The sequence below is a fragment of the Pleurodeles waltl genome, chromosome 8 (assembly GCF_031143425.1).
Source record: "Pleurodeles waltl isolate 20211129_DDA chromosome 8, aPleWal1.hap1.20221129, whole genome shotgun sequence".
NCBI classification, from domain to species: domain Eukaryota; kingdom Metazoa; phylum Chordata; class Amphibia; order Caudata; family Salamandridae; genus Pleurodeles; species Pleurodeles waltl.
The window spans coordinates 472,860,015-473,148,372 of NC_090447.1; the positions used below are offsets into that span (position 1 = coordinate 472,860,015).

The window sequence follows — 288,358 nt, forward strand, 5'->3', positions numbered from 1 at the left end:
TGTGTTACTGGGGTAGGGGCATTGTTTTGAAAAAGGGGGTGGGGTGGTTGTTCCCCCTCTAAGCCCCGCCCCCTCTAAGCCCCGCCCCCGCTGTCACTTCAGTGCGGCCCACGGCCGCAAACCATACTGCAATTTTGGCCCCCGAGAAAAAGTTTGTGAGTACCCATGTTCTAAAGCATATTTAATTGTACATATGACTTGCAATGCTTTGATAATGTTGAACTAATACATATTTCAATCATTTGACAGACTCCAGATTTGTATTTGTTCCAAGGGTGTTTATTTAAGTGCTCATAAGCAGAGGGAAACGTGCAATGGGCTGGGGTGATGGTGGAGGATAGTCCAGGGTAGAGTCGAGTCTCTTGGTGTCACAGGTGCATTGTCCAAATGGGCATAGGAAGGGGAGTAATGGCAGTTCAAGGTGGACAGGGTGACAGAGTGGGACAGAAGGGTGACAATCAGGAGGGTCTTATTTCCTGGCGGCGGTCTTGGCAATGTTCTCTGGCTTCAGCCTAGATCGCAGGGACCGTTTGTGGGGAGGTACTCCTTCTGCAGGGGGAGGGGTGCTGGTGGCCTGTTGGTCCTGTGGCGGGGCCTCCTGTCCACTAGCGGAGGTGGAGGGCTGTTCAGTAGTCTGGTTAGTGGCAGGGGCCCGTAGGTGTGACACTGCCTCTCTCATAATGTTGGCCATGTCTGCTAGCACCCCCGCAATGGTGACCAGGGTGGTGTTAATGGCCTTCAATTCCTCCCTGATACCCTGGTACTTTCCCTTCTGCAGCTGCCTGTTCTCCTGCACGTTGTCCATGATCTGGCCCAGCGTATCCTGGGAATGTTAGTATGCTCCCAGGATCTCGGTGAGTGCCTCCTGGAGAGTCGGTTCCATGGCCTGTCCTCCCCTTGGCGCACAGCAGTCCTCCCAGCTTTCCTGTTGTCCTGTGCCTCTGTCCCCGAACCGTGTGCCCACTGCCAATGACCCCAGGACCCTGATTGTCTTGGGTTGGTGGTGTGCCCTGGGGTCCCTGTAGTGGTGGACACACTGCTGATCGACGTGTCCTGGGGACAGGGGTATGGGCACGCTGGGTGGGTGCTGTGGTGGTGTTTCCAGATGAGGGAGGCTCTCTGGTGGTGTGTGACTGTGGCTGGGTAACCGACTGTCTGGAGGTCCCTCATGGGCCAGGTTGGACATCCACATCCAGGCGACCAGAGTCACTGTCATCACTATGGACCACTTCTGTGGGGGGACTAGATGCTGCTGGCACCTCTTCTCCGGGGACCTTAGCTGGGATACCTGTGAGGATGTATATACAGTGTTATTGTTTGTGTGTGTGACATATTGTTCATGGATGGGTTGCCCTCTATGGTTGTTTTTGCCCTGGCAGCTTTCACTTGTGTATGTTAGTATATGGTGGGATGATTAGCTGTCTCTAGTGTGCATGCTTTAGTGATAGGTGTCCATGGAGGGCTTGACATAGAGATGAGTGAGATGTGATGGTGGGATGTGTGGGTAGTGGTGGAGTGATGGGAGTCCAGACCTCCTGCTACTCCTGCCAGGCCCTCAGGATGCATGATTGCCAAGACTTGCTCCTCCCATGTTGTTAGTTGTGGGGGAGGATGTGGGGGTCCACCACCAGTCCTCTGTACAGCTAGTTGGTGTCTTGCTGCAATGGAACGCACTTTCCCCGTAAGTCATTCCACCTCTTCCTGGTGTCATCCCTTGTTCTGGGGTACTGTCCCACTGCGTTGACCCTGTCCCCGATCCTCCGCCATAGCTCCATCTTCCTAGCAATGGATATTTGCTGCACCTGTGCTCCAAATAGCTGTGGCTCTACCTGGATCAGTTCCTTCACCATGACCCTTAGCTCCTCCTCAGAGAATCTGGGGTGTCATGGGTCCATGAGTATTGTGTGAGTAGTGTGGGTGAGGGTATATAGGGTGATGTGTTGGGGTGTGTGTTGTGAGGTGCTTGGGTGGTGTATAGGTGATGGTGGTATGTGGCTCTGGTTGTGTGAGTGGTTTTGCTGTCTCTCTGGTGCCAATGATTTGTATTTGTAAAGGGTTGTAGGTAATGTGTTTGTGTGTTTTATAGTGTGTGGGTATGTGGGTGTGGTGTGTGTATGTGTGTCAGGTGTGTGTAATTAAAATTGTCCAATGTCGTGTTGTTTTGTTTGAGTGTGTTTTTTGAGCGCAGCGGTATGTACCTCCAATGGTTTATCATGGTTCAATGTCTGCCGTGGTGATTCGTGGATCATAATGTGATGGGCGTAGTTCTGTGGGCGTAATGGTGTGGGTTTTGATACCGCCGGTTTATCACTGACCTTTGGTGTGGTGGAGTTGTGTCTGTGGCTTTATAGTGACGGATTGGTGTGGGTGTGTCATGATATGGTGAACGGATATTCGCCGCCGCGCCAGTATGTTGGCGGCAGTCAGCATGGCGGTAAGTGGGATTTACCACCAATGTCATAATGAGTGCCTATATTTCTTGTGTTAGCATAACTAGGCCTTAAGACTTTGTATTTGCAGTCATATAAAAGTGATGAATCATTCTTCTTCCTCTAACATGAATTTTTCCATTAGGTTGTTTCTCATGAATAGTAAAAGGTCCCATTGTTCAATGTAAAAGACTTGATTCCCAATGACCTTGATTCTGGAACATTCATAACTGTAAATTGGAAGCTAAAACAGTTACTACTGTTCAACTGAACTTTTTCATGTGAACTATGGAAATAGTCTTGTACCATGAAAAGAATTTGAATTGTAACAAATCATGCACCAAGTTGAATTCATTTATTGGATTCACACGGAAACAGGAGATGACACTGAACCAAACGTGAACTTTCTTTCATGTTGCAAACCCGATTTGTGCTAAATTTCTAATTGGACATTGCCCCTTTTGTGAGATGTGGACTCATCAAACTGACCAATCAAACTGTTTTGAGGATTTCTGAATAGGGATGGACTTTGTAAGTGTCAATCAGCCCCTTTAGAATCTTGTTCTGTTTACGTGCTTCATGGATGTTTCCGGTTTTTAGGGTTGAGTGCACAAGCACTCTAGCCTGCCATAATCTCTCTGTGGGCTTTTAACCACGGCCACTTTACACCCGTCAGTTTTGTTGGTTTGTCGGTTTGCATTTTAAAAATCGCTTGATTTCATGTGTGAGAGGCATGCACATGTCATCGCTTTCCGGTGTTCAGCCCTCCTTTAACGCACCTGCCAACTACTGAAAACATACAAGGCTCCATGTTTTCTGCATGGTTTCTGGACTACTTTTTATTTCCTACGTGGCGTAATCTTGTTGAGCAGTAGTCGAACAATTTTGCATGACATCGACCGTGTTACATGGATAATTTCATAACTGCTGTTATGTTTGACTACGAGTGAACTTCTATTTCCTTTTGTGTGCTCCTTCATGCTCATGACATGGCGCTTTAAATTGGCTTGCTTATGTACAACTGTATTACTTTTCATTTTCAATTTATGTGGCAAGAAAAGTCTGGTTAGGACATCACAACGCTAAAAGCTCTATGTCAAGCAAATGCAGGACCCATTACATTGCAAATGCTTGTTCTTTTGTACAGTCCGTGTTCTGCACTTTCCTTGATCGTGCTTCTAACGGAGTTTGCTGATGATCTATATGCTTTGCTAACAAAACTGAATTGAATGCTGACCCTAGGAGATGTATATTCTATTGCAAATGTTATTTTCCCCGACCTGTGCTTCTTTAGTAGAAGTTAGCATGCTGACACCTGCCTATTTTATTTTTCTACTTAGCCTAGCCTAGCCAAGATAGATGATTTTCCAAATTATTTTTGTCTTCCTTTTTGACTTTTACCCGCATTTGTGTTAGCCCGTTCCCACACATGCTTGTCCTAATTTGGTTAGTAGTAGGGAAAACCTGTGTCCAAATCCTGAATACTAAATCTGTGTAATTTTATTTGACTAATGTCTTTACAGTCTGATATAAAGAGTATTTATATTTTTAAATTATGCCCTTATTGATATGCATTATTCTTCTGGAATGTCTAATGGTGTTGGTGTTGAGTAGATTAAACTTGTTTTGTAGTCTTAGCCAAACTGTTTCATTTATTTTCCTTTACAATTTGGTTGTGTGCACTATTTACGTGACTTTGGGTTTGTGGTTATAAAATAAAGCTTTGAAGCTTTTCATTGAATGGAGTTTTCTTCCATGTCAACATGTGCCATGGAGTTTAAATTTGTTGTTGGGTTTTGAAAGGTTTGTGTATGGTTACCACACTCTTCCCTGAGTCAGAAGATCCGATTGACCTCGCAGGAAGCATTTTCGAATCTGTGAAGGAGGAGAAAAACGTGTCTGCAGGTCATGGTAGTAGAGTGACGGTTTTGTCTCATGCGGAGGGGAACCATATATTTGTGGAATGTTAAAGGTGACAGATCTTGCAACGGAGTAAGGATTATGTTCCAAAACAGCACACAGCGTTCACATTGTAAGTTGTTTTATGGCTAGTTTGAGAGGTTGCTGAAATTCCAGCATTGTGTTACAAGTGTACAGTGTATGTATAAGTAGGGATTTGCGCTTGTGGTGCTTTGGCTAAAAATTGCGTTGGAGTGTGATGTTGTGAGATGTTTGTGGAGTCCTTGTACTCGAAGTGATTGTGACACCTTATGCTCAAAAATTGTCTGCCCTTGTTGTTGTTGACGGGTCTCTTGAGGCCTAGGGCCCTAGGGTAACGCACAAGTGTATGAGCCACTTGGGTAATTTATTGTCTGTATTGATGTATTGGTCATGAGGTGCCATTGACAGTACCAGTAGTTTTCCTTGAGTGTGTGTGAGTTGCTGGTTGGTATTGGGTGAATCCTGAGTGCACGTGGAGGATCCATATCAACCAGGGTGAAATTTTCTGGTTAAGTCTTGCTTGTGTATAATTGCGAATGTGTAAGCCATACTGGTTTCAAAGCGTTTGAGCTATACCAGTAGAGAGCAGACAGGTTTTTGAAGTGCTCGCAATATTTTACATTTAGTGTATGTGTGAGTAATTGTGTAAGAGACAATTGCGAAGCGACTGCAGCTGCTGAGTGAAGCGAGTGTGAAGTCATTTGTACTTCGCTGGGATAGGTTGGTTAATGAGAAAGCTGCATACGTATTGGTGGACAATACTGAGTTGCCATTGGTTAACAACTTGCGAAAAGAATTGTGAGATTGAATTTACTCCCTGGTTTCGTTGAAATTTGTATTAGTGATTGAAAGTTAGTGAAAACATGACATTTTTCACAGCTTTAAGAAGTGTGCTGAGACGAGATGTGTTTGTTCCAGTTAGGAAGGGTAAACAGGCAGCACTCAAAGGAACACCAGCATTTGAAGTGGCGGAGACAAGAGGAGTTTCAGCATGCATTTGGGTTAAACAGTGATGGTACTTGACCTTTAACTTGAGGATGTTAGAAAATTTGAGGAAAATATTGTGTAAATTTAAGCCTTTTCCAAGACCAGCATAATTTGATGCTCTTGTGATACGGGAACTTGTTGCTAGACAAAAGAAACAGCCAAATTTGAGAATAGAATGAGGAGAGCAGAAAAGACATTGACGGAGGCTAGATAGGATGAGGAACAGAAAATGTGGAGAAGAGAGATGTTAGATGGGGTGAGAATGTATCCAGTAATCGCAGAAGAAGGGGTGGAAGTGCCAAACCTAAAACAAAAAAGAAGCAGAGTGAAAAGACAGAGCAGACAGCAGATGAGGGTAAAAAGACAGCTACACATGAGAGTGACTCAGAAGCCGAGTTTGTAAATGAGCTTCTAATGAATCGTTCCCCGCAATATCATTTTGTTGAGAGGGTAGTTCTGAATGTAACCCAAAGTGTGCCAGCAGCTCCAGTTTGACAAAGCCTGAGTCAGATAGTCCCAAGTACACCTGTCTGTTCAGTGACACAGGTGCTTGCAAGTTATCCACCAGTTCTTTTGTTACTACAGCACAGCAAATTACAGGCCCAGTTGTGAATCAGCAAATGCCAAGCATAAAAATGATTCATATGGAATCTATACCTAATGTGACGGCACCTGTGAAAAGTTTTAATCAGAAATAGACAATGCCCATGTACTCTCTGGTGCATAACACCCCGAATATAAACCCAAATCAGGCAGGACAGACTTTCAATACAGCAGGTCAAAGTGCTGGGATGTCAATTGCTCAAAGTCATAGAATTTTGACAGGACCTGATGCACTGACGTCCTGGTAACCATAGGTCCAGTTGTTCCATTGTTGCTTCAGGTAATTCTGGAAGTAACCTTCTAATCCCGTATTTGCAGGGGTGTTACCATATGCTATGTAGAGATCTTTGTAGTCAGCTAATTTGGAAATGGAGAGGTTAGCTTCAGTTGTTCTAACTTTAACTCCTGCACAAGTTGAAAATTCTGAACAGATGTTAAATCAAAGAGGACCGATAGTAGATGTGAGGTGTCCGCAGGGAACTCCAATTCCGCACTTGCCTACACCAGATTGCCAGTATGCAGTACAATACTTCACAAAACACAACACCGAAGGATAACATTAGTTTGCAAGGTCTTTCAGCACAATAGCTGAGTGGTTGGACAGTCTGAGCCAGAAAAGAGCAATAGGTATAATAAATGGCAGTGTCAGAACAGAAGAGACTGGACAGTAAACATGCCCAGATTAAAATTAGAATTAAATGAATTAATTGAGGGAACACATGAGCGTGGACGATTGGATACTTACACTGAAGATGAATTGTGCTTTATGTGCAAAAATGTTAGGCACCATGCAGGACTGACTTATGAATAATTAGTAGAGCTTCCTGAAAAATATGATGTGTGTTAGACTTGACAGCCCTAGGGTGGTCACTCCTAACTTTTTGCCTGCCTCCCTCCACTTTTTGGACACTGTTTTTGCTGGTTTCAGGACTCTGCGCACTTTACCAGTGCTTACCAGTGCTAAAGTGCATATGTTCTCTCCCTTAAAACATGGTGACATTGGTTAATACCCAATTGGCTTATTTAATCTACTTGTAAGACCCCAGTAAAGTGCACTACATGTACCCAGGGCCCGTAGATTAATCGCTACTAGTGGGCCTGCAGCACTGATGGTGCCAACCACACAAGTAGCCTCTTAGCCATGCCTCAGGCCTGCCATTGCAAGGCCTGTGTATGCAGTTTCACTGCCACTTCGACTTGGCATTTAAAAGTACTTGCCAAGCCTTAAACTCCCCTTTTCCTACATGTAAGTCACCCCTAAGGTAGGCCCTAGGTAACCCATAGGGCAGGGTGCTATGTAGATAAAAGGCAGGACATGTACCTGTGCAGTTTATATGTCCTGGTAGTGTAAAACTCCTAAATTGTTTTTACACTACTGTGAGGCCTGCTCCTTTCATAGGCTTACATTAGGGCTACCCTCCTATACTGTTTGAGTAGTAGATTCTGATCTGAAAGGAGTAACAAGGTCATATTTAGCATGGCCAGAATGGTAACACAAAATCCTGCTGACTGGTGAAGTTGGATTTCGTTGGACCTGGCCCTTGTGGTAGGTTCATCCCCTGACTTTTTGCCTCCTTCCTCCTATTTTTTTCTGACCTCTCGCTATTGGCTCTAGGACTCTGAGCACTTTATTACTGCTGATCAGTGCTAAAGTGCAGGTGACAGTTGGGCTTTGTGCATACTTTTCAGACAGCCTGTACACAGGGAGGGTGGAGGTGTCACAGAGGTGCATCTGCATGCTGAATAGTCTTCCTGAGCTGAGAGAAGGGAGAAGCGGGGCACACCTGCATTTGTAAAGGCTGTGCCCTGGCCTCACACAATAGGGCCGTTTACCCCCAGCTGATGTTTGGAGCCTGTTCTGGAGGAAAGAGGGGGCACTCCCAGAACCAGTTGTAACTGGTTGGAACCTCCTCTCCCCCTCCTTTGTAACACACTGTAAAACTGAGTATAAGTACAGGGGAATTTTCCCCACAATTGGGGAACTTTTGGAACTTACCTGTAACTGGACACAGAACGCTGGAGGGACTCACCAGGAACTGCCATGGACTGCTGCTGCTGTGCTGACCTGTGACCTGCTTGGTCACCTGGAGGAACTGCCACTTGCCTGCATCCACCTTGTGCTGGCCTGCTGCTGGGCCCTGCCACCTGTGCTCCTTTCTATTAGATTGTTGTCCCCCAGGGGCTGGGTGCCGTGGCCCTGTACCCTTGCAACAAAGTCCATAGCGCTTGGAGAGCGCTTTGCCAGTTTCCTTAAGTGCTGTGAGAGCTCTTCCCTTGTGCTGCATTTTGTGCGCTGGAAAGTGCTTTTCTGCTGCCAGAATCACTGCCGCGACCCGGGCTTATGGAATGCCCCCCTGTGCTTTGAAAAGCAATGTGTTCGCCCTAAGAATTCACTGCCTGCGACCCGGGCTACTTCTGTTCAGCGCCGGAGTTGCGCTATCCCCAGTGCCCCCGGGTCACTACCAAAAGTCAGGAAAGGAGTGAGCGCGCTCCTACCGTGCCCCCAGGGCGAAACACGCTCCAAGGAGTGCCCCCAGGGCACAAGCAGGCACCCACTTCTGTGCCTGCTCCCATCTGGAGAGACGGGTGGGGAAGGAAGCCTCATCGGAGGCTCCCCACCCCACCTGTGTCCCTCACATCTGCTGCTGACTACAGGCAGTGGGGAAGGAAGCCTCATCAGAGGCCCCCCCTGCCCCACCAGAGCCCCAGAGAGTGCAAGGAGGACATGGGTGGGGTGGAAGCCTCGCCGGAGGCTCCCCGACCGACGCAGTCCTCCCATTTCGTCGTGGGCCCCTGTGGGAGGCGGGTGGCCCCCACGGTGGTCCCTTGTCGGCTGGTGCCATTGTTTTGCCCCCCCCATTGGAGGGCCAGTGAAGGCCCGGGGGAGGCCCCAGAGATTGCTGGCCCCAGGAGGGGCGCATTAGAAGCCAGAGGGGGTGTGTGGTGCCCCAATCTTCCACTAATTGTGGTGCTGGCTGTGGCCCCCCTCTGGAGGCCATGGGGGGGCCCTCTGAGATTGCAAGCCCCAGGAGGGGCCCGACATTAGGGAAACAGAGGTCGTGCGTGCCGCCCCCCTCCCCTCTGACATAAACAGCCCCGTTTTTGCACACAGGAGCACCCAGGCCCTCTTTTGTTCTCTTCATTGCACTGGCGGTGCCTTCATCATAAAAACAGGTACTTGTTTTGGACTTCTCATCTTCAACTGTTCCTGGTATGGAAATCAATGGTGTGTATTTTACCCTGCTTGTTTATGATGTTTCATATAGGTATGCTAATGTTCCATTTATGGGCATGACCTGCTAATATGTGAGTTTTCATTTGCCATATGTTTTATAATATTCCTGATATGGGCGTTTATGATATTTCTATGACAAGTGCATTTGTGTAGTAATGTGATTCCTGACTACTGCTTATGTTGCAGAATACTAGGTAACCTGTGTGCTATATGTGACTAGTGCTGGTTCTGAAGAGTAACTAATGTGTAACATTCTGACAACTGCTAAGGTAGCAGGATATTACAGACATGTTGTGTTTGGTCTAATAATTGCATTGTGTAAAATACAGTTTATTTTCATATAACTTGGTGTTGTGTTTCCTTTGTGGTGGAGATAGTGCGTCACACGTGTTGTGTGTGCAGTGCAAATGCTTTACACATTGCCTCTGGGTTAGGCCTGACTGCTCGTGCCAAGCTACCAAGGGGGTGAGCAAGGGTTATCTTGGACGTGTAAGTCCCTTGCCCTGACTAGAGTGGGTGGGTTCTGCCTGGCTTAGGTGCATACCCTAGCCAACCAGAAACCTAATTTCTAACAGATTTAATATTACTATTTTAGAAATGCAACTTTCAGAAAGTGAGCATTTCTCTGCACTTAAATCCTTCTGTGCCTTACAATCCACTTCTGGCTAGGTTTAGTTGACAGCTCCCTTGTGCATTCACACAGACAACAAACACAGGATGCTCAGTCACACTTGCACACATCTGCCAAATGAATGGGTCTTCCTGGGCTGGGAGGGTGGAGGTCTTGACACTTACATGTTGAAGGACAGTAGCCTGCCCTCAGACAAAGGGCTGCCACCCCCCCTACTGGGACCCTGGCAGACAGGATGGAACTGAAAGGGGACTTTGTGCACTTCTAATCCACTCTTTGAAGTCTCCCCCACTTCAAACGCACTTTTGGGTATTTAAGCAGGGTCTCTGACCCTACCAACTCAGACACTTCTGGACAAGATACCACTGGTGAAGAATCCCTGAACCAGAACCTGCAACCTGCCAAGAAGAACTGCCTGGCTGCCCAAAGGACTCACCTGGACTGCTTTTCTGAGAAGGACTGCTGCCTTGCTGTTGCCCTGCTGCCTTGCTGTCCTCTGGTTCTGCTGAGAAGTGCTCTCCAAGGGCTTGGATAGAGCTTGCTTCCTGTTCCCTGAAGTTGCAGGACCAAAAATACTTTATTCCTGCAAAAGAACTCCTTGTGCGGCGTAAATCGATACACAGCCTGCAAGAAACGACGCACAGCCTGCATCGCAGTGAGAAAATCACCACACGCCGAACCGGATCGACGCAGCCCGACTTCTTGAAGAGGAAAACCATGCAGCGCCAGTGTTGCGAGCGGAAATTCGACACACGGCCCATTGGATCGTAGCAAAGCAGAGCCAGAACGACACAGCCAGACTTCCTGAGTGGAATCGACTCAGCGCCTGCCGTGTGGCAGAAATTCCACTCAACGCCCACCGGATTGACGCAGCCCCATGTGACTTTCTCCTGCACGCCCAGGATTCCAACGCCATCTCCCCAGGGTGTCCGAAAACCCTGCAACCCGAAGAGGATCCCAGTCTCCGTGCCAGAAATCAACACAAAGCCTGCCCTGTGTGAAAACTCATCAACGCATCGTCTGTGTGCAGCGGATAAATCGAAGTACACCTTCCCGTTTTATATGCAGCTCCTACTCTGAGGTCCCTTGCAGAGAATTTGAACGCAAACCAGGTAATTTGTGCTTGCAAGATACATTTGTTGCTTTTTAAGAACTAAAGACTCTTTATATAATTTTCTAAGTGATGTTTCAACATTTGCTTATTGAATCTGAATCGTTTTGACCTGCATCTTACCATATAAATATTATATATTTTTCTAAACACTGTGTGGTGTGTTTTTGTGGTGTTCTACTGTTTTATTATATGATTTATTGCACAAACACTTTACACATTGCCTTCTAAGTTAAGCCTGACTGCTCAGTGCCAAGCTACCAGAGGGTGGGCACAGGATAACTTAGATTGTGTGTGACTTACCCTGACTAGAGCGAGGGCCCTTGCTTGGACAGGGGGTAACCTGACTGCCAACCAAATACCCCATTTCTCACAATGTGTATTTAGAAAAATCAAAGCCCTTATGAAGAAGTTACGGGTTAGAATTTAGTGCCAAAGACATCGCAAGCATCAGATCATTCGGCATGAGAATGCACATTAAAGAATTCATTATGAATATTCAAATATGGGGAGCATTAGATAAATGGGAAGGAAGATGTGCCAAGAAAAGAGATCAAAAGCAGGCAAAGCAGAATTTACCTCCGGCTGGAGAAAATCAAGCTGATAAGAGTGTAAAATTCTAACAAAAGAGGGAGATTCCAGGTAGCGGTTATGTAACTTTCCAGTGGAGCAGAAGTGACATTTTTACATTTACCAATGACTACCCTGGATTGAGGGAGAAACCAGTAGAAAAGTACAAGGAAGCAGGGAGGTTTGGGAAACTTTCAAAATGCCTGGGGAAGATTTGAACACTTTATTTGACATTGTGATTCCAGTCACTTTATGGCTTGAGTGCAAGCAGAGTGTTGATTGGCCAACTTGTGAACCGTGAGACATCCAGTAACAGGTGTGCCATCTGAAGAGGTGATGAAAGGATGTTACAAAGTGATTGAGTGTCTGAAAAACAAAGTTTTCCCAAAAGATGTTGGTTGGCCAAATATTGACAAGACAGCACAGCCAACAAAGGAGTTGATTCATGCTTATTATATTGGAGATTGTTGCAGGCATTCAAACAGCATAGTAGGCCTGAAGTTATTGAGCCGAAGGACATGAGTCATTTTGTTTATACATTTGTACAAGGACTGAAACCTGAGATTAGCAACATGATTCAGCAGCATATGATTTGTTGGCAGAATAAACCGATTTATGAAGTACTGCAGTATGGTACGTAATGTAGTGATGAAATTGAAGCGAAAAAATTTGAAGGAGAAATTGATGGTGATGAAAATTAAATCTGCTTAGTCAGAGTCCACAGACGATGGTGAACACTAGTCGAATGCAAGGTGTGCAATAACAGGTTAACAACGTGCCTCAGTTTAGGGGTAGAGGATGTGGTGTTTGGATAGATCAAAGTGGTAATGTAATTGATGTTCAGTCAATGAAGAAACTGCAGCCGTGTTATGCATGCAGCAGTTTCGGGCACTGGAAGTGGGATTGTCCGTACACTAATGTGTATAATTTGGTACGAAATTGTGGTGTTGCGCAGGCTGTTGACAATAGTCAAGTTCAAATTCAGAGACTCCAAACACCCCAAATTCAAAATGTGACGGTCCCTACAGGATTACCACAGATTTAGGTCCCCCAACAGATTCAAGTCACCCAGCAAATGCCATGGTCAGGCACATATTGGCATAAATACCATGGTTAGAACTTTCAGGCTAACATGGTTCAACCACAGATTCAGATTGGTTGCAGAAGCTGTGTGTCACATATGTGTATAATACTCAACAGATGAACGTAGGGAAACACACTGTAGTTAATCTGAGCCACATAGGCAGATCAGGAGGTCCTTTCAACTGAATGCAACTTGGTTTCATTGAGATGCCTGTTTGCAATGGATTGAGTTATGTGTTGGTGGTGGTGTGCGTGTTTTCACACTGGGTAGAAGCTTACCCAACCCACAGGAATGATAGCGTCACTGATGCAAAGCTGCTTTAAAGAGAATTCATACAGAGATTCCTATTCTTGACTTCTTTGGAATCAGACCGATGATCTCATTTTAATATTGAGATGATAAAATGATTTTGTGGTGCATTACAAATTGAGCAGAGATTCCACTGTAGTTACAGACCGGAAGCCTTTGTATTGGTCGAGCAAATTAATGAAACGTTTTTTGTTTTTTTTTAACATGTTTTTATTGATTTTTCAAAACGAAAGCCATACATTTTCTGGCATACAAAGTCATTGATAGCAATTTGTCATTGGTTACAGTCTGTCGTCTGGCTCTCCCATATTAAGGTCAATATATATAACAAACTTCTAAGAACTTGTGTGCACTTCCCGGTCCGCTAACTCTACCCATCACTACCGAGGTTGCCACCACGTAGGGCAAAGCGTTCAGTTGCAATGTGGTTCTTTTGCCACTGGCGACAGGGGCCCTCGTGTCCACGCGGGTGAGGACGGGGGGCAGAGGAAACGGGGGGGGGGACAAGGTGGAGGGATATGGCACAATAGATCTTAGCGCTGGTGTCTATTGGTTGAGTATGCAGGCCTTTTGGTGCTGTGGCATGCATGCATGGGGGGGGCTGCTGAGCTGTCAGTGTTGGCGAGGCATTGATGATGGATATGTATGCGTCCCCAAGTGTAGTATTGCCTTTCTGCCGGGGGCGGGGCCCACGGCCTTCCAGGTGGATGCAGCTGTCTGTGATTCAGGGGGGTCTTTCATCATTTTTGGCTTCTAGCCTAGACACTAAGACGCCCCAGGCCTCGCAGCCCGACTGTCGCAGTCCCCTACGAGCTAAATTTGTTAATACCTGATGCTCAGCTCGAGCCCAACGTAGCGTGAGAGCAAGCAAGACTTTTAAGTCAGGCGCGTTGCGAGCCTTACAGTTCATTGCTATCAATCTTTTGTACATTACATACGCTAGATCTACAAACCTGTGCAAGTGTTTATTTCTTTTCGTCCTTGTCCTTAATCCGAGTAGACAGGATTTGGGATTCGTGTCCAGGTTGAGCCCCGTGATTTCCGCTAAGGCTGTGACCACCCCTTCCCATTCCCCCCGTAACCACGGGCACTCCCTGACCAAGTGATAGAACTGTGCTGCTGGTGTTTTACATCTGGGACAAGCTGGGTCCGACCCGGGGAACATGCGTTTAATCCTGGCCCGCGCCAGGTATGTCTGATGTAGATAATTGAACTGTGTATATCGGAATCTGGGGTTTCTTGAGACCTCACGTGTGTGGCACAGAGCTTTTGGCCAATCTGTCCCTGAGATCGGAATGGGCAATACGATGTTCCACCTCTCCCTAGCTTTCTGCAGGTTATCTTCCGGGGGTCTGTTCAGAAGTTTATAAAGGTTTGAGACTGCTTTTCCTTGGGGGTCCCAGTTCAGCATGTGGTGCAGGGTGACTGAGATATCAGGCTCTACGTCGCCAGATGCCCACGTTTTCCTGATTGCATGGCATATCGCGTGATATGCCAAGAATTGCCCCGGATTGATCCCTGTAAGGGCCTGTATAGCTTCGAAGGTCATTAATTTCCCTTCCTCGAAACAGTCTCCTACTGCACTTATACCCGCATCTAGCCAAGTTGTAGGTGAATATGAGCCGGCTTCCACCCAACCGGGGAGCCGGTCCAGCGGGAGGAGTGGTGAGTAGGGTAGTTTTTTTACTCCCTTTTGGATATACTTCTTCCAATATGTGTGTGCCACTATCATCAACGGATTTGTGCATGTGCTTTTAGTATGCTTATCCAACAACTAAACTAGTATGGGTGCACCTTGGAGTCGGGATTGCAACCATATAGTTTCTGCCGAGCTAGGTCTATGGAGCCAATTTAAGATCCACTGCAGCTGTGCGGCCGCAGAATAGAGCTCAAAGTTTGGGGCGCCCAGTCCACCCATTGCTACCGGATGATGCAGCGTGGTAAGTGCAACCCGCCTTCTGCCCTCGCCCCACACCAGTTGTAGCAGGATGGAGTTCAAGCCGACGAAAAAGCTTTTGGGGATAATGATTGGTAGGGCCGCAAAATAATACAACAGTCTAGGTAATATCAGCATGTTTGCTATAGCTACTTTACCCAGTGGTGAGAGTGGTAATTTATCCCAGAAGCGTATTGAACTCTTAACAGAGGACACCGCTTTCCCCAGATTTCCATCCCTTAGATCTTCCGCCCTGTGGTATACGTTGATCCCTAGGTATTTAAATGTGTCGAAGCACCATTTTAGGTGGCCTGGTGGGGCACTTTCTTGCCTCGCAGGAGGCCAGCTGGTTAGTGGGAATATGCAGGATTTCCCCCAATTAACCATTAGGCCAGATACCCTTCCGAACTCAGACAGCAGCGACATCACTGGGGGCAGCGACTCCTCCACTCTGCATATGTATATCAGGGCATCATCTGCATATAATGATATGGAGTGGAGAGTGCCGTTCCTTGACACCCCCCATTCTTCTTTTTTGGCACGGACGCGTGCAGCTAGTGGTTCCATCGCTAAGGCAAATAGGAGGGGGGAGAGGGGGCAGCCCTGTCTTGTTCCCCTGCTAATCGGAAAGATTTCTGATATTACTCCTCCTGTCTTCACCCTAGCCTGTGGGGCAGTGTACAGAATGCGTACCCAGTTTGTGAATTTTGGACCGATACCCAGTAACTGCATAGTGGCAAACAGGAAGTCCCATTCTAATGTATCGAACGCTTTTTCTATGTCGAGCGATATCACCACCTCCTCGAGTGCGGTCGGGGGGGGTGTCGCCCATCACACTGAGCAGCCTCCGAATATTCAGGAAGGTGTTACGTTTCGGGATGAATCCATTCTGGTCATCGTGCACCAGGATATGCATGTAGGGAGCTAGTCTGTTAGCCAGGATTTTGCCAAGTATCTTACAGTCTAGGTTCAACAGTGAGAGAGGTCTGTAAGACCTGACGTCAGTGGGGTCACGCCCCTGCTTTGGAAGGACCACTATCATTGCCTCTCTCATTGAGGGGGGCAGGATACCATTGGTCCCTGCTTCTTCGAACGTTTTTAGGAGATGTGTGTTAAGGTGTGTCGCGAAAGTGGAGTAGTATTCCGATGGCAGGCCATCTGTCCCTGGGGCTTTATTCCTAGGTAGTTGTTCGAGAGCCTTATTAAGTTCCCCTAATGTGATGGGGGCTTCTAGTGTCTCTCTGTCGACGTGCATTAGTTGGGGCAGGGGAGAATCTGCTAGAAAGGACTCAAGTTGTTGGATGGTACATGATGTGCTTTTGGTGTATAATTGTGTATAATATTCCCTAAACGCATCATTTATTTTTACCTGCGTGGTAGCTATTGCGCCTGCGCCTGTTCCTATCGCCCCGATTGGAGGGCACCGCCGGTCCTCCCGCAGCAGCCATGCGAGCAGCCTACCAGATCGGTCGCCTTCCGACTGTAGCCTAGCCACGTGGTGTTTGTGATCGTGAAGGCGTAATGTAGCATCAGCCTTTGCATGTTCCGCGCGCGTTTCCTTCAGGGCCGTGTATGGCGTTTCATTGGGGGCAACTGCGTTTTCTAGTGCTCTTAGTTTCTTCTCCAGCTTGCTAACCTCTGCATGGAGTGTGCGCCTCACCCCATGTAGTGGAAATACGATGTCCACGGATCACCACTTTGTGTGCGTCCCACTCCATTGCTCTTAGTTTTGTGGTGCCGGTGTTTAATTCCCAATACTGTTTCAGCGCTGTTCTCAGTGAGTCTGTGAATGCAGGGTCGTGTAAGGCTTCCGCTTGTAGCCTCCACGTTGGGATAGCCTGGCGCTTCCTGCCCCAGTCCAAAACTATTTTAAGCGGTGAGTGATCTGATAGTGTCTTGGCTAGGTATTCTATTCTACTGGTCCCAGTGCAGATCTCCTGGGTGCCCCACATCAAGTCTATCCTGGTGTGTACCTTATGTGGTGCTGAATAAAATGAATATTCCCTATGTCGTGGGTGTTTCATGCGCCATATGTCATGAAGGCTCATGTTACTAGCCCATGTCGATAATGGGCGGCTGAGGTGTCTGATGGCTGTTGAATATGTGGGGGGATTTGACCTGTCCAATGCTGGATCTGGCGTGCAATTGAAGTCACCTCCCCATATGGCGGGTGTTTCGGGGTTCGTTAATAACGCTGGAGTGAGTGTGCTCAGGAACTCAGGCAGTGCGCTATTGGGAGCGTATACCCCTATTATTGACAATTGTTTGCCGTCCAGCTTACCCTCCACTACCACATACCTGCCCTCGTGATCTATCTTGTGTGATGTTTGGATAAAAGGGACATTCCCTGCTATCTATATGAGTACCCCCCTCGCGAAAGTTGAATAGGATGTGCCCACAGTCTGACCCCCCCATTTACTACGTAGATCCTGCAGGTCTGGGTCCCGCAGGTGAGTCTCTTGTAGTATTGCAATATGTGTGCCATGGCGTTTGAGTCGTGCGTGCACCCTGGACCTTTTGCCCGGAGTCCCCAGTCCCCTGACGTTCCAAGTGACTATGTCATATTTGTATGTGCTATGGGTTGTGGATTGGGCCATATTCAATTTCTGAGTGCATGTCTTGCTCCCCGGATCCCAGGAAGGCCCATTGGGTCTCCTCCGCCCCCGACACCCCCGCGGGCGGGCCCCTCACCTCCGGGCACTTATCCAGTGTTGTGAGCAGACCGGTAGTGCACAAACTAATAGTTACCCTCTTTCCCTCCCCAACTGGATCCCAACCCCAACTGTGAACTTGCAACAGGCTACACACCCATTTTAGGTGCGTGCTAAGGTGTATCCGTATGGATATCTGCGGGGAGCAATAATACTATCCGGATGCGGCTCATTTTAGGGGCTCGCATCCTTCTGCAGACACGGTCCGCAATTGGCTTGGGGCGCTCCCAGGGCACAGCCATCCGCCCCCCCCCCCCCCACGCCGCCAGCCGCGCACAATATGAATAAAGGAGTTATCTCCAGGAGCAAACGTGCAAGGATACATAAGTTCAGGTGATGTGACCACCCACTTCAGGAGGAAGTCGCAAAGTTCAGTTCTGTACTCCGGCTGTGGCGGTTGGTCCCCCTTGGGGGTATAGTTCAGTAGTGTTTGTTCAGAGTGTGTCTGCGGACCTGGGGGTGAACTCCGGGCCCCTCAATGCCTCTGTTAATGTAGAGTCCGAGCTGACCGAGTCAGATTCCGAGCCCTCCACTGGCTGGGTCCTGAGCGTCTCAAAGGAATTCTGTGTTAGTAGGGGGGTTTCTTTAAGGGCCCTGGCTCTCTCCTCTGCAGCCTGTTCCACCGTGGGTTGACCCCTGGCTTGCCTCTTGGTTCGTTTCCTAGGTTTCGTCGTTGACCAGTTCTCGTTGGTACCGGCTGCCTCGCGGGGTTGGGCGATGCCTTTGGCATGCATCCACGTCCAGGCATCTTCCGTGAGGTGAACACATGGATGCGCTCATCTGTTGTTACACGTAATTTAGCGGGGAACATTAATGCGTATTTTATGTCATATTCCCGGAGGCGTTGTTTAACTTGGGTGAAGGAGTTGCGTTGCCTTTGCACTTCCTGAGTGAAGTCTGGATAAGCGTGAACAGTCGAGTCCTCATACCTGTATGGGCCTTTGCTGCGGAACTGTTGGAGTATCGTATCCCGGTCCCTGAAGTTTAGAAACCTAGCTATCAGCGGTCTCGGAGGTTGGCCCGGTGCCGGGGGCGTCCGGGGATTCTATATGCTCTTTCCACTGAGAAGAATTTGGATGGGGTTCCATTCAGGACCTCTTTAATTAGCCAGTGTTCCAGCAGGAGCTCTGAGCTTTGATCCAGTGATTTTTCAGGAAAACCAAGAAACCGGGATCTGCCCTCCGCCTCCTCTGCTCTTCTCAGCAGTGACTTTACTTCTGCATCTAGACGGAGAATTTGTTTTTGGTTATCCGCTACCGTGGGGGCCAGTTCACTTAGCAACGCCTCCGTTGACTTCACTTTATCAGATAGTTTGCCATGGTCTACTCTGAGGATGTTCAGGTCTTGCGATACCGTGTCTATCTTGGTCTCCAGTGAGGTTTTAGTGTCCATGATTGCTTGTAGTACTTTCTCAAATTGCGAGGAATGTGACATGAGCGTGGACTCCAACGACTGCAGAGAGGGCGTATGCTGCTGATCTCCGGGTGCCTGGCCTAGCGTGTTCCGATCCTGGTTTTTAGCTGATTTGGGTCTTCCGGCCATTTTGACTTTTCTGTTGCGGCCTGATTCCTCCTAGAATCACGCGCTCAGCTACTTTCTCTGGGCCCTGCAAGCGAGGAGGGCAAATATATCCCCGCGGGGCCACGCCAGTGCAGATTTCAGTTTTTGAGGTTTCGGCCCTGCTGGTGGTCCTCTAAATGAGATCTTATTCAGGCGGTCTAGTACCTCCCGTCGCTGGGTCCACACGCGTGCCCGAGCCCCCGGTCGGCAGCCAGCTCCAGGCTCTAGGTCCTCTTTCGGTGTGAAGTAGAGGAGTGGTATTCCCAGGTGTGTTCGCTTAGTGTGTTACGGGCTCGCACAGTTCTTTAAGCACTGTTCCACCCTGTGGTGCAGGTCGGCACCATTCAACAGAGGATATGGCTTAGCTTGATCCTGATCGACCCTGCGCGAACCACGTCTGTGGTGGCTTTGATATCCAGCTGTAGGTCCAGAGACGATTCCCGGGACGGGCGCTCCACGCCATCAGTCATGAGATAGGGAGGCACCCCCAGTGGCCCACGACAGGATTCGTCTCCCGTCCTTCATCCCCCCTCGTGGGTGGGAGGGGGTAGTCGATGCAAGGCGAAGGCAGTGGCTCCCAGTTCCCTTCACGGCGGTCCCCACAGACGCCGTACGCCCGTCTCGCCGTCCGGGCCTCCAAATCTGGCGCAGAACCCCACCCCAAAGGGAGACGGCGCCAGCGGCCTCCAGGAGAGGGCGCGTCTGCTGTGGCTGAGCTCACAGCCGCCCGACAGGGCCCGCGACCACGCGTAGCAGCTGGGGGGTCCAGGGAGCGGGTCCCGACCCGCTCATGAAACGAATTCACCCCTGGCCTGTTGTTGCGGTCCCACAGGGCCTTTTGCGGAGGGGGAGGCGCGTCTCTCCGCTCGTCTCCAGCCGCGGCGGGGGCATCCACCCGGGCCCCTGCAGTCCCCGCCGTTAATTCGCCGCTGCTCCTCGGAGCTCCCCACGCCTGGTTGGGGGGGAGGGGAAACTCTGGCGGCCGGTAGGCGGACGAGGAGGGGGGGGGCACCCAGGGCGGAACTGAAGCAAAATATGGGCTTATCGCCCTCGCGAGGTGGGCCGCTCCCGCTTCTGCGCACCCACCTCTCTTCCAGTCCTCGAGGCCGCGTCCAGCCCAACACAGCCGGCAAAATGGCGGCCGCAGCTCCTCGCTCTGATCCGCTCCGCGGCAGCCCCTCCGCCCGGCCGCTCGATCGCGCTTGGAGCCGTCAGCGAGGGGAGAGCGCTCCCAGCAGCGGATCCCGCCACAGGGATGTGACAGCGGCCCCCCAGAAGCGCCCCGCAAATATTTGCGTGGCGAGCCCGAGAGAGCGCTTAATCAAGCGTCCTTCCCGGTCGCCATCTTGGCTCCTCCCCCAAATTAATTAAACTTTAAAGTCTCGACAGGCTGAAGTGTGTGCATCTACAACATTAAACTGGCCAGATGCATTGCCACTTGTTCTGGTGAGCATGCGTAGCACACTCGACAGAAAGACAGGTGACAACAACGGCTGTGAAGTGTGTGGTCTGCCAAATTGGATTCTTGCGAGCCATACACACAAAGTTCCGAGTCTTCTTGAAAATACAGTGCCTGTTTCTCTAGGGTTGGAATTGATGAGTGAAGGGGTCCAGGCTAGCCACACCGTGAGGACTGCACAAGTGGCTGTCTCAGAACATGCACAGACTAGTGAAAATCTGAGCATGTCAAAAGTAATCGAAGATGCAGGAACGTCAAACAAGAATTAGTCAACTCCTGCCGGCTCAGTGAACGTTGAAAACCCAGTTGTGTCTGAAATGAGAATTGTGATTGGATACCAGTGGCCCACAAAAAGTTCAGACCCAGAAGTAAATGTGCCTCCAACTATAGCTAAAGTGACCGAAGAGTCTGATCAAAGCTACAGGGAAAATCATGCAACAGGGAGGTCAAAAAGAAAAAGGGTGCCACGTTGCAGCTACTCCTCACCTGAATGGAATTACTTCTCTGCTAATGAATGGGAGAAGGGGCTCATTGCCTTTTTTGTTGACAATTTAGATTCAGCAAAATATTTTGGAACTTGAATTTGCATTAGAACTGAGGTTTGAAATTTAAGTGCCACTTGATTACCAGAGACATTTGCTGAAAGTGCTAATAAGTGATTATTAGAGGGTTTATTAGTAAGGACATTTGAACTTTTTAGTAGTGATTTTGAACATTTGCAAGTAGAGAAAACCTGATGAACTTTTTAAAAGATCAAGAACTGCTGTAAACATGTGCAAAAAGGCTTTAAATATTTTTGATTTTGATTTTGCTTTGCTCAATTAAAGAAAAAAGAAAAAAAAGACGCTGTGAAAAATCGAAAGCTGCTTTCACATATTTGGATTTTGGGATTTTTGTTTTTGTTTTTGATTTTTGAATTTGATTTGGACAGTGTGCATACCTCTTACAAGTAGAGACTCAATTTCTAACAGTGTGTCTGTGAAAGACAAAGTTGAAAGCACAATTACACCAGTGTTGGAAGATTTGCATACAAAACGAAATCCCCTGTTTGAAGATGAGAGATTGCTTCATCTTGACATCTCAAAGGGATATTTGTCTTCAAATGTATACTACAGGTTACTGTATGAATACGTTGAAACTATGGATGTGTGTGATTGTCATGTTTGCAGAAAGATCCCTTCATCAGTGCAGGAAGGAATCACATGTCACAGTTTGCCTCTAACCTACAGCATTTCTGGCAGTCTGTTACTAACCTGATTGTATAACCAAGAGTATAAACACTATTCTACTCCAATTTTGACCTAGTATTGTCCTTTCTGCCTATTAACCAGCATTTATGTAGTATTGCTAAAGTGAAAAACATTGATATTGTGGGAGGTTTCTTTGAACCGACCCTAATCTTTGTAAGTGCTACACACACGGAAACAATTTAACCTGCATTCTCACACTACTTGAGAAGGAGTTCATTAATCAAGTGGATATTAGGAGGAAAGCAATGAAAACCAAAATAGAACAAGCATTTTCAATGCAATGGGTCTCGCATTTGCAAGAGTTAGAGCTATTGGCGCTGTAAATGCATAATTTGACTTTTTTTGCCACATAAATTGGTCAACCCTGTTGCACAATGTGATCCTCTCCTGCCATATAATTCCAGTGTCCCTGCATATAACTAAAGTGCTTCAATTTTTCTGCCTGCAGCAAAAAATGAACATGTTGCCATTTAGCATCCTAATTTAAATCTACTGTGCTAATTACAAAAGAATACCGTTTTCGCCGCCCCACCATCAGAGTTGCTGCTGACTAACACAATTCCCCCCCCAAAAAAAGCAACCAAGTAGTATCCGTTTTTTATTAAATGAGTATAATATACCAAACCCTTATTAAAAAAATGAAATGGTTTATAATATTTGGTGAATAGTGCACTACGTAAAGATGTGCTGTTTTCTCCAAATTAAAATACGCTTTTAGAAAGTACACATTTGACAAGATGTCGATTTCACCAAACAAGAAACAAGGCGGCCACTTGAACATGGCTTGCTTTTTGGTAAAGTCGAGAAGCCACGTTGACCATACATTTTTCCCTTTAATCTTAGTGTATTCTTTAAATGCACACAGCTCTGGCAAGCTGTTGCAGACATCGAACAGCTAGAGGAGATGAATGATTAACATACCAGTGACCAGCAGTGATTATCTGCCATAAGGGGAAGTTGCAATTCCCTCATATTAGCTGGATAGTGTTGTTTGCCTTGGAATGAATATCTCCACTTCCAATATGGCCACCACTCCTACCCGTGGGCTGGGACTGGTGAGCACTAGTTAGACGTGGGACTGGAATGTCCTTGGCCCCAGGTGAGCCCCCTGTCTGATCTCCATATCTCCTGATGTTATCAGGAACCTCACGAAGACTCAACACCCCATGAACCCACTTAATAAAATGTTGAGTGGACTCTGTAAGTAAACATTTCCTTGTGGAGACGTAAAAGCTACTTTCTTTAAGTTTAGATTTTTTTTTATTTAGCTTTAAAGTTTGGTGTGGAGTGCCTGGGCTCTACTGCACAGTATTATTAAAGGACATGGGCCCTCATTACAACAATGGCGGTAAAAGCCGCTTACTGCTGTGCAGAAGACCGCCAACACACCTCCGCGGAATTCCGCCACAGCAATTACGACCCACTGCTCGGAAACCGCCAAAATTGAGACACCTACAGAAGTCCGCCACACCAAAGGTCAGTGATAAACTGGCGAAAACAAAACCTCCACCATCACGCCAACAGAAATACGCCCACACTATCACGACCCACGAATCCACGCAGTGGTCTTTCAACCGCGGTATTCCATTGGCGGTACACACCGCCGCGCTCAAAATACACACACATTGACAAAACACTGCCACATTGGACAAATCGAAATACACACACCTGATACACATACACACACCACTCCCACACACCCAATACAATATAAAACACACACCCACATTACCCACAAACCCCTACGACCAGAATACTGAAAGAAGGCCAGAGAGAGACACTACAAATTACTACCAAGCATCCACAGGCACACAATACCATCACCCACATAACTTCCACGCACCTCACACAACACACCACTAAATATCACCCCACTTATCACAACACACACCACCCCACACATCACCCACACCTCCCCATGGCACGGCAAAGACACCCCAGGTTCTCAGAGGAGGAGCTCAGGGTCATGGTGGAGGAAATCGTCCGGGTAGAGCCACAGCTATTCGGATCACAGATGCAGCACACCTCCATAGCTAGGAAGATGGAGCTATGGCGAAGAATAGTGGACAGGGTCAACGCAGTGGGACAGCACCCAAGAAATAGGGATGACATCAGGAAGAGGTAGAACAACCTACGGGAGAAGGTGCGTTACGTGGTATCAAGACACCACCTTGCGGTTCATCGGACTGGCGGCGGACCCCCACCTCCTCCCCCACAACTAACAACATGGGAGGAGCAAGTCTTGGCGATTCTGCATCCTGAGGCCCTCGCAGGAGTAGATGGAGGAATGGACTCTGGTAAGTCAATTCTTAACTATTACATCCCCCACCCTACCTGCATGCTATCACATACTCCCACCCTCGCCCTCACACCCATCACTCCAACTCCTCACAAATGTCCCAATATCACAAACCACACATCCCAACACCAAGCTCTGCATGCAACAACAAAGCATGGACACCCATCACCAAAGCATGGCCACTGCACATACCCATACACCCCCCTAAATCACCATCACACAAGGTCCCACACAGGAATGCAAGCACTGGGGTACACGGTCACCCACCCATTGCACACCATGGCACACACAGATGCAATAAACATCCTTTTATACCCCTGCAGGACCCCTACCCAACGTCACCGGACAGGAGGGTCCACACATGTCCACACCACCAACAGAAGAGGCCCACAGTGATGACAGCAGCTCTGTCCAACTGGATCTAGATGACCAGCCCGGCCCATCGGGCACCTCGGGACAGTCGGTTCCCCTCACACTGGCACAGGCCACCACAGAGCTTCCCCCCCTCTGGAAACACCAGCACAGCACCCTCCGAGCAGGCCAATACCTCTGTCCCGAGGACACGTCAATCAGCAGTGTGTCCACCACTACAGGGAACCCAGGCTAACCCACCACCCTAACAACAACAGAGACCTGGGGGCAGTGGGCACACAGTTTAGGGGACAGAGGCCCAGGAACACAGGGGAACTGGGAGGGCTGCTGTGCGACGGGTGGAGGACAGGCCCAGGGAACCCACTCTCCACGAGGCCCTCTCCATCATCATGGGAGTCTAACACCATTCCCAGGAGACGATGGCAACGGTACTGGCCAAGTTTCAGGAGACCCAGCGGCTGCAGGAGGAACAATATTTGGGCTTCAGGGAGGAACTCAGATCCACCAATTCCACCCTGGGCACCATCATAGGGGTGCTGAAGAAAGTCCTCAACACCAGAAGGGACACTGTGGCACAACAAGGGGCCCCTGACACTAGCCTGGACGATGAACTGCCCATCACCTCCGCTGGCGCTACTGGACAATAGGCACCGCTACAGGGCCACCACACCAGCACCCCACCCCCTGCAGAGGGAAAACCACCCCGCAAACGGTCTCTGAGATCCAGGACAAAGACAGAGAACGATGCCAAGACCCCTGCCAAGAAATGAGACCGCCCTGATTGTCATCCTTCTGTCCCACCTTGTCACCCTGTCCATCCTCAAACTGCCCCAGCTCCACTTCCTATGCCCATTTGGGCAATGCACCTGTGAGACTAATAGACTGGACTCTGCCATGGACATTCCTCCACCATCACCCCTCACCATTTTACAACACCCTTCAATATTGAGCACTTAAATAAACACGCTTAAAGCACAAAACAATCTGGAGTCTGTCTGTGATTTCAAATTAGTGTATTGGCAATTACAGTGTCAAAATGCTCTTTCAATTGTAATGTCAACATAGCTATGTCACACATCCCTAGTCCATGAGGAAACAAAGCAGATGTCAAACAGTGGGACCCACAGCTGTGAAATCGTAAGGGAAAGTGACAACTCAGTGACCATACACTGGGTGAAAACGACAGACAGTAGAGAGGTAGTAGTGTTAAAGTACATGTAGTAGGCAGGTTTGTATTCTTACCTGTGTCTCACTGGAAGTATTGCAGGATCACTGAGTTCCTGTTGTCCATGTCCTCTTCTTCTGCTTCTTCGTCTTCACTGTCCACAGGCTCCAAAGCTGCAACAACACTGCCATCTGGACCATCCTCCTGCAGAAAAGGCACCTGGCATCGCAAAGCCAAGTTGTGAAGCATACAGCAGGCCACGATGATCTGGCACACCTTCTTTGGTGAGTAGAATAGGGATCCACTTGTCATATGGAGGCACCTGAACCTGGCATTCAGGAGGCCGAAGGTCCGCTCTCTAATCCTCCGAGTTCGCCCATGGGCCTCATTGTAGCGTTCCTCTGCTCTTGTCCTGGAATTCCTCACTGGGGTCAGTAGCCATGACAGGTTGGGGTGACCAGAGTCACCTGCAAATGGCGAGGGACAACTGTTAGACACACACTAACCTATAGGGATATCCCCAGACCCAGACAACCATTCCCACTGACTTGCTTACAGGTGCTCACCTAATAGCCACACACGGTGCCTCTGGATTTGCCCCATCACATAAGGGATGCTGCTATTCCACAGGATGTAAGCGTCATGCACTGAACCAGGGAATTTGGCATTAACATGGGATATGTACTGGTTTGCCAAACACACCATCTGCACATTCATCGAATGATAACTCTTCCTGTTTCTGTACACCTGTTCACTCCTGCGGGGGTACCAAAGCCACATGTGTCCCATCAATGGCACCTATGATGTTGGGGATATGTCCCAGGGCATAGAAATCACCTTTCACTGCAGGCAAATCCTCCACCTGAGGGAAAACGATGTAGCTCTGCATGTGTTTCAGCAGGGCAGACAACACGTTGGAAAACATAGGCTGGGGCATGCCTGATGCTATGGCCACTGTTGTTTGAAATGACCCACTTGCAAGGAAATGGAGTACTGACAGCACCTGCACTAGAGGGGGGATTCCTGTGTGATGGCAGATAGCTGACATCAGGTCTGGCTCCAACTGGGCACACAGTTCCAGGATTGTGGCACAAGCAAGCCTGTAGGTGATGATCACATGTCTTTCCTCCATTGTCGACAGGTCCACTAGCGGTCTGTACACCGGAGGATGCCGCCATCTCCTCACATGTCCCAGCGGACGGTGCCTATGAAGGACAACAGCAAGCACAGAGTCAACCAAGTCAGAGGCACGTACACACAGCTTACACAGAATACGATTCATAATCCGAAATTTGCATGTATGAGTGTTGAGACAAGGCCTAGGTATGTGTGACGCAGTTAAAAACTAAGCCATGTGGGCCCCTGAAATGGTGGCTGCCTGATCTGTAAAGTGGGACAATGGGATGTGAGGTAACTGCGCTGGCGTTGTACACCGTCGCGGTAGGCGGTCGAAGACCGCAGCGCAATTCTGCATTGGGTAACATTGGACCCTAGGGGTCCCAGGAGCCACTGACGATGTACGCCGGCGGTGACGGTACGCACCGCCGCGGACATGACCGCCATTTTCTATCTCTTCAATCACTCGATACCTGATCTTCAACAGGAGAGGACCTACACTGCAAGTGCTGCTGTGACCTCAGTCTGGAAGAGACAATCGCTTGTGCGTCTGGGGAAAGGGCCCCTGCCTTCACATCGGAGGAGTTGGAGAAACTCGTGGATGGGGTCCTCCCCAGTACACGCTACTCTACGGTCCTCCAGACAAACAGGTAAGCACACTGGGAGCATGCTGTATGGGCTATGCCTGTGTGGAGTGGGGTGGATGAAAGATGGGGGTGAGATTGAGGCGTGCATGAAACGACGGTGAGTGCATGTGCCACATGGCAAGGGTAGGGATGGGGGCCAATGACTGTGACGGTGTAGTTGGTAATAACTTTTCTTTTTCTCCTGTACAATTCCTGTAGGTCAGCGCCCACCAGAAGAAGGATGTTTGGCGTGCCATCGGCAAGGACATCCGGACCCTGGGGGTCTAGCACAGACGGAGCACCCACTGCCGTAAGAGATGGGAGGACATTTGCCGCTGGAGCAAGAAGACGGCGGAGGCCCAGTTGGGGATGGCCTCCCAACGTGGGAGGGGTGCCCATCACACCATGACCACCCTGATGTTCAGGATCCTAGCGTGGCGTACCCGGAGTTGGATGGGCACTTGAGGGCATCACAGCAGCCACAAGGGGGTGAGTACACTCCCATTCAGCTGATTCAGCGCGCAGTGGAGGTGTCTGGGTGGGGGAGTGTGCTAGTTAGGTCCCCTTCTTCTGGCAGACCCTGTGGTACCCCACCTTACCTGTGTACAGTGCCAACTACACCTAGTCAGACTCCTGTGGCATCCATGTGTGCAGAAGTCGGCCATAGCCTTGTAGGCCATGTCCCAGTGATTGAACAGTGGACCCCAATTGCGCAGCGTTGTGCAGGGGGCTTCTGTGTCTGTCGTGTCCGCCAACGGTAGCGGTAATGCATGCACTCAACATGTTTTTTTTCTGTCTCCCCCCCTTTTTGTGGTCTCCCTGTTCTTGTGTGCATTAGCATCATCAGGCAGAGGAGCAGTGGCACCGGAGCAGGAGGGAGCTGCATCCCACATGGCCCTGAAGGGCGAGACTACGGACTCGGAATTCATCAGTGGGACGGAGGGCGAGGGGAGCTCCACGTCGGGGACAGGAGCTGAGACCAGTGATACGGACTCGTCCTCTGATGGGAGCTCCCTTGTGGTGGCAGCCACATCTGTGCCCCCCGCATCTACAGGTAGAGCCGCATACCCCCACCAGCACCGCCCTCCCAACATCCCCTCAGCCTTTGCCCCGTGCCCGCTCACCCAGGAGGGTGGGCATCACCTTCGCCCCATGCACCTCAGGCCCGGCCCCAGTCACCCCTACTGCCCTCAGTGAGGAGGCCATTCACCTCCTCAGGTCCCTCACTGTTGGGTAGTCTACCATTTCGAATGCCAGCCAGGGTGTAGAAAGGCAGTTGCAACAAAAAAATACATTCCTGGAGGGCATTCATTCTGGTCAGGCAGCCCTTCAGCGAGGTTTTCAGACTCTGGCCTCAGCACTGATGGCATCTATTGTCCCTGTCTCTAGCCTCCCCCCTCCAACTACCTCCTCCCAGTCCCACACCCTTGTACCTCAGCCTACCCCAAGCACACTATCAGACCAGCATGCACACACCTAAACACACAAGGGAAGCTCTGGCAAACATAAGCACCACACATCCCACAGGCACTCACACAAGCATCACACACATGCAGACACACCAACATCCACTGCCTCCACTGTGTCCCCCTCCTCCTCATCTCCCCCTCCCTCCCAGTCTCGTCTCCACTCACACCTGCATGCACTACATCATCAGCCACTACTTCCATCACCAGCACACACACCACCACACCCCGCTCACGTACAGTCACCATCCCCACTACCATTCACACGTCCCCTGTGTCCTCCCCCAGTGTGTCTGTGACGCCCCCTCCCAAGATACACAAACCCAGGCACACACCCACCCAACAGCCATCCACTTCATAACAGCCTCCAGCGCATGCACCTTCACCCAAAGTCACCAAACGAACACCTCCTACAACCACAACCTCTTCCTCCACTCCCAAACCCCCTCCAGCTACCCGTCCCAGTGTTCCCAAGAAACTTTTCCTGTCCACCCTTGACCTCTTTCCCTCATCTCCCCCACCCCGTCAGTCTCCTAGGGTCCGAATTTCCAGGTCCCAACCTAGCACCTCAGCCACAACATCTCCAGGCCCAGTGGTGCCAGTAGCCACCGGATTCTGGAGTTCACCAGGCAGCAGGGCAGCCAGTGGGGCAAGGAGCCACAGCACGGACAGTCCCCCACCTGTCAAGCATCAAAAGTTGGCCCGTGCCCGGCGGGAGAGGGGGAAGACTCCAGCCACCAAAGCCGCTCCCAGGGGTACAGGTGGGAGTGTGGAGTCAGCTGCTACACCTTCCAGGGTGGGGAAGGGGCACAAGAAACTCAGCAAGTCTGGGAAGAGCAGCATGGCGGAGAAGACTGTCATCATCCCCGCTGCCCAGGAGGACACCGCCATCATCCCCGCTGCCCAGGAGGCCAAAGCCAGCACCAGCCCCGCTGGGCCAGACAGGACCACCAGCACCAGCCCCGCTGGGATAGAGAAGACCGCCAGCACCAGCCCCGCTGGGCCAGAAAGGACCACCACCAGCCCGCTGGGCCAGACAGGATCATCAGCACCAGCCCCGCTGGGCCAGAAAGGACCGCCAGCACCAGCCCCGCTGGGCCAGAAAGCACCGCCACCAGCCCCGCTGGGCCAGACAGGACCGCAAGCACCAGCCCCCCTGGGCAAGAAAGAACCGCCAGCACCAGCCCCGCAGGGCCAGAAAGGACCGCCAGCACCAGCCCCGCTGGGCCAGAAAGGACCACCAGCACCAGCCCCGCTGGGCCAGAAAGGACCACCACCAGCCCCGCTGGGCCAGAAAGGACCGCCAGCACCATCCCGCTGGGCCAGAAAGAACCGCCAGCACCAGCCCTGCTGGGTCAGAAAGGACCGCCAACACCAACCCCGCTGGGCCAGAAAGGACCGCCAGCACCAGCCCCGCTGGGCCAGACAGGACTGCCATCAGCCCTGCTGGGCCAGACAGGACCGCCAGCACCAGCCATGCTGGGCCAGAAAGGACCGCCAGCACCAGCCGCGCTGGGCCTGAAAGGACCGCCACCAGCCCCGCTGGGCCAGTCAGGACCGCCAGCACCAGCCCCACTGGGCCAGAAAGGACCGCCACCACCAGCCCCGCTGGGCCAGAAAGGACCGCCACCAGACCCGCTGGGCCAGAAAGGACCGCCAGCACCAGCCCCGCTGGGCCAGAAAGGACCGCCATCAGCCTGCTGGGCCAGACAGGACCGCCAGCAGATGAGTCGCTGCCAAGGACCCCACCGCAACAAGCACCGCTGAACAGGACACCGCCGCCACAAGCACCGCTGAAAAGGATACTGCTGTCACAAGCACCGCTGCCAAGGATACTGCCGCCACAAGCACCGCTGCCAAGGACACCGCCGCCACAAGCACCGCTGGCCCATGAGCGCCAAGGGCACTGACGCTACTGTGTCCGCGATGAGCAGGATGAAGCACTCTGGGCACAAAGCCCCCTCCAGAACCAGTGGAGATAGGCATCCACAACCTCAGTCCTTGGCAGGATGAAGCACTCTGGGCACAAAGCACCCTCCAGAACCAGTGGAGATTTACATCCACTACCTCAGTCCTTGGCAGGATGAAGCACTCTGGGCACAAAGCCCCATCCAGAACCAGAGGAGAAAGGCATCCACTACCTCAGTCCTTGGCAGGATGAAGCACTCTGGGCACAAAGCCCACTCCAGAACCAGTGGAGATTTACATCCACTACCTCAGTCCTTGGCAGGATGAAACACTCTGGGCACAAAGCCCCCTCCAGAACCAGTGGAGACTGTTATCCACTTGAGAGACTGTGGCTTTGCACTCCCCAGGATTGACCAGTGGGCAAACCACCCACTGTAGAGACTTGAGAGACTGTGGCTTTGCACTCCCCAGGATTGACCAGTGGGCAACCGACCCAGTGTAGAGACTTGAGAGACTGTGGCTTTGCACTCCCCAGGATTGACCAGTGGGCAAACCACCCACTGTAGAGACTTGAGAGACTGTGGCTTTGCACTTCCCAGGATTGACCAGTGGGCAAACCACCCACTGTAGAGCCTTGAGAGACTGTGGCTTTGCACTCCCCAGGATTGAACAGTGGGCAAACCACCCACTGTAGAGACTTGAGAGACTGTGGCTTTGCACTCCCCAGGATTGACCAGTGGGCATGGGGCCCCGTCGTGGATTTGGCGTTGTGCACTCAACCGGCTGAGGTGCCACCCCTTTCCCTTCCCCCTGAGGTGCCTGTTTTATTGCTATCTGATGCCCCTGCAGTGTTCTCTCCGTCATGTTCGGGTATTGAGTGTGGGCCTCGCCAATGCCGTGTGGGCCCAGTGTTCCACCGGCTTCAATGTAGCAATACCTGGATTACTATTCTTGGTGTATATATTTGTTAGTAGTGTATATATATTTTTGCGTACTGGATTTTAATATATTACAATGGTTATACTCATTTCCTTTTGTCTTTGCATTCTTCTGGTGGGTTTGGGGGGTGTAACTGTAATGTGTCATGCTGTATTAGTGTGTGTGTTGTAGTGGGTGAGGGTGGGGGTGGGGGTGTTGCGAGTGTGTGTCCCTGTTTTTTCCCTCCCCCCTCCCCTGCGTCGTAGGTGCAGTACTCACCGTGGTCTTTGCCGCCGGCGTTCGTGCTCCTGGTAGAGGAGCAAGAAGATAAGAGCAGGGAAAATGTGCAGCTCTGGTTCCATGTTGTCCTGGTTCCTCGTGTGGTGTGTAGAGGTGAGCGTTTTCCCTTCGAAGTCATGTTTCCGCCGTGTTTTTGTTCGCGTGAATCGGCCCCGGAAAAGGTGGCGGATTGGTAGGTTGTGATACTGTGGGCGGTACATTGTCCTCTGTCTGTCTGTTGGCGGTGACCGCCATGCTGTTTGTTTGTACCGCCGTGGCGGTCGGAGTTTTAAAGTGGCTGTCTTTGTTGGCGGTTTCCGCCACAGTCGTAATTCAATTTTTTTTTTCGCCGGCCTGTTGGCGGTCTTACCGCCGCTTTAACACCGTCCGCCAGGGTTGTAATGACCCCCATAATATTTTGTCATTAAAGTGTGCAGCATATTTTCACATTCTTTTTGAAAGTGACACAACGCCCTTTCAAAGACCTGATCCTGTGATGTTCATCCTATCCCAAAAAAACATCTTGGTGAAGGAGACACCTGCCTACAAAATACACTTCAGGTCTCACTCAATGTGTGGTGTCTCGCAGCTTCGGTTAATGTCTCACTCACCGAGCATGACACATACTTTGGGACGCAGAGAAAGGCAAAGAGTTTGCTTTTTGCTTGGGGCACAGCCTCATTATGAGAAGGAGCGTCAGGAATTAGATTCTCATTACTTGCAGCTGAGTTTTGCATCTAGGAGCAAACCAACTGTGTTCTAACCTTTCAGAAGTCTCCATCACAGAGTGTGAGTGCGTCTCACTCATTAGGATCTTGCATCCTAGCAGTTTGCGACACAAGGCAAAATGATACATTTTTAATCTGTGGGGACTTGAACACGATATTTTAAAAACATTCCAGAGGTCTCAAAAATTATAAAACGGCAAAAAATGAAAGAGCGAAGATAGCCGGACTATGTTGCAACTGTTATGGGGTGCCTCGAGAGAAACAGAATAAAAACAAGCAAGATCTTGCTGGTAAAATAGAGAAAAAGTAGTCCACAAACCAGACGGAAAACAGCGAGCCTCGTATGTTTTCTGTACTTGGTCAATGCGCACAAGGAGGGCCATCCACTGAAAAAGGCATGACGTATGCGTGCCTTCCACAAATGAAATCAAGCAGATTCTAACAGGCAAGCCCACGAGCCAATGAAAGACACTGACGTGACGTGGACGGGGCTCCGAGCCCTTTTTTTATTCCTAAAGCGTCTCGCTCAGCGACGCAGGCTCGACCCTAAAAAGGATTAGTTTTACAGAATTGGCAAAAGGACGTTACTCATCTTGCAGGTAGTGATACACAAGGACGCTTATCTTTAGATTGGCAACATGTAGGGAAGCTATGTATATATTGACCTCAAGGGATTAGTGAATGTAGACATATGTTTTTGTTTAAGAGTGTTTGGAATTTTATGCTGAATGGACAAGACCCTGTCACACCAGGTGTTTATTTCATTTGTGGGAGCAACACCTATTAGAAACTGCTGAAAGTCTGGTATGGTACATGTTACTTAGGTGTAGTTTTTTCTTTAAATCTACCATGTGGAAAATTTGAGAATCCAATCTGGAAGGAGAAACCAAAATCTAGAGTTAGAAGTGGAGTTAGTGCAGCAGAGATTACGGGAGATATATTTGGTGGCATTATTCCATCAGTTGGCGTGATCTTGAATGATCTCAAGATTAGAAAGTTGTCATCAATTGGAGATAAGATGCCTACTGATTATGCTCGAGTAGTGTTGCTAAGGGATACAGAAATGGTTGCTGTGAGATCAATGGTTTTGCAAGATGGCCTTGCGTTTAGCGAAGGAAGGCAGTCTGTAAAGTTTTAAAGGCACAACATTATTACACGTTTGTACCGGACAATAGGAAGGATATAACAAAGTTTATCTCTAACAAGACAAATTTGAAAAATGATCTGGAAGACTGAAAGGAGATAAATGCCTGGGAAGCAATAGGTAAAGGATTTGCAAACAGTGGATCATGTTTTGAAGACCTGGGAAAAGGAATATTAAGGATGATCCTGGGACTGTAACAAGGCGTCTGTCGCCACGGTTACGCATTGGAACACCGAATAGCGTCGATAGCGCATACCCCGGGGGTACGACCGCGAGGAGCAGTGACCCGGAAGAGACGTCCCGTCCGGATATCCGGGAATCAGAAAGAAAAGGCGACGGAGAGAGACAAAGGACGACATCGACAGGAGTGACGGGACGTGGAGCGGAGCCTAGAGAGCGAGGAGACGAGTTGGAGACAGAAGCGGAGACCGAGGAGGAAGACGCCGGGAAACCCAAGGAACCCTTACAACGCCGCCACATCCCAGAAGGGGCGTGGCTCTCACAGGTACGAGCGTACCTAACTGTAAAAATCCTACCCGACTGGATGCGGGTAGATAAAGGGAAAAGAGACGAGGAACAGGTAAGGGGACGGACGGCGGCGGAATTAAATTAAAGGGATTCTAACTGCACGTCAGGAGGGGGTAAAGTAAACCACCCTCCTGTAGTATAAAGGAAAAAGAGAGAGAGAGAGAATACGTTTTCACTGGCAGGTGAACCACGAAATGACTAAATAAACGGCTATCCCCACACCTATCCACACCCTGTCCTCACCTTCCCACTAACCTATATAGAAATTATTTCTCAAAACCCCAACGTCTACACTTACCTGTATTTTCTTTTCATCTTTCTTCTGGGGAACACAGCCTCCCTTCTCGAGAGTGGGATCAAGACAAACGCCGGGAATCCCTAGGAAAAGAAAAAGAGACATTTCATCGTCTTGACTAACGGAGAAGAAGACAATAACTGAGATACGGGTCACGAAGGACCCCGAACCAAATTTAAAAACCCCGCCAATCCCTATCACAATAAAAGAACATTAGCACTATACGAGGTGCTTCCATAGTCTTTTTAAATCTGTATCACAAGAACCCATTACAGGGACATTTGTTGATTTTGGCGTTGTGTGCTTTAGTCACACTTGGATTTTACAAAGAGCTAAGAGCAAACAGAGGAGGGAAGAGATTGAAATGGAGAAAGTGAGGAGTACTTATTACAAGAACCTGAAGATAATTGAGAGTTTCAGTAGACCAACGCCAATAAGTTAACAAACCACAAGGCTTTGAGTTGTCTTATTGAAATGAGAGTGTCCTTTTTGTGATGGCATAGATTGCCTTCAGAGGAAGGGCTGTTGGAGCATAAATTTTAGTATTGTTTTAGTGAACCAGACATCAGCATTAGGTGGCATTTATATTCACATTTAAAAGCCTAACATAGAGAAAAAGCAGCACTGACATTAGTGGTGGACATTGTGCCTACCAGAATTGACAATATGCTAACAAGATTAAAAATAATGTCAAAGTATGTTTTTTTTATTATTAGAGTAATTGTTAGTAGTGAAATACATTTTGATTATAATGTGTAATGTGATTTATTAGTATAAAGTCACATGCGCAGAAAAATAAATGTACTTCTCTGTTATAGCTAATGTGATGCTTTAATAAAGTTTGCAAATATATTGAAATGCTTTTATTTATTTTTATGATATGTTATTAATGTTGAATTTATAAGCTGCATATCATGTGTTTTAATTAATAATTATACTAAGGCATAATGACCCTCCTTACAACCCTGGCGGTTGGTGATAAAGTGGCGGTAATACCACCAACAGGCTGGTGGTAAATTTTGCACAATTATGACCCTGGCGGAAACAGCTCAGCCAGACAGCCACTTTAACACACCGACCGCCAGGGAGGAAGCAACAGGCACCATGGCGGTAACTGCCTACAGCCAGGCGGAAGACAATGTTCCTCTCACTGTATTAAGACAGTCCAATCTGCCACCTTTACCGCGGCAGTACCAACGACATCAAAAGGCTGGCAGAAACACTGCACAGAAGTGAAACGACTCACCTGTGGAGACTCAGGGAAGAACCACACCGCCATGGAGCCAACGCTGCATATCTTCCCAATTATCTTCTACGTGCTGCACCACCACGAACACCAACGACAGCAAAGATTACCATGGTGAGTACAACCGCCTAGCACACAGAGGAGGGGGGAGAAAAAAGAGAGTGACACACACACCCAACACCACCACCCCCAACACCATACACACATACAGCTGCAGTAACATAACATATACACCCCGTACCCCTCAGGAATAATGCAAGGAGAACTACTATAGATTAAAAAGAGTGTAATAAGATAAAATAGTAGCATCCAAATCAAAATGTATATACATATTTACAAATGTAGGGACGATACCCAGTCCTCAATGTCCGTGGCCCACAGCGCCACATTACAATGTGATGAAGAGCTTGGGGAGTGCAAGGTCACAGTTTCTCAGCTGGGTGTCATACCCACTGGATTTGCAGGGGGCAGGCCGCACAACAGCCCATGGATGCTGATCTACACAATGCCCGCCGGCGGTGACGGCTGCTCAGTGGTGGCAGTGGTGCTGCTACAGCTGGTGGTGGTGGGGGGAGGCTCCAGCCCATTCCCTGCAGCCTTGGATAGCTGCCTACTGGTGCTGCTGGTGGTAGTGCTGGTGGTGGCGCTGCTGGTGGACCTGGTGGTGGGGGGAGGCTCCAGCCCATCCCCTGCAGCCTTGGATGGCTGCCCACTGGTGCTGCTGCTGCTGGTGGTAGTGCTGGTGGCGGTGCTGCTGGTGGAGCTAGTGGTGATGGTTGTGGGGGGAAGCTCCTGCCCATCCCCTGCAGCCTTGGTCAGCTGCCCACTGCTGGTGGTGGCGGTGCTGCTGGTGGAGCTGGTTGTGAAAAAGGCTCCAGCCCATCCCCTGCAGCCTCGGATGGCTGCCCACTGCTGGTGGTGGGGGGGGCTCCAGCCCATCCCTTGCAGCCTCGGACGGCTGCCCACTGCTGGTGGTGGCTGTGATGCTGGTGGAGCTGGTGGTGGTGGTTGTGGGGGGAAGCTCCTGCCCAGCCCCTGCAGCCTCGGACGGCTGCATCACCATGGCTGGTGCTGGGGTCTCCGACTGATGCCCAGCACCAGGCCCCTTGTCCTTACTGCCTGTTGGTACAGGCTCCTTGCCTTTCCTTCCTGCAGCACTTGGGGCTGGCTCCTTGCCCTTCCTTCCTGCAGCACTTGGGGCAGGCACCCTTTCCGTCTGGCTGACTGGTGAGCGGGATCCTCTCCCACCTGGGTTTGGTGGGGACACTACTGTGCCCGTGGACTGGGTAGCTGAGGTGCTTGCCTGGCTTTTGACCACCCTGGCCTGACTTGAAGGACCGGGGGATGGGGAGGGAAGAGGTCAGTGGTGGAGAGGAAAAGCTTCTTAGGGACATTGGGGTGGGAAGAGGGAGAAGGTTTGGGTGTGGAGGAAGAGGGAGTGGTTGTAGGAGGTGTCAGTCTCCTGTGTTTAGATGCAGGTGCAGGGGCTGGATGCTGTTGTGAGGTGGATGGCTGTTGGGTGTCTGAGTGCTTGCATTTGTGTAGCTTGGGATGGGGGCACAGACACAGGTGGCGAGGACACAGGATACGTGTGCATGGATGTGGGGGTGGTGACTGCCAGTAAGGTGTGTGTTCTGATAGGTGTGCTGGTGATGGGGGTAGTGGATGAGGATGTAGTGCATGTAGGTATGAGTGGAGATGTAACTGGGAGGGAGGTGGAGGACGAGGAGGAGGGGGCCACAGTGAAGGCAGTGGATGTTAGTATGTCTGCATCTGGATGGTGTTTGTGTGAGTGCCTGTGGGATGAAGTGTGGTGCTTGTGTTTGACTGTGCCACTCTTGTGTGTTGTCCTGTGTGCATGCTCATCTGTTTGTGTGCTTGGGAAAGGTTGGGGTTGAGGGGAATGGGATTTGGTAGAGGAAGTTGGAGGGGGGAGGATAGAAACAGGGACAAATGGCTGCCATCCTAGAGGAGGCCTGAGCCTGGATTGATCTCTGTGGGCCGCCAAGCCAGTGTGAATACTCTCCAGAAATGTATTTGACTGTTGCATTTGGGCTGCCAGCCCCTGGATGGCATTCACAATGGTTGACTTCCCAACAGATGGATCGCAGGAGGTCAATAGCCTCCTCACTCAGGGCAGCAGGGCTAACTGGGGCAGGGCCTGAGGTGCCTGGGGCGAAGGAGATGGCCACCCCCCTGGGTGAGCGGCAAGGGCAACTCAATGAGGGGCTGCTGGGAGGGCGGTGCTGTTATGGGGGTGGCAGCTGTACCTGTAGCTGGGGTGGTCACAGAGGTGTCCACCACGACCAGGGAGCTTCCATTGGAGGAGGTATCCGTGTCTGAACTGTCTCCTCCAGTCTCCACTGTGGTGCTTCCCTCACCGTCCGTCCCACTGGTGCCCTCCGCGTCGGTGGACTCTGCCTCCTGGGTCCTGTAGGATGCAGCTCCCTCCATCGCAGGTGCCACTGCTCCTCTGCCAGATGATGCTAATGCACATAAGGACAGGGTGACAAAACAAAATGTGGGGTGGGGAGAGACCACCACCGTTGGCGTACACAACACACTCACACACAGGGAACAGCCCTATGCACTAGGCAATGCACCACAAGTTACAATGCTAGTCACCAGGCCGTGGGTAGGGACACATACCACCAACATACCGCCAACTGCAGTATACTTGAGACCCACACACCCCTGCTCAGTAGTGGATGCCTACTAGCTAGGTTGGAGGAATTTCAAATCAGAACCCAGGCTAACATGGGACCTACTCTGCTATGTCAGGCCTGGCCTAGGGGCACCCACAGACACACATCCCCCACCCAGATACCACCCTACCAGGCGTAAGTAGAAATGAAGGGCACTGTACTCACCCCCTTGTTGCCACTGTGATGCCCCCAAGCGCCCATCCAGCTCCGGATAAGCCCCACCAGTATGTGGGCCATCAAGGGGGGTCAGGGTTTGACGGGCACCCCTTCCTCGTTGGGAGGCCATCCCCAGCTGGGCCTCATCCGTGCCCAGCGTCTTAGGTCCTCCCACGGTTTCCGACTGTGGGTGCTCCGCCTGCCATACACCCCAATGGTCCGCACGTCCCTGGTGATGGCATGCCAAATACCCTTCTTTTGATTGGCACTGACCTGCAAAGAAATACACACAGGGAAAGGTATTAGTCAGACCGTCCTGCCTGTTACACTCATGGCCCACTGTAGCCCTTCCCATACCCATTAGCACAGACATGGCCCAGCATACATGCTGCAAGCTGCTCCACACAAGGCCTTCACACAGCACTCCATGCAATCATGCCCCATGCATTGTGCTCACAGTGTACTCACCTGTTGGTCTGGAGGCCCATACAGCAGTTGGTACTGAGGTAGGACCCCTTTCCCCAGTCACACGCGCCATGGTAGGTTCCAGACACAGGTCACAGCAGCACATGCAGTGTAGGTCCTCTCCTGTTAAAGGTCAGGTAGCAAGTGAGTGAATAGATAGAAAATGGCGGTCACGTACGTGGCGGTGCGTACCGTCACTGCCAGCGTAGATCACTATTGGCCACTGTACACTATAGGGCCCAATGATAACCAATGAGGATTTGCATGGCAGTTCCCGACCGCCTCCCGCAATGGCACACAACGTCAGCGGAATTACTTAATTTCCACCTGTCCCTCCATAGTGGCAGGCAGATGCCATCTCTAGGAGGGGGGACCATGGAACCTAACTGCGTGACAGTTAACATTTTCACAATCTGGACATATTTCACCTAAATATTGTAACAATCACAATATGCATTGAACTGAAGTGGTTACAATTTACAGATAATGACCAGCTGCTCACTATTTTACCTCATAGATTACAACCGTTGCAGAAGAATAGGAGATGGAGACATCCCCCCATGTACAGACCCCTGGTGTACTTGGCAACAATGGAGGACAGGCACATTATCCTCACCTATAGACTGGACAGGGCCCCAATCACAGAGCTGTGTGCCCAATTGGAGCCTGACCTGATATCAACTATCCATCATCCCACTGGGATCCCCCCTCTTGTGCAAGTGCTATCTGTGCTCCATTTTCTGGCAACTGGTTCTTTCCAAGTGACAGTGGGCTTGGCAGCAGGAATGTCACAGCCTATTTTCTCAGTAGCACATGTGCAGCTACATTGTTTTCCCCCAGGTGGAGGATTTGACCACAGTGTAGGCTGACTTCTATGCAGTGGGACATATCGCCAACATCATTGGTGCGATTGATGGGACACCTATAGCATGTGTCCCCCCCCCTGACAGGCCTTCAGAAATCAAAAAATTTATCACGCTATGAATGTGCAGATAGTGTGTTTGGTGGACCAGTACATCTCCCATGTTAATGCTAAGTATCCAGGCTCGGTGCATGATGCTTTTATCCTGAGGAATAGCAGCATCCCAAATGTGATGGTCCAACTCCAGAAGCACAGGGTGTGGCTAATAGGTGAGCCCTGGTTCCCACCCAGTGGATGTTGGTGTTTGGGTATGGTGTGGGACATAAGGGTTAGTGTGTGGCTAACAGTTGTCCCACGATATTTGCAGGTGACTCTGGTTACCCCAACCTCTCATGGCTACTGACCCCTGTGAGGAATGCAAGGGCAAGGGCAGAGGAACGTTACAATGAGGCACATGGGGGAACAAGAAGGATTATTGAACGTACATTCGGCCTCCTGAAGGCCAGGTTTCGGTGACTCCATCTAACAAGTGGAGCCCTGTGCTACTCACCCAAGAAGGTCTGCCAGATAATCGTGGCATGCTGCATGTTGCACAACCTTGCCTTGAGACGCCATGTGCCTTTTCTGCAGGAGGAGGAGGCTGGAGATGGCCGTGTGCCTACAGTGGACCCTGTGGACAGTGAAGATGAGGAGGCAGAGGATGAGGATGAGGACAACAGAATACTTCCAATGAAACACAGGTAAGACAGTGTTATTTCACAATTCATTGACAGTTTGATGTGTGACATTGTCACTGGCAGGCTGTGATTTCCTACTTCTATGGCCACTCACTTTACCAATTGGCATCTCTTTTTGCAGATGTTGGTGCCCCTCTATTGCTCCTGGTGTGTTCACTGGAGGCAACTACAGGACTTTCCAATGTAAACATTACTGTACAGTTGAATTGCAATTTAAGAACCTTTTAAGACAAATACATTTTGAAATCATTTGACATACTCCATACTTGTATTTTTTCTAAGTATGTTTATTGCAGTGCTCTGACGAAAAGGGGAAAGTGCATTGGACTGGGGTGATGATGGAAGAAAGTCCAGGTTATAGTCCAGTCTATTTGTAGCACAGATGCATTGTCCAAGGGGCATAGGAAGCGGAGCAATGACAGTTGAAAGTGAACAGGGTGAGAGAGTGGGACACAAGGGTGTCATTCAGGAGAGTCGTATTTCCTGGCAGGGGTCTTGGCAGTAGTCTCTGGCTTCTTCCTGGATCTCAGGGAATGTTTTTGGGATGGTTCTCCTTCTGCAGGGGGAGGGGTGCTGGTGGCCTGTTAGTCCTGTGGCGGGGCCTCCTGTCCACTAGCTGCAGTGGAGGTGGAGGGTTGTTCAGTAGTCTGGCTAATGTCAGGGTCGTGCCAGTGTGCCACTGCCTCCCTCATACTGTTGGCCATGTCTGCCAGCACCCCTGCAATGGAAACAAATGATGTACCAAATTGTATTCATTTATTGGATTCACTCTGAAACAAGTGATGACACTGAACGTAACGTGAACTTTCTGTCATTGTTAGAAATGGGGTCTCTGGTTGGTAGTCAGTTTGCACTCTGTCGAAGCAGAGACCCCCACTGTAGCCATCGCAATGGAGATACACACTTAAAATAACCACTGCTTACCCCCTTGGTAGCTTGGCACAAGCAGTCAGGCTTATCTTAAAGCAATGTGTAAAGTATGTGTACCAAAACACACACAGTAATACAGTGAAAACACTACAAAATGGACACCACACAAGTTTAGAAAAATAACCAATATTTATCTAAATCAAACAAGACCAAAACAATAAAAACCCAACATCACCAGTCAAGATATGAATTTTTAAAGTAAGAAGAGACTTACGCCATAGAAAACAATAGAAACGTTGTTGTTACACAAAGTACCTGGTTTGCGCCAAAAATAAAGCTGCACGGGCTTAAAAAAAGCCAGCGATTCGTTGTTTCCTTATTCGCAAGTGAGGCCGCGCATTGTTTCTTCTCCGGTCGGGTGGGCGATGTGTCATTTTTCTCCACGCAAGAAAGCGATGCATCAATTTCCGAATGGGCATCCCAGATCCACGCCGGTTCACGTAGATTTTGACGCCCAGCAAGCATATGTGTGAAATCCAGCCGCACGGTGATGGAAAATCATGCTATGTGGGGTTTGTGTCATTTTCAGCAGCCGCAAGCGGGTGTTACATCATTTCTCCAGCTACGATGCAGGTGATGTGTTGATTTCCCAGCTGTGATTCAGATGGTGTGACGATTTCAGCCGCGAGGCGGATGGCGCATCATTTTTACAGCCGCGTTGCAGGTGGTGTGTCAAAATTTTCCCTTCATGGCATACTGTGCCGTGGATTGCAGTCCTTGTTCTACCAGTTTCACCTTTCAAGGGCACAGGGACTGGATAGGGCATCACTTGGTAGGGCAGGAGTCTTCGCAGAGAGTCCAGGTACTGGCAGAGGAAGTCTTTGATGCCCTGACTCTTCAAAACAGGAGGCAAGCTCGGTAAAAGCCCTTGGAGATTCTTCACAACTCTGTCCTCTTTCAGGCAGAAGTAGGAACTGCAGGCCCACCCAGCAAAGCACAGTCACAGGCAAAGGGGCAGTAGCGCTCCTCCAGCTCTTCAGCTCTTCAGCTCTTCTCCTTGGCAAAGGTTCCTCTTGAATCCAGAAGTAATCTGAAAATCTGTGATTTTGGGTCCACTACATATACTCCTTTCTGCCTTTGAAGTAGGCAAACTTCAAAGGAAAGTCTCTGTTGTTCACAGGATCCTGCCTTGCCCAGGCCTGGCTCCAGACTCACACTAGGGGGGGTTGGAGACTGCATTGTGTAAGGGCATGCACAGCCCATTTAGGAGTAAGTGACTACTCTTCCCTCCACCCTAGCCCAGATGGCCCATCAGGATATGCAGGCTACACCCGAGCTCTTCACAAGGGATTTAACCCAGAATGACTCTTGCTTGCACAAGATAGAATCATGTTTACAAAACCAACTGAATATATTGACAAGATTATATGTGCTTCCAAAAATGGTTTAAAAATGGACCATCTTACTGATGATTGCTATCCATGAAAAAGCCCAAGGTAGATACACCCTAGAGGGCGAAACACTTGTCGGCCTTCTGTGGCTCTCTGCTCAAATGTGCACCAATAAACAGATTTTGGATCTACTACTTTGACTCAATATATCAGTTCTACAACTCAAATCGATACATGTTATAAGATCGGATTCCGACGTATTGGACAAACTCTGGGTTTTTGAATTCTTTATACTTCCAAGATAGTGACTGGACGTAAATTGGTCCATACACCATTTGACAACCCACAATTGGATTAAAAGGGCATTTCAAAGGATGAGAGAGTTGGACCATAGGAACACTGCTTCCTGAACTACACCCGAGATCCCTTTGTGTCACTGTCTAGTGGAGATTCACAAACAGCCCAACTGTCAGTCTGACCCAGACAAGGAGTAAACAAGCAGGCAGAGTCACAGAATGATTTAAGCAAAAAAATGCCCACTTGGTAAAAGAGGCATTTTCAAACTGACAATTTAAAAAACAACTTTTCCAAAAGATATATTTTTAAATTGTGAGTTTATAGACCCCAAACTCCAGATCTCCATCTGCTCCCAAAGTCGAAACTGAGTTTAAAAGATATTTAAAGGCAGACCCCATGTTAACCTATGAGAGTGATAGGGCTTGCAACAGTGAAAAACAAATTTGGCAGTATTTCACTGTTAGGACATGTAAAACACATCAGTTCATGTCCCACCTTTAACATTCACAACACCCTGACCATGGGGCTATTTAGGGCCTACTTTAGGGGTGCCTTACATGTATAAAGAGAGAAGGTTTGGGCGAATTGGCAGGTTAGAACTGCACACACAGTCACTGCAGTGGCAGGTTTGAGCCATGTTTATAGGGCTACTCATGTGGGTAGTACAACCAGTTCCGCAGGCCCACTAGTAGCATTTGATTTACAAGCCCTGGGACCTCTAGTGCACTTTACTAGGGACGTACTAGTAAATCATATGTGCCAATCATTGAAAAGCCATTTACACCTCCAATTTACACAGGGAACACTTGCACTTTAGCACTCGTCAGCAGTGGTAAAGTGCCCAGAGTATCCAAAACAGAGTTCAGTACCCAGTCAAAAAATAAAAAGCAGAGGAAAAAAAGACAGGGGAGACCACGCTAAGGATACCAGGTCTAACAATCACTTTGCAAACTTGATTTGTGCTAAATTTCTAATTGGACATTGCCCTTTTTGCATGATGTGGTCTCATTGAGCTGACCATTCAAACTGTATTGAGTATTTATGAATAGGGTTGGACTTCGTAAGCGTCAGTCAGTCCCCTATAGAATCTTGTTCTGTTTACTTGTTCTGCCCAGAAGGGGTTCTAATGGTTTTTACTGATGACCTACATGCTTTGCTAATGAAACTGAATTGAATGCTGACCCTAGGAGAGGTATATTCTATTGCAAATGTTATTTTCACCTGACCTGTGTTTCTTTAGTAGATATTAGCATGCTGACACCTGCCTATTCTATTTTTCTAGTTAGCCTAACTTATCCCAAGATAGATGATTTTCCAAATTATTTTTGTCTTCTTTTTTCACTTTTGCCCGCATATGTTAGCCCATTCCCACACATCCATGTCCTAGTTTGGTTATGTTGGACCTGACAGCCTTAGGGTGGTCACCCACAACTTCTTGCCTGCCTCCCTCCATTTTTTGACAATGTTTTTGCTGGTTTTATGACTCTGCGCACTTTAAAAGTGCTTATGCTTTCTCGCTTGAAACATGGTTACGTTGGTTCCTACCCAATTGACATATTTGATCTACTTGTAAGTCCCTATTAAAGTGCACTACAAGTTCCCAGGGCCTGTAGATTGAATGCTACTAGTGGGCCTGCAGCACTGGTTGTGCCACCCACATAAATAGCCCCTTAACCATGTCTCAGGCACTTCGACATGGTATTTAAAAGTACTTGCCAAGCCTTAAACTCCCCTCTTTCGACATATAGGTCACCCCTAAGGTTGGCCCTAGGTAACCCAGAGGGCAGTGTGCTGTGTAGGTAAAAGGCAGGATATATATCTGTGTGCTTTATACATCCTGGTAGTGGAAAACTCCTAAATTTGTTTTACACTGCTGGGAAGTCTGCTACTTTCATAGGCTAACATTAGGGCTAACCTCATAAACTGTTTGAATGGTAGATTCTGATTAGAAAGGGGTAAACAGGTAATAGTTAGTATGACCAGAATGGTAATAGAAAATCCTGCTGACTGGTGAGGTTGGATTTTATATTACTGTTTTAGAAAGTGAACATTGCTCTGCACTTAATCCTTTCTGTGCCATGCAGCCTGTCTCCAATCCACGTCTGGGCAGGTTGACAGCTCCCTTGTGCATTTCACCCAGACAACCACAAACACAGGATGCTCAGTCACACCTGCACACATCTGCATACTGAATGGGTCTTCCTGGGCTGGAAGGGTGGAGGGCCTGACACTTTCATTTCAAAGGACAGTGGCCTGCCATCACACAAAGGACTGACAAACCCCCTACTGGGACCCTGGCAGACAGGGTTGTACTGAAAGGGGACCTTGTGCACTTCAAAACCACACTTTGAAGCCTCCCCCACTTCAAAGGCACTTTTGGGTATATAAACTGGATCCCTGACTGTACCAAACTAGAAACTTCTTGGGACAGACACTGCACCAAAACCTGCAACCTGTCAAGAGAAGCTGCCTGGCTGCCCAAGGGACTCACCTGGACTGCTTTGCTGTAAAGGACTGCTGCCTTTCTGGCCTCTTGCTCTGCTGAGATGTGCTCTCCAAGGGCTTGGATTGAGCTTGCCTCCTGTTCCTGAAGTCTCAGGGCCAAAAAGACTTTATACCTGCAAGGAAACACTTTTGTAAGGCGAAAATGAACGCACAGCCTCCTGGAATCAATGCAGAGCCTGTCCAGCGGTGAGAAAATCACTGCATCGCCGAACAGGAACGATGCAGCCTGTCTCCCCGAGTGGAGATCGATGCAGTGCCAACGTTGCGACTGGAATTTCGACGCACAGCCCACCAAATCGCCGCATCGCCGACCCAGAACGACGGAGCTCTTCTTCCTGAGAGAGGAAGCAACGCAGCGTCAGCCGTGCCACAGAAATTCTGCCGCACCACCCACCGGATCGACGCAACAGCTGTGACTTCGTCCCACATGCCCAGGAGTTGCATGCATCATCCCTTGGTGTGAAAAAGACCCTGCATCGCAAAGAGGATTTAAGCCTGCGCGTCGGAATTCAACACAAAGCCCTTGCATAATGGATAAGAATCAACACCTCATCTGTGTGCACCTGGAAATAGAATGCACACCTACCTTTTTCCACGCATCTCCTCCTCTGTGGTCTTCGTGAGTGTAATTTTGATGCAAACTAGATACTTTGTGCTTGCAAGAAACAATTGTTGCTTTTAAGAACTAAATACTATTGTTATCATTACAAAAGTAATATTTCAACTTGTGATTGTGTGTGACTTACCCTGACTAGGCTTCTGGCCCCTACTTGGACAAAGGTGTATACCTTTGCCAACTAGAGACCCCATTTTTAACAGGTTAGTGGTAGGGAAAACCAGTGGCCAAATCTTGAATGCTAAATCTGTGTAATTTGATTTGACTAATGTCTTTACAGTCTGATTTAAAGAGTATTTCTGTTTCTCAAATTGTGTCTTTAATAATATGCATTATTGTTCTGGAATGTATAATGGTGTTGATGTTGAGTAGATTCAACTTGTTTTATAGATTTGTTCTACCTGTGGTGTTTATTTACCTTTACAATTTGGTTTTGTGCATTATTTCTGAGACTTTGGCTTTGTGGTTAAAAAATAAAGCTTTGAAAATGTTCAATGATTGGAGTTTTCTTCCATGTCCACATGGACCATTAAGTTAAAATTTGTTGTTGGGCTTTGAAAGGTTTGTGTATCTTCACTGAGTTGAAAGATCCCATTGACCTCAGGAAGCGTTTTCGAACCCTGTGAAGGGGCAGAAAAATGCATTCACACTAGGAGTGTGAGTGGTTAACTAGGGTTGCCAACTGTCCAGCTTTACATCAGCATGACTAGTCATTTAGGCCCTCGTTACGACCTCCGCCCGCCAAGATAGGACGCCGGGCGGCCACCAATGCGGCCGCACTCCCGCTGCAGCCATTTGGAGATCCCTGCTGGGCCGGCAGGCGGAAACCTAGGGTCCGCCCGCCGGCCCAGCAGGGATCTCAGCCGCAACACAGGAACCGGCTCTAAATGGAGCCGGAGGTGTTGCGGCAGTGCGATGGATGCAGTTACACCCGTCGCGCTTTTCACTGTCTGCCAGTGGCATGGGCAGTGCAGGGGCCCCCAGGGGCCCCGCGACTCCCTGTATCACCAGCCTTTTCCTGGCGGTTCAAACCGCCAGGAGAAGGCTGGCGGTAGGGGGACTCGTAATCCCCTGGGCTGCCCTGGCGGATTACAACCGCCGGGGCCATTGTCGTGGGAAACCGCCGACCCCGGGCAATGCGACCGCGGCGCATCCGCCACGGTCGTAATGCCTTGGGAAGAACCGCCAGCCTGTTGGCGGTGCTTCCTCCGGAACAGCCCTGGCGGTCTTGGACCGCCAGGGTTGTAATGAGGGCCTTAATGTACTGGCTTGTACACAAATTAGGAAAATCACAATTTGTCCCCTTAACAATATGTAGGTTAAACTGTAACTATAAAAAGAAATCACTTTAAATGTGTCCTAGAGCTGCCTTAATCACCACTGACTGATAAAGTAAACAAAATGAGAAAGGCAATGAAAACAGACAGTTTTATTTAACCCCTTCGCTGCCAGGCCTTTTCCCCCTCCTGTGCCAGGCCTTATTTTGGCTATTTGGGGCAGTTCGCACTTAGGCCCTCATAACTTTTTGTCCACATAAGCTAGCCAAGCCAAATTTGCGTCCTTTTTTCCAACATCCTAGGGATTCTAGAGGTACCCAGACTTTGTGGGTTCCCCTGAAGGAGGCCAAGAAATTAGCCTAAATACAGTGAAAATTTCATTTTTTTTTTAAAAATGGGAAAAAGTGGCTGCAGAAGAAGGCTTGGGGTTTTTCCCTTGAAAATGGCATCAACAAAGGGTTTGCGGTGCTAGAATCACCTGCTTCCCAGCTTTCTGGAACAGGCAGACTTGAATCAGAAAACCCAATTTTGCAACACAAATTTGGCATTTTACTGGGACATGCCCCATTTTTAGGATTTTTTGTGCTTTCAGCCTCCTTCCATTCAGTGACAGAAATGGGCATGAAACCAATGCTGGATCCCAGAAACCTAAACATTTCTGAAAAGTAGACAAAATTCTGAATTCAGCAAAGGGTAATTTGTATAGATCCTACAAGGGTTTCCTACAGAAAATAACAACTGAAAAAAAATAATATTGAAATTGAGGTGAAAAAAACCCAGCAATTTTTCTCCACGTTTTACTCTGTAACTTTTTCCTGAAATGTCAGATTTTTTAAAGCAATTTACCATTACGTCTGCTGGACTCTTCTGGTTGTGGGGATATATAGGGCTTGTAGGTTCATAAAGAACCCTAGGTACCCAGAGCCAATAAATGAGCTGCACCCTGCAGTGGGTTTTCATTCTATACCGGGTATACTGCAATTCATTTGCTGAAATATAAAGAGTGAAAAATAGCTATCAAGAAATCCTTTGTATTTCCAAAATGGGCACAAGATAAGGTGTTGAGGAGCAGTGGTTATTTGCACATCTCTGAATTCTGGGGTGACCATACTAGCATGTGACTTACAGGGCATTTCTCAAATAGACGTCTTTTTTACTCACTCTCTTGTATTTGGAAGGAAAAAATGTAGAGCAAGACAAGGGGCAATAACACTTGTTTTGCTATTCTATGTTCCCCCAAGTCTCCCGATAAAAATGATACCTCACTTGTGTGGGTAGGCCTAGCGTCCGCGACAGGAAATGCCCCAAAACACAACATGGACACATTTTTTGACAGAAAACAGAGGTGTTTTTTGCAAAGTGCCTCCCTGTAGATTTTGGCCTCTAGCTCAGCCGGCACCTAGGGAAACCTACCGAACCTGTGCATTTATTTAAACTAGAGAACTAGGGGAATCCAAGATGGGGTGACTTGTGGGGCTCTGACCAGGTTCTGTTACTCAGAATCCTTTGCAAACCTCAAAATTTGGCCCAAAAAACACTTTTTCCTCTCATTTCGGTGACAGAAAGTTCTGGAATCTGAGAGGAGCCACACATTTCCTTCCACCCAGCGTTCCCCCAAGTCTCCAGATAAACATGGTACCTCACTTGTGTGGGTAGGCTTAGCGCCCACGAAAGGAAATGGCCCAAAACACAACGTGGACACATCACATTTTTTCACAGAAAACAGAGGTGTTTTTTGCAAAGTGCCTACCTGTGGATTTTGGCCTCTAGCTCAGCCGGCCCCAGGGGGGGGGCAGAAATGGCCTAAATAAACAAATGTCTGTTATTTTCTGTGGGAAAAGTAACCCCAGTGGTAGCTTATTAGCCGTCAGATGCCTAAATCTACATGTGAAAGGCTATCCCTGCCCTCTTACCTGCTGTGCTGTGTTATCCTTGATTGCATGCAAGGAAAAAGACAAAGGGCCTGATTCAAATGTTGGCAGAAAAGAAACTGTCGCAATGGCAATGGCGCACTCCCTAACTGTCAGAACCCCATTCTTAGGGCCACAGGGAAGCAGGGGCAATTAGGCCCAACTATAGGGGTTGAGGCCTTTTACTCCATATGTCCCTGGGCCCGGCTTGCTATGAATCCTGATTAACTGGGCCAAGTACCCCTTCAGCACTTGAGTCTCAGTGGTAGTGCGGATCGAGCAGTCCAAGGCTTCTTTAGGGAGAGGTAGACACAGGGAATGAACATAGGCTCACAACTGAAAATACTTTCAGCAGCAGCAATAAATGGTTGTCCAGTCAAGTACTTTTATGAAAAAAGGAGTATTTATATTTGAACCCAAAATAAAACATGACATTTACAAACTACACACAGCCCCCTGAGGTGAGGGCTCTAGTGTTCTGTAGGTGGGGCCCTGAGCCTCATTCTTCTCTCACTAGCAGTAGTGTTTATTCCCCATTTACTATAGGTGAATTTTATGTTAAGCCCCACTAGTAGTCTGAGTCTCAGGAGTCCTACTCCAACTCTTTACTCCAACTTAACTCTGTTTACAGACTACAGCCCGATTCGTATGGCAGCAATTTTCACGGCAGCCTCTCCTCTTCCTCACAGGGGACACTGGTCTTGGCAAGCAGGCTGGCACTGATGCTCCAGGCTCCAGTGGCAGATGGTTTTGGAGTCCTGAGGTGATGATCCCTCACCCAGCTGGGAAGCTGGACGATCTTTGCCCCCACAAAACTGGTCATAGGCAGAAGTTATGTAGGGCTTCTCTTCCTCACACAGCCTGACTGACTGTTTGACAGTTTCCAATTTCGGGACCTCGACCTCCCTAGTACATTCCAGACACCAAATGTGATTTCGAGTTTAAGGCCCTCCTTACCAACATGGCGGTTTGGCCCGCCATGCCGGCATTGGCGGCTAAAGCTGCCAGCCGGCATGGCGGGCCAAACTGCCATATTCTGACCATGGTGAGGGCCGCCATCGGCAGCCCTCACCCACCGCCAGGCTCCCACCGTCAGGCAGCCTGGCGGTGAGTTGAAACACTATCCGCCAGGGTAGCTGCGCTACCCTGCGGATAACGTTTCATTTGTCGCCAGCCTTTTTCTGGCGGGATATCCTGCCAGGGAAAGGCTGGCGGGGTGGGTGCCCCGGGGGAACCCCTGGGGGCTCCTGCATGGGCAGTGCAGGGGCCCCAGTGCAGAGCCCCGTCGCGCAGGTCACTGCCTGATTTTAGGGCAGTGATCTGCACAACGGGTACAACTGCACCTGCTGCACAGAGGCATTGACGGAGGCTCCATGTGGAGCCGCCGTCAATGTCCCGGCCGGTCCTTTCTGTGAGCCTGCGGGCGGAAACAATCTTTCCGCCCGCCGGCCACAGAAATGTTCATAATGTGGCCGGCGGGGTTCCGGGGTGGCTGGCGGTCAGTGTTTTGACCGCCAGTATGAACACAGCGGTTGTTACTGCCGTGTTCATAATGACCCCCTGAGTCTCTGAAGTTTATGTTAGACGTCTACTTCCTTTTGAGGTGCTCTCTCCTTCCCCCAGAAAGTAGTCTGTCACAGCAGGAGCAACTCCTAATATGATAACCCCACAGCACAGGCTTTAGGAGTGACTAGGGCCCTCATTATGACATTGGCGGTAAATGCCTCTTACCACCATGCTGATGGCCTCCAACATACCGCTGTGGTGGCGGATATCCGTTCACTATACTATGACACACACACACATCAATCCGACAGAATACAGCCACATACAGAAATCCGCCAGACGAGAGGTCAGTGATAAAGTGGCGGTCCCAAAACCCATACCGTTACGCCAACAAAACAACGCCCACCACATTATGACCCACGAATCACCACGGTGGACATTCAACGGCGGTAAACCATTGGCAGTACATACCGCCAAGCACAAAATGGACACCCGCATACAAAACAACACAACATTAGCCAATACCAAATACACACACCTGACATCCATACACACACCACACCACTATAAAACACACACCAACATTACACACAACCCCTTACAAACACCAATTGGCACCAGGAGACTGAGAAGAAGAGCACAGAGACAACTAGACACATATACCAGTTACACCCATACACCCCTCACGCACTCCACATCACACACCCAACCACATTACCCAACCCACCCTTACCAACACACATCACACAACATCCATGGCACCACAAAGGCACCCCCGTTTCAATGACGAGTTAAGGGTCATGGTGGAGGAAATTGTCAGGGTAGAGCCACAGCTCTTTGGAGCACAGGTAAAGCAGATACACATTGCAAGGAAGAGAATCGTGTACAGGGTCAACACTGTGGGACAGAACCCAAGAACAAAGGACAACATCAGGAAGAGGTGGAATGACCTACGGGGGAAGGTATGTTCCATAACAGCAAGACACCAGCTCGCCATACAAAAGACTGGCGGTGGATCCCCACCTCCTCCCCCACAGCTCACAGCATGGGAGGAGCAAGTACTGGCAAATCTGCTTCCTAAGGGACACGCTGGAGTAGCCGGAGGACTGGACACTGGTAAGTCAATATTTACTACCTATCACCCCCCCAATACCTGTCTGCCATCTCACGCCCACACCCTCACTCCCATCACCCAGCTCCATCCCACACACTGCACCTACACATATGACTAACCCCAATGCCAATCCCTGCATGCCATACCAATGCATGGACACCCCTCCCAGCCCTGCATGGACACCCATCACTAAAGCATGCACAGCATAGGGAAACTAACAATCACACAATATATCACCATACACAAGCAAAAGCTGGCAGGGCAACACCAACCATAGAGGGGAAGCTAGGGAAGTACAAATATTATACACTTGAAGCAGAACACATCACTTACATCCCCACAGGTACCCCAACCAATGTCAGTGGAGGGGAGGTGCCATCACTATCCAGTCCCCCAACAGAAGAGGCCCCCAGTGATGACATTAACTCTGGAAACCTGGATCTGGATGACCTACCTGGCCCATCAGGGACCACTAGACAGCCGGTCACCCAAGCCCACTCACAGACCACCACAGAGTCTCCCCCGACAGGATCCAACACCACAGCACCCACCCAGTGTACCCAAACCTCTGTCCCCAGGACATGTCAATCAGTGGTGTTCCCACCTGTACAGGGACCCCAGGCCACACCTTGCCCCCAAGACAATCAGGGACCTGGGGTCAGTGGCAGTGAGCACGCTGTTAAGGGGACAGAGGCACAGGCCAACAGGGAAACTGGGAGGACTGCTGTGCGCCAGGGGGAGGACAGGACCAGGGAACCGACTCTCTAGGAGGCACTCTCTGAGATCCTGGGAGCCTACCAACATTCCCAGGACACTATGGGCCAGATTCTAGACAAAGTGCAAGAGAACAGGCGGCTGCAGGAGGGACAGTATCAGGGGATCAGGGAGGGCTTGCAGGCCATGAACAACACCCTGATCTCCATAGCAGGGATGCTGGCAGACATGGCCAACATCATGAGTGAGGCAACAGCACACCAGCGGGCCCCTACCACTAGCCAGTCCATTGACCAGCCCTCCTCTTCCGCTGCCTCTAATGGGCAGGAGGCCCTGACACAGGACCCGCAGGCCACCAGCACCCCTCCCCCTGCAGAAGGTGAACCACCCCGCAAACGTTCCCTGCGACCCAGACAGAAGCCAGAGACACTTGCCAAGACCACCGTCAGGAAATGAGACTCTCCTGATTGTCCCTCTTGTGTCCCACTCAGTCACCTTGTCTACCTTGAACTGCCATTGCTCCCCTTTGTATGGCCCCCCGGACACTGTACTTGTGCTACAAACAGACTGGAACAATGCTCTGGACTTTCCTCCATCATCACCACATTCCATTGCACTTTCCCCTCTATTTATTAGCACTACAATAAATACCCTTGGAAAAAACTCGACTACTAGTCTTTCATGTATTGAAAATTGGTATTGGTGGAAACAGCCACATCCATTGCAAATTAACTGTACGTAGTGAGAGCATAGAAAGAATGACCGGTAGCTGGCTGTAGTGATCATATCAGGACATTGTTGTCATATCACCAACATCTGTAAAATGATAATCCATAGGGGAGAGTAAGTAGAGGTAACAACTGGGTAATGCCAGCATGCTACTGCCACACAGAATACACCAATAGTCATAGAAATATAAAGTTGCACTGTCCCACCTATGTGTCATTGGAAGTACTGATGGATAACTGATGTTCTGTTGTCCACATCCTCATCCTCCGCCTCCTCAGTATCCTCTGGGTCCACTGCTGCCACAGGGGCATCTCCAGTCACCTCCTCCTACAGAAAAGGTATATGGCATCTGAGGGCCAGGTTGTGCAACATGCAGCATGCCACTACTATCTGACAGACCTTCTCGGGTGAGTAGCACATGGATCCACCTGTCAGATGGAGGCACCTGAACCTGGCCTGCAGGAGGCCGAAGGTCCTCTCAATGATCCTTCTGGTTCGCCTATGTGCCTCATTATAACGTTCTTCAGCCCTTGTCCTGGCATTCCTCACAGGGGTCAGCAGCCACAATAGGTTTGGGTGGCCAGAGTCACCTCAAGGTATTGAGGGACAACATTTAACCACACACTATCCTATTAGGTTAACATCAGAGGCATACGCTAACATACACCTGGTGGTGACCAAGGCTCACATATAAGCCACATCCTGTGCCTCTGTAGTTGGGCCATCACATTTGGGATGCTGCTATTCCTCAAGACAAAGGCATCATGCACTGACCCAGGATATTTAGCATTGACATCGGAGATGTACTGGTCCGCCAGGCACACCATCTGCACATTCATGGAGTGGAAACTTTTACGATTCCTTTACACCTATTCATTCTGGCAGGGGGGACAAACACAATATATGTCCTGTCAAATGCACCGATAATATTGGGGATATGTCCCATTGCATAGAATCTGGCCTTCACTGTGGCCAAATCTTCCACCTGTGAGAAAGCTATGTAGCTGCACATGTGTTTTACCACAGCCGACAAGACTCTCGCCAGTACGATTGAGAACATTGGCTGTGACATACCTGCTGCCAAGCTCACTGTCACTTGGAAAGAACCAGTTGCCAGGAAATGGAGCACTGATAGAACTTGCACAAGAGGGGGGATCCCAGTGTGATGACGGTTACCTGATATCAGGTCAGGCTCCAACTGGGCACACAGCTCTGTAATTGTGGCCCTGTCCAGTCTATAGCTGAGTATAATGTGCCTGTCCACCAGTGTAGCTAAGTCCTCCAGGGGTCTGTACACAGGGATATGTCTCCATCTCCTATTCATCCGCAGGAGTAGGTCTCTAAGAGACACAAGAGTGAGTAGGCTATCACAATTTGAACAACTAAACCACAACAGCAGTCCACATTGTGCAATTAGGTATTGGGACAGTGTAAATTTCAAAGTGTGTGCCTATTTATCCTGTGACGCAGCAATTATCGATAGGCCTTTTCCCCCCTGAAATGGCAACCGTCTGTCCTGTGTGGAGGGACAGGTCGAAGTGAAGTAATTCCGCTGATGTTGGGTGTTGTGGCGGTAGGCGGTCGTGAACTGCAGTGCAATTCCTCATGGGATAATATTGGGCCCTATGGAGTACAGAGGCCAATGGGGATGTACGCCGGCAGTGACGGGGCACACCGCAGTGGACGTGACCGCCATTTTCTAAATCATTCCTCACTTGTTTTCTGACCTTCAACAGGAGAAGACCTACACTGCATGTGCTGCTGTGACCTGTGTATGGATCCTACCATGGCCCATGTGACCTGGGAAAGGGCCCCAGCCTTCACTTCGGAGGAGTTGGAGCGACTTCTGGATGGGGTCCTACCCCAATACGGACTGCTGTATGGGCCTCCAGATCAACAGATGATTACATTGTGGGCACAATGCATGTGGCATGGATGCATGGAAATGTGTGTGAAGGCATTGTGTAAGGGGGGATTATCTGTTGGTGGTGTACATGTCATGCGCTGGGCAATGTGTGTGCCAATGGTGATGGAAACAGGTATGGTGGGCCCTGTGTGTCATAGCCTGGACTGTTAGTTTAATGGTGTTCTCCTGTCTTTATTGCCTCTGTAGGTCAGCGCCCATCAAAAGAAGGGAATATGGTATGCCATCGCCAAGGAGGTGTGGACCCTGGGGGTCTATGGCAGGTGGAGCACCCACTGTCGGAAACGGTGGGAGGACCTAAGACGCTGGGCATGGAGAACTGTGAAGGCCCACCTGGGGATGGCCTCCCAACGAGGAAGGGGTGCCCGTCGGACTCTGACCCCCCTGATAGCCCCCATACTGGTGGTGTCGTACCCTGAGATGGATGGGTGCTTGAGGGAATCACAGCAGCCACAAGGGGGTGAGTACAGAGGGTATTATTACAAATTTTGGCTGGAGGAGTGGAATCTGGGTGGTGGTTGTGTGTTACTGGGTGCCCCTAAGGCCAGGCCAGACATCGCAGCGTGGGTCCTCTGAAGGGTAATGGGTGCATGGCAAATACAGGTAACCTAGCTTGTTAGTAGTCACTTCCAGGCAGGGCATCGTGGATCCCAGGTGTGCTGCAGTTGACGGTGTGAGCTCCTCATCATTCCTTTGTGACTAACCATATCACTAGTAGTGCAGTGCATATTGCGTAGGCCTGTTCCCTGTGTGTGAGGGTGGTGTGTGCCAACGGTGGTGTTGGTGCAGTCATTGACCTAGTGGATCTTTGTCTCATTCCCCACCTTTCTTGTTTTGTCGTCCTGTCCTAGTGTGCATTAGCATCATCTGGCAGAAAAGCAGGGGCACTGGCAGCAAAGGGAGCTGCATCCCACATGACCCTGGAGGTAGAGTCCACCGATGCTGAGGGAACCAGTGGGACAGAGGGCGAGGGAAGCACCACGGTGGAGACAGGAGGGGACAACACAGACTCTGATAGCTCCTCCAATGGGAGCTCCCTGGTGGTGGAGGTCACCTCTGTGACCACCCCACCTGCAGGTACAGCCGCCACCCCAGTACCAGCACCGCCCTCCAAGTAGCCCCTCAGCGAGTTGCCCATGCCCGCTCACCCAGGAGGGTGGGCATCTCCTTTGCCCCAGGCACCTCGGGCCCTGCCCCAGTGAGCCCTGCTGCCCTGAGTGAGGAGGCAATTGACCTCCTGAGATCCATCTCTGTAGGGCATTCAGCCATTATGAATGCCATCGAGAGGCTAGCATCCCGGAGGCAACAATGTAATGCATTCCTGGAGGGCATTCACAGTGGATTGGCAGCCCAACAGAGATCGATTCAGGCTCTGGTCTCCTCTCTGATGGCAGCCATTGTCCCTGTTTCTACTGTCCCCCCTCCAACTACCACTTCCCAGTCCCACTCCCCTCAACCCCAACCCATCCCAGGCACACATAAAGATGAGCATGCACACGAGGCAACACACAGGAGTGGCACAGGCAAACACAAGCACTATACTTCATCCAACAGGCACTCACACAAACACCATACAGTTGCAGACACAACAACATCCACTGCCTCCAATGTCTCCCCTCCTCCTCCACCTCCCTCCCAGTCACATCCACACTCACACCTGCATGCACTACATCTACATCCACTATCAACATCACCACACCTCGCAGAACACACAAATCACTGGCAGACGCCTCCACAACAACCATGCAGGCGTCCCCTGTGTCCTCTCCCACAGTGTCTGCCCCCCCTCCTAGGGGACACAAACACAAGCACTCACACACCCAACAGCTGTCCACCTCACATCAGCATACAGCCCATGCACCTGCACCCAACTCCAGCAGACATACACCTCCAACAACCACTCCCTCATCCTCTACTTCCATTACTCCTCCCTCCTCCCGCCTCAACGTCCCTAAAAAGCTTTTCCTTTCCCAAATTGACCTCTTCCCTACCCCCCTGTCCTGCACATATGGGCAGGGTACCAAGGACACAGCCCATCACCTCAGCCAAACTGTCCACGGGGACAGTGGTAGCACCACCTACTCGTGGTGGTAAGGATACCAGACTTACAACACAGAAGGGGAAGGAGCCAGCACCACCAGGGAAGAAGGGGAAGAGGCCTGCACGGCCAGGGAAGAGTGTGAGGAGTCCTGCACCACCAGGGAAGAGTGTGAAGGGGCCTGCACCAGCTGTGAAGAAGGGGAAGGGGCCTGCACCAGCTGTGAAGAAGGGGAAGGAGCCTGCACCACCAGCCAGAGAGGGGAAGAGCCCATCCACTCCTGCCAGGAAGGGTAAGGGATCCACAACCCATGGACAGGAGGAGACGGGGCACTCTACGCCAGTGGAAGCTGTCAGGTTAACACCGCCACCACCACCAGCTGTCACGGGACCCCCACCAGCTGTAGAAGTGTAGCCATCAGGGAGTGCAGGGGCTGCCCAGGAGTCTCCTCTAACCACCACCGCAATTCAGCCATCAGGGAGTGCAGGGGTTGTCGAGGAGGCTCCTCCAACCACCTGCACAATGCAGCCATTAGGAAGTGCAGGGGCTGCCCAGGAGGCTCCTCCATCCACCACCACAATGCAGCCATCGGACAGTGCAGGGGCTGCCCAGGAGGCTCCTCCAACCACCACCACAATGCAGCCATCGGACAGTGCAGGGGCTGCCCAGGAGGCTCCTCCAACCACCACCACAGTGCAGCCTTCACCGCCAGCAGACACCATGTAGGCCACCCTCCAAGGGCTGCTGTATGGGCTGCCCCCTCCAGGAACAGTGGGTAAGTCACTGACTTGAGAGACTGCGGTCTTGCACTCCCCAAGACAAAGCAATGGGCATTTTGCCCCCTCCAGACCAGTGGGCAAATCACCCACTCCAGAGACTGTGGCCTTGCACTCCCCAGGACAAAGCAATGGACATGTTGCCCTCTCCAGGACCAATGGGCAAATCACCCACTTGAGAGACTGTGGCCTTGCACTCCCCAGGGCAAAGCAATGGGCATGTTGCCCCCTCCAGAAACAGTGGGCAAGTCACCCACTTGAGAGACTGTGGCCTTGCACTCCTCAGGACAAAGCAATGGTCATGCTGCCCCATCCAGAACCAGTGGGGATGTTCCTGAATTCAGCTGAGGTGCCCACATCCCCCTGAGGTGCCTTCCCACTTGCAAAATGATGCCCCTGCAGTGTTCCCTCTGGCTGTGTCAGGAAACAGGTTGGGCCTTGGACTTTGCCCTGTGGCCTTCAAGACTTTGGACTGGGAATTAGCCCTTTATAGACATTTGTATATATTTGGTTTGTGTGGTGGATTTTGCTATGCTAATACATTGTTGTTAATCCAGCATTATGGTCTGTGTTTTATTATGCTGTGTGTCGTGTGCCATTGGTTTACGTGTGCAGCTGGTTGGGTGTATGGTGTGTGTGTGTGTTGGGTGTGTGTTGTACATGTGTGTGTCACTCTTGTTTTCCTCCCTCCCTCCCTTGTGTGCCAGGTGGCTTTACTCACCGTCGTCGTCTTAGTCAACATTGGTGTTCCAGGTGCAGCATGACGTAGAACATCATCGGGAAGTCTTGCAGTTCGGGTTCTGTGGCGGTGTGGTTCTTCCATGTGTTTCTAATGGTGAGTCCTTTCACTTCTGAGCTCTGTTTCCGCCAGGCTTTTGATGGTGTTGGTACTGCCCCAGGAAAGGTGGCGGTTTCCTGTATCATAATATGTTGGGCGGTACTTTGTCTCCCACCTGGCTGTTGACGGCTACCGCTGTGATGACAGTTGTTTCCACTGTGGCGGTTGGTGTGGTACATTACTGTCTATGGGAGTTATCACCACCATGGTCATAATTTGGCGGTCCTTACTGCCAGCCTGTTGGCGGTATTACTGCCACTTTGTCACTCACCGCCAGGGTCGTATTGAGGGCCTAGATGTTGACACTTTGATTGCCCGCACAGTGAAGTGTGTTTTGAAAGGCTAACCTAGGGTCTCAGTCCTACTCTTTATTATTGTCTTATCAGCCACATCTACTTCCCAAGATGTTCACAGGCCCCTTCCCAGTGAAGGAACCTGTCAACTTCTCTCTGAATCAAAGACCACCCTTTGAGGTGTACTGGAGAGTCTGGCTCTCTTTTCCTCCAGTGTGTCCCACCCAGCTCACAGGAATGCAGCAATCCACAAATCTTTGTGGGGGATTCCTCTACTTCCTCCCATTCCTCCAGTTAGCGCTGGGGCCCAGAGAATGGAACCCAGAATCTTCCCCATATTGTGCCAGGCACAGGCACTCATACACCCAGCACATGCATATAAGCACTACATCTTTCATGTATTCTTCCATTCACAGGCATGCATACAATAAGTGGTGGTAATGGCCCTTTCTGCATGGTCACCCCCAGACATTTTGCCTTTTTCCCTCCACTTTTTCCTGATCTGTTTTTGTTAGCCTTAGGACTCTGGGCACTTTACCACTGCTAACAAGTACTAAATATTCCTAGGCTTAGAACTCTGCTCTGCCGGCAAAGTTTGTGGAATTCGGGCACTTTGCGCTACGTGGAGTAAAGTGGAGTTCCTGAATTCCGCACTTCAGCGTGGAGCAGAGTTTGTTCATGCTTGTGAGATTGGGTTTTGGCACTCTTGTAAGTGGGACATTACTCCCGGGGCACCTGCGAGCATGCACAAGATTTCGTGTTCGTTCACACTGCTTCCAGCTGCTCCGACAGCCAAAATAGGGCCAAGATTTTTACTACAATTTCTTCTCCTATGAACTCTGCACTTTATTTTTCAAATTGAGAAGTCTTTTGTTTCAAACAGGAAGGAAGTGTATCAGAGACTCCAACTTTCTGTTCCTGTCCAGCAGGCGCCTCCTAGTGCTTTGTCCATCTCCTGGTCACTTTTCACTTCGATTTCAAGGCGGAAGGATCATTCTCTTTGGCTCCTGCATATACCTTTGGATAAGGACTTTGTTTTTGTTGAATCATACAAGTAAGTTCAAAAACAATTGTATAAGGGTGTTGTGTTTGTTTGCTTGGTCATGCACCAGTATTTCTTTGTACTTAAATTTGATATTTTAGTTTAAAATTTGATAGTGTTGGGTGGGCTGGAGTTTAAGTTTGGGACTAGTCAAAATTTTATAGTGTTGGGTGGGCTGGAGTTTAAGTTTGGGACTAGTCAATATTTATTTAGCATTTTATTGATTTTTTACCTTTATAAAGGAAAATTGTTGCACAGCTCAGTACCATTTCTACAAGGTTATAACATTTGCAATATTATTTTAGTATGTGGCCTAGATTTTCAAAGGGCCATTTAGCCTGTTGGCCCAGTACTAGTAGTCATCAGTGTATGAAATAAATGTTTCAGTGGTATATGTTTTTAAAACTTTATTTAGGACAGGGATAGCATTGGATTACATTTAAAGTGCTGCCCATTGTTTGCATTTAATTTATTTAGCAAAAGCCGTATACATTGTGGAGTAATAATATTAGATGGCATGGATGATGTTGTTTGACCATGTGGCTGGCAGCCATTTTGTGCATACAGCCAGGTATCCTTTACCATAGGCTTGCATGTGTTCTTCTTTGTTCTCCTTGTTGTTTGACCATGTGGCTTTCAGCCATTTTGTACATGCTGCCAGTGTCCCTTTGCCCTAGGCTTACATGTGTTCTTTGCTTGCCATGCCTCTTTGCTCCTTGTTGTTTGATCATGTGGCTGGTAGCCATTTTGTGCATGGAGCCAGTGTCCATTTGCCAGAGGCTTGCATGTGTTCTTTGTTTGCCATGCTTCCTTGCTCCTTGTTGGTGTTTGACCATGTGGCTGGTTGGAAGCCATTTTATCCTTCCAGCCAGGGTCCCTTGCCATAGGCTTGCATGTGGTCTTTGTTTGCCATGCCTCCTTGCTCCTTGTTGTTGTTGGTTGACCATGTGGCTAACTGGCAGCCATTTTGTCCGTCCAGCCAGTGTACCTTGCCATAAGCTTGCATTGGTTCTTTGTTCTCCATGCCTCCTGCCTCCTTGTTTGCAGTTTTTATTTGAAAATGACCATGTGTCTGGCAGCCATTTTGTGCATGCAGGTAGTGTCCCTTTGCTATAGGCTTGCATGTGTTCTTCTTTGTTCTCCTTGCTCCTTGTTGTTGTTGTTTGACCATGTGACTGGAAGCCATTTTGGGCATGCAGACAGTGTCCCTTTGCCATAGGCCTGCATATATTAATTGTTTGCCATGCCTCCTCACTCCTTGTTGTTGTTGTTTGATCTTGTGGATGGCAGCCATTTTGTGCATGCAGCCAGTGCCCCTCCCTTTGCCTTAGGTTTGCATGTGTTCTTTGTTTGCCATGCCTTCTTGCTCCTTGTTATTGTTGTTTGACCATGTTTCTGGCTGGCAGCCATTTTGTCTATCCAGCCGGTGTCCCTTGCCTTAGGCTTTCATGTTGTCTTTGTTTACCCTGCCTCCTTGCTCCTTGTTGTTGTTGTTTGACCATGTTTCTGGCTGGCAGCCATTTTGTCCATCCAGCCAGTGTACCTTGCCATAGGCTTGCATGTGTTCTTTGTTCTCCAAGCCTCCTTGTTTGCAGTTTTTATTTGACAATGACCATGTGGCTGGCAGCCATTTTGTGCATGCGGCCAGTGTCCCTTTGTCATAGGCTTGCATCTGTTCTTCTTTGTTTTCATTGTTGTTGTTGTTTGACTATGTAGCTGGCAGCCATTTTGGGCATGCAGCAAGTGTCCCTTTGCCATAGGCTTCCATGTATTCTTTGTTTGCCATTGCTTCCCACTCCTTGTTGTCGTTGTTTGGTCATGTGGCTGGCAGCCATTTTATGCATGCAGCCAGTGCACCTCCCTTTGCCAAAGGTTTGCATGTGCTCTTTGTTTGCCATACCTCCTTGCTCCTTGTTGTTTGACCATGTTTCTGGCTTGCAGCAGTTTTATTCATCCAGCCAGTGTCCTTTGCCTTAGGCTTTCATGTGGTCTTTGTTTGCCATGCCTCCTTGCTTCTTGTTGTTCTTGTTTGACCATGTGACTGGCAGCCATTTTTGTGCATGCAGCCAGTGGCCCTTTGCCATATGATTGCATGTGTTCTTTGTTTTCCATGCCTCCTTGTTGTTCTTGTTTGATCATGTTGCAGGCAGCCATTTTGTGCATGCAGCCAGTGCCCCCCTTTCCCATAGGCTTGCATGTGTTCTTTGTTTGCCATTCCTCCTTGCTCCTTGTTGTTGTTGTTTGACCATGTGTCTGGCTGGCATCCATTTTGTCCCTTTAACCAGTTTCCTTTGCCTTAGGATTGGATGTGGTCTTTGTTTGCCATGCCCATTTGTTCCTTGCTGTTGTTGTTTGACCATGTGGCTGGCAGGTAGCCATTTTGTCCATCCAACCAGTGTCTTTTCCCACAGGTTTGCATGTGTTCTTTGTCTTCCATGCTTCCTCCTTGCTCCTTCTTGTTGTTGTTTGACCATGTGTCAGACTGGCTGGCATTATGTGCATGCTGCCGTGTGTCTTTGACATCGGCGTACATACAAACATTGTTAATTATTGATGATTTGTTTTTTAAGGTTCTATTTTTATTTTCTGTGTTTTAATTTTTACATTTGTATTTTTAATTTGAATTTGTGTGCTATTTTTTATTTCAATTTTTAGTTTCTTTTTATATTTTAAATTGTATATATTTGTTTATTTTTTTACTTTTTTATGTTTGTATTTTTTCAAATTGTAATATTGTAATTTATTTTTTATTTAAATTTTTATATTTTATTTTATTTTTTTATTTTTTATTTTCATTTTATTTTTTTATTTAATTCTGCATTTTATCTTGATCCATCCATCTACATCCATCCGATCCATTCCTCCATCCATCAATCCGTCCATCCATCCACCAAAGACGCACAGCTGCACTACAGCATTCAGTTTCTTAGGTGAAATTCCAATTCCTCCAGGACACCTTAGTTGCAGATGTGTGTTGCAGGGTCTGTTTGAGCATTACAGATCAATGACATTGTAATTCAAAGTGGAGCTGATGCAATTGGGAAAGCTATGGTCATGGATGCGGACAAATGGGGCTTAGTTAAATGCCTCACACAGATGCTGCTCCCTTTTGAGGTTTTCACAAGGGAAGTTAGCAAGGAGGGCAGTACAGTGGGCCAAGCTACTCCATAAGTGCATCTGCTACAGAAGAAGCTATAGAACGTGTCTGAAAGGTTCGCATTTGGGGGTGCGAATGAAAACTCAGACGCTCATGCCTTGGTTAATAGCCTAAGCTATCGCTTGACTTAGAGTGCAAAGTTGCAAAATGGCATAATCTAGTCCAAATGAGTACTTCCGTACCAGCCTACTTGATCCACGCTACAAAAAAAAATCTTTCTGCTATAATGCCTTTTTCTGAAGGAGATGTTTCACAATACAAGAGGTAGACTGTTGAACAAGCAGGAGAAATGGAAGAACAATGGCTATAACTTAGAGTCCCACTCCGCAGTTCTGCGGTGTCACCTTAGCTTCATTTTACATTTCATATTTTATTTGTTTTAGTAAGGCGCTTTTAGAAATAATTTTTTTATACGTCACCAACTATGTTTAATTCTAGGAAATATAAAGAACACACTGCTTGTTTAGTTAGCCTTTTTACAATATGTAATCAGTGCTTTCTATCCAAGGCTAGAGAACACTGTACACAATCTGCTCCTTTGTGTTGCCCGTTCTAGAGGCAACAGCTTCTAACATCTAGACACATCATTACATCAGGATTGTGCTTCCAATACAGTATGATTTTATTATGTAAGTGATGTACTGACCCGGGAGGGGCAGAGGGCATTCCAGCCACAACCGTCCTGGGACAAATGCTGTTTGACATGCTGTTCAGCTTCAGCTAATCTGCCAGCCCACAAAACGATGCAGTCTCTACCACAGGCTGACTCCTGACACTGTCCTCAGGAAGGGGCTAATCCCTTGGATTGGACCAGGCAGAAGGGTGCACCTACTATGCTCTCGAGTATAATTTTAGGGTTAGATAGGAACTTCTTGAACCTGTACAACATCTAGAACCACCTTCATCATGGTTGGATTGTTTATCTTCTTCACCATGTTTATAATTCTGATTGCTTTGTTATGTTTCATCTGCCTAATTATCGCAGTTCACTCACTTTATATGCTAGATTGTGACTGTGTCAATAAATGCATTGATAACGTATCTCACATCGCTTTTGTCTCGCCTTTGCATGCATCAGTAACACAATAAAATAGTAAGCTCTGTTTCTATGACTTCCCTGGGGAGTTAGAGTGTCTTGCTCAGGGTGCCACAGTCACCTTCTGTTAGAAATGGGGTAGCATTCAGGTTACCACCTGTCCAAGCAAGGTTCCCCACTATAGTCAGGGTAAAAGAAAATCACCCTCAGCTAACCCACCCTCACCCAATTGGTAGCTTGGCACGAGCAGTAGACTTAACTTCAGAGGGCTTGGTGTAAAGTATTTGTACCAACAAACATAGTAACTTAATGAAAACACTACACAATAACACAACACAGGTTTAGAAAAATAGAAAATATTTATCTAAACAAAACAAGACCAAAATGACAAAAGTCCACAATACACAAGTCATGTTATCATTTAAAAAGCAAAAAGAGTCTTCATGTAGTTTTAAACACAACGCTAACGCTGTTAGCGTGAAAATGTACCTGGATGCGTAAAAAATAACCCTGCACGGGTGAGTGTGCATCAAAAGGGGCTTGCGATGCGTCGATTTCATTCACAAGTGAGACCTTGCGTCGTTTCTCCTTCAGTCGAGTCGACGTGCTTTGTTTCTTCTCTCCGCATTAAAGTGATGTGTCACTTTGGTCCGCACTCTCGGTCCAGGCGGGCCTTACGTCGTTTTTGCACATCCAGCAATGGGTGTGTCAGAAATTCAGCTGTACGATGATCCGAAAACCACGCAGCGCAGGTTGTGGTCTTACCAGCCTCCGTCAGCGATGCTGCATGTCGTTTCTCCAGCCCGGGTATCGATCTTCCAGTCGCATTACAGGTGAGCATCGATTTTCAGCCGCAAAGCCCGCGGCGCGTCGATTTTTCAGCCGCAGATCGGAGTGGTGTCGATCTTTTCCCTGCACAGCGGTTGGTGCATGGATTTCTTACTTTTGGGCTGCCAGCTTCTCCTTTAAGAGTCCCAGGAACTAGATGGGCACCACTTGGCAGAGTAGGAGTGTCAGCAGAGGCTCCAGGTGCTGGCAGAGAGAAGTCTTTGCTGTCCCTGAGACTTCAAACAACAGGAGGCAAGCTCTAAATTAAGCCCTTGGACAGTTCTTCACAAGAAGGAAGGCAACACAAAGTCCAGTCTTTGTCCTCTAGCAAAGGCTGAAGCAGCAACTGCAGGAGGGCTCCACAAAGCACAGGCAGGGCAGCTCTTCTCCCTCATCTCTTCAGCTCTTCCCCAGTCACAGGTTCCTCTTCGTTTCCAGAAGTGTTCTAAAGTCTGTGGTTTAGGGTGCCCTTCTTATACCCATTTTGCCCTTTGAAGTAGCTTACTTCAAAGGAAAGTTTCTCTTGTTTGGGAAATCCTGTCTTGCCCAAGCCAGGCCCCAGACACACACCAGGGGGTTGGAGACTGCATTGTGTGAGGGCAGGCACAACTCTTTCAGGTGTGAGTGACCACTCCTCCCCTCCCTCCTAGCACAGATGGCTCATCAGGATATGCAGGCTACACCCCAGCTCGCTTTGTGTCACTGTCTAGTGAGAGGTGCAACCAGCCTAACTGTCAAACTGACCCAGACAAGGGAATCCACAAATAGGCAGAGTCATGGAAATGGTTTAAGCAAGAAAATGCTCACTTTCTAAAAGTGGCACTTTCAAACACACATTCTTAAAATCAACTTTACTAAAATATGTATTTTTAAATTGTGAGCTCAGAGACCCCAAACTTCAAATGTCTATCCGCTCCCAAAGGGAATCTACACTTTAATCATATTTAAAGGGACAGTCCCTGCAACAGTGAAAAACAAATGTAGCAGTATTTCACTGTCAGGACATATAAAACACATTACTACGGCCCACATTATGATATTGGCGGTAAGTCCCGCTTACTGCCATGCCGACTGCCGCCAACATACCACTGCCGCAGCGGTTTAACGTTACCCATATTATGACACACACATAGCAATCTGTCACTATACAGGCACACACACAAGTCCGCCAGCTCAAAGGTCGGTGATAAACTGGTGGCAGCAAAACCCACACCATTACGCCAACCAAACTACACCCACAGCATTATGACCCCCGAATCACCATGGTGGACATTCAACCGCAGTAAACCATTGGCAGTACATACCGCAATACTACATTGGAAAATTCAAACTACACACACCTGACACACATACACATACACACACCACACCCACACACCCACAACACTATAAAACACACACAACCTACAACCCTTTATGACTCCAAAAAAAATGACAACAGAGAGAGAAAGAGAGACCAAGAGCACCCACAGAACCAGATCCACAGAACACCATCACCCATACACTATCCACGCACCTTACAGCACACACCCCAACACATCACCCCACACACCCTCACACACACCACACACACTACACCCATGGCACCACAAAGACACCACAGGTTCTCAGAGGAGGAGCTAAGGGTCATGGTGGAGGAAATCATTTGGGTAGAGCCACAGCTATTCGGATCACAGATGCAGCAGACATCCATTGCTAGGAAGATGGAGCTATAGCAGGGAATCATGGACAGGGTCAACGCCGTGGGACAGCACCCAAGAACAAGGGATGACATCAGACAGAGATGGAACGACCTACGGGGGAAGGTGTGTTCCGTGGTTGCAAGACACTAGATAGCTGTACAGGGGACTGGCGGTGGACCCCCACCTCCTCCCCCACAACTAACAACATAGGAGGAGCAAGTCTTGGCAATACTGCATCCTGAGGGCCTGGCAGGAGTACCAGGAGGACTGGACTCTGGTAAGTCAAGTCTCTATTACTATCACCCACTCTACCTGAATAGCATCACATACCCCCCCCGTACCCTCACCCCATCACCCCACCAGCTCACATACACCCCACCATCACAACCCCCCCATCCCAATAGCAAGCCCTCCATGCAACACCAATGCATGGACATCACTCACAGCCCTGCATGGACACCCATCACTAAAGCATGCACATTAGAGAGAATCACCTAGCCCACAAAATCACTACTCACACAAGGCAAAGCTGACAGGGCAATCACAACCATACAGGGCAACACACCCATGCAAATGATGTCAAACGCAGGAACAATAACACTGCATTTACATCCGCACAGGTCCCCCACACAGCGTCACCGGAGAGGAGGTGCCAGCAACATCCAGTCCCCCCACAGAAGAGGCCCAAAGTAATGACAGCAGCTCTGGACCCTGGAACTGGATGACCAACCTGGCTCATCAGGGATCTCTGGACAGTCGGTTACGCAGGCACAGTCCCATAGCACCACAGAGCCTCCCCCCTCAGGAAACACCACCACAGTACCCACCCAATGGGCCCATACCTCTGTCCCCAGGACACATCAATCAGCAGTGTGTCCACCACTACAGGGACCCCAGGCAACCTCACAAACACAGGACGAAAAGGGACCTGAGGTCAGTGGCAGTGGGCACATGGGTCAGGGGACAGAGGCACAGGACAACAGGGAAGCTGGGAGGACTGCTGTGGCACAGTGGGAGGACAGGCCCAGGGAACCGACTCTCCAGGAGGCACTCACCAACATCTTGGGAGAATATCACCATTCCCAGGAGGCGATGGGCCAGATACTGGACACGTTGCAGGAGATCCAGCGGCTGCAGGAGGGACAGTACCTGGGTATCAGGGAGGACCTGAAGGACATCCACACCACCCTGGTCACCATTGCAGGGTTGCTGGCAGACATGGCCAACACCATGAGGGAGACAGTGGCACACCACCGCCCCCTGACACTAGCCACACTGATGAACAGCCCTCCACCTCTGCTGCCGCTAGTGGACAGGTTGGCCCCGCCACAGGACCAACAGGCCACCAGCACCCCTCCCCCTGCAGAAGGAGAACCACCCCGTCAACGGTCCCTGCGATCCAGGCAGAAGCCTGAGGACATTGCCAAGACCCCCGCCAGGAAAGAAGTCTCTCCTGATTGTCACCTTTGTGTCCCACTCTGTCACACTGTCCACCTTGAACTGCCATTTCTCCACTTCCTATGCCCCCTTGGACAATGCACCTGTGATACCAATAGACTGGACTCTATCCTGGACTTCCCTCCACTATCAACCCAACCCATTCCACTACCCCCTCTACTTCTTAGAACTTAAATAAACGTCATTTAAAAAATACAAGTATGGAGTCTGTCAAATGATTGAACAAAGAATTAATTTAACAAGCTTTAAACACTGTAATACAACTTACAGGAATAAATACATAGGAATGACCTATAGTAAGCTGCAGTCAACACACCGGGTGCCAGAGTGGGGCACACATATTTGAAAATAAAGATGCCAAAGGGTACAGCAAGTGGCCATAGAATTGGGAGAATCTGCCTGCCATGTACAATGTCCAAATCAAAACTGTCATTGCAAAGTGAAGTTACAGTGTCTTACCTGTGTGTCACTGGAAGTACTGTCATATAATAGCTGTTCTGTTGTCCTCATACTCGTCCTCTGCCTCTTCATCTTCAATGTCCACAGGGTCCACTGCTGCCACACGCCCATCTCCAGCCTCATCCTCCTGCAGAAAAGGCACCTGGCGTCTCAAGGCAAGGTTATGCAACATGCCGAATGCCACAATGATCTGGCACACCTTCTTGGGTGAGTAGTGCAGGGATCCACCTGTCAGATGGAGGCAACTGAACCTGGCTTTCATGAGGCCGAATGTCCTCTCTATTATTCTTCTTGTTTGCCCATGTGCCTGATTGTAACGTTCCTTTGCACTTGTCCTGGGCTTCTTCACAGGGGTCAGCAGCCATGAGATGTTGGGGTAACAAGTCACCTGCAAATATCGGGGGATACCTGTTAGCCAAACACTAACCCTTATGGCTAACACCATACCCGTACACCAACATATACTGGGTGGGAACCATGGGCTCACCTATTAGCCACACCCAGTTCCTCTGGAGTTGAGCCATCACATATGGGATGCTGCTATTCCTCAGGATATAGGCATCATGCACAGACCCAGGATACTTTGCATTGACATGGGAGATGTACTGGTCCGCCAGACACACTATCTGCACATTCATTGAGTGAAAGCTCTTTCGATTTCTGAACACCTGTTCATTTCTCTGAGGGGGGACAAATGCAATATGTGTACCATCCATAGCCCCAATAATGTTGGGAATATGTCCCATTGCATAGAAGTCAGCTTTCACTGTGGCCAAATCCTCCATCAGGGGGCAAACAATGTAGCTGCACATGTGTTTAATCAGGGCAGACAACACTCTGGTCAGCACTATTGAGAACATTGGCTGAGACATTCCTGCTGCCAAGCCCACTGTCACTTGGAGGAAGCCACTTGCCAAGAAATGGAACACTGATAGGACTTGCACCAGAGGGGGAATCCCAGTGGGATGACGGATAGCAGATATCAGGTCAGGCTCCAATTGGGCACACATCTCTGTGATTGTGGCCCTGTCCAGTCTATAGGTGAGGATAATGTGACTGTCCTCCATTGTTGCCAAGTCCACCAGGGGCTGCACACGGGGAATGTCTCCATCTCCTAGTCATCCGCAGCGGTGGTAATCTAGGGGGAAAAATGGTGAGCAGCTGGTCAGTATTCCACATTTCCAAACACTACACTGCATTGCATGTTGTGACTGTAACAGTATGTCGTTGGATAGGCCCAAATGGTGCCTATGTGTACCGTGACGCAGTTAGGTGCCATGGCCAGCCCCCCACCTGAAATGGCATCTGCCTGTCCTGTGTGGATGGACATGTGGAAATGAGGTAATGCCACTGACGTTGGGCGCCATTGCGGGAGGCGGTCAAGTACCGCCGTGCAACTCCTCATTGGTTGTGATTGGGCCCTATTGGTTACAGTGACTAATGGTGATGTACGCCGGCAGTGACGGTATGCACCACTGACCGCCATTTTCTATCTGTTCACTCACTTGCTACCTGACCTTCAACAGGAGAGGACCTACACTGCAAGTGCTGCTGTGACCTGTGTCTGGAACCGGCCATGGCTCATGTCACTAGGGAAAGGGTCCCTGCTTTCACCGCTGCAGAGTTGGAGAGACTGGTGGATGGGCTCCTACCCCAGTACCGAATGCTGTGTGGGCCTCCAGACCAACAGGTGAGTACACTGTGAGCACGATGCATGGGGCATGAATGCATGGAGTGCTGTGTGTGAGGTTCAGGTGTGTGGGGGTTGGAGGAAGGGTTCTGGGCAGCGTCATACATGTGTGGTGGGCACTGTCTGTGCGTAAGGGGATGTGAGGGCTATGGTGGACCATGTGTGTAACAGGCCAGACGCTATGACTAATACCTTTTTCTATGTTTCTTTTTCTGTAGGTCAGCGCCATTCAGAAAAAGGGTATATGGTGTGCCATCGCCAAGTACATGCGGACCCTGGGGGTCTACGGCAGGTGGAGCACCCACTGTTCGCAAATGGTGGGAGGACCTGAGACGCTGGACTAGGAAGACAGCGGAGGCCCAGCTGGGGATGGCCTCCCAACGAGGAAGGGGTGCCCGTTGAACCCTGACCCCCCTGGTGGCCCGCATACTGGCGGTGGCCTATCCGGAGCTAGATGGGCGCTTGAGGGTATCACAGCAGCCACAATGGGGGTGAGTACAGTTTCCCAATATATTACTTGCGCGTGGTGGAGTGGTCTCCAGGTGGGGTATGTGGGCCTGTGGGTGCCCCTAGGCCAGGCCGGACATTGCAGAGTAGGTCCCATGTTGGGCAGGGTTCTGATGTAAAATACCTCCAACCAAGCTAGTAGGCATTCACTACTGGGCAGGGGTCTGTGGGTCTCAGGTATGCTGCTATTGGCGTCAGGTATTCCTGTCCATGGGCTGGTGACTAACATTGTGACTGTTAGTGCATTGCCTAGTGCGTAGGGCTATTCCCTGTGTGTGTGTGTGTGTGTGTCATGTATGCCAACGGTGGTGTTGTTGCTGCCATTGACCAAGTGTATCCTTTGTCTCTCCCCCCTTTTTGTTTTGTCACCCTGTCCCTATGTGCATTAGCATCATCTGGCGGAGGAGCAGAGGCACCGGTGATGGAGGGAGCTGCATCCCGCAGGGCCCAGGAGGCCGAATCCACCGACAGTGAGGGCACCAGTGGGACGGAGGGCGAGGGGAGCACCACGGCGGAGACAGGTGGGGACAGTTCGGACAGTGATACCTCCTCCGATGGAAGCTCCCTGCTGGTGGCGGACACCTCTGTGCCCACCCCAACTACAGGTACAACAGCTACCCCCATACCAGCACCGCCCTCCCAGCAGCCCCTCATCGAGTTGCCCATGCACGCTCACCCAGGAGGGTGGGCATCACCTTCGCCCCAGGAACCTGAGGCCCTGCCCCAGTGAGCCCTGCTGCCCTGCGTGAGGAGGATATTGACCTCCTGCATTCCATCTTTGTTGGGCAGTCAACCATAGTGAATGCCATCCAGGGCCTGGCAGTCCATTTGCATCAAACAAATGCATTCCTGGAGGGCATTCACTCTAGCATGGCGGCCCAACAGAGATCAATCCAGGCTCTGGCCTCCTCCCTGATGGCAGCAATTGTCCCTGTCTCTAGCCTCCCCCCTTCTACTTCCTCTACCCAGTCCCATTTCCCTCAACCCCAACCTATCTCAAGCACACATTTAGACCAGCATGCACCCAAGACAACACACAGGAGTGGCTCAGGCAAACACAAGCACCACACATCATCCCACAGGCACACACACAAACACCATCCAGATGTGGACATAACAACACCCACTGCCTCCACTGTGCCCCCTCCTCCTCGCCCTCCACCACCCTCCCAGTAGCGTCTCCACTCACACCTGCATGCACTACATCCTCATCCACTACCCCCATCACCATCACGCCTATCACTACACACCCGTCACTGGCAGTCACCACCCCCACATCCATGCACACGTCCCCTGTGTCCTCTCCCACTGTATCTGTGCCCCCTCCTCCCAAAGTACACAAACGCAAGCACTCAGACACCCAACAGCCATCCACCTCACAACAGAATCCAGCCCATGCATCTGCACCCAAACACAGTAGACAGATACCAACTACAACCACTCCCTCTTCCTCCACTCCCAAACCATCACCCTCTTCCCGCCCCAGTGTCCCTAAGAAGCTTTTTCTCTCTGGCGTTGACCTCTTCCCTACCCTTCCCCCTGTCCTTCACATCAGGCCAGGGTGGTCAGAACCCAGGCGAGCACCTCAGCACGCCCAGTCCACGGCCACAGTAGTGTCAGCAGCTACTGCAGGTGGGAGAGGCTCCAGTGAACCAGCCATTAGCACTGACAGTGTGCCTGCACCAGCTGCCAAAGGGAAGGGCAAGGAAGCACCACCAGCTGCCAAGGGGAAGGGCAAGGAGGCACCACCAGCTGCCAAGGGGAAGGGCAAGGAGGCACCACCAGCTGCCAAGGGGAAGGGCAAGGAGGCACCACCAGCTGCCAAAGGGAAGGGCAAGGGGCCTGAACGTGCAGGCAGGAAGGACAAGAGGCCTGGTGCTGGGACTGATTCTGAGCCCCCACCACCAACCATGGCGGTTCAGCCGTCCGAGACTGCAGGGGAAGGGCTGGAGCCTCCCCCCACCATTGGCATCCCCGCCACCAGCACTGCCACTAGCACCACAGCCAGCAGCAGCAGCCCCAGTGGGCAGCCGTCCAAGGCTGCAGGGGAAGGGCTGGAGCCTCCTCCCACCACTGGCATCCCTGACACAAGCACCTCCACCAGCACCACTGCCAGCAGCAGCAGCCCCTGTGGGCAGCATTCCGAGGCTGCAGGGGAAGGGCTGAAGCCTCCCCCCACCACTGGCATCCCGACACCAGCACTGCCACCACTGAGCATCCGTCACCGTCGGCGGACAGTGTGTAGTCCTGCCTCCATTGGCTGTAGTGCGTCCTGGACCCTGCAAATCCTGTAGGTGTGACACCCAGGTGAGAGACTGTGACCTTGCACTTCCTAAGATCTTCATCATAGGGCACAATGCCCCTCTAGAACCAGTGGAAGAAGCCATCCACTCACTGCATCCTTGCCAGGATGAAGCACACTGGGTACAAGGCCCCCTCCAGAACCAGTGGAAGGAGCCATCCACTCACCCCCTCCTTGCCAGGATGACACTGGGCACAAGGCCCCCTCCAGAACCAGTGGAAGAAGCAATCCACTAACCGTATCCTTGCCAACATGAAGCACACTGGGCACAAGGCCCCCTCCAGAACGAGTGGAAGAAGCCATCCACTCACCGCATCCTTGCCAGGATGAAGCACACTGGGCACAAGGTCCCCTCCAGAACCAGTGGAAGAAGCCATCCGCTCACCCCCTCCTTGCCAAGATGAAGCACACTGTGCACGAGGCCCCCTCCAAAACCAGTGGAAGAAGCCATCCACTCACCCCCTCCTTGCCAAGATGAAGCACACTGGGCAAAAGGCCCCCTCCAGAACCAGTGGGCAAACCACCCACTTGAGAGACTGTGGCTTCACACTCCCCAGGACCAAGCAGTGGGCAAACCACCCACTTGAGAGACTGTGGCTTTGCACTTCCCAGGACCAAGCAGTGGGCAGACCACCCACTTGAGAGACTGTGGCTTTGCACTCCCCAGGACCAAGCAGTGGGCAAACCACCCACTAGAGAGACTGTGGCTTTGCACTCCCCAGGACCAAGCAGTAGGCAAACCACCCACTAGCGAGACTGTGGCTTTGCACTCCCCAGGACCAAGCAGTGGGCAAACCACCTACTTGAGAGACTGTGGCTTTGCACTCCCCAGGACCGAGCAGTAGACAAACCACCCACTTGAGAGACTGTGGCCTAGCACTCCCCAGGACATCGCACAGGGCATGTTGCCCCCTCCAGGACCAGTGGTGTTGTACCATTTTCCGGCTGAGGTGCCCCCCCCATCCCCAGTCCCCCTGAGGTGCCTGTGTATTTTTGACCTGAGGCCCCTGCGGTGTTCTCTCTGTGTTGTTGCAGGAGTCAAGTGGGGCCTTGGCCTATGTGTTGTGACCCTGTGGCCCACGAACATTGAGGAGTGGGCAGTATCCCTGCATTTGTAAATATGGATATACTATTTTGATAGTGAAGTACACATTTCTACGATTTTATCTTATTACACTCACTCTAATCAATTCCTTTTGTCCTTGCTTTATTCCTGAGGGGTACCGGGTAGATATGTGATGTTATTGCATCTGTTTGTGTGTATGGTGTTGGGGGTAGGGGTAGGGGTAGGGGTGGGGGTGTTGCGTGTTGTGTATGTGTGTCACTCTCTTTTTCCTCCCCCCTCCCTTGTGTGCTAGGCGGCAGTACTCATCGTGGTCTTCTTCGCAGGTGTTGCTGTTCGTAATGCATGAAGAGGTATACAATCATGGAGAAGATGTGCAACTCGGGCTCCATGGCGTCGTGGTTGTTCCCTGAGTTTCCAGAGGTGAGTCCTTTGCCTTCTGTGTACTGTTTCTGCTGTGCTTTTGATGTCATTGGTACCACCGCGGAAAAGGTGGCAGATAGGCCTGTTGTAATAGTGTGGGCGGTACATTGTCTTCCACCTGGCTGTTGGAGGTTACCGCTGTGGTGCTTGTTGCTACCGCCATGGCGGTCGGTGTGTAAAAGTGGCTGTCTGTGTGGGTGGTTTCTGCCGTGGTCATAATTCAATTTTTTTTACCACCGGCCTGTTGGCGGTATCACTGCTGCTTTATCACCGACCGCCAGGGTTGTATTGAGGGCCTATATTTCCAACCTTAATCATACACTGCACCCTGCCCTTGGGGCTACCTAGGGCCTACCTTAGGGGTGTCTTACATGTAAGAAAAGAGAAGGTTTAGGCCTGGCAAGTGGGTACACTTGCCAAGTCGAATTTACAGTTTAAAACTGCACACACAGACACTGCAGTGGCAGGTCTGAACCATGTTTACAGAGATACTAATGTGGGTGGCACAACCACAACTAGTAGCATTTGATTCACAAGCCCTGGGCACCTCTAGTGCATTATACTAGGGACTTACTAGTAAATCAAACATGCCAATCATGGATGAACCAATTACATACACATTTTGTATAGGAGCGCTTGCACTTTAGCACTGGTTACCAGTAGTAAAGTGCCCAGAGTAACAAAAACAGCAAAAACAGAGTCCAGCACACATCAACGACCTGGGAAACAGAGGCAAAATGTTAAGGGAGGCCATGCCAAGGATGAAAAGTCTAACACTTTCCATCACAGTTTGTTTGGGGTTCAGGTGAGGCACTGCGAGCTAGCCAGGAATTGGGCCAACAGTTTCTGACGGTGTGGACAGACTCAGTCTCCCACATTCTGAAGTTCTGTTGTCCCAAGACGCAGTCCTGTTATCACAGTAGGAACTGTATAACAAGCACTGCAGCCTTGGACCTCACTGTTGAATGTACTCAAACTCCCTCTAACAGTAACAGTCATTTGGAAACACAAATACTGGGTGGTTGCTGATTCACTTCTACCTGAGAGATTTATCCAGGAGCAGCTCTCATCACTGTTAGGCAATTACGGTCCACAGTCCACCCCTTTGCTAGCTCAGACTGCAGATGGTCTGCTTTCCGTCTCCACAGGGCTCGTTCATATCCATCACTCCCCCTCTACTGGGGGATATCAGGGTTTGCTGCCAGCCATTATGCATCTCCTGCATCAAGAAGATCAGGGGTTTGACCTACCGCTTCCTCCATCCTGTTCAGTGTGGCCACCACATCTTTTGAATCAGTGTCTGTAACAGGCCACCAGGAGGGGTCATCGGGGCCAGCGACTTGTGGGCTATGTTCACAATAAATAGACCAGAGTGATTTGCCAGTCCACTGCTTTCCTGATCAAACGATCTAGGAATAGCTCTGGAGTTGTCCCTTTGACCTCTTAGGGAAATCCTAGGAAGCGTTGGTTGCATCGCAGGCAGTAGCCTTTTTCATCTTTGATCCTGTCCTTCAAATGTCTGGTGAGCTCTGTGAGTGGGCCAACATTTGTCTTAAGGGTCTGAGCCTTCTCCTGTAGCACAGTCACATCTCACTCAGTAGCCAAGGATCTTTCTGCAAGTTTGCTCAGGTCTATTCTAAGTAAATTGACTTTGGCTACCAGGCCGTTGTGAGATACTCCTTGCAGTCTGTGATGGGGATACCTGATCACAGATCCCATCCAACACTGGAGCCCCACCAGGTTCCTTGATCTGCTGTGTGCCTCTCACCGGCTGTCACTCTGCACCCTGAGGCTGGGTGCAGCAGCTAGCACCAGCAGGCACCCTGCTGGCCTTGCTTTGGCAGTGGATGTCTTGGGGGCACCTGTTGCTTTGGTCCCCAGCTCACCAGCAACAGGAGGGTTTGTGCTGCCCACTCATGTTGTTTGCCCTGGTGGGGAAGCACAGGATATGGTAGGATGTCATTTGGAGTTCAGGGAGCTCTCAAGTTTACTTGTTGTCGGCCATCTTGCCAGCCATGCCCAATAATATTTTTTTAGTTGATGTTTGTGTTGCTGAGATTATTGTGTTATTGAGATTATTGTGTTTTATATAAGAGGTGTTAAAAGTTAATATTTTTGTAGTAGTACATTTTGGGAACTATAATTTTATATCACAATACTTTTTTGTTGATAGTATGACATACAGCAAAAATGAGGGAACAACTTTGTGTAGCCTCTTCATCATGTTAAAGATACAGGCGCAGAAACAAAGAGGCCCTTGAGGTGCCATAGCTATTATAGTCTACACCCCTAACGTAGTGGAGTTTCTGAGCCCTGTTCCTGAGGCGAGCTAGACACAGTTGCAGTAGAACACTGTGCATAGGTTAAAATCTGCTATTCTCTCATTCACTGCTGCACTCTCAGCAGAGCAGGCTAAAATTTGAATTTTCACCTGTGCTGAAGGGAGCACTTTTTTATAGTTGGGAGCAAGGTCCCAGGTTTCTTGGGGAATTCCAAATAAGCATTCCGACAAGCACAGACCTGGACCACACACGTAAACTGTGAGGCAGTGTTAGGACAGTGGCATGCTACTCAGTGTACAGTCAATGTATCACAATTGCTGATCCACCGGAAAATTTCATTTCACATTTGTGCCACCTTACAACCACATATGAATATCAAGTTTGTGTTCCTATGCACAAAGTTCATTTTAAAAGAAGTGAACTGATCAAAGCAGCTTCTGCCACAACTACTCTGTAAAAATCAAAAATAAAGAGGCTAAAGAGGAGGAGACAGATTCCTGGAAACTTGTAATGAACCTGATCTGTGGAATTTGGCAGACAAAAGCCTTCTGAAAGGAGCCCCGACCAGAAGACTTATGGTAGAACCTAATCCAATATATCCGCAAAAAGCAGTCTAAAAGAAGCCAACAAACCACAGAGGAAGAAAATGCTAGCTCCGGTATACAACCAAGTTTTCATAATAGCACACAGTACTTCATATTGTGGTACGTTAGCAGGAACACAAATTAAGCAAAAATGGAGAAACGGCTAAAGGGTCAGAGACTAGGATTCGATCACTGAGGCATCCTGGAACGCCAGGCACAGAACCATGATGAAATGAGTGTCTGAACAACTAAGCTTCAGCCATGATACCTTAACCAATTCACCATGAATGCCTTGCAGAGATAACCTTGAGAGAAGCAGAACTCATAACCCATAAAGGTTCACAAATGAGGGAGAGAATCAAACAGAACTTTGAAAGGATCCTCGAGGAATGAAAAGGCAAGTCGAACCTGAAATGAAACATGGACCTACAGAACACATGCATGTGGCAACGGTAAATCCTCCGACCAGAGCTACAATTATTAAAGAAAAGAGGGATCAAATTTGTGGTGTGCATTTACTGATTATTGACCTTGAAAAGGGTGAAATGAGTCCACTGGAAAACAACTGTGTGACCAGCAAACTGTGTAACCCACAGAGCTACCTCTTACCATCCACCAATGAAAGAGGACAGAAAAATGAGAAGGTCCGCAAGCAGACACAGAAGACAGACACCAAAAGGTCACCAAGGAAAGGTGCATGGGCACACATTCGAGCACTGACGTCTTAAAAACAAGCACAGGCCAGAATGAAACTTGGCTACTAAAAAGAAGAGCAAAATAGTGATCAACGCAGTGATTATTTAAAACACATCCACCCGTGTGGAACACTTAGCATCAGCATAGAGTAAAATCTTAGAAAGCCAACAAGGAACAAGAACAGGCCCGGCAGTCAACAAAACACCTCGAAACCCATGCAGCACCATAGCCACATTGGGATTTGAACTTGAGACCCATCGCCTCACAGGGGTACGTATACTCATTACAATCCTGAAACTGGAGTGTGACATTTGCCAGGGACATATAAAAACAGCCAAACCAATTCCTGCTGGGATAACAACCCTCAGTCAGGTGACCTGCTAGACTCATAAGCAGAAGAGGCCCAGCAGAAGCTGAAAACCAGAGGAGGCATAAACTTGACCCTGAGGAGGCAGTCAAATGGCAATCCGTAACCTGGAAGAAAATGTGACACACTGCATAGCACCAATTGTACAGCAACAAATAAAGACAGCTGCTCTTTGCCACTATCCAAGCAAGACAATGTAAGCCATGGACAGGGAGAACCTGTACAGACCCACCCAACAGAAATAGCTTCTTAGACTTAAATCCCTATGAAGGACACTCCACATCCATCTCTCCCTGTGCACATTGATTAGGGTGTTGAACCAAGGGAATAATTGGAACGACGAACACCAGCCCGGCAACGCCCAAAGTATATATACTAAAGAGACAGAAGTCACACAAACTTTAATTTTAATCGCCCAATGCAGGGTGAAGAGTGACCAAATCAGAAATGGAGTGAGAAACAGTCACAAATCAAGACAGTCCCTGCAGAAACAAATCTAACAGCCAAATTAATGGAGACCACACTAAAAGATGGAAGATATCTCTGAGCAAGAAGGACCAGACTCCCCAAGTACTCAAAGGAAACCTGAGGGAACAAGAGCCAACAAGCGAGAGTAGGAAGAAGTCCAGGCCCTAGGAAAATTGAATGGCCTGAGGGAACAAACCAGGAGGGATAAGGCCATGGTACAAAATGAGATCAGTCCTGAAGAACGTGATGAAACGTCAGACAAGAGGACAATGTGCCCAGACCTTCTCCTGACACCACCAGCCCAACAAAGCAACCATGGTGTCAAGAGCACAAGTTAAGACATGCTACAGCAGGCGCTTACAGCTCAGGCTGAGGGCATGCCATGCACCAACCACTGCTACAGGCCAGGGAATGCTAGGGGGCATGGCCTGAAGCGAATGGAGTAGCACGCAAATCGCAGCTCCCCACAGTTAACAACAAAAACTGCTTTCCTACCCAGCCATGCAGTTCCTGAAAACTGGAGAAGTGCCACCTATGAGTTCGCCGAGATGGCGGCACGGCTGCGATCCCAGATAACTCACACTATGATCTGGGAAACCCGATGCACGCAAAGGACCCTGATGCGATCCGACTATAAAATGCCAGTGCCTGGCGGCGCAGCCCTTGATGAGCAGAGGGTCAGTGGGACCTGGTAGCACTTACCTACTTAGTGCGAGGTTCCTGGGGGCTGGGGAGTCATTGGAGTAGCGGAGCAGCCCGAGCGGCAAAGTGTTTCTGGCTGGAGGGTGCAGAGCATCCGGAGCGCCCAGCCACAGGCCAAATGCAAGATGGTGGCGCCCAACAGTGGAGTCCCCGGCAGGCATCCGCCCAGAGGGTCCTGTTAGTGGGGGCGCCGAAGTGGGAGTGGTGCTCCCCTTCTCCTGGATGCCCACCCCCCACAGAAATGAGCCACAAATGCCAGAGGTAGTCATACGGTCTGGGGCTGGGGCCGGTGCTGGGAGTTACCACCTGAAATTTGCCTCCCTGTAGGATTCCTTTGGAAGCGATCCCACAAAAGGCTGCAGGCTCACTGAAGTAGTGGACTGCCTGAGTACGGTCCAGTGGAGACCTGAACCCCCCCATCCCCCCACCCGGAACAGGGAACCCAGGAGGTGAGCTAAACCTGAGGGCAGGGGGAGAGGTGTGAGACCCTACAGGTTTGGGGGCACCGAAGTGGAAGCGATGCCCCCTCCACCTGGATGCCCCCTCTGATTAAATGAGTCAGAACACGAGGGGTAGACGGGTGGCCTGGGGCTGGCAGCTGGCGCCAGGACTTGCCACCAGGACTTTGCCTCCTGCAGGGGCTATTTGGAAGAGACCCCATAAAGGCTGCAGGCCCACCGAGGTAGCGGGCTGACCGAGGGGGGACTGGAGGAGCCCTGAAGCCTCCCCTTGCCTGGAACATGGAACGCAGGAGTGGCAATAATAGAATCCAGGGGGAGAGGTGTGAGACCCTATAGGTTTTTGGAACTGGGGCCCTACGATCTGTAGCAGCTGGCCCCCAACACTGAGATAACCGACCATGGACGGCTGCGGGCGACGGTGTCCCCTGTGCCCTTGCCGCCTGCATCCACCCAGGCCTAAACCTGGCCTGGGCACAGGGGACAGCGACAAAGCTGGAGTGGAGCTGGCTGGATGATGGGAAGCGCGCAGTGCCACCGAACTACCAAACAACTGTTGCCCGGTGGCCCGCTGTTATCAAGGGTTTCTCCAAATCAGTCGCTGTGGCCATGCTGATTGGCACCGTTTGAACCAGACACCCTGAGCTGGAGCAAGGGGGTGCCGCCCGGAGCAAACGGACCTAGGTCAGATAGGACTGGGAAAGATATAGCGTTCATTGGGGAGCGCTGTCCCCCACACTTAATTCAACATGGTGTTGCAGCAACCCACCCGCTACATCATGGGCAAAGCATTGAAGAAGGAGGAAGGCATAGAACAAGGGGGTCTAAGAGGACTGCGCTTGCCATGCTCCACAGTTGCATCTCCTACATCACATACTCGTGCAGATCAAGCATCAGAAACTACATTGGACACCATGCAGCAGGCCATAGTGGCCTCTAGGGAGGCACTAGAACTTAAAATTGATACAATAGCAACAGATCCGGGGATACTACTGGATGACCACAAAAGGCTAGCAGACCGCGTCTTCTCCACGTAAGGCACCCTGGAGAGTGTACCAAGGGAGGTCTACAAAATCAGAGACCGCGTAAAGGCACTGGAAAGCAAGATAAAGTTGCTTGAAGCTCAAGCAGAAGAATTGGAAAATAGATCTAGGAGGAGCAATATTAGAATTATCGGCCTTCTGGAAAGAATTGAGGAAACAGGAGCAGACATGACTGACTTTCTGGAGCAGTGGATCCATGACAACGTTGCGTATTAGGGTCTATCCCCATTCTACGCACTTGAACGTGCCCACAGAGTGCCATCCCGACCGCAATTGCCGGGCGTACCTCCCCGGCCAGTCATAGCCAAACTCTTTTACTTTAAGGACCAGGATTATATTTTATCCCAAGCACGACTGGAAACTGAAATACTGGTAGAAAATAGTAGTGTAACAATATTTCTAGACTTTACCAAGAAAGTCCAGAAACAGAGAGCCTTCTACATGGAGGCAAAAACGAAACTGAGATCAATGGGAATACAATATGCCTTGTTATTTCCAGCTAAACTCCGGATAACACATGATGGCAAGACACTATTTTTCACAACCCCCCCAGCATCTTTGGCAATGGCTGGATTCAACACCTATGAAAGCTTTTATAGATCCAGATAAACCGAAACCAGAGCGCATAAAGTCAGAACGAAGACTGGCAAAGGAAACGAATAATGCGACCCTGACCCATATCTAGGCCCTGCAAGAGCGTAAAAGAGCAGTGGACGTGGCAGCGGCACTGGGTGAGCTTAGCGATCCCCTTCCCTGGAGAATTAGCAATGCATCAGACAATACCACGGACTCACACCACACCTCGATTTTTTTAATGACTCTGAAGACCGGATGCAGGTGGTGACTCCTGGAACTTCTGACACGATTGTCTGAGGGGAAGACACTCCGACAGAGACAGATGCAAGTATAGACTGTGAATCAGATACCCTGTCATAATAACTTCCCATTTGCAACTAGTTTAAAACCTACTAAAAGGCATGGCAGTGAGTCTCGTCCTAGCTAGTGAAATGATAACTCCAATCGTACTAAATCTAGGGTTTGCTTAGAAAGGGTGGGCAGGAAAAATGAAGCATTAATGTCTCTAATGTAACTGTCATGATGGAATGCTGGGAGTGTATGAGCAAAGAGCTTCCCCCCACCCCCCATTAGCTCTTGCCTACAAGAGCACTAATGTTATTGTTATATATACTGGTTTGGATGGGGAGGTTAACCTACCTCGTCCTGGGGAGGGGAAGTTGGGTAAGTTATGTTAAAGTTGTGAAAGTTGAGAAAGGTTGTGCACTCACTCTTGCTTCTAAATGACCCAACTGCATCTAGTCTGAGACACCGGTATTCTTCAGGCCGCCCTGGGAGTCACTGGCCCTACATTCCACTGACCTCATGGCATACTCTCTAACCTATAATTTCATCAGCTGGAATGTAAGGGGACTTAATAGCATGGCAAAAAGATATAAAGTACACTCATATCTAAAGAGGAGAGGGATACACATAGCATTGATTCAGTAGACTCATATTACAGCCCAAGTGCGTGATGGGCTCAAGAGGCAATGGCGGAGCCAACTATATACTTCAGCCTATTCTGCATTTGCTAAGGGGTTTTGATATGGGTACACCTGGTATTACCTTTTAGGGCTATGACAGAACTGATTGGCCCAGATGGGCGATATGTCCTAGCGTCCGGAGAGTTGGCAGGCCAAGACCTCACAATAGCAGGAAGATATGCACCCAACCATGATCAAGGCCCCTTTCTCAATAAACTATCAGGGATTATGGCCCCATTCCTGACACAAGCAATACTACTCAGGGGTGACTACAATTGTGTATCAGACACTGTCCTCGACAGATCACTCCCTCCTCTGAATAACTCCCCAGTAACACAGGCCAAATCATTCCGAAGCTGGTAAAATAATTGGGGCTGATTGGACTCTTGGAGACAAATGCACCCCGGTAAGAGAGACTACTCCTTTTTCTCACCGAAGGTGTTAGAAACAAAATAGGAAGTTGCGACAACAACAGAGAAACTGCATCCTTTTGACTATAAATCTTATGGAGCACAAGCACATGCTGAGACTGACAGAGATGGAGCTTTGCTAGCATGGTTGGTGAACCCAACCCCGCAACTCCCTGATACTAGAGCTAGGTGCCACGAATAGTGAATGAGTGGTTCACCAAAATGATATTAATGATAGATTTGCTGAGTACTACACTTCCCTCTATGTACCGCCTCGAGCTGACCTTCCTTCCACGCACCAGCAGTTCCTTGAAATGGGAAACCGTCCACATCTCCAAGGGGACGATGTACAGGATCTGGGAGGATCGATCACCATTTCCGAAATTAGAACAGTTATCAAAGCCATGGCCTGGGGTAAGGTACCTGGTGCAGATGGCCTCCCAGTGGAATTCTATGCCACTTATTCCACCGATTTAGCTTCACATTTGGTGGAGCTCTACACTGAGGCACTAGAAAGAGGTTGCCTACCCCCAATGACAAGAGAGGCCTTAGTGATACCTTAACTGAAACCGGGCAAACCAATTACAGCGGTACAGTCATATCGCCCCTTGTCCATGTTGAATATGGAATACAAAATCCTAAGTAAAATTCTGGCTCATGCTTCCTCCCACACATGTCACAATTGATCCATCCATACCCAACAGGCTTTATCCCAAAACCGTAGCATGGCCACCAACATTACATGCCCCGCATCCATCTTATACCTCCAGCACCAAGAGGCAGACGGAGCAGTGCTCATAGCAATCGATATAGAAAAGGAACTTGATAGTCTGAGATGGGACTGTTTATATGGAGCTATGGAAAAGATGGGATTGGGACAAGGTTTCATCAGATGGACCAAACTACTGTATGCTGAACCCACTGCCCGTGTGTTTTGCTTTACTGCTGACCGAGCCAAAATAAACACACTCAGAGGAGTCGAAAAGATTCTCTGGAATGCACTTCTTAGTCTGAAGAAGACATTTATTATATCTCTTTGCAAGGCTCGTGAAGGAAGGTCAGTATAACCAAAAGTGCACTTTTAAAATGTGCAACATTGAAGTAAGAACATGTACAAAGAATCATCAATCTATAAATGGCAAATATATACATGCAAAGATACAAACACCAATATTGATATATATATATATATATATATATATATATATATATATATATATATATATATGTATATATAGAGATATATATATATATATATATATACATTTACATACACATATGTGTGTGTGTGTGTGTGTATATATATATATATATATATATATATATATATATATATATACAATACAATGCAAAGCAAATAATTAATCAAAATATATCACCGTGGGGCCTATCAGGTGCTTCATCCTTCTCCTGACAGCAAGTCATTGACCCCAGTTTGACAGCAACAAAAAAGAGAGATCTACCCTCACGGAAATATATCAGGCATTCAACTTCTCAATCCTGATTGCGGTCTCTGAATCTCCCACTGTCGAACTGGGTTTCTTATATACCTTAAATAAGCAAGGCAGGAGATTTCTGGAAAAACTCCTCCCGCTCCGCAAGAAATATTTAAAAAATGCTGGCTATTTTAGGTCAGGGTTGAAAGAAACAGGTTGGAACTAGTCAGTTTCCCACGGTGTCTCTCCCAAGCCTAAGCCGTTCCCTGCTGTACCATAAATATCATTCTAGTACATCCTTATCTTGCTGACTGATTGACTCCTCCACGTTAGGTCCTAGCCCTTTGGTGAGAAAAGAACAAGCAGGCACGTAGAATAGAAAACACATTGCATAACATCTTTTGTACGGAAAGATACTCATACTTTTAACGTGGCAGTGAAGCTAATGCTAAGCTGAATACAAAATGCAGTCTGTAACTTGTGTCTGCTAATGTGACGGTGGACAGCTAAACCAAGTACAAAGTGGTGCGACACGGATTCAGTTGTCAAAACACAAATATCACTACACTGTGTCAAGGCAAATAAAACAATTTCAGAGTCATATTTAGTGGGCAGAGGCACAAGACACGGTTGCCCCCTCTCCCCCTCCTATTTGCAATAGCAGTGGAACCATTAGCACATGCAATTAGGTGGGAAATCACTATGACGGGTTAATAGTACATGGGCAATCTCATACAATAGCACTATATGCAGATGATATGATTCTTTTCCACAGAAATGTAGACTCAGACCTATGGGGTGCTAACATACTACTCGAAGGCTTTGGGGCAATATCAGGCCTCCACGTAAATTGCAAAAATCCTCTTCTCATTACAACGTCGTACACCCCCACCACAAGACTTACATGGTTTAAAGTGGGAGGAAAACACATTCCGGTATCTTGGAGTGCAGAGCTATCATGACCCAAGTGACCTACAGGAGGAGAATATGGGTGCAGCAATCAGGAAACTCACAGAAGGTGTGGCGTTCTGGGGGACAGTCCTGCTGTCCATGTCAGGCCTCATTGCGGTAGATTAAATGGTGGCTTTGCCGAGGCTGCTTTATTTATTCACAAGTCTACCAATCTTTCTACCAAAGTCCTTTTTTTCAGGAACTGAACACAACACTAATAGACCACATCTGGGGAAAGGGTAGACGTAGAGTAGCTTTGAACAGGTTGCAATGCCCTTCGACAGAGGGGGGACTGGCTGCCCCAGACATAAATGATATTACCTAGCGGGTCAACTCCAATGGTTTGCACAGTGGCTGGACACGTGGTGGCAGCCAGACGACACAATACCCTGTAGGACCTCTCCCTACCTCACATTGCTTCATATCTTGTTGGCGCCCAAATTGGCTTGCCCCGTCAACACAGCAGAATTACAAGTAATAAGACGCTGCTGCTACATAGTCTGCAGCGCACTCGGATTGAATCTCCTTACAATCCTGACCTCCCGCTGAGATGCTTAGTAACTTTACCAGGTGGGCAGAATATGAGAGGGGTGTTGAGATGGGAGGAACAGGGTATCACCACCTTGGGATATTTGTACACAGATAGACAGCGTACACCCTTCAAAGACTTAGCAGATAATTATGGGTTACAGCAAGGTCAATTTCTACTGCACAGAATGATAGCCACTGAAATCCAAAAGCACTGGGGTACAGGACCATCAGAGCCCAAAGCTCATTTGGGCTGCCAGACATTATGTACTACAAGCGGCAAGATCAGAGTAGTCACACAACTACACAATGCATTATGAAAGGATACACTAACCCCACTGGATGCCCCGCATCTTAAATGGTAGGGAGACCTCAGACTCACAATAGAAGAAGGGAAATGGGACTCCATCTTATCACACACCAAGAGAATATCTAGAAACACAAATTTTTCATTGATAAACTTATATACACTACACAGAGCTTATCTCACTACAGATAAAATAGCTTGTATGTTTAATATTGATAACACCTGTTGCCCCCATGCCCTGAACCAAAAGCTGATTTTTTTTCATATGATGTGGGCCTGCTCGCAAATGAAGGAGTTCTGGGAGGGAGCATTCCACTGTATAACTGAAGTGACAGAAAGACGAGTTGAGACTACTCCTAAGAATGGCTTACTGGGGGGTTTCCCGTGCCCACGTTCCTCTAAACTAACTACAAAATGTATAGACTTTGCCCTCATCTTAGCCAGAAGAGATATAACAATGCATTGGAAGCCACCCAAGGGTTCAAATGTAGACCCCTGGAGAAGAACATTATTGACTTGGGCGGAAATAGAAAAGCAAGTATTATATCTAAACACAGTGAAAGGGCATTATAATCCTGACATAGCCAGAAGTTGGGATTGGCTGATTGAATGTGTGAAAACTCCGGATTTACCCTCCCCAGATAGCTCCATGTCCCCTACACAACATGCGGTTGCTGAAGGAGAAGGGATCACATAAGTCATACTTTGATGTAAGGCATGGTATATAATGGATCGGGTGACTAGGGCGGTATCATTGACTAAATTAGTAGAGAGTGTAGCACAGAGTGTAAGTTGAAAATGTTCAAATGTTGAGTAGACCAGGAGAGCAGCTAACCTGATTTAAATTACAATCTAACATTGTATGATGATAATGATTACTGTATAATGCATTACTGCAACCATCTCTGTATTGTGTTTTTGAGTAAAATGCTAATAAAATTCTGTTTAAAAAACAAAAAAACAAGATTGAGGCTGCTACTTAACACAGCTGCCAGGAATCCTTCTGTACACAAGGCGTGTCCTGCAGCAGCTACAGCTGTGCCTCAAAGGACCATGGAGTGCATCACTGCAATTCGCTAAAGCAGAATACCAAACAAAATACCCACGTCACAACTCAAGCTCCATAGCCAACAGACTGAGTAAGAAACATGTATGTTAGAAGGAGAGAAGATACAGGAAAAAGAAGGGAGGGAACCATCTATTAAAGCACCTTTTTTTGGAGTATCGACACAGCTGCACGTCTCCATGGTGAGGCTCACCCTCATAAAGTAAGGTCTGGGACGAGGAAGAGGACGCGACGTTAACGTTAGTTTTCGGTGCTGAAGCAGAACTCGTTGGCAGACTGGGCACCATATCAAACCTAAAGTGTGCCACTCGGTATATAGTGACGTGACAACATGTAACAAGCTTCGGTGGAAGGGGCTATGGAGCACTGGTACAGTGAGAGTGGTTGGTAAAATAGGATTATGAAATTGAACACAATTTCAATCCAACAAAATGCCTGTAGCTGGAAGTCGTTTTTTGTATACATTTTCCAACAATGGAAAGCCATTTTTTCCTACAAACGTTTCAGCCTTCAGCCTTTTAGTTCTTCACTCCCTTTCCTTCTTTTCTCTTTTTCCGCTGTCCAAATTCTTTGGCGAATTCTAAAGCCTTTACTCTTTGAGAAGTAAACTCAACGCTAAGACTGCAGCAATTAAAAGTGAAACAAGGAATGCAAGTTTAACATTCTAACATGTATTTCTTACACGTGTTTCGTAAAGCAGCTGCACGTCACAGATGCCAGTCCTTGTGTTTTTGGCTGCTTCACGTAAATAGTGAGAGAGAGAACTCTAGACAATGTTTCCTTAGTAAACATAGCATAGTAATGCGGGAAAGCTGGAGGGCAGTTTTGGGGCCAACACTTTGTAAGTATTGTAAGCCAGCCCCTGCCTCTCGGGATACTTGGGGCAAGGTCAGTTATTTCGGACTGGACACACCCTGAAAGAGAGCGAGTGGGGGGACAGCTGCGCTTCTGAACTAGCTTCTTAAAATAGAAAGGCAGCCCCAGGCCTGACACTGCAAGTTGCCAAGCACAGAGGGCAGGAGACGGAGCCAGGCCATGAGAGGCACGAGACAGGAGGGGACGGAGAACTGAGGAGACACGGTCGAGTCGTCCAAACTGTGTTCTTTGTTTAAGGATTGGATTTTGAGTCGCCCACTCGGGAACATAAGTACACGTCAGCAATGAAACTTAGCGTGGGCATTTTCTTTGGCGGCCTTTTTGGTGCTCTGGGAATTTTGATCTTTTTGGTGGCCTTCGGAACAGACTATTGGCTGCTTGCAACGGAGGTTGGGAAATGTCCGGACAATCGAAATAAAACTTGGGTTTGTACGAATATTTATATGAGCAGAGTGATTACTTTGGGTTCTATACTAGAAGGCGTTTGTACATCTACGTTCAGTGCTTTAAATGGGGCAGTTACTGTCCAGTAATGAGTACCTACGCTTCCTTATTGTGGAAGGGAGAGTACCTGCATTTCTCACCACTGCTGAAATACATTTAAACGGGGAGTAGACGCTTCTAATGAGCAACGAGGTACTTTAAATAATGAGTACCTGTACTGCTACGTTTCAATTTAAAGTACTCTCTACCTTCCATATTGAGGAGTTAAAACGTTTACAAGAGGTGAAATTCTGTTTTTATTTGAAGTATTTTAATTCAGAGAATGGGGAATACCCGACTTTTAGCCATATAGGATTTGGTAATACAGACATTCTTTGACAGTATGCTGGGATGTATGCAAATTGAGGATTAGCGGATGCTTGCATGGTCCTTATGAATGCCTTGCTGAACCACCACAGAATTGCATGTTTGTGTGTATTCACCAAGCACTGTAGATGATTTTCTACTGTACAGAAACACATTTATTTTGTCAAGGGCATTTCAAGGTTGGAAATGAGGAGTGAACCCTACTAACATTTATAGTGCTTTAGGGGAAGCACTTCTCTTTCGGGATTTTAATCCCTCATGGAGAAAAAAAGTAGCATTTCCAAATTCACGTTAAGCTTCAATTGCTGCAAGTAATATTGAATATCCGCTACTTATAATTGCAAGTACTTAACCATTTGAGTACTCGATTAAATATATGACGGACATAGATTCCTGACTGATCTAAAACTATTCGAGTATTCAAACAAATAAGAAATTTGATCCAGGCATAGTAGTAACTCTTTAGGTGAAGATTTCCGATTTTTAGATGAACGTCTGTGATCCAGGCTCTTTATGCTGAAGAGGACAGAGAATCTGAAAAGAGCTGAAAGTACTGATCAGTTAGTTCTGGCTCTACACAAGCTTCCAGCTTAAGGTTGTTGTTTAAATTATTGAGTATCACGAGACTGGGAAGTTTATGCAAAGTGGTGGTGGGGACATGTAACACTTTACACATCATCTAAATATATCAATAAATAGATATCTGTATTTTATTTCTTGATTGTATTTTTGTTGTTTATTTCTTAGGTACTGAGGGTCCTGTTCACAGAAGCATTTATTACTATATAAGTAGTACTGCAGGAGTAGTGTTTTTAATGTACACTTGCATGCTTTGTGAATTGGTCATGAAACGTCCAACTTGTTATCGGTGAAAGTGGAAAGTGCGCACAGTCCTTTCTATTTTTGCCAACTGTGTATGAATATTCCCTGAGTATTACCATTTTATTCCAGTTTTAGATATTTTGGAATTAATTCACAGAGACAAAAGATGCAAAAGACTACTATAGGAGTACTGCTTTACGTACTCCTAAATCCGCTTGTGAATAGGCCCTATGTTACTAGAGGGACTGTTCATTTGCATGTTGTCTAGTCGAGGAACTCTGACAACTACCGAAAATAATCTTAAAAAAGACATCAAAATATTTAATTCAATATGGGTCATATGAATAGATTTTAATAAACATGATGCACCACAGGGCGACCCGGTCAGATACCAAATGAAAATCTTGATTCTTAAAATGTCAAATCAAAATTCACTACGGTACTTTTGATTCAGCTAGCAGTTAAGGATGAACATATTTGAAAACACATATTTCTAGTAAATTAAGAAAAAACATTAAAGCCAGACATCCTTAAGACGTATCAACCATAAAGAAATGCATTTACATGACCATAACAGTGTCTTTTTGGATCAATGCTCACTTATCAGTGCAATATCTCGAGTATGTAGTTAGCCTGCGTCTCTGAGGCTGACTATGAGTCTGGAGAGTGGTATCTCCTTGGTGGATGCAGGTCCTGAGCTGATCGAACACAAACTCCCATATAACACCACTTGTTTTTATGCACTGAACTTCTTTCTCTTGAAAGTAGGATACATTTCTGGGTGGGAATGGGATCTGAATCAGGACAAAACGTGTGCGAAATGGCCCAGTAATTGTTGGACCCATATATTACAACCCATTCCTGGTCTGAAACCTTGTAACTGCATGGTACTGAGATTGGAATGCCACCCAGAAACAGTAATTGTGCCCTTTGTATTTGTATGCTCACTGCACACCTGGAAACTTGTAATCAGGCAATAAGTTCTACATTTTGTTTGCAGAAAACTGAGTTAAAAGAAAATACAGTAATTTGTTCAAGATCATAAAGTTTAGCCAAGTGTGAAAGCTGCAACTACAACTTCGGTCTGCTAGTTGTATAGGCGGGAACAGTTTTATGTTGAAACCTTAACAGTTATTTAACCGGCGACTTTGCAGTCGCAACCTGTAGTGTCCTGCTGGACATTTAGCCCCAAACATGGTGGCTTGTTTTTGTGCATGAACTTCAAGAAATAAAAGTTAGAACTGTGCAACTCACTCAGATTATGGCGCAGTGGACTGTGTTATACACACCCGATGCCTCACTTTCTGTGTTTTATTGTAAATATGCATTCATTTCTTTTTAATGTAGAATGAAGAGGGACCTGTGGTCACTCACCACCATGAAGGCTTTTTCTGGAGGTGCTGGTTTGAAGGACAGGCTGGAAACGGTGCAAACAGCATGTCGAAGTTTTGGTTCAGTAAGTGAAGTTCCATTGTCATCACGCTTTTGAAGTTAATAGGTACAGTCTAATTGGCTTATTGTCGTTATTTTCATGCTTTAGAATAGTAGTAACAACAGTTAAAGTGACTTGAACTGGAACTACGCCAACAGTATCCGAGTGAGTGCCGCTCGTTTCATAAACAAGCAGTATGATTTGAAGACCGAATGAGGGAAGACATTTATATCCATGTATGTCAAACCTAAGCATTACCTATCTGTGCGTGTAGGAGTACTGCACATTTTGGAGATATTTATGTGGTTCTGAGTTTGGTTCGCCGTACATGACTCTCGCTTCCTTTCAGAGTCACAAATTGTGTGGGATATGATGACTGAACTAGCAATTAGAGCTGAAAGAGAAAGTGACTGATTATTATTACTGGAATTTGAAGCTGGTCTGTAACATTGAAAACTGAAAGTTCATAACATTAAACTTTTTTTAAAAAAGTTTCCAAGCAGAAATAGCTGCAGTTGGCAGTGGACCCTATTCACAAAAGCCATTTTGGAGAGCTAAAAGTATTTTTAGAGAAAGGAAAAACCACCGCACATCGCAAATTCGTAGAAGTGTCAATTTATTCTCCTGTGGTATATCAGAAAATACATAAACTGACCCAGTGAAATAAATGGGCGATGTGTCAACAGGCCAATACAGTTCACAACAGCCGACACGTGTTTCGTCAAAAATGACTTTTTCAAGGCTGCGAATATAATGATATGAAGATGGAATGCATCAATCACATGTATTACATGGATAATCGTACAATACAATGCCTGGTGTAAACTGGAAATGAAATGAGAATTGTGAATAAAGAGAAAGGCCCGATGCCACAAGCTGGTAATATGCCATATTCCAAACCGCGAGCATAAAAATGCCAAATCCAGGACAAAAGTGAAAGTAGAAAAATAACAGTGATAGGTACAAAGATTTCTTTGGCAACAGTGTGCAAGTACCAACATCCAAGGTTTGTGGTGACAAGCAAAAAACAGTGATAATGTATAGTATAAAAAGTGAGTGAACAGTGATGCATGCAGCGTACCAAGAACTCCCAGAGCATTCGGTGTGAAGGTAAGTTAAAAAATGATAAGATTGTGGAATCAAGAAAAACGCATAAGCATAGGAAAAAATGGAGTCAATCATACCTCCAACATGTGGAAGTATCATGTTATGCTATCAGGCTCCAATGGGCACTACAATTGTCAAGTAGAGTAAAAGGAGAGAAGTTCCAAAGACCATGATAAGTCTGAAAAGGGAGAGACAAAAATGATCCATAAAGGAAGAGTATTAAGGTGTAATATATAAAGTGAGCTCTAAAAAGCATAGTCTAGGAGCAGACAAGGTTGGGTAAAAATGTATCCAAAGATAAAATGAAAGAAGGTATGTAACGATAAATAAATAAAGTGTCCCCGGTGTTATGGCGGGACACTACAACCGGCATGCTATAGAAGTGTTTATATGCGGAGGACCATTAACGCATATCTTAGCACATTGTTGCTGGGAACGGAGAGCTATTAAGTGAGGACTTTGAAAAGTGAATAACAGACGGCCCGCTCATAGATGCATAAGCCGTGTCAGGAAACCAAAGGAGACCCGCTAAGTGGGTGTAGCATGTCTCCAAGAATACTATAGATATGTTATATACGCGGAGGACCATTAATGCATATCTTAGCACATTGTTACTGGGAACGGGGAACTATTACGTGAAGACTATGAGAGGTGAATAACAGACAGCCCGCTCATAAGGAGGCCTACTGCAATTTTAGCAGTAATCCCATGGGTATAATCACCAAGGACATAGAAACCAAATTAGGTCTGTGGAGAGACAAAGGTCTCCTAACTGATCTGGAATACAAATACCTTTTCAATCCAACGCCCAGTTTTCCATGCATTTACACTCTTTCTACACAAACCGGCAGCCTTTCCACCTGGCAGACTCATAATTTCTGGCATTAACTCTCCTACTGAAACACTTTCTGAGTACATTGACCTCTATTTACAACCCTTTGTTTGTAATCTGCCGTCATATATCAGAGACACCACACATCTCCTTAGCCTTATTGCTGATTACGAATGGGCAGAAGGTCACACCTTAGCGACACTTGATGTCACTTCTCTATACACCTGCATACCTAAAGAAAAGGGTATGGCTGCTATCCAACACTATCCAACACTTTCTGGACAAAAGAGAAGCTAAACTCCTGCAACATTCCAACATGCTAATAGATCTGATTGACCTTGTCATGGACAACAGTGTTTTTTTTTTACATGAGGGTGCCTGGTACAGACAAAGACAAGGGGTAGCCATGGGGGCCACATTTTCACCCTCTTTTGCCAATCTATATATGGACTACTATGTACATTATCACATTTGGACCAAATGCCCCCCGTAACTTACGCAGCATATCATGTATTGGGGTCGGTACATTGACAATGTTCTCCTTTTCTGGTCAGGCAATTCTACCACACTGGATTTGTTCATCGACCATCTGAACACTAATTGCTACAACATACATCTCACCAGACATTCCAGCACAATAAGTATGGATTTTTTAGACTTGACACTCTACATTAAAGGGAATCACATTTATTCCAAGCTATTCAGAAAACCGACTGCTTCCAACTCGATTCTACATGCAAGCAGTGCGCACCCACATTCTCAAATCAAAGCCATCCCTTTTGGTGAGGCTGTCAGAATCAGACGCAACTGTCAGGAAGATCAAGAATTTTCCAAGCAGCTGGAATCACTGGAACAACGCTTCCTAAACCGAGGTTATTCTCAGAGATTGTCAGGTAACACACACAACAGGATAGTGAAGATCAACTGAGAATCCCTACTTTCCAATAAAACACACAGGAAGGTTGATAAAAAGAAGGCCCTGTCTTTCATAACCACGTATAGCTATGCCAGCTCAGATGTGTTTAAGATCTTTAAGAGTAACTGGCACATTTTACTATCGGATGAGATTCTTAAGAAAAGTCTTAAAAACAAACCAGCATGATTCATCGCAGGGGGTGCACTTTGAGGGACCAACTGTGTCACAGTTTTTTACCAACAGTTGTAAACGACAGTTGGTTTCTCCCACCACCGCTAGGTTTTTACAAATGTGGCCACTGCAATGTATGCAAATTTGTTTTGGACAAAACAAAGGAATTTTGTTACAACACAAACGCAACATATTCCATTAGACAATTTATGAATTGTAACACCAAATTTGTTGTATTCCTTATTGTTTGTACCTGCAACAAAATCTATGTTGGGAGTACCATCAGACCTTTTAAAGAAAGACTACAGGAACACATTAGGGCAATCAGAAACAATAACAATGACTACCCCTTTGCAGTACATTACAATTTGGAACTTCGTTGCAAGAAAGACTGGGCAAACACATACATGGTATTGCCACTTTGGGCAGTTGCCCAACGGGTGGCAATATGACTCTCCGCCTTAGGCAACTGGAGAGCAGATGGATTATTAAGTTACGGGCAGTCGAGGAGGGTCTTAACTCTGACAAGGACCTGCATTTCTTTCTATAGTTCATTACCCTTCAATGACATCTTTCTAACAGAATTGATACTACCACCATGGATTGTTCTCCTGCATGCACAACCCTGAGTTTATCTGTTGACAATTATTATATGCCGTTAACAAACATTTTGTGGTACCTAGGTTGTGTTTTCCATGCCAACGCCATGTTTCACTATCATATGTGACCATATTTTCATATGTTATTTCAATTGGAATGACTGTTATTTCATACACTCAAACCTGTGCATCTATACTTCTCTTATGCCACTTTGTCTCCTAAATTATCTTTATGGTATTGTCTTTCTAACCTCAGGCACATGCACCAATTCTCTTCATCCAACACATGAGGTTTGCATTTTCTTTTTCAACATGGCAGACGCATGAATTGGCTCCGGTTAGTCCGTTCTCTCTTTCAACCTTTTTTTACATATAAATAGTAGTTTTCTACCAGCTCACAACCCAGACACCATGCGACGCCGCTAGCACAACGGCAAGGCATTATTCGCTCTTTCGGAGGTAAGACTCTTCTATCTCTCATTTAATCTTGACCATTGGCCACAGTATTCTCGGAGACAGGCTATATCTACTTAGCGGGTCTCCTTTTGTTTCCTGACACGCCTCACGCGTTTACGAGCGGGCCGTCTGTTATTCACCTCTCATAGTCTTCACGTAATAGTTCCCGGTTCCCAGTAACAATGTGCTAAGATATGCGTTAATGGTCCTCCTCGTATATAACATATCTATAGTATTCTCAGAGACATGCTTCACCCACTTAGCGGGTCTCCTTTTGTTTCCTGACACAGCTTACACGTCTACGAGAGGGCCGTCTGTTATTCACTTTTCAAAGTCCTCACTTAATAGTTCTCCGTTCCCAGCAACAATGTGCTAAGATATGGGTTAATGGTCCTCCGCATAAAAACACTTCTATAGCATGCCGGTTGTAGTGTCCTGCCATAACACTGGTGACACTTTATTTATTTATTGTTACATACCTTCTTTCATTTTATCTTTGGATATATTTTTACCCAACCGTGTCTGCTCCTAGACTATGATTTTTAGAGCTCACCTTATATATTACACCTTAATACTCTTCATTTATGGCTCATTTTTGTCTCTCCCTTTTCAGACTTATCATGGTCTTTGGACCTTCTCTCCTTTTACTCTACTTGACAATTGTTGTGCCCATTGGAGTCTGATAGCATAACTTGATACTTCCACACGTTGGATGTATGTTTGACTCCCTTTTTTCCTATGCTTATGCGTTTTTCTTGATTCCACAATCTTATCATTTTTTAACTTAACTTCACACCGAATGCTCTGGGAGTTCTTGGTACGCTGCATGCACCACTGTTCACTCACTTTTTATACTATACATTATCACTGTTTTTTGCTTGTCACCACAAACCTTGGATGTTGGTACTTGCACACTGTTGCCAAAGAAATCTTTGTACCTATCACTGTTATTTTTCTACTTTCACTTTTGTCCTGGATTTGGCATTTCTATGCTCATGGTTTGGAATATGGCATTTTACCAACTTGTGGCATCAGGCTTTTCTCTTTATTCACAATTCTCATTTCTATTCCACTTTACACCAGGCATTGTATTGGACGATATTCCATGTAATACATGTGATTGATGCATTCCATCTTCATATCATTATGTTCACAGCCTTGAAAAAGTCATTTCTGACGAAACACGTGTCGGCTGTTGTTTTTCCGAATATGAGAACTGTATTGGCCTGTTGTCACCTCGCCCATTTGTCTCACTGGGTCAGGTTATGTCTTTTCTGATATACCACAGGAGAATAAATTGACACTTCTACGAATTTGCGATGTGCTGTGGTTTTTCCTCTCTCTACAAACCAACTGTGGCCCTTCCGAGGAGACAGTCCATGCACCCTGTGGCTGGGTGATAAAACCGCTTGGGCACTCTTTTTCAACATTCAATTGAGACTTTATGGTTCACGGACTCTGAACACTTGCTTGATCTTATTTTTCGGAAGTGCACACCACCTCTACACAGCCACAACTCTTGCTGTTATTCTTGTGATATAAAAGCATTTTTAATTTAGTTTGCTCCATCTCTCCTTTATTTTCTGTGCAGAGAACTCCCCCTTCACCTCGCATATCTCTTCTGTACAGAGATCTTGGCCCGGTGGTGGAGATCTCCACAGATATTTGTATACAATTTAGCAGTAAATGTGGGAGGGACATGGGTGAATGGTGGAAACATGAGAAATAATGACTGCAAATTGGTGGGGTATATTGAAATTTAAGAAGGAATTTAGGGAGAGACATGCAAGTACAAACACACATCCCTAAAACACAATTGTCAATTATGAAATACACTTCTTATTCTTCTACAATTCTACTGCTGACAGGCTCAGATGTACTCCAGCAATAATAAGGTGATGACAGCCACGGCCCTTCCATTGGGGAAGAGTGGCCGCACCCCCCACGTTTTGCCCCTCAAGAAGAGTGTTGGCCAGGCTGAGCAAAGGTCAGCTTAACAGGCACTCTCAGTTTTCAGATCAGGCAGCCAGCAGTTAGACATGTGCTATTTGTGCAGGCTCCTGGCTGCCTGAGCTGAACTTTGCTGGGCTGAAGAGGTCACAGCTCCTGTTGGAGTGGCATCCTCAGCTCAGCAAAGGTCCTCAAGGCCCTCCCCCTCAGTGATGAGGCAAAGGGTCACCTTCACTGATTGACCTAGGGTCAGCCAGTGAAGGAAGGCAGCCCTTCAAACCCTCCTGGAACCTCCAAGACAGAGCTGAAGGTAAGTGTGTGTGTGTGTTTTATTTATGAATGTTTGGTGCGTGCGTTCGTGTATGTTTGAATATTTGATAATGAATGTTGTGAATGGATGTGTGGGTGCACTCGTGTGAGAATGTGTGAATGTGGATGTGTGTCCTGTCCGCCCCCTCCCTCCTAAAATTACCCGCCGCCACTGGATGACGGGTAGAATGCTTGAATTAATCTCAACCCCTGGCAGTTTCTCAATGCTGTATTCCAGTTCTGTTTTTAACCCACCACACCACTCTAAACCAGAAGTCTTCAAACTGTGGTACGCACCTCCTGGTGATCTGTGGCTGTATTCACAGGGAGTCGCAAAAGCTTCTGTAAACACTTGTAAATGAGGATGGCCTTGAAGTGCGACTTTGTTTATTTGGCCCTTTTCCAGACTGTCTTCATTTATAAGCAGCAATAGAAGTGCTTACAAAAAAGCATGAGAACAGTGATCCTGAAAGCCGCTGTGGCAGGGTCAGAGATGAGTGAAAATAACAAAATATTCTGACATTATTTTGTTGTTTTTTTACCTGCAGGTATCTGCAGATAAAATAATGTCCACTCCTGTATATGGAAATTGATGCAACGTAAACTAAACAGTAGGTAATGCACTCTTTTATATTATGAAACCTCAGTTGGTTAATACAGTATCTGCAGATGTCTGTGTGTGAGGACAGAGTCACAACATTGAATCCTGATTGGAGCAGTGAAGAACAGGGACTTGTGTATTTATAGTCCTAATAGGTCCCAGCTTCTAACCAAATGAAGTGTGGCTATGTAAGATATTATTCTAAAAAGGTATTAAACACATTATGAGATTGGCTGCCACACAGTTTAAGACATTATTCTAAAAAGGTATTAAACACATTATGAGATTGGCTGCCACACAGTTTAAAATAAAATGTGTGCTTTCAACAAATATATATCTTAATAGCTAATCAGGCTATTCTTAGTGCAAGCATTGTCATGTGTGCATTTAAAGGACACTTTCCACAACTCAACAGCTTTATGTGACCTTTCAAAAATAATAAACCTTTATTATCAAGGCATTTCAAGTGACACCATCAATTAAAGCCTATACTGGCTGCCAAGCAGCCTTTATATTTGGTGATTAATCAATTGCATGCAATTGCATCTCTTTGAGGGAACAGGTACATTAGCGAGAAGGCCACTTTCATCTTTAGCTTTCTGTCCCTCCCTTGGCCTAAAGCACAAGACCCCATCCCACCCCCTTGTATTTTCGTCCGGACTCAACTCAAGGTCACCAGTAACCGTTCAGGGTTGTTGTTTTTTTAAAGAAAAAAAGTATGAGAACTATTTTTGTAAAATTAATAAAGCTTGTGTACATTGGTACCATAGAACCCCATTTTGGCTTCAGCTGTCCGTTTACTTGAGTTGAGGGGTCCCAGAGAGGCCAATAAGGTCACTTTCAGAAGCAGAGCTCTGATCTTCCGGACTCCTGGTCCTCCGTTTAAGGGCACAGGAAAAAGAGGGGAGGGGTAAGATTGATGGATAGCATCAAAGACATTGCCCAAAGGAGGGTAGGCTCTGTGGGGGGGGGGGGTAATAATTTGTCTAATAAGTGGACAGAGACAGCTTTCTCAAAGTGATGCCTTGAGGAAGATGGCAAGTTATGGGGGCTCATTGTTTTTGATTTTGTTTTAGAAAATGGCCATCACTACTATTGGCCCAGCAAGTACAGTGACTTTGTGGCCAAAAGTGTATGGAGGCCACTACACCCTAGTTATGGCTGCCTTGGTAGCAAAAAGTAGATTGTGGACCATTTTCCATGGTAGTATTTTGGTCCAGGTCACCTTTGTTGTGCAGAGGACAGGGCCCCAGAACTTGAGGTGGTGGGAGAATGTGGGGGGTACACTGCATCACTATCATGCCTGCCTTAAGTTACAAAAATGCACAGGGCTTGCTAGCATTAGAGCTGAGGAAGCCCATGCTGCAAAATGGGGGCAACAGGTAGGAGCTTATGTTCTTCTTAAAGGAACAGAGGGTTGTTTGAGGATTGGTGTGATGGCCAGGCTTTATGTGAAAGGTATGAAAGAGGCAGAGAAGACGGTCTGCTACTCAGGGCTGCATGTATCCTTAGTACAGCAGGTGCAGTTGTATTGGGGTCTAAGAGTGTGATGGACTCATAACACCTCAATTATGTGAGGTAGTGTTTTTTGGTCAATTTCCGGTTTTGTTTAATGTATTTGCTGTTTTATAATTCTCATATTTAGTGCAGATTTTGAGCTACAGAAAAGTACCCATGAGATTACCTCAAAAGCCCACCTCCCTGCACCCAGCCCTGCCTTTCGCGCTCCCCCAAGACTTATCATAAAAAGTTGGAGGAGGCTCAGCTTTAAAACATTTGCCTTGGAAGGGCTCAGAGTAAAAAGGTTTGAAGACTTCTGCTCTAGATAAAGGGAGATTGTATGAAAATCAGTACTGACCCAGCTCCTCATGGGAGCACTCGGGCCTGAACTGCCAGGCAAGGCCCCACTTCAGCAGGGACCACTTGCAACCCCAGTACTGTTTCACCCTACTTGGGGCTTTTGAGTAGGATGTAGCATGATCCATGTTGCACAGTTAGTACAGGACCCACCTCTGGGCACAACCATTAGACTTAAGTTATCAAATGCAATATCAACAAGGTGATAGATTGAATAATTGAGGTAATCCTAGCCAGTGGGGTGCAGGCCTGAGTATTTGCCAGTGACTTAGAATAATCCCACCCATTACTTTTTGCTTACTTCAGTGCAACACCCTAAGTGGAATGGGTATGCCCAGATGTGAAACCAGTCTTGGGTTGCTTGTGTTCCGGTTCAGAGAAGACATGGTTTGGCAGACCGTGCTGGACTATTCGTATTAGAGCAGGATTACGGCTGAATTGTGTTATCTGGTTCTAATCAGAGGTGCCATTGTGGGCAAAAAAAAGATGGAAAGGGTATGGCCCTAATTATCCATGGTTGGTATTAGTTCAAGCATCCCACCCATCATCTTTGTATTTAGTTCAGTTCAATGCCATATATGAGACAGGCATCCCCAGATGTTTGGTCCCATGCTCACTTTGTCACTGGAACCAAGCTGCACTTGACTGAAAAGCCCCAAGTGTGATGAAAACAATGTTGGGTTGTTTGTGTTGCGGTTCATAGAGGACCTTGCCTGGAAGTTCGAGCTGGACTGTTCCTGTTGGAGCAGGATCAAAGCTAATTTCCATATGGCTAGGTCTAATCTGAGGTGGCATTGTGCGTAACAAATTATAGCCTGGGATGTGGCCCTGAGTACTTATCAGTGGCTGAGATTAATTTAACCTTCCCAGACATCTTTTTTTGTTTATTGCAATGCAACACCCTGCATGCAATGGGTATGCCCAGACCGGGGGCCTGTACTCACTTTGCCATTGGAAACAAGCAGCACATGACTGAAGGCCCCTAACAAGAGTGTAACAGTCATGGGTTGCTTCAGTTATGTCTCAGTGAAGACGTGGCTTGGCAAATGGTGCTGGACTGTTCTTGTGGAGCAGGACTAACACTGACTTGAATATGCCTGGATCTTCTTAGTGGTGGCATTGTGGAAAGTAAAAGATGGACATGGTCAGCCCCCAGTATTTACCAGTGGTTGAGATTAACTCAAGCTTCCCACACTTTTGTGTTTACTTCGAGTGCAATGCTGTATATGTGACTAGTATGCCCAGATGTTTTGTCCCATGCTCACTTTGCTACTGAAATCAACCTGCACCAAACTGAAGACCCCCAACTAGGGAGAAAACAGTCTTTGGCTGTGGTTAATAGAGGACCTGGTTGGGCAGCTTGGGCTGGACTGTTCTTCTTTGGTAGACTGGCCTTTCTGCAGGGTCTGCCCTAAACATCTTGCCTTCACCCTCTTGTTTTCTGAACCTGGTTTTGTTGGCTTTTATGAATCTGCACACTTTGCCACTGCTAACTAGTGCTGAAGTTCTTGTGCTCTGTTCTTAAAACATGGTAAGATTAGCTTATGCCCTATTGACACATATAATTTACTTGTAAGTCCCTATTAAAGTGTCACTGTCTGTGCCCAGGGCCTGTAAATTGAATGCTACTAGTGAGTCTGAAGCAGTGATTGTGTCACCCACTTAAGCACTTTACACATGCCTCAGGCCTGCCATTTCAGTGTTTTGTTTGTGTGCAGTTTTTAACTGCTATTTTGACCCTTCAAAATAAACCTTTTGCGAGGCCCAAACCTTCATTTTTAATAAGTACACGTCAACCCTAGGGTAGGCCCTAATCAGCCCCAGGTGAGGGAGCAGTTGTTCTGTGCGAGCCATTCACCTGAATTCTAGGCTTTTCGATGGGGCAATGACAATTGCCCAATCCCGGTGAGGACTAACGTGACTGCGATGAAGAGTGCATTGCCCTCTCGCTAGTCCTCAAGGGGAAGGGGCTTTTGGAAAGAGAAAAAGAGAAAATACCAGTTTCTGTTTCATGGACTGCTGAATTGGACTACTGGACTCTAGACTGCATGTCGTATTGGGCATCAGGACTTCGGATTTCTCAAAATACTGGGTTCTTGTTTTTTTAGGATTCTGGGCGGCAAAAGAATTACTTCATTAATACATTGAACTTGTATAAACTATTGTACATTGCTTGATGTCAGTTGTTGTAGACACATTGTGCATACATTTCTATAAGGCTGAACACGTCTGTTCCTCTTTTTACAATACTTTCAGAGTCTCTGAAGCAAAGTCCAAACTCAAAAACAATCAACTTGACTAAAGGGCTTCTTTGTGTTCTGGCATAATCTCTTGCCGATAACAGTTCTGGTGAACTTGTTCTATTTCCAATTTCTTAATTCTCAGGGGAACACTTGTTACAGGAAATACGTCTTTCCTTACTGTCTCACACTAGTTCCTATGGTCATAAATTATGAAAAAGACAGAGCTCTGTTTTGTTTCATTTAAGCGTTTAATCTTTCTTTACCTTGAAATGAAGTTACTTGCTTGAAAATTTCTGAAGAACCGAAACTGGTTTTTTTCTCCTTTCTTTTTTTTTCTCTTTTACAGGAAGTACAGGATTGTCAGCAGGAGATAGAAGAGGAGATCTGAGAATCTGCAGGAAGCAGACCGGAGGGCGGGGATCACCAGAGCTCGACTGGAGGCTGTCCAGAGGACAAAAAAAGCTGGAATGTGACTAAAAGCTGGTTGGAGAACGAGGAACACTGGAACTCAACTGGAGGCTGGCTGGAGAACAACGAACTTGACTTGCACTGGAACTACTGAGGGTAGGCTGGAGGACAAGGGCCTTGACTTGACTAGAAACAGGTGAGCACAACAATAGGTACAAAGTCAAGCAAAGCCTGCGGCTCACAAGCATCCTTAAATATTAAAATGTGCACATGTGCCTTTTGGCAGTTGGTTGCTTATTAAGGAAATGTGCAATTTTACTCCTGAATGTAGCACATGTTCAATCCAGATCAGTTTGTGAAGAGCACATGTTTTGGTAGTTACAACTGAAGCAGTTGGAGCAGGTGGAATACAATGTGCATAATCAACAAGCTTTGGCTATAATAAATGAAACATTGAACACGCATTGGTTATTGCAAACCTGATATTCAAGGATGTAATGAATATACCCAAATAAGTCTGAATGTTGCGAGCAACAGAATCTTCCTGTAATCGAGCTCCTGGATGTGCTAGTGCACCCACAATAGCAGTGTATTTAAAAAGTTGGACAGATTATTTTACGTTTTATAAGTTTTATATGTTCTGGTAGAGAAAAACTCTTAAATTCAATTTTACTGCAAGGTCTAAATCACCCATAGGAAACCACTGGAGTCACCTTATTACATTTAATAAGCTGTAACCTCAAAATGGAAACAGGTAGCCAGTTCATGTTTGGTATCCTAATTCATGGTGAAGCCGAATTTTTGATTAGAAATTTTAAAATGCCACATTTAGAAATTTGGCATGTTCCTGCATTAGCCATTTCGTACATGCTGCCTAATCCTGGGTCATATAACTAGGAGTAGCAGGCAGTTGGTCTTTGTGTATTGCTCCCAGACAGTGAGACAAAGGTAACATGGGTGTTGGCAGGATTGGTCATTATGAGTTAACGAGAGGTAGAAGCTGTCATCTACCACACTTGCACATTACAAAGTCTCTGCCTGAGCACTCTCACCAAGGGCTTATCACTAGTTTGTTGTGACCCCAGACAAGCTGGGACCATGATGAAGAGTAAGGGAATGCCTGGGGAATTCAAAGGGAATTCTAGAAGCTTTGCCTACTTTCCAGAGGAGGGGCATCTGGTATAAATATTGGACCTCAGACACCAAATCTTCAATTCTCTTCCAGACCTGTGGATACTCTGCCAGCAAGGAGGACTGTTGTGCTGCTACAAGGACTGCCACTCAGGTGGACTGCTGCTCTGAAGAACTGCTGCTCTGCTGTGCTAATTTGCTGCCTGCTGCCCTTTTGCCTGGGTGAGAAGGACTGGACCTTCATCCCCTGAGCGCAGAACCCAAAGCTGGCCTACGGATCTGAAGCATCAGCAACATAACAATCTTCCATCAACCTTGCATCTCCACCTGGCCTCTGCTATCTGTGAGTCTGCCCTGCCAAGAGGTACCACCCCAATCCCTGACCCTTGGAAGTGAGTTTTAGGTGCTCTGCCGTCCTCCTCTCCTCTCCTGTGCGGTGCAAACCCAATCAGAGCCAATACATCTCCACTGCTCTGTTGGTTGAACCCATCACAAAGACCCACATCACCTTCTATGTCTCATCGGAAGTGCCCCTGTGGGATATATCCTCGGCACAGCCCCCGCATCCCTCCACAACAGCAGCCTTGATGAATTCGCCTGACTCCAGATTGCAGCCTTGCACCTGAAGCATCACCCTGACTATGTGTTGATCCTCGACGCCGAACTTCACATTGCAAGCCCAGTCAACAGGATCCTTGATGATGACACAGGCCCTCGCATCAAAGCCCTGCTGCATCTCAGAACTGGGTCCCTGTAGCCAGTGTGTGCTCCATCATGATCAGCCTCAACTTGTAACTTTGTCCCAGTCTGATGCTACCAGATATCCACAGTTGGGGCTTTGTGCCTTTTGCACCTGTTTTAACTAGAGTCTTCAAAATTGAATATCTCCATTTCTACTAACTGGATTTTTGTTGATTTGGTCTTGTTTTATTTATTAAGCACATTCCTATTTTTCTAACGTGGTCTGGGACTCTTTTATGTGGTGATTTCACTGTATTACTGTTTGAAGTGTTGCACAAATACTTTACACATTGCCTCTCAGTTAAGTCTGACTGTTCTGGCCAAGCTACTAGAGGGTTGAGCATAGGTAAATGTAGGATTGGCTTGTGCCTCACCCTAACAAGGACTGTGATTGCTGCTTGACCAGAACTCACACCCCAGTCAACCAACAACCTAATTTCTTGGAGCAGGATGGAGGCTACATTTCATATGACTGTGTCTAATCTGAGGTGGCATTGTGGATAAAAATGATACACACAAAATGTGATGAAAGGAATGCTTGCAGAGTAGCATCCCAACCCATCATTCTTTAGTTCACCATGCCACCTCAGTTTGGACCAGGGCAATATGCAAATCATTCTTGACCCTGCTCCTCAACGGAATAGTCTAGCCCAAACTGCCAAGTTAGATCCTCCCTGAACCAGAACAAAAGCAACCTAGAACCTGTTTTGTTCTATTTATGGACTCTTCATCTGGATACAGTTTTGTTTTAGTGACATACTGAGCATGGAACCCACGTCTCGGCATACCCATGCCATATATGGCGGTACATGAAAGGTGATGGAGGAATGCTTGAAATTTGTCTAACCACTGGCAATTGCTCTGGGTAGCATCTCAACCCATCACTCGTATGCTTACTATGCCATCTCAGTCTGGACACAGTCATATGCAAATCAGTCTTGACCCTGATCCTCATGGGAACAGTCCAGCCTGAACTACCAAGCCAGGTCTTCCCTGAACAGGAACACAGGCAACCCATGACTGGCTTTGTCGTAGTTATGGACTCATCAGTCGGGTAAAGCTTGGTTCTAGTGACACAGTGAGCATGGGACTCATGCCTGGGCATACCCATGTCAATTACGGCAGTACATGAAACGCAAAAAAGGTGATGGAAGGAATGCTTGCAATTTGTCTAACCATTGTCAGTTGTTCGAGGTAGCATCCCAACCCTATGTTCTTTTTTTCCACCATGCCTCCTCAGTTTGGACCCAGCCATAATAATGGCCTGGGATGTGCTCTGAGTAATTATCAGTGGCTGAGATCAACTCAAGTGTCCTACCTATTTATATTTAACACATAAACACTTTTATGCAATAGCTGCCAAAAAAAACCAATCAACAAAGGAAAACTGCTTCACACTATCAGATTGCACACATACATTCATACCTTGCATACCAACTTTAAAAAGAAAACGTGAAACAACCTTTTACAGACATTGTACAGCACCACATTAGTTCATGTGAGCGCCTTCTTTGAACAGTCAATGTCTATTCAACATTATCACAGATAGTCAAAAGAGACAAACACATATGCAAGCCAAACTAATAGATTTGTGCAATTAACAGGTCAAATGTTCCTGTGTACACAGTCTAGCTTCACATTATAGATTTATCTCTAAAATACAGAGAAAAAGGTAGATACATCATATGAGTAAAATTGACGTTCTCAGTACAAATGTTGCGCAGATGTCGACGCATGTTTTGGGGAAGAGTTGTCGGCTAACCACACAGCTTCTTCTGGGCACAGATAAGTTGCATAAGTTGCGCAGCCCAACAAATATCTAGGAATGCGAAAGCAAACATGTAAATACATAGCTCCTACAGGCTTATGTAGATACCTCTTACAAAAAATAATAATATAGGATAAGAAAACAAAATAAAAAAACCTAAGCTCCTCAAAATGAAAACACTCAAAACCCAAAGTGTGGCCTTTGCTATTAACACATCTAGTACAGGTGTTAAATCCACTGCGGCTCAAATGTATCCCAAGACCAATAAACAGAATACAATACACTAATAAATACACCACATATCCAAACAAACAACAACTGTGCCCCTATTGTGACCTACTTCATTCAACAAGAAAAATACCTGTTTATCCCTGTGACATTCATTGTGCATATAGCCAATACCAATGAGTAAAAAAAAGTGTGATGTTCATATATAATTTACCTAATACCTGATGGCTGCTTAAAGGAAACGTGGTTGTTGTACCACATATGTGATCCTACGAAAAAAAAAGCCTACATGAATGCACAAGATAAATTCAAAGAATGAAACTAGAAAATAATAAAAGACAAGTGAAATATAGTGATAAATGAGGGAACAGATGACTGTAAGATTCCTAAGTGCTACACAAATTAACTTGGGGTTACCGTCCTCTTTACATTCCAGAAGATAAATCAAAGGCAATAAAGCGGGTAGGTCACCCTTCTGAGTCTTCAAAAAAGGAGAAAAGGAAAAAGAAATGCTCAGAAAATATCCATATTGATTACCAAGAGACCAACAAGCAGATAATGGCAAGGTTGTGAATAAATTACCTGTGTGGAGTCAAATAAAACGAAAGGCACTTCGGATATCTCGTGGTGCAATGGGCACAAGTCAAACTTCCACAAGTTGGGCAAGGACGCAGAGAAAACCAAGACGCTATCTAAAGTATCCGCATGTCCCACATGATGTGTCTGTGGTAGTAAACATAGAAAATGGCCTCAGAGTAAACTAAAGCAGCGATAGAGACTTCTGTATCTGGAATGGAAACCTCTCTTCTTCTGGAGGATACCCCTGCCTACCACTACAAACAGGGCAAGATGGGCAGAAAGTCAGCCATTTTCTGAACCCTTCAGATCCATCCTTTCTCCACAACAGCATCCTCTTCCATCCTGCTGCTCTGTTGTCCATCAAAATCTCCAAAATTGCTGAGAGGTAAAATGAGAGGACCTGCCACTTTACTGAAAACGATTTGGAAATAATCTGTGATGGGGTCCGCCAGCAGTAACCCCAGCTCTGTGACCCTGTTGAGCAATGCAGCACGGCTCATATTCAGAGAGACATCACAGTCCACTGCAGTGCAGTGATGTACACACCTACTGAGGAACGAAGTGCCACACGTGCAGGGAAGACCTCTAGTGCTGGGCACATCGGAAGGCACAAGATGCACTGTGAGCATTGTCACAGCAACATGCGTGGGACCATCATGTCTTTCATCTGCATTCATGTTCAGCAGGCAGAGTTGGCCAAACATCCCAACAGCGGGACCCAGCAAAGAAGGACAAGGCCCCGGTTTGCACATGAACGTTCAAACACTAGTGAGGGGTAGTTTACTTACACCATCATTGAGATCGTAACTGTATGGAGAGTAACTCACTCTTCAACATAAAGAGTCTGGGCAGAGGCTCTAGAAACCACTGAGTAGGTGGAAGAAATGGACAGCACGTCAGGAGGAGATGGACAATAGTGCTCCTCCTGACCAAAAGGAAGAACAAATAGTGGTGTTCAAGTAGCAGGTCCCACCATTACCTGAGTGGACTGCCATCCCGTCCATCATGCCAAAGGCTCTCATAACAATGTGAACCCCTTTTCTGTCACTTCACCTTCTACCATGTGTCTGCCAGGAACACCAGCAACTGAGGGAGGCATTCACCCCAGACAACCCTGAGTCCTTATTTGTTCAACCCAACCAACCCACACAATACGTTAACAATGGCTGCTCTCAAGGTGACCATGAGTGGCATGGATAATGGTCAAATAGTGCTCTCTCTGGATCTGAGGGAGGTTGCTGGTTAAACTAAGAATTGCTATCTGAACTATAAAGATAGCTATGTTCCATCCTTACCTCCTTGATAGCAAACATTTAGTTTAGCCTGCCTCCATAACACTTAACCACTTCTTCAGATGACTGGTGTTGCCCTTGCATGGAAGGAGTGTGTAGATGAGTCAATTTAGGTCTCTGTAGGTTCCAGGCTATTTGGAGATTAGGCCTGCATAGCCAGAACAAACATCCACTGCTTCTTGGCTGGGGACTAGCAACCATTAGGAGAGACCTTGAAGAACATCTGCAGGCTGGTTTTGAGGTGAGCTTTGATAATGGGTTTTGGGTGGGGTCAACAGTGTCCTCCTTCTTCGTCCCCCTCTTCTTCTTCAGCAGTGGCGGCCTCTGAGCTGCTTGGATGTGTATAGGATTTTTTCTGGGAATGTCCCAGCTCTCCATTTGTGGATGGTGCAGCATGATTATCAGTTGCGCTGTCAGCAGGACCTACAAGAGTAAGATGAAAAATGTAAGATGAAAATTACTATTGTGTTCACTAATTCACTAGACATGTTTGTGTATAAGTTTTTTAAAACATCACATGCTAACGTAAGAACATCATAGCATAATGAAAGGTATGAATGTTATGGTTGAGCTATATATGGAATTGCTATTGCTAATATACAGTTGCACCTTACCTGTTACTGCCATGAATGCTTGGTTTGTGGATGAACCTTTCGCCATCAGCTGTTGACCCAGTGTTGGTAATAGTGGTGGTAAAATGGTGGTAATGTCTTCCAACATCCGTCAGCTGCAGAGAAGAGTGCTGTGAAAGTTGAGTTGTATGAGTATGGAACCGAGACAGGGGAGACAATTATCAATCACAATTAGCACAAATGATATCAGTGTAGATAAATGTACTGAGACATTCTGTATTGTCTTTATAAGTATTACCATGTCTAACTACAAACATTGTTAAGAAAGTTGAACTGAAGCTGAGGAAGGGAAAGTAAGAACATAAAGCAGTTGGTCAGAGACATACCTAACCAGTGAATGGCAGAGGACTGAAATGCTGCTGTTAGGATGATCATGTCTGTCTGGTGTTGGTCACACAGTGGACAGCAGTGGCTGTTGTCATACTGTAGCTAACAAGAAAGGCATATGCATAGCAATGAAACACCTAACACCAATATTATGAAGGTGACATGCTAAATGAACAGAACATCAACAACATAGGCTCATCTCCTAAATGTTAACACCTGGAAGTAATATGACATTGTTGTACTACAATTGTACGACCTGTTGGAGGGTTAGATATAGTGGCAGTGTGTAGTGTATTCAATGTTTGAGTATCGTAAGGATATTAATGAATGTATGGATGTGTGACAGAAAATATAAACATATCATTCACATGAAGTTAGAGAAGTATGAATGAATATACCAACATGAAAAAATAGACTTGTGGCCTTAAACCTGTTATTAAAAATGAAGAACGTGTCCACATTGAGTTACATTAGTATGAGAAATATATATCATACCCATATTACATTTAAATGACAAACACATAAATATAGAAATATGATTAAACTAAACATAAAAGACAATGCAGTAAATGTATTTCGTTTCTGTCATCAATCTCTGCTCCATCCATCCTCATGTTGGTACTGTGCTTGAAGCAGTATCTTGAAGGATTTTGGTACATGAGAGCACAGCATGACCTTGAAAACACAATAAACAAATTTTAAAAAGTACTTGTTATTCTAAGTTACAGTTAAATACTATGTTCACACTTAGTAACATCCAAGAGGTTATCCGTAATGTTATTTGCAAGTAAGTAACATGAAAAAATAAAACATCGTTTTCTACTGATGTATAGCATGATAACATATCAGTGCACGTTTTGAGACTGGTGTTCTGTGTAACCCAGACATACATTGTAATACTTCTTCCCCGGCTATTGCAACCAAAGTAATAGGGTCTAAATAAGAGAAAGAAATTGTGTGTTAAGATTAATATAAACAATTTACTGTTTTAACCCCTTCCCTGCCATGAACATAACGGTTACGTCCTTGGCTGCAGCGCTCAGGCGCCAAAGACGTAAACGTTACGTCCTGGGACCGACTCATGGGGAGAACACTAGTGCTCCCCTCATGAGCCTCCCAACCAACCCCGGGATGGAAGAGGAATCGCTTCCCCTTCATCCCCGACCCCTTGTGATGTCTCATCAGAGGCCGCCCTGATTCCAGCGCGATCGGGGCTGGGGGCAGGCAGAGAGGCATGAAAGGAAAGGCATTTCCTTTCATGTCTCTGAGCATTTCTGCCGCCCGATCGTGAAGCGATGCCCACTAGACACCAGGGATTCTGTGTCTGTTTGTATATGTAAACAATAAAGGGGAGTGACCCATTTTGGCAAGGGTCGGTCCACTGGAGGGCAATTTTTAATTAGGCCTTTTCTGCCCCCCCCCCCCATGGGGTTAGATTGGCCTATTTTAATTAGGCCGATCTGCGCCCAAGAGGAGCAAAAACCACTAGGCACCAGGGATTTTATTTACAGATGGGGAGCGACCCCTTAGGCAAATTTATTTTAGGCCATTTCTGCCCCCCTTGGGGGAACATCAGCCTAATTCTATTAGGCTGATCTGCTCCCAGGGAGGACAGAAACCACCTAGGCACCAGGGATTGGTGTGTGTGTGTGTTTTCTTTGGGAGGGGGCAGCCACTTGGGCAAGGGTCTCTCCCCATGGGGGCACATTACTGTTGGCCATTTCTGACCCCCTTGGGGGCAGATTGCCCTATTTTTACATGGCCCATCTGTCCCCAAGGTGGGCAGAAAGTCTACAGAGACCAGGAAATATATATATATTTTTTTAAAAGAGTTTGGGGGTATGGCCAAACCCAAACCCCAAATAAATGGGGACAGAGCTTTTCTGTCCACTGGTGGACAGATTGGGCAATTACACCCGGTCCACTCGCCGGGGGTAGAAAGCCTACTAGATGCCAGGAAATTAAAAATAAATTGTGGGCTGGTGGCTACCAACTAGTATGAGCATGGTTATGCCCCCACCCCGACTGAAGGGAGTAACAGTCTTTTAGCTCTCCCCCCACAGTAAAAGATCTTATCCCAACGGAAAGCAAGAGGACATTTGATTATTCTGGGTTTTGATTTTACATTTGGGCCATGAGAGCTTGTCTAACTCTCAAAATCGCCCCACTTGGAATGGTGGGGGCTGCACTTTTTTGACTTTGGGACGCTGCCATGTAGAAAAATCTACGAGACCAAGACACATCTGAAAGCTAAACATCTGGGTGAGTTTAGGGTGGTGTGCTTCACATGCACCCCGCACCATTTTCTTACCCACAATGTGCTGAAAACCTACAACTTTGCTTGAAATCACACATTTTTCCCACATTTTTATGATGGAACCTTCTGGAATTTGCAGGAATCCACAAAATTCCTGCCACCCAGCATTGTCACATCTATACCGATAAAAATTCTGCCTCACTTGTCAGCCTAAGGATGTTTTTTTTCAGACTGCCCTTTCAGACCCTCTTTGGTTCCCCCTCAATTTAGACTTGTTTTTGGCTCTTCCTTGTCACAAGCACTTGGCCCACCTACACAAGTGCAGTATCATTTTTATCGGGAGAGTGAGAGGAACGTTGGGTGGTAGGAAATTTGTGTTGGTGAGGTGATCCTAAACAGAAATGTGGGAAAAATTAGATTTTTTAGCTAAATCTGAGGTTTGCTGAGGATTCTAGGTTAGAAAACACTGGGGCATCCACACAAGTCACACGTCCCTGGACTCCCGCGGGTGTCTAGTTTTCAGAAATGTCTGGGTTTGGTAGGTTTCCCTAGATGGCTGCTGAGCCCAGGACCAAAAACGCAAAAACAAGTAGTTTTGTTTTTGATCATTTTGATGTGTCCACGTAGTGTTTTGGGTCATTTCCTGTCGCAGGCACTAGGTCAACCCACACAAGTGAGGTACCATTTTTATCGGGAGACTTGGGTGAATGCTGAGTGGAAGGAAATTTGTGGCTCCTCTTAGATTCCAGAACATTCTGTCACCGAAATGTGAGGAAAAAGTGTTTTTTGTTGGTGAAATTCTGAGGTTTGCAAAGGATTCTGGGTAACAGAACCTGGTGCGAGCCCCACAAGTCATCCCATCCCGGATTCCCCTAGGTGTCTAGTTTAAAGAAATGCACAGGTTTGGTAGATTTCCCTAGGTGCTGGATGAGCCATAGGCCAAAATCCACAGCTAGGCACTTTCCAAAAAACACTTCAGATTTCAATATAAAAATGTGATGTGTGCATGTTGCTTTTCGTGTCGTGGGCATACGACCTACTCACGCAACTGAGGTACCATTTTTATTGGGAGACTTGGGGGAACACAGAATAGAAGAACAAGTGTTATTGCCCCTTGTCTCTCTCTACATTTTTTCCTTCCAAATGTAAGACTGTGTGTGAAAAAGACGTCTATTTGAGAACTGCCCTGTAATTCACATGCTAATATGGGGATCCAGAAATTCAGAGATGTGCAAAAAACCACTGCTTCTCAACACCTTATGTTGTTCCCATTTTGGAAATATAAAGGTTTCCTTGATTTCCTATTTTTCACTCTTTATATTTCACCAAATGAATTGCTGTATGCCCGGAATACAATTAAAACCCATTGCAAGGTGCAGCTTCTTTATTGGCCCTGGGTACTTAGGGTTCTTGATGAACCTACAAGCCCTATAAAACCCCGCAACCAGAAGAGTCCAGCAGACGTAATGGTATATTATTTTTAAAAATCTACCATAGCTGGTAAAAGTTATTTTAAGAAAACCTGGACAGAAATGGCTCTTTTTTTACCTCAGTTTCAATATTTGTTATTTTAGCTATTACTTCCTGTAGGAAAACCTTGAAGGATCTACACAAATGACCGCTTGCTGAATTCAGAATTTTGTCTACTTTTCAGAAATGTTTAGCTGTCTGGGATCCTGCATTGGTTTCATACCCATTTCTGTCACAAACTGAAGAAGGTTAAAAGCACAAAAAATAGTAAAAATGCCGTATGTCCCAGTAAAATGATAAATTTGTGTTGAAAAATGTGGCTTTCTGATTCAAGTCTGTCTTATCCTGAAAGCTGGGAAGATGGTGATTCCAGCACCGCAAACCATTTGTTGATGCCGTTTTCAGGGAAACGCAAGCTTTCTTCTGCAGCTCTTTTTTCCCATTTTGTGTTTTTTTAAACAAACATTTAGCTGTATTTTGGCTAATTTCTTGGTCTCCTTCAGGGTAGCCCACAAACTCTGGCTACTTCTAGAATCCCTAGGATGTTGGAAAACAAGGACGCAAATTTGGCGTGGGTAGCTTATGTGGACAAAAAGTTATGAGGGCCTAAGCACGAACTGCCACAAATAGCTAAAAAATGGCTTGGCACAGGAGTGGAAAACGGCCTGGCAGCGAAGGGGTTAAGAGTAGGGATTTTGGTGCCAATGTACATTAGATATGTGCATTATATATGCTTGTTTTCTAAGGGTAGAGACATAAAAAATTAGCTTCAGAAGTTAAATGAAAACTAAGTGAAACAGGTGTGTGTAGATTTCTTAGCTGGCCTAATGTTATGGTTCTAGGGAAGAGCCAGCCCATATAGCATGTCAAGACTTGGTGGAAATGACACGCTTCTCAAAGGTAGTGAGATGGAAACAGGATCAACATCCACCTCCTGGAATAACTTTTGCCGTATGAATCCTGGAGAATTTCTCCTTCATCTGCCTCCTCTTATGCTGCCATTTCTTCATCTCCCATGATGTGTACTTCCTCCTCCATTGCATTAATTGAGTCAGTAACCTCCTGCCACAAGGCTACCTTCTCTGCTGTATTGAGGATGCATGGAAGAGGACCACATAATTTCCTGTAATTATTTGCTACAAGTCCCTCTTCCTCTTACATAAGGCTGGCTGTATCATACAGTGTGGTGTTCTGGTAGCGAGGCATGCCAAAAGTAAGAGGGCATACCCTAGGGTGTAGTATGTATTTATGTGCTTGCTGTGTGAATATGTGTCAGGTGTGTGATTTACTTCAGGTATAGACTATTTCTCTTTTCACTTCTTTTCTGGGATGCCTGTCTGGTGGCAGAAATGAGCATCTCAATGGTGGAAATCTCCCTAAACAGGTGGGTAAAAAATATGAGTGTAGACCTAGTAGTAGCAACTTTACAGAGGTGAAACCAGATGTAATAAACTGCACCCCCACGATTGAGGGGTTGGAGACTCGTGTTTCTAAATCTAGGTCTAAATCTGTACATGGAAATGGTAAATTCTAACAGTGAGATTTACACTTAGGTGTGAGGAGATCTACACATGAAAACTTACTTTTGTGAATAAGCCCTAGTGTATCTGATTCACAGGCCTTTTTTGACAAATACGTCATATTAAAGTTTAGAAAATGTTTAACAAACCTCAATGTCAAAACCTTATATAACTGACAAAGGTTCAATTAAGATAGTTTTTCATGCAAACATGCTACGTGCCAAGTGCAGAGGTTCCACTACTAAGCAGATTATTTTCCAGCCTAAGTGGTTCCTCAGGAAGGAGCAGTGGGATTCCCACTAGAAAGTCATGGACATTCTTATTTTTTTATTTGTGAAGCACAAGTGAACTCCAAAGGGCATCTTCACGCTAATCATTAGAAAGAAAACCATGGAGAGGGTTTGGAGTAACGACCTAGGCTGCCAATTTTGGAGCAGGGGGAGACAGGTTCGAGTCTCGGCATTGGCTCAACATTCTGTGATTCTGGGCAAATCACTTAATCCCCCTGTGCCTACTATCCGGCGCGTTGAGACCCTCACAGGTGATTTGCCCACACTTTACAAATCCTGGATTTATTTATGAAAGATAAATAAAAATTAACACAATTTTAGGTATTTGAGTACCTTTCCAAAGGATAGATGTCTGTGTATATTAAGTAAACAAATATGAATTCTGTTCCTCTTCTATACCTTCTTGCCTTCTCTGAGAGACGCTATGCAGTAGGGTAAAAATGAAGTACAGAACCCTTCCATCTAAATGCCTTTTGAATCTTTCACTAAATCATGAGTCATTTTGGTTGTGGAATACTTTGTGCTTAAGGCACACAGCACCGAATACAATTAGATGTACATCCAACAAATTCATAATTTGGAATTCATAAGCACTTGTAAAATCTTTTGACAGTGATATGCACTTCTAAACATAAACCTACATAGTCAGGCATATGCCTGATGTACGATTGGGCAAACGCACAAAACATAACCTTTCTTCAAAAGCATGTGAGTGAAAGGAAGGTTTCACATGGAAATATCTTCAAGAGTGATTTCTGCAATACAGAGAATATGCACTTCTATTTGAAAGAAAACATACACAAGCCAAACTATGAGGATCATAATGACCCTTAAGTATGCCTGCCATTTGGGTGAATCAGATAAAAGCCTTGAAGCCACACTCTGAGTTGGGTGGAAATAGTAAAAGAGCACACAAGTGTTTTTTTGTGCGTGGCTTTCAATTTGTGCTCATTACAGAATTAGATCAATAAGCGATTGTTCACAATTTTTACTTGGGTAATTTCCTCATAGTATACCTGCATTACACCAATGGGAAAGCCAGCCTTTTCTTTCACAATATATGTACGTTTCCCCTATGGAAGGTCTTCAGAGTCCTATGGCAGGGAGCAATGTTTTGTTAAGTAGGACATATCATTTTCATATGACTTAACAGCAATACTTCCAAATTGTCGTTTTGCTGTGAATAAGTTAGCTGCCTTATTGGCTAACACATGGTTACCGGTTGGAAACCCCAGCCTGGCTAACCTCTAAATTATACAACCTAACTAGACCATGTGAGGTATCAAATTTATTGTGGCATTAAAACCAACGTGATACTCAGGTTCAATTTTGTATGACAATTACATTTTAGTACCTTTTAAAAAGTTGCCACTCTGCATTCCATCTAGTCCAGTGTCCAGTCAAATGCCCTGGCACACACACAGCCTCATGCCTCCCTGGAGAGACCTGTGCACAAGTCCCAGGCTCAGTAAGAAGGGCAGATGCTGCAGAGTGAGGTGTTACCAACACTCCCAGAATGCCTACTAGGACTGTTAGCTCAAAAGGCAAACTTTAAATGGGAGGCTGCTTTTGTGAGGGTAGTAGCAATAACACCCCTAGGCAGGATGCCTTTGGTATCTGCAGACAAAGTGGAGACAGGGCCAGAGAGGGAAAACTCACCCCTAGACTGGTTTTTCAGTGTACTTGTAGCCCTCTGGGAGCCACACCTCTAGGGTGGGCTACCAAGTTCCTGGCAACCGAAAAAGAGTTGTAACATATTAAGAGGGGCAAGAATGATGCACATCACATGCGATTTATCGCTAGGTAGGAGGTGATGCAGTAGCCAATTGGCTGGGTGTTCCTCTCAGGGCTCTTTCCTGGTAATACATATGGCATCGATGGGACCCTGCCACTTAGATCACATTGTATTTGGTGAGAGGACTGTAGAAGGCCTGCCAAGCTGCCCTAGGAATTGCACAAAGAGAGGCTGCACCGCTGGAAGGACTGCACTAGCTGCGATTTGGGCCAGTAAAGATTGATCTGTGACCGTGGCTCCTGGCTTGGGGAAAAGTTGGTTCCGAACCTCAGATCAAAGCAGTAACTACATGGATCAGTTGGCTTATCTCCTGGAACCAGCTTTAGGGAAACAAAATCTGAAGAAGCCCAAACTGACAAGTGGGTAACCATGGAAGACGTTTTGCCGCTACCCAACAAGGAAAAATCCGAGATAGCCAAAAGTTGCACTTGTCTGCCCGATTCGGGGGTGCTATCCAAGTCTGAATTCATTGCACCCAAAAGACCTAACTAAGCCGCCACCTAAGGATTTCACCCCAACTGCAGGGCAAAGAGAACAGTAGCCAAGCATTGGCTAGCCTGCCACTGTAATGTAGAGGACTTCGAGGGACCCCAATCTCTGTGGCCAAAGTCACCCAACTTCACTTGTGGACTGAGGAGAAACCAGAAAGACACCCTGGTCGACCACACCACATCTGAAGCATCCTTTGACCATCTTTTGCCTGTATCCTCAACATCAGGACCACTCCATTGATGTCTATGGCTGCCATCCTGTAAAGTTTGGAACTTGCCATAAAAATGCTCCGGTGGCCAGGTAACTGTCCAAAGTGTCCACTCTGGTCCCTTAGCCCTCTGTCCATTCAGAATTAGTCACCCAACCTCACCCAGAGTAGTTGAAGTAACATTTCCAAACTTTTCAAATGTTGACCAATTCTTGTTTGTGGTTGCATTTAACAGTGATAATATTTTCTAAGATCTGCATCTCTGAAACCCTCTGGTTAATTTAGTTTATTAATGTCTCTAACAATTCATAAAAAATATATTTTGTTTTATAAATTGTTGTTTGATTTCTTTTCTGTTGTGTGACTTTCTTAGTTTGTTGTTTGGTGCTGTTAAATGATTCACACTGAGTTCCTTTGGCAAGCCCTACTGCTCACAGCCAGAGCTACTCATAGTTGACCTCAAGGTTAAGTAAACTAGCCTGACAGAACCCAAGATGGTATCTGAGAGTGTACTGCATAATAAGGCCCCACAGCCCTATCATATAGTAAACCCAAATCCTCACACCCCTACACTCAAATACAGTCATTTAATTCTGATAGTACTTTTTATCTGTTTCTTGCCTATTCACTATGGGCCAAATAGGCAAAACCTTATTTATACCTTAAGCCTGCGTATAACAATTGAGTAGGCACTGTGTATAAGGTACTGTTGAAAGTTGAAGATGTCTTTGTGACCTTCAGTGCCAACATCGAAATACATGCCTTAGGAGTCACAAGACAAAGTGGCATTAAAACAGCTCCCTTTACTTTCAACTCACCAGGAAATTCAGTAATGATTTGCGAAAGAGTTCTGACTGCAAAGGGCAGTAGATAACTTTTCATAAGGTGGAAACTGTCTATAGGGGACAGCTTAAACTGTGTAAGGAACAGTTGCTAGCATCTGTAGGAGCAAACAGCATTTAAACAAAAAAATAATCTGAGTAGTGCATTCTAACCATGTCTGAAGGACTGACCTTAATTTATTTACAGTGTTTATTTTGGTAAGCTAATATTTCTGTGAATCAAAATGCGTTTTAAAGTAGCAGCATTTGAGATATATTTAAAAACAGTACAGCACTAATATTTAGGGGGTAGGAAATTACTCTCACCCGCACCTCAGAGGATAGTAGGCTGTTTGAGGGCTAGATAAACTTCATCCATGAATGGGTATAAGGGTCTTCTCTCATCCAGCCCTAAAACAGGCTGGAGGGACCAGCACATAACTTTCTTATACTCACATACATGATGTGCGTCATGCAGAAAAATATCCCCTGTGGTTAGAGTGACAGACCCTGATCTTTGGGTATTTGGTGACTTTTTCTTCAAAATGCCTGCAAAGCCTATTAGGTCGTGGGAAATTGTTGGGAAATTATGCTTTAAAATGGATTGTTAGACCCATTAAAAAACGAAAAAATGTCTCGATGAGAGAACTCTCTAAACCCGCTTGGAGGGGGTGAGGCTTGATTGCTGGCTCCGCTCGCAGAGTGCCAAGTGGGTCAATATTAAAACCTTGCCAGGGTTGAATTTAGCTCTCATTTCACTTGGGGCCTCCTGCTGAGGAACATAAAACGTTGATGGATGGAATACTTTAACTAATCATGTTTTTATTCTCCTCAATTTAAGTGCAATGGGCATATCCAGGTGTAACTCCTGTGCTTACTTCACCTTAGCACTCAAGGTGCACCTCACAGACAGGAGCCAAACATGTAGAAGGTGTTCCGCGATTGCACGTCTTCCTGTTCAGAGGGACTCTGGCCTGCCAGTTGGAGCTGGACCTAAGCTAACTTGCATGTGGTTTGTTCTTGTATAAAATGACTTGTTGAGCAAAAGAACCACGGAGTGTAATGCGCCCCAAGTAATACTGGTGACTGAGATTAACTCAAGCATTCTACCCCCTCACTTTTTGGCCAATGCCCTAAGTAGAATGGGCATGCCAGACTTTTCAACTGGACATCCGGCTCCTGTGCTAAAGAGGGAAAGCAATCTACCTGCATGTTTTGCAAGGATCCTGCTTTACACTTACGGTTCATGCAGGCATTCCATTCCAGTGGCAGCCACACCCTCTTTCTTCTGTCGGTCTTTTTTGATTACATATTGCAAAGTCATCATCTGGGTCTTCTTCAAGATGGGACATGTAAAATGGGCAACTGCTGGCAGAAATTCAGAATATATTCCACTTCCATGCCATTAAGTGGATTTCAGAATAAAACACAAACTGAGACCTTCGACCACAGATGTCCACCTAGGGTAAATAGTGCACATTGAAACTGTATTATTACTGTATGAAGCCTAAACTGCCTTCCCTGGATGAAAAAATAAGCTAATTATTTTGTTATCTACCCAGAAAAACTAATGCCTTTGTGCTGTGGCTCGGCAGGATGACCTTCTTCCACAACCACAAGACATTTCCTCATTTCATAGTTGCATGTAAACACGATCAGTAGCATGTACTCTCATTTAGCTCCAATGGTGTACGAATCAGTACAAAGTGGCACAAACAATTAAGAACAAGAGGGGTTTCACTTCTTAATACGTCAATTGAATAAAAAAAAGAGCTAATTGGGTCTTGATTTGCCTTCAAGGGTACTAACTGCATATATCGTTTTCGGCAAAGCCTTCTGAGAGTTTTCAGTTCCTCAGCATGAAGAGGATTAAACTGTTCTTATGATCCCCAATTTTGAACATAAACCAAACATTGTCAAGTGCATCGGATTGCCAAAATGTGTCATCAGTTTTCTCCCCTTATAGTCTGCATCAGCTGTGAATTCTCCTGAAGCACGTTGTCATGGTCTTCTTCACTATCAGTTAGACATTTTTCCTGTGTACTTGGATTGCTGAGGTACTTTGTTTTGTTTCCATAAAAGTAAGATGCATTGATTTAATACTGTGAGAGATTCTGTCCCTCGTCATCACTTATGATTTTTCAGTTTAGGATAGTTTGAATGCCCACATATCTACTTTGCCCTGGCTTGTCTTCAGCCTTTCCGGCCATTTACCTCTTACATTTTCTCATACCTGTTGCCACAATATTCTGTTTGTAAGTGGAAGTGGTGGTACAGCCCCATTGGGTTGTTTGCTCTTTGTAAGGAAATGCCTCCTTGGCATGGTTACCCCCTATCTTTTTGCCTTTACTGATGCTAAGTTTTGATTGAAAGTGTACTGCAACTCTGCTCACCAGGCCCCACCCAGCACCAGTGTTCTTTTCCTAAACTGTAGCTTTGTCTCCACAATTGGCACAACCCTGGCACTCAGATAAGTCCCTTTTGACTGGTACCCCTGGTACCAAGGGCCCTGATGCCAGGGAAGGTCTCTCAGGGCTGCAGAATGTCTTATGCCACCCTAGGGACCCCTCACTCAGCACATGCACACTGCCTCACAGCTTGTGTGTGCTGGTGGGGAGAAAATGACAAAGTCCACATGGCACTCCCCTCAGAGTGCCATGCCAACCTCACACTGCCTGTGGCATAGGTAAGTCACCCCTTTAGCAGGCCTTACAGCCCTAAGGCAGGGTGCACTATACCACAGGTGAGTGCATATGTGCATGAGAACTATGCCCCTACAGTATCTAAGCAAAACATTAGACATTGTAAGTGCAAGGTAGCCATAAGAGTATATGGTCTGGGAGTTTGTCAAACACAAACTCCACAGTTCCATAATTGCTACACTGAAAAATGGGAAGTTTGGTATCAAACTTCTCAGCACAATAAATGCACACAGATGCCAGTTTGCAATTTATTGTAACATACACCCAGAGGGCATCTTAGAGATGCCCCCTGAATACCAATCCGACTTCTAGTGTAGGCTGACCAGTTTCTGCCAGCCTGCCACGCACCAGACATGTTGCTGGCCACATGGGGAGAGTGCCTTTGTCACTCTGTGGCCAGGAACAAAGCCTGTACTGGGTGGAGGTGCTTCTCACCTCCCCCTGCAGGAACAGTAACACCTGGCGGTGTGCCTCAAAGGCTCTCCCCTTTTGTTACAGCGCCCCATAGCACCCCAGCTAGTGGAGATGCCCGCCCCTCTGACCACTGCCCCAACTTTTGGCGGCAAGGCTGGAGGAGATAATGAGAAAAAACAAGGAGGAGTCACCCACCAGTCAGGACAGCACCTAAGGTGTCCTGAGCTGAGGTGACCCCTGCCTTGAGAAATCCTCCATCTTGAGGTTCCCCCAATAGGATTCCCCCAATAGGATTAGGGATGTGTCCTCCTCCCCACAGGGAGGAGGCACAAAGAGGGTGTAGCCACCCTCAAGGACAGTAGCCATTGGCTACTGCCCTCCCAGACCTAAACACACCCCTAAATTCAGTATTTAGGGGCTCCTCAGAACCTAGGAAACTAGATTCCTGCAACCTGAAGAAACAAGAAGGACTGCTGACCTACAAGCCGGCAGAGAAGACAGACGACGACAACTGCTTGGGCCCCAGCCCTACCGGCCTGTCCCCAGCTTTGAAAACCTGCAACCAGTGACGCATCTGACAAGGACCAGCGACCTCTGAAGCCTCAGAGGACTGCCCTGGACTAAAGGACCAAGAAACTCCCGTGAACAGCGGCCCTGTTCAAAACCAGCTACTTCTTTGCAACAAAGAAGCAACTTCCAAAGACTGCACGTTTCCGGCCGGAAGCATGAGAATTCTCATTCTGCCCCCGATGCCCCCGGCTCCAGATTCAGAGAACCAACACCTCAAGGAGGACTCCCCGGCGACTGCAAGTCAGTGAGTAAACAGAGACGACCCCCCTGAGCCCCCACAGCAACGCCTGCAGAGAGAATCCGGAGGCCACCCCGACCGCGACTGCCTGTAACAAGGGACCCGACACCTGGAACCAACAATGCACTCGCAGCCCTCAGGACCTGAAGGAACTGAACCTCAGCGCAGGAGTGACCCCCAGGTGACCCTCTGCCTTGTCCAGGTGTTGACTGTCCCGAGAAGCCCCCCTGTGCCTGCCTGCACTGCTGGAGTGACCCTCGGGTCCCTCCATTGTTTCCTACCTGAAACCCAACGCCTGCTTTGCACACTGCACCCGGCCGCCCCTGTGCCGCTGAGGTTGTGTTTTGTGTGCCCACTTGTGTCCCCCCCAGTGCTCTACAAAACCCCCCTGGTCTGCCCCCGAGGACACAGGTACTTACCTGCTGGCAGACTGGAACCGGAGCACCCCTGTTCTCAATAGGCGCCTATGTGTTTTGGGCACCTCTTTGACCTCTGCACCTGACCGGCCATGAGATGCTGGTGTGGTAACTTTGGGGTTGCTTTGAACCCCCAATGGTGGGCTGCCTATGCCCCAGGACTGAGACTTGTAAGTGTTCTACTTACTACCTAATCTAACCTTTACTTACCTCCCCCAGGAACTGTTGATTTTTGCACTGTGTCCACTTTGAAAATAGCTTATTGCCATTTTTACAAAGACTGTATATGATATTGCTTTTATTCAAAGTTCCTAATGTATCTAAGTAAAGTACCTTGCATTCAAAGTATTTAATGTAAATCTTGAACCTGTGGTTCTTAAAATAAACTAAGAAAATATATTTTTCAATATAAAAACCTATTGGCCTGGAGTAAGTCTTTGAGTGTGTGTTTCTCAATTATTGCCTGTGTGTGTACAACAAATGCTTAACAATATCCTCTGATAAGCCTACTGCTCGACCACACTACCACAAAATAAAGCATTGGAATTATCTACTTTTGCCACTATCTTACCTCTAAGGGGAACCCTTGAACTCTGTGCACACTATTTCTCACTTTGAAATAGTATATACAGAGCCAACTTCCTACACTCTTGTTTTTCATATTTCTACTCTTAACTAGTGCCAGTTAGGCAGAATTCGAAACCAATAAAAGTAAGGAGTGGCTTCCCAGCGTATCTGTAGTCGGTGTTTGTTTTTCTGGCCTATTCCTCTTGGGAAAACAGGCAAATTAATAGATTTTCTTAGCGGAGGCTGACATTGTATTTTTTCACAATATGATAGCTTAATCACATTGGAGTGCAATGTGGTAATAATCCGTCTTTACCTACCTGAATTACGTAAGAATATGGTGATTGTATAGAAGTGGAATTTAATGTTTACTTTTGTGAATCCGTCTGATACATATCTTTTTGATTTTGGTGGAATATATTTTGATATATTTGGGAGAGTAGGAAGGATGGGAGAAGTGTGTGGTAAAGCAGAAGGGAGTAGTCAAGAAGGGCAAGGGGTGCATATTTCACAAACAGATACATCATTAACACGTGCGTTTATGGGTGGAAGACCCTGAAAAGTACCCTTAGTTGTTCTTGCCATAGTTGTCTATGAAGCACAACTCAAAATGAGGTAATTATGGCCACACAAATTTATCAGTGGTCCTAGAGCTTCCATGGGAACACATGACCTTTGACGGGCAAGAAAATGATACACAGACAAGACCAAGGAAAATTGAACATTTGAGATAAAGGGAAAAAAGAACCAGTTATATGGGAGGGAAAATAGGGCCAAATATTATGTGTTGAAGGGCGACCTCAAAGAACTCACATATGGGCAATTTAGAGGGCCAGCAGGATAAAGTTTACATTAGTGGTCCATTTTAAAATTCCAAATTAAAAATGGTAATACTGTGTTAAAGAAATTTGATGACACCCTTGATTAAATCAGCTAGAAAGGCACATTAGAAAGGAAGAACCTGAGTTTTTAATAACTCTGCTAACAGCCATAGGTTTTTGTGATATCCTGATAAAGACATTGCGTGAAAAGAACAGGGATATAAATAAATGCAATAGATAATAACAATTAGATAATTTTTCTAAATGGATACCCTGGAACGATTCAGAAGCGTGCCTGTGGTAGTTCAAATTAATTAGATTGTGAAATGTGAATATCTCAGATTTACACTATGTCAATAATGTGAAACACCTTATCGTCGATGTTTAATATATAAAAAAAATGGTATATAACTATGGAATTGATTTGTATTGTGTGAGATTGGAAAAATAAAACAAAAATATATTTTAAGGTACAAGCAATTCATTTTAGATTCACTTTCATTCACATATTTCCTTTGGGTTATTCTGAACGATTTAGCTTTGGAAAGTTATATTTTCAAAGATTATGGAAACGTATGGAGTGGGAAGCTAGAGCTCTGTATCATTATGTGTGGTAGCAAAACACAAGTCTCATAATCTATTCGAAAGAGACTGTTATGTATCCTCAGGGAAATCATAAGTGATCACAGTGATTGTCATGTTACATTACGCTTTTCATGGTAAAGTTATTTGTATAGCTACCAAGCTGACAGACATTTGTATGAGGTAATTGGAGGCAAATAGTTCTGTTGGATGCTGTGACAACCAACTAGTGTCATTTTTTGGCTAAGTTGAATGTGTGTTGGAAGTTATGTTTAAGATGTTTTGTTGTTGAAGGGTCTATGGCGGGTCCCAGTGAACAGGTTTTGTGATTGCGGTGAAATGAAACTCTATGGCATATTAATGCTGTAGTGGATGAACGTGCAACATTCTGTCTAACATGTCCTCATAGATGCCTATGTGTGTTTTTTTTCTTTTTGGAGAGTGTTGTTGGGAGATCAGATGTAGTCAACTATAGGTTGGTCATGGTGGTGTTGGGTGTATCATTCAGATGTTCTGCTGATTTGTTTTTTAAAAGTGAAGTTATTTTATTAAACTTTGTCTAAGTGATTCACTGAAAGATTTGTTTCGGTGCATTGTATTACTTTGAATATATGTGAATAAGCTGCCCTTTTAAATGGCAAAGTATTGGTACACTGCAGGTCACACCCAGACTTTCTGACTGATACTGGTGGTTACTGAATCTGACTGTGCCCTGGGTACTGCTAAACAGTCCCAGGGCCAGTGCTCTGTGTAAAATGGATTATACAAATTAGGCTAATTATAATTGGCTGTACCAACCTACCTATACGTCCATAGTGTATGGTAGGGAATGTAGGTTTAGGGACCCCAGAATAGGTAGTACACCCATAGGTGCACTGCTGAGGTGCCCAGTGTCATTTTAAAGACCGGCCTGTCTTGCTGGCTTAGTTAACCCTAAATTCCACTTTGGAATCAAAAGTACTTCGAAGTCCTAAACTACCTTATTTTTACATATAAGTCACCCCTAAGGTATGCCCTAAGTGTCCCTAGGGTTGGGTGCAGTGCACCTATAAGCAGGGACTCTATAAAATATGTTTTATAAGCTCTGGTGACGGAAAATAGCCAACTTAGTTTTCCCCCATTGTAGTGAATGGGCTTTATAGTCTAACATGGAAAGACTTTATTTTAAACCAATAAAGTCTTATTTTCCATAGGAAGGAGCTAACTATAGCAAGTTTAGTATCAAATTAAAAGTTAGAAGAAATTCAACAACTTGCTGCTGTTGAATTTAATATAACATGTGCCTGGAAAACGTTTTAGAACTCTTGCTAAAAGTTACCAGCTTCAGCCCTGTAGTGCCCTTTTCTGATTGGCCAGCCTCTGGTCAACCTCTGGCAGCCAGAACCAGGCTTTCTTGATGAGGTATGAAGTGGTTTGGATTGAAACAAAGGAAGCATCTGGTGGGAGGATATCGGCCTCAGCAGATGGTAGAACAGGATGGGGGGAGAGCAGCCAAACTGGACTTCAAAGGAGGGAAGGACATTTGGGACAGAAAGATTAAGAGAGGGCTGGAAAGTGACGTGTTAAGGGAAACTTAGCCACACCAGCGGGTGGACTCAGCCAGATCTAAACTCTAAGATTTGCCCTCTTGGATTTTGGAGGAATGTTGCTCCCTGGGATTGATTTTTGACACACTTCCCAGGAAGTGGTCACTCAGGAGGGTGGTGGCCTGCATGCAATTGGAGAGAGGCACCTCCCCTGCTTACCATCCCAAAAGCAGGGATAAATATGGCAGAGCTGCCCTACACTTCAGATCCTGACTGGAAGAAGACAAGAAAAAGAAGTACTGCCGTGCCGGACCCCTCGCTTGCACCTGGACACTGCACTCAGAAGGTCTGCAACAGCTGCACACTTTGGGCTTTATCAAGAAAATTATTTCTACTGCTCCAAGAAGGGACTCCTTGTAAGCTACAGGTAGGAAAGAGCTGACCAGAGTCCCCTGCATCAGGCCCTGCAGAAATTGACTGGCTGACCAGTGGCCATTTAAGGATTTGAACCAGGTGCATTCTGGGAGTTGGAGTCTAAACCCCCAAGGAGCAACTCAGAGCTTTTGAAAACTTGGGGTGAGTTGTGGACATCCAAAGAATCTTAAAAGCACTTCTGGAAAAAGATCCGAAAGTTTGGAGAAGTATGGAGCAACCTTGGAAAAAAGCTTCATAAGTGGACCGACCTGACGTCATGGGTCAAGCCGGCCAGCGTCAACTGCAACCCAGCCTGACTTGCAGGTTCGTCCCGTTGAAAATCTCCGGATCCCCAGACTTCCAGGATTTCAGCTGGGGCTTGTGGAAAGGCAATCCAATGACATCACATCAAAATTGGCTTGCTGAGGAAGGTCATCCTATGTCGGGGAAGAAAAGCTCCAAAAATGTTTCTAAGGTAATAGTTTGCCCGAGGCTTTCCGCGCCGTGTATCAGAGGAAGGCTCCATCGAGGTCGGCTTCAACTTTCGACTTGGTCCCAGATGAAGATTTCCATCCCAAAAAAGTTTCTAAGTCCAAACATAGGAACCTGGACTGAGGCCTCCCATGACGTGTATCCGAAGAGGGCTCCATCCAGGTCTGCCTCAACTTGTGACTTCGTCCCAGTCGGTGAGAAATCTTTGAAAATCTGTCTACGTGTGAAGGTAAAACTTTGACTGCGGCCTCCTGCTCAGTGTAGCCAAGCAGGGCTCCACCACGATCGGCCTCAACTTTTGACTTTACACAGGTTGAGGGCGACCAGATGTCCAGAGTGGCGGTTTTGATTTCTAAGTGGTAGAAAACGTTTAGGGGGTCAGTATGACCCCGGCGGATGGTGATAAAATGGAGAAAAGTACTGCCAACAGGCTAGCGGTACTTTTCCCCATATTACCACATTGGCGGTTTGGCTCAAGCCAAACAGCCAATGTGCCTCACCATCCGCCATGGCGGTAACGACCACCGGGCTGGAGACTTCAGTCTCCAGCCAGGCAGCCCTCACTAGCCTGCCCGCAGGATTATGACTCTGCCTACCACCCTGGTTTTCGTGGCAACCTTACCACCACGAAAACCATGGCGGTAGGCACCATCAGTGACAGGAAATTCTTTCCCTGTCACTGAGAAGGGTCTTCCCCGCCCCTCTCCCCAGGTATCCGCCTAAACCCCCACTCTCCAAACCCCTTCACAACATACACACACCTTCACTCACCAACATACACATACATACACACTCATACCCACATTCATCCACGCATGCATACATCCATTCACACACACATCCACACACACTGACATACGTACATGCACACAACACAACATACACGCACTCACACATCCATACATGCACGCACAGACAACATGCATCACACCTGCATACACGCACGCACAGACATACACACACACACACACCCACACACACACAACACCCCCCCACCCCTCTCAGAGCACCCGACTTACCCTTTGTGAGGGGGTCCTCCGGGAGGAGACGGGATGGGCCGCTGCTGCCAGTAGCAGTGTCCGCCCGCAGAACACCACCAGGCCGTATCATCGGTCATGATATGGTCTGCGGCGGTCTACTGGTGTGGCGCTGCTGCCGGCAGTAGCGCCACTTACCGACATCCACCGGTATGACCCCAGCCAGATTCCTGCCACCCTCTGGTGGAAATCTGGCTTTGGTCTTAATCCAGCTGACGTCTGTTAGCTGCGTCGACGGTCTTTTGGTGGCCGTCGTCGCGGCAGTAGGCGGTATATACCGCCAATGTTATAATGAGGACCTTAATCTTTAAAAATTCCTATCTCCGGTTTCCTCTATTGGATTTCTGTTGTTTTAGTGTCATTTTAAAGATATAAATATAATCTACTGTTATAAATTGGTGTTAGATTTTTATTGTGCTTTGTATTTTACTTATTTACTGTTTTGTTAATAATAAATGCTTTACACACCTATCTGCTAAATTAAGCCTAACTGCTCGGTGCCAAGCTACCAAGGGTTGAGCCAGGATTAATTTATTGAGACTGAGACTGGAACTAGTGGGGTTTTGTGGCTATTGCTAACTGTAGGTACTTACCTGCCCTTACAAATAATCCACTTTCCAACATACACCTATTAGTTTGTTGCATGATTGCAAAATATAAGCATTTAGTGCTGGGTAGAGTGCATGGTCCCTTGGATAGGGTATGTCTGATGGTAAAAGACTATAGGAACATTAATAATTATTTGTTTAAGACAAATTGAATTTTACAGATACTCACCGTTACAGCAATTGTCTGGTATATTTTGTATCAACAAAGTCAGTATAGACAAGTAACATAAATAGCTCTGAGATCACATTTTGTGAGGTCAACCAAAATGCAAGTAATACAGAGAAATAATCAACTCCTGGGCAGTATTTCTGAGGTCTGATTCATGGGAAAGCTGAGAGTTACATTTAAAGAAAAGTAGAGTTACTGATTTTCCTCATAGGATTTATGGGAGAATGCACATATATTCAGTTTTTTAGGGAGCAAAATAAACAATCCATCATTTGTCATTTATTGCAAAATAGTGCAATGTGTAGTTCAGAGGAAAGTAGTTTCAATTTGTGGGTTTGATTTTTATTTAGTTTGCCCAATTATGATTTTTATGAACAAAGGTAGTTTGGCATTATGTTTCATATGAGGTAGATCTTACTGTGATTTAAAAGGGGTGTAAAACATTATTCTATTCTTAGGATAAAATCTAGTGAGTACCACCCAGCTGTGGATACTCTAGAAAAGCATAACTACTCTCTTTCTAAGAATGATTTTATGAGATCCTTTCAGATGCAACTTACAGGAACTTAATGAACTCTGTTGCTAGAAGGATATTTGGCATTAAAGTGAAACTTAGATACATCATTTCCTGTGCCATCAGTTGTGAGGGGTAAAAGGCAAATGAGCTGAGTTCATATTTAGTTGCACTTACATGGTTAGATTTGAGCCATAATGTTTCTCACAAACTGTGGCACAGTGATAAAAACAGTAATGTGGAAGCAGTACTTTATCAAGCGCCAAATAAACAAAAGGCTCTTAATGCTCGCCATGAGTTTCATGGTGACCACCTTCTGGTTGGGAGTGGCAGCTAAATGGGCAACAGAGTGAGGGTGGATAAAGCAACACAATGAGGGGAGTTACAAATAATTTATAGTTTCAAAAAGTTAAAATTAATTAATTTCCATGTATCCCACAGGCCTCAGGAAACAAACATGCTTAGCATTTTGATCTTTTTTTCATACTTTTTCAAAGTTCTTTGATAAATCCCTTCACTTCGGGAGGGGACAAACGAGACCTATTTCTGGTAGTTTTTTTTTTTTTTTTACTTGGAAAAACAATATAGCAGTTTCATAAAAAGTTTATACCTTCATCAGCATTGTCCAATTAATTAATTTCACTGACATGCTTGCATAGGATAAATTTCAAGAACAGAATTCATCAAGCATATATAAAATTAATAGAAGCATTAACATAACCAATCCATTATATTCTTATCATACATCTTATATGTAACCCGTTGTGAAATAGGAGAGGCCATGTCTTACTGATTTCCATAACTTTCTTTATCAATTGCACCTGGGATATATACCAATAATGGCCAGTTCCTACCCACAAAGGGACTCAAATTCCTGCCACCAGGACATTATCCCCAGTGCCTCCTTACACAGCCAGAACCAAGCAATCGCCAGTCTAACCATAGTTAAGGCAAAGAGGAAGGCCCCTGCTTTTTCTGATGGAATATTAGCCCCATAACCCAATAATACTATGCTAGGATAATACCTGACTTTTACCTTTAAGAGTTGACTGATTATGTAAAATAACACACAAAAGGAGAGCACTGGGAGTGTTGCTAACCCACACCAACTCCCAAAGGAAACTATATCATCACTAAAGGTGTGGGGTAGTAGGAACTGGGGGTGGGCCTAGGTCGATTAACCCAGTGCACTGTGTTGGAGTCGCTTAAGACTCTGAAGTGGGGAAGTCATGGTGGGAAAGTATCCACGTAGGGGGGTGCTATGTAGTTCTACAAGTGGAAGGGGGAGTTCTCTTACGGACTAGGTGGTCTCACACACATAATAGTGTCTTGCTTCATCATTTGACCACCTAGCCCCACCCAAGTAAGATGATACTACTTGGGCGGACTCAACCTCTTGGTTAAAAGAACCAGAGGGAGTGCTGAAATTAGACTTACTGGATAATTACAGAGATCCAGATGGGGTGAGAAATAAAATTACCAAGCAAGTCACCAGTTACTACTGCTAGTTTTAATGGGGGTGTATGCTGGTAAGGTTAAGAACATAGGGGAACAGAAGGCTCATTAGAGGATAATGGGGGTTATTCTAACTTTGGAGGAGTGTTAATCCGTCCCAAAAGTGACGGTAAAGTGACGGATATACCACCAGCCGTATTACGAGTTCCATAGGATATAATGGACTCGTAATACGGCTGGTGGTAAATCCGTCACTTTTCCGTCACTTTTGGGACGGATTAACACCTCCTCCAAAGTTAGAATAACCCCCAATGTCTCTTAGAGTCTAAAAAGGAATATGTATGACCAACATGTTTCTGCCCTCACTAAGTGCTGGTTGGTCAGGGGCATTCGTCAGGGTCGGAGCACACGAAATAAGTGAGGTGCTCGAAGTGAAAATATATATAAGGCCTACCTGAACAGGTAGTTCACAGTGGGGTAGGTCTAAAATGGCTAATAAATAAACCACAGATTATTAAAAGTGAAAGAGTGGCACACCACTGCACACAACACAGCACACGTGAAAGTGTATGGAGGAAATTCACACACACATGCAAACGTGACTTACCCCGTAGTTGGGGGCGATTTGCCTCTGGTCTGGCTAATGCCGGGGGGGGGTTTCCCTTGTAGTCACACTCTAAGGAGATTAGGAGTGGAACGTAGAGGACAAGAAAGTAAAGCAACAGAAAGAAGTAGAACCTGGTAGGAGAGAAAAAATAAGAAAAGAAACCAGCACACGGGGAACAAAAATACTATATATAGAGAAAAGAAAAGGGGAAGCCAAGTGGGAGCAAAGAGCAGTAGGGGGAAAAAAAGAAGAAATAGAGAGAAGAAAAGAAAGAAGAAAAAAGGGGAAGTGTAGGGAAGGGAAAAGGTGAGAAACGGGGAGAGGGGGGATGAAGGGATCAAGGGGGAACTGAAGGCTAGTGGCAGAGGGGAGGAAGATGGAAAATAAAAATAATAAAAAGGGCCCGAGAGCCTGAACTTACCACTCCAAAGGGAATACCATGGAGGGGTACCTACATGCCGGAGCCATGCCGCTCTGGTACTGACTGAATGGCTGGCCTGGTACTTATGGTAGCCGATCGCCAATCTTAGTGAGGCAGGGGGCGGAGTTGAACCCCAATTGCAAGGTAGTTCAGGTGTGCCTGGCGGCGTTGACGGTAGGCACACTGATTCGTCTATTGATTTCCGGCCTGCTCATTGGCCGGCCGCACCCTGGGCTGGGTTTGTGCCGGGAAGGGGGCTGGGTCCGGCCCTCCAGGGTCCGGAATTACGCGTCCGGTCGCGAGACCCCCCGGGGGTGGAGTCCCGCAAGGCAGGCCGCGCCCGGATGTGGCGTGGAGGGGCGAAGTGCTTCCTCCACGTGAATGTGGGATCGCGTTGTGGGGCGTGCAGTGGTGACGCGGCGCGGATAGCGTGGCGCGTCACCACCCGCCCGGGGACTCTGGGAGTTGGAGTCCCGTGAAGGAAGGGAACGGAAAAAGGGGGATAAAAAAAAGGGCCAGAGAGCGGGGGAAGGAGGTGAAGGGAAAGAAAGAAGGGGGGGGGAAGGTGGAACAAGAAAAACATAGGGAGAGAGAAAACAAGGCAAGAAAGGAAAGAAGAAAGAAAAGAAAGAGGGGGGGAGAGTAAGAGAGGGAGAATCGAGGGATAAAGAGGAGAAGAGTAAAGGAAACATAAAAAAAGGAAACAATCATGGAAGCGAGGGGAGAGAAGAGACAATGGGGGTAAAAGGTCATAAGGGTATGGGGAGAGGCGTGATAGAGAAACTAGAATGGTGAGTGCAAACGGGAAGAGAACGGAAAAAGAGTAAGAAGGGGAGAGAGGGGTAGGGGAACACAAGAGAGAAAGAAGGAGTGAAGCAGGGGAAGGTAACAATAGTCTCAGAGGAGGACGGGACTTCTCAGGGGGACAGGGATATTTAGCTGAAAGGTGGACAATAAGGTTACCAGGTCATGATTACCATCATGGTGTATATCAGGACGCGTGGAACAGGGGATAGTCTAAGGTAGGATGGGTACGGGGTCTCTAAATCTAGAGGGAAGGAGACCATATTCGTATCTGGTAGTCAACCTAAGGCTGACCATTGAATGTTATCATTCAATCCTATAGTGTCAGTTCGCAACCTCCATATCCATCTCTGTTCGTAAAGTAGGAGCTTCTGTTTAGCGTTGGTTGTCGTTGGTTTCAATTGGTGCAGTATCACCCACTGCATGTGATCCGGATGGTGATTGTTAGAGATGTAGTGCTCTGTAAGTCTAGTGGCATCTCTTTTGCACCGGATGGTGCTCCTATGCTCGCAGATGCGTGTGCCCACTCTTCTTGTCGTCATCCCAATGTACTTTTTGTCACAGGGGCATGTGATCATGTACACCACATTTTTACTGTTACAGTTCGTTAATTGTCTAAGTTCCCAGGGTGTTCGTAGTCCCAGGTCTCATGTAAGGGTCTTTTTGGTAAAGGCGCACACACTACAGCTGCCGCATGGGAAGTGTCTTTTTGGAGGAGGAAGATCCCAGAGGGTCTTTTGTTTGTTTTTGGTGGGGCTTAATCGTGGGCGGGTATGTATGATCATATCCCGGATACTTGTTGCCTTTCTGTAGGCATTCATGGGAGCCTGAAAGGGAAGACCCCCAGAGGTGAGGATTTTCCAGTCATCATTTATTATTTTTTTGATCGTATTGGACGCTGGGTTGAACGTGGTCACACATATCAGTGGGTCTCCCTTATTGGTTCTGCTCCTAGACTGCAGGAGTGTCTCCCTAAGACTTACGCAAGCACGCTTGTCAGCTCTCCTCAATAGGTGGTCAGGGTATCCTCTTGCTCGAAGTTTGTCGGTGAGTTGCTGTGCATGTTTCTTGTAGTCTGTCAATTCGGTACAGTTCCGCCGAAGACCGAGGAACTGACCCACTGGGAGGTTTTCCCTGAGAGAGTGTGGATGGAAACTCTGAAACTGAAGGAGAGTGTTACGGTCAGTGGGTTTGTAGTATACCTCTGTTGTGAGTGAGCCGTTTCTTTCAGTTATTAGTAAATCTAGAAAGGAGACCGCAGGGTCACCCAGTGTGGCCGTGAATCTCAGGTAGGGATTAAGAGTGTTTAGCCAGGTGATAAAGGTGGTTGCTTCTTCCTTTGTGCCTCTCCAGATGATCAGGATATCATCGATGTATCTTTTCCATAACCTGATATGGTTGACATATGGGTTTTCTTTGGTGAGGACCATTTCTTTCTCGAAGTGGTCCACATACATGCATGCTAGGCTCGGAGCGAAGGTACTCCCCATCGAGGTGCCCTGGATCTGTAGAAAAATGCTTTTTTCAAATTCAAAGAAATTTCTGGTAAGGGCCAGATGGGCTAACTCAAGGATGAATTCTGGCGGGGTGATGTAGTTCCAGACACCCCTGTTTAGCAGGTCGTTGATCACTTCCAGGGTGGCCTCCTGTGGAATATTAGTATATAGTGATTCCACATCCAAGGTCATAAAATGTTCTTTTTCTTTGTCGAATTCAAGAGTGTTTAGTAGCGCAAGCACATCTGTCGTGTCTTTAAGGTATGTGGGGATCTGTTTTACGAATGGTTGAAGGAACCAGTCGCAGAATTGGGACAGTGGTTCCAGGATAGAGCCGATCCCGGAGACTATTGGTCTCCCCGGGGGTGGATGCTTATTCTTATGGATTTTCGGCAGGATATTAAAGTACGGAGTTTTTGGGTCGGGTTGAGTGAGGAAGGAGGCCTCATGCTTGGTGATCCAACCGCTGTTCATGCCTTTATCGATCAGGAAAGTGATCTCTTCCCTGATCACTTCCGTTGGGTCCCTTGATAGTCTCTTATAGTGGTGGTCTTTGTTTAGTAAACGTAAGCATTCAGCATTGTACATTGCCGTAGGCATTATCACTATGGCCCCGCCTTTATCAGCGGGTTTGATCATGATGGAGGGGTCATTACTGAGATTCTGGAGGGCTGTGAGTTCTTCAGTGCTGATGTTATGGAAAATCTCCCTTTGTGTGTTCTGTAGATTGTCGATTTTCCTACTCACTGATTTTTCAAATGCCAATACTTCGGGTGGCATTAGGTGGGAGGTGGGGGTGAATTTAGATTTGGGACGTAGCCCAGTATTCTTTTCTCGTTCAGTGTTGGGTTCGGGGTTCTGGAGAAAAAAGGTTCTCAGCCTGATCTTACGAAAGAACTCTGCTAGTTCAAACCTTAGTTTAAAGACGTCAAGTTTCGGGGTAGGGACAAAGCCCAGACCTTTTTCTAGGGCTTGAAGCTCACTATTGTTTAGTACTTTTGAGCTGAAGTTAACAACGGTGGTGGACCCCTTCTTTATGTTCTGCTTGTACTGGGGGATTTGTCGTCTGTTGGTCCTTCTTTTAGGTTCCAACTGACTCCCTTTTTCCTGCCCCGTCGGGGGCCTCTCCCAAAAAAAGGAACATTGGGATAAGACCAGGTCGTTTGTGGTTGGGGATACAGGGGGGTTTGGAATTGGTTAGGTGGCCCATAGGGCGAGGACCAGCCCAAGGAGGCATATTGAGCAGCGGGGGCGGAGGGCCTGTAAATGGTGCAGGCCAGTTATTCCGAATATTCCCCCTCCTGCTCCGCCTTGGCCGTGTTGGTTGGGTCCGACTGGTGTTGGAGTTCGAGCTGGAATAGCCCCCGGAGGATGTATCGGATGGCAAAGAGGATTGAGCTGCAAAGTCTTCCCTAGAGTAGGGAGGTACTCACTCTAAGGAGAACCTATCCAGGTCTTTCTGGAATTTTTAAATTTTTCGGTGAGTCAAGTAATCTTTGAACTCACTGATTGTTTTGTTTGTTTCCTCTAATTTCTTTTTGAATGCCGCGGCAGAAAGACCAATTTTTAGGTTACTTTCTGCTGCTTTTATTTGAATCAACAGGGCATCCGATAATCTGGAGGCTGTCTTGATGATTAAGATTAACCAATCACGAGTGCATTTCCAGGCTATCAGTGACCAGTCCTTCCTAAATTCTTTATCTTCTAGGAAGATGCGGGATTCAGTGGTGATGATCAGACCGTTCGGAGCTGCATTTTTTCTCAGGTACTCCGTTAGGACGGCCCAGTGTAATATGGTTTTTACCTGTGTCCTTTTTAATTCAATCAATGTGTCCCAATCCCCTAATTGGGCTATTGTCTTTGAAAGTGAAGAATCTCCTAGGAGTGAAGGTGCGGCGAGGATGGCCTGAAGCTCCTCCTCGCTAAAGGCTAGCCCTTCTGCCATACTCAAGGAGTGTAACAGGGGGCTTCTAAAATTCCTGTGCATGTGTCACAAGGTTAGGGTATATATAACAAGACTTTCACAGCTGGCTGCTGCGCTAACCAATAACACACAAAAGGAGAGCACTGGGAGTGTTGCTAACCCACACCAACTCCCAAAGGAAACTATATCATCACTAAAGGTGTGGGGTAGTAGGAACTGGGGGTGGGTCTAGGTCGATTAACCCAGTGAACCGTGTTGGAGTCGCTTAAGACTCTGAAGTGGGGAAGTCATGGTGGGAAAGTATCCACGTAGGGGGGTGCTATGTAGTTCTACAAGTGGAAGGGGGAGTTCCCTTATGGACTAGGTGGTCTCACACACATAATAGTGTCTTGCTTCATCATTTGACCACCTAGCCCCACCCAAGTAAGATGATACTACTTGGGCGGACTCAACCTCTTGGTTAAAAGAACCAGAGGGAGTGCTGAAATTAGACTTACTGGATAATTACAGAGATCCAGATGGGGTGAGAAATAAAATTACCAAGCAAGTCACCAATTACTACTGCTAGTTTTAATGGGGGTGTATGCTGGTAAGGTTAAGAAAATAGGGGAACAGAAGGCTCATTAGAGGATAATGTCTCTTAGAGTCTAAAAAGGAATACGTATGACCAACATGTTTCTGCCCTCACTAAGTGCTGGTTGGTCAGGGGCATTCGTCAGGGTCGGAGCACACGAAATAAGTGAGGTGCTCGAAGTGAAAATATATATAAGGCCTACCTGAACAGGTAGTTCACGGTGGGGTAGGTCTAAAATGGCTAATAAATAAACCACAGATTATTAAAAGTGAAAGAGTGGCACACCACTGCACACAACACAGCAGAAGTGAAAGTGTATGGAGGAAATTCACACACACATGCAAACGTGACTTACCCCGTAGTTGGGGGCGATTTGCCTCTGGTCTGGCTAATGCCGGGGGGGGGGGTTTCCCTTGTAGTCACACTCTAAGGAGATTAGGAGTGGAACGTAGAGGACAAGAAAGTAAAGCAACAGAAAGAAGTAGAACCTGGTAGGAGAGAAGAAACAAGAAAATTAACCAGCACACGGGGAACAAAAATACTATATATAGAGAAAAGAAAAGGGGAAGCCAAGTGGGAGCAAAGAGCAGTAGGGGGGAAAAAAAGAAGAAATAGAGAGAAGAAAAGAAAGAAGAAAAAAGGGGAAGCGAAGGGAAGGGAAAAGGTGAGAAAGGGGGAGGGTGGGGGTGAAGGGATCAAGGGAGAACTGAAGGCAAGTGGCAGAGGGGAGGAAGATGGAAAATAAAAATAATAAAAAAGGGCCTGAGAGCCCGAACTTACCACTCCAAAGGGAATACCACGGGGGGGTACCTACATGCCGGAGCCAGGCCGCTCTGGTACTGACTGAATGGCTGGCCTGGTACTTATGGTAGCCGATCGCCAATCGTAGTGAGGCAGGGGGCGGAGTTGAACCCCAATTGCAAGGTAGTTCAGGTGTGCCTGGCGGCGTTGACGGTAGGCACACTGATTCGTCTATTGATTTCCGGCCTTCTCATTGGCCGGCCGCACCCTCGGTTGGGTTTGTGCCGGGATGGGGGCTGGGTCCGGCCCTCCAGGGTCCGGAATTACGCGTCCGGTCGCGAGACCCCCGGGGGGTGGAGTCCCGCGGGGCAGACCGCGCCCGGATGTGGCGTGGAGGGGCGAAGTGCTTCCTCCACGCGAATGTGGGATCGCGTTGTGGGGCGTGCAGTGGTGACGCGGCGCGGATAGCGCGGCGCGTCACCACCTGCCCGGGGACTCTGGGAGTTGGAGTCCAGTGAAGGAAGGGAACGGAAAAAGGGGGGAAAAAAGAGCCAGAGAGCGGGGGAAGGAGGTGAAGGGAAAGAAAGAAGGGGGGGATGAAGGGGGAACAAGAAAAACATAGGGAGAGAGAAAACAAGGCAAGAAAGTACATTGGGATGACGACAAGAAGAGAGGGCACACGCATCTGCGAGCATAGGAGCACCACCCGGTGCAAAAGAGATGCCACTAGACTTACAGGGCACTACATCTCTAACAATCACCATCCGGATCACATGCAGTGGGTGATACTGGACCAATTGAAACCAACGACAACCAACGCTAAACAGAAGCTCCTACTTTACGAACAGAGATGGATATGGAGGTTGCGAACTGACACTGTAGGATTGAATGATAACATTCAATGGTCAGCCTTAGGTTGACTACCAGATACGAATATGGTCTCCTTCCCTCTAGATTTAGAGACCCCGTACCCATCCTACCTTAGACTATCCCCTGTTCCACGCGTCCTGATATACACCATGATGGTAATCATGACCTGGTAACCTTATTGTCCTCCTTTCAGCTAAATATCCCTGTCCCCCTGAGAAGTCCCCTCCTCCCCTGAGACTATTGTTACCTTCCTCTGCTTCACTCCTTCTTTCTCTCTTGTGTTCCCCTACCCCTCTCTCCCCCTTCTTACTCTTTTTCCGTTCTCTTCCCGTTTGCACTCACCATTCTAGTTTCTCTATCACGCCTCTCCCCATACCCTTATGACCTTTTATCCCCATTGTCTCCTCTCTCCCCTCGCTTCCATGATTGTTTCCTTTTTTTATGTTTCCTTTACTCTTCTCCTCTTTATCCTTTGATTCTCCCTCTCTTACTCTCCCCCCTCTTTCTTTTCTTTTTTCTTTCCTTTCTTGCCTTGTTTTCTCTCTCCCTATGTTTTTATTGTTACTCCTTCCCCCCCCTTCTTTCTTTCCCTTCACCTCCTTCCCCTGCTCTCTGGCTCCTTTTTCCCCCCTTTTTCCGTTCCCTTCCTTCACGGGACTCCAACTTCCAGAGTCCCCGGGCGGGTGGTGACGCGCCGCGCTATCCGTGCCGCGCTATCCGTGCCGCGTCACCACTGCACGCCCCACAACGTGATCCCACATTCGCGTGGAGGAAGCACTTCGCCCCTCCACGCCACATCCGGCCGCGGCCTGCCCCGCGGGACTCCACCGTCCAGGGGTCCCGCGACCGGATGCGTAATTCCAGACCCTGGAGGGCCGGACCCAGCCCCCTTCCCGGCACAAACCCAACCGAGGGTGCGGCCGGCCAATGAGCAGGCCGGAAATCAATAGACGAATCAGTGTGCCTACCGTCAATGCCGCCAGGCACACCTGAACTACCTTGCAATTGGGGTTCAACTCCACCCCCTGCCTCACTACGATTGGCGATCGGCTACCATAAGTACCAGGCCAGCCATTCAGTCAGTACCAGAGTGGCCTGGCTCCGGCATGTAGGTACCCCCCCATGGTATTCCCTTTGGAGTGGTAAGTTCGGGCTCTCGGCCCCTTTTTTATTATTTTTATTTTCCATCTTCCTCCCCTCTGCCACTTGCCTTCAGTTCCCCCTTGATCCCTTCACCCCCCCTCCCCCTTTCTCACCTTTTCCCTTCCCTTCACTTCCCCTTTTTTCTTCTTTATTTTCTTCTCTCTATTTCTTCTTTTTTTCCCCCCTACTGCTCTTTGCTCCCACTTGGCTTCCCCTTTTCTTTTCTCTATATATAGTATTTTTTTCCCTGTGTGCTGGTTTCTTTTCTTGTTTCTTCTCTCCTACCAGGTTCTACTTCTTTCTGTTGCTTTACTTTCTTGTCCTCTACGTTCCACTCCTAATCTCCTTAGAGTGTGTCTACAAGGGAAACCCCCCCCCGGCATTAGCCAGACCAGAGGCAAATCGCCCCCAACTACGGGGTAAGTCACGTTTGCATGTGTGTGTGAATTTCCTCCATACACTTTCACTTCTGCTGTGTTGTGTGCAGTGGTGTGCCACTCTTTCACTTTTAATAATCTGTGGTTTATTTATTAGCCATTTTAGACCTACCCCACCGTGAACTACCTGTTCAGGTAGGCCTTATATATACTTTCACTTCGAGCACCTCACTTATTTTGTGTGCTCCGACCCTGACGAATGCCCCTGACCAACCAGCACTTAGTGAGGGCAGAAACATGTTGGTCATACGTATTCCTTTTTAGACTCTAAGAGACATTATCCTCTAATGAGCCTTCTGTTCCCCTATGTTCTTAACCTTACCAGCATACACCCCCATTAAAACTAGCAGTAGTAATTGGTGACTTGCTTGGTAATTTTATTTCTCACCCCATCTGGATCTCCGTAATTATCCAGTAAGTCTAATTTCAGCACTCCCTCTGGTTCTTTTAACCAAGAGGTTGAGTCCGCCCAAGTAGTATCATCTTACTTGGGTGGGGCTATGTGGTCAAATGATGAAGCAAGACACTATTATGTGTGTGAGACCACCTAGTCCGTAAGGGAACTCCCCCTTCCACTTGTAGAACTACATAGCACCCCCCTACGTGGATACTTTCCCACCATGACTTCCCCACTTCAGAGTCTTAAGCGACTCCAACACGGTGCAGTGGGTTAATCGACCTAGGCCCACCCCCAGTTCCTACTACCCCACACCTTTAGTGATGATATGATTATGTAAAATACCATATTCCAAAATGGAACAATTGCCTCACTGAAGGCGAAGACATGAATACTATTGGCAGGACAAATATTCCAATATGCCCCTTAGTCCCTATTTATGCAGCTTATACAATGTGTAGTACAAATTATGACGCCTTTTAAAGGAATTAATCCTTAACCTAGACACTTTTAAAAAGCTTAAAGTAAGCATATTGGCACACCTTATATTCTTAATAGAAAAGTTCAACTGCAGATCCCGGATCCATCTAGTGGACAGTCTCAAACCTATTAGTCTGTTTCCTCAAACTCATCATTACTGAGTGGAAAATATGTATAGATCTGCATTTGGAGACCTTGATGAATTTATTAAAAAACTCATTGTGACTTAAATTGATTTCATTATCATAAAATCAGGATAGAGATTGCTTTACTTGGAGGTAGCAATATGGACCAAGTTTAGAGAGTTGATATTCTTTGCTAATTTCCTGAAAAGTCAGAAAGCCCCATTATTATAGAGCTGACCTAAATTCACAAATTGAGAATCCCAGCAGCTTCTTATATAGTTGTCCTGGAATGGTCTAGGAAGGTTGGGATTGTTACCAAGGGACTATAATTGGTGGAGCCCTGGAATGCGGCAGATGGAGAGAATATTTTCCAAATCATATGATACACCAAAAGTCTTGAACTTGGTGTCTTTAAAATAAGCTGGGTCAATCAACTCTTTCCTGGAATGACAATCTGTAGGGAGACCTGGTAATTCGGAAACAGACCTGCAGTATCCCAAAGGCCTGCCCCAAATACTGGAGAGAGCCTTGAAATGGATGCAGACAGAAAATATAACCAGAGGGACTGCAATGCTAGCCCGTCCTCACTACAAGGAAGTTGGAGATATATTATAACGCAGCAAGGTTTTTTGTATTGCTACAAAGAAAATGTTGCCAGCTGCTTTTAACCTTTTTGAAAAAGTTCTTGTATAGATGCACGGGATGCACCAAAACAGGTATAGATAGCGTCGAAGGATAACCGTTTTGATAATATTACACCTGCCAATTAAATCTAGGTGTAATCTATCCCATTTCCGAAATATAGATAGAGAATCCTGATACTGGGCTTCATAATTTAGAGATATAATAGCATCTGTATTAACAGAAAAGTGAATGCCCAGACATTTAGCCGATGCAACGTATCAGGCATCATTCCCTCCTGGGATACTCTTGGCTATATTTTGTTTCTTATCCGTATTTAACTTGTACCCTGAGGCTTGTCCAAATGCCACCACTGCTTCCTCAATGCTGGGAACAGGTTTTTAGGGGGATGCTGTTAAGATCGTGATGTCATCAGCATATGCCAAGAGTTTACCTTCCCAGTTATGCAGTCACAGGGGTGTGATGAGGGCACACTTTTTAAGTACCTGAATATATGGATCCAAACACAAAGCAAATAAAAGTTGGGAGAGGGGACATCCCTGTCTACTACTACAGCTAATTGTGACTACCTCAGATAGAATTCCCATGCAGGAAATCCTAGTGGTTAGTGACGTATATAACCTCTGGCCCCTTGCAATAAATCCCGAGCCGAGGCCCACCACAGACATAACTACCCACAAATACTGGCAGGAGATCCTATCAAATGCATTCTCAGTGCCTCACAGAATCATTCCAGCTGGTATTTTAGATTTTGCTGCCATGTTAAGCACAGATATGGCAAGATTCATGGGAGAGGTGGTATCTTGTGAGGGTATAAAACCATGCTGCACAAGCTCAACTACTAAGCCTATAACGGATGCCAAAGATAATTAGATAGTATCCATGTATAGATTTTGAAATCACAATTAATTAGTGATATGGGACAACACAAGCCACAGTCTAATGGATTGTTGTTGTTTTTTTGCAAGGATGGCAATATATGTTTCTCCCCTGAGGGTGGTACCGAGTCAAGGAAGACTGAAGTGTAAACCAATTTCAAGAAGATTGGGCCAATAATATTTTGAAATTTGTTTATAGAATTCAGTCACAGTAGAGTCTGGTCTGGCCACTTTGCCCTTTGCTAATTGAGAGATGGCTGTTTCAATCTCTTCTCTGGTTATTGGAGCATCCAAATTATACTTCTGCACTTTTGTAAGTGGGTCAAGCCCACTAACCTGGAGGTAATAGTCAGTCGATCGCTGGGATTTCAGACAATCATCATTATATAAACTAGAGTATAACTGATGAAAAACTGTAAGAGTCGATGAGGCACCAGTAATGATATTACCCCTCTCCTCCATAATGCCTGTCACTGAATTTTTATTACTTTAGTTGAAACGCCAATAGGTTACACACCTACTTATTATTCTCAAAACACGACAGGCATTTCACCCAATACTTTGAGCAAGCCTTGTCCCAGATCTGTTTCTTTATTTGCACCCTAAACATGGTTAGTTGCCTGAATATAACCAGTCTAATGTTGGGATCCCTATTGGACTGAAGTGAAAGTGAATGCTCAAGTTCTAATTGGAGAAGCTTCTCCCGCATTCTAGTCTCTGTAGTCTGTTCAATCCTGTTGTTATGGATGATGAAGCTGGTAGTCCGTCCTCTAAAAAAGACTTTTAAAGCATCCCAGACCATAACAGGATTTGATGACCCTTGATTAACACAGATTAATTCCCTCAAACCAGATCATGTATATATGATGATGTGTTTTAGTGTTATCCAATTCCTTTTCTTTATAAAATAATGAAAGAGAGTTATGGTCTGAAACAATCTTGGTATTGAGTTTAATGACTGAAGATGGTAAGATACTGTAGCTGACAAAGATCATATCTATGCGAGAAGATGAGTGATGAGGTACAGAATGAAACGTAAAGCCATGCTCACTCGCTTGGTGAGCATGCCATATTTTGTCAAGAGAATGTGTAGTAAGAAACTGTTTTAAAGCTGCCCTACATTTTTTCTTGTGCCACTGACCCAGTAAGCACAAATAGTAGTTGAGTCTACCCTACCCCTGGGTGAAGAGTTAAATTAAGATCTCCCACATGACTATGGACATCTGCCATGTGCTAAGCTCCCCAAGAAGAAGGTTGCACACGACTGGGACCTCTAAACTTCTATTTCCTGTATGGGCATTCAAGCATCTCCACAATGTATCTACTTTGACCTGGTGGGTAACCCACTCTTTCCCTTAAATAATAGTCCACCCCCCTTTGAGGAGCATATATTCCAGTTACTGCAAGAGTAAAATAGCCTACGCTATTCAATTTGTCTAGCTCTTGAATTGTGAGGTGAGGCTGCTGTATACATAAAAGCTGGGGCTTCAGTGTACCTAGCTCCTTCATGATATATTTATTTTAGCGGCAGGCCACAGGCCATTGACATTGTAGGAGAGAATATGCACACCATGGTTACAATTATTTGACATATTATCTATTGCTGAAAAAATACATTTTTCCAGCGCACGACACAATAATTAATTCAAACTGTGTCTTATTCTTTCTTTTATCTCCCTCCCCCTTGCCTTCACATGCCACTCCCAAACTCTCCCTGACACACCCCCACGTTACCCTCTTACTTCCTCTCCTAGAAGCAGCCAGTCCCATCCCTATCCCACTTCTTCCAGCAGGAATTTTGCCCACATCCAAAAAAAAGAAAACAAAGACTCAATTAAATAGATGGTTGATGGCACAAACTGACACCAAGCCTTCTCAAACCCTCTGATGAAAAACTAGAATAGGTTGATTCTAGCCTGAGACTCAGCATAAAGAAGAAGGAAGAAGGATTAAAAAGCAGAAGGCAAAGAATAAAGAGTCCATGATCTAGTGGCAAGCAGCTGAATATCTTCTGTCTCCCCAAAAATTGTGATAGTTGAATTAGCTGTGAGCCCAAAACTAATAACATTCTTGCAGAGAGAATCCCAAAGAATGATCTCCTCTTCTCTCTCCTATTCTATTTCCAAATTAGAGATAGCCCCAGAGACTGATTCTGTTATTCTTTCTCCCATTCCATTCTATTTTCAAAGAAAAGTAAGCCAGAAAAAGAGAAAATAAACACCAAGCCTTCTCAAACCCTCTGATGAAAAACTAGAATAGGTTGATTCTAGCCTGAGACTCAGCATAAAGAAGAAGGAAGAAGGATTAAAAAGCAGAAGGCAAAGAATAAAGAGTCCATGATCTAGTGGCAAGCAGCTGAATATCTTCTGTCTCCCCAAAAATTGTGATAGTTGAATTAGCTGTGAGCCCAAAACTAATAACATTCTTGCGGAGAGAATCCCAAAGAATGATCTCCTCTTCTCTCTCCTATTCTATTTCCAAATTAGAGATAGCCCCAGAGACTGATTCTGTTATTCTTTCTCCCATTCCATTCTATTTCCAAAGAAAAGTAAGCCAGAAAAAGAGAAAATAAATTAAAGATAATCAATTCATTCAGTATTTTTCTTTCCTCATTGTCTTATTAAGTCCAGCACCTTCCCTGGGTCCTGACAATATATTATCTAGCCTAATCAACAGATTTCCTAATTTGCTGGTTCCAGCAAGGAAAATTGTTGCTCCCAATGCCTGAAATGTGGAAATTGTTTCCCTTAGGTGCCATCTGCATTCAACAGTCTCCCAAACATGTCTGATCTAACAAAATATTCAACCCCACAGGACTTCATTGGTTTACTATGGTGGCCCAGTTGGAATATTGGCTGTCTAACCCTGAAATTCCCTATGAAAAGCGGAATAGCATAGGGATATTGTGCAATATGGCCATTATTAGGCTTATGAAAAGGGGAATTTATGGGCCCTTTGTATTTGACAATCAATGCCCAGTCATTAAGTTGGGGGAATGAGTGGCAAAGCAGGAGGGAAATATATCTTCTGAGGTCTTTCCACTCATTCCTTTCTGGGATCGTCAGCATATGTAAATTGTTTCTTCGCATTTGATTCTCAACGTCTTCAAGTTTCAGAGGCATGGCCTGCAGTTGACACTCATGCTGGTCCACATGATTCCTAATGGTTTCCACTGATACCAGCAGCCCAGCTGCTTTAGATTCAATCGCATTTAAATGGTGATGCAATATATCCACATGCTTTGACATTTTCTGCAGTGTCACCTGTGGTTTAGATGGGCGATCTTCAATTACATTGAGTCCTTCTTATAAACCTTCCTGTGTAATTGCAACAGATTATAGATCTAGACTATGAAGGGATGCCCTGCTGTACCTGCATGCTGCATAGGCTATGATTCTTTTTGTGCTGCTTGTGTCCCAGATAACATGGGACTAACAGTTAAGGCAAAAACATGCCCTGTTGCCCTTGTTTCTACTTGATCCACTAAATGGTCTCATCAATGAGTGTAAGCTTATCAGCTTGGATATTCTCATTACCATGGCTTTTGGGACTTCTATGGTGGTCTTTTTAATTCACTCTTCCTTTAGACCTTGATGCCTCTCCCTCATCAGATGGCTAGCCTTCAGGTTAAAAATCCAAGACAGGGCTACTTGTCTCCAAAAGGTCACACAGGGAAAAAACACAATCAGCGCCTCTTGGTTCTCATGTAACAAACTCGCCTTATTAACCAGGAATTTGGGGCAAGAATCAAAATTGATTTAACTATCCTGTGTAACTGCTACCTTGAACATCTTATCACTAACAGGATTGTGAGGCCTTTGGTGGACATCTGTGGCTGATGGTCATTAAGGCCTGCAATAGCAGCAGTCTTCTTACCCCCAGAGGGGCCAAACCAAAGCCATGTTCTCTATTGCTATTTCTAGTAGGTTTTGAAGTAGACTAGTCTTCTAGTCTTCTTACTGGGAGTGCCTCAGCAAAGGCAGGGATTTTGGCTCAAGGCTTGAATAAGGAACTTACCAAAAGAAGTTGCCCTTCACCTCAGGTGCCCTACCTACAAGATACTTGGGAGTTAGAAAGACTAAAGGAAACAAAGATATATATATCTTTGTAGCAAAGGTCACATAACTGAAATGTGTAAAATCCTGAGCAATTGGGTAAATTGTCTGCTAATCCATTCAGACTGATTAGTTTGCTAAATTGTAACCCATATGGCAGTTGTTACTCACATATAGGTGAGCAGCAGACCAGAAATCTGAACACTTGCCATAAAAATGGCATTGGGATGGTATAGTGATTAATACAAGACTCTCCAGTATAATTTAGAAAACAGACGGATGGAAGGAGAATGATTAGGACCAAGGATCCTTATAGGAGATGCCAAAGTTGAGTTAAGCTTAAGCTCCACTGAATTAACCTTTGAATTTCTACTCTACTTGAACAGCATTTACTTGAGGCAGGAAACCTCCTCATACTTTTAAGGTAACTAGAACCTAGTGACAGATGGATTTTCAGCTTACTCAGCCCTAAGGGTATTATCTGACTGCAGGGACAGAGATACAAAGGATGATATTCTTACTGACAGTGGCTTTTAGACCCATGGTGCCTATTTCATCCTCCAATAGGGGCATTTTCTGTCATAAGAACATTGCACACTAGGGAGATTAGTGTAAGTCATTATCTGGTGCGCTCTGTTTCCCAAAGTGACAGATTACATTTTATGAATAGCTTGATATCAGAGCACTCAAACTGAAAACAAGATTGATTGCAACCTTTTTTATATTTGTTGATTACAAAATGCACAGCTTACTAAGGAGCTTTTTTTAATTGTCAATGAATTTCAAACACCTGAAAGCTGCAAAACTATAAGGTCATCTTCCCAAGAGGTATGTGATTCTTATGCCTCTTTTCATTGACAAACTTATTACAATTCAAAAAGTTTATAACTATAAACTCTAATACAAATAATCTGTTTAAGATACCCGTTAAAATCTTCTCAAGTGCCCCCTACTACTTGAATTAAAACCAACAACCACTGATTCAGTTTGTTAGGAAATGCACTTGATGAAATCAGGATCCCCTATTTGCCCTGCTTGGACTTTTAACCTTGTCCTCATGTAAGTAATGCCATAAATCATTACTTTGAGGAAACCCCAGTACCTACAGTACCAATCATACCTACATCTTGGAAACAAGCAATAGTGACCCCTTGTAGAAAAAACATTGCAGCACCCCATATACCAATTGACTTGTATGTATAGTAACACAGGCTAACTACACATTCATTTTATAGGGCAAATGGCAAAAACATAATACCTATTAAACTATGTTTACAGTTTCTGAAATCAGCCCAGGAAGGTTATCCCAAACATAAGTCCACCCTGAGCGGGTAAATCAGATGGCTAGCTCAGCTGTATCTAAATCACAGACTTTCTCCTTTGTTGATTTGCCCTCAAGCTAAACCGGATAATTTTTTCTCTTCAACCATTAAATAAGGGATAATGGAGTCCCAGTTCTTCATGGAAAGGATATTGCAAGTCACAGAGAAGTTCCATTGTCACAATGAAGCACACAACCGAATGCAGTGTCTTCATTAGGACATGGAACCGTAAGTAGGCTTGCAATACCCATTTTTATAGATAGGTGGGAGTTGTTATGCCATATAATTAGTAGGGCCCTGCCTCCCTATTTAGAGACTGCCCTATCTGCAGTCCTTGTGTAGCTTCTATTTCTGTGCGCTGTGGTCACAGCTTCTCCTGTCACTGAGAATCACAAAACCGGAAGGTGTACGTGATCCCTCCTCCCACAGGTGAGGTCATGGAGGGAAGAGGACATTAACCCTGAAACAGCCGGCTGCAAGCAGGCAAGCACCATGACATCACTATTTGCTTGTAGTAAGTCCAAATTCCAAATTTATTGATGGATCTAAATTGTAATTTCATCATCAAAGCATCATAAAACATGAAATAGAGCAGATCCAATAATAATATTAAAAAAACTTGTGGTGTCATTCCATGAAAATAGTTAAGTGTTTTTTTCTTATAGAACGTACCTATATTAAGAAAATAATGTACGACACTGTAAGATTATCAACTCTAATTTATTATACTAATGCAAGGCAATTTGCAATCTCTTTCTTTCCTTCTTTCTTTTTTCTTGTTACTTCCGATAAGTGGTTTTGATTTTGAATGCAGATTCAAGTGAAAATAGAAAAGAGTGTTTATAAGACAGAGGTTAAACATTATTTGGAATACATTCTTTTTGTAGTGTTTCAGTGCCTGAAACAGTAACCTGTGATGAGGAACAATCAGTAGAAAGGTCTTCGTTGTAATATGTAATAATTGTGCCTATTCATGTACCCAGTTGTGATTCCACTTATATCCACTGTAGGAAATGACCATCTTCTGCATGATGTCCCTGAGACCAATACTTTATCTGCTTTGCTGACTTTAGAACTATGTGCACTTTACCCAACTAGGAAGCAGTAGAGTGCCTGCACTCTCCTTTTAAATATGCTTGCATTTGCTTATTCCTAACTGTCACATTTACCTTGCTTGAAAGCCCCTAGTACATGGGGTAGAACGTGCAGACAGGGCCTGGAAGTTGAGTATCACTTGTGGACTGCAACACTTGTTGTGCCATCCATTGCAGTGACAGGACAAACATGACTTCATGCCTACCCTGTGTGGCCTTACTAATGGTGTGTAAAACCTGCAGGGCGGCCTGTTAAAAAAACTCTTTTTGAAACTCTCCCTTTCAAATATTAGTAATTCTGTTCATGTAAGCTTTTTAACCCACAAGGCAGGGTGCACATTATTTAAAAGTTGGACATGTGGAAACTTAATGTGACCAGGTTCCTACAGTGATGAAACTTTAAAATCTATTTTTACTGTGGCAGGCCTAGCTGTCCTGTACAGAAATCCAGAGTACAGATAAAAATACTAATCCTATGTCAGGAACTGGACGTGCTAGAAAAAGTATTAAACCAGTAGTTTTAATTGTTATTAAAAATCCAATTCCACGGTGAAGTCACATTTTAATAAATATTAGGGAAAGGGAGATTTAGTAAGTTTACACTTTACCTTACTGAACTATCAGGCTAATTAGCATAAGCCTCTGCCAGCTCTCAGATTGTGCTCAGCCTTGAAAAGGTGTGAATGAGGTGTGAAATGCCTCTCAGCAGCAAACAATAGGCTGACCTGAATGGGCAGAGATGACTCGTCTGAGCTCAACACAATATTCAGGATGGGGCTGTGGGTATCCTTTTTAAAACTACACTGTTAAATCCTCCTTGACAGGTCTTTTGAGCTACATGTCAGTCTTTGGCACATTTGAGAGAAAGAAAATAGGATGGCAAGGCAGTTCTTATGTACTTCTGTTCTGGTTCCCAAAGGCCCTGTTTTTTAAATACAGACCTCTGCCTCTGGGTTTGTTCTGGGTACTGTATCTGCTTCAAACTGGGTTTTAGTGTTAGATGTGGGAGGACACTGGCGATTTCCCTATGACACTTCCACATACACACCCAAACCTCATATCTTAATGTAGCTAACTCCTTTAGCCTTCTTAGAAATGCCCCAAAACAATGCATTTTGGTCCTGGTTGCAGTATGGCTAACAGTAAGTGTTGAAAAATTTGGTAGACTTACCATTTGGAACGTTTACAATATTGATTAGGTAGGAGCCACGAGCTACCCCGACCTACTAGCTGGTGCCATGCATACATGTGACATCCCCAAGCAAACTTGTGAGAGCACTTTGTGACTTTCAGAAGATCAGAAGAAGACTGGGTTGGCTGCCTGTGATCTAGGAGGAGCCCTGGATGACTGTCAGCTCCCTTTTGTACCCAGGGTAGAGAAGTAGACACCAAGGATCAGTTGGTTGATTTTTCTTTTGGCTGTGGGGAGATAACAAGCTGCACAGCACTCCCCCTCACTGCGCATGTATGTTTGGCCGGCTGTCTCGAGCCGGCCAAGCACACATGTACAGTAGGCTCTCTCCAGCCCAGCAAAACAGTTGCCGTGCTGGAGAGCATGCACTGGCTCCCAGTCTGCCTGGGAGCAGCATTAGGATTGGCCGCAGGGCAGGCTGAAAGCCTGTGCCTGCAGCCTGCGACGGAGGAGAGGAGCGGCGTGGTGGCGAGTGAAGGTAAGTGGTTGTTTTTTTTTAAATGTAATTAATGCTTATTCCCCCTTCCTCCCCCCTGGGCTGCCCGCCCCTTCCGTTCCCCGCAAGCCGCTACTGGTGACTTCCTTGAAATACCCATTCTAGAAAACTATGTCATGGAGGGATCACTCTCCCTCATTGTAGTTTTCTTTGAGTATATTACTTTCAATACCCACTCTTCACATTACTAAACCTCCAGAAGCAGTGACAACTGACTTAGCCAGAGCTAAGGGATATTTCAGAGAGGGTTGTAATAGTAGGAATCAGAGATCAAAGTTAGTGAATCTGCCTATCAACTTTCAGGAGTAACTACAGTAAAGAATGGTGAATTTTTTTTATTCAGTTTTGGTAGGGAAAAGGTAGACTGGACCCTCTAAATGCATAGTTGGCAATGTGTCTGGCTTTGTAAAGTAGCGTCCGGCATGAGATACTGAAATAGAAGTAGTACATATACGTAAAGAGACTTTAGTGTTGAAAAAACTGAAGTCTCAAACTAGAGTAAGTCAAGTAAGAAATGATGCGCCTCTTGAGCAAGTGTACATGTGGAGGAAGCCTGGGTTCAATATTTGTAGGACGTACATGCAAGGAATGTTGCATGATACAAAGCTGGAACAATGTACAGAGTATCTGATATTGTTCATCTTGGTTGTAAAAAGGATAACATGGAAGGGAAGAGAGGAACAGAGGTAAGATTTTGTGAAATATGTGCAATGTTTCTAGATGGGAGGTCTCAAAAGATGTTATTGGCTGGACAGTTTAGTTAAGAAAAGTGGGTTGTAGAACACAAATGTTAGTATTCTGTGATGCAAGTAAACGAAACATACATTTTCAAGTATGTGACTGAAAGTCACATTTTTTATGCAAATAATGGTATGTGACAGGAATGGATAGGAGACAATGTATGAATGGTTTGTTTTACACTTGAATATTGTTCTATGTATTCTTTATTGACATTGATGGGTGTTAGAAATGGGATCTTTGGTTGGCAGTCAGGTTACCCCCTGTCCAAGCAAGGATCCTGACTCTAGTCAGGGAAAAGGAGAAATTCACCCGGTTAATCCCTACTCACCTCCTTGGTAGCTTGGCACAAGAAGGCAGGCTTAACTCAGAAGCAATGTGTAAAGAATTTGTACCAACACACACAGTAATACTCTACAAAATGGACACAACACCTGTTTAGAAAAATGGGTAATATTTATCTAAATCAAACAAGAACCAAATGACAAAAATCCAACATACACAAGTTAAAATATGAACTTTCAAAAAGAATAAGAGTCTTACTCCATAAAAAACAATGGAAACGATGATGTTTTACAAAGTACCTGGTTAGTGTAAAAAATAAAGCCGCTCGGTCGAGCGTGCGTCGGAAAAGGGCAGCGATGCTATGATTCCTTCCTCGCAAAGAAGGTTGTGTGTCGTTTCTTTTCATGTCGGGTCGTCGATGCGTCGTTGTTTTCTCTCGCATGAGAGTACATTGCGAGTTTGCATATTTTAGCAGCCTCTTGTGAATTTGGAGACATGATGGATATATATTCGAGAGATCAGTTTGTATTTCATTGTTATTAAAAATATCCAAGAAAGGCTCTTAGCATGTAGAAGTGCTACACTTACTGAAGGCATGGACCTAGCCAAAGGAATTGAAAGATCTCTATTATCCACAAAAATGTTATCAACAGGAAATACACAAAATCAAGCAGTTTGTATTGTTCTTGAAAAGAAAAATTATTTTAAAAGTGGATACAATTATTTGACTGTGCAGGAGAAACGATAGTCAGGGACATACTTTGTAAAAAAAAAAGTTGAATTGTTATAGATGTGGCTTAAAAATCACTTAGGAAAATTATTCAGGGAGTGCAGCTATTGATAAAAGATGTATGAAGTGCCAAAAGGTGGGACATTTTGGGGCCTTGCGTAGAAATGCAAGGTCAGCTTGTAAAACAAAAGTCAATTCAGTGGAGGAATTTGATGAGGAAATGTGCTCCAACATTTTACTTACTGTTGATTCAAAACAAGGGAAATGTAAAGGTCCATTCAGTAATAGTACACAGAGAATTATCCATATCTGCTGATTAAGGTTCACCAATTTCAATCCTAGCAGATCATACATTTTATAGATTGTGGAAGAGTGTGAATTTAATTGAGCCAGATGTCAAACAATGGTATTGGGTCATAATAGAGAGTTTGGAATGTGGTTGGGGGCTTTTATAGAGTCCTGCAGAATGTTGGTGACAGAAGTAACGTTGCTGAAGAAGAGGCACCTCTGCTGTAGATGGATTACTATTGAGGGCCCTATTATAATTATATTGCTTATAATAAAATGGTAATATTGAATTATCTATCGGAGTTCTACTGTAATTGAATACAACAGTAATAGATGTGTGGTATGAGTCCTGAATCTTTATCCAACTTTAAAGTCCAAACTGGTTTAGGCGTTGGAGTCAGTAAACTGTGTTAGATGAAAGTATACCTCTCATACACCTCTTTTCCCCTGTGGCCCAGTGACTGACACTTTTTTGTAACTCTGAACCCTACAAGTATCTGTAAGTCTCTTAATATAATTGGTTAGCATGTCCTTGAAATGATCTGCCTATGTGTGAATCTTTTCTCTTCCCTTGGCACATCCCAAGGCATACAGCCATGTGAGGACATAATGGATTTCTACATATTTGGTCTCCCAGGTAAACAAGGAAGCATCTCACCACTCAATAAAAAACACATATTGAACTCACATTAGGGTGCCCAACACTCTTCCTTTGCACAATGAATATGCATTTACTCATCATTCTCACACACTATTGGCAAAGTGGCATCAAATGGCAACCAGGGAGCCCTCCAAGTAAAGGGACATACTAGGTTACTCAGGCTCACCCAGAGGCCTAGATCCCTTGAGTCTTCGCCTCACTATTGGTGCTTCAATCCTATTAGCAGATGGCTTTTCTGCACTTGGAATTCTCCAGAAGCCTTGGCCCCCACTGTTGAAGCAGATATGCTAAATAGAAAATTATTTATGATGTTTATGTGCTTGAATAATGAAAAGTTTGTAGAGAAGTTAATCGTAGAGAAAATATTGTGCTTGTTTGAAAATGTGCCCTCGGGGCATGAAAGCCACGTATACAAAGTTGTACTTATAATAACTGAAACTGTATGAAATAATGAAAATATACAAGAATAATGTAGTAATATGTCATATTGAGACATATTACTTAGATAGATCTTTTCCAAATTAATGTTTTTCTCTAAATTGTTTTGCATGAAGCCCCACATGCTGATGCTAATTTTGGTTAGGTAGGCCGATAGGTGTCATGTTGACAGTGACAAATGACTGACAAGCTATTTGCTGAACTCTGCTATTAATGCTGGTATTCTTTTGGCATATGTAGGTGCATTTATGCATATGTTTTATTCAAGTTATGTTATGATGTTTTCCAATTACGAATTCATAATTGAGTTGATTGGATAAAGATTGATCTAACAGATGATTTAGTATTGTAATCAACAGGGAAATACATTTCTTTAAAACTCTTTATGAGTTGTGGTTATTCATGAATAGATGTTTATAGATGTAATTGAAAGTTAATGGTTGTTTATGCTGATTATTGATGTCAATAGTCACTACATGATTAGGATACTCCATGCGATCCAAAAGGTTCATTGACCTATACGCGTCCCCTTGTAAGTTTACTTACTAAGGACCAGGCGCGCATGCACCACAAAGACTATACTTGAGAACGGCCACAACAGTGCTAAAAAGCTAAAAATACCATGAAGATAATCTAGCTGGTGCTCACTTATATGTGGGTATTCTGATATGATTTGCTGTCTTATCACCCTTCTTCTTTCAATCCCTCTCACAAATATCTGTCTTCATGCATTTGAAACAGATCAAATCAGCCTGAACATCCTATTTATGATGCCATAGGAGATGCTATGTGTGGATAGGTACCACAATAGTATTCACACTACTTACATCCTTCAGCCCACACACCAAAAAAGTTATTAATTTAATGTCCCGGAGTTGCTGTTGGCCATACCAATTAGGTACCAATATCTAACGGGGGTTAGGACTTATTGTATAGCTTTAATTCATCTAGAAAGTGACTAAGGCATAATGATTGCATGTATATTTGCATGGGTTGGGTAAAGTGAGAATATAGCTGCAAACCAACGGTGCACAGAGGGGCTTCACAATAAGGGTGCAAGTAAAGTGACAGAGTGTGCAGTACTCATTCAAGCTATGACATTTATTGAAGAGCGGCTCTAAGAGGTGTAGAATTGTGGTATGTTGAAATGTGCATAATGGATAGGGGTGAGGATTTCCTGACAGATAGGGCCATGTGTAGAGGTGAACATAGTTGGAGATAATGGTCAAGTTGCAGAACAGGCAGGAGTAGGAGGTGCTGTTTGATGAGAGGAGTTGTGAATTGATTAGCTGATGTTTGAAAGTATGAGTTTCAATGTATTTCTACAGTTTCAGAAGGGAAGTGAGCTGGCTTATTTTGTGGCCCCATCTCTTAAAATTTACCAAGAGAGAACTCAGCATCTTGTCTTTTCCTTCTTGCATTTCTTTTTTACAGTCTAGCTGCTCTGCTACTGCATATCTTGTGTTTTCTCCCAGAGGTTTTATTCTCAAGATGCGATGGGGTGAAGTAGTTACTACTTTGTAGACAATACACTAGATGTTGAATGTTATGGTAGCTGATAACTGGAGCCAACAGAGTTGTATAATCATCAGTTGTGTTTCTGTTATGCTTTTAAGACCTGTGAATAGATCTGCTGCTGCTTAAACGTTGCTTTGATTCTTCATGACAGTTAAATGTTTAGCACGTATTAATTTTTGTAGGTAATACTGTCTTTTCTATTTTCTAGCCAACCAGTCACCTTCAAAGAACTGCACACATGCATATCTATCGCCGTTTCCTTTGAACCGGGATGCCAACAATACTGCAGCGTATGATTCTGCCATCAGTAAGTGCTTATTCTTATTTGAAGAAAGTACATAAATACATTTACAAAATGTGTAAACTCAATGGCTAGTGCCAGGTGATACTGATCAACAGAACAATAAGGGATGCGTGTATACCTTCCACTCTGCAGCATTATTTTCCAAATAGAATAGTTATTAGGTCACTTTATAATCATCAAAGGGCAACCTATACCTAAAACATAAATAACGTTTTCCTGTTGTGCTGTTCCACAGCCTCAGTAATCTCTCAAATTTCCCCGCACTTTCAGATTGAAAGACTTCTGAAAAAAATGAGGTCCAAAATTTTTACTGCCATGCCATTTTGGATAGCAGGGGCTAACTGGGTCTCCTGGGCCTCTCTGTGACTTATGGCCCACACTGCTTGTGAAAGACGACTTATTCACAGCAGCATGCTTATTCTAAACCGCCTGAGAGAATTGAGAGGGTATTTAGAGTTTAGTGGGTGTGGAATAGCTGCACATTTTGGCTGCCTGTTTAGAGTGTGTACCTGACAATCTCCGTTCGGGGGGCAGCGTAGCATGTCAGGGCTACTGGACATCAGCCATGGGTGCTGGGGTCATTTGTCACTGATTTATTGGGGTCCATCCTATAATAGCTCTGTAAATTGGCAAAGTGTAAGCAATTTAGCACTTGACTGTCAGTGGTTGTGATGACAAACAGTCATAGATTTCAGAGTGGTAATGTGGGGTGCTTCAAGCTAAGAAAGCAACAATAACCAGCAGTGGAATAAACAGTCATGATCAAGTCGAGAGTGGGCAGATGCCCAGGAAATGCCAGCTGTGGGTGCAAAGAAGCTGCCACCGGATGGTAGAAGCTGAGGATTCTGCAAGAACGACAAGGGCTAGAAACTTACCCTTTGGAGGATGGATGTCCCACGTCGTGAAGAGTCGTGCAGAAGTATTTTCCCGCAGAAAGACCACAAACAAGCCTTGCTAGCTGCAACGCTCGCGATTAGGGTTTTTGGATGCTGCTGTGGCCCAGGAGGGACCAGGATGTCGCCAATTGCGTGAGGAAACAGAGGGGGTGTCCAGCAAGACAAGGAGCAAGACAAGGAGCCCTCTCAGAAGCAAGCAGCACCCGGAGAAGTGCCGGAACAGGCACTACGAAGTGGAGTGAAACGGTGCTCTCCCGAAGTTGCACAAGAGAGTCCCACACCGCCGGAGGACAACTCAGGAGGTCGTGCAATGCAGGTTAGAGTGCCGTGGACCCAGGCTTGGCTGTGCACAAAGGAAATCCTGGAAAAGTGCACAGGAGCCGGAGTAGCTGCAAAACACGCGGTTCCCAGCAATGCAGTCTGGCGTGGGGAGGCAAGGACTTACCTCCACCAAACTTGGACTGAAGAGTCACTGGACTGTGGGAGTCACTTGGACAGAGTTTCTGAGTTCAAGGGACCTCGCTCGTCATGCTGAGAGGAGACCCAGAGGACCGGTGATGCAGTTCTTTGGTGCCTGCGGTTGCAGGGTGAAGATTCCGACGACCCACGGGAGATTTCTTCAGAGCTTCTAGTGCAGAGAGGAGGCAGACTACCCCCACAGCATGCACCACCAGGAAAACAGTCGAGAAAGCGGCAGGATCAGCGTTACAAGGTTGCAGTAGTCGTCTTTGCTACTTTGTTGCAGTTTTGCAGGCTTCCAGCGCGGTCAGCAGTCGATTCCTTGGCAGAAGGTGAAGAGAGAGATGCAGAGGAACTCTGATGAGCTCTTGCATTCGTTATCTAAGGAATTCCCCAAAGCAGAGACCCTAAATAGCCAGAAAAGAGGGTTTGGCTACTTAGGAGAGAGGATAGGCTAGCGACACCTGAAGGAGCCTATCAGAAGGAGTCTCTGATGTCACCTGCTGGCCCTGGCCACTCAGAGCATTCCAGTGTGCCAGCAGCACCTCTGTTTCCAAGATGGCAGAGGTCTGGAGCACACTGGAGGAGCTCTGGGCACCTCTCAGGGGAGGTGCAGGTCAGGGGAGTGGTCAGTCCCCTTTTCTTTGTCCAGTTTCGCGCCAGAGCAGGGCTGAGGGGTCCCTGAACCGGTGGAGACTGGCTTATGCAGAAATGGGCACCATCTGTGCCCATGAAAGCATTTCCAGAGGCTGGGGGAGGCTACTCCTCCCCTGCCTTAACACCTTTTTCCAAAGGGAGAGGGTGTAACACCCTCTCTCTGAGGAAGTCCTTTCTTATGCCTTCCTGGGCCAGGCCTGGCTGGACCCTAGGAGGGCAGAAACCTGTCTGAGGGGTTGGCAGCAGCAGCTGCAGTGAAACCCCTGAAAAGGCAGTTTGGCAGTACCCGGGTCTGTGCTAGAGACCCGTGGGATCATGGGATTGTGCCAACAATGCCAGGATGGCATTGAGGGGGCAATTCCATGATCATAGACATGTTACATGGCCATATTCGGAGTTACCATTGTGAAGCTATACATAGGTAGTGACCTATGTATAGTGCACGCGTGTAATGGTGTCCCCGCACTCACAAAGTCCGGGGAATTTGCCCTGAACAATGTGGGAGCACCTTGGCTAGTGCCAGGGTGCCCACACACTAAGTAACTTAGCACCTAACCTTTACCAGGTAAAGGTTAAACATATAGGTGACTTATAAGTTACTTAAGTGCAGTGGTAAATGGCTGTGAAATAACGTGGACGTTATTTCACGCAGGCTGCAGTGGCAGGCCTGTGTAAGAATTGTCAGAGCTCCCTATGGGTGGCAAAAGAAATGCTGCAGCCCATAGTGATCTCCTGGAACCCCAATACCCTGGGTACCTTAGTACCATATACTAGGGAATTATAAGGGTGTTCCAGTGTGCCAATGTAAATTGGTGAAATTGGTCACTAGCCTGATAGTGACACTTTGGAAAGAAATGAGAGAGCATAACCACTGAGGTTCTGGATATCAGAGCCTCAGTGAGACAGTTAGTCATAACACATGTAACACATACAGGGCACACTTATGAGCACTGGGGCCCTGGCTGGCAGGGTCCCAGTGACACATACACTAAAACAACATATATACAGTGAAATATGGGGGTAACATGCCAGGTATGATGGTACTTTCCTACACAACCCCCACCCCCAAACGAAGGACAATAAGACTAGCCATGACCTGATGAGTCTTCATTGTCTAAGTGGAAATATCTGGAGAGTCCATCTGCATTGGAGTGGGTACTCCCAGGTCTATGTTCCACTGTATAGTCTATCCCCTGTAGAGATATGGACCACCTCAATAATTTATGGTTTTCACCTTTCATTTGTTTTAGCCAAAGTAGAGGTTTGTGGTCTGTCTGAACAATGAAGTGAGTGCCAAACAGGTATGGCCTCAACTTCTTCAGTGCCCAGAGAACAGCAAAGGCCTCCCTCTCTATGGCAGACCAACGCTTTTCTCTAGGGGTCAACCTCCTGCAAATAAAAGCAACAGGTTGATCCTGGTCCTCAGAATTAAGTTGTGATAAGACTGCCCCTACCCCTAATTCAGATGCATCAGTTTGGACAATTAATTTTTTGGAGTAACAGGGTCTTTTCTGGAAAGGTGCAGAGCACATGGCCTGCTTCAGCTCCTCAAAAGCTTTCTGACAGTTTGCTGTCCATAATACCTTTTTAGGCATTTTCTTAGATGTGAGGTCATTAAGAGGGGCTGCAATGGAGCCATAGTTCTTTATGAACCTCAAATAGTACCCAGTGTGGCCTAAAAAGGCTCTCACTTGAGTCTGAGTTGTAGGGGGAACCCAATCTATAATAGTTTGGATTTTCCCCTGAAGTGGTGCAATCTGTTCTCCACCTACCAGGTGTCCCAGATAAACCACCTTCCCCTGCCCTATCTGGCACTTTGAAGCCTTGATAGTGAGGCCTGCCTTTTGCAGGGCCTCCAAAACTTTCCATAGGTGGACCAGGTGATCATCCCCGCTGGAGCTAAAGACAGCTATATCATCTAGATATGCTGCACTAAAAACTTCCAGCCCTTGCAGGACTCTGTTCACCAACCTTTGAAAAGTGGCAGGTGCATTTTTCAATCCAAAAGGCATTACTGTGAATTGGTAATGGCCTCAAATGGTTGAAAATGCAGTTTTTGCTTTTGCATCTTCTGATAACTTGATCTGCCAATACCCTGCAGTCAAATCAAGAGTGCTTAGATACTTGGCAGATGCCAGTGTATCTACTAGCTCCTCTGCCCTGGGTATAGGGTGAGCATCAGTTTTGGTTACCTGGTCGAGACCTCTGTAGTCTACACAAAACCGCATTTCCTTCTTTCCATCCTTGGAATGAGGTTTTGGTACAAGTACCACAGGAGAGGCCCATGGACTTTCAGAGTGCTCAACCACTCCCAGTTCAAGCATTTTCTGCACCTCTTGCTTTATGCAGTCTCTGACATGGCCAGGCTGCCTATAGATCTTACTTTTGACAGGCAAGCTGTCTCCAGTATCTATAGTGTGCTCACACCAAGAAGTGGTGCCTGGTACAGTAGAGAAGAGTTCAGAAAACTGACCCAGGAGATTTATGCAGTGGTCTTTCTGCTCAGCAGTAAGACAATCTGCTAGTACTACACCTTCCACTAGAGCATCTTGTTCTGTGGAAGAGAAGAGATCAGGGAGAGGGTCACTCTCTTTTTCCTGTCCCTCATCTGTTGCCATGAGCAGGGTGAGATCAGCCCTGTCATAGTAGGGTTTCAGGCGATTGACATGGAGCACCCTAAGGGGACTCCTGGCAGTGCCTAAGTCAACTAAGTAGGTGACTTCACCCTTCTTTTCAACAATTATGTGGGGTCCACTCCATTTATCTTGGAGTGCTCTTGGGGCCACAGGCTCCAAGACTCACACTTTCTGCCCTGGTTGGTACTGAACCAAAACAGCCTTCTGGTCATGCCATTGCTTCTGGAACTCTTGGCTGGCCTGAAGGTTTTTACTGGCCTTTTTCATGTACTCAGCCATCCTAGATCTGAGGCCAAGTACATAGTCCACTATGTCTTGCTTTGGGGCTTTTAAAGGTTGTTCCCAACCCTCCTTAACAAGTGTTAGAGGACCTCTCACAGGATGTCCAAATAGGAGTTCAAAGGGGCTGAAGCCCACTCCTTTTTGGGGTACCTCCCTGTAAGCAAAAAGGAGGCAAGGTAATAGGATATCCCATCTCCTGCAGAGTTTTTCAGGGAGTCCCATAATCATGCCTTTGAGAGTTTTGTTAAATCTCTCCACCAGTCCATTTGTTTGTGGATGATAGGGTGTAGTGAACTTGTATGTCACACCACACTCCTTCCACATGGCTTTTAAGTAAGCAGACATGAAATTGCTTCCCCTGTCTGATACTACCTCTTTTGGGAAGCCCACCCTGGAAAAGATTCCCAGGAGGGCCTTTGCCACTGCAGGAGCTGTAGTAGTCCTTAGAAGAATTGCTTCAGGATACCTGGTGGCATGGTCCACTACCACCAAGATAAACCTATTGCCTGACGCAGTAGGAGGGTCAAGGGGGCCAACTATGTCAACCCCTACCCTTTCAAAGGGAACCCCAACCACTGGCAGTGGAATAAGGGGTGCCTTTGGAGTGCCACCTGTCTTGCCACTGGCTTGACAGGTTTCACAGGACTTACAAAATTCTTTTGTGTCCTCTGACATTCCAGGCCAATGAAACAAGGGAACAAGCCTGTCCCATGTTTTCATTTCCTCCAAATGTCCAGCTAAGGGAATGTCGTAGGCTAGAGTTAGGAGGAACTTTCTGTACTCCTGAGGAATCACCAATCTCCTGACAGCTCCAGGTTTTGGATCCCTTTCTTCAGTGTACAAGAGGTTGTCCTCCCAGTAAACTCTGTGAGAGTCACTGACATCCCCATTTGCTTGTTTGACAGCTTGCTGCCTTAGACCCTCTAGTGTGGGACAGGTATGCTGTGCCACACTCAGCTCCTCCCTGGCAGGCCCCACTTCACCCAAAAGCTCAGCAGTGTCTGCTTCCAGCTCCTCTGGTGTAGGTTCTGCACAGGGTGGAAATTCTTCTTCCTCAGAATTAGAATCCACTGTAGAGGGAGGGATAGTAGGTACTGTTTTACCTTTACTAACCCTAGCTTTAGGGAGCACTTGGTCCATTCTTCCAGGATCCAAGTCACCCTGTCCTTTTTGCTTTCTGGCCTGAGCCCTTGTCAAAGCAAAAATATGCCCTGGAATGCCCAGCATTGCTGCATGAGCCTCAAACTCCACTTCTGCCCAAGCTGATGTCTCTAAATCATTTCCTAATAGACAGTCTACATGTAAATCTGAGGCAACCACAACCTTCTTTGGACCAGTAACCCCCCCCCCCAGTTGAGATTCACAACAGCCATGGGGTGGCGAAGAGTGTTGTTATGAACATCGGTTACTTGGTACTGGTGACCAAGTAGGTGTTGTTCAGGGTGGACCAGTTTCTCTATTACCATTGTAACACTGGCACCTGTGTCCCTGTAGGCCTGAACCTAAACACCATTTATTAGGGGTAGTTGCTTGTACTTATCCATGTTAATGGGACAAGCAACCAAGGTGGCTAAATCAATAGCCCCCTCAGAGACTAACACAGCCTCTGTGGTTTCCCTAATCAGACCAACCCCAACTAAGTTACCAAAAGTGAGCCCAGCTACTCCCTTGGATTGGCTATTAGTAGGTTTGCTCCCACCACCACTGCTATTTCTAGGGGCACTAGGTGTAGCAGCAGGGGTTGTAGTGGTAGGAGGCTTGGTGCTTTTCTTTGGACAACTGGGATCTGTTGTCCAATGGCCTTTTATTTTACATAAATAGCACCATGGTTTCTTTTTTTTATTTTGATTTGAAGAGGATTTGGGCCCACCACCCCCACCAGAGTGTTTTTGTGGGCCTGATGAAGACTCATTTTTAGATTTGTCCCCACCCTTGTCAGAAGACTTAACATCCTTCTTCTTGCCATCTTTGTCACCCCCTGTATGAACTTTTCTGTTCACCCTTGTTCTGACCCATTTGTCTGCCTTCTTTCCCAATTCTGGGGGAGAGGTCAGATCAGAGTCCACCAGGTACTGGTGCAACAAATCAGACACACAATTATTAAGAATATGCTCTCTCAGGATTAAGTTATACAGGCTTTCATAATCAGTAACTTTACTGCCATGGAACCACCCCTCCAAGGCCTTCACTGAATGGTCAACAAAGTCTACCCAGTCTTGTGAAGACTCCTTTTTGGTTTCTCTGAACTTCATCCTGTACTGTTCAGTGGTTAAGCCATAACCATCTAGGAGTGCATTCTTAAGAACTGTAAAATTATTGGCATCACTTTCTTTCACAGTAAGGAGCCTATCTCTACCCTTTCCACTAAATGATAGCCATAGGATAGCAGCCCACTGCCTTTGAGGGACATCCTGTATAACACAAGCCCTCTCAAGTGCATCCCCCTCCTTGTAAGGGGGAACTATCTTATGCAGATTCCTAGAATCATGCTCTTTTGCAGGATGACTATTGGGAATACTGCTGCTGCCACCATGGGATTCAAATCCCAATTTCTGTCTTTCTTTTTCTATCTCCAATGACTGCCTATCTAAATCCAGCTGTTGCTTCTTGAGCTTCAGTCTAGATTGTTCCACTCTCAATCTATTGAGCTCCCTTTCTAACATTCTGTCATCAGGGTGGGTGGGTGAGGCATGTCTAGAAAACAGAGGTATGCTGAGAATGAACAGAAGGAGACCTGGCCCTAACAGATGACACTCTAACATTCTGGCCTACAGAAGTAACACTTTTACTGTGATGAGAAACAACACTATGACTGTGATGAGAAACAACACTATTACTATGATGCAAATTCACATCAGTACCAGCTATGCTAGGTGGCTTGCTAGGGAGCAGGTTGGAAAGCTTCAGCTAATTTGTCACCAGAAGTGCCACCTAAGGTCTTATCTTGTTCAATGAGCATATTAACCAACAGTTGTCTTGAGGGATTCTTCCCTACCCATAAACCTCTATCTATGCAGAGACTCCTTGCTTCCTTCCAGCTAAGGTTATCATAAGCTATGTTGGACAGATCAAGAGTTTGGCCTGTACCAGACATTTTAGACAGTGTTTAAGGGATAGAAAAAGTGAGAAAAAAGTTTTTCAGAACTTTTTGAAAGACAGAAAAAAACTTTTTAAACTTTTTAAGAACTTTTTAGAAAGTTTAGAGGTACTTTTCAGCACTTAGTAAAGAAGTGAGAGAAGAAAATCAAAACCTTTTGGTTATGTGTACATACACTGAACTTGTTTTGTATATTTTTCTCCTATGAAAAGTACAATGACAAAAGTGGTAAGTAGTTGCAAAGTACTTATCCCACCGCTGCACAACCAATGTAGGAGGCTGGACTGGCTTGTAGTGAGTACCAAGGGGTACTTACACCTTGCACCAGGCCCAGGTATCCCTTATTAGTGTATAGGGGTGTCTAGCAGCTTAGGCTGATAGAAAATGGTAGCTTAGCAGAGCAGCTTAGGCTGAACTAGGAGACGAGTGAAGCTCCTACAGTACCACTAGTGTCACTTGCACAATATCATAAGAAAACACAATACACAGATATACTAAAAATAAAGGTACTTTATTTTTATGACAATATGCCAAAGTATCTCAGTGAGTACCCTCAGTATGAGGATAGCAAATATACACAAGATATATGTACACAATACCAAAAATATGCAGTATAGCAATAGAAAACAGTGCAAACAATGTATAGTTACAATAGGATGCAATGGGGGCACATAGGGATAGGGGCAACACAAACCATATACTCTAGAAGTGGAATGCGAACCACGAATGGACCCCAAACGTATGTGACCTTGTAGGGGGTCGCTGGAACTGTAAGAAAACAGCGAGGGTTAGAAAAATAGCCCACCCCAAGACCCTGAAAAGCGAGTGCAAAGTGCACTGAAGTTCCCCAGAGAGCACAGAAGTCGTGATAGGGGAATTCTGCAGGAAAGACCAACACCAGCAATGCAACAACGATGGATTTCCAGACGAGAGTACCTGTGGAACAAGGGGACCAAGTCCAAAAGTCACGATCAAGTCGAGAGTGGGCAGATGCCCAGGGAATGCCAGCTGTGGGTGCAAAGAAGCTGCCACCGGATGGTAGAAGCTGAGGATTCTGCAAGAACGACAAGGGCTAGAAACTTCCCCTTTGGAGGATGGATGTCACACGTCGTGATGAGTCGTGCAAAAGTGTTTTCCCGGAGAAAGACCGCAAACAAGCCTTGCTAGCGGCAACACTCGCAATTAGGGTTTTTGGATGCTGCCCTGGCCCAGGAGGGACCAGGATGTCGCAGTTACGTGAGGAAACAGAGGGGGCATCCAGCAAGACAAGGAGCCCTCTCAGAAGCAAGCAGCACCCGGAGAAGTGCTGGAACAGGCACTACGAAGTGGAGTGAAACGGTGCTCACCCGAAGTTGCACAAGAGAGTCCCACGCCGCCGGAGGACAACTCAGGAGGTCGTGCAATGCAGGTTAGAGTGCCGTGGACCCAGGCTTGGCTGTGCACAAAGGAAATCCTGGAAAAGTGCACAGGAGCTGGAGTAACAGCAAAACACGCGGTTCCCAGGAATGCAGTCTGGCGTGGGGAGGCAAGGACTTACCTCCACCAAACTTGGACTGAAGAGTCACTGGACTGTGGGAGTCACTTGGACAGAGTTGCTGAGTTCAAGGGACCTCGCTCGTCGTGCTGAGAAGAGACCCAGAGGACCGGTGATGCAGTTCTTTGGTGCCTGCGGTTGCAGGGGGAAGATTCCGTCAACCCACGGGAGATTTCTTCGGAGCTTCTAGTGCAGAGAGGAGGCAGACTACCCCCACAGCATGCACCACCAGGAAAACAGTCGAGAAGGCGGCAGGATCAGCGTTACAAGGTCGCAGTAGTCGTCTTTGCTACTTTGTTGCAGTTTTGCAGGCTTCCAGCGCAGTCAGCAGTCGATTCCTTGGCAGAAGGTGAAGAGAGAGATGCAGAGGAACTCTGATGAGCTCTTGCATTCGTTATCTAAGGAATTCCCCAAAGCAGAGACCCTAAATAGCCAGAAAAGAGGGTTTGGCTACTTAGGAGAGAGGATAGGCTAGCGACACCTGAAGGAGCCTATCAGAAGGAGTCTCTGATGTCACCTGCTGGCCCTGGCCACTCAGAGCATTCCAGTGTGCCAGCAGCACCTCTGTTTCCAAGATGGCAGAGGTCTGGAGCACACTGGAGGAGCTCTGGGCACCTCTCAGGGGAGGTGCAGGTCAGGGGAGTGGTCAGTCCCCTTTTCTTTGTCCAGTTTTGCGCCAGAGCAGGGCTGAGGGGTCCCTGAACCGGTGGAGACTGGCTTATGCAGAAATGGGCACCATCTGTGCCCATAAAAGCATTTCCAGAGGCTGGGGGAGTCTACTCCTCCCCTGCCTTAACATCTTTTTCCAAAGGGAGAGGGTGTAACACCCTCTCTCTGAGCAAGTCCTTTGTTCTGCCTTCCTGGGCCAAGCCTGGCTGGACCCCAGGAGGGCAGAAACCTGTCTGAGGGGTTGGTAGCAGCAGCAGCTGCAGTGAAACCCCTGAAAAGGCAGTTTGGCAGTACCCGGGTCTGTGCTAGAGACCCGTGGGATCATGGGATTGTGCCAACAATGCCAGGATGGCATTGAGGGGGCAATTCCATGATCATAGACATGTTACATGGCCATATTCGGAGTTACCATTGTGAAGCTATACATAGGTAGTGACCTATGTATAGTGCACGCGTGTAATGGTGTCCCCGCACTCACAAAGTCCGGGGAATTTGCTCTGAACAATGTGGGAGCACCTTGGCTAGTGCCAGGGTGCCCACACACTATGTAACTTAGCACCTAACCTTTACCAGGTAAAGGTTAGACATATAGGTGACTTATAAGTTACTTAAGTGCAGTGGTAAATGGCTGTGAAACAACGTGGAGGTTATTTCACTCAGGCTGCAGTGGCAGGCCTGTGTAAGAATTGTCAGAGCTCCCTATGGGTGGCAAAAGTAATGCTGCAGCCCATAGGGATCTCCTGGAACCCCAATACCCTGGGTACCTTAGTACCATATACTAGGGAATTATAAGGGTGTTCCAGTGTGCCAATGTAAATTGGTGAAATTGGTCACTAGCCTGATAGTGACAATTTGGAAAGAAATGAGAGAGCATAACCACTGAGGTTCTGGATAGCAGAGCCTCAGTGAGACAGTTAGTCATAACACAGGTAACACATACAGGGCACACTTATGAGCACTGGGGCCCTGGCTGGCAGGGTCCCAGTGACACATGCACTAAAACAACATATATACAGTGAAATATGGGGGTAACATGCCAGGCAAGATGGTACTTTCCTACACAACCCCCCCCCAAACGAAGGACAATAAGACTAGCCATGACCTGATGAGTCTTCATTGTCTAAGTGGAAATATCTGGAGAGTCATTCTGCATTGGAGTGGGTACTCCCAGGTCTATGTTCCACTGTATAGTCCATCCCCTGTAGAGATATGGACCACCTCAATAATTTAGGGTTTTCACCTTTCATTTGTTTTAGCCAAAGTAGAGGTTTGTGGTCTGTCTGAACAATGAAGTGAGTGCTAAACAGGTATGGCCTCAACTTCTTCAGTGCCCAGACCACAGCAAAGGCCTCCCTCTCTATGGCAGACCAACGCTTTTCTCTAGGGGTCAACCTCCTGCTAATAAAAGCAACAGGTTGATCCTGGCCCTCAGAATTAAGTTGTGATAAGACTGCCCCTACCCCTAATTCAGATGCATCAGTTTGGACAATGAATTTTTTGGAGTAACAGGGGCTTTTCAGGACAGGTGCAGAGCACATGGCCTGCTTCAGCTCCTCAAAAGCCTTCTGACAGTTTGCTGTCCATAATACCTTTTTAGGCATTTTCTTAGATGTGAGGTCATTAAGAGGGGCTGCAATGGAGCCATAGTTCTTTATGAACCTCCTATAGTACCCAGTGAGGCCTAAAAAGGCTCTCACTTGAGCCTGAGTTGTAGGGGGAACCCAATCTATAATAGTTTGGATTTTCCCCTGAAGTGGTGCAATCTGTTCTCCACCTACCAGGTGTCCCAGATAAACCACCTTCCCCTGCTATATCTGGCACTTTGAAGCCTTGATAGTGAGGCCTGCCTTTTGCAGGGCCTCCAAAACTTTCCATAGGTGGACCAGGTGATCATCCCAGCTGGAGCTAAAGACAGCTATATCATCTAGATATGCTGCACTAAAAGCTTCCAGCCCTTGCAGGACTGTGTTCACCAACCTTTGAAAAGTGGCAGGTGCATTTTTCAATCCAAAAGGCATTACTGTGAATTGGTAATGGCCTCCAATGGTTGAAAATGCAGTTTTTGCTTTTGCATCTTCTGATAACTTGATCTGCCAATACCCTGCAATCAAATCAAAAGTGCTTAGATACTTGGCAGATGCCAGTGTATCTATTAGCTCATCTGCCCTGGGTATAGGGTGAGCATCAGTTTTGGTTACCTGGTTGAGACCTCTGTAGTCTACACAAAACCTCATTTCCTTCTTTACATCCTTGGAATGAGGTTTTGGTACAAGTACCACAGGAGAGGCCCATGGACTTTCAGAGTGCTCAACCACTCCCAGTTCAAGCATTTTCTGCACCTCTTGCTTTATGCAGTCTCTGACATGGTCAGGCTGCCTATAGATCTTACTTTTGACAGGCAAGCTGTCTCCAGTATCTATAGTGTGCTCACACCAAGAAGTGGTGCCTGGTACAGTAGAGAAGAGTTCAGAAAAAAACTGACCCAGGAGATTTATGCAGTGGTCTTTCTGCTCAGCAGTAAGACAATCTGCTAGTACTACACCTTCCACTAGAGCATCTTGTTCTGTGGAAGAGAAGAGATCAGGGAGAGGGTCACTCTCTTCTTCCTGTCCCTCATCTGTTGCCATGAGCAGGGTGAGATCAGCCCTGTCATAGTAGGGTTTCAGGCGATTGACATGGAGCACCCTAAGGGGACTCCTGGCAGTGCCCAAGTCAACTAAGTAGGTGACTTCACCCTTCTTTTCAACAATTATGTGGGGTCCACTCCATTTATCTTGGAGTGCTCTTGGGGCCACAGGCTCCAAGACCCACACTTTCTGCCCTGGTTGGTACTGAACCAAAACAGTCTTCTGGTCATGCCATTGCTTCTGGAGCTCTTGGCTGGCCTGAAGGTTTTTACTGGCCTTTTTCATGTACTCAGCCATCCTAGATCTGAGGCCAAGTACATAGTCCACTATGTCTTGCTTTGGGGCTTTTAAAGGTTGTTCCCAACCCTCCTTAACAAGTGTTAGAGGACCTCTCACAGGGTGTCCAAATAGGAGTTCAAAGGGGCTGAAGCCCACTCCTTTTTGGGGTACCTCCCTGTAAGCAAAAAGGAGGCAAGGTAATAGGATATCCCATCTCCTGCGGAGTTTTTCAGGGAGTCCCATAATCATGCCTTTGAGAGTTTTGTTAAATCTCTCCACCAGTCCATTTGTTTGTGGATGATAGGGTGTAGTGAACTTGTATGTCACACCACACTCCTTCCACATGGCTTTTAAGTAAGCAGACATGTAATTGCTTCCCCTGTCTGATACTACCTCTTTTGGGAAGCCCACCCTGGAAAAGATTCCCAGGAGGGCCTTTGCCACTGCAGGAGCTGTAGTAGTCCTTAGAGGAATTGCTTCAGGATATCTGGTGGCATGGTCCACTACCACCAAGATAAACCTATTGCCTGAAGCAGTAGGAGGGTCAAGGGGGCCAACTATTTCAACCCCTACCCTTTCAAAGGGAACCCCAACAACTGGCAGTGGAATAAGGGGTGCCTTTGGAGTGCGACCTGTCTTGCCACTGGCTTGACAGGTTTCACAGGACTTACAAAATTCTTTTGTGTCCTCTGACATTCCAGGCCAATGAAACAAGGGAACAAGCCTGTCCCATGTTTTCATTTGCCCCAAATGTCCAGCTAAGGGAATGTCGTAGGCTAGAGTTAGGAGGAACTTTCTGTACTCCTGAGGAATCACCAATCTCCTGGCAGCTCCAGCTTTTGGATCCCTTGCTTCAGTGTACAAGAGGTTGTCCTCCCAGTAAACTCTGTGAGAGTCACTGACATCCCCATTTGCTTGTTTGACAGCTTGCTGCCTTAGACCCTCTAGTGTGGGACAGGTATGCTGTGCCACACTCAGCTCCTCCCTGGCAGGCCCCACTTCACCCAAAAGCTCAGCAGTGTCTGCTTCCAGCTCCTCTGGTGTAGGTTCTGCACAGGGTGGAAATTCTTCTTCCTCAGAATTAGAATCCACTGTAGAGGGAGGGATAGTAGGTACTGTTTTACCTTTACTAACCCTAGCTTTAGGGAGCACATGGTCCATTCTTCCAGGATCCAAGTCACCCTGTCCTTTTTGCTTTTTGGCCTGAGCCCATGTCAAAGCAAAAATATGCCCTGGAATGCCCAGCATTGCTGCATGAGCCTCCAACTCCACTTCTGCCCAAGCTGATGTCTCTAAATCATTTCCTAATAGACAGTCTACAGGTAAATCTGAGGCAACCACAATTTTCTTTGGACCAGTAACCCCCCCCCCCCCCAGTTGAGATTCACAACAGCCATGGGGTGGCTAAGAGTGTTGTTATGAGCATCGGTTACTTGGTACTGGTGACCAAGTAGGTGTTGTTCAGGGTGGACCAGTTTCTCTATTACCATTGTAACACTGGCACCTGTGTCCCTGTAGGCCTGAACCTCAACACCATTTATTAGGGGTAGTTGCCTGTACTTATGCATGTTAAGGGGACAAGCAACCAAGGTGGCTAAATCAATAGCCCCCTCAGAGACTAACACAGCCTCTGTGGTCTCCCTAATCAAACCAACCCCAACTAAGTTACCAAAAGTGAGCCCAGCTACTCCCTTGGATTGGCTATTAGTAGGTTTGCTCCCACCACCACTGCTATTACTAGGGGCACTAGGTGTAGCAGCAGGGGTTGTAGTGGTAGGAGGCTTGGTGCTTTTCTTTGGACAACTGGGATCTGTTGTCCAATGGCCTTTTATTTTACATAAATAGCACCATGGTTTCTTTTCTTTGTTTTGATTTGAAGAGGATTTGGGCCCACCACCCCCACCAGAGTGTTTTTGTGGGCCTGATGAAGACTCATTTTTAGATTTGTCCCCACCCTTGTCAGAAGACTTACCATCCTTCTTCTTGCCATCTTTGTCACCCCCTGTATGAACTTTTCTGTTCACCCTTGTTCTGACCCATTTGTCTGCCTTCTTTCCCAATTCTGGGGGAGAGGTCAGATCAGAGTCCACCAGGTACTTGTGCAACAAATCAGACACACAATTATTAAGAATATGCTCTCTCAGGAGTAAGTTATACAGGCTTTCATAATCAGTAACTTTACTGCCATGGAACCACCCCTCCAAGGCCTTCACTGAATGGTCAACAAAGTCTACCCAGTCTTGTAAAGACTCCTTTTTGGTTTCTCTGAACTTCATCCTGTACTGTTCAGTGGTTAAGCCATAACCATCTAGGAGTGCATTCTTAAGAACTGTAAAATTATTGGCATCACTTTCTTTCACAGTAAGGAGCCTATCCCTACCCTTTCCACTAAATGATAGCCATAGGATAGCAGCCCACTGCCTTTGAGGGACATCCTGTACAACACAAGCCCTCTCAAGTGCAGCAAACCACTTGTTAATGTCACCCCCCTCCTTGTAAGGGGGAACTATATTATGCAGATTCCTAGAATCATGCTCTTTTGCAGGATGACTATTGGGAATACTGCTGCTGCCACCATGGGATTCAAATCCCAATTTCTGTCTTTCTCTTTCTATCTCCAATGACTGCCTATCTAAATCCAGCTGTTGCTTCTTGAGCTTCAGTCTGGATTGTTCCACTCTCAATCTATTGAGCTCCCTTTCTAACATTCTGTCATCAGGGTGGGTGGGTGAGGCATGTCTAGAAACAGAAGTATGCTGAGAATGAACAGAAGGAGACCTGGCCCTAACAGATGACACTCTAACATTCTGGCCTACAGAAGTAACACTTTTACTGTGATGAGAAACAACACTATGGCCCTCATTACGAGCCTGGCGGTCTGTGACCGCCAGGCTCGCGGTTGGCGGGAGCACCGCCGACAGCCCGGCGGTGCCCCGCAGGGCATTCTGACCGCGGCGCTTTGGCCGCGGTCAGTGCAGGAAAACCGGCGGTCTCCCGCCAGTTTTCCGCTGCCCGTTGGAATCCTCCAAGGCGGCGCAGCTTGCTGCGCCGCCAAGGGGATTCCGACCCCCCCTACCGCCATCCAGTTCCCGGCGGTCCGCCCGCCGGGAACCGGATGGCGGTAGGGGGGGTCGCGGGCCCCTGGGGGCCCCTGCAGTGCCCATGCCACTGGCATGGGCACTGCAGGGGCCCCCGTAAGAGGGCCCCTAAATGTGTTTCACTGTCTGCTGCGCAGACAGTGAAATACGCGACGGGTGCAACTGCACCCGTCGCACAGCTTCCACTCCGCCGGCTCGATTCCGAGCCGGCTTCATCGTGGAAGCCTCTTTCCCGCTGGGCTGGCGGGCGGCCTGAAGGCGGCCGCCTGCCAGCCCAGCGGGAATGTCAGAATTACCGCCGCGGTCTTTCGACCGCGGAACGGTAACCTGACGGCGGGACTTTGGCGGGCAGCCTCCGCCGCCCGCCAAGGTCAGAATGAGGGCCTATGACTGTGATGAGAAACAACACTATTACTATGATGTGAATTCACATCAGTACCAGCTATGCTAGGTGGCTTGCTAGGGGGCAGGTTGGAAAGCTTCCCTCCCACATCTTTTGCTAGGGGTGCCCCAGAATCAGAGTGGGAACCATCAGCTAATTTCTCACCAGAAGTGCCACCTAAGGTCTTATCTTGTTCAATGAGCATGTTAACCAACAGTTGTCTTGAGGGATTCTTCCCTACCCCTAAACCTCTATCTATGCAGAGACTCCTTGCTTCCTTCCAGCCAAGGTTATCATAAGCTATGTTGGACAGATCAAGAGTTTGGCCTGTACCAGACATTTTAGACAGTGTTTAAGGGATAGAAAAAGTGAGAAAAACGTTTTTCAGAACTTTTTGAAAGACAGAAAAAAACTTTTTAAACTTTTTAAAAACATTTTAGAAAGTTTAGAGGTACTTTTCAGCACTTAGTAAAGAAGTGAGAGAAGAAAAGCAAAACTTTTTGGTTATGTGTACATACACTGAACTTGTTTTGTATATTTTTCTCCTATGAAAAGTACAATGACAAAAGTGGTAAGTAGTTGCAAAGTACTGATCTCACCGCTGCACAACCAATGTAGGAGGCTGGACTGGCTTGTAGTGAGTACCAAGGGGTACTTACACCTTGCACCAGGCCCAGGTATCCCTTATTAGTATATAGGGGTGTCTAGCAGCTTAGGCTGATAGAAAATGGTAGCTTAGCAGAGCAGCTTAGGCTGAACTAGGAGACGAGTGAAGCTCCTACAGTACCACTAGTGTCACTTGCACAATATCATAAGAAAACACAATACACAGATATACTAAAAATAAAGGTACTTTATTTTTATGACAATATGCCAAAGTATCTCAGTGAGTACCCTCAGTATGAGGATAGCAAATATACACAAGATATATGTACACAATACCAAAAATATGCAGTATAGCAATAGAAAACAGTGCAAACAATGTATAGTTACAATAGGATGCAATGGGGGCACATTGGGATAGGGGCAACACAAACCATATACTCTAGAAGTGGAATGCGAACCACGAATGGACCCCAAACGTATGTGACCTTGTAGAGGGTCGCTGGGACTGTAAGAAAACAGTGAGGGTTAGAAAAAAAGCCCACCCCAAGAACCTGAAAGGTGAGTGCAAAGTGCACTGAAGTTCCCCAGAGAGCACAGAAGTCGTGATAGGGGAATTCTGCAGGAAAGACCAACACCAGCAATGCAACAACGATGGATTTCCAGACGAGAGTACCTGTGGAACAAGGGGACCAAGTCCAAAAGTCACGATCAAGTCGAGAGTGGGCAGATGCCCAGGAAATGCCAGCTGTGGGTGCAAAGAAGCTGCCACCGGATGGTAGAAGCTGACGATTCAGCAAGAACGACAAGAGCTAGAAACTTCCCCTTTGGAGGATGGATGTCCCACTTCGTGAAGAGTCGTGCAGAAGTGTTTTCCCCGCAGAAAGTCTGCAAACAAGCCTTGCTAGCTGCTGCTGTGGCCCAGGAGGGACCAGGATGTCGCCAACTGCGTGAGGGGACAGAGGGGTCGTCCAGCAAGACAAGGAGCCCTCTCAGAATGAAGCAGCACCCGGAGAAGTGCCAGAACAGGCACTACGAAGTGGAGTGAAACAGTGCTCACCCGAAGTTGCACAAGAGAGTCCCACGCCGCCGAAGGACAACTCAGGAGGTCGTGCAATGCAGGTTAGAGTGCCGTGGACCCAGGCTTGGCTGTGCACAAAGGAAATCCTGGAAAAGTGCACAGGAGCCGGAGAAGCTGCAAAACACGCGGTTCCGAGCAATGCAGTCTGGCGTGGGGAGGCAAGGACTTACCTCCACCAAACTTGGACTGAAGAGTCACTGGACTGTGGGAGTCACTTGGACAGAGTTGCTGAGTTCAAGGGACCTCGCTCGTCGTGCTGAGAGGAGACCCAGAGGACCGGTGTTGCAGTTCTTTGGTGCCTGCGGTTGCAGGGGGAAGATTCCGTCGACCCACGGGAGATTTCTTCAGAGCTTCTAGTGCAGAGAGGAGGCAGACTACCCCCACAGCATGCACCACCAGGAAAACAGTCGAGAAGGCGGCAGGATCAGCGTTACAAGGTCGCAGTAGTCGTCTTTGCTACTTTGTTGCAGTTTTGCAGGCTTCCAGCACGGTCAGCAGTCGATTCCTTGGCAGAAGGTGAAGAGAGAGATGCAGAGGAACTCTGATGAGCTCTTGCATTCGTTATCTAAGGAATTCCCCAAAGCAGAGACCCTAAATAGCCAGAAAAGAGGGTTTGGCTACTTAGGAGAGAGGATAGGCTAGCAACACCTGAAGGAGCCTATCAGAAGGAGTCTCTGACGTCACCTGCTGGCCCTGGCCACTCAGAGCAGTCCAGTGTGCCAGCAGCACCTCTGTTTCCAAGATGGCAGAGGTCTGGAGCACACTGGAGGAGCTCTGGGCACCTCCCAGGGGAGGTGCAGGTCAGGGGAGTGGTCACTCCCTTTTCCTTTGTCCAGTTTCACGCCAGAGCAGGGCTGAGGGGTCCCTGAACCGGTGTAGACTGGCTTATGCAGAAATGGGCACCATCTGTGCCCATGAAAGCATTTCCAGAGGCTGGGGGAGGCTACTCCTCCCCTGCCTTAACACCTTTTTCCAAAGGGAGAGGGTGTAACACCCTCCCTCTGAGGAAGTCCTTTGTTCTGCCTTCCTGGGCCAAGCCTGGCTGGACCCCAGGAGGGCAGAAACCTGTCTGAGGGGTTGGCAGCAGCAGCAGCTGCAGTGAAACCCCTGAAAAGGCAGTTTGGCTGTACCCGGGTCTGTGCTAGAGACCCGTGGGATCATGGGATTGTGCCAACAATGCCAGGATGGCATTGAGGGGGCAATTCCATGATCATAGACATGTTACATGGCCATATTCGGAGTTACCATTGTGAAGCTATACATAGGTAGTGACCTATGTATAGTGCACGTGTGTAATGGTGTCCCCGCACTCACAAAGTCCGGGGAATTTGCCCTGAACAATGTGGGAGCACCTTGGCTAGTGCCAGGGTACCCACTCACTAAGTAACTTAGCACCTAACCTTTACCAGGTAAAGGTTAGACATATAGGTGACTTATAAGTTACTTAAGTGAAGTGGTAAATGGCTGTGAAATAACGTGGACGTTATTTCACTCAGGCTGCAGTGGCAGGCCTGTGTAAGAATTGTCAGAGCTCCCTATGGGTGGCAAAAGAAATGCTGCAGTCCATAGGGATCTCCTTGAACCCCAATACCCTGGGTACCTTAGTACCATATACTAGGGAATTATAAGGGTGTTCCAGTGTGCCAATGTAAATTGGTGAAATTGGTCACTAGCCTGATAGTGACAATTTGTAAAGAAATGAGAGAGCATAACCACTGAGGTTCTGGATAGCAGAGCCTCAGTGAGACAGTTAGTCATAACACAGGTAACACATACAGGGCACACTTATGAGCACTGGGGCCCTGGCTGGCAGGGTCCCAGTGACACATACACTAAAACAACATATATACAGTGAAATATGGGGGTAACATGCCAGGCAAGATGGTACTTTCCTACACCAGGTAACAACTTATTACTGACTAACTCACCTAGTTGTAGCAAACAAAATTTGCAGGCAAGTATGGTGCTAGCTTGCCCGAAACTACAGGTCTTATGGCATGGGTACTCACAAATATTTTCCCTGGGGCCGCACTGTTTGGTATTTGATGTGACTGAGGGCCGCATTGCTGCCAGCATGGTGGCGGTCGGAGGGCTAGGGGTAGGGTTGGGCGGGGTAGTGGTAAAGTGTGTGTAGGGCAAGTGAAGCATATACATCTAGGGTCTGAATTGCCCAATTTGAAACCAGAAATTTGGGTGTAAATCCCGGCTTCTCCACTTAACCAAATTGTGTGATCCGAGGCAAATGTTTTATTTCACTTTACCTCCTTTTTTTGTTTTTCTTCACCATCACATATAAGAACCTTGAAATATGTCTTCAGGATGTATTCTGTATAAAACCTTCTGTGTCTGATTTAATAAACTATAATGTTGTTCATGTTTTATAGAAACCCAGCCCTCCCAAAGAGTTCACATAACAACTGACTTGCCTTTTAGTTCACAGTTCACATTGTTGTCAGGGTGTGGGGGATGGAAGGAGATGAAAGTTTCTAAATTCATGTTTGAAAACTATGACTTTAAAAAATACTTCTCAATGCAGTGATATAATGTTGTGTACTAAGGTGATACGTTCTGCAGGTTAATGAAATGCACTGTTTGAATTTCACACAGATAATACTTTTATATTTTGCTGAAAGATGTCATTATTAATGAAGGTGTTTATAAAGTTAAGAGTTCAAGACCACCCTAGTTACTTATTTTCCTTAACTTCAATTAGACTCTAAATAAAAACTTGCCCGTTTATTTTACAATTTTTAGTGCCAGTCCTGAGTCGAATGAACAGCAGCACTGGGGCCACATGTAAATGTCAGGAGGGCCGCATGCGGCCCCCAGGCCGTACTTTGAGTATCACTGTCTTATGGCAACATGTAGAGAACCGCTTGAAGTAGGTCATGGGTCTTGCATTCAACCTCACACTACAAGTAGTGTGCTTAGAAATGTGGGGAGATTGGACAATACCCCGATTCTGCAATATGGCCCTGATGGGCATCAGGAACGATGTTCTTTAACTGTGGGGTAGCATTAACACACCTGCTCATCTCAATGGGCCTGTAACATGGACTGGTGTATGCTGGCGGAGAGAACAATATTGAAGAAATTTGTCAAAATATGGGTGCCGTTGGAAGAGCTATGTGGTGTGGAGAACTGAAAGGGGCCGTAGGAAATGTGAGTCTACTAAATGTGTAAAGGTGGGGAAGGCCAGGGGCACCACGTCCTCGGTTTGTATGTTGCTATCCTGCAAAACGAATAAAGTTTTTTTTTTTTTTTTTTTAAAGCATGTGCTAGCCTACAGGTGGATGGCTTGTTTTGCTGTACGCCATCACAGCTCATAAAATCAAGCCTCCGGCATTCCCATGTGGAACAGTGCACCAGGATGCCAGTACGCATGACGTTAGCACATTGCTGCCTATAGCCGGAGTGCTGCGCTGTAGGTGTCATGTATGAATTGGCTTATATGCACTAAGGGACATCCTAATATATTGTACAGCAACCCCAAGGCCTTAGGGTGCAGCGAGTGGGGAGGCACGAATTTAAAACAGACCTATATGGCAAATTTTGATCTAGTTGCATTTGCGTCAGAATGCCAGCTACTGACGTGTGTATGAAAAGGAACACATAACCCTTTGGAAAGTCCCTTTGTCACCCAGATCATGCATGAAAGTGCCCTCCCCCCACCCCAATGGTGGACATTATTGCTTCTGGTGCTAAGTTAAGGTAAATGTCCAGCTGTTTTTCACCTAGCAAATGCCATCAGACAGATTTTCTTGATCACATTATTTTTCGTGTGTTTCCGAATATTGGTAATATAGCGCTTCATCGGCTCCTTGGCTGAACTGTACACATGTCAATCATCAGTGTTGCAGTGAATACAGGAAAGGATTAGTACATATATCGTAGAAATTGAACTTGATGTTTGTTGCTTTACATTTATGTACATAGCAGCTTATCCATCACATTTTCATAAAGCCATATAAGGTAACAAATGCAACATTACAATACATTTATTGCAGAGATGTAGCTTTTTTTTGTTAGAATATACGATTGTATATGTAAAAAAAACAGCTGTTCCTGCCCACTCCCTGGCGGCTGCACGAAGCCACCCCGGTCGCTACGCAGAAACAGGTGGCCCCCGGCTCTGCTGACTTGAGCCTCCAAGAATGGCACACTGTAATGGAAAAGGGATCAACCGCGGCAAGCAACTGACATGACTCTTTTAGAGAGCCTGAAGTGGTACATATTTCCAACTTTTGTGGGAAATTCTCGGGGAAGCTTCGGGTCTTTGCGTATTCTGTTTCTTAGATTACTGTGGCAGGTTGTCGGGGACGTGCGCGTCGAAAGAATCTTCAGGGACGTCCGCGCCGCACGATTCGTCACCGCCTTATTTAATCTAGGAGCTGCCGTCGTCTGTGCTTAATTTGTAAATGCAAGCGGGCCGCTGCCTAAAGCTCTCCTCTGAAACACGCGGCTGCTGCATTTAAATAAATTTGTGAGTACATACTACTGAGGCAGCGTGATCTTAAAGACATCTCGGGCCTCATTTACAGTCACTCCCTGCAGCTCACTCTTGCAGTTTTCTGCTTTCTCTCTTTGTGACGCTTTTTCGTTTTTCTCTTCTTCCGTCTTTCCTATATGTGTCTTTTGCTAGCAGCGAATGCTTGAGACCAAAAAATAAGTGCCGGATCCCAGCACCGAAAACCACCGGCTGAAATTCAGCACTGGCTGTTAACACCGAAGCCCATGTGTGGTAGGCTGCTTGTTAACTCTATATGTGATACACTGGGACTCATATAAGTCTACCCACTCAATGACTCCTTAAACCTTCATCCAGTGACAAACCAACACCAGCTACTTACTGCTCCTCTTCAGATGATAAGTATACACTGAAATCTAGGCAAATTAATTCTTACGATTATCTCTGGTCCTCAGATATACAGAAACACAGCAAGCAAAAGACAATGTTCAAAAATGCATATTGAGATATTTACCAAAATGAAAGCTTTTGTTGTGAAATTCTTTATATTTTCAGTTTCCTTGAGCTCAATTAAAGTAAAGTTGCCTTTATCGGAACTAAATGCTGGGATGGGGTCTGGCCACGTGGCTAGTCTTCTGACTGGAGCACCAGGAGACCAGGCACCGAAGTATGAACCTGGAAATAATACGAAAATGGAAGTTGCTCATCTTGCTTGGAGGCTAACAGATAATGCACCTCCCGAGAGCCCAGTGCTTAATTTGTGCTTTGTGTTTCCGGTGCGGAGCACCAGCACATATTTTTGCGGGCCGGGGCTTATTCTTCTGCCTCAAGCATTTGCTGCGAGCAAAATACCCATATAGGAAAGACAGAGGAAGAGACAAACGAAAAAGCGTCACAAAGGTAGAAAGTAGAAAGCTGCAAGAGTGAGCTGAAGGGGCAGGAATGGCTTTATATGGATTGAAGAGGCCCGAGATGGCTTCAGGATTACACTGCCTCAGTATTCCTTGTTCATACATTTAATTGTAGCAGCTGTATGTTTAAGAGGAGGGCTTTGGGCACCGGCACCGGCACCTTTTTATTTACAAATTAAGCACTGCGAGAGCCTGTTTGCTCCTCTGCACTAATGTAATGCGGAATGCGTGCAAGGGCAAAGGTGTTTACACATTCCATGCAAAGGCATGAGATCCCCTAGGCTGTGGGCAAAATGTGCTAACACAAGGGGCTGATTCACAAAAGTAATCTTACACTTGCTGTATTTCCGATCTTGTAGCCTTCCGTCCTCTTGCGTTGTAGATGAATATTTGGACTAGGTCTGAAATTAAATTAAGCCAGGAAATCCTGAATAATTTCTTGTCTCTCAACCATGTTCTCCACATTCCTGGCTGAAATACATCAGGGATGCTCTCCAGAAGGAGGGATGGGGTAATCTCTTTAGCTCACCTGATGGAATTGGGAAGGCCGACTTTATATAGGTCAAAGAGATTTTTTTTAACAAAGTTTCTTGGACTGCGAAGAGTTGGCTCTGGCTAAGCCTTGTGTCAGCCATTATATCATATTGAAGACAGTACCTTCCACCAAACCTTACCTTCTCAGGGTCAAGAATAGATATGATCGATTTTTCTTAACCAGACGTCGACTAGATTTACTCCCATTTTTGCGGACTTATCCCAGGGGCAAGAACATAAGTTTGAATCCTGTGGTTGTGACAATAGGTCCCTGCAGGATACTTTGCATTTTACCATATTTTGCCAGTTTTATACACAGCCAAGGAAAGCTCATCTTGGGCCATATGTACAAACACTTTTTCCCATAGACACAGAATGGGGAAAAACCTTTGCTACATCTGGCCCCTTGTTCCTATTTTGAGAAGGGCAAATTGTTCACGTTAGACCAGCCCTCTTGTATTTTCAGGTGTTGCCGGGGTACATTATTTTGAGTGTCCTTGGCTTCTTAAACATTTCCGTGAGGCTAAGGAACAGCAGGGATCATGATCTCGAATCACCTTAAAGTGCTTTATGATGCACGGTTTAATGGATTTTGCATATTGAGCTGAACTTTTAGGTTTATTAGGTTTTTATGCAGATCATATCATGTATTTATTGAAGTTTTTATTGTTATGTATATTGTGTCGCTTTTATGGTTGATACTCAAAACTGAATAAAACTGATTTGATTTGATTAGTGTAATACGTTTACTACTTTTTCGATATTCACAAACGATGTGTAGAATTTTATGACTCTGCACTCCCAAAACTTATGTGTGCGGAGCTCTTTGCACTTGAGGACTCCACAATCGGGTGGAAAACTCTGCTCACATACGTATAGGAAGTGTGGAGGAGAAAAACTGTTCATGTAGTTTGTGGTTTGCATTTTGTAGTACTAGAAAACGTACTATAAAGTGCAGTTTGTGAGTTGGGCCCTCTATGGCTTATAAACTAGTCTTGCAAGTGTCTGCACACTGGTATGTTCCCTTGAAAGTTGCAATTGTGTGTGGCAGGCACATATACCTTTCCATTTGCATTGTAACTCGGAGTCGTAATGTTGACATTGGAAGTAGCTAAGACCTTTGCCGCCCCAAATCTCTTTAATAGATTTGTAAAATGGATTTTTGTAAACACAGAGCTTAGTACCACTGCGCTATAAACTGTCCCAATCACACACTTTGTCTCACTACTCTTACAACATATATCAGAATAGGTTTAAGGTCATGGAGGATTTGTTAAAACTTTTGGCGTGCTGGAAGTCTGAAACCATTCTAAATACTGTGTCATACTTCTCCTGTGCCTTTGATTGTTCTGCCTTTACCCTTGGTACTGGATCTGAGTTGCCTTTCTAGAACCACATATTTATTTGTTCTTTCAGGTCCTTTGACTTTAGCAGCTCTGTTTTTTTAGGGAGCCCACAAGTGTCATCAAATTATCAACACTTGGTGGGTGGTCTCTAGGGAATATGAGCAGTATTATATAACCTATATATCCTTGTAGCAAGGATTCGAAAGGTTCTAAATATGGGTGTAGGACCGGCAAACCTCTCCACACTCCTTAATTTAGGCACACGCCAATGTGCCTGTAGATTAGGAGTCTCAGTGGGTCCGCAGATTCCCAAATACATTGTGATAACCCTTTGTGATGAATGACAACTGTAAGAAATTGGATTATTTACTGAAGGGAGTGAGAATCGTCTTAAAAACATAAGGTGAACCACAAAAGTCAATAAATAAACAGTGGCTTAACAATCTGGTAGCTTATCACAAAGCAGTCAGGCTTATTTTAGAAGAAATGTGTAAAACCTTTTTGGAACACTCAAACAGCTACAAAGTTAAAACCCTAAATAAGAAAAGTCTGTAACCAACTTAGAAAAATACAGAACATTTTAATAAAGAATTACACCAAAATGACAAAAATCCAATAGATAGAATCAGAGATGTGAATTTTCAATGGTTGAATTAAAAATGGTGCCAAAAGCACAAAGCACTAACCGTGGTCGTCTAGTCCCACTAGACTGAGTCAAAGTCAACAGTTAATGCAGACTGTGATGGAGCGTGGGTCAGATACAGGGACCAGGTTTATCCCGGTGGAAAGTTTAGGTTGCTATTTATCAATAACATTTTTTCACTTCTTTGCACATATTTGTCTGAGGTATTTGAGGCTATTCTCTTATTCCATTTAATGTTCTCAAGTCATAACCAATTTCCTTGGCTATCTCCCGAGTCTGAAGGAAGGGGAACTAAAGCTCAAGAAGTTGTACTCAGTCCTGAAAAACAATGTGCATACTGTAAGATATGATTGTGTGCTAAGTTTTTAAAATAGCTTGGTTAAATTATTTTTCTTTTTCATAAAGTAAAGCATCCTGAGGTCATATATAGAACATGTTTAAAATAACAATTTTGTTTAAGTCAAAGTTTACACAGTATTGGTTAATCAAAGGTGGCTGGTTGAAAATGAAAGCCAATGTCATTAAATGCCAAATCGGTTGTTGTGCCAGAACACCCACCTCCAGCAAGAAGAGATTTCAGAAATATTTTGAAATGACTGTTCAGTGCATGTGTCAGTGCTATGAAAGAGAAACACTCCCAGCATTTCTCTGTGAAATATACCAGTATATAAATAGCATCATGGGGTATTGCAACGGTGCTAAAGATGATTCTCATACCCATCTAATATTACCTCTTTACGGGATTACTTGTTATGTTTTGACTGTGTTTACCTTAGGGAATCTCAGGGTTAAAAAGCCGTGAACATCACATTCACTGCAGTAAAAACCGTGCATCTCAGAGTCCGGTCCATGGTAGTGAATACTGATAACCTTAATAATCTTTTCTCAAGAGTGACATTCATAAAGATCAGATGAGTATTTTAGTCTCAGCATTTTCTTTAGGCTTTTTGGGAGTGTCTTTCCACCTTGACTGTAATACACTAGGTACTATTTTACATCTAAAATGAGTTGATGACCAACCCGGTAGAACTGGAGAGCGAGATCTGACAAAATTAGCTGAAAAGTGATGTTTCTTTATTGTAGCATCAATTTTTTAGGATAGAACTATATGCCACGTAATAGCTTATGGTATACTTACTTTAAGGGACTTGGGTTTTCGCTTTCAACCATTGGTTTATTTGTTTTTGGAAACTTGAGCTATTGGCTTGAGACATTAGCAACAGCCTCTTAGGACAGACAGTCCACAGGAATATTTCACAATCATTGTTTTTCTTTTGGCTGTTTGTTAGTGTCCTTTTAACCCATAAAAGTCATATATGGGACTATTTTACAGTTAGTGAGCAGCTCCGTGACACTGAGAAGCAAACACTGACAAAAGCATTCGAAAATGGGTGCTACAGAAAATAAGAGTTATTTTATTTTTTCTAGCATCCATTCTTCAGACTTTTTTGTAGGAACGACTTGTGGTGACAGTCAGCACTGATTTTCTGACCTGATTTTCTATTAAGAGCGTTGCAAGAGGGAGGAGAGCCCAAGCAGTGAGAGGTCTTTACATGCTTGTTACACCATATTTGAAATCACGGATACTCCAAAACAGGGGTGTAAAGAGCAGCCCTGCAGAACCCGCAGTGTGGGTGGCCCCAGCCTTCCATACATAAAGGAGCCCATCAGCTTGCCTGCTCGAGGGTATGGGTATGACAGAGGGCCCCCTAAGGTTTCTATACGTCTCTGCTCCAAAGCTTATTCAAATTGTAAGCCTAAGGGAGGGACCTTGAGCCATTTGATGACCTACAAATTGGGCTCTCCTGGCTGAGATGGACAGGCTGTGCCCCTGAAAGATAGAAGCCTTGAAAAGCTGGAGAAAACAGTCATATTTCAGTTGTGCCTCTGATGGCCATGTACACTTAAAGCAAAATGTCCCAATTCAGGCCTTTTCCACTAAGTCTGTTGTATCTTAAGTCATACAATTAACTCTAGCCTTTGTAAGACCATATAGGCTATTTGTGAAGCCAGACTAAGTCCAGGTCTCTATCACTGAAAGCGACCAGGGGTAAATCAACCACCAGTTACTAGTAAGAGAGGGGTTGTACCTGAATCAGTGAAAAGTTAACCCTGTGCCACTGTACTAGTGCTGTTGCATTGCCATGCATTTAGGCCTGTGTGTCTGAGAGACTTGTTGGTTCTGTGCAGCACTGCTATTTTTTCATGCCAGATGCATTTTAATTTCTCAGATAAAACACTTTCCATTTGCACAAAACAAGCCATTCTCAGACGAGAAGTTTTATTATAGCGTGATTCAAACGCCCTGATTACATGGGAGGGCAGTACATGATTGGATTACCCTAACTGCTGTTAAAGAAGAGTTCAGTGCTTGCAAGCCTGCATCTTTCCCCACTGTCTATAGCACATTTTGAATTCACAAATGCACCTTGAGTTGATTCACGCCATCCTGGTCACTGGGTGCACATAGATAGTTTAATTTAACTATCAAGACCAGGGGTCATTTTACTAAAAATTGCCCTGGGAGCACGAGTGTGTCCACTGTTTGCACAAGGATAGGACCAGGGAACCAAAAGCACACCAGGCAAAAATGCTCAAACCATCCGCACTCCATTTGTTCCTAAACCCTACGTATCTCTGTCCATCCACACACACATCCATCCATCCATCTGTTGTGTAGCCATTTTAGCTATAGCTCCATGCACGTTAGTTTAATACACTAGGCCGCTGTGCACTTAGACCTAGATATATTTTATTCCGCTTCCCATTGTTACTTTTACAATAACCAGTTTTAGGGTCTTGTTTTAATTTAATCTAACTGTTTTGCTTATCCCAGCACTATGTTCTCAAACAAGACATTATTGATCACTTTGTGCTTCAGTCAAGGCTACAGTTTGGTACATTGTCTGTGAATGTGGTAGAAGTTTAGTCTCCAACATTCGTAGAAAATACACATCTTACTTAGGGATATTTTCTTAGAACATTAGCTGTGTTATTATGAAAACACTTCCTAGTCCCATTACACGTTAAGAGGGAGATTCCAGCCAGGGAACCACGACTGTATACCGATTGCTGAATGCTTTGCTGCAGATGCTAACGCAGACTACAGGCCTTTGCTCAGGTATGAGGGTCGATGTCCTCCCGGGGGAACCTGAAAGGCAGAATTAGAGCTTAACATGCTGTGCTCAAATTATGACTCAGATAGAAAATAGTCCATCGATTCTAGTGGCAATATGATAGCGTTATTCTTATGCTTCACTCTCATCGTCACCATTTTAATATTGTCATGTTGTGTCGTTCTGGTTATTGCAGCTCACGCTTTGCTATCTAAAATGCAGTTGTTTTATTAAACCAGTGTTTAAAACTCATACTGCTTTTATTGTCATTTATATATGAGACTGTATTGTGAATGAGAGAACCGGATGCGACCTGAGTGACCAGGACTTCCCTGAGAAGTATGATATGTCATGCACTCGCTGCCCAATCATCTCTACCTTTTGGGAGAGACGAGGAACTGCTAGTTAGCCGGAGCAAAACCCAGATTTGGAGTGACAGGTGTCACCCACTGTGGGTCAGACTCAGTCTCCCACACCGTGGATGATCTTGCTGTTAAAAATCCAGTAGTCTCATTAGAATAATGAGAGCCTACGGGACACAACCATCCATCCTCTCTCTCCTTCTGTCCTCTCCTTCTGGTCGCTTTCTCTGTACTTTCCCCCTCCATCCTTCTCTCTCTCACACATGTGAAGCCTCCCTGTGCCTGCTGCAGTTAACTTTACGGTACTGGGGAAAGTGACAGAGACACCAGAAGCAGCCCTGGTCTTTCACAACCGTCCTCCAAGGGCTCCAGCCTACCAGAGAAATGTCCAGTGGAACAAAAGTCCTGACTTTCACCCCATGGATACACTAGTATTAAAGAAGGGACCCCAGATGATTATGTAACGTTTTTTGTAATACAGAGTATACCAGAACACAATATGTGCTGGGGGGATCACAAGAGGACAATCCTTCATTTGTCTGGGTTGTGGCGGGAAACACTTTACATTTGCACCCGTGCCACATAGACACTGGCACAGAGGCAAAGAGGCTTGGAGGAGGCACACTGACTGTGTGCAAAAAAGAGGTCGGGCAGTCAGTGTGACCCCCTAAGGGTGCTCTGCAGGCATTGCCCTCCAGGTGAGTATAGTATTTCACTGCACATGATGTCAAGGGTATCCCTGCAGTGGAATACAGCCTGGTGGTGTGTGCAGTTGTTCTTTCTTTCACTAATGTGCTGTGAATGACACATTCACCATAATAGAGCACATTGTCTGTACCTGCATCCTGTGCCCCCAGCTGGGTGTGCCATGGCACAGAATCGGGCAATGCACCATTTGTATAATATGACTCCAGATGTTATCTTAATTTGAAGGTATTTAAGTACAGTTAAATGTCATTTTAGGCCCAGATCAGTACAATAGGATTCTGTATCTTCTGTTCACAAGCCCATAGGGAAGAGCTTGAATTTTGACCAGTTTGTGAGAAGACCAGAATATTTCCCCTATTCATTGGCAATGAACAGCACCTGTGAAAAAGACTTAGCTGGAGCTTTCAGAAATACTAAAGTATCATCAGCATACTGTGAGCAGGTGTGGGTTACTGCGACTTTCTAACCCTCCATTTCTTCATATAACATTTTAGCCACGGGTTCAATCACCATATCAAAAAGAATGGTAAGTGTTGTCAAACTTTAGGAAAGTAAACCATAGATCCAGAAAACGGGAGCACATATATTAAGGTAACATATAACTTTCACATTTATGGAGCATGTACTAACACATATCAGCTTACTGGTCTTGCATTTCTTTACGGAAAACAGGCAGATTTCCTGTGTGGGCCTCCCAACTGAGTGAATTGCAATTCGCAACCTACCTCATGAATAATAATGAAGTAGGCCAGATTGTGACGCACTGTGATTCAACAATTTTCCTAACAATCTATCTGGTTGGTTTAGAAAATTGTTTAGTGGTCTCAAAGTACTGGTCACAAATTACAACCAGTATTTTTCAAACAGCGTTTAGGGCTACAGGAAGTTACCAACTATCACTGCATTATTGTTTTACCAGCCCTAGATAAAGTGCTTAAGAAAATAGTAGCCAAGCAAATATCACTATTTCTTGAAACACAGTAGATGACAGTAAATTAGGATTTCAGATGCTGTAACAGCGTTTCTCAGTGCATTTGAAGAACTGAGGTAATTCCTTGACAACGAAGATACAGTAGGCCAGATTTTCCTCTGCAGCTTTCAATATGGTCCCTCGTAATTTACTGAGTGGCCAGTTGAAAGAGGCTAGTTTGATAACATCTTTGACTTGCGTAAATCTTTCCTGGAAGACCAAATTGAATCAGTAAAACTGGGCAACTTTATATCTAGAGACACAGTGTCTCCTTTGGAGATTTCAGGAGGCCCCTCTCTAACCACCCCAACTGTTAGTATCTGTTCTCCCTTTAATTAAAATCTTAAAGCTGCACTACATTTGCTTACACAGATGGTACACACCTCAGATCCTGATATGCAAGCCCTAGCTCATGCAGTATGCATAACTGCCTCTGTTCCGTCTAGACAGCCCAAAAAACGTTTTAATCATAGTCCAAAAACTTTTTTATCAATGCAAACACAGATGTTTTTAATAAGAAGAAATAGAGAGAATAGGGACAATTCAGTCTGTCCTGCGAGTTTCATTGCTCCACCTACACGGACCATCAAGGCGAAATCACTGGAATTGTTTTTCAACAATAAAATATGTATGCATTCTCAAATAAGTACATTCTGCGATGCATACTTCTAGACTGCTTAGAAAAGCCCTGACATTCCTACTAACCAAACTGCATCCCAGAAGGGTCTACACCTGGCCTCAGTATGTCTCCTCCAGGCAACACTACTGTATTAACGTGTTCCTAGGTTGTCCACCCAGGAGCTTAAGCATGCTTCAAAGACTGCCTGGACACAGGAGCTCCACTTGTATGCTAATCGAGAAAAATCGGATCATGCTTTTGGAGCTTGCCGAGAGCTCCACTGGCTGACAGAGGAACAAAGAGTTCTCACAGACTCTCTCTTTTCGTATTGCTCTGAAAATATTTTGGGGGCAGTGCTCACAGTAACCAGTATAGTACTTCAGTGCCATGAAACATGTGGTCACATTGCCAAGGATGCCCTCAGGTGCAACATATGTGTGCCCACTTATTTTGCCACTGGGGACTCTATGGTAATATAGAAGGGGTGCAAATGCTTTTGAGGCCCCTTACATCATGATACTGATACTGTGTGCCGGTTGATCTTGAGGAGGCATAGCCCCGTTTACATAGGGTTAACCCACACTTTGACATTACATCTACACCATATTACAGGCAGGGGAGTACAGGCAAAGGAGCTGTTATTCGCTTTTCTGATTGGGTACCACATAGGTGAGATGCACAAGCACCTGCTCCATTTGATGGCACTGGGGTCACAGTCACTTAAACACCCTCAGAAATTCTTTCCCCCTTCAAACATGAGGTCAAATCTGCAACCTCAGTGAAAGTGTACCAGCGGCTTTAAGCAGCCGGTCTGCCTTTCATTATTGAGCTGTTCCCATTGCAGGCACAAGTTCACAAGTGTACGAGTACCAGTACATTCACCTTAATAGGGTATGTTGCCCTAGTGTATGCATGGTGTATCCAGTTGAAAGATGCCATTGCACAGAACGGTACAGTGCACCCTATATGTAATAAGCCCTGGTTTTAATAGTGTGCTTTAGGAGAACTTAAAAAGCATACAATTATAGTCCGTTTCCTTCCAGACACATGGGTCCAGATAAAATTGGGTACAGGCACTTATCTTTCAAAGCAGATCCCTACTACCAAATGTTTAAAACAGGGTTGTGTTTTGTCCCTGATACTGTTCAATCTATATTTAGCAGACTTAGCGGGATCACTCATCCTCACAAACTCGCACCCCCCAAAAATCGGGGACCTGGAACTACCGTACCTCATGTACGCTGACGACCTCGTACTGATCAGTCATACGGAAATAGGCCTTCAGAAACTATTAAACTCTACTCAACATTACTCAGCCACTGACGCCTTGACAGCAATCTTTGGAAAAGCACATACACTGTCAATTAGATCAAAGGCACCCCCGAGAGCATGGTTTTGGGGTAAGACACAACTGGTTCAAACAGACAAGTACAAATATCTTCGAGTCGTTATTGATAAATCAGGGAACTTCTTGCATCAAAGAAAAAGCCTAATAGGAAAAAGCCTAGCCATAGCGCTATCTTTAAAAAGACTAAAAACTTATCTGAATGGGCCTTCATATACCCCCTCTCAAAAGTGCTAAAAGCCAAGCTCCTGCCCACAGTAACATACGGGAGCGAAGTACAAAGAGGCAGGGATTTAGACATCTTAAATCACTCAGTGAGCAAAGTTTACCCGATGATCTTCAACATCCCCAGATTCACCTCCCCTGCCCAATTGAGACTGGAGTTTGGCCTACTGAACCAATCGCTGGCACGATGCGGTGGATATATAAACTTCTGGAGCAAAGCCCGTGGTGCACCCCTGGACACTCTCAATTACTATATGTGGCAAGAGCTAGAGCGCAAGAACACCTCCCCGTTCAGAATCCACTTAGACGATTCACTTAAGAAGACCGGGCTCAATGACCTTTGGAGGATCCCAATCCCGCACAGTGTCTTTAAGAAAGCAGTTGGGTAATCAATTAGGCTTCAGTCACTTATTGAGGACAAAGCAGCCTTCTCACGGAGGTCTCATGCATGGATGACTTTGCTTACCTACACATCTCTGGCACCACATTCATATCTAGGCCACGTTTTCTTGAGACGAACAAAGGAGCAATTCTCAGTATCGTCTTGGTCTTTTACCACTTGCTTCAAATGCAGCCCCTCGGCTGAGGGACGTATCCAACCCTATCTGACTCTTGTGTGGTGAGTACATGGAAGATCTCTTGCATGTCCTCTGCTCATGTAACCGTCTTGCACTAGAATGAAAAGCCTTACTAAAGAACAAATTCAACGAAAAAGGTATACGGACATGGAGACAAGCAGTGATGGCATGCTTTGCACCTGGGGACCTGCAGCTGAACTGTGCTTTAATGAAGTTTCCATCACTGGGGACGCAAAAGCAACATTTAACAAAACAGCACCATCCTCCCTGTGTCTCACAGGAGGCTAGTTCACAGCTCAATGCCTGACAATGGACTCTAAGGGTATTAAATGATGCTCTACTCACACTGAAGCAAGCAAAGCCCTAAGTAGCAATTTCTCATTATGTTGTAAAACGAGCCCATAAGGAACGCATATCGAAATGATTGGGGAATGTGCATAACCCTCTGATGACTATTTAGTAATATCACAAATGCATTTTAGAACTGTTTGCTTCTTTTTACCTTTGTTATGGTTTTAAGTAACTAAACAATAAGCCTTTACCTTACCAGGTTCTTGTTGGCCTGAGATGTTCTGATTGGGGACCCTTAAAGAAGAGTCAGTGCAGCAATGCAAACAAAATGTATCTAGCTGTTATAGCTAGACCTGGTGTTGTGAGCATAATAAAACCGGATCATTCATTCCTTGTTGATGTGTGTTATTCTGTGTGCTATTGCAGTATTGCATATCCATACAATAAAATGTTGAGAGCAGTAAAGCAAATGTGTGATTCAATAAATTCAAAAGGCACAATATCTGGACAAATGTGCCCTGCAAATGTTCCCCATACCTCCACACATCGCTATTTGACCCATAGTTCTCAAACTCTAGTCTACTTTTATTGATGCATAACAGGTACTAGTGTTGCCAGTGTATCGCAGGCTTTAGTGCAAAGAAGTAAATGGTCCCCCTGACTGCTGTTTGAAGCATAAAATACAGCACTAATCAGGGTTCAGTGGGCCCCTCAAACCTCTGGGCCCCCACACTACTGCACCTGCTGCACCCATGGAAGCTACGCCCCTGATAATAGGGAACACTCGATGTACACCAGTACACTTGCCACTTCCTCTTTCTCAAATTGTGCCCCCAAAGGCTGGCGTCAGATTGGGAAGCCAGGCATTCGGACATTGTGAGGTAGGCCAGTGTCTAAGGGTGACTTGCAGACTTGTTTGATTTTTAGGGCCGCTGCTTCATTCCTGCCCTGCCAAGGCCATTGCACTTCAGGCTAAGCTAAGTGGGGAAGTGGTGAGTCTGAGAATCAGCCATGCTGGGTTCCAATGTTGCTCTGGCTGGTAGGCCATTCACACCTTGACCCCGTGGGCTTAGATCAGCCCAGACACTGTGTCTTTCCCCTGATCCACCCCCACTGGGCCATCACATTTGGGCCATTTGGGGGAGACTGGAGGGAGAGAGAGTGAGGGGCATGGGGTTTTGTGGCTACTGGACCACCTTAACCGCAGACCCTCCTGGAGCAGCTGGTGAGTGCTTTTCTTTCCCTCTCTTCTGCCAGGCCATCCCATTTAGTGTATGGTGGGCTGGAGAGGGAGTGAGTAAGAGAAGTTCCTCAGCCTTGCTGGGGGATAAGTGTTCTCACCTCGGCCTCAATGTGTTTCAGTCCATCTTAGAGGGTGCATGTATATTTGTATAGGCCTCACTGTGCGGTAACCTTTATTAAACTTTATTAAACTACAGACAGAGGATGTGTCATTACGGCCAAAGCTGCTGGCTTTGAAACTGGGAAACCAGGTTTCAGACCTGGTGTCAGCTCAACATCATGTGGCAAATCAGTTAATACCCCAAGGGCTAAAGTAAAGATGCATTTGACATTGCATAGCATAACTGGTGCTCTTGTAAATTTTCCCAATGCCTTTGCCCTGAGTTCACCCTATATAAATCTACAGCTAAGCAATAAAAAACTTCCATTTGCTCATGTTATAAGATTCTGCAAAGGCCGGAACATAATAATATTTTTTTTAACATGGCTTTTCTGTCTTTGTTTTGTTTAACTGTTAGAAGAATAAAGCTGCTTTAGAACATATTTTAAAGTGGTTTCACCTTATGTTGACTGTTTAAAATACATACTGGTCAGAGGGAAAACGACGCTCTAGGATTTTCTTCATTTTTGTACCGGCCAGGATATTAAAGTACTGAGCGATGGCGGTAAACAACAAGTCAGAAGGCAACCCTAGTGAGATCAGTTGTTGAGGCCCAAGGACCATTTTATTTCACCTCACCTGGCCGGCCTCAATGCAGTGCATCTAGTTTTCACCAGTTACTTTTTCTTTAGGCTTTAAAAGACTTAAGTTAAAAAAGACTTCTCTAAAAAATCACACTAACCAAATGATGTTTCATTGTGGGCCTCTTTCGTGGGAGTGCCCAAGTCTAATTTATTAAAAAAGCCTAGGCTTGATCCTTGGTCATTGAGCAATTATAGACCAATTGCCCTGCTGCCGATAAAATCTAAAATTATTGAAAAACATGTTAACAAACAAATTTCAGGCTTTCTCAAGGACTACAATCTGTACATCATACTCTGATGGGTTTTAGACGTTTGCATAGCACGGAATCTGCCCTGTTGGCGGTTACCGAGGACACCCATCAACGCTTGGATTCAGGTGGCTATGCAGCAATTATCCTTTTGGATCTGAGTCCTGCATTCGATACTGTAGATCATAATATTCTCCTTCAGAGAATCTCTCGGATGGGTTTTTCAGGGACCCCATTTCAGTGGCTCTATGACTTCCTGAAGGACAGGACCGTTCAAATCCTTGATCGATCTTTTTTTCTAAACCTCTGCCACTCAGTTGTCGGGTGTCCCAGGCCTCCTCGCTGAGCCCTACTCTTTTCAACATTTATATGTCCCCCCTGGCAAGAATTATTGAGCCACATGGACTATCTCTTGAATCTTATGCGGATGATACTCAGTTGGTCTACTCCTTCTCTGCTATGAATACCCAAGAACAGGCTACCTTATGTTCCTGTCTCTCAGATATCACCAGATGGATGATAGAGAGCAAGCTTAAGCTTAATGATGGGAAAACAGAAGTTATGATCATCGGGAATCCTTCCTTACTTAGTTCACCATCATTAGCAGTGAACTTGCCTAAGGATCTACCTCCACCTAAAGATTCCATAAAAAGCTTGGGCACTTGGCTAGACCTGCACTTTACAATTGAATGCCATTCTAATAAACTGGCAGCTATCTGTTTTGGTTTTCTAAGAACCCTTAGGAGAATCTTTAAATTACTTCAATTTTCAGCCAAAAGACTTCTTACTCAGGCTCTGATACTTTCACGTCTCGATTATGGGAACGTACTTCTCCTGAGCTCTCCTTTGCATGTTCTAAAGAGACTTCAGGTGGTGCAGAACTCTGCTGTTCGCCTACTCACCGACACCCCCAGACATTCATCTGCCACTCCAGCCTTGGCTTCCCTCCATTGGCTTCCCATTGAACAACGCATTATTTTTAAAGCTATGTGTTTTATTCAGTGAGCCCTTTGAAAACAAAGGTCCAGTCTTGCTCAGATGAATGATCACTCCATATACCCCCTAGAAAATACTCAGATCTTCCTCAGATTTTTTAATTAACTCCTTTCGTGCTAAGAGAGTTAGATAGGGGGTAAATCCTTCACCTGTAGAGCAGCTAAGATTTGGAACTCCCTCCCCTTTGAACTTCGTCATGACATGTCAGAATTTTCTTTTCGATGAAAATAGAAAACTGTATTGTTCCCTGTTTAGGTCTGTTCCTCTTACCTAGCGATCTTCCTCCGCGATGGGAGGCCTTCGGGTAGCCATGCGCTCTACAAATCCTCTAAACTAAACCAAACTAATTGCATCCTAATCTGGCCCTCCAAAAGGCCCCTTCCGATTATGTCAGACTCTAAATGCTATCTATCTTTCCAAGCAGACCTATGGATAATTCTAGTACCAACTACCTCACGATTTAAGCCAGATTGCTATTTACCTACTTTAATGCACAAAACATTTATCTACTTATTGTTTCACCCTTAAAAAACTCCTAAAAGCTATATTTCTAATATGATACTCTTGCTTGCATTACCATTAATTAATTTCACACTTACTGTTTTTTTGCATATTTATTCGAAATATATGACTTTTCTCGCTTTTGATTTTAAATGTTTCACCTTTTTCCATCCCAAGACTAAAACCCTTCTATTACATATCACCAATCAAAACATCGCACAAGTGCCCTGATTTTGTATACCACCAATCTGCCCGAAGGTAAACCCAGAAGCTTATACGAGGGGTAGAGTCGAGGTGTAGGGTTCGCATTTGCATAGCCCTTCATTTACAATGTGCAGGAGGCAGGAGCTCATTATTGTATGATTAGCATGCCACACCGTCAGGAAAAACCTAACTGGTAGGATGTTGTGTTTACTTTGTGCCTATATGGGAAGGGCTTTGGTTTCATATGACTAGAGTTTTCCTATTATTGTGCTATTGTTGTGTCGTGAGTCACAGAGCTTATCAGTGTGAGAAAGGAAAGATGAGTAAGAGACCATGTTAGCTGGATGCAATACATTGAGTTAATGTAGGACTAGGGTCATGGAGTGTTAAATGTAACTATGGTGGATGTGATTTTGTGAATTCGGTTTTCTTGAAGGGATATGGTCCAGGAGGGAGGGGAAGGAATGAGTGGCTTAGTTGGATGGGGAAAGGGGCAGAGGTACCTGGTGAGTATAGGTTCAGCATTCTGTCCGTTATCGGTTCTTTTTGAGTATAGGTGTGGAAAAGAGTATAATGAAGAATGAGTGGGTGAATGGAGGGAGGAGTAGCAGTGTCAGACTGGCTTATACTGCAGTCAGGTAGTGCCAGATGGGATGGTCTGACAGACCAGAGCATAGGTCGATTTTGTAAAAATAGAGATAGCCAGTGGCTGTGTACTAAGATGGTGCACACTTCCCAAAAATTTATTTTTTTCTTCTTTACTGGTATTAAAATCTAAAAAAGTACATATTATTGACAGTTAAACATATATAATATACGGAGTGCCAGAGTGGCTCCAAACCCAGCCACAAGGTGTGTAGATTGTGATCCCGAAGGTCCACAATGAGTGAATTAAGTTGAAAGAACCAAGGCACATCCAAGCATTCCAAATGTAAGTCCTTTATTCTTCTTAGGTATTCAATGAAAACAGCAAACGTTGTACCGATCCATGTATATACAGCCGACACGTGTTTCGTCGTGAAAACAACTTTTTCAAAGCTCATTAAAGACTGTAAGTTATTTGATCTGTGTCACAATATGGTCGTCTTGTAATAATCGGTGTAGAAGTTGCTTATCACATGTGTGGATATATCAATATATATTTGACGGTACACCTTGGTAATGAATCAAGGTTTGTACCAGGACCATGATAAGTCCAACAGTCGTGTGTTCGATTCCGTTTCTTGTTTGTGGCTACATATACATGGATTGGTACAACGTTTGCTGTTTTCATTGAATACCTAAGAAGAATAAAGGACTTACATTTGGAATGCTTGGATGTGCCGTGGTTCTTTCAACTTCATAGGTCAATTTTGTAGAAGTTTGTGGAACGGTGTTATGTCCAGGTGGGCTGTTTTTTTCTGTTGTTTTCTCTGATATTAGTACAAACATTGCCTTCAGCAGGTATAAATGCGTGCAGTCTTCCATACCCATAGGGTGTGTATTCACAAGTTCAAAACTGGCATGATTTGTAAATGGAGGCCACTTTGTTAGCTATCTGATTCACCTTTTTTTGTTTTAACCTGGCCCTTGTTTTGTTATAACCTGGTTCTGGGTAGGAGTTGAAGAGAGTGGTTAAGTAGGGGGCGGAAGTTAGGATCTGAGGAAGGATGTATTTGTTGGTGTGCAAAGGGAGAGTTTCAAAGGGCTAAAACAGAGGTCTATTTTTTAGGGTCAGGTCCGCAAGACCTCTGGCCTGTTGTAATCTCTCTGTGGGCTTTTAACAACGCCCACTACTGCTATTCATTCTTTGTTGTGCTTGTCTTAAATGCTTCATTTTTATTGGTGCATTTTGTAAAATGTCCCTCCTTTGTGTGCTGAGTTCCCTCCCAGGCGATTTCACTAATTGAATATTTTTGTTGGCCATCACACTACGTCATGCTTCCTCCTGTTACAGCATTTGCCCCTTACATTACAATTATTAATCTGTGACTCTGACATCAGCCCAGTGAGCACTACAGCAGCTATTTTTCTTGGACATGTAGATGTTCCAGGGTAAATAACTGGATAGTGGGAGGGGGCGGTTAAATCCCTGCTTCCTCCTGTTTTAGCGTGGTTGGGGGCTATTGAAAATAATTTGCAGAGCCTCCCCTAATCAATTAGCCGCTCAACTTTCCCTGGCCGTGGCACCCGATGCTCTGAATTTCTCCCCCAACTTGCCCTCAACCAATCATCATTTTCCCCCATGCGACCTGTGGGCAGAAATACGGTCCCCCCCTCCACTTCATATTGCTATCCTTCACAACATCATCAATCTTGAGTGGATCTGGGGCAAAGCCGTGTGGGAGGGCCTCATACTCTGGATGGGGATTCGCTCCTAGGTCAGTCATTTAGGACCATAGTGGGTCAGCTACCCACCATCCCCCTAGTGCTGATGTTAATTATCCAGCTAGGACTGCCAGTAGCATTACACCATCTGATGCCCTACTCGGCAATCCAATTCGGGGGATAAGGAGCAAGAGGGCTCAACCCAGAGATGAGTGGTGTCGTAGTGGTGTAACCATTAATCTACCACCTGACTGTTGTCCTTATGTTGTGATAATGAAAAAAGACCCACCCCTGTCTCAGCGTATCACTGAGTCACCAGAAGAGCTATTGTAATAAAGTCCTCCACTGGCTTCCGGCCAAGTATATTTTTCAGGTCTCTAAAGCTGATCACATCCTGCTTGCTAGAAGGGTTGGGTGGATTGGTCTGTCTAAGAAGTCCTTTGAGGGAGATTGCATTATTACCAACTTTAAACACCCTAGGTCTGTGGGCAAGACTTTGTCATGGTTCTCGCCTTGCCTTTCTAATTCTGGAAGTATTAAGCTTTCCCCCCTTGGCTTTTTCTACCACCACCTGCACCACGCGCACCCCGCACTGGACAGTCTATTTTCCGGTCAGTCCTCTGTTGGTAACTGTCCTTTTCAACGTCCCCTTTCTAATAGGTTTGCAGACTTTAGTGACCTACAGGTGGTTGATTGACAATTTATTAGTTGGGGCACCCCTCAGCCAACCTGTTTGAATGGCCTTACCAATAACACCCTTCCCTCTCTTTGCCATAGTCGTGAATCTATAGTTGAACCTACTGTTCCTACCCACTTTAATCATTCCCAGGCTGTTAGGTGGGATCCCACCATTAAACTCTGGCTATGATGGGAAATGTAAATTCATTTCATGGAATATTTTTGTGCTCTTAAATAAATTAATGGACCCAAACTGGCTTACCATAACTGAAACCTCCCATATCATTTGCCTCAAGGAAACCTCTTGCATTGAACCTTCTCACATTAAAGGTTTCTCCTCCATAGTTACTGCTGCTACCCTGTCTCTGTCCAGGTGTGTCAGTGGCAGCCTGCTGATTTTAATTTCTAATTTGATTCATGTTATTATTAGAAGATCTTTGACTGCCTTGCCATATTATCAGTTTGTGTTTCTGTTTTTCAGAAGCGCATTGGATCGAATAATAATCAATTAAAGTCTCTGATTCTGACCTGGACTTAGATGCATTTTTGCAGCTAACTCATTTTCACGGCCTCTTTCTTTGGGCTGGAGATTTCAATATACAAAAATGTCCCCTACCAATGAAATGTGTATGTGGTGTTACTAATCCCCTGTGTGAGGATGTTTCACACTTTCCGCACAACGTCTATGGAAAGACTTTAAATTCCTTAATGTTCAAACTCAACCTTTTGCTGTTGGAGAATTGTAGTACTCCAAGTAGTGAACAGAATAATTCCTTTAGCAGTAGAGGTACAAATTTACCATATTCTAATTACTTATTCAGTCCCTCACCTGGCTCTTAATTTCAGTGTAACCCAAAAGGCTGTGAATGTCACAACCGGTTAGTTGTTTTACTATCCCTTTGAGCTCAAGGTTTCACAATTATAAGTCATGGAGAAAATGTTGCTCCAGTTAAACCAAATGGAGTCTCCATTAAATGAACAGAGATCGACCCATTGCGCATACCACGAAAGCTGCTAGTCGAATTAATGAAGTTTAGTTACCACCTGGGTACCGAGGTGGATCAAGATGGGTTTGTTCATGCCTTTGAAAAAATTGCCAGGTCAATTAATTGGTTACTGACGTGGGCTTTTAGATCCAGGAATTTAAGTCTGTACTGATTGCCCTGCATAGCTCTCCAAGCAACTATTTTGCCATTAAACAACTAAGAAAGCAGTTTAATGAAGCACTCAGCTCTAGGAAAAAGGCTCTTAGGGAAGACGCTTGGCTCAATATTGCCCAGGCAGCTGAGACCTGTGATGATTCTTTGTTTTGTAGCATGATAAATGCATCTTTTTTAAAAACTGATTCAGCCCCAGAACTAACTTCATGTGTCCCTCGCCAAGCATGGGTCGGCCTTTTTACCAAGATTTTTAATCCCTTCATGTGCCTGTTTCGTATAATGGCCAACTGGTATTAGTGGACGAATGTAAGAGTGCTTTCCAAACCAGTAATAGGACCCTTGTATTCAGTTTGGATGAGGTCCTTTCATCTTTATAATAGAGCACCGGGGGCACATTCCCTTGGCCAGATGGGGTGCTAGTTGATGCTTTCTGAGTCCTGGTCATGTTATGGGTCCCCATATTTACCAGAGTGTTTAATGCAGCAGCTGAGGGCAAGATACCACCTAGCTGGACAGACTGTATTATGTTGCCCATCTTTATACAGGGGGGGCAGATCCCCTCCCCCAGCTCCCTTCTGTTCTTCTCTGCAAAGCTGCTGGGCAGGGTACTTTTGGAGAAACTGGCGCAGTGGGCCTCCAACAACTCTATTCTTTCAGAGGTCCACTTTGGTTTCGGGAGGGGGCGAGGGTGAATAGAAATGTGCATGAATTTGGATCTGCTTATTGTTAACAGAAGCTAATTCGGGTTCATCATTTGTATTTTGCTGACATTAGTAGTGCCTTTGGTCTGGTGGACCATTCAATCTTGTGGCACATATTCTTCTTTCTATGGGCCCCTGAGAATATTGATTATTTCTTGTCGCAGTTGTATAATAATTTATTTGCAAACGTTTTTTTTTTTACCTAAATGGAGAATGCTCTTCCTTGCTTAAAAACAGGAGGGGAGTCAGGTAGGACTTCATCCTGCCCCCATTCCGTTTTTCCCTTTTCATCAATGGAGTGGATGGTGGGTCCTGTACCCCTGAATGCAAATTGACACGGTCCTAATGTTTAGGACCACTGTCGAGCTGCAGAGACTGATGAATGCTTTCGTGGACTTTATGGAGGCTAGAATAATTAGTGATCAAAATAACAAAAACATTTACAATGAACTGTGGTAGAAAGAGCCAGAAGTGTATGATGTTTCTTAATATAGGCATTTCTTTCATTCAATTCATTTTGTTACTTAGTTTTCCTTTTCACTAGCAATAGTTTATAAACTCAGCATATTCAAAATGCCTAATACAAAATGAGCAGAGTGTGTGAGCGGGTCTTTAGGTTCTCCTGTAAAATTGGCAGTTGACCCATCAAGGAAATGGTCAACATCTATAAAGCAAGAGCCCCTTCTGCGGTTACGTATGAAGAGGTGTTGTGGTATTATTTTTCCTGTTGTCCTCTTCAGATGGAAGAGAATGCTTTCCCTAGACGCCTGTTGTTTAACCATGTCTCTATTGCATTCACTATTGTGCACGGGACAGTCGGGTTAACCCACCTGGAGGACTTGCTCCCTCTCAAGCCCATTTTACTTTGGCACTCAATTTGAGCCAAAGCCAAAACGGCCTTTGTGAAAGCCATCATTTTGGATTGTTTAGTGTTAGACCACGTCTTTAACATTCCATGGCTATCTTACATTAATAAAGTATCTAAATCATTGTTTGATACCCCCATGTTCCAAGACATATATAGAATCCCTGCTTCACACTAAAGTGTGGTTAAGGACTCTTTTTTAGGTGCTAGGATGGAAAAGAGGGCTTTTACTGAGACAGGAAGCAAACTCTCTTATTTGTCAGTCGCCTTCCCAAGAGTCAGCAATAGTATTCCTCCTGGTGACCAACACCCAGCATAGCTTTCTTCTTTCAAGGCTGTGTCCAGGCATTGCACATCACTTTATTGCTTTTCCCATTATGAATCAATAGCACAGGGCTTCAGTACTGTGCCCATGCAACGGTGTTTCAAAAGAGAGCACTCAGCACTTTATATTATTTTTATAGTGGGGTGGTGACTACCAACCAGTATGGGCCTGGTTATGCCCTCACCCGAACTGAAGGGGCTAACAGTCATTCAGCTCTCCCCTGCACACTAAAACATCTTATCCCAAGGCAAGCAAGAGGGCATTTGTTTTTTTTGGTTTTCGTTTTGCATTTGGGCCATGAGAGCTTGGTAACTCTCAAAACCGTCCCACTTGGAATGGTGAGGGCTGCACTTTTTTTTTTACTTTGGGTCGCTGCCATGTAGAAAAATCCACAAGACCTAGACACATCTAAAAACTAAACATCTAGTTGATTCCAGGGTGGTGTTCTTCACATGCACCCCGCACCATTTCCTTACCCACAATGCCCCGCAAACCTGCAACTTTGCTGGAAAGCACACATTTTCCTCACATTTTTGTGATGGAACCTTAGGAATCCACAAAATTCCTACCACCCAGCATTGTCTCATCTGTACCGATAAAATTTCTGCTGCACTTGTCAGCCTGAAAATGTTTTGTTTCAAACTGTCCTTTTGGATCCACTTTGCTTCCCCCTCAATATCAACGCGTTTTTGGCTCTTCCCTGCCGCAAACACTTGTCCCACCTACACAAGAGAGGTATCATTTTTACCAGGAGACTAAGGGGAACGTTGGGTGGTAGGAAAATGTGTCCCAGTGCTGTGATCCCACACAGAAATGTGGGGAAAATGTGATTTTTTTTACCTAAATTTGAGGTTTGCTGAGGATTCCGGGTAAGAAAACATTGGGGGATCCACGCAAGTCACACCTCCCTTGAATCCCTCGGGTGTCTAGTTTTCAGAAATGTCTGGGTTTGGTAGGTTTCCCTAGATGGCTGCTGAGCCCAGGACCAAAAACGCAGTGCCCCCCGCAAAAACAGGTAGTTTTCTATTTGATAATTTTGATGTGTCCAGATAGTGTTTTGGGGCATTTCCTGTTGCGAGCAGAAGGCCTACCCACACAAGTGAGGTACCATTTTTATCGGGAGACTTGGGGGAATGCTGGGTGGAAGGAAATGTGTGGCTCCACTCAGATTCCAGAACTTTCTATCACCGAAATGTGAGGAAAAAGTGTTTGTTTAGCCACATTTTGAGGTTTGCAAAGGGTTCTGGGTAACAGAACCTGGTGAGAGCCCCACAAGTCACCCCATCTTGGATTCCCCTAAGTCTCTAGTTTTAAAAAATGCACAGGTTTTGTAGGTTTCCCTAAGTGCCGGCTGAGCTAGAGGCCAAAATCCACAGGTAGGCACTTTGCAAAAAACACCTCTGTTTTCTTTGAGAAAATGTGATGTGTCCACGTTGTGTTTTGGGGCACTTCCTGTTGCGGGCGCTAGGCCTAACCACACAAGTGAGTTACCATTTTTATCGGGAGACTTGGGGGAACATAGAATAGCAAAACAAATGTTATTGCCTCTTGTCTTTCTCTACAATTTTTCCTTCCAAATATAAGACAGTATGTAAAAAAGACGTCTATTTGAGAAATGCCCTGTAATTCACATACTAGTATGGGCACCCCAGAATTCAGAGATGTGCAAATAACCACTACTCCTCAACACCTTATCTTGTGCCCATTTTGGAAATACAAAGGTTTTCTTGATACCTATTTTTCACTCTTTATATTTCCGCAAATTAATTGCTGTATACCCGGTATAGAATGAAAACCCACTGCAAGGTGCAGCTAATTTATTTGCTTTGGGTACCTAGAGTTCTTGATGGACCTACAAGCCCTATATATCCCTGCAACCAGAAGAGTCCAGCAGACGTAACAGTATATTGCTTTCAAAAATCTGACATTGCAAGAAAAAGTTACAGAGTAAAACGTAGAGGAAAATGGCTGATTTTTTACCTCAATTTCAATATGTTTTTAATTCAGTTGTTATTTTCTGTAGGAAACCCTTGTAGAATCTACACAAATTACCCATTGCTGAATTCAGAATTTTGTCTACTTTTCAGAAATGGTTAGGTTTCTGGGATCCAGCATTGGTTTCACACCCATTTCTGTCACTGACTGGAAGAAGGCTGAAAGCACAAAAAATCTTTAAAAATGGGGTATGTCCCAGTAAACAACCAAAATTGTGTTGAAAAATTGGGTTTTCTGATTCAAGTCTGCCTGTTCCTGAAAGCTGGGAAGCTGGTGACTTTAGCACTTCAAACCCTTTGTTGATGCCAATTTCAGGGAAAAACACCACAAGCCTTCTTCTGCAGCCCTTTTTTCCATTTAGTTTTTTTAAAAAACGAACTTTTTACTGTATTTTGGCTAATTTCTTGGTCTCCTTCAGGGGAACCCACAAAGTCTGGGTACCTCTAAAATCCATAGGATGTTGAAAAAAAAGGACGCAAATTTGGCGTGGGTAGCTTATGTGGACAAAAAGTTATGAGGGCCTAAGCGCACCTTGCCCCAAATAGCCAAAAAAAGGCCTGCTACCGGTGGGGGAAAAGGCCTCGCAGCAAAGGGCTTAAAAGGACACATGCAATGTTAGATGGCTTTTTTTAACTATTGGAGCTTCTATATTTGTGGTGGCATAGTGATTAGCTTTTGCCTTGCATACCTCTTCTTTATATTCATTTAAGGCACTGTTAACTGTTTATCGTCTTCTAAGTAAGGTCTACATCATTTTTTTCTGACTTTTGACATGCTTGTTTTATTACTTTTAATAGTTCTTGCAATCCAAACCGGTATATCTAGCTTATAGTGGATTCTGCCTCTATTCAATAGTTCTCCATTTAAGGCTATGCAGTGCTTGTTTTTATCATGGGGTAGCTTGCTTGTGTTTTATTTGTGGCTGATGTTTCTTAGCTGGGCTGTTTATTCTTATTGTATTCGCTTCTCTGTTTTATTTAACTGTTTGATTTACACTGTTGTAGTTATCTTTTACTGGGGAGGCCTGGGGAAACCTGTTTAGGTGCTATTTGTGGTTGATGTTTTTTTTTTTTTAAATGAGCTACTTCTTACTATTGTATGATCGTTCCTTTATTTTTTTTAATTGTTTTTATTCATGGTGTTGTAATTTCATGCTGTTTGTTATTTTATGGCTCAATGAGATTGTGCTGAACAATGATTTTGAATCAAATCAAATTGGATAGAGTGGTGATAGCTCTGGGAAAGACGAGCAGTGCAGCCTAGCTGAATCCCTCAATTGGCAGCTCCTAAAAAGACATTTAGCATAAATGGAGACGGATGTATGACGGAACCACGCATGCATTTACCATGAATTATTTTACAACGCGGTTACTACAACACATGGTCATTACTGCGCAGTTATTTACAACAAACTTTTTTACCATGCATATGCCTTTACACGCATGCCTTTACTATGAAAATGTTGTAAAAGCATGGTAGGTAAAGGCTAAAAAGTAAAATGGTAAGTATATCCTATATGTGTATATATATATATATATATATATATATATATATTACAAAGCAACAGCTCCATTCATATCTGGAAACGTAAAGCACACTCCAGGACAAGTGAATTTACGAAATTACATTTTTTTATTGGCAACTAATTTCGATCTATCCGATCTTCTTCACAGCAATGTTTTAAAGAACACATCACTCCCTTTAAAGTAACATGTGCATAAAGAAAAGATAAACCAGTCTATCCACACTCTCAATTGGATGGAAAACAGACGCATTTAAGAAAACAGTTGCTACTATGTAAATTAATGCATAACAATGTTGCATACTCTCCTAAGTCATGTGAGGCTAAAATATGTACAAACAAACAACATATTGCAATTAATAAATGATGGTCAAGTGACGAATAATTTCTCTGTACAATTTCTCAAATCACCAACCACAGAGTTTAACAAACACTCTACCAAGACCTTGCGTCCAATATTTACTTATGGATTACAACAGCTCTGAGGGAACTCCAGAACTCTTTCAGTACAGACATAAAACAAGTGGTAGAAGAGTTTGTTCTCCTTGATGCCTGGATTTGACCTTTGTTAATAACAATATACAATACGTTTAAGAAATCCAGCTAACCCAAATATGTATTTTCTTTTTCAGTTTATCGTGGTTTCTGGACAATTTTTATGTTGCTTGGTGTGGTTACTATTGTGGCTGGAGGATTCTTCATTATCTGTGCGGCCCCTTTTTCGAGTCATGGACTTTATAAAGCAGGAGGAGGTCTGTTCATTACAGCTGGTAGGTGAAAATGATTCCCATATACCTTTATGTGTTTCATAAGTAGGTACACCCATTCAAAGATTATGTTGATGAACAGCATGAACGAGTTTGTCGATGTTTGTTTCAATAGCTGATTTAAATGTAATTTAAAGCTCAATATTAAACAAGAATCAACACATTCTAACATTCTTATTTTGAAAAAAATGATTTATTAACCTTCACTAACATACTGGCACGTTTACTGCATGGGCAGTAGCACTGTATTCCCTCATGTACAGCAATGATACAACACTGGCAGCAGCAGCAAACTCTTCAAGCACACACACATACACACACACGCACACACAGGCACTCCATATGCTCTCATGCAGACACATACACACACCTATATATGAGGACCAGTCACAGACCGCAATGGATTATGTATTTACTATTCTAACTCCATGCATGCAGGTCTACTGAGGTATGCTATGCAGCAGGCCAAGGCAAATATAGCTGTGCTTTTAGTATTTTATGCACTTGCTCAGAAGTACTTATACTCATTATGCAAACCTGTGGTCATAGGACAAAGGTCCTCACAGAGATGGTGTTCAACTGATTTTGTCAGGGTTCATCAACATTGTGAGGCCAGGTCCGGTTCCCACTTTATGTGCACACACACACACACACACACACACATACCCACTCCCCCCCACACACACATGTATGGCATAGACAAAACAATGAAAACTTTCTAACATGGAGAGGAGGCACAAAACGTGCTGAAGCAGTGCAATCGTCCTTCTTACCAGTGCTTAAATTGTGCCAGTTGTTGCACTATTTTCGGTGACTGTTTCTGAATGCTCTGCAGGTGGCAGTCCCAAGTATAAAAATGAAGATTTTTGTAGGACATCATGCATAACATGTGCCTGTCCAAAACTGTGTTGGCTCCACAGATGTTAGACCTGACAACCATGAAGAGGTTTCCCTCCAAATGTTTTACTATTCCAGTTTTGCTGAATTAGATTTTGTTGGCTTTAGGACTCTGCACATTTGACCGCTGCTAACCAGTGCTAAAGTGCTTGTGCTCACTCCTATAAAGAATTGGCTTACACCCAGTTGGCATATTTATTTTACTTATTAAGCCCTAGTAAAGTGTTTTACTGTGAGGAAATGGGGTGTATTATATGGTATGGTTGTGCGACCTCACTGTGCAGTACACTTACTAACCCCTTTAAGACCTTTGCGTTTCATTTGTTAAACCTTCAGCCTTACCGTGGGTGGCTATGGCCTTGAGCAGCACTTACACAAATGAACAAGTATAAAGTAGTCATAGAGCACCAAAACAATTGAAGAACAAATTGATGAGAAAACAAAGAAATCTGACATCAAGTTTTAAAAATAGACTGCATTTTTATATATTTTTAGACAACACAATGAAAAAGATCCACAGTATGGTTCTGCAGATATAGAATTTAGAAGGTACTGTAAATCATAGCATTTCACTGAACCGTGAGCAAGTATTGGCAGCTCGAACAAATAAACTGGGCAAGTTATAATGTGTTCAGTTAGAGTTACTTGTGGTGACAAACTCCAACAAGGAGCCAGGGAGGAGAACCAGCAAAGCCCTCAGAAATTTACCTCCTCAGAAGAAGTAGTCTTCCAGCAGTTCCAGTTACTTGATCCTCGTTGGAAGGATTTCTATGGAAGTGGTCCTGATGCTGAAGATACAGGATACTGAAGATGCTCAAGGATGCTGTGGATGCGACGCTGTCCTGCAGAGACTCCTTGGTCCACAAAGGTGATGAGGGGGTCTTGGACACATGAGGTCCTCTCCAGTGTGGCTGAAGTCCAGTCCCCAATGGACTACCAGTGTTCCGGGTATGTGATCACAGCCAAATACTTCTCTGGGCCATAGCTTGCCGTCTGAGAAACCAACCTGCACTCCGACAGGTCTCCAGGGTCCAGCAGACTCAAGTGCAACTTCTGAGCATCTGGTCCTGGTCCCTGGTGCTACACAATGACACTAAGCGGCAATGCAGTGATCCTGGCTACCACTTGCCCTTAGAAGACTTCTTCAGCTGTTTTGTCCCTGTGCTGTGAATAGTAGGCCATTCGGCTGAATCTTGGATTTTGTTTGCTTCGGATGGGCTCTGGAGATGACTTCTCCTTGAGCAGGACACAGCAGGCGCAGCCCCTCTTTTGTGCTAGCCACCAGGTGCAGCAGTTGCAGTCCATATATGTGCAGGCTCTTTTTGCCAAGTACTTGGTGCAGCAGGGCAGTCCATCATCGGTTCTTCTTTCAGTCCAGTTGAGAATTGAAATCTGGTTTCCAGGGTTAGCCAATTTATGTACAAAAAACCCACAGTAGGATGTGGTTGGTAGCCAATGGATCCCTCTCTCCTGATGACCACATCTTAGTAAGTGTGGCATCTGGCTATCCCAGGATGCACCATTCTGCCCACTCACAAGATGGCAGAACCCCTCCCTTGGCGTCCAGAGCTCCCTAGTTTGACAACTGGCTTTCCCTTCTCTGTCCCTAGTGCCATCCTGTCTACCTAAACGGTAGAGCAGCCCCTCTCCTAAATGTTCCCCGTTTGACCGTCAAAGATGGATTCCCCTTTAGAGCTCACCTTTTCAGCCAACAACTATGTGACTTCCTGCCTGGGGGTGGTAACACCACCTCCAGTTTCAGTCCACTAGTGGTATCTTTCCTGGAAGTTATTAGCACGTCTACCCAGGAAGACATAAAGCTGTCTGCATGGTAGACTCCGAGTACCACAGTAAATGGGCACTGGAAACCTTGGGCAACTAACGTAGCAACTTCTAAATTTGCACTTTGCCCACCAGTGACATAAAATTTGATTTAGCCATTAAATAAGATTTAATGCACTGGTTCTTTCGATACCTTATGTTAGAAATAGGGTCTTTGGTTACCCCCTGTCCAAGCAAGGACCCTCACTCTAGTCAGGGCAATAGTGAAACACACTTAGATAACCCCTACTTACCCCCTTGGTAGCTTGGAACAAGCAGTCAGGCTTATCTCAGAAGCAATGTGTGAAGTATTTTTACCCACACACAAAGTAATACAGTGAAAACACTACAAAATGGACACCACACCAGTTTAGAAAAATAGGCATATTTATTTAAATCAAACAAGACCAAAACAACAGAAATCCAACATACAAAAGTTAAAATATAAATTTTCAAAAGAATAAGAGTCTTACTCCTTAGAAAACAATGGAAATGTTTATTTTGCACAAAGTACCTGGTTAGCATCAAAAATAAAGCTGCAAGGGTGAGGGTGTGTCAGAAAAGGCAGCAATGCGTCGATTCGGCATCGATTCATTCCTCGTAAGGAAGGCCGTGCATTGTTTCTTCTCTGGTACGGTCGGCAATGCATCATTTTTCTCCCTCGCAAGAGAGTGATGGGTCCATTTCCGGATGGGGCACCTCGGATCCACACATAGGCCCTCATTCTGACCTTGGCGGTCTTTTCGCGAGACCGCCGAGTTACCGCCGCGGTGAAGACCGCCGACCGCGGCGGTATGCCGCTGTGCGCATTCCGACCGCTGGGAGCGTTCCGCCGGGAAACCGCCAGCAGCCACACTGGCGGTCGGCGGAAAAGTGGAGACTGGTCAACCTCCACCGCCACGCCAGCAGAACACCGCCCACAGAATTACGACCCACATATCTGTGTGGCGGTCTTTTGTTGGCGGTGTTCTGTTGGCGGTCACCTCCCCATGGCTCCCGTCGCCTCCCGGAGGACCAACGCACAAGGTAAGTTGACCGTCCGTGAGGGGAGGGGGAGGGGGGGTGTTGTGTGATGTGGGCGTGCATGGGGGTGTGCGTGTGAGTGTGTAGAGGGGGTGTGTGAGTGCGTGTATGCGGGCGGGGGGTGCTGCTGTGTCTATGGGTAATGTGTGCTGTTCGGCAGGTGCGCATGTCTGCATGTATGTGTGCGGGTATGTGTCCCCGTTGTGTATGTGTGTGTAGGGGGTGTGTATATGTGCATGTTGGGGGTGTGTGCATGTCGGGGTGCATGTATGTGCATGTCGGGGTGGGGGTGGCGAGGGGGTTCGTACCACCTCTGGGGGGTGGCAGGGGGGTGGAGGGTGTGGGGGGAGGACTCGGTGGGGAAGTGGGGGGTGGGGGAGACCCCTATCAGTGCCAGGGAAGGAATTCCCTGGCCCCGATAGTGCTTACCGCCATGGTTCGCATGGCGGTTCCCGACCGCCAGAAACCGCGGTGGTAGGCAGGGTCATGATACCGTTGGCGGTCTTGGGACGACCGCCGGGCCGGAGTGCGCAAACTCCAGCCCGGCGGTCATGACCGCCGTGGCGGTCGGAGTGGGGAAGTGGCGGTCGATCGCGGCGGTGACCGCCGCGGTCAGAATGCCATTTTTCTGACCGCCGGTCTGTTCGCGGTCCGACCGCCGCCTCTCCGCCGACCGCCAAGGTCAGAATGAGGGCCATAGTCTGGTTGACTTTGAGGAAGACTTTGATGGCCCTGACACTTCAAAACAGGAGGCAAGCTCATTTCAAGCCTGTGGAGATTCTTCACAAGCAGGAATACACCACAAAGTCCAGTCTTTGTCCCCTTTCACAGGCAGAAGCAGCAACTGCAGGATAGCCCAACAAATCACAGTCACAGACAGGGGCAGCACTCCTCCTCAGCTCTTCAACTCTTCTCCATGGCAGAGGTTCCTCTTGGTTCCAGAAGTGATCTGATTTTCAGGGGTTTTTGGTCCAATACTTATAACCCTTTTAGCCTTTGAATTAGGTTTACTTCAAAGGAAAGTCCATGTTGTTCACAAGATCCTGCCTTTGCCAGGCCTGGCCCCAGACACACACCAGGTAGTTGGAGACTGCATTGTGTGAGGGCAGACACATCCCTTTCAGGTGTGAGTGACTACTCCTCCCTCCTCTCTTAGCACAGATGGCTCATCAGTATGTGCAAGTTACAATCCAGCTCCCTTTATGTCACTGTCTAGAGGAGCTTGACAAACAGCCCAACTGTCAAACTGACCCAGACAGGCAATCCACAAACAAGCAGAGTCACAGAATGGTTTAAGCAAGAAAATTCCTACTTTATGAAAGTGGCATTATCAAACTAACAATCTAAAAAACAACTTCACTAAAATATGTATTTTTTAATTGGGGGTTCAGAGACCCTAAACTCCACATTTCAATCTGTTCTCAAATGGAATCAGCACTTTAAAGTTATTTAAAGGCAGCCCCCATGTTAACCTACGAGAGAGGTAGGCTTTGTAACAGTGAAGACTGAATTTAGCAGTATTTCACTGTTAGGACATGTAACACACATCAGTACATGTCCCACCTTTAACATATACTGCACCCAGCCCATGGAGCTACCTAGGGCCTATCTCAGGGGTGCCAAGTTTTGGGCCTGGCAAGTGGGTACACTTGCCAAGTCCAATTGGCAGTGCAAGACTGCATAAACAGACACTGCAGTGGCAGGTCTGAGCAATGTTTACAGAGCTACTCGTGTGGGTGGCACAACTAGTGCTGCAGGCCCACTAGTAGCATTTGATTTAGAGGCTCAGGGCACCTCTAGTGCACTTTACTAGGGACCTACTAGTAAATCAAATATGCCAATCATGGATAAGCCAATCAACAATACAATGTCCACAGAGAGCATATACACTTTACCACTGGTTAGCAGTGGTAAAGTGCCCAGAGTTCTAAAACCAACAATAATCGGTCAGGAAAAATAGAAGGAAGGAGGCAAAAAAGTTTAGGGATGGCCCTGCAAAAAGGGCCATTTCCAACACCTTACATAACCATCTTTAGCAGTGCAATCCAGAAGTTAGAAGAGCTGAGGTGTCATCTTGTAACTCTGCACTTGGCCATGGGCTACCTGTCCTTCCACAGTAAAAAAAAAAAAAAAAATTAGAAACTTTACTGCTGGAACATAAAAAAGTACATATTCCAATTTTTAACACACACCACCATGCCTCATAGCTTGGTAGGCTTAGCCTGGGGGTGACTAACATATATTAAAATGGGAAGCTTGGGCTTTGTCAGTACCTTAAATGGCAAAGTCGAGTTGGCAGTTTAAAACTGTCCTTTCGGACTACAGTGGCAGACTTGAAGCCATGTTTTACTATGTCCCACTAAGAGTGGCAGACAAGTGCTGCAGTCCCTGGGGGATACGCTAACTTGCAGGCCCTGAATACCCCACTACCATATTCTAGGGACGTACAAGTAAGTTAAGCTATGCCAACTGGGGACAAGCCAGTTAAACAGCCATCATTTCAAGAGTTAAAGCACATGCACTGAGTACTGTTTAGCAGGGGTCAGAGCCATTATACCAGTGCCTACTAGTCAAAATGGGGCAAACAGTGGGAGTAAACCTGCAAAAAGTCTGTTTCCCTACATATACCCAAGGCTGGTAAATTAATTGCTTTTATTAGGCCTGCATCACATATTATGTATGTTATTTAAGTAGCCCTTTATTTCCTGTCTCAGGCCTGCCATTGCAGCCTGTGTGTGCAGTTTTAAGCTGACCTTTTGACCTGGCAAAATAAACCTTTCACTAGAACTAAATCTTCCTTTTTAATACATATACATAACCCATAGGATAGCCCTTAAACAGCCCGTTGGGCGGGGTATGTTGTATTTAAAAAGTTAGATATATGTTGTCGTGAACTTTTATGTGCCCTGGTAGTGAAAAACTCTCAACTTGATTTTTCATCACTGCAAAGCCTATCTCTCCTACAGGATAACATTGTGTTACCTTATTACATTTAATAAATGATAACTTTTGATTAGGAGCAGGTAGGACAGTCATGTGTGTGTCTGAGGAATTGTAATTTAAAACACTCTGTAATGGTAAATTGTGATTGTAAGTCACCATTCTGAAAATGCCACTTATAGGAAGTTAGTATTTTCTTGTCCTACCCATTTGGTGCCTGCAGCCTGTTTCTGGGTCAAATGATAATAATCATCCCCATTGCTCACTAGTCTCCAACATTTCTGCATATCATTTTGTCTGTTTGACAGAAACATATGCTGTCATGTAAATGCTTCTCTCTTTACATTATCTTTATTCAAGCAATACTCTCTAAAAATTGTTTTTACCTTGTTAATGTTATACTCCCTACCTAGTCTCAACAGTAGTGCAAGAATTTTCGATAATGTTCTCCTATAACTTGTTTTGATTTTTTTCTAAAGTATTTTCTTTTTGGTAGATTTGGTCAACTAATTTGAATGAGAATAATTAGATTTCCCTAAGAGTATACCTTTTAACCTGCCTTAGGCCTAATTTAGGAGTGACTTATACGTAGTAAAAGGGAAGTTTGGGCCTGGTCGAAATGACAATTTAAAACTGCACACGCAGGCACTGCCATGGAGCGCCTGAGATGTTTGCAGAGCTACTCATGTGGGTAGAACGTTCAGTGCTGCAGGCCCACTAGTATTAAAGTCCTACAGCTACATTTGCTCAGCAGCCACACATTGGCCGTGCAGATGTTGTGGAGCAAGTCCCCTAGATTAGATGGTTGAAAGCTGTGCACTGCCTGGGTTGGCTGCCTTTGCTAGGAGCCAGGGTCTGTGACCAACCCTGCTGTGCAGGGCCAGTAAATGACAACACCTAAAAGAGAAATGTAATTAAGCAACAATGTATAATCAAATTAATTAATGATACTTCATTTAGAGTTGTCTCTGTCAAAGTGGCAAGGGTAATGTGTTATGTAACCTCATCTTTAAGGTGATTTAAACATTTGTAATTGCATCTCTTTCTTCACTGGCGAAGTCCTGAGCATTGCATTTGGTGCGCGAGTTATGATGTGCATGGTTGCATGGTTTTTGTGCAAATTGTGGACTGTGCTCCTAACCATATCTTGGTACCACATCACTGCTGTTTTGTGGTGTTGTAGGTAGCAGGTGATATTGTTACCCAAAATGAGGTTACTCAACACAACAGAAAGTTAAAATATAATGTTGTGAAGGAACAAAACAATGTAGAATTGTTTAAAGAGTGAACCTATGTATTGCTCTGTATTCTGAGATCATGGATGCACAAAAATGTACAAACAGCACAAAATGAAACCTATAAGTCTGATCTTTGTCTTTCAGGTATTTTCTTTTCAATGGTTGTTGTGATGTATGTCATTTGGGTGCAAGCAATGTCCAACCTGGACAACTACAAGAAATCAAAGCTAGAAGTTTGTGTCGACTTCAACGTCTATGTCCGCTACGGCTGGTCATTTATGTTGGCTCCAGTGGGCATTTTCTTCTCTCTGTTTGCTGGAATGCTTTTCCTACTTGTTGGACGTACTATTCAGCTGCACACTAAATAATACTGGAACATGAAAGCTTGGAATCCTGATGGAAAACGTTTGTCTTGGTCTTCATTTTATCAGACTTCCAAAATGTTACGTGATTTCTTAGATCCACAGAATCGTTTGAATGGTGCAATATGCCTCACAGTGACTTTAGAAAACAGACCTCCTTTAATTAGAGAGATATTGTCCTTTGTCATATTTTTTATTACTGGCCTGCAGTTTAGGTGATCCATTTTTGTAGAATTGAACTCTTGTCATCATAGTTACTCATACTTTAAAAAAGAAATCTGGCAGACGTGGAGAACATACAGTCTGCAGTAGGAATGTCAACAATAACACACTCCTACCATGCCCCTACTGCCATCCATGCTGTAAGTTTCGTGCCAACAAACACTCCTGTACATAAAAATAGAGCGCAGTTGTTCAAGTTGCATCAATGTCTTCCGAGCAATAAAGTATCAACAAAGGTTCTACCATTGCCCTTTTGGGACTTGTGAGTACACACAGCAGCTTTCAGTCTGCAAAAATTGTTTGTTGTTTACCATATGGGAATATATTTAATCTCGTACTTGCTTTTTGCAATGTAGGTGTGTGTTGATGATTTTATGTACTACACAATGTAACTATTTCTTTAGCAGTGACAAACGAAAGAAGACAATACGAATAATTGTAATACATTATTGACCCCGGAACGAAATAAATGTGAAAAAATGATAATGGTTATAGAAGTCAGGGCTACAAAATAACTGTATTTTGATACAGGGCTAAATCAGTATTTGAGAATGAATGAGTGCATACGCGCTGTGTGTGGTCCTGAAGGATTGTCAAAAAACTTTTAATGCTTAGTTCGACAAACTTTCCGAAGTGACAACACATCAACCTATTAGTTAGGACATCATATAATGTACCATTAGGCCTAGATCAACAAACAAGTAGCGAGCGCTGCATGGAAATTAGCAGTGACGTGTTGCACAAATGGGAAAAACAGAGTAGCACCACATTCAGCAAGAATCACGCGCTAATGATGTCAAGCTATTTCAGCGCAACGCTAAACATTTCCTAACAACAAAGTGGCGAGCCTGCTGCGTGTAGAGTGAGATTTATACTTGAGGTACATACAGCTTTCATTACAAATTTGACCAGGATGAAAACCAGCAAAGGGTAAGCTGCATAAAATGTTTAATTTTGCTGTAAATAGTTAAGCAATCTACGTGTGGGGGTATCACGCAATATATTCCTCTTATATTGTTAAACATATTGCACATGGCTTTGGCATTAGAATTTGATGTAAAAACTGGTCATGTTAGCTTAGTAGGTCGGGCTGGGTGTCAAATATTGTAATCTAATTCACTTTGTATACATTACGTCGGGGTTGGCACTGCACGACTGAAATGTTTTTTGGTGATGTGCTCGCGCCAACTAATAGCACTAAAACACGTTAGCAATCAGAACGTTAGTCAAGGATTCTGTTTGCACCACATTGCAGCATGAAACGCCACCTAATGTTGCACAAGCACACATGCAAAATAATAGTAAAAGTGGGCCTTAATACAAAAATGTGGCAGGGAACATAGAACATACTATATTTACCAACGTCGAAGAAATACATGCGTGCAAACAGAGATAGTTTTATGACATCTCAGTTGCAAGTTAAGACAAGTGCTATATGTGAAGTAACAGACCAGGGGCCTGTTTTTAGACATCCCATTATTTGTAAATGTGATCATTTTTTTGCACTTGTGGGAGTGTACCGTCAATTCTGTATTGAGCTCCACTTGACCTAACTTTTAAATCTTTAATTCAATTATTCGGTTAAACCGTACTATTTATTTTATTTCATGACTGCTTTAAAAACATATATTCAACACAATTGATTGCATATGTAAACTGTTCAATAGTTCTCTTTTACAGAAACCTTATCCATCACCGTGAGTGCAATAAATGTGTCATAATCTGAGGCTAGAGTAATATGAATGAATAGTTACTTATTTCGTGTCAGTTGTGGACACATAACTATCTGTTTATAATTCACAACTGGATTAAATGTGAATAATAAGGTCATGTACAGCTTAAAGCAATGAGAGCCATGCATGAGCATTGCTAATGTGAGCCCGCCAGATGTCTTGCCTAATGCCTTATCTTAAGAGTTGTGGGACCCTGTAGTTAACAGATTTACAGGGGTCATGGCGCTATGTTTTTCATCTTCAGCCGAACAAGCAGGCTTCTCATAATTGTCGAACTATTGAAACTCTTATTCATTGTTGTGGCATGGGTCTGTGAGGCCAGGACTCCCAAGAAAGAGTGGACGGGGAGCCAATCTACTACCAAGAGCAACTCCTTTGATATGGCTGAAATCCGGATAACTACAGCAAACATATTATCTGCCTAATCCTGTGCAATATTTCGTTTATGACCCTCACCAAGTGAAGAGAATCTTCAACTACCACAGGGGCTCCATGTGTTCATTTGATGTAGTGATTCTTCCCAGGGTTTCTCTTCTAGCCAATATGCTGAGAGTAGACTGCTGCCAGTCACAGCCCGGTATTAGTACAATTTATCCCCACTGTCAATAGCTGTGTCATAATCTAGGGGTTCATTTCTTCAACTCCCCCTTACAGACTCAAACAGGAGTCAGTATCAACCTCAGCCCCAAAGTATGTTTGCTTGATTAGAAGGTAATGTATAAATTAAGGATAATTTATGCAGATTTTCACAGATAGAGTGGAACCCAAGCATATTTGCGGGAACCCAGGACGAACCTTGACAAAAGTCACCTCTTGCCCAGCACCATGGCTGCTCTGTTTTTTGGAACAGGAGTGCGTAGTTGACCTCACGTTGAGATCCAATCCCATTTCCTGCAATCTTCTTTTGGTGCATTTGTTGATCTAGATTGTTGTCTATCCTGCAAACTTGCTAAGGATTGGTTTCGTAAAAGAATAAACTATATTTTTTCCAGTTTCCTCGGCTCAGCATCCCCATGTTGGATAATTCTTTTGTCAACTAACGCACAGTCACTCTGTCTTTCATTGGTCTGCTACCTTTGTGGCTTCAGCCCCAGTCAAAAACCCAGGATGTTTTAAATACAATGTAATATCATAGGTGCAAGTCCTAAAGGTCTAGCCATTACACTTTAAGTAACTGAGTCACACTAAGAGACAACCTTTTTTCTTAACCAAACTATAGATCGTGTTCAACATCTGCTTTCAGTGACTGTCTTGTGAAAAATCATGTTCCCTGTGGGTGATGTTTCACAACCTGGTCCTAAAGACTTCTGACGTGCTATTGTTGGCCTTTGGGCACCATCTGTACTGGTCAATATTAGGTCCCATTGACATTTAAATTATTCCAGCGTAATTCATATAATTTTGGGAATTTCATGGTACAGAAAATTCCTGCAAATCTTCCTTTATTTCACATTGTGTAATTATGGTGCAGTTCACAGAAAAATTAGAACATGGTAAAAACGCAAATAACCTGCACAAGAGCATCTGCCATTCACAGACGTGTTTTTCCTGCAATTTCTTTAGCATGAAATACATCTTTGCATCAAAAATTGCCCAGAGGATGCTTTGCATGCTAAAATAAAGTGCTAAATCATAGATTTGCACTTTGAATCACTACAACTAATTTCAAATAATTTTCCTTCAATTGCACAGAATTAGGTGAAGCTAATTTATGTGAATTTCTCACAGTGCTTCTCAATACAGGCTAAGATAGAGTCTGTCTCTAATATGGACCATAATCAGCAGACTTTTGACTAGCTCAGAATTGTATTCTTCTAGGACCTTGCTTCGAGGTACACTCTCTTAAACAAACCCAGAAAAGCTCAGCTGTCAGTTTCCTCGTCCTTCAAAAGCTCTTTCAACACTATCACTCTGTATTGATCAAAATTAAATTGAAAACCTATTAGGTTTCGTAAGTGGGTGCCGAGAGTGCATGGTTTCTGCAGTTGTAGTTACTTGTTCTGAAGATCCAGCAGCTGCTCTTGGATCTCCTCAATTTTCTTCTGTTCTTTCAGAGTAATCCTTTAACCTTCTTTCTCACCACAGTTGGCTGTGGTCCATGGAGGATTTCTGAAAGTCTGGCTATGAGGTGAAGAGGGAGTGAAAATATGTACTTTTCCCCCACATTTAATCTGAAACAAGTTTAGTTGGATGTTCACAGTCATGGTATGTTGTGATCTGGTGTTGTCATCTAAACAAAGAAATGTCCCGCCTGTATTTTGAGACCCTGGAAGGGGCGATGACTGTGGCGCACATAGATTGTCTCACACCTCTTTTAGATTACAGGGGCTGCCACTAAGATAAATGTAAAATGTAACATACGAGAAGAATGTTATACAAAATATCCAGTGGTAATAAACGCATATACTTCAAAGAAAGGGGCAGGCATGATAATGTAGTTCTTTGAGGAAAGACAATGAACACCTTGTGAAACAATGAAGAGAGGAGTGCATGGACATCCATTAAAAAATGAATGCGGGACATTTTATTGCTAACATCTGAGCAGTGTATTGCAAGAAATACTATGAAAGAAGCAATGGAGAGTAAACATTGATATAAAAGGAATCATTCAGATAATCCATGAAATGAAGGGGTAGTCTATTACTTTCAATAATATGAAGGAGCAATTGAGTGCTTGCAGTCGTACTAAGGGAACAATGGGGGGTGGCAAATTACAAAAGGAGTATGCAAAACAATGAAAGGAACAATGTTCTCTATTGCATAATGTGGAAGGTGCAATACAGTTCTTTAATGGACGTGAAACACTCAGAGCAATACAAACTGTTAACCCTATTTGTGTTGATACGTCATGTATCACAGGCTGTTTTGCTGTGACAGATATGAACCCAGCCTTGAATGTGCTTACTCACTATTGCATTGCAAAAATGTATGTGTATGTTGAAAGTGCCTTCCAAATACAATAAATGCCTTTAGGGATATATATCTCTATGGAGTGTAATTGATGAAGCCCTTTGCAACTACATATAAAGATTACATCAGAAATTACATAACCAGTGACATCACCGGTGAAATCACGCATCATGTAGCCATTCACATAATAAATAGTTAATCACTGAATCTGCAATCATTGTTCCTTTCACATCTGTTTAATGAAAGTGGAAGCGATTTGCAGTTGGAAGACAGTAGTACAGTTTGCAGTTGGACGTTTACATTACCATTTGCAGTAGGTAAATTTGTAGTACAGCTTTGAACACACCAAAGTAAATGCTTTTTGCCCACTGGTGGCTGAACATTGGCATTCAGAAAGTCTCCGAAGACTGTGCTCAATGAATAATCCGGTTTTGTCTTTTTTTTGGGGTGGACCAGTTCATCTCTGTATCAGCACCAAAATACCCTGTTAGGTAGCAGCTATGTTTTTTAAACATCCACATTAGATAACATCTTGAGAATGAAGGTGTTAGGCCCGGTTTCCTGGGAACCAGGGCAATCAGGAGTTACTACGCTCCAATCAAATTAACTGGAGTCTTCCCTGCTGGTGTCCTGGGGCCTCAGTACTAGTGGACCCAAAACTGGATAACCAAGTACTCCTCTCCAGCACTTGACTCTCTCAGGGTAGCAAGACATAGCAGTTCAAGGCTTACTCAAGGAGGTGAAGTAGGTTTATGTCAGGGAGACCAGGATCCTCGGGATTTGCGCCTGTTCCCAGTATGTCCACCTCCTGGCAGCTCCAAACTCTGCTTGCTATTATAGCACAGAGTTAAAGAATGGCCAAGCAGGGGATGGGGTTTTAGGTTGGGAAAAACGGGGAAGAAGACCTGTGGAAGCAAGAGTTAAGAACACAATAACAAGATTATGCACATTGCCTTTCATAAACTTTGTTCCTAATATTTATATACTGATAACATGAATGATCAAGAGCTTCTCTATAACGTGACCTATTAGCTCTGGGTACCTGGAAAATAAAGAAGGATTATGCAAACTTCCATATGAGCGTTTTTAGAATAACTTCTTATGTTCTAAACATTGAATAACACTGCTGAATCTGGGATTCAAGAATACTATGAACATTGAATAACACTCTGTTGAATCTGGGTTTTAAGAATACTATGAATATTGAATAACACTCTGTTGAATCTAGGTTTCAAGAATACTATTATCATTGAATAACACTCTGTTGAATCTGGGTTTCAAGAAGGGCATGAACATTGAATAACACTCTGTTGAATCTGGGTTTCAAGAATATCATGAACATTGAATAACACTCTGTTGAACCTTCAAGATTCAATTGCTTAGAAATTATTATACACTTTAAATATCAAACTGTGTATCAAGATTTCAATGTCTAGAAATGATCGCGCAATCTAATGATCTGAAACATAAGGGTTAAACGCAAAGAATGAATCACGCACACTGCCGTGGATTCAACCATCAGATTTAAATGTCAAAATACGATTGCGCACTCTGCCGACCTGCATTGCAAGTTTCAATTGCCAAGAATGAATCGCGCAACACTGATGCCGATTCGACCATCAAGGTTCAAATGTCAAGACATGATCGCACACACTGCTGATCTGAACTACAAGAGTTAAAGGCCAAGAATGAATCGTGGACACTGCTGCCGATTCAACCATCAAGGTTTAAATGCCAAGATACGATCGCGCACACTGCCGATCCAAACTGCAAGAGTTAAATGCCAAGAAAACCATTGCACACACGATTTAACCAAAAGGCCCAAAACTCGAGTATTTCTGAAAACGGAGATGGGGTCTAACCCGACCTCTGCCTTACCGCCCCGCTTGAAGATCAACAAGGAAATGAAGACAGGGTCTGGAAATCCTAGGTAGGCCTCTGGAACAGGAGCTCAGGAAAATGCTGCTGATCTGCACCAGGACCTCTGAATAGTGAGCATGTAGAGCTGGGCTGGGTCCCTTAAATAGACCCAGGCCCGCCCACGTGCCACACCCAGCCAGGCTGCAGGAAAGGTTTCTAGAAAGGCTTAGAATAGGGACCCCACCCTAACTACACCCTGTAATCCTTGCAGCAAAGTCTTGAAAATGAGCAATACATTGCAAAAAGCATTAATAACGTTTCAATATGAATCTCTGCAATGCAAAAGGTTAACACACTGCATTAACACATAATGCATGAATTATTACGTTACATAAGGATTGGCTTTTTGCATTACGTCACCCGTAGAGCGTGCACTGTCCTGATGTTGACAGTTTAGACATTCAGAATACAGTGCACAATGTACCAACAGTTAATAAGATCAATGCCCAGACAGTGCTTTACTTTTTAAAAAGAAAAGCGCTTTAATACACATAAGATAAATATACTACACATAATACTAGCGTAAACAGTGAAAACCAGACATCTCTACAACCCTGTGAGCCAGAGTTCTGACCCCAAACAGTAAAAAACTGCCTAGGCACTAAGCACTATAAAAACACAATTAGCATGTAGACACACAATTAGCATTGCATATTACAGACAATGTTGCACAGGGTTGCTCTCATTCACTAGAGCCATGATACCAATCCTTTTATTGCAATGGTGTAGTTTCAGCATATGATGTCAAGTCAAATGTTCCAGATCAGCTCCAGAACCCACCACCCAAAGAACAGAAGTGGCCTTCCGTCCTTAGTGAGAACACCGCTGTAGTGGAGTCCGGAATCTGATCACAAATGCCTGATGTCTTGGCACAGTTCCACTACTCCAGTAGCCACTGGCTAGCTGTTGGAGGGTAGTAGCTGGCCAGAGTTCCAGTACACCCGGGTACTACCAGGTATCACAAAGAGAAAGGTAGGGATTCTGTACTACAGCACTCTCTTCCCCAGTTACAGATGGTAACTGGTAATATCACACAGGCTCCCATAGCACGGGGAGGGGTCTGGGCAAAGTGTTCTCACCTTCAAGGACTGGGATCAAACTTCATCATCTCCCTCTATCTCTGTTGATGTTGCTGAACATAGCAATGACATCCAGGTATGCCACACAGAACTGTTCCAGGTCTGACAACATATGTTTTTTTTTTTTTTTGTTTTTTTGTTTTTTTTAAAACATGTTTTTATTAGTTTTTCAAAACAAAAAGCCATACATTTCCTTGCAAATAAAGTCATTGTTACAGTTCAACATCAATTTGCAGTGTGTCATCCGGCTTTCCCCTATTAGTATCTATCTATAAACTAAACTACTAAGAACTTGTGTGCACTTCCCGGCCCGCTAAACCTGCCCGACACTGTCAATCCAACGCCACGTAAGGAGAGGCGTACAGGTGCAGCGTGGATCTATCGCCCCTGGTGATCAGAGCCCCCGACACCCCCCACACGGGAGCAGGGAGGGGGGGGCGAAGGAACCCAGCGTAGGAGGGAAGGGGGGAGGGGGGGGGAAGAGGACAAGGCGGGAGGATCCCATGATGCAGAGCTCTGCGCTAATGTCCATTGGTCAAGTGTGCAGAACTATTGGTGCCTTGGCATGCTTGTGTTGGGGGGGGGGGGGGCGAGCCGTCAGGTCATCAGTGTTGGTGAGGTATTAATGCAAGATGTGTGTGTGCCTCCAAGTGCATTGTTATCTTTCTGCAGAGGGCTAGGCCCTCAGCCCGCTAAGTGGGCACAGCTGACTATAATTCAGGGGGGTCTTTCGTCATTTTTAGCTTCCAACCTGGAGACTAATACACCCCAGGCCTCCTCTCCCATCCGACCCAGACCCCTACGGGCTAAGTTTATTAGCAACTGATGCTCAGCGCGAGCCCAGCGTAGCGTGAGGGCAAGCCAGACTTTTAAGTCAGGCATGTTACGAGCCTTCCAGCTCATAGCTATCAGTCTTTTGTAGATTACATACGCTAAGTCTACAAACCTGTGTGAGTGTTTATTTCTTTTCGTTCTTGGCCTCAGTCCAAGTAAGCAGGACCTGGGATCCATGTTCAAGTTGAGCCCCGTGATCTCCGCTAAGGTTTTAACCACCCTCTCCCAGCCCCCTCCCAGCCTCGGGCACTCCCAGACCATGTGATAGAACTGTGCTGCTGGTTTTTTGCATCTGGGGCAGGCTGGATCCGACCCGGGGAACATACGTTTGATCCTGGCCGGTGCCAGGTATGTCTGATGTAAGTAATTAAACTGTGTATATCCGAATCTAGGGTTTCTTGATACCTCTCGTGTGTGGCTCAAAGCTTTTGACCATTCTGACTCAGAGACCGGGTTGGGCAATACACTGTCCCACTTCTCCCTGACTTTCTGCAGGTTGTCACCCGGGGGTTTGTTCAGAAGCTTGTAAAGGTTTGATACTGCTTTTACTTGAGAGTCACACCTCAGCATGTGATGCAGGGTAGCTGTGATATCAGGCTCTGAGTCGACTGATGCCCATGTTTTCCTGATTGCATGACATATTGCGTGATATGCCAGGAACTGCCCACGATTAATCCCTGTGAGGGCCTGTATAGCTTCGAAGGTCATCAATTTCCCTTCCTCGAAGCAATCTCCCACTTCATTTATACCCGCCTCTAGCCAAGTTATGGGTGAAAATGAACCCGCGTCTGTCCAACCGGGGAGCCACTCCAGTGGGAGGAGTGGAGAGTAAGGAAATGCTTTACTCCCCCCTTGGACATACTTCTTCCAGTATGAATGTGCCGTTAACATCAATGGATTGGTGCATGTGCTTTTATTCTGCTTATCCAGCAGCCAGGTCAGTATTGGAGAGTCTTGAAGACGGGACTTCAGCCATATAGTTTCTGCTGAACTAGGCCTATGTAGCCAATATAAAATCCACTGCAGCTGTGCTGCCGCGGAATAGAGCTCGAAGTTTGGAGCGCCCAGCCCACCCATTGCTACCGGATGGTGCAGCGTGGTCAGTGCAACCCGCCTTCTGCCCTCACCCCACATCAGCTGTAGTAGAATAGAGTTCAGACCGATAAAAAAACTTTTGGGGATAGTGATTGGTAGGGCCGCAAAATAATACAACAGTCTAGGTAATATCAACATATTTGCTATAGCTACCTTACCCAGTGGTGAGAGTGGTAATTTATTCCAGAAGCATAACGAGCTCTTTACAGAAGACACTGCTCTCCCCAGATTTCCATCCCTTAGATCTTCAGGCTTATGGTAGACATTGATCCCTAGATATTAAAATGTGTGAAAACACCATTTTAGCTGACCCGTTGGAACATTTTCTTGCCTCACAGGGGGCCAGCTGACTAGTGGGAATATACAGGATTTCCCCCAGTTAACCATTAAACCAGATAACCTTCCGAACTCAGACAGTAGCGACATCACTGGGGCCAATGCATCTTCTGCCCTGCGTACGTATATCAGGGCATCGTCTGCGTATAATGATATGGAGTGGAGAGTACCATTCCTTGACACCCCCCATTCTTCTTTTTTGGCCCGGACGCGTGCAGCTAGCGGTTCCATTGCCAAGGCAAATAGGAGGGGGGAGAGAGGACAACCCTGTCTTGTTCCTCTGCAAATCGAGAAAGCATCTGATACCACTCCTCCCGTCTTTACCCTAGCCTGCGGGGCAGTATATAAAATGCGTACCCAGTTTATGAATTTTGGGCCAAGGCCCAATAACTGCATGGTGGCGAACAGGAAGTCCCATTCTAATGTATCAAACGCTTTTTCTATATCAAGCGATATCACCGCTTCCTCGAGTGCAGTCGGGAGGGAGTCACCCATCACACTGAGCAGCCTCCGAATGTTTAGGAAGGTGCTACGTTTCGGGATGAATCCATTCTGGTCCTCGTGTACCAGGATATGCATGTAGGGAGCTAACCTATTAGCCAGAATTTTGCCCAATATCTTACAGTCCAGGTTCAACAGTGAGAGGGGCCTGTAGGATCTGACATCAGTGGGGTCACGCCCAGGCTTTGGGAGGACCACTATCATTGCCTCTCTCATCGAGGGGGGCAGGTTTCCGTTGACCTCTGCTTCCTCGAATATTTTCAGGAGATATGTGTTAAGGTGTGTCGCAAACGTGGAGTAATATTCTGACGGCAGTCCGTCCGTCCCTGGGACTTTATTCCTAGGTAATTGTTCGAGGGCCTTGTTGAGTTCCCCCAACGTGATGGGGGCTTCTAAAGACTCCCTGTCAGTGTTTGTTAGTTGGGGCAGGGGAGAGTCTGCTAGGAAGGACTCAAGCTGTTGGATGGTACATGATGTACTTTTGGTGTATAATTGTGTATAGTATTCCCTGAACGCATCATTTATATTTACCTGTGTGGTGGCTATTGCGCCTACGCCTGTAATTATCGACCCTATTGGAGGGCACCGACGGTCCTCCCGCAACAGCCACGCGAGCAGCCTACCAGATCTATCGCCTTCCGCCTGTAGTCTAGCCATGTGATGTTTGTGATCGTGTAGGCGTAATGTAGCATCAGCCTTTGCATGTTCCGCGCGCGTTTCCCTCAGAGCCGAGTATGGCGTTACATTGCAAGCAACTGCGTTTTCTAATGCCCTTAGCTTTTCCTCCAGTTTGCTAACCTCTGCATGAAGTGTACGCCTAACCCCCCATGTAGTGGAGATACAATGCCCACGGATTACCACTTTGTGTGCATCCCATTCTGTTGCCCTTAAATTTGTGGTGCCGGTGTTAGATTCCCAATACTGTTTTAGCGCTGTCCTCAATGCATCTATGAATGCAGGGTTGTGTAATGCTTCCACTTGTAGCCTCCACGTTGGGATAGCATGGCGCCTCCTGCCCCAATCCAAAGTGATACTGAGCGGTGAGTGATCTGATAATGTCTTGGCTAGGTAGTCTGTACCGCTGACCCCCGTGCAGATCTCCTGAGTGCCCCAGAACAAATTAATCCTTGTGTGTACCTTATGAGGAGCTGAGTAAAAAGAATACTCCCTAATTTGTGGATGTTTCATACGCCATATGTCGTGAAGGCCCATATTACTGGCCCATGACAGTAGTGGACGGCCGAGGAGTCTGATTGCTGTTGAATGTGTGGGGGGATTTGACCTGTCTAATGCTGGGTCTGGCGTGCAGTTAAAGTCTCCTCCCCATATAGCAGGTGATTCGGGATGCGTTAATAGCGTTGGGGTAAGTGAACTCAGGAACTCAGATAGTGCGCTGTTAGGAGCGTATACCCCTATGATTGCCAGTTGTTTGCCGTCTAGCTTGCCCTCCACCACCACATACCTGCCCTCTTTATCTATCTTGCATGAAGTTTGAGTAAAGGGGACATTCCCTGCTATCCATATGAGAACCCCCCTCGCAAATGATGAATAGGATGTACCCACTATCTGACCTCCCCATTTAGCGCGTAGATCCTGCAAGTCTGGGTCACGCAGATGAGTCTCTTGTAAGATTGCAATATGCGTGCAATGGCGTTTAAGTCTTGTGTGCACCCTTGACCTCTTACTCGGGGTCCCCAATCCCCTGACATTCCAGGTGATTATGACATATTTGTACGCTCTATGAGCAGTGGGTTGGGCCATCATTCACTTGAGGGTAAACGAATGTCCTGCCCCCCTACCCCCGGGAGGCCTCCCCCAGCCCCCGGCCCCCCACCACACCCCCCACCCGGGTCCCACACCACAGGGCGAATAGCTAATATTATGGTCAGGCCGGTAGTGCACAAACTAACGATTACCCACTTCCCCACTCCAACTGGATCCCAACCCCAACTGTGAATTTGCAACAAGCAACACACCCATAGTGGGTGTGGGTAAAGATATATCCGCATGGATATCTGCGGGGGGGCAATAATACTACCTGGATGCGGCTCATTTTAGGGGCTCGCATCCTTTTGCGGACGCAGTCCGCAGTTGTCTTAGGGCACTCCAAGGGCACGGCCCCGCAGGCCTCCCCCATACCAAGCCACCACTCGCGCCTAGTACGGATAGAGGCGTTATCACCAGGAACAAACAAGCAAGGATACATAAGTTCAGGTGATGTTACCACCTATTTCAGGAGAAAGTCGCAATTTTAGATTCTGTGCTCCAGACTTGGAGGTTGGTCCCCACTCGGGGGGATAGTTCGGTGGTGAACATTTAAAGTATGTCTGCGGATCTGGGGGTGATCTCCGGGCCCCTCACACCCTCCGTTAGTGTAGAGTCCGAGCTGAACGAGTCCGAATCCGACCCCTCCACCGGGTGGGTCCTGAGCAACTCGAAAGAATTCTGAGTTAACAGGGGGGTTTCTTTGAGGGCTCTTGCTCTCTCTTCCGCCGCCTGCTCCTCCGTGGGCTGGCCCCTGGTATGTTTCTTGGAACGTTTCCTTTGTTTCGTCGTTGTCCAGTTTGCATCCCCCCCAGCCTCCCCGCGTGGCTGGGCTACACCTTTAGCATGCATCCACGTCCAGGCATCTTCTGGTGAGGTGAACAGGTGAGTGCGTTTGTAGGAGGCTGGACTGGCTTGTAGTGAGTACCAAGGGGTACTTGCACCTTGCACCAGGCCCAGTTATCCCTTATTAGTGTATAGGGTGTCTAGCAGCTTAGGCTGATAGATAATGGTAGCTTAGCAGAGCAGCTTAGGCTGAACTAGGAGACGTGTGAAGCTACTACAGTACCACTTAGTGTCATATGCACAATATCATAAGAAAACACAATACACAGTTATACTAAAAATAAAGGTACTTTATTTTTTATGACAATATGCCAAAGTATCTTAGAGTGTACCCTCAGTGAGAGGATAGGAAATATACACAAGATATATATACACAATAGCAAAAATATGCAGTATAGTCTTAGACAACAGTGCAAACAATGTATAGTTACAATAGGATGCAATGGGGAAACATAGGGATAGGGGCAACACAAACCATATACTCCAGAAGTGGAATGCGAACCACGAATGGACCCCAAACCTATGTGACCTTGTAGAGGGTCGCTGGGACTATTAGAAAATAGTGAGAGTTAGAAAAATAACCCTCCCCAAGACCCTGAAAAGTGAGTGCAAAGTGCACCAAAGTTCCCCTAAGGACAAAATAGTCGTGTTAGAGGGAGAATGCAAGGAAAACACAAATCAGCAATGCAACAACGATGGATTCCTGTCTGAAGGTACCTGTGGAACAAGGGGACCAAGTCCAAAAGTCACAAGCAGCTCGGAGATGGGCAGATGCCCAAGAAATGCCAGCGGTTGGTGCAAAGAAGCTCTTACTAGGCTGAAGAACTGTGAATACTGCAGGAACGACAAGGGCTAGAGACTTCCCCTTTGGAGGATGGATCCCCCACGCCTTGGAGAGTCGTGCAGAAGTGTTTTCCCGCCGGATGGACGCCAACAAGCCTTGCTACACGCAAATCGTGCGTTTGGCGTTTTTGGACGCTGCTGGGGCCCAGGAGGGACCAGAAGGTCGCAAATTGGACCTGCAGAGAGAGGGGACGTCGAGCAAGACAAAGAGCCCTCACTGAAGCAGGTAGCACCCGGAGAAGTGCCAGAAACAGGCACTACGAGGATGCGTGAAACGGTGCTCGCCGAAGTTGCACAAAGGAGTCCCACGTCGCCGGAGACCAACTTAGAAAGTCGTGCAATGCAGGTTAGAGTGCCGTGGACCCAGGCTTGGCTGTGCACACAGGATTTCCGCCGGAAGTGCACAGGGGCCGGAGAAGCTTGCAAAGTCGCGGTTCCCAGCAATGCAGCCCAGCGAGGTGAGGCAAGGACTTACCTCCACCAAACTTGGGCTGAAGAGTCACTGGACTGTGGGGGTCACTTGGACGGTGTCGCTGGATTCGAGGGACCTCGCTCGTCGTGCTGAGAGGAGACCCAAGGGACCGGAGATGCAGCTTTTTGGTGCCTGCGGTTGCAGGGGGAAGATTCCGTCGACCCACGGGAGATTTCTTCGGAGCTTCTGGTGCAGAGAGGAGGCAGGCTACCCCCACAGCATGCACAAGCAGGAAAACAGTCGAGAAGGCGGCAGGATCAGCGTTACAGAGTTGCAGTAGTCGTCTTTGCTACTATGTTGCAGGTTTGCAGGCTTCCAGCGCGGTCAGCGGTCGATTCCTTATCAGAAGGTGAAGAGGGAGATGCAGAGGAACTCGGCTGAGCTCATGCATTCGTTATCTAAAGTTTCCCCAGAGACAGAGACCCTAAATAGCCAGAAAAGAGGGTTTGGCTACCTAGGAGAGAGGAAAGGCTACTAACACCTGAAGGAGCCTATCACAAGGAGTCTCTGACGTCACCTGGTGGCACTGGCCACTCAGAGCAGTCCAGTGTGCCAGCAGCACCTCTGTTTCCAAGATGGCAGAGGTCTGGAGCACACTGGAGGAGCTCTGGACACCTCCCAGGGGAGGTGCAGGTCAGGGGAGTGGTCACTCCCCTTTCCTTTGTCCAGTTTCGCGCCAGAGCAGGGGCTAAGGGGTCCCTGAACCGGTGTAGACTGGCTTATGCAGAATTGGGCACCTCTGTGCCCAACAAAGCATTTCCAGAGGCTGGGGGAGGCTACTCCTCCCCTGCCTTCACACCATTTTCCAAAGGGAGAGGGTGTCACACCCTCTCTCAGAGGAAGTTCTTTGTTCTGCCATCCTGGGCCAGGCCTGGCTGGACCCCAGGAGGGCAGATGCCTGTCTGAGGGGTTGGCAGCAGCAGCAGCTGCAGAGAAACCCCAGGAAGGGCAGTCTGGCAGTACCAGGGTCTGTGCTACAGACCACTGGGATTATGGAATTGTCCCAACAATGCCAGGATGGCATAGAGGGGGCAATTCCATGATCATAGACATGTTACATGGCCATATTCGGAGTTACCATGGTGAAGCTACATATAGGTAGTGACCTATATGTAGTGCACGCGTGTAATGGTGTCCCCGCACTCACAAAGTTCAGTGAATTGGCTCTGAACAATGTGGGGGCACCTTGGCTAGTGCCAGGGTGCCCTCACACTAAGTAACTTTGCACCTAACCTTTACCAGGTAAAGGTTAGACATATAGGTGACTTATAAGTTACTTAAGTGCAGTGTAAAATGGCTGTGAAATAACGTGGACGTTATTTCACTCAGGCTGCAGTGGCAGGCCTGTGTAAGAATTGTCAGAGCTCCCTATGGGTGGCAAAAGAAATGCTGCAGCCCATAGGGATCTCCTGGAACCCCAATACCCTGGGTACCTCAGTACCATATACTAGGGGATTATAAGGGTGTTCCAGTAAGCCAATGTAAATTGGTAAAAATGGTCACTAGCCCGTCAGTGACAATTTGGAAAGAAATGAGAGAGCATAACCACTGAGGTTCTGATTAGCAGAGCCTCAGTGAGACAGTTAGTCACTACACAGGTAACACATACAGGCACACTTATGAGCACTGGGGCCCTGGGTTACCAGGGTCCCAGTGACACATACAACTAAAACAACATATATACAGTGAAAAATGGGGGTAACATGCCAGGCAAGATGGTACTTTCCTACACAACCCCCCCCCAAACGAAGGACAATAAGACTAGCCATTACCTGATGAGTCTTCATTGTCTAAGTGGAAATATCTGGAGAGTCCATCTGCATTGGAGTGGCTACTCCCAGGTCTATGTTCCACTGTATAGTCCATTCCCTGTAGGGATATGGACCACCTCAACAATTTAGGATTTTCACCTTTCATTTGTTTTAGCCAAAGTAGAGGTTTGTGGTCTGTCTGAACAATGAAGTGAGTGCCAAACAGGTATGGCCTCAACTTCTTCAGAGCCCAGACCACAGCAAAGGCCTCCCTCTCAATGGCAGACCAACGCTTTTCTCTAGGGGTCAACCTTCTACTAATAAAAGCAACAGGTTGATCCTGGCCCTCAGAATTAAGTTGTGATAGGACTGCCCCTACTCCTAATTCAGATGCATCAGTTTGGACATAGAATTTTTTAGAGTAACAAGGGCTTTTTAGGACAGGTGCAGAGCACATGGCCTGCTTCAGCTCCTCAAAAGCTTTCTGACAGTTTGCTGTCCATAATACCTTTTTAGGCATTTTCTTGGATGTGAGGTCATTAAGAGGGGCTGCAATGGAGCCATAGTTCTTAATGAACCTCCTGTAATACCCAGTGAGGCCTAGGAAGGCTCTCACCTGAGTCTGAGTGGTAGGGGGAATCCAATCAATAATAGTTTGGATTTTCCCCTGAAGTGGTGCAATCTGTTCCCCACCAACAAGGTGTCCCAGATAAACCACCTTACCCTGCCCTATCTGGCACTTTGAAGCCTTGATAGTGAGGCCTGCCTTTTGCAGGGCCTCCAAAACTTTCCAAAGGTGGACCAGGTGATCATCCCAGCTGGAGCTAAAGACAGCTATATCATCCAAATATGCTGCACTGAAAGCTTCCAGCCCTTGCAGGACTGTGTTCACCAACCTCTGAAAAGTGGCAGGTGCATTTTTCAAACCAAAAGGCATTACAGTAAACTGGTAATGTCCTCCAATGGTAGAAAATGCAGTCTTAGGTTTAGCATCTTCTGACATTTTGATCTGCCAATACCCTGCAGTCAAATCAAAAGTGCTTAGATACTTGGCAGATGCCAGTGTATCTATTAGCTCATCTGCCCTGGGTATAGGGTGAGCATCTGTTTTGGTTACCAAGTTGAGACCTCTATAGTCTACACAAAACCTCATTTCCTTCTTTCCATCTTTAGAATTGGGTTTTGGTACCAGTACCACAGGGGAAGCCCATGGACTGTCAGAGTGCTCAACCACTCCTAGTTCCAACATCTTCTGAACTTCTTGCTTTATGCAGTTCTTGACATGGTCAGGTTGCCTATAGATTTTACTTTTGACAGGTAAACTGTCTCCAGTATCTATAGTGTGCTCACACCAAGAAGTGGTGCCTGGCACAATGGAGAAGAGTTCTGAAAATTGTCCTAGGAGATTTATGCAATTATCTTTCTGCTCAGCAGTAAGACAATCAGCCAAAACTACCCCTTCCACAAGAGCATCTTGTTCTGTGGAAGAGAAGAGATCAGGTAGAGGATCACTGTCTTCTTCCTGTCCCTCATCTGTTGCCATGAGCAGGGTGAGATCAGCCCTGTCATAGTAGGGTTTCAGGCGGTTGACATGGAGCACCCTAAGGGGACTCCTGGCAGTGCCTAAGTCAACCAAGTAGGTGACTTCACCCTTCTTTTCAACAATTGTGTGTGGACCACTCCATTTATCTTGGAGTGCTCTTGGGGCCACAGGCTCCAAGACCCACACTTTCTGCCCTGGTTGGTACTGAACCAAAACAGCCTTCTGATCATGCCATTGCTTCTGGAGCTCTTGGCTGGCCTGAAGGTTTTTACTGGCCTTTTTCATGTACTCAGCCATCCTTGATCTGAGGCCAAGTACATAATCCACAATATCCTGCTTAGGAGCTTTTAAAGGTTGTTCCCAACCCTCCTTCACAAGTGTGAGTGGACCCCTAACAGGGTGTCCAAAAAGAAGTTCAAAGGGGCTGAAGCCCACTCCTTTCTGGGGTACCTCCCTGTAGGCAAAAAGGAGGCATGGTAGAAGGATATCCCATCTCCTGCGGAGTTTTTCAGGGAGTCCCATAATCATGCCTTTGAGAGTTTTATTAAATCTCTCCACCAGTCCATTTGTTTGTGGATGATAGGGTGTTGTGAACTTGTAAGTTACACCACACTCCTTCCACATGGCCTTTAAGTATGCAGACATGAAATTGCTTCCTCTGTCTGATACTACTTCCTTTGGGAAGCCCACCCTGGAAAATATTCCCAGGAGGGCCTTTGCCACTGCAGGAGCTGTAGTGGTCCTTAAAGGAATAGCTTCAGGATATCTTGTGGCATGGTCCACTACCACCAAGATAAACCTATTGCCTGAAGCAGTAGGAGGGTCAAGGGGGCCAACTATGTCAACCCCTACCCTTTCAAAGGGAACCCCAACCACAGGCAGTGGGATAAGGGGTGCCTTTGGAGTGCCACCTGTCTTGCCACTGGCTTGACAGGTTTCACAGGACTTACAAAAATCTTTTGTGTCCTCAGACATCCTAGGCCAATGAAACAGTGGTACCAATCTGTCCCAAGTTTTCATTTGACCCAGGTGCCCAGCTAAGGGAATGTCATGTGCCAGTGTTAGGAGGAACTTTCTGTACTCCTGAGGAATCACTAATCTCCTGGCAGCTCCAGGTTTAGGATCCCTTTGCTCAGTGTACAAGAGGTTATCCTCCCAGTAAACTCTGTGTGAGTCACTGACATCCCCATTAGCCTGTTTGACAGCTTGCTGTCTGAGACCCTCTAATGTGGGACAGGTTTGCTGTGCCACACTCAGCTCCTCTCTGGCAGGCCCCCCTTCACCCAAAAGCTCAGCAGTGTCTGCTTCCAGCTCCTCTGGTGTAGGTTCTGCACAGGGAGGGAATTCTTCTTCCTCAGAAGTAGAATCCACTGTAGAGGGAGGGATAGTAGGAAGTGGTTTGCTTCTACTAGCCCTAGCTTTAGGGAGCACTTGGTCCATTGTTCCAGGATCCAAGCTTCCCTGTCCTTTTTGCTTTTTGGCCTGAGCCCTTGTCAAAGCAAAAATATGCCCTGGGATGCCCAGCATTGCTGCATGGGCCTCCAACTCCACATCTGACCAAGCTGATGTCTCCAAATCGTTCCCTAATAGACAGTCTACAGGTAAATCTGAAGCTACCACAACTTTCTTTGGACCAGATACCCCCCCCCAGTTGAGATTTACAACAGCCATGGGGTGGCTTTGTGTTATGTTGTGAGCATCGGTTACTTGGTACTGGTGTCCAAGTATGTGTTGTTCAGGGTGCACCAGTTTCTCAATCACCATTGTGACACTGGCACCTGTGTCCCTGTAGGCCTGGACCTCAACACCATTTATTAGGGTTAGTTGCTTGTACTTCTCCAAGTTATGGGGGCAAGCAACCAAAGTGGCTAAGTCAATAGCCCCTTCAGAGACTAAAGTAGCCTCTGTGGTCTCCCTAATCAGACCAACCCCAACTAAATTACCAAAAGTGAGCCCAGCTACTCCCTTGGATTGGCTATTAGTAGGTTTGCTCCCACCACCACTGCTATTAGTAGGGACACTAGGTGTAGCAGTAGGGGTTGTAGTGGTAGGAGCTGTGGTGCCTTTCTTTGGACAACTGGGATCTGTTGTCCAATGGCCTTTTATCTTACATAAATAGCACCATGGTTTCTTTTCCTTGTTCTGATTAGAGGAAGGTTTGGGCCCACCACCCCCACCAGAGTGTTTTTGTGGGCCTGATGAAGACTCATTTTTAGATTTGTCCCCACCCTTGTCAGAAGACTTACCATCCTTCTTTTTGTTGCCATCTTTGTCACCCCCTGTATGAACTTTTCTGTTCACTCTTGTTCTGACCCATTTGTCTGCCTTCTTTCCCAATTCTTGGGGAGAGGTCAGATCAGAGTCCACCAAGTACTGGTGCAACAAATCAGACACACAATTATTAAGAATATGCTCTCTCAGGATTAAGTTATACAGGCTGTCATAATCAGTAACTTTACTGCCATGTAACCACCCCTCCAAGGCCTTCACTGCCTGGTCAATGAAATCAACCCAGTCTTGTGAAGACTCCTTTTTGGTATCTCTGAACTTGATCCTGTACTGTTCAGTGGTTAAGCCATAACCATCCAGGAGTGCATTCTTAAGAACTTGGAAATTGTTAGCATCATTTTCTTTTACAGTAAGGAGCCTATCCCTACCTTTTCCAGTAAATGATAGCCATAGGATAGCAGCCCACTGCCTTTGAGGGACATCCTGTACAGCACAGGCCCTCTCAAGTGCAGCAAACCACTTGTTAATGTCATCCCCCTCCTTGTAAGGGGGAACTATCTTATGCAGATTCCTGGAATCATGCTCTTTTGCAGGATGACTATGGGGAATACTGCTGCTGCCACCATGGGTATCTAAACCCATTTTCTGTCTTTCCCTCTCTATTTCTAAAGATTGTCTATCCAAATCCAGCTGTTGCTTCTTGAGCTTCAGTCTGGTTTGCTCCACTCTCAATCTATTGAGCTCCCTTTCCAACAATCTGTCATCAGGGTGGGTGGGAGGGACATTTCTAGATACAGAGGTGTGATGGGAATGAACAGAAGGAGACCTGTCCCTTACAGAGGGCACCCTAACAGCTTGGCTACCAGTATAATGTGAGAGCACATCATCAGTATGATGTGATTCAACCTCTGTACCAACTATGCTAGACTGTCTAGTAATGGGCAGGCTGAGAAGTTTCTTTCCTGAACCTTTTCCTGGGGGAGTCCCTGGATCAGATTGAGAACCATTAGCTACTTTTTCTACAGATTGGGCACTTATGGCCTTATCCTGTACTCTAAGCATATTAATTAACAGTTCTAAAGAAGGATTCTTCCCTACACTCAAACCTCTCTCTATGCAGAGACTCCTTGCTCCTTTCCAGCTAAGGTGATCATATGCAAGTTTGGACAGTTCAACTTTTTGGCCTGTGCCAGACATTTTTTTTTAGAGAGAGTTAAAGTGATAGACAAAGAGAAAAAAGTTTTCAGAACTTTTTGGAAAGACAGAAAAAAACTTTTTAAACTTTTTAAGAACTTTTTGAAAGTTTAGAAGTACTTTTCAGCACTTAGAAAAGAGTGAAAAGAGGAAATGCAAAACTTTTTGGCTATGTGTATATACACTGACCTTGTTTTGTATATTTTTCTCTTATGAAAAGTACAATGACAAGAGTGGTAAGTAGTCTCAAGCACTTATCCCACCACTGCACAACCAATGTAGGAGGCTGGACTGGCTTGTAGTGAGTACCAAGGGGTACTTGCACCTTGCACCAGGCCCAGTTATCCCTTATTAGTGTATAGGGTGTCTAGCAGCTTAGGCTGATAGATAATGGTAGCTTAGCAGAGCAGCTTAGGCTGAACTAGGAGACGTGTGAAGCTACTACAGTACCACTTAGTGTCATATGCACAATATCATAAGAAAACACAATACACAGTTATACTAAAAATAAAGGTACTTTATTTTTTATGACAATATGCCAAAGTATCTTAGAGTGTACCCTCAGTGAGAGGATAGGAAATATACACAAGATATATATACACAATAGCAAAAATATGCAGTATAGTCTTAGACAACAGTGCAAACAATGTATAGTTACAATAGGATGCAATGGGGAAACATAGGGATAGGGGCAACACAAACCATATACTCCAGAAGTGGAATGCGAACCACGAATGGACCCCAAACCTATGTGACCTTGTAGAGGGTCGCTGGGACTATTAGAAAATAGTGAGAGTTAGAAAAATAACCCTCCCCAAGACCCTGAAAAGTGAGTGCAAAGTGCACCAAAGTTCCCCTAAGGACAAAATAGTCGTGTTAGAGGGAGAATGCAAGGAAAACACAAATCAGCAATGCAACAACGATGGATTCCTGTCTGAAGGTACCTGTGGAACAAGGGGACCAAGTCCAAAAGTCACAAGCAGCTCGGAGATGGGCAGATGCCCAAGAAATGCCAGCGGTTGGTGCAAAGAAGCTCTTACTAGGCTGAAGAACTGTGAATACTGCAGGAACGACAAGGGCTAGAGACTTCCCCTTTGGAGGATGGATCCCCCACGCCTTGGAGAGTCGTGCAGAAGTGTTTTCCCGCCGGATGGACGCCAACAAGCCTTGCTACACGCAAATCGTGCGTTTGGCGTTTTTGGACGCTGCTGGGGCCCAGGAGGGACCAGAAGGTCGCAAATTGGACCTGCAGAGAGAGGGGACGTCGAGCAAGACAAAGAGCCCTCACTGAAGCAGGTAGCACCCGGAGAAGTGCCAGAAACAGGCACTACGAGGATGCGTGAAACGGTGCTCGCCGAAGTTGCACAAAGGAGTCCCACGTCGCCGGAGACCAACTTAGAAAGTCGTGCAATGCAGGTTAGAGTGCCGTGGACCCAGGCTTGGCTGTGCACACAGGATTTCCGCCGGAAGTGCACAGGGGCCGGAGAAGCTTGCAAAGTCGCGGTTCCCAGCAATGCAGCCCAGCGAGGTGAGGCAAGGACTTACCTCCACCAAACTTGGGCTGAAGAGTCACTGGACTGTGGGGGTCACTTGGACGGTGTCGCTGGATTCGAGGGACCTCGCTCGTCGTGCTGAGAGGAGACCCAAGGGACCGGAGATGCAGCTTTTTGGTGCCTGCGGTTGCAGGGGGAAGATTCCGTCGACCCACGGGAGATTTCTTCGGAGCTTCTGGTGCAGAGAGGAGGCAGGCTACCCCCACAGCATGCACAAGCAGGAAAACAGTCGAGAAGGCGGCAGGATCAGCGTTCCAGAGTTGCAGTAGTCGTCTTTGCTACTATGTTGCAGGTTTGCAGGCTTCCAGCGCGGTCAGCGGTCGATTCCTTATCAGAAGGTGAAGAGGGAGATGCAGAGGAACTCGGCTGAGCTCATGCATTCGTTATCTAAAGTTTCCCCAGAGACAGAGACCCTAAATAGCCAGAAAAGAGGGTTTGGCTACCTAGGAGAGAGGAAAGGCTACTAACACCTGAAGGAGCCTATCACAAGGAGTCTCTGACGTCACCTGGTGGCACTGGCCACTCAGAGCAGTCCAGTGTGCCAGCAGCACCTCTGTTTCCAAGATGGCAGAGGTCTGGAGCACACTGGAGGAGCTCTGGACACCTCCCAGGGGAGGTGCAGGTCAGGGGAGTGGTCACTCCCCTTTCCTTTGTCCAGTTTCGCGCCAGAGCAGGGGCTAAGGGGTCCCTGAACCGGTGTAGACTGGCTTATGCAGAATTGGGCACCTCTGTGCCCAACAAAGCATTTCCAGAGGCTGGGGGAGGCTACTCCTCCCCTGCCTTCACACCATTTTCCAAAGGGAGAGGGTGTCACACCCTCTCTCAGAGGAAGTTCTTTGTTCTGCCATCCTGGGCCAGGCCTGGCTGGACCCCAGGAGGGCAGATGCCTGTCTGAGGGGTTGGCAGCAGCAGCAGCTGCAGAGAAACCCCAGGAAGGGCAGTCTGGCAGTACCAGGGTCTGTGCTACAGACCACTGGGATTATGGAATTGTCCCAACAATGCCAGGATGGCATAGAGGGGGCAATTCCATGATCATAGACATGTTACATGGCCATATTCGGAGTTACCATGGTGAAGCTACATATAGGTAGTGACCTATATGTAGTGCACGCGTGTAATGGTGTCCCCGCACTCACAAAGTTCAGTGAATTGGCTCTGAACAATGTGGGGGCACCTTGGCTAGTGCCAGGGTGCCCTCACACTAAGTAACTTTGCACCTAACCTTTACCAGGTAAAGGTTAGACATATAGGTGACTTATAAGTTACTTAAGTGCAGTGTAAAATGGCTGTGAAATAACGTGGACGTTATTTCACTCAGGCTGCAGTGGCAGGCCTGTGTAAGAATTGTCAGAGCTCCCTATGGGTGGCAAAAGAAATGCTGCAGCCCATAGGGATCTCCTGGAACCCCAATACCCTGGGTACCTCAGTACCATATACTAGGGGATTATAAGGGTGTTCCAGTAAGCCAATGTAAATTGGTAAAAATGGTCACTAGCCCGTCAGTGACAATTTGGAAAGAAATGAGAGAGCATAACCACTGAGGTTCTGATTAGCAGAGCCTCAGTGAGACAGTTAGTCACTACACAGGTAACACATACAGGCACACTTATGAGCACTGGGGCCCTGGGTTACCAGGGTCCCAGTGACACATACAACTAAAACAACATATATACAGTGAAAAATGGGGGTAACATGCCAGGCAAGATGGTACTTTCCTACAGCGTTCCTCTAAAATTACACGTAATTTGGCGGGGAACATTAGTGCATATTTTATGTCATACTCCCGGAGGCGTTGTTTGACTTGGTTAAAGGAGTTACGTTGCCTTTGTACTTCCTGGGTGAAGTCTGGATAAGCATGCACTCTCGAGTCCTCATAGCTGTATGGGCCTTTGCTGCGGAACCGTTGGAGTATGGTATCCCGATCCCTGAAATTCAGAAATCTGGCTATCAGTGGTCTCGGAGGTTGGCCCGGTGCTGGAGGGCGTCCTGGTATTCTATATGCTCTCTCCACCGAGAAAAATTTGGATGGAGAGCCATTCAAAACCTCCCTGATTAACCATTGTTCCAGCAGAAGCTCCGAGCTTTGATCCAGCGTCTTTTCAGGAAAGCCAAGAAACCAAACATTGTTGCGGCGGGATCTGCCCTCCGCCTCCTCTGTTCTTCTCTGCAGTGACTTAACTTCTGCATTCAGGCGGAGAATTTGTTTTTGATTCTCCTCGACCTTTGGGGTCAGCGCACTTATTGCCTCCTCCGTTGACTTCACTTTATCAGATAGTTTGCCGTGATCTACCCTGAGGATGTTTAAGTCTTGTGATACCGTATCTATCCTGGTTTCCAACGATGTTTTGGTGTCCATGATTGCTTGTAACACTTTCTCAAATTGTGAGGAGTGAGTCATGAGTGTGGACTCCAGCGACTGCAAGGAGGGCGTATGCTGCTGGTCTCCAGGTGCCTGACCCTGCGCGTTCCGATCCTGATTCTTTGCTGATTTAGACCTCCCGGCCATTTTGACTTGTCTATCGCGACCTGGTGCCTCCTGAACTCTGGCAATCGCTTTCGTACTCTAGGCCGCGATAGCGAATAAGGCGCGCTCTTCTCCTCAGGGCCACGCCGGTACAGGCTGCAATTTTTGCGGTCTCAGGCCTACTGGTGGATTTTTAAGTGAGTTCACGGGCAATCAGGTCAGCCAGCACCACACGAGGTCAGCAATCAGTACCCAGCTCCAGTCCCTCTTCGGCACGCAGAAGAGGAGTGGGGCCCACAGTTTTGATGACTCACGGGCTCGCTCAGTACTTTCATCGCCTCATATAACATCCGGAGTATTCAGGGGCCATTTCCCAGCCCGCACTTGTAGTAGGTTACCCCCAAGCCTGCTGTTGCTTTCCTACAGGGCCCCCTGCAGGGGGAGGCACGACACCCCGCTCCTTCACTCCTCCACATCAGTCCGGGGCCCCCGTGCGCCGGCCCCCCCGCTGCTGTCTCACGAGGCCCCCCTCACCCGATATAGGGGGGGGGAGGGGAGGAAGCCTACGGCGAACGAATATTTAGCGGGGGGCACCCAGCGCGGGACTCATCCAATGTTGGGCTTCACGCCCTCACGAGGTGGGCCGCATCAGCTCTGCGCACCCACCTCTCTGCCCGGCTCCAGGGCCTCGTCCAGCCCGGCGCGGGCAGCAAAATGGCGATCACGGAGCCGGCATTGGGGCGAGAACGACCCACAGGACAGGTCCCGCCACAAGAGGTGCGGGAGCGGCGCCCCCGGAGCGCCCCGCAAGTTCTTCTTGGGCGAACCCGAGAGGAGCGCCGATTCAAGCGTCTCTCCCGGTCGCCATCTTGGCTCCGCCCCAACATATGGTTAACTAGGCGCTGGAAAGTGGTGGGAGCCTGCTTTAATCCAAAAGGCATAACTTCCAATTGGTAAAGGCCCTATGGGGTTAAAAATGCTGTTTTCTCCTAGGCACCAGGGGTTAAGGCAATCTGCCAATAACTGCTGGTTAGATCACAAGTACTAAGGTACTTTGCGGCACCCAATTTATCCACCAGCTCCTCAGCTAAGGGAATAGGATGGGCATCCATTTGTGTCACAGCATTTAGACCACAATAGTCCACACAGAAGCACAGGTCAGCTAACCTCTGCTTAGGCACTAACACCATTGGCCTAGCCCAGGATCTACAGGAGGGCTTAACAACACCCAAGTCCAGCATCTTGGCCACTCCAGTATTGATGCACTCTTGGATCCAGTCTGACATGCTGTAGGCCTTGCTCTTAACAGGCAGTGTGTCCCCTGTGTCTGTGTAGTAGACACAGACAGGTGTCAGCCGAGTGGTAAGTGAAGAGAGATGGGAAAATCTACCCAGCAGTTCTTTACACTCCACCTGCTGTTCAGGTGTCAGTTCGGAGGTGAGCTTAACTCCCTCAACTGAACCATTCTTCTCATTACCTTGCAATAAGTCAGGGAGCAGCTCACTCTCCTCTTCCTCCTCTTTAGTCATTGTCCGTAAAGAAACAGTGTAATCCATGTGAAGATACGACTTCAGCCGATTAACATGGAACACCCTTTGGGACTCCGTGTGACACCAGTGTCAACTAATTAGTTGACGTCATAAATCTTCCTAACAACTTTGTAGGGGCCACATCACTTATCCTCCAGAGCCTGGGGACAAATCGGCTTCAGGACCCACACTTCCTGGTCCTCCTGGTATCCAGTCAGCATAGCCTTCTAGTCATACTACTCCATCATAAGCTCCTGGCTGGCTTGAAGATTGTCATTTGCCTTACTCATGAGCCAGGCTATCAGCCTATGGAGGCTTAGGACATAGTTGACCACATCATGGGGAGGTGGACTTAGGGTTGCCATCCCAGCTGTCCTTGACGAAAGTCAGGGGACCTCGGACAGGAAACCCAAAAGGTTCTGTAGACCCATGACTGTAGGGCACTCAGTCTGTGCCTTACAAAAGTCAGTTCTGTCAGGGACCCAGACTCCAACATGTTATCCGTCTCTGGCTGCTCACCCTCCTTTCCAACTGGAGCAGGAGGTGCAGACACCAGGACAGGTGTCTTCTCAGATTCTGCCCTTGGTTCTTGTTCTGGTTTATTCCCCTTTAGTTTATCTGTTGCTAGAGTGGTCACCTAGTGAGCACAGCTGATGAAATCCAGGCCATATAGGCCTCAGGACCTGGTACTTCCTGGGCTCAACCAGATAATTCCCCAGAAATCACCCAGTGCCCTGCTTCTCTCACACCCTCATGTCAACCATTGCCTTCTTGACATTTACCTCTAACTCCACAATGGCAAAAGGGTACTCCATGTCACCACCACTAGCTACAAGTCCATACCCCTTGGAACCAGGGATGATCTCTTCAGGTTTTAGATATTTCAGTTCAACCATAGTCTTGTGGCCACCAGTATCCATCATGGCAGGAACTTTCCTTACATTCGTACTGGCCACACTCATATACCACTCGAGTTAGGGTGAATATGCTTAAGGTCCCCTGGTTTGAGTTCCCAGATGTCCCTGGAGACTACGATAAACTTAGTTGAGCCTCCCCTTCTTGTCTGGCCCCACTGAAAGCACACTTGCTATCGCAGGTACTACTAGCACCACGTCCTTCACTGGGCAGTCCGCCTTTAAGTGTTCCTCTTGATAACAATTATAGCATTTATTCACCTTGGCAGTAAAATGACCCTTCCCTCCTTTCCCCTTCTGCTGCTGACTAGAGGCTGTGCTCCTCTTAGACTTCTGTCCTGGCTGAGAGCCTAGAGAACTGTTCTGTCCCTTCCCCTCTGGTTTAGGACCAGGCTGCTGGGAGTCCTTCTCCCCCTTGGGCTTGGAACTGTGGTGCTCCTGCCCCTTGTTCATTCTGTTTGAAAGTCACTTATCAGCCAACACTGCAAGTTTCTCTGGATCACTCTCAGCAAGGTCAGAAAAAATAATGTCTAAGTGTATTAGAGCGTTCCTCTAGGAGGTGCTCTGCTATCATTATCTGATTCAGAAACTGGTAATCATTTGTTTCCATCCCTCTCACCCGCTCATTCCAGTCTCTCACTATGTCATGGACTCAAATCTCAAAAGGAACTCCTTCCGTTTTCTTGTTCTCACAAACCCTCTGCAAGTACTGGGCTGGTTTAAACCCAAACCGTCTAATCAAAGCATCCCTCATGCACTCATATGTCAGACTGTCTTTCTCTGGTATGCTTTCAATGACTTCAGTCTCTTACCGTCGGATGTGAGTCAGTAGAGTTGCTGCTTTGGACAGACCATTCAGCCATTGAACCTTACAAGCAAGATCAAAAGCGTCCATCCAGTTGCGAAGATCAGTGCCTGGGACACACATGTGTATCAATTCCTTTGCTACCTTGGTGTTGTTTTCCTTCACCTTGTACTTTGAAGAGGGCTCACCATCCTCTGAACTAAGCCCTCTCTCAACTGTTAACTTCAGGTTTTCTTTCTCAGGGATATCGACTCTTTGTCCAGTTCCATATTCTTCTATTTCTCCTGCCTTTCCCCTCTCCTTCTCCTGCCACTCCCTCTCCCTCCTTTCTTCTTCCAATCTCACTCTTCCTGACTGGCCCTTCAGCTCCTCTTCTGTCTGACGGACCTTCCTTAGCTTCTCCCTCTCAAATGGCCTTGCTTTCTCCTCTGCTAAACCCCTACCTTCTTGGACTTTCAGCTAGAGTTTCAGAGTATCAGCTAGGTAATTTCTTCCTAAGGATGCACATTCTGGGGGCAGGAGAAAAGTTATCTCTAGAGATAGGGGGAGGTGAAAGTATAAGGGTAGGTGTAGGGGAAAACCTAGGGGAATTCCTAGTGGCAGGTGTAGGGTAAACCTAGAGGAAAGCCTAGGGAAAAGTGTAAGGAAAGGCTGCACTGATGGATTTGGCAGGCTTGTGACAACAATGCTCTCCAACTCATGCACTGCACTGACCTCCTCCTCAAAGCACTTTGTCATGTGGCTAATCCATGTTACGTGTCCTTAGGCCTTGAGACCTTACATCCCCTGTCATCACACATTTGCTTTAATTTCTATATGGTCAGGTTCTGCAGGTCATACTCCTCTACAATGTTATCTGCCATTTTACATGTACCTTATGAGTATCTGCTGGACTTATCAACTGGCATCAGTGTCCACTGAGCATGACGTCTAGTGGTCCAAAACTGCTTGCCACCAATGTTAGACCCAGTTTCCTCGGCACCAGAGCACTCAGCGGTTTCTACGCTCCTATTGCATCAACTGGAGTGTTCCCGCTGGTGTTCTGGGGCCTCAGTACTAGTGGACCCAAAGCTGGATAACCAAGTACTGCTCTCCAGCACTTGACTCTCTCATGGCAGTCCAAGGCTTACTCGAGGAGGTGAGATGGGCTTAGACATTCAGAATATGGTGCACACTGTACTGCAAGCTAATAGGATCAATGTCCAGTCAGTACTTTACTTTTTAAAAAGAAAAGTCCTTTAGTACATCTAATAGAAATATACTACACATAAAAATAGGATAGACAGCGAAGCCAGACATCTGTACAACCCTCTGGACCGGAGTTCTGACCCCAGCAGATTATAGCGCCTAAATGCTAAGCACTATAAAAACACAGTTAGCATGTAGTCGCACCATTAGCATTGCATATTACTAACCATGTTGCACAGGGTTGCTCTCATTCGCTAGAGCCATGATACCAATTTTTGTACTGAAATGGTTTCGTTTTAGCATATGATGTCAAGTCAAATGTTCCAGATCGGCACCAGATCCCGCCACCCAAAGAACAGAAGTGCCCTACCATCTTTAAAGAAGATCTGATCCCAGGTGCCTCATGTCTTGGCACAGTTTATTGGAGTCCCACTAGTCCAGTAGCCCCTGGCTTTATTTCAGAGGGTAGTGGCTGGTCAGAGTGCTAATATACCCTGGAACCCAGAGCTGTCACAAAACGAAAGGTAGGGGAGCCTGCACCACAGGACACTCTTCCCCAGCTACAGATGGTAACTGGAAGTATCATACAGGCTCCCACAGCACAGGGGAGGAGTCTTCTAGGACTGGGATCAAGCCTCCCCGCCCCCCTCTGTCTCTGTTGATGTCCTGCAAGCTTTCTTATCTTGTGCAGCTGTTTGCAATTTCCTTGTCTTCCAAGCAGGTGCTCGACAAGCCTCACGGCACAGCTGGTCCTCTGCAATCAGGCTGGTGACGGATGCCTGAGCTCCTTCACAGCAGAATCCATCCATCACAGGGAAAACTCTCTCGAGTTCAGATGCAGTGAGCAAGCTTCTTTGCCTTTACACCATGGGCTCACAGTTGGCTTCTATAGATGCTTGTTAAAACGGACGACCATTCTTGAACAACCACTCAGGCCAGACGTTTATCACCTCTGATTGACAGGCTGATCCAATCAGGGGGGCAGCTACTTTTGAATCCTGGGTGCCTCTCCACTGGCGAGGCGCATGTGTTTTAAGCTAACTGTATGTGCAAGGCATGCAAGGATGAGTTACTGTCCTTCAGGACAAGATCTTGGTATCAGCCCGGGCTATTTCCCAGAGAGGAATTTTAATTATCTGCAGACCAGGAGGCAATGAACATCAATGAACAGAAAGGGGAGAGGGTTCCTTCTTGCAGAGTTGGTGCAGCTAAATGTAAATGAGAGCAAGTGTCTACCCCCAGCCCACTAGGCTTCCCAAGGAATAGGCAGGGGAATGTGGGTGCTGGAATGGTAAGCAGAGCAGCTCCGCTCACGTTAAACACAATGGCTCACCTTGCCTTTCTCCCCTAGGGAACCTACTGGCACTCAAACACACATCCCAGATAGACAAAGGCAACAGGACCACAGGCAAAGAAGACTGCACAGACTTGATCAGGAGGGTGACTAGTAGCCCCCACCCACCAAGGGGACAGGTATCCCTGACTATAGATGTATGGCTTCCACCACTGTCACTCCTCTACCACTGCCTTGGTAGAGAGGGCAGTAGCCACTCTCTGTGAAATAGGGGGTGCACTATGCATGCCCCGTTGACCTCAGAGCTAATTTCTAGGGTCTTAGTCCGTGTAAACAGGAGATCCTCAGTGGATATGCATGATTGTCGTGTTCTCTGAGATAGGGATCTAGAAACCATACAATAACTTTTAAGTGACTTGCCTGTAGATCTCCATAAAGGAGGGGAGGTACAATTTCCAGAGACATGCACAAGTCCTGCTCTAACAAAAGGCTATTGCAGTTGCATTTGTTCTTTATACAGATCCTTAGAAAACGTATTTGTGGTTAGAAGTCTACAGTTCCATTTTCTACATACAGAGGAGCACTTTGGAGTTCCGTGACTTTATAAAGGAGCTTGGTTTTCACCCCTGTTCTTCTATGTGGTCATAGAGTTCTTGAGTGAGTTGTAATCTCCTTGTAATGTATGGCAGGGCATACTTTATCCCATATATTGTTTTTAAAACTTCCATTTTTGATTGAGGGCCATTTACATTTCAGATTAAAATCATAAGACGATGGGAGAAATACATGTCCTTCTAAAGATGGATCATATTTTTATTTGTTTCAAACTCTAATTTGGGCTCTAAGTGCCCACAAGAAGGTGAGGGAAATAGGGCTTTTCTACCATGAAGAATGGGAATATTGACATTATATGTATAGATGCAGTAGATGGCTGCTCTTGTTGTTGGGCTACAGCTATGGCTAACTGTGTGGATATATGGCTGCCAATAACCATTATCCATAAGAAGCACCACTTTCAGTTTCAATGAAAGGGTCTATGAGTCGTTCTAATTTCACACAGCCTTTGTTCCCAAACTGCCCATCAAAGTCAGTTGAGTGGCATGATGCTAATAGTAATACTATTTTGGGGCAACACAGCCAGGAAGAGGATCAGGAAACTCCAGACAATACATATGTTATAGGAGAGGATACATTATTTAAACAACCAGAACAACCTTCCACAACTTCAATGGCTTTATCTTCTACTCATGCCAGTTATCCATGTACAAATTCTAAAGTACCTGAAAATATCTGGATAACTAAAGGGACAAGCAAAAATGAATTACTTAGCTGTACACACTTAGGTAAATGTACATGTGTAGGTTTACTCACATGTAAGTTTGCTCATGCACTTAGAAGTGAATCTATGTTGTGTAATTCACCATTTCTGAGTGCAGATTTACTAGAGTAGATCTACTTGTCTCCACCACCTAAAACCGGGTAGGTGGGGGGAGACACCTAGTAGTAGGTTTACAAATTTTTAATTATTACTAGTAATGTTTCACATGTAGGGAGAGATCTCTGCCACGATTGTAGAAATCTTTCTAGGGTAAAGGATAGAGAACAATAATGCAGTATATTAATTTATTAAGAAATATACAAGAACATGTGAAATAAAATTGTACATTAATTTAAAACAATTCTTAATAAATAAATAGCAAAATAACATGTTCCAGGAATTAGGTCATCAAATAAATCTGTATTAAATGCATACAAATAACCACATTAAATGAATACGTTTGAGAAATAATATTGCAAGGAATTTAAAATATAATATTTAATAAATGTAATTGTGTAATTTCTTTTAATTAACATTTATTTTAATTTGTAGTATCATTTTTAAATGTGAATTTAATTATTTTAAAAGTAATTTAATTATTTTTCTATTATAAATAATTTCACTTTTAATGTAATGTATCTTTTCAACACTAACACAAATTTGATGTCTAATTAATTTTACATTATTTTCTATGGGATTTTAGTTTAAGTCCTTGTCTCCATTATTGTGTATTTAGGTGTATTGCAGTACCAATAAGTGGCCATGCTTGATGTTTGACTTTCCCCAAGGGTGGACTAGGGTATGCTTATGAAAGTTACATAGACTTTTGGGGCTGTGGTAACTTTAGAAATGTAGTTTGCAAATAGCAATGGGTTTACTCTTTAGTGGGTGGGTGTTTGTAATAGCATGTTGCTCACTAAACCCCCTCCTTATCATTCCACAACCCCCCCTTTCTCTTCCCTATTACCCCCTGTTTTGTACTAAGTATTCCTCATTTTCCATCCACTCCTGCTGTCCACCCCACATGTATTACATAAACATATACGTACGTGTGCAGCGATCTTTGCCGCTTTGGCAGATGTATCACCTAGAAAAAACAGGTAAGGCAGAAGTGGAGATCTCCACCTGTAGGTTAGTGAATATAATTCTGTAGTATGTGAATAATACTACTTTAGAACTACTTCATATGCTACAAAATGCAGTTTGTGAATAGGCCTCTAAATTATCCGGCTCTAAAGTGCAGCAAAATACATACTTCTCTACATCAGACATACGTACACTCTGCTGACATATCAATTTGCACAGAATACTGAGCATATGTTTTATTTACTATCAGATATTTTTGGCAAAGAGATTACTTCCTCAGAGAGCACATCAGCATCCTTAATATGGAACCCCTGATGGATATCTCTATCTTCTGGATAGATTGATCCATAAACGTTTGCAGACATTACAATTATACACTTAAATCAAGTCTTGACTTGAATTTACTGTAGGAAAACAGGCTTTACACAACTTTCCTCTAACATTTTTGTCCCATTTTGATCCATTAGCTGCTGGTTTTTGACTTTGAGAGTGCACTGAGGCCTACTGTGCAGACCTCAATGACAGTGTTCTTTCCTTTCGAAAATGGTATGTTTTATTTGGTGCAACCCGATTGCCATGTGCTGACTAACTTATAGGTCCCTGCTATATGGCACCCAGGTACCCAAGGCATGTAAGGTTGGCTGTCCACTCAAGAGCTGCAGCACTGGTTGTGCCACTCTGGACCATATGTACTAAAGCATTTTTCATCAGACACAGTTTGGGTAAAACCCTTTGATACATATGACCAATTGCAGTTTGAAGAGGCTGTGCATGCACTGCACACTTGAGTTTGTGATTACCACTAATGTCAAAGTCCACTAGTTCCTTAACTATATATTAGGTTTCCTCTAAGGCAGGCCTATGAAGCCCTATGGCGAGGAGCTGTATATTGCTAAGACAGAAATGTACTTTTGATATGTCTCTACAGCAAAGCCCAGAAGTGTTGGTGTTTGCTGTGGACAGTTAAGTAGCCTTATGAGGTACATGCAGAGTAAACGGTTGGCACACCAATGCACCTAACATCTGACAGATGCTACCTAGCTATGCCAAGTAAGTATCAAATTAAAGGGGACAATAAATGGGACTCAATAGTATAGTCAATATTTATGTCCAATTGGATGCTGGCCACTTTTGCAGAAGTTACCACACATTGACCCAGCTAGTCCAGTTACTTTACAGAGGCACTGGAACTGAGACAGATTTCTGTTGTCCGGGGGAGACGTATCAATGACTCCCAGGCTGGCAACAAAGGTTGATGTTTTGCACTGTGGTGTGTCCCTCCCCACAGGATGGGATGCAATTGGTGTTAGCCCAAAAGGCAGGCATTAAAAGATGATGCTGCCTTTGAAGGCCCACTGTGACAACACTCTAGCACAGAAAGTCATTTGTTTCCCCTAAAATAGTAGAGCCAGGGCCCGGGAAGGAAAAACCAGTTTCAGAACCAGTTTTCCATGGGCATGCAGCCCATGGTGACCATACCCCTGGGAGTGGGCTACCAAGGTCCTCACACTTGAGGAAGACTTCAGTCATGTTGTTTGTAGCATGCAAGAAAGATGCACTCTGGGATAGCTAGATGCCACACATCACTGGAATTGTGTCACCAGATAGGAAGGGACCTGCTAGCCCATTGGCAAGTGACCACGTTGTCTCCTTGGGGTTCTTTACTGGAATATAATGGGCACCCATGGCACCTGAGATTTTAGTACTTGCTAGATTCGAAACAAGGATGAGATGAATACCACTTTGCACCTGTTGTACATGCACAACGAGAGGCTGAAATGTTGTAGAGACTGCACATGCTGCACTTTGGGCAAACAGAGTTTGGACCCTGTGCTGCATGCCTTGCTTATGGAAACATTGATTCCCAGCCCCAATCCAAAGCAGAGACTCGAAGGGTCAGTTGGCTGGCCCCTCAGAATGGCACTGGGTCTTTTTAAAGGGGGAAGGGAGGGGTCTAGGTGAAGCAAGGGGCCTCATTGGTTAAGTTAGGAAGGGGAGGGAGGGATGGGAGGTAACTGTGATTATGACTGGTTATCCCTGACTGGCATATTTGATTTACTAGTAAGTCCGTAGTAAATTGCACTAGAGGTGCCCAGCCTGTAAATCAAATGCTACTAGTGGGCCTGCAGCACTGATTTTGCCACCCTCATGAGTCCTGTAAACATGCCTCAGACCTGCCACTACAGTGTCTGTCTGTGCAATTTTGCACTGCCAATTCGACCTGACTAGTGTACCCACTTGCCTGGCTCAAACCTTCCCTTTTACTACATGTAAGTCACCCCTAACGTAGGCCCTGGGTAGCTCCATGGGCAGGATGCAGTGTATTTAAAATAGGACTGGTTTGCTTTACATGTCCTGATACAGTCTCTTATAGTATAAATATGCCTGTTAGTGTGTCACATCATATCACCATCCCTGTTCCAACCCTCCTGCACAGCATGTAGGGACAGTCCAAAATAGTGTCATCCAGGAGCCGCTGGTCACATCAGCGCCTGGAGTCTCAGCTCTTTCCCTTGCTGACATCACTGCTAGGGATTTGCAGACTTGAAGTTCAAAGAGAGCCCAGGCTGCCTGTGCACAGTTGCTGGGTTGTGCATGACAGTAATGTCCCATGTGCAGCCTGCAAACATGTCCACACGTGTGCATATGTGTTCAGGTATAACCAGCCAAGTGATCTTACTCTTGCTGAGTCGCAACAGCCTTTTTTTAGTAGACTGACACTAGAGGTAAAACACGTGCAGTCCTTTTGCCATGTGATTACTGTGGGTGAGACTGCATAGGCGCCAACATATTGTCAACAATTTCTTTTGAAACCACTCACCATCACCACTGTATCAACATATGTAAATAAACACCTATAATAATCACCATTTCATGGTCTGGGTAATCATTTGTGCTCACCTTTATCTCTAACTATCAGAATAAGAGTGTAGCCTCATGGAGCATTGCTGATATACCGATCAGGACACAGAACTTTCCAAAGCAATTGTGATGCATATTATACAACAGTCACATTCACACACACTGTAAATGACATATATCCTGTACATTTCATCTTTGAAGGCCAATAGCAGAGGACCACACCTATTTCACACATACATGTTGGCAACATGGTTCATCGCAGCATATGGCACACAAGCAAGACACCGTCAGTCAATAAGGGAAGAAAATGCCTCATACATGAGGCAGTGGATGTGCTATTGCGTTGGTAACAGGAATGTATGGCCAGACCCTTGACAGCAGTAAGTCGTACAGCACCTATCTTTGCAAGGACTATCTGTGACTAGAATTCCATATAAGCAGAACATAGAGAGCACATGTGCCACACCTATGACAAGCATTGCGCACATGACATTCCATGTACATGTCAGTCCATGTCCTAATTCCTGACACACCCATGTTCCTGGTCTCACCCCACCTGTCTTAAGAGGTCCCTGGAATGGTAATATGTGTACCCAGATATTCCCTCCTTTACACACACACAGACTAACAATATTAATCCAGTGTTCTTCACCCTTTAGTATGGTATGCCGTAGTCATAGTACATCTGTTTGCATGGACGTCAGGTTAAATAATGCATTGGCTTGTAGTCTCTAAGCCCTGTTATCACCTGTAGTTTGCTTCCCATGTGAAAGGTACTGTTGGCCATTTTAACTCAAATCTCACCTAAAGGACTTGTGAGAAACTGATGCAGCACACACCTGTGAACACCTCCAAGCAGACCACTGATTTGAACATGCACTGCCTTTGCAGATGCTTGGAACAGCATAGAAGCTGCCATTTTGTTGATTACACTGTTATGCATTGGTAGAAAAATAAGCTGTGTAACACAGCCCTTGGGATTATGTGTCACCTTCCAAAACACAGGACAAACACAGTTTTCCATGTCAACTGTCTTGTTCTTCCTCCGACCAGTCTTAGTCAGACCACTGAGTATGTACCTTGTGAAATTGCTGGATCCTGATTGACCCTGCATCCTGTCAGCCTGACTGGCACCTGTCTGTGCGTTACCCTAAAGGTTCCTTGTGGCTACATATGTACCATACTTGCTTTCCCAACCCTTACATTCCTCCGGGGGTATTTTGTTAGGTGGTTCTTCAATGCATACTCAAATAAGTTACTTAGCATAATCTGCTTATTTATCCTACCATAACTGGGAACTTGTCTCCAAATACCCAAATCATGGCCTATCCCTTGTCTGGGTCTCATGTATGCATGAGCGACAAAGTGTGACAGTGTACCATGGCCGTATGCAGGGATTGGGTATGGTGCCTCCAGCAGAACCATCAACGTCAGATAATGTGCATGAAAAGTCCACACATGTTAGGAACCTGACAGTTCACATGCTGAATCACATTGCTCACAACAAATTGATAGACTGTGCATGGTGAATAGCTGCAAGATGAATCAACACAGAGGCTATGATGTTCCCAGATGCAGTGGGAACTTTACAGGCCAACCTGTGTACACATTTTGTAAGAACACCTGCCGGTACAAGACTCCTGAGATATGATCTCACTCAGCACACCAAGGTTGCCCTGTTGACAGTCTCGTAACACGTCTACAGTGACAGGGTGGGACCATCCTCATGTAGGTTCTTATATCCTCATTGGCTTTACTTCCATTGATCTCCGAAAGATACTCAGTTGATACAGGAATAGCAGCCACTGACTCATGATGAAACCTGGACGTAACTGTGACAACATAGATCCCTAAAAATATACAGGATCAACATTGGACCACACACATGAACCAGACACCTCTGTGCACTTGATCACTGGAAATATGTGGCCACGTGCTGCTTGGTCTGCTGGTCCACCAATGCCACAGGAGAGTTGTGGCTCAGTCATATGACCACAACTGTGGTGTGATATTACAATTGTGGTTCACCTTTGGCTTTTCGTGTCAATAACATGGTACCCACTTAGTCTGTACACGTGCCTGACTCATGGTGGGTTCACCAACAAGTGCCTAGGAAGCAGTATCCAAATTTCCAGTACATGTGATGGGCAAGTTTTTGACCATTGACATGATCAAGCGTCTGCTATCTATCCGCTGCATGCTTTGTCACTTGTAGTGTTTACGTTACCCAAAAACTAGGAAGTGCACACAACAGATGTTGCTACATGTATGACTAACACATGTCCTCTCTCATTTCCACACTGAATTGCATCTGAGAGTTGGACACATTGACTCCACATTCATACAAGCATATTTGCAATGATGTATCTTGTGATTCTCACACAGTGGGTCAACAACCACATTAGTAGCCAATGCACACACATTGAGCCATAGGCATTGAGGTATTGTACTTTTGTGCGTCTCCTTGCTATCCTCTCCTGTCGCCAAACATGCCCAATTTGTGCAATGCAGATATGTAGGCCACACGTTTGGCCATCAGTCAAGAGTGAAAGTACATGAAGTAGCGGATCATGGTCCGCAGTAGTATGATGTGTCACATGTGCCCATACACCGTCATGACCAAAGTGGGTGCAATCATCCTATCTCAGTATTGTCATAACTGTAAATAACATTAAAATGGTAAAATGACCCAAACCCAGTTAATGCCTGAAATTTTGATGCATATGGCGTTATGGCCGAAAAACGACGCATAATGCCCTCAAATAACCATTGCCCCTGAGCTGTATCTTCCACACTGTACCTCAGAAAATTGGTTAAGTGTAAAACTATATCTAAACATATGGATGCGGGCTCAATTCTACTCCTGTGCGTCGAAAAAAAAGCCGCACAGACTTTATGCGTCAAAATATTTTGACGCATAGCGATAAAAACACCTGCCATTTTAGGCAGGAAGTGATGTAATAGGATATCCTGTTTACAGATTATGTACAGTGGGTGTACTTTCACTTTGCAGTCTGTGATATTTCCTGACTGTGTGGCTGTGTTCAGAGTTTTGTCTGTTCAAATTGTGCTTTTGTTTCCTGTGTGGTCTATTTATTGTCTTTTTGTGAATAAAAACTTGTTGTAGTATCCTGTCTGAGTGTTTTTTGTGTACATGTGTGTTGTAAAGTATTGTCTTTGTTTTGTTGGGAGTCTGTTGTGGGTAGTGTTAGTTTGGGTATAGTTGGGCTGTGTTAGTTGTTTAGCTTACGTTTTTCCTGTTCTACCTCCCCCCTATTCTCCATTGTTCCCCTTTATCCCCAATTTCTCTGTTGCTGCAAAAATGTTGGGTAGGCCTCATCTTGGCAAGATGGGTGAGGAGGAGCTGGGTGGATTTATATGGCTGGTGTGACATTTCCTACCCCTAATGATTGAGGCAGGTGGGCGGGTGATACAGGGGTATCACACTGAGGCACGGAGGCTCAGGTGGGCAAAGGTGTCGCATCATCTGCAACGGATTTATCGGACACCAAGAAACGACCACAATGTTTGTCAGCTCGTCATCCATGTCATCAGGGTAATACTGGACAGGCATATCCACAGGAGAGCCATCGTCCTCTGCCATGAAATACGGTACAATTAGTGTGTCTGTGTTGTGGCATTTGTGATGTCACATGCCTGCCTTGTGAGGATTTTCACATTGTGATCTTGGTTCCTGTTCATTGTTCCTGTCTTTCAGATGGGCACTCTCCCAGGCCTATGCCCCACCTGCATGTCACATGTATTGTGGTCAGTTACTGGACTTGTCAGCATCATCTCCTCTAGGTGTTGGTTTTGGCCAAATAGTGAATTGCCACCTTCTTGTCCTACTCAACCCTCACCCTACTTCCATTCTCATGGTGAGACCTTTCACTGGCTGTGGGTGTTCTGATGGCACTAGCAGCACACTTAACAATCTGGACCTGCCCCAGTCTCTGATCTTTCACATCCACCTATATGTAGTTGAAATATAGCGTATACTATGCAAAGCATTGTTATGGCATGATATGGATGTCAGCATTGGTAATGTGTACAGCTGATGTTGGGGAATGTCTGGTACATTGGATTGCCCTGATAGTCGTAGCAGTGTCCTATTTCCTCCTCTGACTGTGCAGGTGTATTTCAGTGACCAGTTACATGTGTCCTCCCCCTCAATGCTGTTGTCTGAGCAGTATTACATTTGTGATGTTCCATTGTGACCCAGGCACAGGATGGACCCTGACATATGCAGCATGGGTGTGACCTTAGTGCTGTGTACCTCCTAATGTTGATGACATTGGCTGATGTTTGCGGCAACTATGGGCATTCACATTTGACAGGACTGGAACATTTGTCTTGTTTCAGGGGATTGTTAATGTTGTCATCCTAAACCCTCTAATTTGGGTGTGTATGAGCCATGGAGACGTTACTGCCATTGGATACTTGACCAGCACACACAGCGGAGGTGGTAGTGGCAAGTGTTGTCAATGTTACATTCCAGTAGTCGGTATGGCTTGAGGTTGTTAATTGGGCCCTAGTTAATGTAGGGAGTATAGTGGCTGACGTGTAACGGGATGTCAGTTTGATGTTGTGGCCTTCCCTCCTGGCGTGGCTTTACCTTTGCAACATCTTTGGCATGGCAGCATACCCCCATGGAAAGGTTGTTGGTGTTGTGTAATGGTGTGCCCCAGGTTTCCTCTGAACGGGCCATGCACCCGTGCCATGCCCCTTTACCCATGCCACTCCTTGTATTTGATGACTTACATGCATTGTGTAGTAGGTATTCCCCCCCCGGTTGCAGTTAACATTAGTGCATTTTAATTCTCCATGCGACTTACCGTGCATGTGCATTGCCTCCTTGTAGTCTGCGCTGTCCTGTCCTTGAATCCCTGTGACGATCTCCTCAGGGATCATGGCTGCCACCATCTCCTCCATGTGGTACAGGACCTCCAGTCTGCAGTGCTGCCTTCCTGTTCCTGGACATCTTTTCTTTGGTCCTGCGCTTGCAGTCATGCCAGCGTTTCTTGCACTCCTGTTCTGCATACTTCTGCCACACTGTTAATCTTGTCAACAATTTGTTACCATATTGCCTCTCTCCTACTGATTGGCAAGTTTGAGGTGACAAACAGTTGGTGCTGGTGTTCCGTCACCTCTTTAACCAGAATTTCCTGCTCCTCTGCACTGAAGCGTCACTTTCTTTTCTTCTTCTCCCTGTCGTGGGTCTTGTGTGGGTCCTCCTGGCTGGTTCCTGGTCTGTTGTCATCTTCCTGGGGTCTGTACAGGCATCTGGGATCCATTTTGGCTCTCCTCTGCTGAAATGGCTGTTTGTGGTGAATTTTGACACTATTGCGTCAAAAAACGCTGCATATCCGGTTTGCTGTGTCGTAAATCGGCTCACAGTCATTTCTGCCGCATTAACGTCATTTTCCTTTATGACGTGACGCTGCGATGTGCGTCAAAGAAAATGACTCACACCTGTGGTTTGCGCCGCCGTGCGTCAAAGTATAAATTTGACACCCGCACGGCGCACAGAAATAGCGTTAGCGGTGGTAATATTTTTGTTGCAAAACTGCGTCGGCGCAGTTTTGGTTCAAAAAGTATAAATATGGCCCTAAGATTGGCCAGGGGTATCTGACTTCTTGATCCTTCCTCTCTCCTTTAAAAACTCTTGTAAAAGGGGGAGACTCTCTCTTGCCTGTGGATTTTTTACACTTTGCTGCTGGATTCTGGGATCGCTTTGGAGAACTAAAAGGAGAAATCCCCTGACCCCCACTTAGAAATGAGGATTCTGCCCAGTCGACCCCAGGACCAGTGTGTCTCCCCAAGGGACAGTGAAACTTGCACCCTTCTAGCCCCTCAGGACCAGCTGGGAGAAACCTTGGACCTTTTGGGCACAGAAGCCAAGACCAGGAGGAGAGCTGGCGCAGGGAGAGCAGAGATCCAGCTCCTTGAGGGCTGCACCGCTTTGGAAGTGAGGATGGTTGCTTTAATGGCCCCTGGTGGATAGAGCTCACCACCAGGAGCAAAATGAGCCTAGGATTGTCCGAAGTGGCCCAGCAGGACAGAAACTAATCGCATTTTCAATTTTGATAACCTTTGTCTTTTTCTCACATGGATAGCATGGGCTCTGCTGCCTCTTTGAGGTAAAGCCCTAGGATGGGCCAGGGCCTGGGAGTAGGCATGAGGGGGCATGGGTGGGGCTCCCTCCCTTTATTCTTTTAAGCACCCAGGGACCCCATACCCCAAGTGTGCTTATTTGAGGGGAACTGGGACAACAGCGCTGACTGTACATACACAGAAGAGATGATGGGGGAGTGCAGTCACTCTCCCTCAACTGTGGTCAGCTGCCCTGCTCCTCATGTCCATGTCTGGGTGAACAGAGGCTGCTACAGCCTGCAGCACTAGTGTGCAGGAGCGGGCAGGCTGTGAGACCTTGCCAGCTCCCATAGCAGCACACAAGAGTGCTGCCCGGTTGGGTAGGAGGTGTGGGCACTGAGGGGTAGACTCACTGGGCCGCCCCTCAACATGGGCAAAGTTCAGTGTGCCCAGGTGGGACTTGGCACCCCTAAAAGCAAGGGAAAAAAAGTTGAAAACCAAAGTACATAAAGACGTCAGCTCTCATTGGCAGTGTGAGAGCCCCTAATAAAATGTTCATTGCTGCTGAAGAAGTGTCCCATAATGCCCTGCAAGGCTGAATCACTCTTGACTATTTTTCCCCTCATTTTCATTGTTTATCCCTTTGGTGGTGGCCCCAGACAGTGCAGTTGCCACCAACATCAAGAATAATGCAGCCATGCCCCCAAAACAGACTTGAGGAGTCCCCACCCTAAGTTAGGTGGGGCTCAAAAAGATTAACAGACTCAGTATTTCTTTGCTGATTTAAGACACTTCCAAAGTGGGGACTTTTATTCTAGAGTGGAGAGTGTTATGTTCTCTAGGGGGTCAAATGTATGTTTGTAATGCAAGGGTGTTACAATGTAATGCTCTATAGGGTTTATTTGTATAATTGCAGTTTGATGGTTAAAAATGAATACAAAATACACAGACACATGGTTTGCTAATTATGAATACTTTATTGGTTCCCATAATGATGACACTGATTACTGCTTATATTATGTATGTTTAATTAGTATTAGTAAGTGCATTCATACAGGTTTATTATTATTGACAATTGTGTTTAAGTACAAAATGGTGATTTTAAAATGTGGGATGTTGTTTGTAAACCTTGGCAAAACCAATTGACTCGATATGTTCGTGTGACCCCTTTAGGGGGGGTCACAGGTGATTACACAATCTCATATTTGGTGTTTGCCATCTGCCAATGTACATATTTGTAAATTATTGTGTAGTATGTGGTAGTGTATGTGTAATAAATGGACATCTCCTATTTCTAAAGAAAAAGTACTTACTGGACAATCATTTATTGAGTTTTATTATTACATGCCAGTGAATGGTAATTACTAGACCACACCACCTTCCTTGGATAAGCCTTGGACTGCTCTGCCTCACTACCCTGAAAGAGTCAAGTGGTACAATGGGGTGATTGGTTACCAGTAAGGGGATTTTGGACCTATTACTTGTGTACACCACACAACTAATTACCCAATTTCCTACATCCTGGGACATGTTGAAGGTGTTCATCCGAAGTGCTTTATTGTTAAAATTAAGAAAATTAATTTATTAGAAGAACTCAAAATACATCAAGGACCACAGAAATTTCAACACATCCGTATTGAGATGACTCTATTTCATTTAATAGTAAAAATGTGGTCTAAATTGAATGCACTATGTGGCAAGTTAAGAGCCTCATGCTGCACTTATTTTAATTAACAGGCTGGGACTCATAAGGTAAAAGAATTTGAACTTGGTGAGAAGCCTGGGTGTCTTCTTGCATATAAGGCACAACATCAAGCATCTCAGAATACAAATAAGGCAATCAAAAAATCAAACAAGACACATAGTAACAGACATTAAGAATATCCTCCAAGGTTTCATAGAATGACAAAGGAACCTATACACTCTAGAAACAGGCTGGATCGCTGACTTAACCATAGTGCTCAAGGTATTTTGAGTCAATACCACTCCGGCATTAGGTTTAGTTCAGAATCTTAATTAAAGTTCACCTATTTAATCGAAGCGATAAAGGACTTAGCCAGTGGATCAGCCTCTCACACTGATGTATTACAGGCTGAGATCTCTAAGGTATTAAACCCAGACATTATCTTACTTTTATAAGCAGTGATTAATGAACCTTCTGTCTTAGGGAATCTTTCCCCATACTGTTCACAAGCTATGATCATAGTCTTTCTTAAGAAATGTATCTTTTTCCATTGAAGACCATTTTGTCCCACTTCCATGCTTAAGGTCATGCTGGAGTTACAGAACTAACCTCATGTGAACAGCATAGATGTATGTATGTTAAGTACCCCACGCTCACTAACTGAGCTATCAGCCTTATATTATGAGCCCATTTTCTCCAGTAACCTATGCCTATGATATTACTAAACTGTGAGAAATTATTTGATGGTTTCCAGGCAGTTTCTATGGCAGTTGAAGTCAAAAATAGGCATTCACCTTCAGTTTATTAAGCTTGTTCTATTCTTATATACAAATCCTCAAGCCTCAATATATGCCAGTGGAGGTCTGGCATCACCTAACTCTATACAAAAAGGAACAAAGCAAGCATGTCCCATATCCTGTTCTCTTTATAGACTTTATAGGGTGCAACTTGTGACCTACTCTTCAACTTAATACCTTGGTATACAGACCTGAACACTCCATTTGCATAACTCCATATGTGGACTTAATTGCAAAATTTAACCACCTCAGAATGAGGATTCGCTTGATAGAATTTTCCATACGAGCTAACTATGTGATAATTTATCAGACTATGAACTAAATATATCTAAAACTGAAATGTTAGATGTTGGGACTTTCAAACACAAGATTCAAATAGGTATGTTTGTGTGTTATTGTAGAGTAATCTTGAAATTAAGGGCCTGATTTAGATCTTAATGATGTTGCTACTAAGCTGCCATGGCTGTGGGCCCGAGAAGACTGTCAAGCAGACGGCATCCCACCTGGGATTTTTAGATGTAGTAAGGCTGAGCCGCCGACCATCATGATGGAGTGCTGTGCCTAACCATGAGGCAGGCATTGTTCTCACTGGTGGTATTTAGATGGTACAGTTGTACAGGCAGTGAACTGCTGCCGGTTTACTGATGGAGGGAGGACAGTGGACAAAGGCAGTGACCATATAACAGAGGCAAGTCACACACACACTCTACCCTTGCCATATGTGTCCCCATGCATCACACACAACACAACACACCACATACACACCATTATCCATTGCCATCCAATACACATACATGCAGCAAACACACTTACGTAAATCCATGACACAAAATACACACACTGACACTGCACCCACCCATGACACAACCAACACAACCACACACTCATCTACACAAACACATGCACACACAAGCACAACTACACACATCATGACAATGACCACCACACAACAAAACTCACCTGAATTCTGTACGCTGCAACACAACACACAACACAACATGCACAACAACATCCTTGCCATATGCACGTGGCACACATACTGACACAACCACATCACCCACTACATCTCACACACACAACTTGATGCACAACATGACAGGTACAGATTTGTTTGCAATGTGCACACATGGAAACAGTTGACGAGTGTGATTGTACCGTCATTGTGGAGCCAGCATTCCTTTGGCAATGAATACTGACATCATAATGACAGTTGTGTATGTGTGCGATATGTGTTGTGTACCATTGTGTCCCCATCCATGTCTAACCCACTTGTATCCCTGACATATGCATGACACAGTAATTAAAAAAAAAATACTTTGACATGTGTATGGTTCCAATGGTCCCGAGCTCATGTGCCGTGACCCTCCTAGGTACAAAGCCAATGCTTGTTCCCTACCTTCGTGTTCAGCAATTGGGTGGTCATGTTTTCTCTGGGGTCCAGTGGGAGCAGTGATGAAGGGTGTTGTCCAGTTGTATCCAGTTGAAAATGGGGGGACTCAGGAGAAAAGGTGAGTTTTCACCCTTTCCCCCCCAATCCACCAAGACAGAAATGGAGGTCGGACCACTACCTTTTGCTTGGCGGTAGGGCGCATCCAAATCTGCTCATCAGTAAGTGTGGCTGGAGTCCCGCTATCAGTCACTCTTTCCTATGACGCTGTTGCAGCGGATGGAAATCCTTGATGAAGCTGGCAAGACTAAGGCAGGTTAAAGTCTATGGGACTGCCATCATCTAAATAAGGCAGGCAGACCGCCACGGTGGTGGACTGGGTTCCTGTTGAAAAAGTGTTGGTGGGCCCATTATCGCCAAGATCTAAATCAGGCCCTTAATTTGGAAATTAATGTTTCATTTTAAAAATTAATTTGTTGGAATTTATGCAATGAACCATAACTAGGTAAGCAGTTGTAAAGAGGAAGAAGAGAAAAAGGAGGTGGGAGGAGGGGGGAGGGAAAACAAGGAACATGTGGCAGATATTGGTACATAACATGCTATCAATTGGCATTGGTAAAGTATCAGCTTAGAGAAGGGGGACATCCAGGTCAGGTCAATAGATGATTCACAGAGGCCATCCCAGTTGCAGTTGCATGATGGGCAATCACGCTGGGGTGGAAAACATCTGCTCAGTCCAGGGAAGCCAGTCCAGCATTTTGCTGTGACTCCCCCATGTCTGAAGAGGCCCATGCTCTCTCCACCCTAAAATGTCTTTAGGGCAGGATTGTGGCGGCATAAGCTTCCAGTAGTGAGACAGTCATTCCTGACAGTACACTGCATTGCACAGCCAGTCCTCCAGTTTTGAAGTGGGCCGCCTGCCCCAGTGCATGGCCTCCCGTCTCTTAGCCAGTAGCAGAAGCATCATCAGCCCAATAGCTAGCAACTGGGTGGCAGTCCCAAGCAAGATCTAAAACGGTGGCTTGAGGTGATGCACATCTGAAACTGCATGCCTCTGCCTTGGATTGTAATCATTTCATGAGTTGTGTAGTGAGTGGGAGTGGGAGATTAAGGAATAGGTACAGAAATTTAGACAGAACCACCATTTTGTTAATAGCTATTCTCCCTGCTATGGAAAAGCGTAGCCAGGACCAGACTGGACATGCTCTTCCAGCCAGTCAATGATTCATCTGTAATTGGCCCTCCAGAGCTTGTCCAGATCTCAGCTGAGCAAGATGCCCAGCTAACAAACAGGACCATCCACGCACTGCAGAGGATAGTATGGCATGAATTCATGTGTGCCTGACGTGAGGGGGAATAGGGTAGATTTAGCCTAGTTGATAGTTATGTCGGAGTAGCTATTGAACCAGACCACTTCCCATATTATGAGTGAGAGATTTGTTTACAGCTCCCTAAAGTGTAGCGTGGCATCGTCTGCACACACTGATATGAATATCTACCTAGCAGTGAAGTTGAGTCCCCTGTGGCCATGGTGTTGCCGCAGCCTCCATCCGGCAGGCAAATAGAACCGGTGATAGGGGGCATCTCTGGCGAGTCCGGAAGGGGATTGGAAATGAAGCAGGCAGTGTGCAGTTGAAGCAGAGTGTGTAGAGATGGCAGATCAGTCACAGGAACAAAGGGATAAATCTGAGTCACAGGACGAGGTGGTACAAGTACAGCCATTCTAGGGTGTCGAAGGCCCTGGTGACGTCAAGCAGGGCAGCAATGGTAGCGAGCTGGAGGTCTATGGCATGCATGAGGGCAAACATCGTGTGAAGGTTGTGTGCTGGGGAGTGGCCCGCCATGAATCCCAACTGGTCTGGATGGACGATGTCAAGTAGTAAGGGGAGAAGAGTGTTAGCCAGAAGTTTAGTTAAGATTCCATTGGCAATGTTGATCATAGATAATGGTCTACATGAGTCACAACGATTGGGGGGGTTCATCAGGCTGTAGTATTGGGACAATGACTGTCTCATGGAGCTATGGTAGGAGTGTACCAGTCATCAGGGAGTCCTCATATACAGCTCAGAGTCAAGGGGCAAGGAGCGCAACATACTCATTTTATAAGTAGTTATTGAGACCATCAAGGCCTGGTGTCTTGTCCCCAGGGATGCTTTTTATCACCTGGGTAATCTCCTCTACCATGAAAGGGGTGTCCAGGTAGAGGCGGTGAGCAGGATTGAGCCACATCAGTTCTGTGATGTCTATATAGGCAGTGAGAGCCTTTGCATCTGGCATGAGTGTGGCACTGTACAGCTGAAAATAGAACAATGTCATGGTCTGCAGTAGGGCTTATGGATGGCTAAGCTGATTGTGTTCTATGAGCTCCACTACATAAGCAGATGCCCATAGTTTACAGTGCATGGATGCCGGTGTCTTCCTGGGGTATTCACCCTCTCCATATCATCACGCGGCTGCTTCACAATAGAGGTATTGTGTTTTCCTTTGAGTCTCCTCTTCATAAACCAAGAGTTTTGCTCTGATGTCTGAGAGGACCTGCAGGTTATGTGTTGTGTAGAGTACAGCTCAGGGGCTCAGCTTCCCCCCCCTCTAAGGAGGTGATGTGCGTTCAGATCTCTTTTAGTATTTCCTTACTTTAAAAGCCTCCCACAATGTTGTTGGAGATTCCACGGAGCCTTCATTATGACAACAGTAGTTAATGATCACCGTTCGGATTTCGTCTGAAAAGAGCAGGTCCAGGAGTGCAGTAGGTTTCAAAGGCCAGGTAAAGGAGCATGAGGTGGCTAGCGGTGATGTCAGCTCCAGTGGAACCAGGGCATGATCAGAAAGAGTGTGGGGAAAATGCTTTGGGCATCACGGGTGAGCCGCCAGTAGTCCATTCTGGACCACGTTACATGCTCAGACGTAATGCAGATACTCTCTGGGTGGTCAGCGTGCCACAGTCGCCATATGTCAGCAAGGCAGTTGTCATGCATGAGCATGTAGAGCAGCATTGCTGCAATGGGGTGGGATCGACCGGAAGTGCTAGAGCAATCTGTGGTGTGATCTAAGACAACATTAAAATCGTCTCCCCAGATGATGGTGCCGGGGCCCATGGTAGAGGTTAGACACCATAGCTCTGTACAGAGCTCTATGCTGTCAGTATTTAGGCCATATATGGAAATTAGTATGACTGGATGTGTGTGCACAGTGCCAGCTACGATTATGAAGTGCCTATTGCTGTTACATGGTGTTTATTGCATGTGCGATGACAGCCGTTTGCATGTAAAAATAGCGGTTCATTGAGCATGGCTGGAAAACTAACGTATATGTTTCATCAACCCATCCTGCCTGAAGGGGTGGGGGTGCAGTTTTAGCCATTAGGTGGAGTTCTTGTAGAAAGCATATATTGATGTCATGCCTATTGAACAAAGCATGGACCAGTCTGGCTTTCCAACAGTCATTGAGAATGTATATATTCCATGTCAAGCAGTGTGTGTTGGTAGGTCTGGATCTACAGAGGGAGCGCCGGGCATGCAGGGGAGGGATGTGAAGCACCCTGGATATTAGTGTATACAGTGTGAGGGGATGTATCCATGCCTAAGCCTATGAGAAAATTGGAAAAAATTACATTGCCACAGACCTTCCACCTCAACCCCAAAACATGGTTGAGAGACACAACCACCTCCTGAAAACAATCTCATCAACTTGCAGAACACAATGGGAAACATCCAGTGAGGCGTCAAAGTGCCAGGTGAACTGCCCAGTTTGAGTTAACTGAGTGGCCAAATGGCCAAAGACAGCATGATATCTCCCCAATGGGGAGGGTGCAAGAGTGTCAGGCATGCGCAACACTGGGAGAACATATGCTCAGGATGTGAACAGTTGACATTAATGAGGAACATCTCTGTAATGGCATGAGGGTAGCTGGGAGGGCCATGATCAAGACCACGATCAGAACCAGATTGACTACTGGGGAGCAGCGGCGCCATGCATCAGTGCATGGGGGGCCTCATTATCCATAAATGCACAGGCGTTCGTCATCCTGGGCAACAGGTCTGGCACTGGGGCTGGCTTTAGAGTTGGCTAGGTAATGAGAGAACTTTAGCGCTACCTTGGGGTTGATGAAGAAATGAGAGTTGCTCTCATCCTTAATGCGTAGTTTGGCCGGATACTGTAGCATATAGGTAATGTCAGCTTACTGGAGCATTAGTTTTGCAGGGAGAAACTTGCACCAGGCTGCCTGCACCATGAGGGCAAAGTAGGTAGTGGACAATGTAGTGCTCTCTGTGAGCTTCAGCACTATGTCATGGGCTCTATATTGAGCAGTCTTGCAACAACTGATCTTGCCGGCACACCCGGAGGAGGGAGAGGGCCAAGTAAGCCTACAGCTGGTCTGCAAATAGCAACCACAGCATTTGTTCCACATAGCCTTCCATCCTGTCGATTGCGGTGGATTCCAGTACCCGTAGGATGGGAAGATTATTGTACCTGGAGTGCACTTCAAGGCCTTTATTCTTCTGTTATACAACTTCTAGAATTGTATCCATGCGGAGAAGGTGCTCCCCTGAAGAGGTCTGCATGTCCTCCATATCAGAAGTGCGGGTCTCCAGCAGGTCAAGGCAGGCAAAATGCATATTGAACCTCGCTTTGATGTGGTCCATTTGGATTGTTAGTAGGTCGATTTCAGCATCGATGGAGCAAAGACTGTTCTTTACATTCACCAGCATCTACTTGATGTCTAGATCATGCACAGTTGAGGTTTGGGGCGCACCTGTATGGGGGCATCATCCTTGATGTGGTTTGCATGCCATGTTTGGTTCTTCCCCTTGAATGCCAGCTTGGATTGGTGAGCCTCCAGCTTCCCTATGGCGGCGTCTGAGTGAAGAGTGTAGGTGCGAGGTCCTTGTTCATTTAGCTCACAGCTCGGGGGGCTGAGAGGCACTAGTTGAGGGATTGCTGAGGTATGCTGCTGGTGGACCAGTTAAGGCAGAAATTGGCATGTTCTGCTCCCTCGTAAGATGCCACCATGCCCAGGCTCCTAGTGTCCCCTACGAGCCCCTTCTTACCCAGAATTAAGTAGGAGGGAACTAGGGAGTCCCAGCATACCTGGCACCTTGAAGAGAAGAGGAAGGAGGAACACCCACACCTGCACAGAGCCACCTCATTAGGGCGATGATTGTCTTCTCTCATGCCCACCAGATTTCTGTGCTGTTGTGTAGCATGAAGGATGATGTCATTACAGGGTGGTAAAGGCGGCAGCTCCCAGGTGCACATATTGCCCGCCCACCTCACATCAGAAGTACTGATCATTGGATGGCCTGGCGCGGCTAGTAAACAGCTGGCAGGAATGGATTCTGACCCGCAAGTTCTCCAGCAGGCACCAGGCCGAGAGTAGGCCTCATGAAGCAGCCAGGCCTGGATTGCAGCTGCCCAGGCATGAACTGCTATGTGTGCAGGCTACATGCCAAAAGCAGTTAACAGTCTGCACTGTCAGAATCTTCCGATGACAAGGGGGCCCCACCAGCAGCTCATCTGCAGGTTCCATGGATATCAGCTGCCCTTCAGCACCAATCCCCTTCACAGGCCCATTGGGCTGTGGGTGGAGTTCACAGGTGACCACCATCTTCTGTATTTGGGCCTCCGTGGGGGTGGGGGGTATGAAGGAGGCAGACAAAGGCTTCAGCGGGCAGCGCTATGGTGGAGGGGAGCATAGCTTCAATGCAGTGACTGCCCAGGTGCAGAGAGAGTAGGGTCTGCATGTATCGACAGGTCTTTCTAGGCACGGGGGAGGGGTTGTCACCTCTCACCAGCTCACATAGTAGGCTGTGCCTGATTGACGCAGATCACAGAGCTCTTGTTGTCACTTCTGTCTCACTAGTGGTCTTCTGAGTAGCTTCAGCAATAGGGGCATGTTGGCAAGCCCATTGTGTGATGCCTAGCAACCTGGCACCGCAGATAATTGATTGATTTTGCCGTCGGGTAGAAAAGCCATACTAGGCAGTTGCCATCTTGCTGCCAGGCTCTCTAGCATCCCCTAAATTTGGAAATTAACTTTTGTAGACATTTTGAAAATGCTTTAACGTAAAGCCTAAATCTGATGAAGAAGTGGAAAAACCTTCTAATCCATCTTGCTAGCTAAATCAACTCAGTGAAGATAAGAATGTTACCTACATTTTTATATTTATGTAGAACATTTCCTCTATATGGCTCAGCATCATTTTCTCTTAAACTGAGCAGGATTGTCACACACTTTGTTTGGAAAAACAAACAACCATGAGAGCTTCCAAATCTTACCAGATGCTTTTGGAAAAGAGGTGAGTAGGATCTTCCTGACTTGAAGCTGCCTCTCTGGGCAGTATAAGGCAACTAAAATGATATAACCTAGTTTTGTAGCCTATCAAAGAATGATGCTGTCTCTCGAGATGTAGCCTTTCCACCAAACCATGGCAGAATGTTATTTAAATGTAATTATCCCAAATACTTAAGGAAATTTAGATTTAAGACTCTCTGCGCGTTCTTCCATTCTGAACAGTTTATGAATGTCCTCAAATACCTTCAGCTCACATTTCTACTAGACTGGATATACTAAACAGTTATCAGGACCAACATGCCAAATAGTCCCAATAAATGTTCTTTTGAGCAAGTACACAATAACATGAAGTACCAAAACTATTTATTCAACCATTTACAAGTTAGAAACTATTCCCTCAACTAGATACAAATCTCTAACTTCTTTCAAAACTATTGTTCTGTGATATTGTTTGTGTTGAAAATACCCCTCTATAACCTCAGTCTACTCTTGTATAATGACAGCTGGACCAGGGCACCTTAGATACCTTTGAGATCAGCAGAAATGAAATTCCACATCTTGTCTATAGATCAGCCTCTACTCACAAACCTTGATACATCTTTATAAGAAGAACATTCTTTAGACATTTGTTTGCCTATTTTATACCTTTGATAGCCTAGACAATGAACTGTAATGCTACTCTATAAAAATGTTTACAATAAATTTGTGTACTGCAAAAAGTGCTGGTAGGTACAGAACGCAACGGCTTTTTATGAGCTTAGGTCTGGAATATTAATTGAATTAAAATGTGATAACAATGCATTGTAATACACAACCTGTTCAAGAATATTACACATGCTTTCCAGTTTTTCGCTGTTCACTAGAATGGCAACCGAACATCAACTTACAATTAATGCTGCCTCCTATCAAGGGCAAGGAGAGAGTCATTCACACAACATACAAGGTAAACAACTGGTCATCTCTTAAACTGGATCAGAGAAGCATGGGGCTCTTCACAATTTTTCCTAAACAGAAGTTGTGACAGGGGCCTAGATGATGCACTGAACTAGATTTCATGAGCATCAGATGTAGGACAAGAAAGCTCTTAGAGGATTCAGGAGCTCGGACCTCTGGCTGCCTGGAATAGCTTCATGTCATCCAGTAATTGTGAGGACAGGATGAAGGAAGGGGCTGAAGGCATTCAAACTAGCTACAAAAAGTAGGGAATATATATGATAGAGCTGCAAGAGGTGCCCACAGTCCACGGGAGTGAGAACAAAAGTTTTTGGGCTGGAAAGAGGCAGAAGAGAGAGAGGTGCTGCCAAAATCTAAGTCAAGCCCCATATGTTTAAATAACAGGTAATAAATATCTTCGCCTAAAGGTTTCATTAAATTTGCACAAAAAGAAGTGAGCCATCATCTGGGGAGAGGTTTCATCACAGACCTGAATAGGCTTCATATCAAATTGTCCTAAAGGAAGACAAAGGTTACCTCTTATTGAGTCTAAGCAGAATTTTGTTAAAAGAGACCTTTCTATGGGAAACCGGCACCCTTTTGCAGTATCCCCCAAGTGTTTTCCTGGTTTCTAGGTGAAACCTGGACTGGAGTGCATTGGGATCCTGCTAACCAGGTCCCCAGTGCCAGTGTTCTTTCTCTAAAATTGCAAAGGTATTGATAAAATTGGCAACACCTTTAGCTGCCACTATAAGTCCCTAGTAAATGGTACGTAGGTACCTAGAGCATGGGGTACCAAGGGTAGACCCCCTGAGGGCAGCAGCACAGATTGTGCCACCCTCATGCGCCATGCATCCAGATGCACCCAGCACTGCCATTGCAGGCGTGTCCTGATGCAATCCTAAAATGCAAACTGACATAGCACACAGCCTGTGTGCCCTGTCTACTACACACTGCATGCAAATTAGGTAAGTAACCCCTCTGGCAGGCCTTCCAGTCCTATAACAGGGTGCACTATACTGTACGTGTGGTCATAGATGCATGAGCAATATGCCCCTTTTGTATCTTTGCCAAACCTGGAACGTAGTACGTGAACAGAGCAGTCATTTTAAATGCATATGCTGGACACAGGTACATGATAGCTATTCTGAACCCTGGGTTGTTTGGTGCAAAGCTAATTAACACTGGCATGGTTTCAGGCCAGTCACGACCAGCCTCCCACCACTGGACAAGATACTGGAACCCTGGGACGAGAGATTGTGCTCTCTGTGTCCCAGAACAAAGCCCTTCCTGGATGAAGGTGTCACACCACCCTCCTCAGGAATGTGCACTGCCCAGCTGGCGAGCTTCAAAGGGCTTACCACCTTTGAAACTCAACACCCAGGCCTGCTGCTAGCAGCAGATGACCGCCCCAATTGTAAACCCCCAACATTTGGCAGGAGCGAAGGTGGGAAAACACAAAAAGGATGGGAAGAGTGGACACCACAAGCTTGTACCACCCCTAAGGTGTTGCATGCGAGGTGACCCCTCCATTTTATTTTCCTCCATCTTGCACAGTAGGAAAATAGCCTATCAGGGATAAGGATGTGACCTCTGCCCACAGGAAGTGGTCACATAATGAGTGTAGCCACCCTAAAGTAGATGAACCGTTGGCCATTGCTAGGTATTCCCCTAAGCGTCACTAAATGCAGTGTTTAGTGGGCACCCCCAGACCAGAGATTCAGATTCCAAGGGCAGAGGAAGACCAGCAACAAAGAAAACCCAAGGCTTGAGAACTGAAGTCCTGCTGCAACAAGAAAAAGACACCAAACCTTGCCTGCGGCACCCAGGACTCGACTATCACTGCTGAGGGGTTGCTCGGACATTGGGCAGACTCTAAAAACTCCCAGAGGACCTCCACCCTTCTAAATATCACTGAAGATTTCTCTTCAGAGTGAAGGCATCACTCTTTTGCATCAAAGAACCAAAAAACCATTGAAGTCCAGTTCACTGACCCGCTGCTGACCAAGGAACCAGATGTTGCAGCCAGACCAAATTTTATCCAGCAGACCAAGAGGATGAACCCTGTAAGTGTGCCATGTTTAGTGGTGCTAAAACCTCTAACGGCTGAACCGTGCAATAGCCAGGGGTACTGGACCTCAACATCGGACACTCAGAAGGACACTCCACTCTGGACTGCAAAAAGACCAGGAGGAAGCCACAGTCGAGGGACTTCATAAAACACTAGGACCTCCCACCAGTGACCCTGCTGACCTGCAAGCGACCCTCAAATTGACCTACCTCCTGCTTCCAAGGGCACCATTGAGCACAGCTCTTGGTTCACTGATTCACTCTACAACCGGATGCCCTGTGTCCTGCACCAAAGATCTAGCTGTGTTCTTTTTTTAATGTTTTTTTTATTTTTTTTGTGTGACACACAGCAGGGTACAAAAAATAACTTAAAGCTTCACCAGTTTCATCAATACAGTTAGCCAAACACCAATTCATTAAAAACTATAGATTGCAGATTATCCTCTAGGCCCTTTGAAGCCATGATGACAATGGGGCCTATATTTTCGAACCCCTTTTTCTACCAGCAATGCCTTTAGAAGCATACATGCAGATTTCTAAATAATATACAGATAAAAGCCATGCCAGCCATTGATTCCAAGAAGAGGGGTCGGGTTTCAGCCAATCTGACTCAATACAGCCATGCACTGCTGACATAGTTAAGAAAAGAAAGTATTTTGATTGATTTCTGCTAGCTGTCTCGTCATCCCTTAGCAGCACCAATTGCGATGTAAGAGCTTTCCCAAACATTTTGTGATGTCATTCATAAGACCTAATAATTTTTCACATCCAAAAAACATATGGCATAAATCCGCCTTTGTGCTGCTACATCGTGGGCAAGTGATACCCTCTGTCCTACCCTATCTAGCTAACTTTGCAGGCATGTAATATAGGTTAAATAGTAATTTATAATGCTGAGGCTGCGGTCCAGCCTACAGTAATAATGCCTTGAGCCACGTCCAAAAAATCTAGGAACGCATTTTCGCTGACCCCTATTTGCCTTTCCTAATTCTTAGCTTGGTATCCCAGATCGCCTTGCATAAAATCTAATAGTAGCGGATAGAGATTTCCGATAGTACAGCTAGTTGCATTCCCTAATGCTTCTATTAACATGATCTTTTCCCCACATGGGATTTTCCTTAGATATGGTTAGCAAAAAGTTTCTGATCTGCAGGAATTTGAAGAAATCCCTGCTATCCAAAGAAAACTCCTCCTTCAGGTCCTCAAACGTCTTTATTTGCCCTTCTCTTCGAAAAAATCTCCCAGGTTCCGGATCCCACAATTAATCCATTTTAAACAGTAATTATCCTTAAAAATCCCAGGGAACATAGGAGTATTCCATAATCTTTTTAAATTTAGCTTTCTTAAAATAGCTAGGTTCAACTATTCTTAAAAAGGCAGCATCAGCCATGCCGCCCCAGATCAATGTGTATATAGAAGGAAGAGTTTATATTGACACTCTGCCAAGATACCGAGATGAGCATAATGTCTGGGCATACTATACAACAGCCACCAAGTAATAGAGCCTAAAGCTGGGGAGTGCTGAGTCCCCCCTCTCTCTTGGTAGTACTAAATACCGAAGAGCTTGGCTCGTTTTAGAGAAGGACCATATAAAACTACTGGTCAGGTCCTCCATTTGTTTAAACCAATCCTGGCCAATTTCTAGTGGAATAGTTCTGAAACGATACAACACCCTGGGTAAAAAAAGTTTTTTAATTACGTTACATTGCCCTACTATTCAAGCTGTGGATTGTTTATGTGGTGCAGTTCTTTTTTGGCTCCATCTAGTACCGGAGCCAGGTTGATGCCCACTTCTTCGTCCAAATTAGGTGGCAGCATGACCAACCAGATACTTAACCTGTGTTGCCTTACGCTTATCCTCCATTTTTATCCAACCGTTGGTCATAATTTGACATTTAGCATTGTTTAAAAGATACCCAGAGACTCTCCCAAATCCTGTTGTCTCTTGTTCTATCTCTGCTATTGCAACCACTGGGTCGGGAGTTACAACTGCAATATCATCGGCGTAGTCAAGTATTTTAGTGCTCTCACCTACTGTTTCCAATGGCTTAATTGCTCTGTTATCTAACAATTTTCTAATAAGTGGGTCAATCTATAAAGCAAACAGCAATGGTGAGCATGGACACCCCTGCCTTGTGCCCCTCGAAATAAAGATAGGCTCCGACTCTGACCCTACTATTTACAATTTGGCCATATGATTTCGCTATAAATTTCTAATAGCCCCAATAAAGCCTGGCCCGATATTATTCTTATGCAGAACAGCCCACCAGTATGCCCAATGCACCTGATCAAAGGCTTTTTCTGCGTCTAGCAAGATCACTACCATAGGCCTCTTAGCCACTTCCGCGGCATCCAATAGTGCAATCACTTGTCTAACATGATCAGCTGTACCTTTTCCCGGGATAAACCTGTGCTGCCATGGAGAGACTAAATTAGTGATCACTGAGCTCATCCTAGTAGCCAGAACCTTAGCATAAAGTTTTGCATCACTATTTATTAAGGAGATAGGGCTGTATGAACCAGGTAGCCGTAGATCCTTTTCTTATTTAGGAAAGACTATCATGTTCGTCTCCAGCCATGATGCAGGTGGTTGAGATCCTGCCTGCACACTCACGAATAGGGTGAGGAGCTCTACCCTCAATTCCCCCCAAAAGACATTAAAAAACTCAAGTGGGAGCTTATCTGGGCCAGCAGCCTTATCACCTGGAAGGGCGTTAACAGCTGCTGCTATCTCCCCATCCATCAAAGGGGCCTCTAACTTACTTTTTTTCTCTTCATGCAGCTGTCCCACCGAGATACTTGCTAGACACTGGTTTATCTCAACCTCTTCCGGGTACATTTCTTGCAAATATAGTTTCTGATAGAATTCCCTGAATACCCTTAGAACTTCTAGGTTGTCGCTCACCACTTGGCCATCTAAGTCTTCAAGCGTGCTAATACAGCCATAGATTATTTTTTGCCTTACTTTTCAAGCCAGAAGCTTGCCAACCTTTTCACTATATTCATAGCATTCCTGTTGATGTATCAGAAACTTTACCGCCGCAGTTTCCATATAAATTTTGGTGGTTTTAGGTGTTACCACGGCATTCTTATTTAAAATTCCCAACATAGCTGAGTCATTTCTTACCACCTCCCCTATCCGTAATTCAAGCGAAGCGAGCTCTGCTTGTGCTACCTCCAACCATTTAGAGCACACCCTTGCCTTCCTTACACCAAAGCTAAGGGTATCTCCTCAAGTACCTGCTTTGAGCATACCCCAAACTATGTAGCTAGGGGCAGTGCCCCCATTTACCTCCAAAAATTCTGAAATCCAGGCCCTCATGTTTTGAACATATGATTGATCAACCAACAAACTCCTATCAAATGATCAGGCCCTGACCTGAGGCCCATCATTCCCCAATCGGATTTCCATAACCAACGGCTTATGGTCTGACAATAATCTTGGATATTTCTCAATCCATAAACCTCCCCGCAAGGTAACAGACACAAAAAAGTAGTCTAACCTCACTAACTTCTTGTGTTGGAAGGAAAAAAACTTAAATTCTGGATGTGAAGGGCTACATATCTGCCGGACGTCAACCATTCCATGATTCAGTACTAATGTCTGTAAAGCCCGAAAACTTTAGGTTTCCTCCCCTGGTACTTTGTTTGATCTTGAATAGGATGCCCGTTATCTAAATGTATATTCAAATCTCTCCATACAATTGCCGGTGCCCACCAGGATGCAAGCTCAACATTAAGAAGATCCAACACCTCTGAATCATCTACATTAGATCCAGAAACTGCGCAGAGTATACATTTTGTACCCCCAATTAGAACTTCCAAAAACATCCATCAACCACATTTATCAGTGAGTTTCTTCATAACCTTCAGTGACCTGATACATGTCATTACGGCTACCCATTTAGTTGTTGTACCCTGACTAGTATATGCCAACAACCACCAGCCAGGAAAATCCAGCGATGCTTCTGCGAGCCTGAGATATGCTTCTCCTGCATACAAACTATTTCAGCCTTAAGGGATTTTAACCCTTCCCTCACCAACTGCCGCTTTTTACCATAATTGAGCCCACAAATATTCACAGTTGCTATATGTGATTTACTTTTCTGTACCATGTCCTAATCTGGAGTCTTCCCCTTAAATGGGTCTACAAAATACCCTTTCCAAACTCTGCTCCTGTGTGAAAGACACCATTTTGAAACACTACCCAGCTGTGCGCCCCCCTACGGAAAGCCTCCCCACTCACTATGGCTTGGCCGAGAGCCAACGCCTCACCCCCACCCTAATCCACCCCCCCATCCTGCTGTGTGAGACCGCCAACCCGTTAAATCCGTAAGATGGAAGTCATCCCTTACCCACCACCCAGCACACTGCATACCTGCCCTTAAAATCATAATCCTTTAGATGCTGCCACTGATACCTAACCAGCCATATGCCAATTGTAAACCAAGGCCCCTCAGCAATTCTGCTAAGCTCATAATATCTTTTCCCATAATTCCATTCTTCAGTTTAACCCTTCACCAGTGTCCCTGCAATTCAATTGTACCAAATATTTCCTGGCTTTAGTTTCTGAAGTAAAGGTACACACTGCACACTTGTACACAATCGTTAAATGAGCGGGGCTCAGAAGATATGCCTATGCCTCTTCTCCTGAAATGAATCAATCAATTGCCTCAGCCACCATCGTCTCTCCACTGTAGAATGTACAAAATCTGGATGGAAAAAAAGATACCCCATCCACATTTATCATTGAATCAGGGCGGGCCTTTTCAAACACTGCTTGCCGAAGCGAATAGTTGCCAAAGTAAATAATAATAGCCCTAGGGTGTCTTTGGCTGTCAAAAGTTCCTTCCTCCTGTTTCTTTCTAAAGAGTGGGAACCGATGCGCTCTCTGTATCGCCACATCCCAGTTCCAACCTGCTAGATCCGGAAAGGCACTCTTGAATAATTTGTCTATATATGCCCACGTGTCTTACCCTTCAGCCCCTTCCTTGATACCTAAAATCCATAGATTGTTGTGGCGTTGATGATTTTCGGCATCTTCCAACTTCCATTAGATATATGTGATTCCTGCATTACTGATTGATTAACTGCTGCTGTGACTTTTGCTTCCAGTACATCAGTACGAGTCTCCACTGTAGCTATGCATTCCTCAATTTCAAGACAAGACTATACAACCTTCCTAATCAATACCTGTAGTTGTTAATTTGCAATCTTGGCTTTCCTACTGTCTCCTTGTGCTTGCTCGTGATGCTGCACCATTGTACGGTAAATAAGCTCAAGAGAGGGAGATGCTAGGTTCTCTGGGGGAAAAGGCGTTGAGCTTGTGGGGGGTTGTCAATGTTCAGGTACATCTGTTGAGTTGCTGTGTAATCCCAAAACATTTCCCCTGTTCATTCACTGCCCCCCCATGCTTGCTTACATCCCTGAGCTGTGAATGTCTCAGTTTCTTCCTGCGGGTTAGCTTGCTCGAACCCCGTGTGCTGGCAGCAGAGCTCTCAACAGAATATATTTCTAGCGATGAACTGTTGTCATCTGATTCTTTCGATTGATCAGATAGTGAGAAAAAGTTCTCCGCTATCTACGCCTGCCCAGACTCCCCACTTCTCATTGATTTTGCTCCCACTGATAACATCCTTGGGTCTCCTAAAGTACCTCTCAATTCGCTGCCATCACCCTCCCGACTAGCGGTAAGAGACGTTTCTTTGGCAGCCAGAGTTGAATTTCCGCCCACTTTACAGCCTCCTGCAGTGTATCCTGGTGGATTAAGAAACTCCATCCAGCTTCATCCCTAAAGCTGCCTGTGGGATATCGATAGGCTGACTAACCTGCAGGGGTTCAGAGTCCCTGACCCTGAGGTCAGCCAAATCATCAAGTATCAGGGTTATACCTGTTCCTTCCTCATTTTCCCCTTGTTGCGTGGCCGCATCAGTGCTTGTAATCCTGTCCTGTGCAGTCCTGTCGTGCGCTGATATTTGGGCATCTTGCGCCCCATCATTTCAAGGCAGTAAGGGAGCCAAGCACCTCGTCCGAGACAGATGCTTGAACAAATCAGGTATCAGTGGCCCCACCTCATCCACAGCATAATCTTTTCAGCCAACGTCCTGCTGGGGTCCTCGCATTTCTGGTGGCTCTTTCTCCACGACCAGGCCACTCTGTCCCCCTGTTCAGTGCTCACTAATTCTGGCCACTTGAGAGAGGGGAGGTTGCTTCCGATCCCTCATATTCGCCCGGGGTCCATGTTGGGCTTTCCCCGTGAATAACAAGGGGCCATCGCTGATTTCGCCATTTTCGGGGCCATATCAAATCAGCCAGATAATGCAGTTGGTGTTACGCGGCCGCTCGTACTACCGGACTGCTGCACGGGCATGGGTATGCGCCACAAGTCTGTGCACTGGCCCGTACCAGATTTCCCAGCTGCTCCTCTGCTCCGTATCCCACAATGCTGGCAAACACAGATCCATAGGGCAACAACCACAATAATGCCTTCCCTCATTCCAGGGAGGGCAGTGATGGAAGTAGAAGCACTCCACAATCAAAAGCAGCGGGCTGGGTGTGAGCGTAGGTCCAAATCGGCCTCTCACTTGGCCTCCATCTTGTCTCTGATGAACTTCTGTCCCAGAAGCAGCTGTGTTCTAATGGTACCCCACCCCTTGTGACCTCAAGACTCTAAGGGGACCCCTGGACTCACCTTGAAGTCTACTTGTGCATTGATTTTCCACGTGGTCCCCCACAGTGGCTTTGCATCAGTTCCAAAGACTTTCTGCAGCTGCTCCCGCTAAAACTGGGAGCCGTCTGAACTTCTCCAGTTGATCCACAGAGCCCATTAATGACCTCGACCTACAGCCTTGCAAAGACATTGGTAAATGAATTGCCTGATTTTATATGCATTTTTAAAGTACTTCTCCATTGATCCCTATGGTGCATAATTATGCACAGAACTGACATTTTCTAAATTTTTAACATACATAACTTAAAAAGTACTTACCAAACTATGATGACCTTAGTCTTAAAAATGACATAAAAATCTTAAGTATTTTTGTAAATTGTCTTAAGTTATTCTTTTGAGTGTGTGTTTTCATTTATTGATGCTATAAGTACAACAAATGCTTTGCACTTCTCCAAGATTAGCCTAACTGCTCACCCAAGCTACCATAACAGTTAGAACTTTAGGTGGTTTAGTGTTTACCTCTGTAAACCAACGTGTGGTTGCCAGGACTCCCTGCACAATGTACAATGTTTTGCACACTAACACTACATAGAGGGCCAGCCTCCTACACTTTTCCAAACATTTCTTACCAAAGATTAGCAGGGTTCAGTACTAAAACAGGTTTTAATAACAGCAAAATCTCTCCAGTCTGGCTTATTTAATTCCCTAGACTCTCTATTGGAAACTGCAGACTTCAAAACAAGATCTTTTACCCTAATACCTTCCCACTTGTCAAGAATATGGGGTGATGTATACAGATCAGGTCTGTCCAATGCTTCAGTAGTTTTCTTGCTATGGCTCTGCCACAGAATCTTATGTCCATAATCATATGCAAGACGATCAGTAATAATGTTGTCTTTAAATGAGGCTTACTGATTTCTCTACAATGAAATCTGAGGCGAAGTGGAGCAAGACCTTATGTGGTCTTACACATAGTTTAGGCCCAGTTCCTTATGAAGAAAATAATTCAGGCTACACGGATCTAATCCCAGCAGCAAGTGTCTGCAAAAATTATTCTCTTCCTGCTGTAGTCTGGCACAATCATAGTATTCCCATATGGCATCCCCATAAGTCTGCATTGGAACACAGTGAAGCCTACAAATTTCAAGTAAATACAGTATAGGCTTGGTGCCAACATTAGAGTCCAGTCCAAACAGAGTCCCAACTGAATAGTTAAACCAATTCAAGGATTGGAGCTACAGGGCAGCCAACTTCTGTGGGAGTCAATGTTACCCCAAGGCATGAAAATGTGTTAATCCTTGCCATATTTTCCCCTTAATTGGAATGGGTACAATTTTACATTGTTGTGGGCCACACACCATGTAATGTGGTTTGGTGATGTTGGTATCAAGATCAAAGCTGTTCATAAACATTACAGAGTTGTCTAAAAGACCTTGCAAATCAAATCAAATCAAATCATTAACATTTATAAAGCGCGCTACTCACCCGTGCGGGTCTCAAGGCGCTAGGGGAAAAAGGGGGGGTTTGCAGGCCATTTGGCATACCTGAAAGCAGATCAGCATCATCGTCACTGAGAAATGCTGGAAGGTAAATTGATTTCACCTTAGGGAGATCCTTCCCTGGCAATAATGGAAAAAAATTAAAGCCATGAATCTATAAGAGGAATAGATTTTGGACCAGAACACAACACTGGCACACACCTCAAGATACTCTAAAGTGGTCAGCACTCTCTCACTCAATACAATAATTAACTGACATAGTTACACCACAGTGCAATGCTCGTCAAAGTTCTACCAAGGACTAGGGCAAAACTACCAGAGTAAGAATGTTCTACAATTCAGATTGGTTCAAGCAGCAACAGACATTTCTAAGATCCATAAATGTGAGGCAGAGGGAGACCTTTTTAGCAATCGTATATTTCCCATTAATTATATGAAGATTCAGGCACTGTTCTTGCACCCCAGCCTCTCTCTAAACCCATATTGCACTGTACTAATAACATGTTTGAGCTGTGCCCATTCATCAATCATGTGCAGTGGATGTGCCCTACAAATTTGACTGCAGAATCTACCAGAGATATTAGTCTATTGCAGTGAGGATCTGACTTATTGCCCTTCTTAAAAATTGAAACTATATTGGCTGTCTGCCAAGAGGTGGTAATCGTGGAAAGTACAAAAATGGTCCAAAAATTGGTAACTACGAGGGCTCACGAAGCAACATTCCCCTTGTAGAGGTCCATAGGGATACCATCGGGGCTGGGTACATTTCGGGGTGGACTGGTCGAAATGGCTGGGATAACCTCCTCAAATTCAAATTTAACTACAAGAGGAACTAACAAGGTGTCCTTCAGCAGATCAACTAGCCTAGTATCCTCAAATGAATAAATGTGCTTAAATGTTCTGATTTTGTAACAAGCAATCTGGTAGAGACTTCTATTTGCAGAGTCCTTACCTTAGAATTTGCCCCAGACGTCATTCTGGATCCGCAGATTTTTCTTTGAGCAGTTCACTTGCACCTCGTTAGGTGGCTTGGCTGATTTTGCTTCTGTCACTGGTGTCGTGGTTGTCGGATGTGACAACGTGGGTTGTATATAGGCTTTCCCCGGCATGCTGACGTCAGTTCTTTTCTTTCTACGGCAGCCTACATGCAGATCTGGAGAGAGCTACCCTTACAGTTACTTTTTGACTGGCCTTTTGACTGTCAATGTTGTTTGACTTCTGGTGTGTCGAGGTGTCGTAAAGGAAGACCAGCTTCAAGCCCTGCGGCTCCTGCCACCGCATGATGTCGGTGACGGAACCGCACCTGGTGTGTCTGTGGGGCTTGGAGCGCAACCACAACCCAAAGTCATGCTCCGACTGCTGGGCCATGAACCTAAAGGCTTTGAGTGAGCAGACCCTAAAAGTGCTCTCTGCCCGCCATACGGCTCCACATTGCTCCCATCTCGGTCAAGAGGAAGGTCCCAAGACTGCTCGTGGAGCCATCACCACTTCTCCTCATCCCATTTGAAATTCTTGGGACATTCGGGTAAGCACAAGAAGAAGTTCAAGAAGCACAAACATTTTTTGTCTTCACCCTGCCTGTCTGATGACACAATGAGGGAGAAGGAGCATTCTTGCTTTAGACCTCCATCTTTGGAACCTATTTCTGGGTCAGCTCTGTGCCTCCCCAAGTTTCCAGGAGCCAGAGCCACCCCTGGCCAATTAAAGGAATTTTATGAGGCCATGCGCCTCACCTTTGGGCTTTCGAGGATCTTTCAGGCCCCTCAGGTTCTGTGCTGGCGGCTTCAGCCTCAGCTCCGAGGGACAACCAAGGATCCTCTTCTGGATCCAAACAGCGTCGGTCATACCACTGCGACATTCCCCAGCTGCGGTTCTGGCATTGACGCTCCTGATTCCGCCTGGGCCTCTGGGCAGTGTTGATCCTCAACTCATTGCCAACTCTAATACGGAGCCAGAGCAGCATCCCTCCACACCAGTTCCGACTTCGGCGGGGACCTTGGTCCCTAGATTGGATCCTGACCCTTATTCTTATGGGTACAAATCTGTGAGAGTATAGCTGGGTTACTGGACCCTTTAGAATACCAGCTTGAAGACCCTATGGACTGGGCTCAGCAGCCTAGACACCCCCCTGATGCTGGTATGCTTTGTCCCCCTACAGAGGCTACAGAGGAGGGGGCTTCTTACTCCATGGTGGTGCGAGAGTGGCTGAGGTTTTGGGTCTCAGGCTGCCTTCAATGGCTCTCAGGATCCGTCTCCTGACTGAGGTGCTTCAGCATGGGGCTTCCACATCAGAACCCCTTTTGACTTTAATGAAGCCCTTATGGATGTTCTACTGGGGACCTGGTTAAAACCCAGCACAGAGGCTCCTGTTATTAGGTCAATAGCTCACTGCCATTGGCCTGCACCTAACGACCCGGCCTTCTTGACTCAATACCCTACCCCCAAGAGCTTGGTCATCCAAGCCTCAACATCCTATGATGCGTTCCCATTCACTCCACCCGATATAGAATCAGACAGTCTGGACCATCTTGGAAAGAAGGTGTTTTTTTCTTCCAGCCTGGCATTGCGGTTCATGAACCCCACAGGCCTTTTGGGCTGCTATACCCATACTTTATGGGACACGGTCACACAAGTACTGCCACAGGTCCCGGAGGAGGCCCAGGCCATTCTTTTCCAGGTTGTTGCTGATGGGAGAGACACAGCCAAGTTCACAATCAGATGTGGGCTGGATATGACTGACTCTCTGGGCAGATTGTTGCTTCAATGGTGGCCTTGAGGCGCCATGCCTTGTTAAGGACATCTGGATTTTTGGGGGATGACCAGTCTACTTTGACATACATGCCCTTTGATGCCACCCATCTTTTTGGGGACAAAGCAGACTTGGTGCCCGAACGTGTTAAGGAGTCCCGGGCTACGGCCTGGTCCCTTGGCCTCGCTACTGGCACTCACCCACCTCAGTTTGCTTTTTCCCCATTTTGTGGCTATGGAGGGGGAGCCCAACCATGTCCGTTCCTTGCCAGCCACTGTGCTGGTCTTGCTAATCAGTCTTTGCTGGACAGGGAAGTGGGATCCTGCATCCGTGTGGATCAGGGAGCTAATGGTCAAACCAGTCCACCACCCCAACCTCTGCTGCAGCCTCCAAACCTTACTAGTCTGATACTTCCCCACCAGGAACCAGGTGGTGGCAGGATTTGCCATCACCTGCCCCCCTGAAACACTATCACGTCACTTCCCTTTCAGGGACCTAGTTCTGGTGCACCAGAGTCAGTATTCTTCATGGCTTGCACTTCTGGTGTGGAAAGTTGTGAAAACAAACTGGCGTTGGCACGCCGGTGTGGAGCCTATATATGACCCACGATCTTATATCCGCTGACCATGACACCACTGATGGATGTGGAGTTGTCGTATGACACTTAACAGTGTACAAGTGTACTGCTTGAAGAAAAATCTCTGGATGGAGACTGATGCCTGGGTGAAATTATAAGGAAAGGAATCTGCAACTAGAATATGTATCTACCAGATAATTTGTTACTGAAGGTAAGTGACTTGGTTGTTAGTTTCCTTTCTCAATATTCCAAAAGCCACTACTGTCCTTGTCTTTGCATGTTCTTATTAGGCTTTCTCAGGTTCCTCCTTAATGAGAGCATGCTTCTTGGTGGCAGGAACATCAGGTAAAGTGGGAGGTGGGCTCTGAATTCTGCGAGACACTGCATGGCAGGGAGAGGCTGTATGTATCCATATCAAGGCGGATATAGGGAGGTAGCTGCTTGTTATTTGCTGCCTGGTCCTTCAAATTATCACAGGCAGTGCAACTGATCTTTCAGGAGCCACCAGAGGTATACTATAAAGCTGATTGTACAATGTACATATTCACAAAATATAGTGGGCTTGGCTGACATGGTTTTCAATCAATATCTAAAGAGTTATAAAGATAGGAGAACAGATCGATGGTTGTAGGAGGCTGACGCAAAGTTCCCTTTTTCTTCATACCCTTTTTTTCCTTTCTTTAAGAATTGATGGCATAAGCTCCATTAGGAAACAAAACTAGAGCTGTGTGTAGCAAGACCTAGAAACTCTAGAAATGACAAGCATGTGCACTAGCAAGTATGCAGCTCATCCAGTAAAGAAGGGAGGGTCTTACAAGACAATATCATCAGAAGAAATTCTAGCTATAGATTACGAGGTATATTTATGAGCCCTGTGTGCTGCTAGAGCATCACTTTTTTGACACTCTGGTGGCACAGACTACAAAATCATATCTATGTGGCAATGCAAAGCAGCTTTGCATGGCATTGAATGGCATCATAGATATGGTGTAAGGCAAGGCAGCGCTAGTCACTGTGTTGCCTTTTCTACGCCAGGGAGGTGATCCTTGGGCATTGCAGTGCGTTTTCCCATGCAACACAAATGGATTGTGACACATCCCCAGACTTACGAGAACATGTAAGCCTGAGGATATATCAAAGACTTACACCTCCCCAGGGGAGGCGTAACAAGGAAAAATATTATTATTTCTCCTTGTTTTTTCATCTTTCCACCTATGCTTCATTCTACAGTAAACATATAAAGAGGAAATCGTGTCTCTGGATTGTTTCTGTGCAGGAATATGCCCCTTTCTGCACAAAACCAATCCTGCTGACAACGCAGTCACCCTTGCACCACGGTGCAGGGGTGCCTGCATTGGTGTTACGCTGCCGAAAAGGCGCCAGCTTAGGGTGAAAGGACAGGAATGCACTGCATTGCAAAGATTCTGTGCACTCCTGCCATTCCTCTTTGGAGTAGGGCAGCGCAGCAAGGTGACTGCCCTACACCAAATCCCCGTAAATAAGGGCCTACAGTTTTGTTAAGCGGGCCAAGTATATGCAGGTCATTGTATCAAAAGTTACAGATGCAAGCTGAATTTTACCACAATTTTATCTTCTCAACCTGGTTAAAAATTAAAAATTAGGGGGCACATTTATGAGCCCTGTGCTCTGCCGAAGCATCACTTTTTTATGCTTCAGCAGAGCAGAATACAAAATGATATCTATGGGGCCACGCAAAGCCACTTTGAGTGGTTTTGATTGGCCCTATTGATAGAGAGTAAGGCAAGGCAGTGCAAGTTGGTACATTGTCTTACTCTGCACTAGGGAGGCATTCCATGGGCAATGCAGTGGCTTTTCTCACTCAACACCCATGGAGTTTGACACATCCCCAGATTTACAAGAGCCTGTAAATCTGGAGATGAGCCAAACACTGACGCCTCCCCAGGGCAGGCTTAACAAGGAGAAATATTTTTATTTCTCCTCGTTTTTTCCCCTTTCCATCTGTGGTGCATTCTGCAGCACACATAGAAAGATGAAAACACCTCTATGGATTACTTCTGTGCAGGAAGGTGCCCCTTCCTGCACAAAAACAATCCTGCCAACAACACAGTTAGGCTGCTGAAACTGCACCAGAGTAGAGGGAAAGGACAGGAATGCACTGTTTTGCATAGATACAATGCATTCCTGCCCTTTCACTTTGGCATAGGGCAGCACAGCAAGGCGAACTGCTGCGCTGCCCTACACCAAATCACTGTAAAAGAGGACCTCTGTGCCATATTTACAAGAAATGACGCATTGCTGCATTGTGGCAGAGATGCATCAAAAACAGTTGTGATGTGCGGGACTCAGGACGTTATGGATACACCATTTTTACGATAGCGGGCACCATGGTGCAATGACCAAAGGTGCGTCAGAAATTCTGATACATCTGGGGGAATTTTGATGTAATGATTCCGCCCAAAAAGAGACTGATCGCTGAAGCTGGCTTCAGAACTGACGCAACTTTAGCAATGTGGCAAAATCTAGAGGTGGTGCATCAGTTTTAAATGACACAAGAAGCCTAATGATTTAGGACCAAGGTAAAAGACTGTGAAATGGTGGAATATCACCACCTACACCTTTACATTGATCCTGGATGTAAGAGTGCATATATGCAGTAAGGCAATGTGTCACATTCAGTGGGCACAATCTACTTATGTGTATGTAGAAACCTGAGTATGTGTGACATAGAGAGTGAAAGTTTAATGTAAGTAAATATAAGTATGTGTTAGAATATGAAGTGGAAATAAATGTATCACATACCTTATGTGTGCACTTACCTGTTGTCCTTTTGGAGTATGCAGACCTAGACTTGGGGACCCCTTATTCCATGCGTAAGTGACAATCCTGGCCTGTCCCTTGAAAACAATACACAACAACATGGATGCCTCAGTTCTGCGTTGGTTTTAAGAGGTCCCGCCCTGCATATGATTAACTTAACCTGACGCAGCCGGTTGTAGCGCAGGTAAAAATGACCCACAGGAGAGAATAGTGATGTATTTCACGGGATGCATCACTTTGTAAATACGGAGTAAAGAAAGCGTTGCCGCTGTGTCAAAAAAAAGCAACACCGCGGCGGTACAACCTCTTTGTAAATATGTGCTTCATGAGCCAACGTAGCACATTTTGTTTCTGTGGCACATAAGTGAACAGGAAATTTAGGAAGCAAAATACGTCTAATGCTGTCATCTTGTAACAGCATGTTTTTTTTCTCCTGCACAGTTCTTGAACGCGATATTACAGTAAGAAAATCGTTGTTTCATTCTTATCGAATGCTGACATCTTGTGGGGGGAAATATATTACTTAAATGCATCGTTGCTTTGAAGTCAAAGGCCGGGCTTTCTGAGCTGCAAAGTGTATATAACAAACTAACATTGGTCTCCGGGATTGGTTATAAGTTGACGAAGCTGTTCATATTTTTGAGAATTCTGTAGAACTCGTTACTCGGTTCTGTGTGAAATACACTCTTAGGTAAATTATATTTTCTAATGATTTCCTTCATTCCCTGTCTAAACAAGCTGAGCACCGAGGTAGCCGTGACCAGGAAGCCTTGTTGGGGGAAATTCACAAAGGCATTTATAAGAACAGGAAGAAGAACAGTAGGAGTACTGCTCCTCGTACATATGAATGACTTTGTGAAACAGCCCAATGTTGTACATTCAAAATTAACTAAATATATCACTGCTGAGTATTGCTTGCTCCACGCGTTTACTGGGGAAGAAACTCTCAGGGCCCAAGTCACAAAAGCATTTCGGAGAAAAATAAATAGTTTTATAAGAGGCGTCCTTTATGTACTCTTACATATGCCTCAAATTAAAAGACGCAGGTATACCTAAAATGTGGGCTGTTATAAAGCCTTCTTTTGAGGACTAAATATGTCAGATCTTACACGATGTTTCCGTCACGCTGCTACTCAAACTCCCAAGATTCCGAATAGTAGGTTGTATGCTTAAATTGGTTTTTACTTCATCGAATAGGGAAATTAATTATATGAGAAATGATTTCTTATGCTGGCACCCTACATCTACCTTACACGTTCTCCAAGTACTATACTCTTTCTCTTCAGTTCCCTCCTGTTTTTCCTTGAGTACCCTCGCTAGTTCCTCTGCTCACTCCACCTATTCACCTTATATTTTTTCATAGTCTAAGGCTGGCTTCTTCTAGACGTCCCTTTGTTTGGTCTGATATTAGTATTTTGGGAAAGACAACCACAAAGCTCTTTCCTGCTATCTTGCTGCCTACTGTCTTCTGCATTGGTCCTTGTCTTCCATCTCTTCTGCCCCCTCATCGCTTAAAGAAGATACGATAAGATAAGGCGAGATAATACATCCTGCCATTCAACCAATCCAATGGTACCTGTGACATATTTGTCAAAGGAATAAGGCGGGCTGTGTACATTATATCACAAACTCCTTCTACAGTACTTAAGATTAAAATTTCCCCTATCACACACAAACCCAGTCAGGCCACCACAATTTTAAGCTCTTCTAAATTAATCTGCACTGGCATCTCAAATCTCAATCAATAATAACACGAGCACTGGATCTCATACAGACTCTTGGCCCCTATTAAACGTCTGGTATGCACCTAGTTCTCTGAGCACAGTGTTCAGTGTACATAGTACATAGGAGCGGGCTTTTGGAACTTAAAGGTATTATTCGTTTTGGAGATTTCATTAACCTTTTATTTTTGCTTTTTGTGACCTTATGTTTCTTCCTTTTCATCACTTTGTTTGCTTTTTTTGTATGTCTGATTTATTTGTTGAATATGTTTATTAATGTGTACTTATTTTATTATACAGCCTCAAAAACTCCCTTGGCTCGAGAGCCACCTACAGGCTGAAACATGTTTTGGCTGTCTAATTCTTTCTTACAATAATACTTACTTAAATAAACCTGTGTATCTAAAATTGAAATTATGAACTCAATTTTATAATTTAATGTTAGTGATTAATGCCATGCAGTAAAGCATTTTGTGATATATAGCACCGTCTGCACCATTCCTCTTAAATTTAACTTACAATTGCGGGTATAGGGGTATTGCCCACTCCGTAGGATAAAACAGTACACTTGCGTATTAGGCTAATTTAGAGCATCCTAGTCTCCTCGTTTCCACCTCTTTCATCTGCCAAAAGGTACCCTTGATATATTTAGGGTTGAGAGGACTGTCATATTTCTCCTGATTGAGTAACCATTGACTCTGTCAATGAAATGCATCCTTTGATGGCCTGATACTAGCTTCACATTAACTGTTGCAGGTGTAGTTGACTCTTTACAATTCCAAGCAGATGAAGGGCATTACAACTTCAGCCCTATTTAGAGTGGAAAGTGTGATAACCTTTTTTTCTGCCCATTACTGTCAGGTAAAAGCTGGTGGTGAGTGTGAGGATCATGTAATACACTTGAAAAATCTGTTTTGGGTTCAGTCAGACTCGTTTGCAAACAGTTTAGCTCAAAATTGAGTACATCCGGCTTCAAGCAGAAAGGCTTAAACAAAGGAACTAGTGTGAAGCATTTAGAAGCACCAAACAATGAAATAGGAACGTTACAGAACATGAAAGAAATCTAACACCAATTTATGAAAATAGACTATACCTTTATGAATTTTTTAAAGACCAAGATTAGCAAAATCCACCTAAGAGGTCTCGAAATATAGATTGTTAAAGCAAATGCAAATCTCTGTTCTTTTAGTTGCAATCACAAATAAGCATTGATAACCTTAAAGTTTGGAAACTTTTGAAAAGTTTGAAAGGCCTGTGTTTGGCTACTTCAGCACAACTAGGGCAACTAGATCCAGCAGGGAGAAGGTCAAGCGGGCCACTAAGAGTTACCTGGTCATTAAATTGTTCTCTATTCCAGATCTGAACTTTACAGCTTGACTGCTATAGACTTTAATGGTGTGGTCCTAATGCTGAGGATGCAGGATGCTCAAGGATGCTCTGGGTGCTGTGTGGTCAACAGGGGAGTAGTTGTGCTTACTTCTTGGTCCACGGTCAGGTGGGACAACTTTGGTTTCACAGTTCATGCTCCCTCAAAGTCCTCTCTATGTCAATAGAGGGCCAGCTACGGCTGGGCTACCAGTCTCTGTTCACAACAGGTCCAGCAGCATTCTTTGGTGGAGCTAATGTCCCTTTTGGGTGACCAATCTGGACTCAGCCAACACTCTGGTTTAACTTTTAGCCTCTCAGTCTCAGTCAGGATCAGTCTCTTGGGGTGCCCTGCGGTGGTCCAAGTGGATTCTGCAGTAGTTGCTATTGACTTGCTGAGTTTGACTACCTCAGCTTTGATGGCTCTGGTACTGGTTCCAGGAGTTCAGATGACTGACCTCTAGAGTCACTTTTTTGGTTTGGTGCTTGGGAGTGACTTTTCCTCAAGCCAGGAGCCACAGGCACAGTCCTCTCTTCACTAGCCGAAGATGTGGCAGGTGCAGTCCGGCATACGGCGCAGCCTCTCTCTGACCCTGATTTAGTGTGTGGCGGATAGGGTTACTCTGTCACAAACGTGACAGATGTCCCGTCCACTGTATTACAATCCCATTATATTCTATGGGAATCATACTATGGTGGATGGGATATCGGTCACGTCTGTGACAGTGTAACCCATCTGCCAAACTCTAAATCAGGCCCTTTGTCTGGTCCAGAGGTCAGCAGGGCAGTTCTTCTTCAGTCCCTTCTCCAGTTCCATAGTTATCTGAGGTTCAGAGTGCCGTGGATGCCTTATTTATGTCTAGTAGGTGCCCTTAGGTGATGATGTGGTCTCTAGCCAGTGGGCTATATACATCCCTCCCACCCTGTGACAACTCCAGGCTATATGTGGCATCTAGCAATTCCAGAGTACACTATTCTGTTCACTCCCAAGATGCCTGAACTCTTCCTTGGATGTCAGGAGCATGGTAGCCCACCCCAGAGGTGTAGCTGCCTGTGGGCAACACACCCACTTAAAACCAGTTTGGGCACTGGTCTCCCCTCTCTGCTTCCACTACCAGTCTCTCTACCTGGACATAAGGGCAATTCTTTAGGAGTTTGATCACCATTTACCTACCAAAAGCAGCTTCACCTTAGAAGCTCGTCTTTTGGGCCAAAACTCGAAGGGCCTCAGTTACTAAGTTTGGTTCAGGGCAGCACTGCAAGCCTTTTTGCTACATCGCCCTGTGTCAAATCAAAAGGGCAGAAATTAGCTGCATCTATAAGATACGTTGCATTCTAGTATTGTCCTTTGCACTGGTGCACAAAGTGCTCCCTAGCGCCAATACAGGCACCCTTACACCATGGTACAAGAGTGTCTTTGTTGCAGGGATGATTGTTTATGTGCAGGAAAGAACCCCTTCATGCACATACAAAATCATTGATGGTGTTTTCCTCTTTCTATGTGTGCACAAATAGAAAGAGGAAAAAACAGAGAAGTAATGTTATTTCTCCCCGTTGTGCCACTTTAACGCCACCCCTGGGGTGGCATAGGAATGTGACTCATTCCCAGACTTGTAAATCTGGGATTGCATCAGATTTCGTTGGATTCTATGGATGTTGTTGTGGGAACACCAATAATACAGTGTTATGAGTGAATGGGATCCATATTTACGAGGCCATGAAAAGCCACTCAAGGTGGCTTTGCATGGCCTAGAAAATATGGGCCCGGCAGACTGTGCCACCTGAGCATAAAAAAAAGATGCTCCGGTAGCACAGTGTGCCATTAGGGCTTCATAAATGAGGCCCTAGGTGGCTTCCTGCAAAGGGGAGGTAACACCTCTCTCTCTAGCAGGCTACCATTGCTCCTAAGCCTGGGAGTCATGCACATTACTCCCCAGAAAGGTAGATGGCTGTCTGGTGGCGAGCAACCGTGTGAGGGTACTGGATAAACTGGGATACCGAGTAGCAGCTTTCTAAAAGTTGCTTTTCTTTAAAAACAACATTAAATTTGGATTGATTAATAATGAACAGGACCTTCATCCAACATCCTTTGTGACACTATAAAACACAGCAATGATACAACAAAAACATGCAGACATTTTTCAACATGTCTGTGTTAATTTACTTACATACAAATATTTTCATTGAACACAGGTACTTTTATACAGTTCGTCCATAGCACGAGTTTTGTGTTCACTGTATATAA

At 45.9% G+C, this 288,358-nt stretch overlaps 1 protein-coding gene across 1 annotated transcript; it reads left to right on the plus strand.

The window, feature by feature from the left end:
- Positions 1–89,066: 89,066 nt before the first annotated feature.
- TMEM182 (transmembrane protein 182) lies at positions 89,067–218,129 on the plus strand. The gene is made up of 5 exons (XM_069204440.1): positions 89,067–89,416; positions 91,971–92,079; positions 156,145–156,243; positions 204,777–204,914; positions 212,975–218,129. The coding sequence occupies exons 1-5, from the start codon at positions 89,276–89,278 to the stop codon at positions 213,196–213,198; spliced, it is 711 nt and encodes a 236-aa protein (XP_069060541.1). The 5' UTR covers positions 89,067–89,275; the 3' UTR covers positions 213,199–218,129.
- Positions 218,130–288,358: the final 70,229 nt, after the last annotated feature.

Coding starts and splice junctions, on each gene's coding strand:
- TMEM182 (XM_069204440.1), top strand. CDS start 89,276: ATGAAACTTAGCGTGGGCATTTTCTTTGGCGGCCTTTTTGGTGCTCTG. Junction 92,080..156,144: donor CATGTCGAAGTTTTGGTTCA/GTAAGTGAAGTT, acceptor TCTATTTTCTAG/CCAACCAGTCACCTTCAAAG. Junction 204,915..212,974: donor AGGTCTGTTCATTACAGCTG/GTAGGTGAAAAT, acceptor TTTGTCTTTCAG/GTATTTTCTTTTCAATGGTT.